At 41.8% G+C, this 232,325-nt stretch overlaps 3 protein-coding genes across 7 annotated transcripts; 2 read left to right on the forward strand and 1 right to left on the reverse strand.

Moving 5' to 3' along the window:
* The first annotated feature begins 106,142 nt into the window (after nucleotides 1–106,142).
* Nucleotides 106,143–198,720, forward strand: LOC142390025 (neural cell adhesion molecule L1-like). Of its 5 annotated transcripts, none has more exons than XM_075475341.1 (29): nucleotides 106,143–106,355; nucleotides 121,157–121,516; nucleotides 125,366–125,380; nucleotides 128,770–128,872; nucleotides 130,613–130,785; nucleotides 143,008–143,130; nucleotides 143,564–143,734; nucleotides 147,015–147,129; nucleotides 147,331–147,515; nucleotides 148,327–148,458; nucleotides 153,894–154,037; nucleotides 154,197–154,308; nucleotides 160,693–160,853; nucleotides 161,163–161,322; nucleotides 161,838–161,965; nucleotides 162,053–162,154; nucleotides 172,778–172,984; nucleotides 174,393–174,463; nucleotides 174,559–174,784; nucleotides 176,457–176,563; nucleotides 179,634–179,898; nucleotides 180,655–180,777; nucleotides 181,042–181,218; nucleotides 181,664–181,774; nucleotides 183,736–183,891; nucleotides 184,102–184,233; nucleotides 184,314–184,386; nucleotides 190,863–190,874; nucleotides 194,814–198,720. In XM_075475341.1, exons 2-29 carry the CDS (start codon nucleotides 121,399–121,401, stop codon nucleotides 195,070–195,072), a joined length of 3,861 nt encoding a protein of 1,286 aa, XP_075331456.1. In that variant the 5' UTR covers nucleotides 106,143–106,355; nucleotides 121,157–121,398; the 3' UTR covers nucleotides 195,073–198,720. The 5 variants fall into 5 exon arrangements, with proteins under 5 accessions (XP_075331456.1, XP_075331457.1, XP_075331458.1 ...); XM_075475342.1 differs by having other exon boundaries at nucleotides 183,736–183,885; XM_075475343.1 differs by lacking the exon at nucleotides 190,863–190,874.
* A 6,790-nt stretch (nucleotides 198,721–205,510) lies between these two features.
* On the reverse strand, nucleotides 205,511–213,139 carry ndnl2 (necdin-like 2). The gene is made up of 10 exons (XM_075475346.1): nucleotides 212,105–213,139; nucleotides 210,979–211,098; nucleotides 210,651–210,714; nucleotides 210,171–210,250; nucleotides 209,967–210,061; nucleotides 209,631–209,710; nucleotides 209,480–209,522; nucleotides 209,294–209,356; nucleotides 206,514–206,628; nucleotides 205,511–206,411 (listed from the first exon to the last, which is right to left on the reverse strand). Exons 1-10 carry the CDS (start codon nucleotides 212,153–212,155, stop codon nucleotides 206,304–206,306), a joined length of 819 nt encoding a protein of 272 aa, XP_075331461.1. The 5' UTR covers nucleotides 212,156–213,139; the 3' UTR covers nucleotides 205,511–206,303.
* On the forward strand, nucleotides 212,536–230,146 carry tafazzin (tafazzin, phospholipid-lysophospholipid transacylase). The gene is made up of 11 exons (XM_075475347.1): nucleotides 212,536–212,761; nucleotides 219,543–219,662; nucleotides 220,478–220,606; nucleotides 223,084–223,129; nucleotides 223,227–223,312; nucleotides 223,377–223,457; nucleotides 223,557–223,598; nucleotides 226,333–226,395; nucleotides 228,468–228,520; nucleotides 228,629–228,706; nucleotides 229,835–230,146. Exons 2-11 carry the CDS (start codon nucleotides 219,554–219,556, stop codon nucleotides 229,934–229,936), a joined length of 789 nt encoding a protein of 262 aa, XP_075331462.1. The 5' UTR covers nucleotides 212,536–212,761; nucleotides 219,543–219,553; the 3' UTR covers nucleotides 229,937–230,146.
* Nucleotides 230,147–232,325: the final 2,179 nt, after the last annotated feature.

Raw genomic sequence — 232,325 nt, forward strand, 5'->3', positions numbered from 1 at the left:
CCACCCCTACTTCCAGTGTGCGGCCATCTCCTCGGTCCCACTCAAGCCAGAAGAAAAGGCGGGAGGAGAATGAGCGGGATGAATTGAGAATTTCGGAGCTGAATGGGTGCTTCTCAAGGATGGAGAGGCAGTTGGATTCGGACATGTACACACGATTTGGTGACACTATGGTTGACCTGTTGAGGACTTTTCCTACAGAGGACATTAACGACACCTTCCACACTGTGCACACCATGATCCACGACCTGAAACGGCGCAAGACACAGAACTACACACATCTAAATTACACACATCTGTGAATGGTTCTGTATATTTTGTTCTTTATTGTTCTATTTTGTTTGGAGTGTTTGCACTGATGTTTTCCTTTTTTGCACCATTTTTACTGTTCTTGTTTATTAAAATAGCATTTGGAACAGCTGGGGTTCTTTTTCCAATTAAATTTACATTGCTAAATATCAGCATAGCAGCCAAGTAATATCATCAGGCCGTCATTGTCTGCCCTGGTACCACTCCCTGATTGATGCAATTCTCTGGCAAAAGGCACAAAGTCTAGCAACAATAGGTCTAGAAACAGTTTAGGAATTATTTGCAAGTCTTTATATTGCTATGAATGTGCTCATCAGACTGTAAATGGCTCATCTGGGGTCACATTGTTATTCTGCAATGGTACCAAAGTCTTGCATCAATTCATTTATCACACCAGTAGCAGCTCTGTTGGTCAACAGGTGTTCATACAGCCAGCTTCATACTATGTAAATAGTATTGGAATGGTTTGTGTTTGCAAAGTCAAGACGATAAGACACCAAATAGGGCTAGAAACAGTTTCGGGTTTATTTACACAAGTCAATTTACATTGCTAAAAGTTTGCTCATCAGGCCGTTATCGGTTGCCTGGGTGTCAGCCGAACTTAGCCCCGCCCATAAAAGTTTTGGTTGGGAAGTTCGGCCTGGCTCTGCTCAGTTGGGGAAATCTCTATGCTCGACATCGCGACAGTCGACCCAATCAGATTGCCAGGGCGGGCTTTATACGATGATGGACAGATGATCAACAGGGACATTATCGACTACGTCACTAAAGAGCGCTTGGTTTGAATTAGTTTGAAACAAACATGGCTGCCGCTGGAGAGCTAGGGTGTGTAGATTCTGCCATCGAGTCTGTTCTACAGGATCTCCACATTGCATTCATTTTGAAAGACGAACAGAGGAACGCGATAAAGGCTTTTATCGATAGAAAATATGTTTTTGCCGTCCTGCCGTTGTGTGTCGCTTAATCTACATCACATACTACGTTGTTCTGATTGGTTGTAGGTCTATCCAATTGAGCGAAGAGGCATTTTTTCTCCTGGTTCGGTTGAAACACGACCCATACTCAAAACTCTATCCAGCGGTATCAGTCTCACATTCTGACTAGAATCGTGAGTATGACGTAGTCAGGCTACGTTATCGAGTCATCTGGGGTCAAGTGTGCCGCGAGACACAGTTTCGTTCTGCCATGGCACCTCTCCTTCTGGTGTCAGAAAGAACTGTATGAAGTCATTCCTGACACCCATAGCAGCTCTGGTGGAACGGCTCCTGGTACTGGACATCTCTGCTGGCATAACAGGTCCTAGACTGGAGTCGCCTTCCACCTCTCTGCGCCACTCACCAGGCTGAACTGTTCCTCCAGAGTGTGCATCACAGAATCTTGGTGGGATGTAGCGGCTCCCACCAGGATTTGCCTCATCACAGTAGGCCAGGTAGTTATGGAGAACTACACAGGCCTTGACAACATCCTCAGATTTGTGTGGGTGAAACTCCATTGCCCTGCCTAGGATTCACCAATGTGCTATCAAAATGCCAAAGGCATTTTCAATTACCATCCTTGCTCTTGAGAGTCTGTAATTGAAAATTCGTTTTTCCCTGTTAAGATTGGCCCCTGATAATGAAACAAAGAAAGAAAACAAGTGTTAATGATAGGACATGGTATTATCATTATTATTATTGTTGTTGTTGTTATAATTATTATTAATATAGGGTTTGCGACATACCTGGAAATGGTTGCATAATGTTGTTATGCAAAGGGAAGGCAGCATCCACCCAACATGGGGAGCAGCACTCCCGGCATGAGGTGGTGCCTTGATATTGACATGCTTCCCGTCAAGGCTTCCAACGCAGTTAGGGAAGTTCCAGATCCTCCAAAAATCCGCTGCCACCGCTGCCCACTGGCTGGTCGAAGGACAGGGCAGGTACTCGGGTTGTAGAGCTGTCCACAGACTTCATTCACAATACCAGACACCGTGCAGGACGCGAGTTTGTAGCTCGCAGCTACAGCCTGTTGGCTTCCACCAGAGGCCAAAATGCGTAATGTCACAGCCACTCTCTATGCGACATTGATAGGCATTCCGTGTGTGCCCCGATGCTGTATGTGTGGCTGAAGACGACGAACCAGGTCATCGAATCTGCCAGCCGACATTCTGAAGTATCTGAAGTGCATGTCTTCATCCATCTGCCTCAGAGGGAGTACAAGAGATGCATATTCGCCCGTGCTCGGCCTTGATTGATTCAGTGGACGTACAGACCACCTCCGTCTTTTATCTTGTTCTTGCCGTCTTCGTATTCTCCTTCGCAATATCTCCTCTTCAATTAGCAACATCTGCATCAGCCTCACACGTTTGTCTCTTGCGCTTGGCATGGTTCACAATGTGTGTGTACAGAACAAGACTGGGTAAATAAACAAGCAAACTGCCACACCCACAGATGTCAACGTAGTAGGCTTCTCTAAGGTCGTCATTGGAAAAACCCGCTGCTCCACCTACTGTCCTGGCGGTGAATCGCCACGCAGCACACGCAACCGCCGACAAAGCAAAATGAAGCATAAACGTCTCGAGCCATTAACGCGAGCGTAAGACGCAAGCGCAAGGGCAGTTAAAAGAGGTATAAATTAAGCGTTTAGAAAGAAAGGGTAGATTGGAAACAGGTCTAAAATTTGACAACACTGAGGGGACCACAGCATGTTTAAAGGCAGCTGGGACAGTTCCTAATCTCAGACAGGAGTTAATAAAAACCAGGAGTAAACCAAAGTATTAAAAACCACTTTCAAAACTTTGGCAGGGACAATATCCAATGGGCAGTTTGTAGGTTTCAGAGATTTCACTACGTCACAGATAGAAGAGAGGGAAACAGAATGGCAGCAGAATGAGGTGGGGCAACAGATAAATCCTTATTTCTAATCATAATAACATTACTGGTATCTTTTCTGACAGAATCAACTTTGTCAACAAAATAATGAAGAAAATTGTGGCTATTGATACATCAATCACAGAAGAAGTGCACGGGTTAACCACAGCGTTAATTGTATCAAATAACACCTTGGGACAATGACTGCTGCTAGAAATAATATTAGAGAGATACTGAGATTTTGCTTCAAGCACGGCTCTCTGATAATCAGCGAGACAGTCCCTTTACATTTCCAGAGACACATGCAGTTTGTCCTTCTTCAATCTGCGTTCGGCCTGCCTGCAACGTTGCCTGATGGCGCGGGTGGTGTCGTTCAACCAGGGGTCCATTCTTGGCTTGGCAGATTTTTGCCTAAAAGGGGCAATAGAGTCCAGAATCCCAGCACAGGTGGAATGGAAGGAGGAAAGAAAATAATCAGGACAGAGATGGGGTGCAAACTGTGAGTCATTGAAAGCAGCAGTAAATTCATCGGCCGTGGAGGAAGTGATGATACGCCGTTGACGGGATGGAGCAAGGGGTTTGCTGACTGGTTGGTGGGCTATCACTTCAAAAACAATAGGGAGATGATCTGAGATTGCCATCTCAGAAATCTCTAAACGGGAAACTGAGAGTCCAAAAGAAATAACAAGGTCCAATGTGTGCCCAACATGGTGCGTTGGTTTTATCCACGGATTGAGTCAAATTAAAAGTTGCCAACAGGCTTTTGAAGTCAATGGCGAATTGGTCAGATGGCCAACAAACATGAGGGCGATAGACAACTGCACACAACACAGGACTTGTGAACTCCACTGCAAACAATTGCAGTTCAAACAAGGAGTATGTACCTGTGGGAAGAAGCCAACATTTAAAATTGTCATTAACTCTTTCGGTGCCATTGACGTCCATAGACGTCAATTTAAAAAAAAACGTTCACTGCCAAAGACGTCTATAGACGTCAATTGTGTTTTTATACGGAGCGGGCTGGGGGACAATCTAGCGGAGTTCGTCACTAAATCTTAGGCTTGTAAACACTAAACAGAGAATATACTGGCAAAATTACCCGCTAGGTGGCAGCAGTGCCACTTTGCACAAAAAAAGAAAAAGCGTGTTTTCTCCGTTTTTTGGGTCAAACAGCTGATTTTGGTGAAACCACCCTATGTTCTACTGTCTATTACTAAAAGAGTGAAAATGGTAGAAACAAACTTTTTTTTCCTGATCAAAGAAGAGAGTCTACTCTTTCTTTTGGTAATTTCGGTGTGTACATAGTCATAAGACACACTTTTCTGTGGGTCTTGGAAAATCAGTCAAAATACTGAAAAACACTTGGCAGTATGGGTGGCTCTGAACTGAAAATGGCTGGCAGCCAATGAGTTAAAGACTACAGCAAGTCCCCGTACTCGCCCCGACACTCTCAGGGAGCTGAAGAAAGAACAGCACTGTTTTCACCTGGTTTAAGCCAGGTTTCAGTCAACAGGAGGAAATCCAAGGAATCCGGAAGTAAAACAGTCATTTAGGATAAAAGTCTTATTTGTGACGGATCTGGTGTTGATGAGAGCCATGCGAATGAAACGCTGATCCGTCTGTTGGGAGGCCTGGTTAACGGGTCGGAGATTCTCCAGGCCCCTTTTTTTTATTTACTACATCACAAGTTAGTGTAACGAAAAGGCCAGGCGGGGGGGGGGGGGGGGGGGCGCTATGGAGCCCGAACAAGATGGCAGTATGGTGTGATAGCTCCCCAGATAGCAAATAGTCATTGAAATGATGTTAAATCAACATCCCGCTGTCAACGATAAAGCCATTGAATCAACGTCGAACTCTGATGTTGATTCTACAACATTTTGCACCCTCCATTATCATTGAAACAACGTTGAAATCATACCTAGAGATCAACAAGATTTCAATGATATTTCGATTACAATGGATATTGAAACAATGTTGAAATCCCAGTACATCAACGAAACTTCAATGGTATTTTAGTAACCTATGCCTATACCACAGGTTTAATCTAAAAAGGTCTAAATTAATATATTAAAAACATTATTATTTGACTATTAACATTAATATCTTGTAATACCTTGAGTACCATGAAAGGCGCTATATAAAACTAATTTATTTTTATTATTATTATTAATCCTGCTATCTACAGCCAGGATGGGCTATGAGCAAAATATAGAAACTATAGCAGACTAAGCCTGTGGGCTATATCGCCTAGCACAAATAACACCCCATGCATTTTTTTTTAAATCAAACAATCGTTTTTATTGCATTTTTCTTTTTTTTCTTTTAATGCGCTAGGCTATCTCCTGCAGTGGCCGTCGTCCAGACCCCCCCGCCCGGTGTGGAGCGTAGCGCAGCCACTTCTGCAGCTTGTGGGAATTCATATGTATTTGCAGTACTCAGTCGTTGAGTCAGGGCATCTAAAATAAAAAACAAGCAAAAAATACATTTCAGTTTAACATAGCAGACTTCTGCCTGTGAAGGATATAAGCATATAGGCCATGTAGACAGAAACACTATGTGTGTGTGTGTGTGTGTGTGGTAGCTATTTTTCCCTCTCAAACATAGACATAGAATATCCTTTCATTCGGGACTCTCAAACGCCTCACACCCAAGTCCTACACCATATAATAGCCTAATAAGCGCGCTGCCCATGTTTTCCCCTCGTGCCCTTCAGCTGGAAGAACAACGTCACCACAGGACCATGCCACTTTCTTCTCTGAATCACATGTTTCAGGTGTGATCACGAGTTTGACTGTCGAATATGTGCTGGATGCTGGTCCGATATTTTCCACTCTCTGGTCTGAAGTGTCACTGAGGTAATTTGTGGCAGAAGGGACACCACAACAAACTTTGCATCTGGAAACATTAACTGGTAGGTCTATCAGAACAAAGGGAACATCTGATAGCCAAATAGGTGAACAAGATGGCGCTGCTGAGGTCAGCCGCCGTCTCGACTGCTCCGTCCACACTTTTTCTTTTTTCGCTAAATTATCTTATTTCCCGTTCGTTTTTTGACTTTTACTTTGCAACATGGTTCGGATTAGTTATGATAGAGACACTCTTGTTTCTAATAATATACAATCCGCTCACCTTACCTCGCTTTTAACCCCGGATCCGAACTGGCCGAGTGAGATCCTGAGGAACAACAAAGGTCACGAAACAAAGAAGCGGCCGACGGCCCCGAGGGAAGCGAGCCGGCGTCAGGGACAGGCTGAGGGCCACAACACACCGTGCACCCTTGCCTAGTATCCTGCTAGCCGACGTCCAGTCTCTGGAAAACAAACTTGACGACCTCTGGGCCAGAATCAAGTTCCAGAGAGACATTAGGGACTGCAACCTCCTCTGCTTCACCGAGACATGGCTGAACCCAGCGGTACCGGACCACGCCATCCAGCCGGCCGAATTCTTCTCGGTACAACGCTTGGACAGGACAATGGACTCAGGGAAGTCAAAAGGTGGTGGAGTGTGTGTTATGGTGAACAACAAGTGGTGCAACAGTGCCAATGTTGTGACCCTCGCGCGCTCTTGCACCCCATCACAGAAAGAGATGTACGGAGAGTGTTTAAGAGAGTGAATACCAGGAAGGCAGCAGGACCCGACGGAATCTGCGGACGAGTCCTGAAAGTTTGTGCAGACCAGATAGCTCCGGTATTCACAGACATCTTTAATCTCTCTCTGACGCAGGGCATCGTACCAACATGCAGTCTGTCATTGTTCCTGTCCCCAAGAAATCCCAGCCCGCATGTCTCAATGACTATCGCCCCAGGGTTCTAGCTAGCGCAAACTTGCGTCACGGCCCGCTACGCTATAATTTTGGACCGCTATGCTTATTTTCAATACAGCGTAACGGCATTTTGTCTGTATTTATTTGTACAATAATGCCAGATCAATGCCATTTTCACCTTTCTGACAAACTTGACACATTTTTCGCGATGGCAGCCAAGAAAGGTTGCGCTGCCTGTCAGTACAACCGCAGACGAAACTGTAGCTCTAGGCAGAGGCACTCCGCATCCGCGGCTCCTAGAATCTCTGGTAAGAGCGCTCCGTAGCCATGGTTACTCACACATGCAGAAGCGCACACGTAAGGGGATTCGGCAGAAATTATGTTAGAATAGCTGTAGCCTATTTTAACCCGTCCCTATTTGAAGTAAGCAAAAACGGTCAAGGTTGCTGTGCTTTTTCAAAGCTTCTTACATACAATATGTGATGAGCTGATCAGGTTATCATTTAAGCTGAACGTGCAGTTGACTTGGCGCTCGAGAAAAGAACTTGTTGTCATACATTACAACAATATTACTGGGCATGTATTGTTGTAATGTTTTAAATACTTGAACGCAGTTTTTCTAGAGAAGATAATTGTTTTGTATATGGGATTATCGTCCATTGACTCTTTTGGGCTTTCACATGCGCGCGTCTACCAACAAGAGGTAAGTGACATGCTGTTGTTGTTTTGTAATGTCCCCATGCCAGTAATGTGAGAACCATACATATGGTTTTGATGGTAAGGCTTGTGACTTTATTGTAGGATGGTTTATAAAGTGGTGTGACGTTTCTGCAGTGTGCAAGTTGTTGTTTTACGTGGAAGGTTTAGCTCTTGCCCCTTAGCCACCACGTATTTGGTTAGCATGACAGGCTGCGCAAACAGCGCAGTCGCTTCACATGGAGCGCCGATTTGCACCGGTCTGTGTCCTACTATCAGTATTTGACAACCTCTAGCAGTGGAAATGCGCTTCAAATGCCCCGGAGTTCCCCTTTAAGGCAATGAACCCGGTGGAAGGTGATCATGTCCACGGCTTCTTTCAGGAGCTTCAGCTGTTTGTGAAGGAAGATTTTGATGGTGGTCTCCGGGTTCTCCTCCTCACGTTCCGGAAGCCTGGCAAAAACCAGGTTGTCTCGCATGCTACGGGCCTGAATGTCGAGAAGGGACTCCTTTATTTGTTTGTTTTCCTTGTTGAGGTTTGTCATCCCCTCGGAAAGTTGCTTTACCGAGTCTTTCGATGTTTTGTTTTCTTCGGTTAGCATCACTACCGGATTCTCGCAGGGACTGGAATTCCTTGTGGAGGATCCCCACCAGAACAAGCCTGGCATCCAATCGCTCATTTATGGAGTCTAGGATGGCCACTAACTCCTTCTGTGGCGAGGCGGCAGCTGTCGGGGACTCGGCTTCGCGGCTGCGTTTGGTCGCCTGCGATGTCTTCCCCGTGACGACACGTTGGAAGCTCTCCTCCACAAAATCCTGAAGTGACTCGATCGTCTCTTCCAGGGTGGACGATATGTTGAGCAGTCCACGTAGAGGTTTCAGACCTATATTTTTAGGTTTTGGGTCTCGTTATCTGGCGTTTGTTGTGGATATTATCGCTGTTTTTAGAGCTAGATGGAGGACGCCATGTTGGATTCCGCACTGGGTTCGCGAGAGTTCACAGCATCACACACGATCTCCTATAGAAAACTATTCTAAAATCCTGCACGTCAAGCCCAGACGCTGACCGCCGTGTCATTCCTAATTTGTACACGGCGACAGAGGCAAAGTGCGACACTGGTGTGTGGAGTGTTGGCTAACAAAACACAACACGAGATGCGGCGTAATCGTGACACCAATACATACAGACTATAAACAAAATGGGGAAATAATAACAAACTAAATAAATAATAATAAAAAAATATTTAGTCGAGTTGGTTGTAAATTGAATAGGGCAGGAGCGTGAAGCTTGAGTTTGGGTTGCCTAACTGCCCAAACGCCCTTGTGTTGCGTTTCTTGTTTTCTGATAATTCCTTTGGGATAGTCACTTTTCGGGCAGAGACTTAATGGAGGGCATAATGCTTACTGAAAACACTGCATTCATACTTAAGCAGAATGACTTACCAAACATGCATTTGCACAGAGCTATTTCTTTGAAGGGCCGCTTCTGTTTGTCCGCATCCTTGTTCTTCTTCCCGGCCCAGTTTAGGCCTGAGGCCAGCTCATTGGTCATGCGGTATGCCAGCATGCGCCGGACCCTGATCTCCAGGGTGGTCCCCCCAATAACTGTGAAGTGGGCCACCTATCAAGATAAAAAAAAGTGTAACTATTTTCAGTTTAAAAAGTAAACCTGTCTGAATTTAACTGAGATTGATAAAGATGTGCCAACACATCAGACATTTTTGAATGGGACATATTAAAGTGTGACATTTGTTTGCATCCTCGTATGGGATGAGTTTAAACACAGATAGTTTAAAGGCCTACAGAAGCTGACACTACACCCAATACATAATGATAATACATACACAGAGGAACAATAATGATCATTGGACCCTACACCAAAACATTTCATAAACCCAGAAATTTGCTTGGAAATCCTTCCTGGAATTCAGACTGGGGGCGGGGCTTCCGTGTGACGTCACAGGTGCCATGGGTTTTCCTGGCTGCCGCAATTGTAGTATGCTTGTTGAGTGGTGAAGGCAATAAAACGTTGGGTTCAGTGCAGTTTTTATTGCGAGTAGATGTACGAAGTGCTGTAGAAGTACAGTAGTTGTCAGTTACCAGTGGTTACCAACATTATGGAGCCAGAAACCAAGAAAGGGGCCCGGAAGAAATGCGCAGGAAAGAAGAAGGAGAAGGTGGAATACGACACAGGCAAACGTTGTGTGGCTTGGGGGTGCAGCAACACCAGTGCCATGAAGTAGAGTTCTCAACGGGTCGGGTCGGGTCGGTCCTCGGGCTTAATCTTTTCCGCCCAGTGAAAAAAAAAAAGCAGAATCATCCGCACATCCGAGGACCGACCCGACCCGAGTCATCTGCTTATATTTTAGAACCGAACCCGGCCCGAACCCGCGGGTCCCGTCGGGTTTTTCGGGCCGACCCGACCCATTGAGAACTCTAACAGGAGTGCACCCCCTCAGCCTCCATTGTGTCGGCCACTTGGACGATCTCCCTGCAGCAAAAACATTCCTGTCGCGTCGGCATAGGTGCACAGTTCCACACTGACACCTGCAACCGAGAATGAGAAAAGGTTTCAGCTCATTGAACTTTGTATCTGTGATAATAATGTGATAATAAACAGATAAAGGATTGAATTCCCATCAAGCATTAAACTTGAGTGAAAAATTGGATATTGTCTGCAGATATTGTCTGTATACTGGGCCAGGGTAGGGAGAGACTGGTAAGTCTGATAAGAAGCTATTAAAATTGTGACCCAGCATCCCGGTCTGCACTCACTGACTCCGGCACTGTGTAAAAAGTGTGTTGACAGGCTGTCGGTGTCAGTTAGCTTCAGTTGTCAGTGCAGTGCTAATACCTCTCGATAAAATTATTTATGCCTCATCAACATCGTCCAGACTCGTGGCCTAGACCAAACACAGTGTACGCTCACCAATCGGCATTCTGAAGACGACCAAAATCACCATGATCACCATCATCGTCCCCACTGCTCTCGGATTCGGACTCCGACTCACTGTCACTGGCAATGGCTGGCTCGAACCTGTATGGTTCTAGCCCCAATCCCTCCTCGGTTTCTTCTTCAGGCTCTTCATTGTCTTCTTCATTGTCGTCAACAATATTCGGATCGAAATTTGCCGTGAAGAAGCTGTCCAGGTCTGGCAAACTGCTGGCTTCGCTACTAGAAGTACTAGTATCAGACATGTTGATTGTTGGGGGTTGTTCCAGCAGCTGGCACGCGTGACGTCACGCACCTGTCGTCTGCTACTTTCGGTTTGCCAAATGGCGGGCTATTCGAGTCAAATGTGGTGATAGTTTATTGGGCCTAATCAGGACTATCCAGGGGCCAAAAAATATTTTAAAATCATAAAAAAATTCCATGGTATATAAGGAATCGATCTGCTATTTCAGTTTTGTGCAAAAAAAAAATCACCTTTCTGTAGGCCTTTAATAGATTTGTTAAACAGTGAAATAAAATTGGGCAGATCAGTCAGAAGAATTATGTAACCACTATTTAATCATTAAATGATTACCATTGCCTTCCTAGCCTCCCTAGCCTCCTGGGACTGGAATATCACCTCTGCATTTTCCAGGGCCTCCATGCTATGCAGAGGCAGTTGCAGTGGCTCTGCTGTCAAGCCTACTACCCCAGCATTTTGGCCACACCTACAGGACTGGCGGAACTCGCGAAAATCCTGCCGCAGGTCCCTCACCTCCTTCGTCAACTCAGTGACTGTGGTGAGCAGCTTCTGCAAGGTTACATCTATTGACAGGAATATGAAATAGTTTTGGGTTGAGTGCAAAACTTTGCATTGCTTTATTTTGTAATGTAAAAAAAGAGTGAAATAAAGAAATGGTCAACGCAATTTCAAATATACACAAGGGATGCTAAATGCTATAGTTTGGGGATTCAAGCCAGTCGCCAATCACAATATTTAATCCACAGTTAGTTTTTAACTGTTCCATAGAGAATGCAAACCACTGTAATTTTTAGGTATTTCAATGCACAGGGCCATTCCATTCATATATGAATCTCGAAGGATAACATTTTTTAACTTGCCTTTTAAAAGCTGCCTGGCTGAGTCTCTTGAGTCTGTAACAAAGATAAAGATAACAACATTTTTTCATCTGTATGACTGAGTATAGGTGTTTGGAATAACATGAAACTCTCTTTTCTAAAACATACCTTCTGAAGAGAAATTAGCTGCAGTCCGGGGAGTACCGGCAGAAACCACTGGCATGAAGGACTGGACGGGGAACTGAAAATCTTCAGCAGAGAAGGTAATGGGTTGGCTGTTGGGGTAGGGCAGCGAAGACTGGCAGCTGGCTGCGGTGGACAGGGTCTGTTAGCTGGTTGGGTTGTTAAACGTGGTCTGGTAAGTTGCTGGGGTTAGAGGTTGGAGTTGGGAGGATGGAGAGGGAGACTGCAGGTGTGTATGACAAAAAAGGGGGGGGGGGGGGGGAGTATAAAAGACATTACAGGTTATTATGCTGAATTAGTTTCTCTGCTTATTTTTTACAGCACAAGGAACACATACAACCATAAAACCTACTATACCTGTAAACAAAATTTTAGAAGCTTGGGGATATTTACTTGGCCTGACTACATCATACTCACGATTCTAGTCAGAATGTGAGTCTGATACCGCTGGATAGAGTTTTTGAGTATGGGGCGTGTTTCAACCGAACCAGGAGAAAAAATGCCTCTTCGCTCAATTGGATAGACCTACAACCAATCAGAGCAACGTAGTATGTGACGTAGATTAAGCGACACACACTTGTTGTCATAGGAACTCAGCTGCACGCACGCTGGAAGAAGGAGGGTAGAAGATGACTTCAGACGAATTTTGCCGGTGTTGTAAAAATAATTAAAAAATAATGGGAGTATTTTCCAACACCACAAAGATTTTTGACAGAAATACCAAAGGTGAATGCGTGTACGACCAAGTTCTTCCTTTAGGATTGCAACTCCACAAAACAGCAAACAAATCGTGTCGCATTTGTCGGATCTGTCTCAACTTTATAACACGGTTGGAACGCGACATTGCTGTGTTTAAAAAATGGACAGACGACGAAGGAAACGAGGCTGAAGAAACGGGTTCATCTGAGGTATCAGAGAAAAGAGACCGGGAGCCCACTCCCTCCAAGACGCCCAGGGCTCTGAAAAAGTTCTGCCCCAATCCGTCAACTCCAACCGGTAAAAAAACGCGAAGAAGCATTACCAAGGTAAGGTTGTTGTTAATGCATTTCTACTTCTTATGATCTGACTATGAGAATAACCTCGATTGCCACGTGTGTGAATAGTGAGTCGTGTTTATTGTCCAATGTGCTAAACACACGTGCATCCCCACACTCCTAATTTCAGTGTAATTTACATGTGATTAAACCATCTTAGTCATATTTGCCGATATGGTAGCCTAGTGTGTATTCTGGAAGCCAGTTCGAATTTGAGTCAGGATAGTTGTAGTGGAGTGTTGTAATGGACTAGCATGTTACCCAACCCCCATCCATGTGCACTGCACCTCTGTGGGTGTTGGGCAGTGTTTCTCTGACCTGACCTGCTCTGCAATTGCATCTGTGGTCACCATATTTAACAGTCTGTATATTCCAACGCACATGATACTAATTAGGCTATACTGTAATTATTCACACTGATACATTATCTTACTTTTCAGATTGTCACCCATTACCCATCACAGACTGTTGCCAAGGTATGTCACCCAGAAGATGCCTTAATCTTCAGGGTTAGGCCACATGTTTTCATCAACATCGCATTTGATATTATCCAAGGCGATGCACCTGGGATAAAACCGCTTGGTATGTCGGATCCACCCTTGGCAATCATCAACTGTGATGTCCCTGCAGCCAGCATCCATGGCTTCAAGGAGGGACATCTGGTCATGTGGCTGATGGTCATAAACCTTCCACCTCCATGCAGAAAATAACTCCTCTATGGGGTTGAGGAAAGGTGAATAGGGTGGAAGGAAGACATGTACCAGTCTTGGGTGGACTTCAAACCATGTTGTTATTGCTTGCGAATGATAGAAAGTCACATTGTCCCAGGTGATTACAAAGGTCCTTATGTTTTCACCCTGCTCATCCTGCTCTGGAACCAGGTGCTGGTGGAGATCATTGAGAAAGGCAAGGAGGCGCTCGGTATTGTAGGGTCCAACCTGACATCTGTGAAGGAATAATCCTGCATTTGCAATTGCTGCACACATCTGTTTGCCCCTCTTAGGCTGTAAGGTGAACCCCGAAAAGTGCTTCCGAAATTGAATCTTGCTCCAACGTCTGGCAACTACACAATCTTCAGTTCATAAAAAAGAACAAGTTATGGTAAGCCTACAGTAAAAAGTTTGTCGCAAAAAATCCTACCAGTTCTTTATAGCGATACTTTTTACACAGAACTAACGATTCCAGGGCGTACTAACATTTTGGTCTGCGAGACGTGCTACGGTCGACACGTGACCCGACTACACCAATAGAGCAGCTGCATTTGATCAACAGAAAAGCAAGATGGCGACCCACAGTGGATCTTCTACCAGTAGTTGCAAAAAGGAAAACTCTCCAAAAAGCAGTCAAAAGTCTAAATCTTCTGGGCAAAAAAGATGCTTTATGCACATCGCTTCCGTGAAGCATGATAAACTCCAGGAGTTAACCGCCACAAGTTGGAATACCTATAGAAACTGCCTGCATCGGTGGCTCGGTCTATGGGGTGAGTACCGAGATGTAGCCGAAAGTTATAAACACTGTCTGGATTTGGAGTTTGGCAACATTCCTGAGGACGCCGCCTTTCACGCAACGTGTTACCGAAGGTTCACAGATAAAAACGCAATTGCAAAAGTGTAAAGGCGTCTCTTGCGTGAGAGTGAGAGAGGCGATGATGCCACAGACCCCTCAACAAGCGAGGCCATTCCAGTATCATCGAGCAGTGGGACTCCAAGTCCGAGGAAGAAACTTCGATCAAGGTCAGGACTGCCTGTCTCGAGCTCTGGCCCCGTCCTTCCTTCCCTGTGCATCATTTGCAAAGGGAAGGACAAATACATCGCCAAGGCAGGCAAACGTCAACGGGAAACATTGTCCAAAGCAGAAACCTTAACATCAGGTAAGCAAAAAATCTACAATACATCCCAGGCAGGATACATTGAAGAGGAGGCTTAGCCGCGATTTCCCTCAGCTAGTGTTTCACACTCCAAACAAGCGCACCGTTTCTGAACTGGTTTTCGCTGAGACTCTGTCAAGGGAAACACTGTTGGAAACACTGCCTTATCCATCAGGTGCAGAAACAACACAGTCAAGTGAGCTGAGTCAGACGCAGGGGCGTCGAGAGACCTGGTCATTCGGGGCTTCAGCCCCGAATCTCCGGGGTTCAGCCCTGAATCTCTCTGGAATAACATAAATAAAATATGTATAAGAAGAAGAAGAAGAAGAAGAAGAAGAAAAAGAAGAGCTCCGTGGACCACACTTTGAGCGGTGATAGACTACCGCTGCTGTCATCATGCAACTTTGTAACCAGCTCAGACCGCAGGATTCTGACATGCCCAAATATGGACATGTTGATTCATTTCGTCGCAAAATGTATACAATATGTAACAAATAAAGGTTTCCCATCATGCAGAAGGGGTTTATTCCATATTGGTTTGCCATTTTGTCTGAGGGTGACATTTAAAGTAGGCCTAAGATGGACATCAGGAATTTTTTCGGGGAAAGGGGGCAGAGAGACAAGTGGAGACTGAGAGCGTTACGCCTACTGAGAGCGTTTCAATCACAGGTTCGTGAAAAGCATCCTGTGACAAATGAATAGCTTTTGATCATTCAATAGACTGGCTTGTCAACTAGCTAGGCCACCTCACTTTTAGAGGACATATGAATTGCAAGAAAATATACTTACGTTTTGGAGCTAATATTCATCACCACCACAATTCATTCCCCTAAGAACAGCCAGGGGATGCTGACAGATGGACAGTTTACGCCAGTGTTTTGGTGCTTAGCTTTACAACTAGTCTTGTCTTCTAGTCTACCTCATACTTTTCTATCAGTGAACGCTAGCCAAGCTAAAGGTGATAGCCTAGATGCCGCGTTCAACCTTGACTTCACTAACACGAAATAAACGAAGTGAAGGGATGTGGTACGTCAACATAATTCAAAGCTAAATGACAAGTGACGTTTTTAAATTGCTGCTTCCAAAACGGTGGTATAGTGACATAGGCCCGTCCAATGTCCGTATGTTGTGGACATTGGCAAAACATGATTGAGCATTTTTGGTTTTTAATATGCTGCATAGCAGATACACTCCAGCCTATAATGTGTTCCACCACCTCCACCACTCTCTGTGTTGATTTGTGAAAGTGGCTATACCAGCGACAACCGTAATGAAGCTCTCCTATAATGTGACTCCTGTTAATCTTTGCTGCTTTGTTGTGTTACAGGCAGGATACATTGAAGAGGAGGCTTAGCCGCGATTTCCCTCAGCTCAGCTCACATGAATCTGAGCGAGTGGCCATGACTTGTGGAGTCCCCCAGGGGTCAATTCTTGGACCTCTTCTGTTTAACTTGTATATGCTCCCTTTGGGTCAGATATTGCAGAATTTTAACATCAATTATCACAGTTATGTAGACGATACACAACTTTATGTGTCTCTGTCACCAGACGACTGCAGCCCAGCAGACGTACTGTGTCAGTGTCTGGAGGAAGTAAACACCTGGATGAGAGATAATTTTCTACAATTAAATGAAGACAAAACTGAGATCATTCTGTTTGGTAGCAAAGAGAAGAGGGTCAGCGTTGGTAAATATCTTGAGACTCGGGACCTTACAATCACTGACCAAGTTCGTAACCTCGGAGTGTTGATAGACTCAGATCTGACTTTCAGCAGCCACATCAGAGCTGTCACCAAGGCAGCTTTTTACCATCTCAGAAACATCAACAGAATTAAAGGTTTCCTCTCCCAAAAAGATCAGGAGAAACTCATCCATGCATATATCTCCAGTAGACTCGATTACTGTAATGCTCTTTTAACTGGACTTCCCAAAAAGAGCATTAAACATCTGCAGCTCATCCAGAACGCTGCTGCTAGAGTTTTAACCCGGACTAAGAGATCTGAACACATCACACCAGTTTTAAAATCTTTACACTGGCTTCCAGTCAGTCACAGAATAGATTTTAAAAGCCTGCTGATGGTTTTCAAATCCCAGAACGGTTTAGGCCCAAAATACATCTGTGATATGTTCAGAGAATATAAACCCAGCAGAGCTCTTAGATCCAAGGACTCAGGTCAGCTGGTCCAGTCCAGAGTCCAGACTAAACATGGAGAAGCAGCATTTAGCTGTTATGCTGCAAACAAGTGGAACAAACTGCCAGTGGAGATTAAACTTTCACCAAATGTAGACATTTTTAAATCCAGGTTAAAGACATTTCTTTTCTCATGTGTCTATGCATGGAATATCTTTTAACTTATCTAGACTGTTACCTGTTTTTAAATTCATTTAAATGATTTTATTTGTTTCTCTTTATATTCTTTTATGTATTTTTAATGCTTCTTGCACTCCCTGCTGCAATGCTTTTATTTTATGTAAAGCACTTTGAACTGTTTGTACATGAAATGTGCTATATAAATAAATTTGATTTGATTTGATTTGATGATTTTATCCTACTTTGGCTTTGAGTCACCATCATAGCATTGGCATTAGCGTAGCCCAATGCCTAGAGAGGCTCTCTCCAGAGCCGTACTGCAAAACCCAGAGTAACCGGCTTTGTAATAGTATGTGTTGCCGCCCCCTTGCAGTCATCGGGCGGTAATAATTCAATAATTCATATTTGGCCACATCACAACTACAAACGTACAAATGATATATAATTGAAGTTTTATGTGAACGTTTAACACAAGGTAAAACACAATTGTGTAATGGAACAAAAGCTATTTAGATGATTTTAAACAAAAAAAAAAAAAACTTACAATAGTAAAATGACCTAGAGAACCTGTGTGTGTATTGAAATCAAATGTACATCATGATACATAATTGAATACAGCTGGAGACTATGCAACAGCATCATGTCCAAACAGCCCATTTCAATTGATAGTTGGGATATTTAGCTCTCACATCTTCATATCATTGATTGCTCTTCACAATCCACACTTATACACAATTGCAGTATATACAGCACATTTGAATCGTCTGATCTTGACGTCACATTTTCAGCTATAAGTTGTGTTGTGTTGTGGTTTCTTTTTGGCCCACAACCCATCCACAATATTGCCTTTTGGTCCACCATGGGAAAGAAATTGGGCACTCCTGGTTTAGGGAATGTCAAAAAACATTCTAAACCCAATGTGGACCTTGAGCTAAAATCATTTCCCACCAGGGATAATAGCAAGGGAACAGGGAAGATGAGGGATAATGGCAATATGTCTGGGCCAAATACAGGGCATATACAGGAATAAAACCTTTTGAAGGCTGCAAAAGACCTGAGATTGACATGAAGGTTCGCCTTGAGCACAACAGTATATAAACTTAAGGCTCAATGGAATTTTTAAAAACCAAACTAGTACTTCTTGATGTTTTACTTCCACATAATACTCCAATTAAACACACTAGTCAGTTTGTAGTCATAAATTGATTTACCAGTTTGACATCTTTGGCTGGAAAACTTAATGTACTTTGGAAAGTGAGATCAGTAATTATTAGCGCAAATATTAATGAAAATATTCAATTAACTATCAATCAAATTTGTAAATGGACAGCAAGCACTTTGAAAACAGGCCACTACAATTACATACTCATATTTAAACCTGTGAAGTAGATCAAAAGAAAGTGATCTGTTCCTCGTCATGATACCAGTGTCAGAAAATTCTGGGAAGCATCATGCAGGAATTTTATTTTGCACAGAAATAACCATAACAAGGCTAATAACACATAATTGTTAAATCATTTTAATGTACTGAAACATTCCAACTTTAAAGACAATAAAGGATGGGACCACTCCAATTCAATTAATGTTTTAAGTTTATTGATTGGACTACATATTACAAAACAAAGAGCAGTGCCTGAAAGATCATCAACGTCTTAAGCATGGCATAGTTGAAAAGGCACAAATGGTGTAAAATAGCTAAAGTAACAACACCATCCTCACCAGGGCTGGACTGACAGTCGGGCATACCGGGCATTTTCCCGGTGGACCGACGCCCCTCGAGGGCCGGTGATGTAGTTTTTTTTTTTTTTTTTTGATTAATGTAAAAAAAAAAAAAAAGTGACCGGCGGGCGGCCCACGATTTCATGTTGACGGGGCTAGTCCAATGAAATCTCTCAGCACCTCTTTTGCCCGCCCCTCCCCTCACCGTTTACCCAGGTCATCAATCCTACCATTTGAGCTGAACGGACTAGGAGAGAACAGTGAAAAACCGAAATGGATAAACAACAGGAACGAAAGGGTGGTGCACAGAAGCTGCGAGATAAAAGGCTAAAAAGCCTACAAGCAGCAAAATGTGCGAAGCTTACTGACATGTTTGCAAGTGCTTCCACCACGACCACAGCACCGGGTGCAGGGCCGTCAACATCCTCAGCAGCCCCCAGTGCACGAGTGTAGAACAGTGTAGGCCAAACACAGAGGAAGAAGCTATCGAGGTGGATTCAGAGGAGAAGGAGGAGACAGACGTGACCCAGGGACAGATTGAGGAGGTCAGAATAGCCGGCCCGGTAAGAAGTAGGCTAATGTTAGGCAAAATGTTAGCAGAATGACGACATGTTTTTATAATGGGAGGACTGAGGGCTCTCCGTGTGCGTGGAGACTTAAATTAGCTATTTATAGACATCTTCACTACATCAGTATGGGGGGAATTGATCATGCTGAAATTATTACTTATTTTATCCAGTCAGGCTGGAACACGAATAAGCCTAGCCTGTTTTTTTTGCACAACCTTGTTGGTTAGGAGGTGGTCACCGACTGTGGTGTGTGTGTGTGTGTGTGTGTGTGTCTGCGCGTGCGCGTTTCTTTCACAGAGATCATTCAGAGTCTTTATTTTCAACTAATACTATGAGTAGATTTACTTTATTTGAAGGTGTAAAAGTGACATGCACCTGTCATTAGCATTACAGTACTTAAACCATCATTAATATAGGAAAGGCTATAACGTATCTAGTGCCATTCCATTTTATAGGCGTATGTAAAGTTGACTGGTGTGCAGATATTGCAAATATCCAATGACATCAGTCATAGATATCAAGTGTGTCATTAATGTTTATGACACTCTCATGTAGACACCAAAGTGTTCAGTGTTATTTTAGCTTGTGATAACTATATTTTTTGCAGGTGTTACAGGTTACAGTTGCCAATGTAATATTAGTGAAACATTGCTTTGCTGAAATGGATTGGTAGGTAACCGGAGAAATAATATTCCTGCCTCGGTCATTTTCAACCCTCCGCTACATCAAACACAGACTGAGGAGTTGCCTTTCTGCCAGAAAACTGGAAGCCTTTATGTTGATGGCCAGAGAAAGATGTTCTTGTGTCCCTTGATACTGACACAGTGATTGACAGAGTGGCAGAGAAGAGCGATTTAATGAAAAAACTGCTTTTGTAAGGTGAGGAGATTTATTTAAAAGAATACATTTGTGTTAGGATTTAATTGCATTTTTCACAGAAAGTGATGAGATTACTTATGTGATCGTATAAATATTCATGGTGGGCCGCCATGGACAAAAAATGCCCGGGCCATTTTTTGGTCCCAGTCCAGCCCTGATCCTCACTGTAAAATTGGGCTCATCCTTCTACCAGTCACCTACAAGGGCAGTACACTTCTAGCAGCAGTCATCACCAGCCAGATCTTCATACTTTCAAAAACAAAGCTGGGAGGAAAAAAAAACACAGAACATGCAGGGATGAGCCACACATGACTTGAATAGAATATATAAATTCACACATTTTGAAATGGAAAAGCCCCCCCCCCAATACCTCACATAAACAGTTGTTTAGTGTACAACTGTGAGAACAAATGTTACTGTGGGTTTTCTTAACAGAAGTACAGCCATTTTAAATGAACAAATCTTTGAGCCAAAGAGCAGGGTGGCAGCTGAACAAATCTTTGAGCTTACCAAGCAGCTCTGCACTGAGAACAACATCCCAGAGACTGCTCCTGCTCCCAGACGCAAACAGGGGAAGTTTGATGAATATGTTGGAGGCTTCTTCTGGGTCAGCTTCAGACTTAACCGCCAACTCCAACTGTCAAACCCAAATTTCATGTTGAGATCTCAAGGGGTTGCTCACACTACTTAATTTACATACATTACTACTGTACTGCAGTTCAGCTCAATTTACTTCTGACCTCCTATGGTCACATTGTCAACCCGATGTTAATTGCACAACTAGGCCTAGATGTGTAAATTGTTTTGAGTAAAATAGTTACCCATCAATGCTTCTCTGCCTCTGATGTCAGCCAAATGTCATATGACAAAGCTCTTCTGTCAGCCAAATGTCAGCTTCTAAAATGGGAAATGAAGGTGGTTAGATTAGGCTGAAAGTGAAATAATTCAGACAAACATGTTATGGAACAAACATGCAAAACTTAGGTGCTTACTTTTGCTGCTTATTGCTGTTGATTCACAGAAGAGTCAGATCCGAGAGAAGGACAGGAGAGAGAGGAGGGAAGGAAAGGGGAAGGAAGGACAGAAGAGGGAAGGCCTGAAGACATAGGCCTAGGAGGTCCAGAGACAGGCCCGAACCAGGTTAAGGACATCACCTTTCCAGCCAGCTTCTTGGGGATTCAGAAGAGGTATTTCCAAAAAGCCTGGTATGACTCCTTCAACTGGCTTGAATACTCCCCATCCAAAAACGCTGCCTTTTGCTTTTCCTGCCGGGTGTTTAGCAAGCAGGAGAAGAGAGCTAGTAAAGAAGGCCTGGCATCCTAGGGGGTACAGTAATTGGAAGAGGGCGCTGGACTCTTTCAGGGAACATGAAAAAACAGCCATACACAGGGCATCATTGATGGCTTGGATGGGTTACAAGGCCACAAAGGTACATGGGGATGTGATGGATCAGGTGGTGGCTGCAAGTGCGGCGGAGATAACTGAGCGTAGGGAGTATCTCCGCCGCCTTGTGGCCATTACAACGTTTTTGGCCAAGCAGGGAATTGCGCTCAGGGGTCACTCTGAAGGTGAAGACAGCCAGAATAGGGGCAATTTTCTGGAATGCAACTACTGAACAAATTCGACCCATTCCTGCAGACATACAAGTGCCCATCAAATGCCACCTATGTGTCACCATCGTCCCAGAATGACATCATACAATGCTGCTCCTCTCAGATAACAAAAAGAATTAGCAAGGAAGTGAGGGAGGCAAAGATGTTTGCCGTCATGGCAGATGAGGCCAAAGATGGGCATACAGAGCAGCTGGCAGTATGTGTTTCAGGAGTGCATTCAGGAGCGCTTCCTCTTCCTCAAGAAGTTGGAGGGATACAATGTAGCCGCAATAACGCATGCCCTGGAAGAGGTCCTGGACACACACGACATTGGAAATGTTAAAGTTGTGGCCCAATCTTATGATGGTGCTGCGGTCATGAGTTGGTCAGTCAATGGAGTGCAGGCACGTTTTCGTGAGAAGCACCCAGAAGCAGTCTACGTGCACTGCTATGCACATGACCTCAACCTGGTGCTGTGCCACACATGCAGGGCAATACCGGAGGCCAGCCTGTTTTTTGACCTGCTGGAGAGCTTGTTCTCCTGCTTCAATGGCTCCATCATCAACCACAACCAGCTGGTGGCTGTGCAGAAGGAGCTCAACATCCAACAGAGCGAGCTGGTGCAAATCTCTGCAACGAGGTGGTCTTGCCAGGTCAACAGCATCAATGCCCTGCTGCACAACTTTCCTGCGGTCATCAGAAGTCTCCAGGTAATCAACACACCCGTAGCGGTTGGCCTCCTGTCCAAGTTAACACACGTGACAACATTGTACCTACTGGTCATGTTTAAGAGGTTGCTGGGCATCACCGAAGGCTTCCATAAATTTCTACAAGGAGAGTCAATTGATCTGGCCAAGGCAGCAGAATACAAGAATGCCATTCACGACACCCTGGTGAGCCAAAGGGGGCAGCTGAACAAATCTTTGCACTTACCAAGCAGCTCTGCACGGAGAACAACATCCCCGAGACTGCTCCTGCTCCCAGACGCAAACAAAGGAAGTTTGATTACTTTGTTGTGGAGGCTTCTTCTGGGTCAGCTTCAAACTTAACCGCCAACTCCAACTGTCTGCGGCAGAACCTATTCTTCCCGTGCATCGACCGCATGACCACTGAGCTGGGTAACCGGTTTTCTACAGTTGCAGGAGAAATAATGGATGGAATTCAGGCTTGCCACCCAGCCTCGAAATCCTTCCTCTGTGTGGAGTCACTGGGAAAACTGGCCTCCCACTACAACATTCAGCTGGTTCCAGAGGAGGTGTTTGTGGCAAAGAGCTTCCTGAGCAGGAAGACTCCTGAATCCACCCCAGACATCCTCAGTGTCTTCAAGCTTCTCGATGCCATGATGTTCCCATCACTGAGGGCCCTCTTGCAAGTGGCGCTTACCATCCCTGTTAGCAGCTGTAGTTGCGAGCGCTCTTTCAGTGCTCTTCGCCGTCTCCATACATGGTTGAGGTCCACCATGGGTCAGGATCGTCTTAACCACCTGGCAATTCTGTCTATCGAACGACAGTTGGTGGGCGACATCGGTGAAGAGGGAGTCATTGATGACTTTGCCAGAATGCGATCAAGGCGACACATGCTGATTCTACCTCCTACAAACAAGTAGAAAGAAGTATGAGATTTACACCATAAAAATACATCCACAACCACATCACATCCTTTTATGTAATAAGCAAGTACTGAAACCCTTTCCAATCTTTCAGTATGAGTGTTTCAGCCTCTGTTTTGTTCTGAATGTTGGCAGTCAATACAATTCATTTTTAAATGACCTTCCTTGTTACTTCCTTGGTGTAATATTACTTATCTTGCGAGGGAAATTTGTGTACTACAGAGCCATGAGCCCTTAATCTTCCATCAACAAGATAACTCGCTTTAATGTAATGCGCATCAACAAGCGAGTGCAATTACATGTGTAACAACCTTGAGTGCTCGTTCACATGGCCCGAATTAAAACAGACCAGCCACACACACACTGTAAATTAAAACTTAGCAGTCCTCCGGGGTCTAGGTAATGGCGCTGGGTGACGAGAGGAGGCCTCTGAGGTTTGGGGAAATCAGAGAGCTCCTTGCTGGGAAGTTGCACGTCGAATATGCACTCCTACAATGCCCGGCCCTAACTCACCTCATGCCCGCTGACTATCTTCACCGCCGGTAGCTCTAAACAGCTACGAACGGCACCCACCACCCCAACCGTGAGCATCCGGCTCCTTCCCAGAACACCCACCATGTACTCTGAACCTCTATTTCTCTCCTCTCGCTCCCAAACGCCGTAATCACCTGCAATCAGCAACAGCGTGTTCCCAATCAGTGCCGGGGTGAAGCCACTAACCCACCCGCTATCTTTGATCCCTCCCCGCTCCACAACCAAAAAGCACACACATAAACATAACAAACAATCATTAAACTCCCCCCATCCATCAGGTAGATTCGCCCCGAGTTGAAGTCACGTTTTATAGTCCCAAACATCGTCAATCATAATTCACACATGTGATGGAAAACGGTTATAATGTTAATTCGCTCGGAATTTATGGTGATGGGCAAAGTTCTATCGCTACAAGAAAAGGTTTAATCCGATAGGCTACTGGCCCTTGCACGAGAGCTCCAACACTTGCTCCAACACCTGGTGATCATGGCTCTCTTGATTAGCCGATGGCTTTGAGTCTCGTGCAGGATGTTCTCCCTTTCCTACGTTCCAAGCACAAACTATGTGTTATATTCCTCAGAAAACTTGATTGGAAAATCATCTGGCGAGTCAAAAGACAATACCGTTTTATTTCGCTATAATCGTCCTGTTGATTAAAAGCCAACAAGGCGCACCTTACTTCGCTACAAAACAAAGCTAATTGGCTTTAGAATCTGATGGATAAGGGCTATAGCTAAAAGAAACTCACCTAACATACATTAGAAATGTCCAGCCTGACACTACATAAAATACCTAGTAGAGACAAGGATATGAATATACACAGCGTTGTCTATGCACACCGCAAAGACATAGATAGTATAGCCTACTACTAAATTAAAGGCATAATATCAGTTTTCACTTTGCAGCACATGTGTGCACGCATTGACTTTGTCACTGACCAATATCCGCCGATCAGCATCAAAAACTTAGAACGGTCACGAAGAGCTGATGGAGGATCACAACGCGTGCAGATCTATGACCCAGATCAGAGGACCCCGACACAATGGAAAAAGTTCCTCTCTGAAGGAACAAATAAAGAAGCACTCTCTGAATTCCTGTATGTTGCATGGAGCAATGCAGAACTTACTGGAGTGGGCAGAAACCTTAGCTTGTACATCACACATAAAGATCAATGTCATTGTGTGACTGTAATGAATGGTGTACAGTCTGTTCATGCTGTAGAGGAATTGCAGTGTGATCATGAAGAATGTGACAAGGATTTTTTTGCAGACACAACATGCTGCACAGGAGCACAAGACAGTCATCATTAAGAGCCCTGACACTGACGTGGCAGTCATTGCTGTAAGTGTGCAGACAAATTTACCATGCAACCTTTATTTTTTCACGAGGACTGGCAACAGGACACACATCATTGACATCACCAAGGTGTCATCAGCTCTTGGAGCCAGTGTGTGCTCAGCCTTAATTGGAATACATACCTTCTCGTGTGTGATTCCACAAGTGCCTTCCATGGTAAAGGCAAAAGAAAGACATTTTCTGTGGCGTGCGAGAAAGAGGAGTACCTTAGGGCCTTTCAAAACCTGGGCACTGACTTTGACTTGGACCATTTCACATTTTCACTACTTTGCAAATACGTCTGCCACCTCTATGATCCACCAGCAGCTGATGAAGTCAACGAGGCAAGGTATAAAGCATTCTGCATGGCATCATCTGCCTTGCCAGAATTGTGCATCCCCCGTACCAGACATGCCCTCCATCAGCACTGCAAAAGGGCCAATTATCAGGCTGTAGTCATGAGGTCTTGCATGAAAAAAAATATAGGTGCTCAATGACCAGCTGGACACGGTTGGCACTTGGAGGATGGACACCTACAAGTGACATGGATGACCAAACATCCTGCTCCTGACAGTGTTTTACATGTGACACACTGTGGCTGCAAGGGAAGTGCCTGTGAGACAGGCCGATGTTCCTGTGTGGCAGCTGGACTTTGTTGCAAAGACTTGTGTAGGTGCACCAACTGTTTAAACAAAAAATAAATTGAGGACAGGGAAGACGATCAAAGTCCTGACTCTGACTGTGAGGAATAGCTCGTCATAGAATAGCTTTACTATTCTGTTTTGCATATTGTAAATATGTTTTCTATCTTTTTTGTGGTTTTGATGTGTTGTATATAGTTGTGAGTGAATAAATGAACGAACGACAGAATGATTTCATGGTCCTTTTCATTACTAAAACTCAGTTGATTACCTTTTATTGATGAGTTGCATAAAAAAAATAACTAGGTCGCCCACTTGCCTCATTATTCTTCGTGAGGACGCTATGTATAAAGCACGTTTTAGGATGAATTTGGTCGATTTTAGAGGACTTTTTGAAAAATTCCTCTATATCGAATGAAACCATGGAGGCAGCCATGTTGCCGGTTTGTTGTCATAAATCTGCTACTCTATTGGTTTAGCACGATCACGTGTCGAGCCTTGCCACCACTCCCTGGCCAAAAATGATTACGCCCTGTAGAAGCTAGTTCTGCAATAAATGTCTCGGCATAAAAAACGGGCAGGAATTTTTGCGACGAACTTTTTACTGTAAGCTTGACATACCTACTGCTTTTTTATGAAGTAGAGATCCTGTAGTTGCCAGACGTCGGAGCAAGATGAAACGAAAACGGGGTTCACCTTACGGCCTATCTCTGACCTGGCACATCAACTGTGGCCCTTTTTCCAATTACATTTCATCCACGTCGACGCCTTTTGGCCAGATTGAACCCTGCCTCATCTATGTATATGAATTCATGAGGGGCCTGGTTGGCCTCCAATTCCATAACTCTCTGAAACAAAGTTTATGTAAATCTCATTTCTGTATACCATACTGTACTGTAACCTATTACTGTGTAGGTTACCTACATGCAAAGTGCAAAGCTTATAGAACTGGACATTGAATTGAGTATACAGTACTATACCTGGATATATTGTCGTCGTAGCGCCTTGACTCTTTCACTGTTCCTCTCAAAGGGAACAGTGTAGAGCTGCTTCATCCGCACTCTGTGTTTGGACAATGTCCATGTAATGGTTGTGAGGCTGATGCTATCGATATTGTCAAATATCTCATGGTCCTCCACAATTCTAGTTTGAATTTCATGTAGTTTTATTGCATTATTTGTAACAACCATTTTTACATTGGCAAGCTCTTGATCATTATTGAGGAGCTTTCCTCTTCCCCAGAGGAGGAAGACGTTGTATTCTTTAGAGGGACAAAAAAATAAAAAATAAAATCAACATATGCATTACTGTATGCCCTTATTGACATGTCAAGTGGGAATAGAAACAATCCATGTAAAATGCAATACTTACCTGTTGGTTTGTTGAAAGATGCGTATAATGGAGGCAACCGTTGACCGCCTCAAATTGGGCTGCACTCTTTCACCAGCCTCTCTTAGTGAAAGACCGTGGTTGATTACATGGTCAATGATAATGGCACGAATTTCATCACTGACTACTGTTCTTGCAGCCCTTGGGATGCCACCACCACGCATTCTTACACCTCTACCTTGCCCTCTCCTTGGGCCTGCTCTTCTCCCTGGGCCCCTTGCTCTTACTCTTCATTGTCCAGACATTACAGTGTTTGCCTTTTTCTGTTTACAAAAACATCACTCTTCAAAGTCCTGCCACTGAGCCTAAGCCAGACTGGAGTCAGCTGTGGTTGGCCTAATTTACCTAACATAAATCAGCTGTGTGTCAATTATTCAATTGTTTGTTTATTATCAGCTGAGATATATTGTTTTTGAACTGATATCACTGCAGAAGCAGAGGTTTTTATACTGTATCTAAGGTTTAGAATAATGTTTTTGCTATTGTGGGATGTTGTGTGTTAACATTTGTAAATAATACAAAAACAATTCATTATTTTGTTGGGGGGTATAGCTTGTCTGTTAAGGAAATGTGTTTGACTGCATATTGTGTGGAAATGACATGAAATGTGTAAATGGTATGGCCACAAAATACCGATGCTGTGCTAATTGTGTTTAGAGTTTTGAAAATGTGACAACTGTTTGGACAGACGTTTGTTAGCGAATGAAAAAAACTGTAATTAAGAGACAAATGGTTTGCAGACATTGAATTTACCACAAGGTGTTAATTAATTGCATGTGTTGATTGAACTTGTGTTTGTAAGTCATCAGTTGGGGAAAATAGTTGAGGAAAAAAAAGGTTGACTTTTTGGCTGAAATGACTTCCTTAAACCAAGGCAAGGTTGAAGCATGGGAATAATTATTTAAACACTGCAGATAGGTCACACATTGAATTCCATCCAAAATATACACAGTTTGTAGTAAACAAGAAAGGACAACCAGCAGAACGAGACTTTTTCGTTGACAACGGCCTGTTAACGGAGGCGGAGCAATACAACACCAGCTTTGCTCTGCATGCATGCAACAAGGAGCCCACTGGTTAGGTGGACAGAGCAGTGCAAGGCGAGTTTAATAATCTATTATTAACTATTTTTCCATTAACTGTAGGTGCAGTAACGTAAAAACAGTGACTATATAGGTTGTGCTTTTTAATAGCCTGGAAAAGCTAAATTCGTGGCTTTTATGATGAGTTAACATAACACCCTCTCCCCCCTGCTATGGTGGACAAATTTAATCGGCCACACTTCTGTTAAAACGTGTAAAATGTTAAATATATAGCTAACTGGTGTAGTGTTTAAATGTGACCGTGTAACACACTGTTTTGTGGCGCTAATTCCCCCTCACCCTTCAAGCCGAACAGGAGTTAGCTAGTTGTACTCTGGAGGTTCAAGTTCAAACAACTTTATTTATCCCAAATAGGGTAATTAAGTCTCCTGTCAAATTCATGTATTTACATTGAACACATCTCATGCTTTGCTCATGCTGTTAGTGTGGAACACACAATAGACTAAATTAGTTGAGTGAACTTTTCTCCCCCGCCATTTCTTTCCCTTTTTTGGGGGGGGGTTTACCTCGTGTGTGAAGCGTGTTTGTTGAAAGCAGAGTACTCAGAGCAGAGGCGGACTTTGTCATAGTAAAATAATATTTTAATCTTAGACAGGCGTAAACAAAGTTCCTCCAAACTCCTGTTAGGCAACAGAGCCCGCTCCCTCCAGTCAACTCCATGCCCCTCCAGTATGTTTAGCACAGCTTACAGCACTATACTGCTCTTATTTTTCCCTCACTCATGCACTTTTCTCTGCTTTTTGTTCTCCATCTGCTTCAGTTAATCACGGAGTTCCACAGAATTGTCACCAAAGACCTGCTGGAGTCCTTTCTAGGTGGATTCATGCCATGTGTTTAGTATTCTTGGTCTTGCATTCACCTACTATTACCTGTTTTTGTAGGACACAAACCAAAACCAAAGAACAGCTGTCCTACTTGGTCTCCCACACTACCTTTCAGATGATTCCTCCAACATCAGGATGTGTGATGTAAGACACCACATTTACACATTTCACACTACACTCTTTAGATTTAGTTTTAAATGTGACGAAGGCAACATTTGCCATGTTTGTATTTCCATACCCAAAACAATCATTTTTACAGAAAAATATATTATTAACATTATTAGATTCTTAAAACACAAACATGCGGTATTACATTTTTGGAAATACATTATTGGATCCTACAGGTATTGCGGTATCAGTCAGGACATTTTAGTACATTATTCGTCAAGGTCTCACAGTATTGGGTTTTATTACATTTTCAATCAAATTTAGCACGTTTTATTACATTTGCCAGAGTTTTTATTTATCATTGTTGGATACCACAGCCCTCAATGTGATAGGAGGGATGGAAGTTGGACTGATGATCAGGCACGAAGGCCCCCTGCAGGATGCATTTCCTTTGGAAGTCTTTCATGTGGCTGTGGTACTAGAGGAGAAGAACATCCTACATGACAATAGAGATGTGCCCACTGGCTTTGCCATGCTACTGGGAGCCATCTACTGCCTTAATCTTGAGTACCCGTGAAATATGAGGTACACCTTTGAGTTCCTTCAGAAGGTCATCATGAGCATTAAACCAGACCAATGCTCAGCAAGAGTCCATGGACTAAAAAATGCTTAGATATCACTTGTAAACAAAAGATTTGGAAGTGTGTGTTAAATTAACATATTTTTTGGGTCTTCACAATGTTCAGCATTTTTCTGTATGGAATGTTCTGTAGGAACATATGGTATTACGTTTCATTTGGGGATGTGTATTCAATTGATCCGTGTTGGCCAATATCATTTGTCTGATATGATAACATCTGGTTGATATCAAATTTATTCTGCTGCTTTAGGTTTATCCTCTCTCGCTCTCTCTCTTAAACATGTTTTTACATATTGACCCATTGTGTGTTCAGTTTTTCTTCATATTGAGGTTTTATTGAGCCTGATTGTGTGACACACATGTCAAAGTTTTGACACTGTGGTAAACAGCCAGTTGGTGGCATGTAAACAGTGTACGAGAACCCAATGTTTGAGCTTATAGACATGTTTTACTAATAAATGTGTTTTTGGACAAATGCAAGAATTCTTTGTGTTCTATCATGTACCATGTAAGGTATAACAAATTTGAAATTTAAGTCCTTTTAACTTGAAATATTAAGTGATTTTTACTCAAAACTAGGGATGTCCTGATCCGATCACGTGATCGGAAATCGGGGCCGATCACGTGGTTTCAGACTTGATCGAAACCGGACGTTACATCCCGATCAGGGATCGGATATATAGCCTATCTATGTATATTTATTCTCCTAATTTCTTTTTATCAGAACTATAATATTGCAAAACAAATGGGAAAAAATAACAGCTTAGAATTTACTGTTATGTGGTGGTACAGAGTCAGGTCGTCTCAACCATAGACATAATATATGAAGACGCCTCATAGACTGATGCTGCCTATTGGCGCTGACGTATCAGCACGTCCGCCATCTTGGATGGGTCTCCAATGCCTCCACATTGCATTTATTTCGACTGAGGAAGGTGTATATCCCCAACTACCTGCATTTTTATGTCTATGGTCTCAACTCCACACAGAATCAACGCATGGGGCATGACGTCACTTTGCTGCATGCCGTAAAGTGAAGCAGAACATGGCAGCAGCTTGAAGCTGGGGGCGCGAATGTCTGCGGTGTGGAGGTATTTTAAAGTCTATGAGAAAAACGTTGCAATTGCAAACTGTGAGATGTGCAAACTTGGTATTTCAAGAGGTGGCAAGGACATCGTTAACGTCCTTGATGAGAACAGGAACAGGCTCAAACAAGGTAGAGATGTTGGTTTTTATCAAGAAAAAGTTACATTTCCTTCTGTGAAGCCAGAGGAGGAGAGTAATAATTAGAAGTGCAGTTCTGAAAAGCACATTACTGGCCTTACTTTATAACACTGTGGCACTTTTATTTGCATATTTGTTAACATGCCTGCCAGGTATTTTAAGTTGAGCTGTTGCTCGTTTTCATATTAGACTATTGCACTAAACTACAATGTGAAGAATTTGTTTATTACTTGATTACGTCTTTTGTTCAAGCTACATCACAGAAGTGCTCTGTTTATAAGTGATAAAATAAGAAAAATAAAAAATTACGGACATCATGGATCTGTTTCTTCGCCGTTCTTCATTACTTTAATGTACTGTAGAAGTATCGGATCGGGACTCGGTATTGGCAGATACTCAGTCAAATAAACCTGATCGGGACATCCCTACTCAAAACTGTGTTACAATAATGCAGAAACATGTGTTTGTTCAACTAATAAGGAAAGTTCTTGTATTGGTGATGTTTAATATTTATTTGGTTTAACTCTTATTATTAAGTTGAAACAACAAGTTATTAACAGTTTTCTTATACTGATAATGCAGGGCTGGACTGACAGTCTGGCATACCGGGCATTTTCCCGGTGGGCCGACGCCCCTCGAGGGCCGGCGATGTCGTTTTTTTTTTATTAATGTAAAAAAAAAAAAAAAAAAAAAAAAAGTGACCGGCGGGCGGCCCACGATTTCATGTTGACGTGGCTAGTCCAATGAAATCTCTCAGCACCTCTTTGGCCCGCCCCTCCCCTCACCGTTGACACAGGTCCAGTGTTGCCAATTTAGCGACTTTGTCGCTAGATTTAGCGACTTTTGGCCATCTCTGGCGACAAAAAAAATAATCTAGCGACTTAGCGACTTTCGGGCTCAATCTGGCTGAATCTAGCGACAATTTAACTTGTTTTGTGAGTGACAAATCAGTTGCCCCGCGACACCATACAAGCCGAGACAGAAGCACTGCAGGACGGCGGCAACCCGGCATACCGTCATTTCCTGTCAAAACGGCAGTTTCAAGCTAGCTACAACGAGGGTAGGTTCACTTCCTGTTTTCAAAACAAAAGCACCTTTTTATCGTAATGGCTTTCCCTATGATAAAAGGCAACGGGTATTTTATTTTTGTGAAAATAACCGGAAGTGCGTTGCTCACTGTGGCTAGCTTTAGTAGCGCCGAATTCGTGGGAACAAAATTGTAAATAGCCGGTATTTTGGCAGGTTTTTAACACGTTGGGGATCTAAACGACTACTTTCTGGCCTGAAAAGTTTCAAATGTTGCTAAAGTTTACAGAGTTTAGAGCTGAAATCAGCTTCAGGCCGGCTGATTTCGGCTCGGGTAGGAGCGAAAATATATAATATGGGCGTGGTTACGTCACTTATGACGTCATGACGCAATCTAGCGACTTCTAGAGACTTTTCAGAGAGCCAATAGCGACTTCTTGTGATTTTTTTTTGGCAACACTGCACAGGTCATCAATCCTACCATTTGAGCTGAACGGACTAGGAGAGAACAGTCAAAAACCGAAATGGATAAACAACAGAAACGAAAGGGTGGTGCACAGAAGCTCGAGATAAAAGGCTAAAAAGCCTACAAGCAGCAAAATGTGCGAAGCTTACTGACATGTTAGCAAGTGCTTCCACCACGACCACAGCACCGGGTGCAGGGCCATCAAGTGCAGGGCCAGGGCCGTCAACATCCTCAGCAGCCCCCAGTGCACGAGTGTAGAACAGTGTAGGCCAAACACAGAGGAAGAAGCTATCGAGGTGGATTCAGAGGTGGAGGAGGAGGAGGAGACAGACGTGACCCAGGGACAAATTGAGGAGGTCAGAATAGCCAGCCCGGTAAGCAGTAGGCTAATGTTAGGCGAAATGTTAGCAGAATGACGACATGTTTTTTTAATGGGAGGACTGAGGGCTCCCCGTGTGCGTGGAGACTTAAATGAGGTATTTATAGATAAACGACTGGTAGGCTACATCTTCACTACATCAGTATGGGGGAAATTGATCATGCTGAAATTATTACTTATTTTATCCAGACAGGCTGGAACACGAATAAAAAGCCTAGCCTGTTTTTTTGCACAACCTTGTTGGTTAGGAGGTGGTCACCGACTGTGGTGTGTGTTTGTCTGCGCGTGCGCGTTTCTGTCACAGAGATCATTCAGTCTTTATTTTCAACTAATGCTATGAGTAGATTTACTTTATTTGAAGATGTAAAAGTGGCATGCGCCTGTCATTAGCATTACAGTACTTAATCCATCATTAATGTAGGAAAGGCTATAACGTATCTAGTGCAATTCCATTTTGTAGGCTTATGTAAGTTGACTGGTGTGCAGATATTGCAAATACCCAATGACATCAGTCATAGATATCAAGTGTGTCGTTAATGTTTATGACACTCTCATGTAGACACCAAAGTGTTCAGTGTTATTTTAGCTTGTGATAACTATATTTTTTGCGGGTGTTACAGGTTACAGTTGCCCATGTAATATTAGTGAAACATTGTTTTGCTGAAATGGATTGGTAGGTAACCGGAGAAATACGAAATTAATATTCCTGCCTCGGTCATTTTCGGTAATTTTCAACCCTCCGCTACATCAAACACAGACTGAGGAGTTGCCTTTCTGCCAGCAAAGTGGAAGTCTTTATGTTGATGGCCACTGTGAAAGATGTTCTTGTGTCCCTTGATACTGACACAGTGATTGACAGTGGCAGAGAAGAGCGATTTAATGAAAAAACTGCTTTTGTAAGGTGAGGAGATTTATTTAAATGAATACATTTGTGTTAGGATTTAATTGCATTTTTCACAGAAAGTGATGAGATTACTTGTGTGATCGTATAAATATTCATGGTGGGCCGCCATGGCCAAAAAATGCCCGGGCCATTTTTTGGTCCCAGTCCAGCCCTGTGATATGTAATGATTTTTTGTTTGAACTCAAAGACTTGAGAACTGGGGTGATGTGATCTGATCTCTTTGTTCTGGTTAAAACTCGGGGTGCAGCGTTCTGAATGAGCTGCAGCTGTTTGAGACTCTTTTGGGGGAGTCCAGTCAGAAGACTGTTACAGTAGTCAAGTCTGTTGGAGATGAAGGCATGAATCAGCTTCTCCTGATCTGTTTGGGACATGAAACCCTTAATTCTGGATATGTTCTTAAGTTGATAAAAGGCTGATTTGGTGACTGATTTGATATGATTGTTGAAGGTCAGGTCTGAGTCTATCAGCACGCCGAGGTTCCGGACTTGGTCTTTAGTTTCTAGAGACAGTGACTAAAGATGTTTACTGACAGCAAACCTCTTCTCTTTGTTGCCAAACACAATGACCTCAGTTTTTTCTTGATTTAACTGAAGGAAATTTTGGTTCATCCACTTTTTGACTTGCTCTAAGCAGTCGCACAATGACTCTATAGGACTGCAGACATCTGGAGACAGTGCGAGATATATCTGTGTGTCATCTGCATAGCTGTGGTAGTTGACTTTAGAGTTCTTCAGAATTTGACCCAGAGGCAGCATGTATAGAGTGAACAGAAGGGGTCCAAGAACTGACCCCTGAGGAACTCCACATGTCATAGCCACTCGATCAGATTGATTACTTCCAGTAGTCACAAAATAACTCCGCTCCTCCAAGTAGGACCTGAACCATTTTAGAACTGTCCTGCCCAGGTTTCCAACCTGTTCAGCAGTGTACTGTGATCCACAGTGTCAAATGCAGCACTGAGATCCAACAGGACCAGAACTGACACCTTGCCTTAGTCAGTGTTCAACCTTATGTAATTTAACACTTTAATAAGAGCCGTTTCTGTACTGTGGTGAGGTCGGAAGCCTGACTGAAATTTCTCAAGGAGTCCACTGGAGTTCAAGAAGTTACTGAGTTGATTAAAAACCACTTTCTCAACAATCTTGGTTATAAAAGGAAGATTTGAGATGGGTCTGTAGTTGGTTAAAATGGAAGCATCCAATGTTCTCTTTTTTAGGAGTGGCTTGATGGCAGCTACTTTTAAGGGTTTAGGAAACGTGCCTGATTGAAGTGAGCAGTTTATTATTTGCTGCAAATCTTGTTTGGACAAAGTGAACCACTTTATGACACAATTGTTCAAAATGATTCAATGCTTCAAAAAGCCTAATTTTGCCATCACTATTGTTTAGGCATAGTTTGTATATTGTAGTTGACCAGGTTTATCTTGATTTGCAAAAGTTTGGGGCTGTTTTATGTGCGATGTTATAGAGACCCAGATAGCAAGCTGACATTGAAATGATATTGTTTTTCCATCTGAATCATCAGAATGGTTGACATTGAAATCTTGATGCAAAATAAATGTTGAATCACTATTGGCAAACTGATGAAAACCCGACACAACATAATGTTGACCGCAGTGATATTGAAACAACATTGATACATAGTTATCCTTAGTATGATTGATGCATCATTGATATTTGGTTTACCGGGTGATAATAGTAATTTTGAAAAGTGATTGATTTTGAGTTGACCGGGAAATCAGGAAATGTCGAAAAGCCATCGACTTATAGTTGACCGGGAAAGATGATCGAAAAGTCATGGATGACTGGGAGTTGACCGGGAGACCATCATGTGGTAGACCGGCGGTACTGCTCCCCATCCCATTCATTTCAGAATCAATTTCAGGTAAGAAAGCACTTTGATTTAATCTTTTGAATGCTGAACTGCACTACACAGTTAAATGTATAGTTTACATGGTGCATAGGCTAGATACTGTCATAGCATTCTGTTATAAATCAAGCAGAATTCCTCCGATCAACAACACTGCAAGTTGTCAAAAGCAAGTTAACTGCAGGCTTCATAAACACCCTGACGAAATAGTCAGTTAGCTAGCTATGCTTTATTCACCGGTTTATTTCGTGGTGTCTATAACATTTATTAATTATCCACCGGAAAAAATCCGGTGTTACAGTATATCTGCATATCCTTGCCCTACCTTTAGCTAGGATCAGCGATCAAAGAGGCCAAGGTGTTTAAAAACAATTGAATAGGCTACACAACTATCAGAAGATTGACATGAATTTAACGTTGTCTGGATGAATAAGTTAGCATGCGCTAGCAACACGTCAGCTTGCGTGATGCCTGGATAGTGGCTGTCACTATCTTCTCGTCGTTTTTTTTTTAATTAGCATAGCTACCGTAGCCAACCAGCATTAAATGCACCCATGGCCAATGTGGGAATATAGCTAGGTATCAGAGGTGCGTTCAGAAGAACAGCAAACACAGGCGAACGTTCGCAGCGAGAGTGTTGACATTAAACAATTAATTTTGAACGATTTTTTGGAAAACGTTCTAAACAAACTGTAAGCAGTTCGCGATTCCATGTATGTTTGCGGAGAACTACCTTTTAGACAGTTTGCCTATGTTCGCAAACGTTTGCTTGCTCCTGTTCGTTTCACGGAAAATGTTTCAAATAGTTCTCGAACGTTCGCCTATGTTTGCAATTTTGAACGCACCTTAGAGGACAATGCTGTTGTCTGTGTAATTGGCTGACTGCCAAACACGATTTTTTTTTAATGCACCGATTAATTGAGCTAACAGTAACGTTTCCTGCATGATATACTCTAGCAAGTCGGTTGCATGATCCTTTGTGCAGGCTATAAAATCGTATTCTGTTACCGAATTCTCAGTCCTGTCATCCTCGCTGCTTACAGACTGCCAAAGCTATAAACAACCAGTGGCGATTTTAGCCCAAAATTTCTGGTGGGGCAATTTTGTATGATGTAATGTCATTATCACAAAAATAGAGGTAGCTGAATATTATAAGCCGTAGGCATATGTTATGGGCTGCATTTTGAATGCACACAGGGAGCAGAAATCCTATTTCAAGTACTTCACTTGCTTCAGGACACAACGCGACACGAAGCTGCTTATAATACAGCAATGAAGTGAAATAGATTGCAACAATGTGAAAAGATTATATTGACACATAGTTTATTAAATTGCATTTCCTTAATTTCCCTCTGGATAAAGAAAGTATATCTAACTCGCTGAAGCTTGTGGCACACGCATACAACATGAAGCGAAAGGCACAACTTAATCAAATAACCGCAAGAAATCATGCTGCTTAAAGAAGAAAACTTAATAAAAAACGTTGTCTTATAAACAGAGATTATTCAGGGTTCAACTTCAAACTCGGAGGCTGGTTCCAAAACTGTAGAAAACTAGCGATAGCTATCTAACCTAGTTCAAATAATTTGCATGCTTAAAGCTGCCGTCAGCAGGTTTTCAAAATTCCGAGTCGAAAGTCGGAAAATTCCAACTAATACAACTTTCAGGTCCCTCCCCCAACCTCTACCAAGCTCCAAACCGCCCCCCAAACCCCTCCCCCTCTGTGGACGAGGTTGAGCACATGAGCACAGTCAATTTATTTTCTTCAAACGTCCTTTTCCGCTTCTTTTTTCCTCTTCTTCGAAATTTTGGATGTGTAGACAGTAGTTGGCAAAGGTGGAATGGGAAGATTTGGGTTTTTCGGCTGCTGTGCCATTTTCGCTAAGAAGCCGATATCAATCTGGTCTCTGACCGGGAGAACTTTCGTGCGTGTGAATAGGGGGAGGGGGGCGGGCTCGATAGCAGCGTGTGCACAAGTTGTGATTGACAGGTAGCGATTCCTCCCCCCTAACGTGATTGGTTAAAAACAGCCAGGAGCGCTCGATTTTTGCAAGCACGATTACAGGCTTTAGAGGGAGCTACAGAATTCGGGATTTATCCTAAACAGCCTATTTAATATTCTACTTCCAGAATCCCATGACAGTTCAAGCTAATATGACTAAAAAAAGTTGCTGACGGCACCTTCAAACAAGCTTGTGGCACACGCACAACTGAAACAAATAACAGCAACAAATCATGCTGCTTAATGAACAAAACTTACAAAAAAACTTTGTCTTATAAACAGAGATTATTTCAGGCTGCAACTTCAAACACGGAGCCTGGTTTGACAACATAGTCAAAGTAGCTGAGGAAACATATGTAATTTTCCGGAAATTCATAAAGAAGGAATCATATGTCCAATACCCCTTCGAATCAGCCAACATTGACTGTTACAAAGTGTGGGACTTAAGCGGCGGTGTAAATGTTGTAAAGCTCCAAATAATAAAAAAAAATATATATGTACTTTTTTGTAAAAATTGGCTTTGTTCTTAGACATTATAAATGATATAGTCTCAGTACTTTTCCATGATGACCTAAGTGATCCAGGAATGGGAAGACAAAACAATTGGGAAAGCCTGGAAAAGCAAGGGCAGATTCACACACACACATTGTTTGGCTGATCCAGAGAATATGACGAAGCATGTTGAACCTACTCATGTCCAATCATACTCGGTCGAGTGTGAGTCCAACCTATGAGGCTATAAATGCAAATGATAACCTGAAATCGAGGCTCAGTCTGACGGACTTCCTGCGGGAGCTCTGTTCCACTGAGCCCAGCGCTGATATATGCTTTGACATGTGACTTCCAATAAACACTTTATTTTACTTGAGATTCCTCCGGCTACTCCCAATAGCGGATGCTGCTGAATAGGCATCACAGTAAGTATGTATATACATACAGTTACAAAGTGTTCACCCAGTTCCTGGGGTGAAGTGTGCATTCTGCACTTCTGTCTTTTTCTTTTTCCTTTTGGTATGTTTCTTGTTGTTGTGTCTCCGTCCCCCCCTCCCCACCCACAGGTCCAATTGCCGCTGTTTCTTCACCTCAGTGAAAGATAATTATGCCAGTAAACACTAGAAAATTACATACAAATCTGGTCAGCTGGAATGTAAACGGTCTAAACAATCCTATGAAAAGGGTACTTGACCATCTTCAACACATGGAAACAGGCATTGCCTTTTTGCAAGAAACGCATCTTCGTACATTGGACCACTTTAGGATCAGAAAGGGGTGGGTGGGGCAGATGTTCCACTCTTATTTTCATTCTAAAAGCAGAGGTACTGCGATTCTCATCCATAAAGATGTTCCCTTTTCTGTATCCAGCTCCATTTCAGACCCTAATGGTCGCTATGTGATGGTCTTTGGCACCTTGTATAATACAGCCCTTGCATTGGTTAACGTCTATGGTCCTAACTGGGATGATGTCAATTTTTTTAATAACCTCTTTAGTTCTATACCAAATTTAAACACGCACCATCTAATCCTTGGTGGTGATTTCAATTTAGTTCTAGACCCTACTCGTGATCGTTCCTCCAATAAACCATATATTGCCTCTAAATCATCTAAGGTAGTTAAATCATTCTTGGAGACCTACAACTATGCAGACCCTTGGCGTTTAAATTCCCTAACTCCAGATCCTACTCTTTCTTTTCTTCTGTGCATAATTCGTTTTCACGGATTGATTATGTCTTTATTGACGCTTTTTTACTGGGTTCTGTTGCAGTCTGTGATTACCAAGGTATTATTATTTCAGACCACTCACCACTCAAACTTGAGCTCGCTTTACAGGAAAGACCCCCGAATAGGTCATGGCGCTTTAATCCTCTTCTCCTCTCCAATCCGGAGTTTGTCACGTACGTCTCTAACCAAATTGACACGTTTCTTTTGACCAATCCTGTGGCTGATACCTCTTCATCTATTCGCTGGGAAGCTTTGAAGGCTTTTCTGCGGGGACAGATTATTTCTTACACAGCTCATGTAAATAAACGTTGCAAAAGCAGAATCTCTGACCTCACTTCCTCCATTCTCCGTCTAGATCAGCAATATGCGGTAAACCCAACTCCCGAGCTCCTTAAAGATAGGATCACTCTACAAACAGAGTTTGACCTCCTAACAACTCAGCATGCAGAAGAATCATTACTTAAAGGGGTAGTTCGCCATTTTGCACATTAAGCCCTGTTTTTAGGTAGTCTGGGGTGAATTATAGATGTTCTGATCACAATTTGGACATTTGGTGCTGAACGGAGCATTTAGGTATCCACTGCGGCAGCCCCCCCACCTTTTTCGGGTCAATTTCGATAAATTGACCCGAAAATCGCAGCGAAATGTGCCTTCTAACAGTTGTTTTAGCATTTGGTGGACCTATTTTTCCGGACACCGTTGAATAGCAGCAGCAAGACATCCAACCACTAGGTGGCGATAGTGCGTTGTTTGTGTACAATACAAATCAATGAAGACGGACAATAATGGTAATATAACTTCTCTGGAAGCGTATTTCGCGGTGATTTTCGAGCCAACGTATCGCTGTCCACCACAGACCTCACGGTGAGTTTCATGTCTCTGCAAACGAAAGTTTAATGCCGTTTTATGATTGTTTGCTTGAGTGGTCATTGACTCAATGCAAAGGTGGGGGGGCTGCCGCAGTGGATACCTAAATGCTCCGTTCAGCACCAAATGTCAAAACTGTGATCAGAACATCTATAATTCACCCCAGACTACCTAAAAACAGGGCTTAATGTGCAAAATGGCGAACTACCGCTTTAAATCTCGCCAAAAATTGTACGAAGACGGGGATAGACCTACTAGACTTTTAGCCCATCAGCTTCACCAAAAAGGTGCCTCTCGTACCATTTCTTCTATAAAGACTGGCTCTGGCTCTGTCACCTCTGATCACAAACTCATCAACAATGAGTTCAAGAAATTTTATTCAGGTCTTTATACATCTGAATCTCAGCTTGACCCAGAACAATTTATAAATGTTTTCAGTAATCTGGATATTCCCAAAGTAAGTCCTGAGGATGTTTCGTTTCTTGAAGAAACTATCACCCCTGAATTTATAAAAAAATCTATCGCTTCAATGCAAAGTGGGAAAGCGGCAGGGCCGGATGGCTTTCCAGCCGACATTTATAAAAAAAAATTCAGACAAACTAGTGCCCCTTTTGCATGCGATGTATACTGAATCTTTTCAATCAAAAACTCTTCCGCCGACTTTGTATCATGCCACTATTTCACTCCTCTTGAAAAAGGACAAGGATCCCCAGTGCTGCTCTTCTTTCCGTCCTATAAGCCCCTTAATCAGAACTTTAAGATTCTGGCTAAAGCCCTAGGTCTTCGACTGGAGATGATTCTTCCCTCCATCATTTCTAAGGATCAAACTGGCTTTGTCCGCGGGAGACAGTCTTTCTGTAATGTACGTCGACTGCTCAATATCTTGCATACTCCCTCTCAACATATGGGTGCAGAGACTGTGGTTTCACTCGACGCGGAAAAGGCTTTTGACCGCGTTGAGTGGGATTACCTTTTCTTTGCTTTAGAGAGGTTTGGTTTCAGTCAAAATTTCATTTCTTGGATCAGGCTTTTATATGCATCACCCATGGCTTCTATTCTTACTAACTATCAAGTGTCCGATCATTTCCATCTTGGTAGAGGCACCAGACAAGGGTGCCCCTTAGGTCCCCTCTTGTTTTCAATCGCTATTGAGCCTCTTGCCATAGCTTTGAGACAGGATGATAGGATAGAGGGAATTATTCGGGGCGGTCAAACGCATAAGGTTTCCCTTTACGCGGATGACCTCCTCCTCTTTATCTCCAATCCTAATACCACTCTCCCTCACGTCTTATCTCTGCTCGCTTCTTTCGGGGCCATCTCAGGGTACAAACTTAATTTGCATGAGAGTGAATATTTTCCCATAACATCTTCCCCCCTCTGCAAATTGACATACCATTTAAGATTGTGAAGAACTCCTTCAAATATCTTGGTGTGACCATCACTCGGACATACTCAAAACTATTTCAAGCTAACTTTGTTTCTCTTCTTGAGCGCTGCAAGGCACACGTTGGGGAGTTCTTCCTCTTTCTTTGGTTGGCAAACTTAATTCAGTGAAGATGAACATTCTTCCTAAATTTCTTTATTTATTTCAGTGTCTCCGATTTTTTATTACTCACTCATTCTTTAAATCCTTACAACGTCTAATTTCTAACTTCACTGGGGGGTTAACATGCACGCATACGTAAAGAGTTCCTTGAGAGACCTAAGAAACTTGGGGGCCTTTCTGCCCCTAATTTCCAATTATACTACTGGGCATCGAACTTGACCAATATGTCTTTCTGGCTTTTATCTCCTGACAGTGCAAACGGTCCTGCATGGGTTAATATCAAGGCCTCCCTTTGCCACCCTTACTCCCTCTCTGCGCTCTTTGGGGCATCACTTCCACTCCCAGTTTCAATCCCCAAACATAATGTTGTTGTGTGGCATTCTTTAAGAATTTTGAAACAATTTAAACTTTCCTTTGGTCTGCAGAGCATCTCTCTCTTCTCTCCGCTTTTTTGCAACCCCTTATTCCCCCCCTCTAGTCATTCCTCAGTCTTTAAAATTTGGCATGCCAAGGGCATCCAAAAACTGGAGCACTTGTACATAGATGGCGTCTTCGCCAGTGTCACACAACTCAAAGAAAAATATGATCTGCCACGGTCTCCTTTCTTCCAGTACTTGCAGGTGAGGGATTTTATTAGGAAGAAGTTCCCAGATTTTCCCTCTCTCCCACCTAAAACTCATCTTGATCATATTAACAACATGCTTTTACATGCTCGAAGGGGGAGGCTGGCTAAAGTTTATGAATACATCATTTCAATTAATATGCCCTCTTTAAGTATTATAAAACAGCACTGGGAGGGGGAGCTTGGCTTTGACATCGTGGAGGACATTTGGGATCCAGCCTTGGATCGTGTTCACTCCTCATCCATATGAGCACGTCACAGTCTTATCCAATTCAAGGTGTTACACCGCCTACATTATTGTAAGACTGCCCTGGCAAAAATTTACCCAGACATTGATTCTCTGTGTGACAGATGTAAAATGCTTCCCGCAACTTTATACCATATGTTCAGGGGTTGTCCTGAATTAGATCGATTCTGGTCCTCTTTCTTTGATTTATTCTTCAAGGCTTTAGCATTCTCTTCCTTACTAGCGCGGCGGTTGATATTGCTTAACTGGAAGAATTCTGCTCCACCCACACACGCACATCTCATCAAGAGTATCATGTGTAATCTCAAATTAGAAAAGATCAGGTATACTGTTAATGGTGCTCTCCAGAACTTTCATAAGACATGGAATGACTTTATTAAATTTGTGAAGCAATTAGATGGACTTCAAATAGAGTGATTAACCAGCTGAGAAACTATAAATATACCCTAACTGAGGACGCTCATTGAAATATGCAACTGGACCCCCACCCCCCACACCCAAAAAAATCCCTTCCCTTCCTCTTTGTGCTTTCCCGTGTGTTTGTGTGTCACATTTTTTCTTTTTTTTTCTTTTGTATGTTTGTTTTATTGTTTGTTTTGTCTTTAGTCAGTGTTCTGTTTTTTGTTTCTTTTTTCTTTTTTCTTTTCCAACTTTTTTCTTTTGTTTGTTTCTCTCATGACTATTCTATTTAAATTGCTTTGTTTGGGTACTTTTAAAAAAGAAAACAAATTACTCTGTATGACCTTGGCATTATTACTATCTACATACCCAAGGTGTTTGTTTCGTTGTATTTTACTTTCTACATACCCAAAGTGTTTGTTTTGTATTATTTTATTTTACTTTCTAAATACCCAAGGTGTTTTTATTTTTAATTTACTTTCTATATACCCAAGGGGTTTATTTTATTTTACCACCTGCATACCCAAGGGGTTTGTTTAATTTTTATTTTACTGTCTGTATACCCAAGGTGTTTGTTTTGTTTTTACTTTATTTTATTCATTTATTATTACTTCTACTCTTTATGCTGGATGTTTATTGCTGTTGATAAGGAAAATTCAATAAAAATATTTTTGAATGAAAAAGAGATTCCTCCGGCTTGTTCTTGAGCTGCCATTGAAAGAATCGAATCTAACAAATGGTGCCGTGAACCTTGATGGCAGATTCTAAGGACAGTCCGAGGGAGGACAGCTGGAGGTGATCGAGGGGGACTTTTTTTTTTTCCAGACAATTTGAGGCCTGAACATCAGAGGTCCGTTTCACGTAGCAGGTTTAGTGAAAACTCTGAGTTGGTTAACCCTGAAATGAGGGAAACTCTGAGTTTTCCGTTTCACAAAGGGAGGTAACTCAACCCCGAGAAAGAGGGGTAACTCTAGCCTGTTTCACAAAGAGAGGTAACTTAACCTCTCTGTCAGTTACCGTAGTAACAGACTCTCTGAACCTAACCTGGTCGGGACCAGGTTTTATTCAAGAAACCTCGAGTTTCTTTCTGTCTCCGCCCTCTTTCAGCCACACACGCGATTTGATTTCCTCATTCATTCAGTCAGCAGAGCGACTTCTTCTACTTCTAGAAGCCCATTAGGCACAGTAGGAGGCGACTTTTTTCACGAACATGTCCTTTTGACAACGATCCCGTAGATGAAGGTGCAGCATTATTGCGCAGAGAAATAAATATTCGTCGGAGATGGTTATCAGACCGCGCATAGATTTTTGCCTTTACAGACAATTATCTTTTTGAGCGGCACCATCAGAATGTGTTGGGACAAAAGAAAAAAAAGACAAATAAATGTTTGTATGAATAGGCTTAAAAAAGACATATATACGCCTATTATATTTTATAAAGGCACTCGTGTCTTGGGGGTGGATTCCCTCAGCCACTTCCCTTCCGTTAGAGGTGGTGGGTCTGTGCAGCACCGGTTTTATGGGCATCTGCCTTCTTTCTGTTGGCTCAGTAGAAGTCTGTGTTAGTTTAAATAGGCTTAATTATTTAACAGAACATGATATAGATGATGACTCTAAATTGTCCTTCGGAGTGACTGTGAGTGTGTATGGTTGTTTGTCTCGTTTGTCTCTATGTGGCCCTGTGATGGACTGGCGGCCTGTCCAGGATCTACCCCGCCTCTTGCCCATTGACCGCTGGGATAGGCTCCAGCCCCCCCGCGACCCGACTGACGGATTCAGCGGTGTATAGATAATGGATGGATGGATGATATAGATGAGAAGACATAGTTTATGTGTGTGAAAACAGCATTATGTTGGGAATAAAATAACTGCACAGTCAAATAGCCACTTATAATTTATTTTACAGTGTAAAACATGATCAAAATGAGGTACCTCCATGCCGAGGTCTCACCTGTTTGAACAATGTTTTTATATTTCATCTTAAACTGCTGCCAAGTGAGCTTCTCCCCCGCGAGATTGCACCTAAATGAAATAAATGAATGGGCTACCATTCAAGCAGTTTCCCTGTAATATTATTGTGATTGCAAAGGACTACATTTAAACTTACACTTTTGCTGCTGCAGCGGTGTTGCACTTATTTCTAAAAACGTGTTGAAACTCGCCGTATGAGCGCATTAAGATTTCCAATTCGAGGTTGGTGAAAAACGTAGCCCCCATAGACTCAGAGTTGGTTGAACCTGCTTTGTGAAACGGACCCCAGGTGAGCAGAAAGCCTCTTGTATAAACATATGTGAAATTTCTGCACTTTGGTCTAGCTAAATTAAGTTGTCTGAATTAAGATGTCCTCTGATCATTAAAAATCTAAGTATGAATTTACTGTCTGTTGGTCACATTGTAAAGTATAAACACATAGTCTCACATAGGGAAAGTAAATAAGTGTCCTGACAATTTAATTCGAACAAATAAAAGACAAGATAAATTCATTTTAAAAATGATTATCCCATGGGGGAAATTGTCTTATAAATTGAGAGGTTTCCGTGCGCGAAGAGTCATTAATTCCCATATATGGTTGGGTCGGCCAATTAATAAATTTAAGCGGTTTCCGTGACGGAAGGTTTTCTCCCCCTAACGGGTGTTGGGACGGATTGAAAACTTCCGGGCGCGAAGAGTCATTAATTCCCATTTGGGGTGGGTCGGCTAAAGATTTCGGCATAAGGACACAGGGAAAGAGTTATTTAATTTTAAATTTTTAAATTTTTTGTTTTCCTTGAAACTATGGGGGTGGGTTTCCTGCTTGATTGATATTTTACTGCTCATATCACGCAGATCTCAAGTGGTTCTGTTTCAAAATGGGGGCATTGGTATAGATAGAAAGGGGGAACAGTATTTAGTGGGTGACCCAGAGTGTTGAAATAAAACGAATGAGTGGAGTGGGTGGACCCCCAGCGTTCAAGCGCACAGAACGCATAGGTTCTGCGTAGAAGTTTCTTGACCGGCTCCAGAATTCGGGCGTTACGCCATTTCATTCACTCTGATGGACACGTGTATAACCTTTGAATATGTCACAGAAATTGATCAACGACTGGAAAAAGTGTAAACCTGGCTCATTAGAGTTGGTATTAGTTAACACCTTGAATAGATGGCAGAAAATGGTCCCGAGGTGAGAAGAAAAACGAGGGACAGATAGATTTGTAAATTGGACTGGAGAAATGCAGAAAAAAGAGTGCAAGTTTGCTCCACTGAAGCTGAGTGTGTGTGTTCAAAATGTTTTCAAACCAAACGAGAGAGTAAGAATCAAGCAAGTGCATAATTCAGAAGGAAAAAGTTTATGATGAAGAATCGGGCAAGGTTTGTGCTGCCATCAGGAGGAGGGACGAACCATCAGAGCAGTGGCAGTCGTATGAGCCTGTCAGGGTACTCATAAGTCAAGGTCGGTATTGTTGAATCTGGCTGACAATTCATCATAGCCCTTCGTATCAGTGTTTCTTAACAGCTCTGTGTCTGCAGATACCTTAGAGGAGGCGGAGAGGTGCCTGGAAAGGTACCTAAAGCAGGAATGCGACACCACATACATCCAATCAGAGGAGTGCCAGTAGCCTCTGAAAAGGAGAAAGAAGTAATAATGAATTTCCAAATTCACAGTGCAAAATTGTGGAATAGTTTTGAAATTATGAATATTACAGTAACTACAGAAGAAGACATATAAATAACGCAGTGTATTTATGGTTTGTCTTTGCTCACTTCTAGACCAAACCCGAGCCACAACAATTTGGGTGACTCCGATGAAGATGGCCAACCTACAAGGAGTAAATATTAGCCTGGGTGGCAGCCGAATTTAGCCCCGCCCATAAAATTTTTGGTCGGGAAATTCGGTCTGGCTCTGCTCAGTTGGGGAAATCTCTATGCTCGACATCGCGACAGTCGACCCAATCAGATTGCCAGGGCGGGCTTTATACGATGATGGACAGATGATCAACAGGGACATTATCGACTACGTCGCTAAAGAGCGCTTGGTTTGAATTCGTTTGAAACAAACATGGCTGCCGCTGGAGAGCTAGGGTGTGTAGATTCTGCCATCGAGTCTGTTCTACAGGATCTCCACATTGCATTCATTTTGAAAGACAAACAGAGGAACGCGATAAAGGCTTTTATCGATAGAAAAGATGTTTTTGCCGTCCTGCCGTTGTGTGTCGCTTAATCTACGTCACATACTACGTTGCTCTGATTGGTTGTAGGTCTATCCAATTGAGCGAAGAGGCATTTTTTCTGCTGGTTCGGTTGAAACACGCCCCATACTCAAAACTCTATCCTGCGGTATCAGACTCACATTCTGACTAGAATCGTGAGTAATTCACCACTTTAATTGAAATGAGTTGCATAGTTACAGGAACGTAGGAACAGTCCATTTCTAAACAGTTCTACTAACCACTCTCCACCAAAACCGGTTTTTAATTTACATTCGCATAGGCCAAGTGGCCATAGAAACTGTTTGCCCATTCAGTTGCAAATTGGCCATTCATTGGTACTGGTAGTCACTGTACCCTTTATAAGTTATGTATTCTTTTAAGATGTCAGTACAGTCATTAAAAAGTAATAAATTATACTACTCACCCCAGCTAGGGATCTGAGGTCTGTGGATCAGAATCTTCTGATGGCGCCACGCACGCGTTTCCGGACCAGAGGAGACCGATCCTTCCAGGCTGTTGCTCCCAGGCTTTGGAACGATCTTCCGCTCTCTCTGCGCTCGATGGAGTCTGTTGACGCCTTCAAAAGGCAACTTAAGACCTTTTTATTTGTTCAGGTTTTTTCTTAATTTTCTTAATTGTCTTGGGCTGCTATGATTGTCACTGAGTTGCTTTGGCCTTTTTAAACTTATACTTTTATGTACTTCTTAAACTGTGTTTTTTTCTATTGTACCTGTGAAGCGCTTTGTGACCCTGGTCTGTGAAAGGCGCTGTACAAATAAAAATTACTTACTTACTTACTTACTCAGCATTTCTTAATTTTGTTACTTATTGTACTTCCATATATTCCAGGTACACCTGTGCTGGGATTGACTGCTTCTGCTCATCGACAATCCAGAGCCATGGTTATGAAACAGCTTCAGATGGACAATCCAACCATTTTGGCTCTGAGCCCAAACAGAACAAACATCAGAATGGGTCCGATTAAAGTACCTGCCCATACACTGGACTGCCTAGACTGGATTGTGAGGGATGTTAAAGAAAAAGGTATCTCCATGTTGCCAGTAATAATCTACTGCAAAACTGTGAAGGCAGTTGGCAGAGTGTTCTGCCATTTGAAGGGGGAACTCGGTGATAATTCCTAGGTTGAGCGAGACCCTGAAAAAAAGACTGAAAACCTGCTGATAGGCATGTTCCACAGCCAGACACTCTCTCAGAATAAGAACAGAGTGCTGTCCTCTCTGAGTGGACAGGGTAGCTGCCGAGTTGTCGTGGCAACATCAGCTCTTAGGAATGGGCCTAAATTTTCCCAACGTATCACACATTGTGATGTATGGGTTACCAGATGATGTGGAAGCCATTGTTCAGCAGGTTGGGAGGGCAGGCAGAGGTGGGTTGCAGGCACATGGGATTGTTTATGCTGTCAAACAGCATGCAAAGCTTGACCCAGCAGTTAAGAAAGTACTTGAGACTTGAGTCACTAGTTGTCTGCAGAAAGCTTTATACTGTCATTTTGAGGAACACACCACATCTGTCGATCCAGGCCATCTGTGTTGCACCCACTGCCATTCTGTTTGTTCTTGTGAACCTGACGGTTGTGGGGAGCCAATCCCCAAATATGAACACTTTCAAGTGGAGGCTTCATCACCTGACAAACACAGAATGGTCACACCTGAGGACAAACTTTTGATCAGGGACCTATTACAGACTTACAGGAGTAGTTTACTTCCGGACCATACAAACATACGACTTTACACAGTTGACACAGCCTGCACTGGTTTTGGAGATGAACTTATTGATGCTGTTTTAGAACAGTGTACACAGATATTTCACCTGGACTTCATTTTCCATAATCTCCCTATATTCAAACTGGAACATGCAAAAGAAATACTAAGAGTTATGCATGATGTTTTTGATGACATGGAACAGAGTCAACCTAATTTGTTTGATGACAGTGTTGTTCAGGATGATCTGGTTCAGGTTGACATGTACTACACTGGTTACTTTGAAAAAGAGGATGAGAATGATGAGATACAATCATCACCAAGTAGCTTGGAATCAGGCTTGTCGATGTTGAAGATCTCAGACTAGCTTCTAATTCAGCCTCAAATTTCTAGCTTCAGGGTCCTGTTGTTGTGTTGAAGCCTTTTTTTTTTTTACCTCTGTCACAAACTTTTGAATAAAATTGACATTGTTTATCATTTTCTACTGGTGGTTGATGTTATTGCATTTTAAAAGATAAACAACGAGACAGATTTAAATAAAGTTTTTTAATTTCTCCACACACTTAAATAAAAAAAATAGTTAAAAAAAACAAGTATTTACAAATGTAATGCCATCACCATTTTTGTTTTTACAATTTTACATTCACATAGATTAAATAGGGACATTTCTCCAGTCCATCAGTTTGGACTTCATCCATTGCCAAAGGTCCCGGTAATTAAGCTTTACCAATAAGTTTTTACTGAAATTGGGGAATGCATGGAACTGTCTGCCCGGGTGAGTTGTGAAAAGTTTAGTCTCCCTGAAAATGTTTACCAGGGTTAAAATGTCCTCCTGATCTCGGGCTGCATGGTGAATGCCAGTCGGCCTTGTTCGCTCCAGCTCTGTGTCAGTTTTGTCCATCAGCTCCTTGAGGATGCCAATGGACTTGCTGACTCTGGCTGCTGACATTTCTGAAAGGTTTGGTCCCAAGCCTCTCATAAATGACTTCAAAAAATTCAAGATGGAGGTCAAGAGGAACATTTTTTCTCTTTCCCCCTCTACCATTCCAAAACCTGTTCCACACCACACTGTGGGCCATGCGTGGGGACAGTGTGATGTTAACCTGCAGAGTAAGAAGGAAGGTGCTGTATGCATATTGACTGTGTCCATAGGCTTTATACAAAAGCAGAGCAACTTTATACAGTCTCATGAGCCTCTCACCATCCCCTTCTCTGACTGCATCCTGCATGTTGAGCAGGAAGAAGCCAAAGCCTAGTCTAGCTTCTGTGTGCTCTTTTTGGTGATCATAGTTTGCTGGAGTTTGCTGATGCTCTGAAGAAGAGTCTGATGGAGCCACAAGATTGTGTTTTTTTCTCTCGTGTGTATCCCTTGCCTTTTTGTATAGGTACATATTGCCACAACCATCCACACGACACGGAAACTGCTGCCTCTGCTTTGGTTGTGTTGAAGCCGGTCTTTGTCTGGCAGCTTCTGTGACACCTGACATCGAGACAAAGGTGTCCACAACCTGTCCAACCTTCTCATGCAGCCAGCTCCTCTTCAGTTCTGGCAATCCGTCACTTACATCCACTGGGACAAATCCATCTGGAATTTCTGTTAGCACACAAAATACAATTTTTAACTTCTCACCACCAGTGGTGTAAATGCAGATTTAAGTCATAAAATATTGGGTACCAACTTTTATTAAAGTGAATTACAATTTTAACAATGAACTATAACATAAGTAACATATAGATACATGTATGTATGTGATAAATGCTAGTTCTCAACCTAGGAATGTGATGCCAAGTGCCAATTTACCGGTGACATCCTGCAACCCAAAGTGCTCCATTGCAGCAGCTAGGAAGAGTGCAGTTGTGTCCTTACGCACAAATTCCTTATATGCATTGTAAGCTGCATGGGGACCTTGTTTGGCATTGCTGCACCTATGTAACAGAAATAAGTTGTTTAGCGAACAGCTGACATTGTTTTTTCATTGTTATTCTGTCCATCTCTCACAGAAATTTACATTTATTAATTTATCAGACAATTTCATCCAACGTCATTTATTAGGTCAATTATATAACAAGGGTAATGAATAAGGGCATTGAAACCACTACTTTTTTGCATGCCTAAAAGGTCCTTAACCCCTACGCCACCACTACCTCACACACACACACACACATGCACACATGTTAATGTGTTAAAAACACGTCTTTCACACTGGGACAGTAAGAGTATTGTGCGTCAAGTGTGCTCTGTAGCACTGTGAAACTAACCAACAACTATCTTGACAAACCTCAACTGCCCACATACAGTTAGTGAAAACGTGCATTAAGTTGAAAACATACCAAACCAGTCTATAAGTTGAAATAATGCCCCGGAGAACAGCAGGGGTGCGTTCATGATAGCAGGACTGTGTTCCCCATCCCATAACCCAATTCATGAATTATCCAGACCAGATGTTAACATGATTCCTGTGAAAGAACTGTAGAACTCATGGTCAACAAAAAGTACTTATAGTCATTGAAGTTGACAACAATATTGTTTATACTGTAAAGACAAGCACAATGTGATGATTATGTGACGTTTCAAATAACCGTCATAATTGTACAGTCAGTATTCATGGTAATACAGAAAGTTGATGTTGTACCTCAACTTCGTCATGTTGGCAAGTAGTGTGCATGGTCTTTTGAGGATGCACCATCATAGAAAATCCGATGATAGATCTTAATCAACATTGAACAGTTGTGATTAACAAAGGATAAACATAACTTAACACACAAGCTCTTGAAGTAATCTATCTAAAAAATCATCTTAAGTAGTGGTGCGATACTTTCATTTTGTTACTAATGAACATTCAGCTATAGTTTGTTACTCACTTCAAATAGGTTTCTGATGGCATGCCAGTCCTCAAACTTAAAGATGAGACCTTCCAGTCGGTCTTCCTTTGTAGCACCATCTGGGAAGGCCCACTGTATGTTTCTGCAGATGTTCCCCTCAGTCAGCCGGTCACCTCGTACTAATACATTTGACACCCCGTCCGGTCCCTTTGGCACATACCTAAATGGATTACACACAAACGGTGGAGTTTAAAGTTTCAAAAAAGCCGTTCTCCTGCCAAAGAGTAGAGCCTGATTTATATTCTTACTCTTTCTGAAGGTGGCAAAGTGTGTCCACCAAATCTGACGTTTTGTTCTCTTTGACGAGCAGTCCCAGTGGGTACTTTTGAGATTAAAAAAATTAAATGACATTGCAGTAATATTTGAGTTGAAATTATGTGTATTTAGTTCTTTTTTTTACTTATTTAACTCACTACTTACATCTCTGGAGAACTTAGCCATGTCCTCTGTATATTGATGTGGCATATGGTGAATCACTAAGTTCTTGAAGGGTTGAAAGACAGCCAGTTACTGGGTAAGTATGCGGCTCCCAAGAACAATGAACTCAAGTCGCATATAGTCCTGGGTTTCTAGTCCGGGGAGTGAGTTGAAAAGGTCGTACTGAAGGATGTCATTGTCTGGTTTGTCATTGCTAAGGTGATATGTCGTGATTCTATCTAGGACTGCAATATGATGAATCCAGTGTATGGATTTGTTGCTATGGAGGGTGGACTGATGATGTGCACGCATGAAAAAGTCCAAATTGTCAAATATTATGGAATATGTTGCTGGAGGAGTGGGGTGTGTGATCGGAAAAGCCGAGGAGTTCAAGCCCATCTCTGCTGCTTCAGAGTCACTTAATCTGTTGAAAGGCAGCGTAGCTATTTAAGAGTCATTTATGCTTTGAGCCATTTCATCTGCTGGAAAAGAAAAAAGTACCAATTACAAGACTGATAGTATAATTATTATATTATTATTAATCAAAAGATAGACACATAACATTCAAGATGACACAGCATTTGATGTGTTTCTATATATCGGTCATTTGTCATCTCACCTGACAAGTGAGGCTCTTCCATGCTTTCAGGAACTGTGTTAAGTGGCCCCTTCGGATCACTTGTGCTTTGGCCTTCGCTGGTGTCCACTCTCTGACCAACATCGATGTTCCCTTCCGCTTCAGAGTTCAGGAAAGCTTCATTCTGGACCTTTAACATTTTTAGAGACTCCCCACATAGGAGTGCCAACTCCTTCTGCTTCTCTACAGAATTTTGGTGAGTTGTTGTTCTGGCCATTTTGTTCAGTCTTTCAAACACTGCTTTTTTCGCCCCACCATAATGTAGAATACTACCTAGGTAGTATGCAAAGGCTGACAGACGTGCTTCTCTTCCTCTCAAAGCAATGGAAGCTACTGCACAAGTTGCAGTTTGAGAGTGATTGGTAACAGTTGAGAGAATTGAGAAAAGGAATGGTGAAAAACGTTGAAGGTCTGCCTCTAAGCTGGTGAACGAAAAGGCTTTCAGATCATCCGGAGATGACTTCCACAGGATGAACCCATTGTTTGGATCGCAGATATGTTTGCATTCGTTGCTTATTAGCTCCAGGATGTGCACCTTTATTTCCTTAACTAGGTGTTTATGCTTCAACACTAACTTTGCAGCGGTTGTCCATTTTTAGGGACCGAGCAGTGAAACTGCAAGGACCCTATTGTATCTGTAAGGATTATTATTCCGTCTTTCCGTCTTATTCTTTGCAAAAGGTATGCGAAAATTTTGCGAGCACCACCTGCCAGTCGACGACATGAAAGAATCTAAACTTTATATTTTTGGGAGTCGCTCATTGACTCTGTAGCGCCCCCTACAATGCTTAAAAATGGTCCCCTTAATAGGATTAGTTTCGCGTAGGACAACGAAATTCGGTACACTCATTCATCATGCCCAGACGCACAAAAAAGTCTCATGCCGCCAATGTGCCACGTCAACAGGAAGGCAGACATTTTGGATGGAAAGTGCGTTTTCGTGCCATTTTTGGCCGATTCCACGCCTTGCATAAGATCGAACTTGTCCTACAGATTTAATGCTATAGACTTCAAATTTGGCCAGGTTACTCTTAAGACATGGAGGGAAAGATTAATGGGGAAACTTTTTCAAAACTTAAAGAGCGTGGGCGTGGCGACGCTTCAAAGTTTGATGACTCGCCATCACTCACCTTAAAAAATGAAGTCGCTTGTAACTTCCACATACATTATCCAATCTGTCCCAAACTTCATACGGTGATGATCGCAAGGTCATGAAACTTGGCACACACGCCCACCCTGACGACCTCGTACGTATGTAAAGGGTATCATGTGTGGGCGGAAAAAAATGGCTCAGTGGCGCCCCCTAAAAATTTTCAAAAACCCCTCCGCATTGGGGTTTTTATGTGCTCGTACGTACGCAGAGGGTATCGTGCGTGTGGGCAGAGCTGCGTGACTACGGCGTCCAGCGCATGCCCCAACGTGCGCACATCCAACCTACGCACACCTCGGTCCCGCTCACAGCTGCTTGCAGCTTTCTAGTTCTTTCTTATTCTTTGCAAAAGGTATGCGCAAACTCAGGAAATTTTGCGAGCGCCACCTGCCAGTCGACGACATGAAAGAATCTAAACTTTATATTTTTGGGAGTCGCTCATTGACTCTGTAGCGCCCCCTACGATGCTTAAAAATGGTCCCTTTAATAGGAATAGTTTTGCGTGGGACGATGAAATTCGGTACACTCCTTCATCATGCCCAGTCGCACAAAAAAGTCTGGGGTCGCCAATGTGCCACGTCCACAGGAAGGCGGCCATTTTGGATGGAAGGTGCGTTTTTGTGCCATATTTGACCGATTCCACGCCTGCATATGATCGAACTCCTCCTACAGATTTAATGCTACAGGCTTCAAACTTGGCCAGGTTACTCTTAAGACATGGGGGGGGGGATTCATGGGGAAACTTTTTCAAAACTTAAAGGCCGTGGCCGTGGCAACGCCTCAAAATTTGATGATTCGCAGTCACTCGCCAAAAAAAATTAAGTCGCTTATAACTTCCACATACGTACATTATCCAATCTGTCCCAAACTTCATACAGTGATAGCTGGACCCAGCCTGAACGTGCACATATAAAATAGTGACATCCACCTACAGCGCCACCTGCTGGTGGTCGTAAACGTCTTTTTTTTTCCACACCTCGCATTTGATCGAACTCCTCCTACATATTTCATGCTAAAATCTTCAAACTTGGCCAGGTTACTCTTAAGACATGGGGGGAAAAAATCATGGAGAAACTTTTTCAAACCACAAAGGGCGTGGCCGTGGCGAAACCTCATATATATGACTCGCCACAAAAAATTTTGGGAGTCGCTCATTGACTCCCAACGATGCTTAAAAATGGTCCCCTTAATAGGATTAGTTTCGTGTGGGACGACGAAATTTGGTACACTCATTCATCATGCCCAGACGTACAAAAAAGTCTCATGCCGCCAATGTCCCACATTCACAGGAAGGCGGCCATTTTAGAAAGTGCGTTTTGGTGCCATTTTTGCCTGATTTCTGGGCGTGGCCAGGCGATGAAAATCGTGTGATGGCGTTTGTGATTTGAAAGCCTTATTATCATTGCAAAGTCATGAAACTTGCCACACACGTCCACCCTGACGACCTCGTACGTATGTAAAGGGTATCGTGTGTGGGCGGAGATAAATGGCTCAGTGTCGCCCCCTAGAAATTTTCAAAAACCCCTCCGCATTTGGGTTATTATGTGCTCGTACGTACGCAGAGGGTATCGTGCGTCCAGCGCATGCCCAACATACGCACATCCCAACGTACGCACACTCGGTCCTGCATACAGCTGCTTGCAGCTTTCTAGTTTCTTATTGATGTTGTTCACTATTAAAGAGATTAGATACAGTAATTTTGTGCTTTTTTTTATCTGGGCTTTTTGCTGTTGTTTTTTTTTGTTCAGAATGCTCTTGTTTGTTTCATGGATATTTTGTTCACTGTAAGTGAACTGTTTTCTGTTGAAAATACCGCAGTTCTCCTTTAATAGGAAGTTATGAAAAACTTAAGTAAAGGTATTTAAGAAGCAAGTCAAATCAAAATCATCTTAAAATGGCAGTGAAATATGAATATTTTGTCCTCTAGTTGGTAATTTGGAAAACTACATAGCTAACTTATTAAGACAAATATTTAGCAAAAACATTTGCATGGATTTATACTTTGAGAAATTACCAAATTATAACATGGAACATGAATATTTTTAGACCTGAATGAACTAGTATTTATGTGGCAGACACTCCCACTGATATGACAAAATTTTACTTTGAGGAGCTGAAAACATTTATTTTTTTAATTGATGCTTTTCACTTCCCCCACGTGTTTAATCTTTTTACAATTCAGCAGAAATAATCCGTGCTTCCTAAATGAAGGGTTACATGATAATAAAATCACATGCAGGGCTGGACTGACAGTCTGGCATACCGGTGCTTCGGTAGCCCCTTCCACCTCAGTTGAAGCAAGCACCACCAGCACCAGTGGACACGGTGAGGGAGCTAGCTGTAGCGATCTGCCCTTGGAGACAGCACAGATGGTGGAAGAGGATGATGATGACGGTAGGCTGGAACACGAATAAAAAGCCTAGCCTGTTTTTTTGCACAACCTTGTTGGTTAGGAGGTGGTCACCGACTGTGGTGTGTGTGTGTGTGTGTGTGTGTGTGTGTCTGCGCGTGCGCGTTTCTGTCACAGAGATCATTCAGAGTCTTTATTTTCAACTAATGCTATGAGTAGATTTACTTTATTTGAAGGTGTAAAAGTGACATGCGCCTGTCATTAGCATTACAGTACTTAAACCATCATTAATATAGGATCACACAAGTAATCTCATCACTTTCTGTGAAAAATGCAATTAAATCCTAACACAAATGTATTCATTTAAATAAATCTCCTCACCTTACAAAAGCAGTTTTTTCATGAAATCGCTCTTCTCTGCCACTCTGTCAATCACTGTTAGGGCTGGGCGGTATGACCAAAAATACATATCACGGTATCACGGTTTCACGGTATATCACGGTATTTTTTTTCATTCATAATTAGGTGTTCACAGCATTTTCTACAGATTGAGAACAGAATTAAAAATAAAAATTCTTCAAAATAATTCCTTCGTTAATAATTGGTCACACAGAACTTTATTGTATTAATATTCACATCTTCATTGTAAACAAATTAATAACATAGTTAATTACACTGGTCGGATTGTTCAGCTCTGTTTCAGACTGATACCTCCGGTTCAGGCTGGTCCTCATCCTCAACACGCACGTCTCTTTTTCAATCGCGGAAAATATTTTTCAATACTCATCTGGATTGAAGCAGCAAACTTTCAGTGTAAGAGTTTAAAAAACCTACTTTATTTGATTCACAGCTGCTAGTGTTTAGACCTCGACAACCCAACTACTTTTTTTTTTTTTTTTTTACGGCAAACTTGCGACTAGTTAACTTTATAAAGAAGGCGTAATCGCTTGTTTGCTATGGGTCGGGTCGGGACGGGACAACATTGTATTAAAAATATTAAATATTTTTATAGGACTTTTTAATGTGTGATTTTATAAAGTTGCACGTGATGCCAACCTTTCGTGAATTTCGCCAGCCGTCTTCTTTCGGTTGAGCTAATCTAACGCGACGCTGAAGCTAGCAAGCTTCCACGCTTCCAGGGATGATCTCGCTGATGGAGACACACGCGGTGTGTGTGTGTGTGTAGGCTATGTGAGAGAGACGCGTGATGACAGAGACGGAGGGAGAGCAGGGAAAGGAAATGCAGCTTAACGAATATGAGTATTTTTTAAATAGCGTTAAAAATAATAATAATAATGAAACGCAATATGTGGCGGCCGGTGTTGAATCTGTGGCGCAACGCCACGAATTGTGTGGGAAACACTGCTATCCACCTTCACCTTCACGTAATGCAAGTGCTTATTACCACCTCGCACCCAGACAGTAAACACTGAAAAGGGTCCCGTCTCAAACAATGTCGCGCGACGCAGCGTTCCCCCCGTTGTGTAATCAAATACGGCGGTATATTAAAAATTCACATCATAACGAAATTATAAACCGGTATTCGGTGTGAACCGGTATACCGCCCAGCACTAATCACTGTGTCAGTATCAAGGGACACAAGAACATCTTTCTCGGTGGCCATCAACATAAAGGCTTCCAGTTTACTGGCAGAAAGGCAATTCCTCACTCTGTGTTTGATGTAGTGGAGGGTTGAAAATGACCAAGGCAGGAATATTAATTTCATATTTCTCCGGTTACCTACCAATCCATTTCAGTAAAGCAATGTTTCACTAATGGGCAACTGTAACCTGTAACACCTGCAAACAATATAGTTATAACAAGCTAAAATAACACTGAACACTTTGGTGTCTACATGAGAGTGTCATAAACATTAATGACACACTTAATATCTTTGACTGATGTCATTGGGTATTTGCAATACATAAGCCTACAAAATCAAATGGCACTAGATACGTTATAGCCTTAAACAGAATGGTTATATGCAGCTATCCAAGTGCCACTGTCTCTGACATCACAAGATTACTACCAGAGGTACTGGCAAAACACCAAGGGGTGAAACAGCTGATTGTGCATGTTGGTGCAGCGGACATCAGAGAGAATCAGTCTGAAATCTTAAAAAAAGACTTTGAGAAACTGTTTGAGAGTCTTGATAAAGTGACAATACCAACATTCATAAGTGGACCTCTCCCAAACATCGACAGGAGGATCAACAAATTCAGCCGGTTGCTTCAGTTGAACACATGGTTGTCCAAAGTCTGTGAGTCCAGAGGACCTCATTTCATCGAGAACTTTAATCTTTTCTGGCAAAGAGATGATCTCTTTCAAAGAAAAGGCCCACACCTGAACAGAGGTGGAGTGAGACGACTGACGGATAATCTTCTCCACGCTCTGAGGCATCAGAAGGGGCCAGGGCCAGGGCCAGGGCCAGGACCAGCACCAGGACCAGGACCGGGTCCTGTGCTGCCGCCGAGAGAGAAGACGAGCCAGAGAAGAGCTCCTGCCTCGCCACCCAAGGACCCAGCAAAGGATTCAGCCACAGCAGCCACAGCAGCACCTCCAGCATCCCGAACACAGGATTCAGCAGCTCCACCATCACCTTCACCACGGCCCTCACCACAGGCCTGGGACCCACCTGCTGCATCTACACCCTCCAGAGATGTTTCACCATCGTTCTCTTCTCCACCGTCACCCAGGAGATTTCCTGATCACCTTGAAAGCTTGGTGAAATCGGGGATTAAAATGGTTCCTCTCACGCCAAACATGGCAAGATCAAGAATTCTATCCTCAAAGAAGCATTGAGCTCCTCTCCCTCCCCAGCCTACTCCATCGACCAAAGCCCCCCCAGCTTGGCCCCCACCACCGGTGCCCACAGCTGTCATTTCCAACAGCGTCAATGGTGTTGTCTAGGACGCTAAGGGCCTCTGTGTTGGTAAACACCATCTCAACCAGAGGTCCAAGGATGGAGTGAAGAGAGGGACAATCAGACTGTCCAATCAGAGAAATCTTATCCATATCCCTTGCAAGAACACAGCATCCAGTTCAACTATAACTAATCTCAAACACGCAGTACTCAATGTCAGATTTTTAAGTAACAAATCATTCTTAATTAATAGTTTTATTTCCTCTCACAATCTTGATTTTATGTTTTTAACTGAGACGTGGCTCGACAAAAACACAGCAAATGCAGTCCTGATTGAGTCTAGTCCACCTCACTTCAATTTTGTGTCTGAAACACGAGAAAACCAGAGGGGTGGGGGTGTTTGTGCCATGTTCAGGGACAATATACCCACCCACAAGTTGTCATTTGGGTTTTTTTCATCATTTGAGTATGTGTCATTCAAAATGGAATTAAAACAATCTTCCATACTTTATATCACCATTTATAAACCACCACAGAATTGTTTTATTGATGATTTTACTGAACTACTTTCAATCGTGTGCACTGCTTTTGACTGTTTAGTCATAACAGGGGACTTGAATGTGCATGTGCACGTAGCGCATAACTGGGAAGCTAAAGCGCTCACTGCTGTCCTTGAAATGTTTGGTCTAACTCAGCATGTGACTGAGCCCACCCACAACAGAGGGCACACTCTAGATGTGCTCATTTCAAGGGGTGTTGTTATTTCAAACGTGAATGTCGTCGATGTTGCTTTATCTGATCATTTCTATGTTTTCTTCGACCTATCTACTTTACCCAAATCAGCAGCTGGGTCTGCAGTTGTTCGGGGAAGACTCATAAATGACAGAACAGGGACACAGTTTATGGAAATGATTAGGTTTGAGAACACCCTGTGTTCTGATGTTGATGATCTGTTGAACTCTTACAGATCAAGTCTCTTAAATGTTTTGGATACCATTGCTCCTGTCACTGCATGAAAAGAGGGATTTGTGGATGTATGTGGCCCCTTACATGTCCGCATATGTTAAGCCCCTGCATTTGCGGTGGTAAAAGTGAAAACTTGGCCCAAGTTGTCGCAAATTGACCTGGCAACTGCTCCCCCATGCCCCCCTCCCCTCCCCTACTTAGGAGAGCCTTTAATATGTAAATGCCAGTGATCAGGTCAGGAGCTGCCACAGTCATTTTCAAGTGGGGTGGGGTGAGGTGAGGTGGGGGGTGGGCAGGCCTGTTTCTACACGTTCATCACCATCACCTCCAACTCCAGCCAAGCTTGTTGCTGCGTTGTCTTGAAAAAGAAGAGGTGCATGCTGTCTGCTGGTGACAGGTGATGCATATCTGTTTTTTTTTCTCCCAAACACCTCTTTTGTAATACCGCTTTTTGTGGGCAAAATTCAAGGATTCAAGGATTCAAAGGTTTATTGTCATATGTGCAGTTAGAAACGTGTTTCCCTGAACAATGAAATTCTTTTCTTTGTTGCCCGCACTGGATGTCCAAATGTATAATAATAAAGATAAGATAAAGATAAAATAAGCATGCAACAGCAATATTCTAAAAGGTTTCTAAAATAAAATAGAAATATAGAAATAACTAGAAAGCTGCAAGCAGCTGTGAGCGGGACCGAGGTGTGCGTACGTTGGGATGTGCGTACGTTGGGGCATTTGTGGACGCTGGAGCTGAAGCTCTGCCCACACGCACGATACCCTCTGCGTACGTACGAGCACAAAATAACCCCAATGCGGAGGGATTTTTGAACATTTCTAGGGGGCGCCACTGTGCCATTTTGCTCCGCCCACACACGATGCCCTTAACATATGTACGAGGTCGACAGGGTGGACGTGTGTGCCAAGTTTCATGACCTTGCGATCATGATAAGGCTTTCAAACCAAAAACGCCATCACATGATTTTCACCGCCTGGCCACGCCCACACCGTTCAGAGTTTGACAAAGTTTCTCCACGATTCTTTCCTCCCATGTCTTAAGAGTAACCTGGTCAAGTTTGGAGCTGTTACCATTAAATCTGTAGGAGGAGTTTGATAAAATACGAGTTATGGGAAAAAAAAGACGTTTCCAACCACCAGCAGGTGGCGCTGTAGGTGGATATCACTATGATAATATGTGCTCGTTCAGGCTGGGTCCAGCAATCACCGTATGAAGTTTGGGACAGATTGGATAATGTATGTGGAAGTTATAAGCGACTTAATTTTTTATGGCGAGTCATAAATTTGAGGCGTCGCCACGGCCACGCCCTTTAAGTTTTGAAAAAGTTGGCCAAGAATTTTTTCCGCCCATGTCTTAAGAGTAACCTGGCCAAGTTTGAAGTTTGTAGCATTAAATATGTAGGAGGAGTTCGATCAAATGCGAGGTGTGGAAAAAAAAAGACGTTTCCAACCACCAGCAGGTGGCGCTGTAGGTGTATATCACTCTTTTATATGTGTGCGTTCAGGCTGGGTCCAGCAATCACCGGTTGAACTTTGGGAAAGATTGGATTATGTATGTGGAAGTTATAAGCGACTTAATTTTTCGTGGCGAGTGATGGCGAGTCATCAAACTTTGAGGCGTCGCCACGGCCACGCCCTTTAAGTTTTGAAAAAGTTGGCCAATGAATTTTTCCCTCCATGTCTTAAGAGTAACCTGGCCAAGTTTCAAGTCTGTAGCATGAAATCTGTAGGACAAGTTCGATCTTATGCAAGGCGTGGAATCGGTCAAAAATGGCACAAAAATGCACTTTCCATCCAAAATGGCCGCCTTCCTGTGGACGTGGCACATTGGCGGCCTGAGACTTTTTTGTGCGTCTGGGCATGATGAATGAGTGTACCGAATTTCGTTGTCCCACACGAAACTAATCCTATTATGGAGACCATTTTTAAGCATTGTAGGGGGCGCTACAGAGTCAATGAGCGACTCCCAAAAATATAAAGTTTAGATTCTTTCATGTCGTCGACTGGCAGGTGGCGCTCGCAAAATTTCCTGAGTTTTCGCATACCTTTTGCAAAGAATAAGAATGACGGAGAAAAAAAAAAAAAATAACTAGAAAGCTGCAAGCAGCTGTGAGCGGGACCGAGGTGTGCGTACGTTGGGATGTGCGTACGTTGGGCATGCGCTGGACGCCGTAGTCGCGCAGCTCTGCCCACACGTACGATGCCCTCTGCGTACGTACGAGCAGATAATAACCCCAATGCGGAGGGGTTTTTGAAAATTTCTAGGGGGCGCCACTGAGCCATTTTGATCCGCCCCCACACAATACCCTTTACATACGTATAAGGTCGTCAGGGTGGTCGTGTGTGCCAAGTTTGATCATGATAAGGTTTTGAAATCACAAACGTCATCACAAGATTAACACCGCCTGGCCACGCCCACACCGTTCAGAGTTTGGAAAAGTTTCTCCATGAATTTTTGCCCCCATGTCTTAAGAGTAACATGGCCAAGTTTGAAGCGTTTAGCATTAAATATGTAGGAGGAGTTTGATCAAATGCGAGGTGTGGAAAAAAAAAAAGACATTTCCAACCACCAGCAGGTGGCGCTGTAGGTGGATGTCTCTATTTTATATGTACACATTCAGGCTGGGTCCAGCATTCACCGTATGAAGTTTGGGACAGATTGGATAATGTTTGTGGGAGTTATAAGCGACTTGATTTTTTATGGCGAGTCATAAATTTGAGGCGTCGCCACGGCCACGCCCTTTGAGGTTTGAAAAAGTTGGCCAATGATTTTTTCCCCCCATGTCTTAAGAGTAACCTGGCCAAGTTTGAAGCTTGTAGCATGAAATCTGTAGGAGGAGTTTGATAAAATGCGAGGTGTGGAAAAAAAAAGACATTTCCAACCACCAGCAGGTGGCGCTATAGGTGGATGTCACTATTTTATATGTGCACGTTCAGGCTGGGTCCAGCAATCACCGGTTGAACTTTGGGAAAGATTGGATTATGTATGTGGAAGTTATAAGCAACTTAATTTTTCGTGGCGAGTGATGGCGAGTCATCAAACTTTGAGGCGTCGCCACGGCCACGCCCTTTAAGTTTTGAAAAAGTTGGCCAATGAATTTTTCCCTCCATGTCTTAAGAGTAACCTGGCCAAGTTTCAAGTCTGTAGCATGAAATCTGTAGGACAAGTTCGATCTTATGCAAGGCGTGGAATCGGTCAAAAATGGCACGAAGATGCACTTTCCATCCAAAATGGCCGCCTTCCTGTCTACGTGGGACCATGGCGGCAAGAGACTTTTTTGTGCGTCTGGGCATGGTGAATCAGTGTACCGAATTTCATTGTCCTACGCGAAACTAACCCCATTGCGGGCACCATTTTTATGCACCGTAGGGGGCGCTACAGAGCCAATGAGCAACTCCCAAAGATATAATGTTTAGATTCTTTCATGTCGTTGACTAGCACGTGGCGCTCGCAAAATTTCCTGAGTTTTCGCATACCTTTTGCAAAGAATAAGAAAGAATAATAATAATAATAACTAGAAAGCTGCAAGCAGCTGTGAGCGGGACCGAGTGTGCGTACGTTGGGATGTGCGCACGTTGGGCATGCGCTGGACGCCGTAGTCGCGCAGCTCTGCCCACACGCACGATTCCCATTGCGTACGTACGAGCACACAATAACCCCAATGCATAGGGGTTTTTGAAAATTTCTAGGGGGCGCCACTGAGCCATTTTTCTCCGCCCACACACGATACCCTTTACATACGTACGAGGTCGTCAGGGTGGACGTGTGTACCAAGTTTCATGACCTTGAGATGATGATAAGGCTTTCAAATCACAAACGCCATCACACGATTTTCACCGCATGGCCACGCCCACACCAATCAGAGTTTGGAAACGTTTCTCCATGAATTGTTGCCTCCATGTCTTAAGAGTAACCTGGCTAAGTTTGAAGCTTGTAGCATTAACTCTGTGGGAGGAGTTTGACAAAATGTGAGGTGTGGAAAAAAAAGACGTTTCTGACCACCAGCAGGTGGCGCTGTAGGTGGATGTCACTATTTTATGTATGCGCGTTCAGGCTGGGTCCAGATATCACCGTATGAAGTTTGGGACAGATTGGATAATGTATGTAGGAGTTATAAGCGACTTAATTTTTCATGGCGAGTCATAAATTTGAGGCATCGCCACGGCCACGCCCTTTGAGGTTTGAAAAAGTTTCTCCATGAATTTTTCCCCCCATGTCTTAAGAGTAACCTGGCCAAGTTTGAAGGTTTTTGCATCAAATATGTAGGAGGAGTTTGATCAAATGCGAGGTGTGGAAAAAAAAAGATGTTTCCAACCACCAGCAGGTGGCGCTATAGGTGGATGTTACTATGTTATAAGTGCGCGTTCCGGCTGGGTCCAGCATTCACCGTATGAAGTTTGGGACAGATTGGATAATGTATGTGGGAGTTATAAGCGACTTAATTTTTTGTGGCGAGTGATGGCGAGTCATCAAACTTTGAGGCGTCGCCACGGCCACGCCCTTTAAGTTTTGAAAAAGTTTTCCCATGAATTTTACCCCCCATGTCTTAAGAGTAACCTGGCCAAGTTTGAAGTCTGTAGCATAAAATCATCTGTAGAACAAGTTCGATCTTAAGCAAGGCGTGGAATTGGTCAAAAATGGCACGAAAAGGCACTTTCCATTCAAAATGGCCGCCATGCTGTAGGCGTGGGACCATGGCGGCAAGAGACTTTTTTGTGCGTCTGGGCATGATGAATGAGTGTACCGAATTTCATTGTCCTACGCGAAACTAACCCCATTGCGGGCACCATTTTTAAGCATTGTAGGGGGCGCTACAGAGTCAATGAGCGACTCCCAAAAATATAAAGTTTAGATTCTTTCATGTCGTCGACTGGCAGGTGGTGCTCGCAAAATTTCCTGAGTTTTCGCATACCTTTTGCAAAGAATAAGAATAATAAAAATAAAAACTAGAAAGCTGCAAGCAGCTGTGAGCGGGACCGAGTGTGCGTACGTTGGGATGTGCGCACGTTGGGCATGCGCTGGACGCCGTAGTCGCGCAGCTCTGCCCACACGCACGATTCCCATTGCGTACGTACGAGCACACAATAACCCCAATGCATAGGGGTTTTTGAAAATTTCTAGGGGGCGCCACTGAGCCATTTTGCTCCGCCCACACACAATACCCTTTACATACGTACGAGGTCGTCAGGGTGGACGTGAGTACCAAGTTTCATGACTTTGCGATGATGATAAGGCTTTCATATTGCAAACGCCATCACACGATTTTCACCTCTGGCCACTCCCACACCGTTCAGAGTTTGGAAAAGTTTCTCCATGAAGTTTTGCCCTCATGTCTTAAGAGTAACCCGGCCAAGTTTGAAGATTTTAGCATGAAATATGTAGTAGGAGTTTGATCAAATAAGAGGTGTGGAAAAAAATGAAGCTTCCGACCACCATTAGGTGGCGCTGTAGGTGGATATCACTTTTTTATATGTGCACGTTCAGGCTGGGTCCAGCATTCACCGTATGAAGTTTGGGACAGATTGGATAATGTATGTGGGAGTTATAAGCGACTTAATTTTTTATGGCGCGTCATAAATTTGAGGCGTCGCCACGGCCACGCCCTTTGAGGTTTGAAAAAGTTGGCCAATGATTTTTTCCCCCCATGTCTTAAGAGTAACCTGGCCAAGTTTGAAGCTTGTAGCATGAAATCTGTAGGAGGAGTTTGATCAAATAAGAGGTGTGGAAAAAAAAAGAAATTTCCAACCACCAGCAGGTGGCGCTGTAGGTGGATATCACTTTTTTGTATGTACACATTCAGGCTGGGTCCAGCAGTCACCGTATGAAGTTTGGGACAGATTGGATAATGTATGTGGGAGTTATAAGCGACTTAATTTTTTATGGCGCGTCATAAATTTGAGGCGTCGCCACGGCCACGCCCTTTAAGTTTTGAAAAAGTTGGCCAATGATTTTTTCGGCCCATGTCCTAAGAGTAGCCTGGCCAAGTTTGAAGCGTTTAGCATTAAATATGTAGGAGGAGTTCGATCAAATGCGAGGTGTGGAAAAAAAAAGACATTTCCAACCACCAGCAGGTGGCGCTATAGGTGGATGTCACTATTTTATAGGTGCGCGTTCAGGCTGGGTCCAGCAATCACCGGTTGAACTTTGGGAAAGATTGGATTATGTATGTGGAAGTTATAAGCGACTTAATTTTTCGTGGCGAGTGATGGCGAGTCATCAAACTTTGAGGCGTCGCCACGGCCACGCCCTTTAAGTTTTGAAAAAGTTGGCCAATGAATTTTTCCCTCCATGTCTTAAGAGTAACCTGGCCAAGTTTGAAGTCTGTAGCATTAAATCTGTAGGACAAGTTCGATCTTAAGCAAGGCGTGGAATCGGTCAAAAATGGCACGAAAACGCACTTTCCATCCAAAATGGCCGACTTCCTGTGGACGTGGGACCATGGCGGCATGAGACTTTTTTGTGCGTCTTGGCATGATGAATGAGTGTACCGAATTTCGTCGTCCCACGCAAAACTAATCCTATTGCGGGGACAATTTTTAACCATCGTAGGGGGCGCTACAGAGCCAATGAGCGACTCCCAAAAATATGAAGGTTAGATTCTTTCATGTCGTCGACCGGCACGTGGCGCTCGCAAAATTTCCTGAGTTTTCGCATACCTTTTGCAAAGAATAAGAAAGAAAGAAAGAAAGAAAGAATAATAATAACTAGAAAGCTGCAAGCAGCTGTGAGCGGGACCGAGTGTGCGTACGTTGGGATGTGCGCACGTTGGGCATGCGCTGGACGCCGTAGTCGCGCAGCTCTACCCACACGCACGATTCCCATTGCGTACGTACGAGCACACAATAACCCCAATGCATAGGGGTTTTTGAAAAATTCTAGGGGGCGCCACTGAGCCATTTTGCTCCGCCCACACACAATACCCTTTACATACGTACGAGGTCGTCAGGGTGGACGTGAGTACCAAGTTTCATGACTTTGCGATGATGATAAGGCTTTCATATTGCAAACGCCATCACACGATTTTCACCTCTGGCCACTCCCACACCGTTCAGAGTTTGGAAAAGTTTCTCCATGAAGTTTTGCCCTCATGTCTTAAGAGTAACCTGGCCAAGTTTGAAGATTTTAGCATGAAATATGTAGTAGGAGTTTGATCAAATAAGAGGTGTGGAAAAAAATGAAGCTTCCAACCACCATTAGGTGGCGCTGTAGGTGGATATCACTTTTTTATATGTGCACGTTCAGGCTGGGTCCAGCATTCACCGTATGAAGTTTGGGACAGATTGGATAATGTATGTGGGAGTTATAAGCGACTTAATTTTTTATGGCGCGTCATAAATTTGAGTCGTCGCCACGGCCACGCCCTTTGAGGTTTGAAAAAGTTGGCCAATGATTTTTTCCCCCCATGTCTTAAGAGTAACCTGGCCAAGTTTGAAGCTTGTAGCATGAAATCTGTAGGAGGAGTTTGATCAAATAAGAGGTGTGGAAAAAAAAAGACATTTCCAACCACCAGCAGGTGGCGCTATAGGTGGATATCACTTTTTTGTATGTACACATTCAGGCTGGGTCCAGCAGTCACCGTATGAAGTTTGGGACAGATTGGATAATGTTTGTGGGAGTTATAAGCGACTTGATTTTTTATGGCGAGTCATAAATTTGAGGTGTCGCCACGGCCACGCCCTTTAAGTTTTGAAAAAGTTGGCCAATGATTTTTTCGGCCCATGTCTTAAGAGCAACCTGGCCAAGTTTGAAGGTTTTTGCATTAAATATGTAGGAGGAGTTCGATCAAATGCGAGGTGTGGAAAAAAAAAGACATTTCCATCCACCAGCAGGTGGCGCTATAGGTGGATGTCACTATTTTATATGTGAGCTTTCAGTCTGGGTCCAGCATTCACCGTATGAAGTTTGGGACAGATTGGATAATGTATGTGGGAGTTATAAGCGACTTCATTTTTCGTGGCGAGTGATGGCGAGTCATCGAACTTTGAGGCGTCGCCACGGCCACGCCCTTTAAGTTTTGAAAAAGTTGGCCAATGAATTTTTCCCTCCATGTCTTAAGAGTAACCTGGCCAAGTTTGAAGTCTGTAGCATTAAATCTGTAGGACAAGTTCGATCTTATACAAGGTGTGGAATCGGTCAAAAATGGCACGAAAACGCACTTTCCATCCAAAATGGCCGACTTCCTGTGGACGTGGGACCATGGCGGCCTGAGACTTTTTTGTGCGTCTTGGCATGATGAATGAGTGTACCGAATTTCGTCGTCCCACGCAAAACTAATCCTATTGCGGGGACAATTTTTAAGCATCGTAGGGGGCGCTACAGAGCCAATGAGCGACTCCCAAAAATATAAAGTTTAGATTCTTTCATGTCGTCGACTGGCAGGTGGTGCTCGCAAAATTTCCTGAGTTTTCGCATACCTTTTGCAAAGAATAAGAAAGAATAATAATAATAATAATAATAATAATAAACCTTACAGATACAATAGGGTCCTTGCAGTTTCACTGCTCGGTCCCTAATAATAACTAGAAAGCTGCAAGCAGCTGTGAGCGGGACCGAGTGTGCGTACGTTGGGATGTGCGTACGTTGGGGCATGCGCTGGACGCTGGGGCTGTAGCTCTGCCCACACGCACGATATCCTCTGCGTACGTACGAGCACATAAAAACCCCAATGCGGAGGGGTTTTATGAAAATTTCTAGGGGGCGCCACTGAGCCATTTAGCACCGCCCACACACAATACTCTTTACATACGTACGAGGTCGACAAGGCGGACGTGTGTACCAAGTTTCATGACTTTGCGATGATGATAAGGCTTTCAAATCACAAACGCCATCACACGATTTTCACCGCCTGAACACGCCCACATCGTTCAGAGTTTGGAAAAGTTTCTCAAGATTTTTCTTCCCCCCTTGCTAAAGAGTAATCTGGCCAAGTTTGGAGCTGTTACCATAAAATCTGTAGGAGGAGTTTGATCAAATGCGAGTTGTTGAAAAAAAAGACGTTTCCGATCACCAGTAGGTGGCGCTGTAGGTGTATATCACAATCTTATATGTGCGCATTCAGGCTTGGTCTAACAATCACCGTATGAAGTTTGGGACAGATTGGATAATGTATGTGGGAGTTATAGGCGACTTCATTTTTTATGGCGAGTCATAAATTTGAGGCGTCGCCACGGCCACGCCCTTTGAGGTTTGAAAAAGTTGTCCAATAATTTTTTCCCCCCATGTCTTAAGAGTAACCTGGCCAAGTTTGAAGCTTGTAGCATGAAATCTGTAGGAGGAGTTTGATCAAATGCGAGTTGTTGAAAAAAAAGACGTTTCCGATCACCAGTAGGTGGCGCTGTAGGTGTATATCACAATCTTATATGTGCGCATTCAGGCTTGGTCTAACAATCACCGTATGAAGTTTGGGACAGATTGGATAATGTATGTGGGAGTTATAGGCGACTTCATTTTTTATGGCGAGTCATAAATTTGAGGCGTCGCCACGGCCACGCCCTTTGAGGTTTGAAAAAGTTGTCCAATAATTTTTTCCCCCCATGTCTTAAGAGTAACCTGGCCAAGTTTGAAGCTTGTAGCATGAAATCTGTAGGAGGAGTTTGATCAAATGCGAGGTGTGGAAAAAAAAAGACATTTCCAACCACCAGCAGGTGGCGCTATAGGTGGATGTCACTATTTTACATGTGCGCGTTCAGGCTGGGTCCAGCAATCACCGGTTGAACTTTGGGAAAGATTGGATTATGTATGTGGAAGTCATAAGCGACTTAATTTTTTGTGGCGAGTGATGGCGAGTCATCAAACTTTGAGGCGTCGCCACAGCCACGCCCTTTAAGTTTTGAAAAAGTTGGCCAATGAATTTTTCCCTCCATGACTTAAGAGTAACCTGGCCAAGTTTGAAGTCTGTAGCATTAAATCTGTAGGACAAGTTCGATCTTAAGCAAGGCGTGGAATCGGTCAAAAATGGCACGAAAACGCACTTTCCATCCAAAATGGCCGCCTTCCTGTGTACGTGGGACCATGGCGGCACGAGATTTTTTTTTGCGTCTTGGCATGATGAATGAGTGTACCGAATTTCGTCATCCCACGCGAAACTAATCCTATTAAGGGGACCATTTTTAAGCATCATAGGGGGCGCTACAGAGTCAATGAGCGACTCCCAAAAATATAAAGTTTAGATTCTTTCATGTCGTCGATTGGCAGGTGGCGCTCGCAAAATTTCCTGAGTTTTTGCATACCTTTTGCAAAGAATAAGAAAGAAAGAAAGAAAGAAAGAATAATAATAAACCTTACAGATACAATAGTGTCCTTGCAGTTTCACTGCTCGGTCCCTAACTAGAAAGCTGCAAGCAGCTGTGAGCGGGACCGAGGTGTGCGTACGTTGGGATGTGCGTACGTTGGGCATGCGCTGGACGCTGGAGCCGCAGCTCTTCCCACACGCACGATACCCGCTGTGTACTTACGAGCACAGCATAACCCCAATGCGGAGGGGTTTTTGAAAATTTCTAGGGGGCGCCACTGAGCCATTTTTCTCCGCCCACACACGATACCCTTTACATACGTACGAGGTCGTCAGGGTGGACGTGTGTACCAAGTTTCATTACCTTGAGATGATGATAAGGCTTTCAAATCACAAACGTCATCACACGATTTTCACCGCATGGCCACGCCCACACCGTTCAGAGTTTGGAAAAGTTTCTCCATGAATTGTTGCCTCCATGTCTTAAGAGTAACTTGGCTAAGTTTGAAGTTTGTAGCATTAAATCTGTGGGAGGAGTTTGATAAAATGTGAGGTATGGAAAAAAAAGACGTTTCTGACCACCAGCAGGTGGCGCTGTTGGTGGATGTCACTATTTTATCTATGCGCGTTCAGGCTGGGTCCAGATATCACCGTATGAAGTTTGGGACAGATTGGATAATGTATGTGGAAGTTATAAGCGACTTAATTTTTCATGGTGAGTCATAACTTTGAGGCGTCGCCACGGCCACGCCCTTTGAGGTTTGAAAAAGTTTCTCCATGACTCTTTCCCCCCATGTCTTAAGAGTAACCTGGCCAGGTTTGAAGCTTGTAGCATTAAATCTGTAGGACGAGTTCGATCAAATGCGAGATGTGGAAAAAAAGAGATGTTTCCGACCACCAGCAGGTGGCGCTATAGGTGGATGTCGTTATGATAATATGTACGCGTTCAGGCTGGGTCCAGCATTCACCGTATGAAGTTTGGGACAGATTGGATAATGTATGTGGGAGTTATAAGCGACTTCATTTGTTGTGGCGAGTGATGGCGAGTCATCAAACTTTGAGGCGTCGCCACGGCCACGCCCTTTAAGTTTTGAAAAAGTTGGCCAATGAATTTTTCCCTCCATGTCTTAAGAGTAACCTGGCCAAGTTTGAAGTCTGTAGCATTAAATCTGTAGGACAAGTTCGATCTTATACAAGGTGTGGAATCGGTCAAAAATGGCACGAAAACGCACTTTCCATCCAAAATGGCCGACTTCCTGTGGACGTGGGACCATGGCGGCCTGAGACTTTTTTGTGCGTCTTGGCATGATGAATGAGTGTACCGAATTTCGTCGTCCCACGCAAAACTAATCCTATTGCGGGGACAATTTTTAAGCATCGTAGGGGGCGCTACAGAGCCAATGAGCGACTCCCAAAAATATAAAGTTTAGATTCTTTCATGTCGTCGACTGGCAGGTGGTGCTCGCAAAATGAGTTTTCGCATACCTTTTGCAAAGAATAAGAAAGAACTAGAGCCGCAGCTCTGCCCACACGCACGATACCCTCTGCGTACGTACGAGCACATAATAACCCCAATGCGGAGGGGTTTTTGAAAATTTCTAGGGGGCGCCACTGAGCCATTTTGCTCCACCCACACATGATACCCTTTACATACGTACGAGGTTGAGAGACTAGACGTGTGTGCCAAGTTTCATGACTTTGCGATGATGATAAGGCTTTGAAATCACAAACGCCATCACACGATTTTAATCGCCTGGCCACGCCCACACCGTTCAGAGTTCGGAAAAGTTTCTCAAGATTATTATTCCCCCATGTCTTAAGCGTAACCTGGCCAAGTTTGAAGCTTGTAGCATTAAATCTGTAGGAGGAGTTCAATCAAATGCGAGGTGTGGAAAAAAAAAGACATTGCCGACCACCATTAGGTGGCGCTGTAGGTGGATGTCACTATTTTATACGTGCACGTTTAGTCTGGGTCCAGCAATCACCGTATGAAGTTTGGGACAGATTGGATAATGTATGTGGGAGTTATAAGCGACTTCATTTTTCGTGGCGAGTGATGGCGAGTCATCAAACTTTGAGGCGTCGCCACGGCCACGCCCTTTAAGTTTTGAAAAAGTTGGCCAATGAATTTTTCCCTCCATGTCTTAAGAGTAACCTGGCCAAGTTTGAAGTCTGTAGCATTAAATCTGTAGGACAAGTTCGATCTTATACAAGGTGTGGAATCGGTCAAAAATGGCACGAAAACGCACTTTCCATCCAAAATGGCCGACTTCCTGTGGACGTGGGACCATGGCGGCCTGAGACTTTTTTGTGCGTCTTGGCATGATGAATGAGTGTACCGAATTTCGTCGTCCCACGCGAAACTAATCCTATTGCGGGGACAATTTTTAAGCATCGTAGGGGGCGCTACAGAGCCAATGAGCGACTCCCAAAAATATAAAGTTTAGATTCTTTCATGTCGTCGACTGGCAGGTGGCGCTCGCAAAATTTCCTGAGTTTTCGCATACCTTTTGCAAAGAATAAGAAAGAATAATAATAACTAGAAAGCTGCAAGCAGCTGTGAGCGGGACCGAGGTGTGCGTACGTTGGGATGTGCGTACGTTTGGGCATGCGCTGGACGCTGGGGCTTTAGCTCTGCCCACACGCACGATATCCTCTGCGTACGTACGAGCACATAAAAACCCCAATGCGGAGGGGTTTTATGAAAATTTCTAGGGGGCGCCACTGAGCCATTTAGCACCGCCCACACACAATACTCTTTACATACGTACGAGGTCGACAAGGCGGACGTGTGTACCAAGTTTCATGACTTTGCGATGATGATAAGGCTTTCAAATCAATAACGCCATGACACGATTTTCACCGCCTGAACACGCCCACACCGTTCAGAGTTTGGAAAAGTTTCTCAAGACTTTTATTCCCCCCTTGCTTAAGAGTAACCTGGCTAAGTTTGAAGATTTTAGCATGAAATATGTAGGAGGAGTTTGATCAAGAGCGAGGTGTGAAAAAAAAGAAGATGTTTCCGACCACCATTAGGTGGCGCTGTAGGTGGATGTCACTATTTTATATGTGCGCGTTCAGGCTGGGTCCAGCATTCACCGTATGACGTTTGGGACAGATTGGATAATGTGTGTGGAAGTTATAAGCGACTTAATTCTTCATGACGAGTCATAACTTTGAGGCGTCGCCACTACCACGCCCTTTGAGGTTTGAAAAAGTTTCTCCATGATTGTTTCCCCCCATGTCTTAAGAGTAAGCTGGCCAAGTTTGAAGTCTATAGCATTAAATCTGTAGGACGAGTTCGATCAAATGCGAGGTGTGGATAGAAAAAGACATTTCCAACCACCAGCAGGTGGCGCTATAGGTGGATGTCACTATGATAATATGTGTGCTTTCAGGCTGTGTCCAGCAATCACCGTATGGAGTCTGGGACAGATTGGATAATGTATGTCGGAGTTATAAGCGACTTAATTTTTTGAGGCCAGTGATGGCGAGTCATCAAACTTTGAAGCGTCGCCACGGCCACGCCCTTTATGTTTTGAAAAAGTTTCCCCATGAATTTTTCCCCTCATGTCTTAAGAGTAACCTGGCCAAGTTTGAAGTCTGTAGCATGAAATCTGTAGGACAAGTTCGATCTTATGCCAGGCATGGAATCGGCTAAAAACTGCACGAAAACGCACTTTCCATCAAAAATGGCCGCCTTCCTGTGGATGTGGGACCATGGCGGCATGAGACTTTTTTGTGCGTCTGGGCATGATGAATGAGTGTACCGAATTTCGTCGTCCCACGCAAAACTAACCCCAATGTGTGGACCATTTTTAAGTACCCTAGGGGGCGCCACTGAGCCACTTTGCTCCGCCCACATACGATACCCTTCACATACGTACGAGGTGTTCAGGATGGACGTGTGTGCCAAGTTTCATGACGTTGTGATGATGATAAGGCTTTCAAATCACAAACACCATCACACGATTTTCACCGCCTGGCCACGCCCGAATTGTTCAGAGTTTGGAAAAGTTTCTCCATGAATTTTTGCCCCCATGTCTTAAGAGTAACCTGGCTAAGTTTGAAGCTTGTAGCATTAAATCTGTAGGAGGAGTTTTATAAAATGTGAGGTGTGGCAAAAAAAGACATTTCCGACCACCAGCAGGTGGCGCTATAGGAGGATGTCACTATGATAATATGTACGCGTTCAAGCTGGGTCCAGCATTCACTGTATGAAGTTTGGGACAGATTGGATAATGAGTGTGGAAGTTATAAGCGACTTAATTCTTCATGGCGAGTCATAACTTTGAGGCGTCGCCACGGCCACGCCCTTTGAGGTTTGAAAAAGTTTCTCCATGACTCTTTCCCCCCATGTCTTAAGAGTAATCTGGCCAAGTTTCAAGCTTGTAGCATTAAATCTGTAGGACGAGTTCGATCAAATGCGAGATGTGGAAAAAAAGAGATGTTACCAACCCCCAGCAGGTGGCGCTATAGGTGGATGTCGTTATGATAATATGTACGCATTCAGGCTGGGTCCAGCATTCACCGTATGAAGTTTGGGACAGATTGGATAATGTATGTGGGAGTTATAAGCGACTTCATTTTTTGTGGCGAGTGATGGCGAGTCATCGAACTTTGAGGAGTTGCCACGCCCACGCCCTTTAAGTTTTGAAAAAGTTTCTCCATGAATTTCCCCCCCCATGTCTTAAGAGTAACCTGGCCAAGTTTGAAGTTTGTAGCATTACATCTGTAGGACAAGTTCGATCTTAAGCAAGGCGTGGAATCGGTCAAAAATGGCACGAAAACACACTTTCCATCCAAAATGGCTTCCTTCCTGTGTACGTGGGACCATGGCGGCAAGAGACTTTTTTGTGCGTCTGGGCATGGTGAATGAGTGTACCGAATTTCATTGTCCTACGCGAAACTAACCCCATTGCGGGCACCATTTTTAAGCATTGTAGGGGGCGCTACAGAGCCAATGAGCAACTCCCAAAGATATAATGTTTAGATTCTTTCATGTCGTCGACTAGCACGTGGCGCTCGCAAAATTTCCTGAGTTTTCGCATACCTTTTGCAAAGAATAAGAAGAATAATAATAACTAGAAAGCTGCAAGCAGCTGTGAGCGGGACCGAGGTGTGCGTACGTTGGATGTGCGCGCGTTGGGCATGCGCTGGATGTCGTAGTCGTGCAGCTCTGCCCACACGCATGATACCCTTTGTGTACGTACGAGCACATAATAACCCCAATGCGGAGGGGTTTTTGAAAATTTCTAGGGGGCGCCACTGAGCCATTTTTCTCCGCCCACACATGATACCCTTTATATATGTACGAGGTGGTGAGGGTGGACGTGTGTGCCAAGTTTCATGACCTTACGATTATGATAAGGCTTTCAAATCACAAACGCCATCACACGATTTTCACCGACTGGCCACGCCCACACCATTCTGAGTTTGGAAAAGTTTCTCCATGAATTGTTGCCCCCATGTCTTAAGAGTAACCAGGCCAAGTTTGAAGCTTGTAGCATTAAATCTGTGGGAGGAGTTTGAGGTGTGGTAAAAAAAGACGTTTCCAACCACCAGCAGGTGGCGCTGTAGGTGTTTATTACTATTATATATGTGCGCGTTCAGTTTGGGTCCAGCTATCACCGTATGAAGTTTGGGACAGATTGGATAATGTATGTGGAAGTTATAAGCGACTTAATTTTTCATGGCGAGTCATAAATTTGAGGCGTCGCTACGGCCACGCCCTTTGAGTTTTGACAAAGTCTCTCCATGATTCTTTCCCCCCATGTCTTAAGAGTAACCTGGCCAAGTTTGGAGCTGTTACCATTAAATCTGTAGGAGGAGTTTGATCAAATGCAAGGAGTGGAAAAAAAAAGATGTTTCCAAGCACCAGCAGGTGGCGCTATAGGTGGATGTCACTATTTTGTACGTGCGCGTTCAGGCTGGGTCCAGCATTCACCGTATGAAGTTTGGGACAGATTGGATGATGTATGTGGGAGTTATAAGTGACTTAATTTTTTGTGGCGAGTGATGGCGAGTCATCAAACTTTGAGGCGTCGCCACGCCCACGCCCTTTAAGTTATGAAAAAGTTTACCCATGAATTTTCCCCCCCATGTCTTAAGAGTAACCTGGCCAAGTTTGAAGTCTGTAGCATGAAATCTGTAGGACAAGTTCGATCTTATGCAAGGCGTGGAATTGGTCAAAAATGGCACGTAAACGCAGTTTCCATCCAAAATGGCCGCCTTCCTGTAGACCTGGCACATTGGCGGCCTGAGACTTTTTTGTGCGTCTGGGCATGATGAATGAGTGTACCGACTTTCGTTGTCCCACGCGAAACTAATCCTATTAAGTGGATCATTTTTATGCATCGTAGGGGGCGCTACAGAGCCAATGAGCGACTCACAAAGATATCATGTTTAGATTCTTCCATGTCGTCGACTAGCACGTGGCGCTCGCAAAATTTCCTGAGTTTTCGCATACCTTTTGCAAAGAATAAGAAGAAAGAATAATAACTAGAAAGCTGCAAGCAGCTGTGAGCGGGACCGAGTGTGCGTACGTTGGGATGTGCGCACGTTGGGCATGCGCTGGACGCCGTAGTCGCGCAGCTCTGCCCACACGCACGATTCCCATTGCGTACGTACGAGCACACAATAACCCCAATGCATAGGGGTTTTTGAAAATTTCTAGGCGGCGCCACTGAGCCATTTTTCTCCGCCCACACACGATACCCTTTACATACGTACGAGGTCGTCAAGGTGGACGTGTGTACCAAGTTTCATGACCTTGAGATGATGATAAGGCTTTCAAATCACAAACGCCATCACACGATTTTCACCGCATGGCCACGCCCACACCAATCAGAGTTTGGAAACGTTTCTCCATGAATTGTTGCCCCCATGTCTTAAGAGTAACCTGGCCAAGTTTGAAGGTTTTTGCATGAAATATGTAGGAGGAGTTTGATCAAATAAGAGGTGTGGAAAAAAAATGATGTTTCCAACCACCAGCAGGTGGCACTATAGGAGGATGTCACTATGATAATATGTACGCGTTCAGGCTGGGTCCAGCATTCACCGTATTAAGTTTGGGACAGATTGGATAATGTATGTGGGAGTTATAATCGACTTAATTTTTTATGGCGCGTCATAAATTTGAGGCGTCGCCACGGCCACGCCCTTTAAGTTTTGAAAAAGTTGGCCAATGATTTTTTCGGCCCATGTCCTAACAATAGCCTGGCCAAGTTTGAAGCGTTTAGCATTAAATATGTAGGAGGAGTTTGATCAAATGCGAGGTGTGGAAAAAAAAAGACATTTCGAACCACCAGCAGGTGGCGCTATAGGTGGATGTCACTATTTTATAGGTGCGCGTTCAGGCTGGGTCCAGCAATCACCGGTTGAACTTTGGGTAAGATTGGATTATGTATGTGGAAGTTATAAGCAACTTAATTTTTCGTGGCGAGTGATGGCGAGTCATTAAACTTTGAGGCGTCGCCACGGCCACGCCCTTTAAGTTTTGAAAAAGTTGGCCAATGAATTTTTCCCTCCATGTCTTAAGAGTAACCTGGCCAAGTTTCAAGTCTGTAGCATGAAATCTGTAGGACAAGTTCGATCTTAAGCAAGGCGTGGAATCGGTCAAAAATGGCACGAAAACGCACTTTCCATCCAAAATGGCCGACTTCCTGTGGACGTGGGACCATGGCGTCCTGAGACTTTTTTGTGCGTCTTGGCATGATGAATGAGTGTACCGAATTTCGTCGTCCCACGCGAAACTAATCCTATTGCGGGGACCATTTTTAAGCATCATAGGGGGCGCTACAGAGCCAATGAGCGACTCCTAAAAATTTAAAGTTTAGATTCTTTCATGTCGTCGACTGGCAGGTGGTGCTCGCAAAATTTCCTGAGTTTTCGCATACCTTTTGCAAAGAATAAGAAAGAATAATAATAATAACTAGAAAGCTGCAAGCAGCTGTGAGCGGGACCGAGGTGTGCGTACGTTGGGATGTGCGCATGTTGGGGCATGCGCTGGACGCTTGAGCTGCAGCTCTGCCCACACGCACGATACCCTCTGCATACTTACAAGCACATAAAAACCCAAATGCGGAGGGGTTTTTGAAAATTTCTAGGGGGCGCCACTGAGCCATTTTGCTCCGCCCACACACGATACCCTTTACATACGTACGAGGTCATCAGGGTGGACGTGTGTACCAAGTTTCATGACCTTGCGATCATGATAAGGCTTTCAAATCACAAACGCCATCACACGATTTTCACCGCCTGGCCACGCCCACACCATTCTGAGTTTGGAAAAGTTTCTCCATGAATTTTTCCCCCCATGTCTTAAGAGTAACCTGGCCAAGTTTGAAGCCTGTAGCATTAAATCTGTAGGAGGAGTTTGAGGTGTGGAAAAAAAAGACGTTTCCAACCCCCAGCAGGTGGCGCTGTAGGTGTTTATCACTGTTTTATATGTGCGCATTCAGGCTGGGTCCAGCAATCACCGTATGAAGTTTGGGACAGATTGGATAATGTATGTGGAAGTTATAAGCGACTTAATTTTTCATGGCGAGTCATAAATTTGAGGCGTGGCCACGGCCACGCCCTTTGAGGTTTGAAAAAGTTTCTCCATGAATTTTTCCCCCCATGTCTTAAGAGTAACCTGGCCAAGTTTGAAGCCTGTAGCATTAAATCTGTAGGAGGAGTTTGAGGTGTGGAAAAAAAAGACGTTTCCAACCCCCAGCAGGTGGCGCTGTAGGTGTTTATCACTGTTTTATATGTGCGCATTCAGGCTGGGTCCAGCAATCACCGTATGAAGTTTGGGACAGATTGGATAATGTATGTGGAAGTTATAAGCAACTTAATTTTTCATGGCGAGTCATAAATTTGAGGCGTCGCCACGGCCACACCCTTTGAGGTTTGAAAAAGTTGGCCAATGATTTTTTCCCCCCATGTCTTAAGAGTAACCTGGCCAAGTTTGAAGCTTGTAGCATGAAATCTTTAGGAGGAGTTTGATCAAATGCGAGGTGTGGAAAAAAAAAGACATTTCCAACCACCAGCAGGTGGCGCTATAGGTGGATGTCACTATTTTACATGTGCGCGTTCAGGCTGGGTCCAGCAATCACCGGTTGAACTTTGGGAAAGATTGGATTATGTATGTGGAAGTCATAAGCGACTTAATTTTTTGTGGCGAGTGATGGCGAGTCATCAAACTTTGAGGCGTCGCCACGGCCACGCCCTTTAAGTTTTGAAAAAGTTGGCCAATGAATTTTTCCCTCCATGTCTTAAGAGTAACCTGGCCAAGTTTGAAGTCTGTAGCATTAAATCTGTAGGACAAGTTCGATCTTAAGCAAGGCGTGGAATCGGTCAAAAATGGCACGAAAACGCACTTTCCATCCAAAATGGCCGCCTTCCTGTGTACGTGGGACCATGGCGGCAGGAGACTTTTTTTTGCGTCTGGGCATGATGAATGAGTGTACCGAATTTCGTCGTCCCACGCGAAACTAATCCTATTAAGGGGACCATTTTTAAGCATCATAGGGGGCGCTACAGAGTCAATGAGCGACTCCCAAAAATATAAAGTTTAGATTCTTTCATGTCGTCGATTGGCAGATGGCGCTCGCAAAATTTCCTGAGTTTTTGCATACCTTTTGCAAAGAATAAGAAAGAAAGAAAGAAAGAATAATAATAACTAGAAAGCTGCAAGCAGCTGTGAGCGGGACCGAGGTGTGCGTACGTTGGGATGTGCGTACGTTGGGCATGCGCTGGACGCTGGAGCTGCAGCTCTGCCCACACGCACGATACCCGCTGTGTACTTACGAGCACAGCATAACCCCAATGCGGAGGGGTTTTTGAAAATTTCTAGGGGGCGCCACTGAGCCATTTTTCTCCGCCCACACACGATACCCTTTACATACGTACGAGGTCGTCAGGGTGGACGTGTGTACCAAGTTTCATTACCTTGAGATGATGATAAGGCTTTCAAATCACAAACGCCATCACACGATTTTCACCGCATGGCCACGCCCACACCGTTCAGAGTTTGGAAAAGTTTCTCCATGAATTGTTGCCTCCATGTCTTAAGAGTAACTTGGCTAAGTTTGAAGCTTGTAGCATTAAATCTGTGGGAGGAGTTTGATAAAATGTGAGGTATGGAAAAAAAAGACGTTTCTGACCACCAGCAGGTGGCGCTGTTGGTGGATGTCACTATTTTATCTATGCGCATTCAGGCTGGGTCCAGCTATCACCGTATGAAGTTTGGGACAGATTGGATAATGTATGTGGAAGTTATAAGCGACTTAATTTTTCATGATGAGTCATAACTTTGAGGCGTCGCCACGGCCACGCCCTTTGAGGTTTGAAAAAGTTTCTCCATGACTCTTTCCCCCCATGTCTTAAGAGTAACCTGGCCAAGTTTGAAGCTTGTAGCATTAAATCTGTAGGACGAGTTCGATCAAATGCGAGGTGTGGAAAAAAAGAGATGTTTCCGACCACCAGCAGGTGGCGCTATAGGTGGATGTCGTTATGATAATATGTACGCGTTCAGGCTGGGTCCAGCATTCACCGTATGAAGTTTGGGACAGATTGGATAATGTATGTGGGAGTTATAAGCGACTTCATTTGTTGTGGCGAGTGATGGCGAGTCATCGAACTTTGAGGAGTTGCCACGCCCACGCCCTTTAAGTTTTGAAAAAGTTTCTCCATGAATTTCTCCCCCCATGTCTTGAGAGTAACCTGGCCAAGTTTGAAGTCTGTAGCATGAAATCTGTAGGACAAGTTCGATCTTATGCAAGGCGTGGAATCGGCCAAAAATGGCACGAAAACGCACTTTCCATCCAAAATGGCCGCCTTCCTGTGTACGTGGCACCGTGATGGCAAGAGACTTTTTGGTGCGTCTGGGCATGATGAATGAGTGTACCGAATTTCGTCGTCCCACGCGAAACTAATCCTATTAAGGGGACCATTTTTATGCACCGTAGGGGGCGCTACAGAGCCAATGAGCAACTCCCAAAGATATAATGTTTAGATTCTTTCATGTCGTCGACTGGCACGTGGCGCTTGCAAAATTTCCTGAGTTTTCGCATACCTTTTGCAAAGAATAAGAATAATAATAATAATAAACCTTACAGATACAATAGGGTCCTTGCAGTTTCACTGCTCGGTCCCTAATAATAATAAACCTTACAGATACAATAGGGTCCTTGCAGTTTCACTGCTCGGTCCCTAATAAACCTTACAGATACAATAGGGTCCTTGCAGTTTCACTGCTCGGTCCCTAATAATAAACCTTACAGATACAATAGGGTCCTTGCAGTTTCACTGCTCGGTCCCTAATAATAATAATAATAATAACTAGAAAGCTGCAAGCAGCTGTGAGCGGGACCGAGTGTGCGTACGTTGGGATGTGCGTACGTTGGGGCATGCGCTGGACGCTGGGGCTGTAGCTCTGCCCACACGCACGATATCCTCTGCATACGTACGAGCACATAAAAACCCCAATGCGGAGGGGTTTTATGAAAATTTCTAGGGGGCGCCACTGAGCCATTTAGCACCGCCCACACACAATACTCTTTACATACGTACGAGGTTGTCAAGGCGGACGTGTGTACCAAGTTTCATGACTTTGCGATGATGATAAGGCTTTCAAATCACAAACGCCATCACACGATTTTCACCGCCTGAACACGCCCACATCGTTCAGAGTTTGGATAAGTTTCTCAAGATTTTTCTTCCCCCCTTGCTAAAGAGTAATCTGGCCAAGTTTGGAGCTGTTACCATAAAATCTGTAGGAGGAGTTTGATCAAATGCGAGTTGTTGAAAAAAAAGACGTTTCCGATCACCAGTAGGTGGCGCTGTAGGTGTATATCACAATCTTATATGTGCGCATTCAGGCTTGGTCTAACAATCACCGTATGAAGTTTGGGACAGATTGGATAATGTATGTGGGAGTTATAGGCGACTTCATTTTTTATGGCGAGTCATAAATTTGAGGCGTCGCCACGGCCACGCCCTTTGAGGTTTGAAAAAGTTGTCCAATGATTTTTTCCCCCCATGTCTTAAGAGTAACCTGGCCAAGTTTGAAGCTTGTAGCATGAAATCTGTAGGAGGAGTTCGATCAAATGCGAGGTGTGGAAAAAAAAAGACATTTCCAACCACCAGCAGGTGGCGCTATAGGTGGATGTCACTATTTTACATGTGCGTGTTCAGGCTGGGTCCAGCAATCACCGGTTGAACTTTGGGAAAGATTGGATTATGTATGTGGAAGTCATAAGCGACTTAATTTTTTGTGGCGAGTGATGGCGAGTCATCAAACTTTGAGGCGTCGCCACGGCCACGCCCTTTAAGTTTTGAAAAAGTTGGCCAATGAATTTTTCCCTCCATGTCTTAAGAGTAACCTGGCCAAGTTTGAAGTCTGTAGCATTAAATCTGTAGGACAAGTTCGATCTTAAGCAAGGCGTGGAATCGGTCAAAAATGGCACGAAAACGCACTTTCCATCCAAAATGGCCGCCTTCCTGTGTACGTGGGACCATGGCGGCAGGAGACTTTTTTTTGCGTCTTGGCATGATGAATGAGTGTACCGAATTTCGTCATCCCACGCGAAACTAATCCTATTAAGTGGACCATTTTTAAGCATCATAGGGGGCGCTACAGAGTCAATGAGCGACTCCCAAAAATATAAAGTTTAGATTCTTTCATGTCGTCGATTGGCAGGTGGCGCTCGCAAAATTTCCTGAGTTTTTGCATACCTTTTGCAAAGAATAAGAAAGAAAGAAAGAAAGAAAGAAAGAATAACTAGAAAGCTGCAAGCAGCTGTGAGCGGGACCGAGTGTGCGTACGTTGGGATGTGCGCACGTTGGGCATGCGCTGGACGCCGTAGTCGCGCAGCTCTGCCCACACGCACGATTTCCATTGCGTACGTACGAGCACGCAATAACCCCAATGCATAGGGGTTTTTGAAAATTTCTAGGGGGCGCCACTGAGCCATTTTGCTCCGCCCACATACAATACCCTTTACATACGCACGAGGTCGTCAGGGTTGACGTGTGTACCAAGTTTCATGACTTTACGATGATGATAAGGCTTTCATATTACAAACGCTATCACACGATTTTCACCTCTGGCCACGCCCACACCGTTCAGAGTTTGGAAAAGTTTCTCCATTAAGTTTTGCCCTCATGTCTTAAGAGTAACCTGGCCAAGTTTGAAGATTTTAGCATGAAATATGTAGGAGGAGTTTGATCAAATAAGAGGTGTGGAAAAAAATGAAGTTTCCGACCACCATTAGGTGGCGCTATAGGTGGATATCACTTTTTTGTATGTGCACGTTCAGGCTGGGTCCAGCATTCACCGTATGAAGTTTGGGACAGATTGGATAATGTATGTGGGAGTTATAAACGACTTAATTTTTTATGGCGCGTCATAAATTTGAGGTGTCGCCACGGCCACGCCCTTTAAGTTTTGAAAAAGTTGGCCAATGATTTTTTCGGCCCATGTCTTAAGAGCAACCTGGCCAAGTTTGAAGGTTTTTGCATTAAATATGTAGGAGGAGTTCGATCAAATGCGAGGTGTGGAAAAAAAAAGACATTTCCAACCACCAGCAGGTGGCGCTATAAGTGGATGTCACTATTTTATATGTGAGCTTTCAGTCTGGGTCCAGCATTCACCGTATGAAGTTTGGGACAGATTGGATAATATATGTGGGAGTTATAAGCGACTTCATTTTTCGTGGCGAGTGATGGCGAGTCATCAAACTTTGAGGCGTCGCCACGGCAACGCCCTTTAAGTTTTGAAAAAGTTGGCCAATGAATTTTTCCCTCCATGTCTTAAGAGTAACCTGGCCAAGTTTGAAGTCTGTAGCATTAAATCTGTAGGACAAGTTCGATCTTATACAAGGTGTTGAATCGGTCAAAAATGGCACGAAAACGCACTTTCCATCCAAAATGGCCGACTTCCTGTGGATGTGGGACCATGGCGGCCTTAGACTTTTTTGTGCGTCTTGGCATGATGAATGAGTGTACCGAATTTCGTCGTCCCACGCGAAACTAATCCTATTGCGGGGACAATTTTTAAGCATCGTAGGGGGCGCTACAGAGCCAATGAGCGACTCCCAAAAATATAAAGTTTAGATTCTTTTATGTCGTCGACCGGCACATGGCGCTCGCAAAATTTCCTGAGTTTTCGCATACCTTTTGCAAAGAATAAGAAAGAAAGAAAGAAAGAATAATAATAAACCTTACAGATACAATAGGGTCCTTGCAGTTTCACTGCTCGGTCCCTAATAATCCTTACAGATACAATAGGGTCCTTGCAGTTTCACTGCTCGGTCCCTAATAAACCTTACAGATACAATAGGGTCCTTGCAGTTTCACTGCTCGGTCCCTAATAATAATAATAAACCTTACAGATACAATAGGGTCCTTGCAGTTTCACTGCTCGGTCCCTAATAAACCTTACAGATACAATAGGGTCCTTGCAGTTTCACTGCTCGGTCCCTAATAAACCTTACAGATACAATAGGGTCCTTGCAGTTTCACTGCTCGGTCCCTAATAATAAACCTTACAGATACAATAGGGTCCTTGCAGTTTCACTGCTCGGTCCCTAACTAGAAAGCTGCAAGCAGCTGTGAGCGGGACCGAGGTGTGCGTACGTTGGATGTGCGCACGTTGGGCATCCGCTGGACGCCGTAGACGCACAGCTCTGCCCACACGCACGATGCCCTCTGCGTACTTACGAGCCCAGAATAACCCTAATGCGGAGGGGTTTTTGGAAAAATTCTAGGGGGCGCCACTGAGCCATTGTGCTCCTCCCAAACATGATACCCTTTACATACGTACGAAGTCGTCAGGGTGGACGTGTGTGCCAAGTTTCATGACCTTGAGATGATGATAAGTCTTTCAAATCACAAACGCTATCACAAGATTTTCACCGCCTGGCCACGCCCCCACCGTTAACCCTCTGGGCGCCACAGGCGACTTTCGTCGAGAAGATGCCGCACTGGATAAAACGGTGTTTTTTTTTCAAATAGGGTGTCAAACTCCGTTTCTACTCCCATCCACTAGAGGGAGGACATGTTGTAGTTCGGTTTACACCCATAATTACGTCATGCTTCTATACAAAGCTGAGGAGATACGGTGGGTTGAATCAGAGCGACGAGTTTCACTGTTCAGGAGCCAGTTAGCATCTTTTCACATAGCCAGTTTCGTATCATTAGCGCCTGTACATTTGGATTTGCATCTGATGTCGGGCAAAAAACTCACCTGTTATGATGTTTTGGGACTTCTTTTCGCCGATCCCGATTCGGAAGGCGAATATAATCCTTTTGATGACGGTGATTCATTTAGTAATGATGATGACGACGCCCGGACTTGCGGCAGTGCAGCCGGAGAAAGTGCGGCGAAAGTACACCAAGCACAACAAACCACTTCTTGCCATGTTTCCCATACAGTAGATAGTGGTGTATCCGATGTCAGTGGGGGTGGCGATGTTTCACGGGGTCGGGGCATTAGTGTGGAAGGTGTAGTTGAAGGTAATGAGCCTGGGGCAGCTGTTGAAGTCCAGTCATTTTACCGCGCTAGCCACCTAGCTCCCCGGTCTTCTGACTATGATAGCCATGTTGCTACCTTTACTTCAGGTCGCGTTCCTCTCCGTAATGTTGGAGACACACATGTTGTGGAGTCTTTGCCTGTGACTGATGGTGTTATTAGACGGGGGAGAAGTGTGCAGAGGAGAGGAAATGGGCAGCGTAGTAGACACAGGGTGGGGATGGAAAATGACGGCAGCCCGAGCCCCTCAGCCCGGCGTGCTGGAGGCAGAGGTGGGCGCGGTGCTGCCCGCAGCAGGAGCCGTGTGTCACGGGGGAGAGGAGCCGCGCGTAATGCGCTGCCAGTACTTGTACAAGACATGAATGCTGGCTTTGCGTACGTGACGAATAACAATGATGCGTATCAAAATTGGATCTCCCCATTCGAGCAGCAAATTGGCTATACAGGAGATAAAGACCTTACAAATTCAGATTCGGCCCTAGATTTTCTTTCTCTATTCCTCAATGATGAGTTTTGGAATCTGCTAGTGACCGAGACAAACAGGTATGCCCAGCAGTTCCTCGCCTCCCACCAACTCAAGCCTCACTCCCGATTCCACAAATGGAGTGACGTCACCGTCAGTGAAATGAAGGCCTTCATTTCCCTGCACTTGAGTATGGGTTTAGTGGAAAAGTCTGAAGTGGGGGACTATTGGGCAGAATTTTGGCCAACTGCAACACCAGGCTTTGGCAAGGTTATGTCTCGAAACAGATTTGAGATAATTATGTCCTTCCTCCACTTTGTGAACAATGAACACTACATTGGCAGGGGGCAGCCAGGGCATGACAGATTATTCAAAATTCGGCCAGTGATAAATTTGATTGTCCCCCAGTATTCAAAAGTTTATGGTCCATCAAAACATCTGTCCCTTGACGAAATGACCATCGCGTTCAAGGGCAGATCCATTCTAAAAATGTACAATCCGAACAAGCCTGACAAATATGGCTATAAGGTCTTTGTTGTCAGCGAGGCCAAGTCTGGTTACGTCCTTGAGTGGTCCATGTACACTGGACAAAGCAGGCCAGATGAAAGTGTACATGGTGCCACTCACCTAATTGTCCGTGACCTCATGACCCCCTACACAGGGAAAGGGCATGAGGTTTACATGGACAGCTATTATTCGTCGCCAGCTATAGCTGAGGAGCTGGCAAGTAAGGACATCAGAGTCTGCGGCACTGTCAGCAGCAAAAGAAAGGGCATGCCCAAGGGCCTTACGAAGGAGCATTTACCCTTGAAGAAGGGAGATGAGCCTGTCTTCATGCGGAAGGGGAACCTTTTGGCCTGTGCTTGGCATGACACCAAGCGGCTAACAATGTTGTCAACACTCCACAGCGTTGGCGGCATTAGGAAGCGTATAAGGACCAAGCACAGTGCCACTGGGTTTAGGGACATCTTTAGGCCTGTGTGTGTCGATGAGTACAATTCTTACATGGGGGGTGTCGACACCGCAGACCAAAGAATGAAAACTTACCTCTTTCCACATAGGTCAACAAAGTGGTACATGAGGATCTTCAATGCCCTCCTCAGTATCTCCATGGTAAATGCGCACATCGTTTACACCCGCACCACTGCTGCTCCCCACAAGCCCCTGAAAGTGTTCATTCAGGATGTCATCACTGGCCTAATGGATGGCTACAGCAAGAAAGAGACCAACAAAGGTCGAAAGTCATCCTCACTGGGAGACTTGCCAGGCAGACTCACAGAGCGCCACTTCATCCACAGGGCAGATGATAAACCTGACTGTGTTGTGTGTTCTGATCGGACCCGCCCTAAAGGCCGCCGTCAGACACATTTCAGGTGTAGGCAGTGTGGAGTGGGTCTTTGTGTAGTGCCTTGCTTTGAAAGGTACCACACCATCAAGGCTTACAAAAAGTGTCATCTCGATGAGTAGGAAGTCATTACAAATAGGCCTACATGACTTGTTGTTCCCAGTCACTCATAAGTAATTACTTGTTGTTTTGCCATTTCCCCTGGGCATTTTTCTTACTGTACAATAGGCTATAAAACAAAAAAACAAAAAAACCTTACAAAAAAATACTAACTTTGTCTGTCGTCTTGTCTCGTCTACTCACTCATGATCTGTGCCTTGCCGTGGCGAGTGAGCTTTCAAACTAAACAGGTTATTTTTGTTTGTGTGTCATACAAGTAATATAGGGCTATATTTGCTCCACATGGAATCTGAGTGCCTACATAATAAATTGAAAATCTCTTTAGCAAAAGAACAGCCAAAGCTACCTACATACATTCATGCACATAGCATAAATACATTCGGTTTGTTTCTGCCATTTATTGCTAATAATTATGAAATAATGATTATTATTTAGATAAATTTACACAATATGTTTGCTTTTTACTATTTACCTGACTATTCAGTATTGTGCTTTATAACATGCACAAAGTGAGGGCCATTTTGGAAGTGGAAACTAATACATTTTACCATTCAAATATGTGTAATTTTGTGAAAATGCTATAATCCAAAATGGCCGCCACCCTATGATGTCATAATATGCAAATTAGATGGGTAAATCTTATCTCCACATAAACTTGAGATCATACTAAACATTTCTCTAATTTACAGAAAGTCTCTATCTATTATCATTTTTAAGTTATGGCCTTTTGAAATTAAGATGTCAAATCGGAACATTTCAGAGGAAAACCTATGGCGCCCAGAGAGTTAAGAGCTTGTAAAAGTTTCTCAAGAGTTTTCTTGCCCCCTAGCTTAAGAATAATCTGGCCAAGTTTGGAGCTGTTACCATAAAATCTGTAGGAGGAGTTCAATCAAATGCGAGGTGTGAAAAAATATAAGACATTGCCGACCACCATTAGGTGGCGCTGTAGTTGGATGTCACTATTTTATATGTACACGTTCAGTCTGGGTCCAGCAATCACCGTATGAAGTTTTGGATAGATTAGATAATGTATGTGGGAGTTATAAGCGACTTAATTTTTTATGGCGAGTCATAAATTTGAGGCGTCGCCACGGCCACGCCCTTTGAGGTTTGAAAAAGTTTCTCCATGATTTATTCCCCCCATGTCTTAAGAGTAAACTGGCCAAGTTTGAAGGTTTCTGCATTAAATATGTAGGAGAAGTTCGATCAAATGCGAGGTGTGGAAATAAAAATATGTTTCCAACCACCAGCTGGTGGCGCTATAGGTGGATATCACTATGATAATATGTGCGCGTTCAGGCTGGGTCCAGCTATCACCGTATGAAGTTTGGGACAGATTGGATAATGTATGTGGGAGTTATAAACGACTTAATTCTTCATGGCGAGTCATAACTTTGAGGCGTCGTCACGGCCACGCCCTTTGAGGTTTGAAAAAGTTTCTCCATGATTCTTTCCCCCCATGTCTTAAGAGTAACCTGGCCAAGTTTGAAGTCTGTAGCATTAAATCTGTAGGACGAGTTTGATCAAATGCGAGGTGTGGAAAAAAAAAGCTGTTTCCAACCACCAGCAGGTGACGCTATAGGTGGATGTCACTATGATAATATGTGCGCGTTCAGGCTGGGTCCAGCATTCATCATATGAAGTTTGAGACAGATTGGATAATGTATGTGGGAGTTATAAGCAACTTAATTTTTTGTGGCGAGTGATGGCGAGTCATCAAATTTTGAGGCGTCGCCACGGCCACGCCCTTTAAGTTTTGAAAAAGTTTCTCCATGAATTTTTCCCCCCATGTCGTAAAAGTAACCTGGCCAAGTTTGAAGTGTGTAGCATTAAATCTGTACGACGAGTTCGATCTTATGCAAGGCGTGGAATCGGACAAAAAGGGCACGAAAACTCACTTTCCATCCAAAATGGCCGCCTTCCTGTGGGCGTGGGACCATGGCGGCATGAGACTTTTTTGTGCGTCTGGGCATGATTAATGAGTGTACCAAATTTCGTTGTCCTACGCGAAACTAATCCTATTAAGGGGATTATTTTTAAGCATTATAGGGGGCGCTACAGAGTCAATGAGCGACTCCCAAAAAATATAAAGTTTAGATTCTTTCATGTTGTCGACTGGCAGGTGGCGCTCGCAAAATTTCCTGAGTTTTCGAGTACCTTTTGCAAAGAATAAGAAAGAACTAGAAAGCTGCAAGCAGCTGTGAGCGGGACCGAGGTGTGCGTACGTTGGGATGTGCGTACGTTGGGCATGCGCTGGACGCTGGAGCCGCAGCTCTTCCCACACGCACGATACCCGCTGTGTACTTACGAGCACAGCATAACCCCAATGCGGAGGGGTTTTTGAAAATTTCTAGGGGGCGCCACTGAGCCATTTATCTCCGCCCACACACGATACCCTTTACATACGTACGAGGTCGTCAGGGTGGACGTGTGTACCAAGTTTCATTACCTTGAGATGATGATAAGGCTTTCAAATCACAAACGTCATCACACGATTTTCACCGCATGGCCACGCCCACACCGTTCAGAGTTTGGAAAAGTTTCTCCATGAATTGTTGCCTCCATGTCTTAAGAGTAACTTGGCTAAGTTTGAAGTTTGTAGCATTAAATCTGTGGGAGGAGTTTGATAAAATGTGAGGTATGGAAAAAAAAGACGTTTCTGACCACCAGCAGGTGGCGCTGTTGGTGGATGTCACTATTTTATCTATGCGCGTTCAGGCTGGGTCCAGATATCACCGTATGAAGTTTGGGACAGATTGGATAATGTATGTGGAAGTTATAAGCGACTTAATTTTTCATGGCGAGTCATAACTTTGAGGCGTCGCCACGGCCACGCCCTTTGAGGTTTGAAAAAGTTTCTCCATGACTCTTTCCCCCCATGTCTTAAGAGTAACCTGGCCAAGTTTGAAGCTTGTAGCATTAAATCTGTAGGACGAGTTCGATCAAATGCGAGATGTGGAAAAAAAGAGATGTTTCCGACCACCAGCAGGTGGCGCTATAGGTGGCTGTCGTTATGATAATATGTACGCGTTCAGGCTGGGTCCAGCATTCACCGTATGAAGTTTGGGACAGATTGGATAATGTATGTGGGAGTTATAAGCGACTTCATTTGTTGTGGCGAGTGATGGCGAGTCATCGAACTTTGAGGAGTTGCCACGCCCACGCCCTTTAAGTTTTGAAAAAGTTTCACCATGAATTTCCCCCCCCATGTCTTAAGAGTAACCTGGCCAAGTTTGAAGTCTGTAGCATGAAATCTGTAGGACAAGTTCGATCTTATGCAAGGCGTGGAATCGGCCAAAAATGGCACGAAAACGCACTTTCCATCCAAAATGGCCGCCTTCCTGTCTACGTGGGACCATGGCGGCAAGAGATTTTTTTGTGCGTCTGGGCATGGTGAATCAGTGTACCGAATTTCATTGTCCTACGCGAAACTAACCCCATTGCGGGCACCATTTTTAAGCACCGTAGGGGGCGCTACAAAGCCAATGAGCAACTCCCAAAAATATAATGTTTAGATTCTTTCATGTCGTCGACTAGCACGTGGCGCTCGCAAAATTTCCTGAGTTTTCGCATACCTTTTGCAAAGAATAAGAAAGAAAGAAAGAACTAGAAAGCTGCAAGCAGCTGTGAGTGGGACCGAGTGTGCGTACGTTGGGATGTGCGCACGTTGGGCATGCGCTGGACGCCGTAGTCGCGCAGCTCTGCCCACACGCACGATTTCCATTGCGTACGTACGAGCACGCAATAACCCCAATGCATAGGGGTTTTTGAAAATTTCTAGGGGGCGCCACTGAGCCATTTTGCTCCGCCCACATACAATACCCTTTACATACGCACGAGGTCGTCAGGGTTGACGTGTGTACCAAGTTTCATGACTTTACGATGATGATAAGGCTTTCATATTACAAACGCTATCACACGATTTTCACCTCTGGCCACGGCCACACCGTTCAGAGTTTGGAAAAGTTTCTCCATTAAGTTTTGCCCTCATGTCTTAAGAGTAACCTGGCCAAGTTTGAAGATTTTAGCATGAAATATGTAGGAGGAGTTTGATCAAATAAGAGGTGTGGAAAAAAATGAAGTTTCCGACCACCATTAGGTGGCGCTATAGGTGGATATCACTTTTTTGTATGTGCACGTTCAGGCTGGGTCCAGCATTCACCGTATGAAGTTTGGGACAGATTGGATAATGTATGTGGGAGTTATAAACGACTTCATTTTTTATGGCGCGTCATAAATTTGAGGTGTCGCCACGGCCACGCCCTTTAAGTTTTGAAAAAGTTGGCCAATGATTTTTTCGGCCCATGTCTTAAGAGCAACCTGGCCAAGTTTGAAGGTTTTTGCATTAAATATGTAGGAGGAGTTCGATCAAATGCGAGGTGTGGAAAAAAAAAGACATTTCCAACCACCAGCAGGTGGCGCTATAAGTGGATGTCACTATTTTATATGTGAGCTTTCAGTCTGGGTCCAGCATTCACCGTATGAAGTTTGGGACAGATTGGATAATATATGTGGGAGTTATAAGCGACTTCATTTTTCGTGGCGAGTGATGGCGAGTCATCAAACTTTGAGGCGTCGCCACGGCAACGCCCTTTAAGTTTTGAAAAAGTTGGCCAATGAATTTTTCCCTCCATGTCTTAAGAGTAACCTGGCCAAGTTTGAAGTCTGTAGCATTAAATCTGTAGGACAAGTTCGATCTTATACAAGGTGTTGAATCGGTCAAAAATGGCACGAAAACGCACTTTCCATCCAAAATGGCCGACTTCCTGTGGACGTGGGACCATGGCGGCCTGAGACTTTTTTGTGCGTCTTGGCATGATGAATGAGTGTACCGAATTTCGTCGTCCCACGCGAAACTAATCCTATTGCGGGGACAATTTTTAAGCATCGTAGGGGGCGCTACAGAGCCAATGAGCGACTCCCAAAAATATAAAGTTTAGATTCTTTTATGTCGTCGACCGGCACATGGCGCTCGCAAAATTTCCTGAGTTTTCGCATACCTTTTGCAAAGAATAAGAAAGAAAGAAAGAAAGAATAATAATAAACCTTACAGATACAATAGGGTCCTTGCAGTTTCACTGCTCGGTCCCTAATAATCCTTACAGATACAATAGGGTCCTTGCAGTTTCACTGCTCGGTCCCTAATAAACCTTACAGATACAATAGGGTCCTTGCAGTTTCACTGCTCGGTCCCTAATAATAATAACTAGAAAGCTGCAAGCAGCTGTGAGCGGGACCGAGGTGTGCGTACGTTGGGATGTGCGTACGTTGGGGCATGCGCTGGACGCTGGGGCTGCAGCTCTGCCCACACGCACGATATCCTCTGCGTACGTACGAGCACATAAAAACCCCAATGCGGAGGGGTTTTACGAAAATTTCTAGGGGGCGCCACTGAGCCATTTTTCTCCGCCCACACACAATACTCTTTACATACGTACGAGGTCGACAAGGCGGACGTGTGTACCAAGTTTCATGACTTTGCGATGATGATAAGGCTTTCAAATCAATAACGCCATCACACGATTTTCACCGCCTGAACACGCCCACGCCGTTCAGAGTTTGGAAAAGTTTCTCAAGATTTTTATTCCCCCCTTGCTTAAGAGTAATCTGGCTAAGTTTGAAGATTTTAGCATGAAATATGTAGGAGGAGTTTGATCAAGAGCGAGGTGTGAAAAAAAAGAAGATGTTTCCGACCACCATTAGGTGGCGCTGTAGGTGGATGTCACTATTTTATATGTGCGCGTTCAGGCTGGGTCCAGCATTCACCGTATGACGTTTGGGACAGATTGGATAATGTGTGTGGAAGTTATAAGCGACTTAATTCTTCATGACGAGTCATAACTTTGAGGCGTTGCCACGGTCACGCCCTTTGAGGTTTGAAAAAGTTTCTCCATGATTGTTTCCCCCCATGTCTTAAGAGTAAGCTGGCCAAGTTTGAAGTCTATAGCATTAAATTTGTAGGACGAGTTCGATCAAATGCGAGGTGTGGAAAAAAAAAGACATTTCCAACCACCAGCAGGTGGCGCTATAGGTGGATGTCACTATTTTATATGTGAGCTTTCAGTCTGGGTCCAGCATTCACCGTATGAAGTTTGGGACAGATTGGATAATGTATGTGGGAGTTATAAGCGACTTAATTTTTTATGGCGCGTCATAAATTTGAGGCGTCGCCACGGCCACGCCCTTTGAGGTTTGAAAAAGTTGGCCAATGATTTTTTCCCCCCATGTCTTAAGAGTAACCTGGCCAAGTTTGAAGCTTGTAGCATGAAATCTGTAGGAGGAGTTTGATCAAATAAGAGGTGTGGAAAAAAAAAGAAATTTCCAACCACCAGCAGGTGGCGCTGTAGGTGGATATCACTTTTTTGTATATACACATTCAGGCTGGGTCCAGCAGTTACCGTATGAAGTTTGGGACAGATTGGATAATGTTTGTGGGAGTTATAAGCGACTTGATTTTTTATGGCGAGTCATGAATTTGAGGTGTCGCCACGGCCACGCCCTTTAAGTTTTGAAAAAGTTGGCCAATGATTTTTTCGGCCCATGTCTTAAGAGCAACCTGGCCAAGTTTGAAGGTTGTTGCATTAAATATGTAGGAGGAGTTCGATCAAATGCGAGGTGTGGAAAAAAAAAGACATTTCCATCCACCAGCAGGTGGCGCTATAGGTGGATGTCACTATTTTATATGTGAGCTTTCAGTCTGGGTGGACATGTGTGCCAAGTTTCATGACCTTGCGATCATGATAAGGCTTTCAAATCACAAACGCCATCACACGATTTTCACCGCCTGGCCACGCCCACACCATTCTGAGTTTGGAAAAGTTTCTCCATGAATTTTTCCCCCCATGTCTTAAAAGTAACCTGGCCAAGTTTGAAGCCTGTAGCATTAAATCTGTAGGAGGAGTTTGAGGTGTGGAAAAAAAAGACGTTTCCAACCCCCAGCAGGTGGCGCTGTAGGTGTTTATTACTGTTTTATATGTGCGCATTCAGGCTGGGTCCAGCAATCACCGTATGAAGTTTGGGACAGATTGGATAATGTATGTGGAAGTTATAAGCGACTTAATTTTTCATGGCGAGTCATAAATTTGAGGCGTGGCCACGGCCACGCCCTTTGAGGTTTGAAAAAGTTTCTCCATGAATTTTTCCCCCCATGTCTTAAGAGTAACCTGGCCAAGTTTGAAGTGTGTAGCATTAAATCTGTAGGACAAGTTCGATCAAATGCGAGGTGTGGGAAAAAAAAGACGTTTCCGACCACCAGCAGGTGGCGCTGTAGGTTGATGTCACTATGTTATATGTGCGCATTCAGGCTGGGTCCAGCATTCACCGTATGAAGTTTGGGACAGATTGGATAATGTATGTGGAAGTTATAAGCAAATTCATTTTTTGTGGCGAGTGATGGCGAATCATCGAACTTTGAGAAGTCGCCACGGCCACGCCCTTTAAGTTTTGAAAAAGTTTCTCCATGAATTTTCCCCCCCATGTCTGAAGAGTAACCTGGCCAAGTTTGAAGTCTGTAGCATTAAATCTGTAGGACAAGTTCGATCATAAGCAAGGCTTGGAATCGGTCAAAAATGGCACCAAAACGCACATTCCATCCAAAATGGCCGCCTTCCTGTGTACATGGGACCATGACGGCATGAGACTTTTTTGTGCGTCTGGGCATGATGAATGAGTGTACCGACTTTCGTCGTCCCAAGCGAAACTAATCCTATTAAGGGGATCATTTTTATGCATCGTAGGGGGCGCTACAGAGCCAATGAGCAACTCCCAAAGATATAATGTTTAGATTCTTTCATGTCGTCGACTGGCACGTGGCGCTTGCAAAATTTCCTGAGTTTTCGCATACCTTTTGCAAAGAATAAGAAGAATAATAATAATAATAATAATAAACCTTACAGATACAATAGGGTCCTTGCAGTTTCACTGCTCGGTCCCTAATAAACCTTACAGATACAATAGGGTCCTTGCAGTTTCACTGCTCGGTCCCTAATAACTAGAAAGCTGCAAGCAGCTGTGAGCGGGACCGAGTGTGCGTACGTTGGGATGTGCGCACGTTGGGATGTGCGCACGTTGGGCATGCGCTGGACGCCGTAGTTGCGCAGCTCTACCCACACGCACGATTCCCATTGTGTACGTACGAGCACACAATAACCCCAATGCATAGGGGTTTTTGAAAATTTCTAGGGGGCGCCACTGAGCCATTTTTCTCCGCCCACACACAATACCCTTTACATACGTACGAGGTCGTCAGGGTGGACGTGAGTACCAAGTTTCATGACTTTGCGATGATGATAAGGCTTTCATATTGCAAACGCCATCACACGATTTTCACCTCTGGCCACGCCCACACCGTTCAGAGTTTGGAAAAGTTTCTCCATGAAGTTTTGCCCTCATGTCTTAAGAGTAACCTGGCCAAGTTTGAAGATTTTAGCATGAAATATGTAGGAGGAGTTTGATCAAATAAGAGGTGTGGAAAAAAATGAAGTTTCCAACCACCATTAGGTGGCGCTGTAGGTGGATATCACTTTTTTATATGTGCACGTTCAGGCTGGGTCCAGCATTCACCGTATGAAGTTTGGGACAGATTGGATAATGTATGTGGGAGTTATAAGCGACTTAATTTTTTATGGCGCGTCATAAATTTGAGGTGTCGCCACGGCCACGCCCTTTAACTTTTGAAAAAGTTGGCCAATGATTTTTTCGGCCCATGTCTTAAGAGCAACCTGGCCAAGTTTGAAGGTTTTTGCATTAAATATGTAGGAGGAGTTTGATCAAATGCGAGGTGTGAAAAAAAAAAGAAATTTCCAACCACCAGCAGGTGGCGCTGTAGGTGGATGTCTCTATTTTATATGTACACATTCAGGCTGGGTCCAGCATTCACCGTATGAAGTTTGGGACAGATTGGATAATGTATGTGGGAGTTATAAGCGACTTGATTTTTTATGGCGAGTCATAAATTTGAGGCGTCGCCACGGCCACGCCCTTTAAGTTTTGAAAAAGTTGGCCAATGATTTTTTCGGCCCATGTCTTAAGAGCAACCTGGCCAAGTTTGAAGGTTTTTGCATTAAATATGTACGAGGAGTTCGATCAAATGCGAGGTGTGGAAAAAAAAAGACATTTCCAACCACCAGCAGGTGGCGCTATAGGTGGATGTCACTATTTTATATGTGAGCTTTCAGTCTGGGTCCAGCATTCACCGTATGAAGTTTGGGACAGATTGGATAATGTATGTGGGAGTTATAAGCGACTTCATTTTTCGTGGCGAGTGATGGCGAGTCATCAAACTTTGAGGCGTCGCCACGGCCACGCCCTTTAAGTTTTGAAAAAGTTGGCCAATGAATTTTTCCCTCCATGTCTTAAGAGTAACCTGGCCAAGTTTGAAGTCTGTAGCATTAAATCTGTAGGACAAGTTCGATCTTATGCAAGGCGTGGAATCGGTCAAAAATGGCACGAAAACGCACTTTCCATCCAAAATGGCCGCCTTCCTGTGGACGTGGGACCATGGCGGCAAGAGACTTTTTTGTGCGTCTGGGCATGATGAATGAGTGTACCAAATTTCGTCGTCCCATGCGAAACTAATCCTATTAAGGGGACCATTTTTAAGCATCATAGGGGGCGCTACAGAGTCAGTGAGCGACTCCCAAAAATATAAAGTTTAGATTCTTTCATGTCGTCGACCGGCACGTGGCGCTCACAAAATTTCCTGAGTTTTCGCATACCTTTTGCAAAGAATAAGAAAGAAAGAAAGAATAATAATAATAACTAGAAAGCTGCAAGCAGCTGTGAGCGGGACCGAGGTGTGCGTACGTTGGGATGTGCGCACGTTGGGGCATGCGCTGGACGCTGGAGCCGCAGCTCTGCCCACACACACGATACCCTCTGCGTACGTACGAGCACATAATAACTCCAATGCGGAGGGGTTTTTGAAAATTTCTAGGGGGCGCCACTGAGCCATTTTGCTCAGCCCACACACGATACCCTTCACATACGAACGAGGTCATCAGGGTGGACGTGTGTGCCAAGTTTCATTAAGTTGCGATGATGATAAGGCTTTCAAATCACAAACGCCATCACACGATTGTCACCGCCTGGCCACGCCCACACCGTTCAGAGTTTGGAAAAGCTTCTCAAGAGTTTTCTTCCCCCCTAGCTTAAGAGTAACCTGGCCAAGTTTGAAGATTTTAGCATTAAATATGTAGGAGGAGTTTGATCAAATGCGAGGTGTGAAAAAAAAAGATGTTTCCAACCACCAGCAGGTGGCGCTATGGGTGGATGTCACTATGATAATATGTACGCGTTCAGGCTGGGTCCAGCATTCACCGTATGAAGTTTGGGACAGATTGGATAATGTATGTGGGAGTTATAAGCAACTTAATTTGTTGTGGCGAGTGATGGCGAGTCATAGAACTTTGAGGCGTCGCCACGCCCACGCCCTTTGAGGTTTGAAAAAGTTTCTCCATGAATTTTTCCCCCCATGTCTTAAGAGTAGCCTGGCCAAGTTTGAAGTCTGTAGCATGAAATCTGTAGGACAAGTTCGATCTTATACAAGGTGTAGAATCGGTCAAAAATGGCACGAAAACGCACTTTCCATCCAAAATGGCCGACTTGCTGTGGACGTGGGACCATGGCGGCATGAGACTTTTTTGTGCGTCTGGGCATGATGAATGAGTGTACCGAATTTCGTCGTCCCACGCAAAACTAACCCCAATGTGTGGACCATTTTTAAGTACCCTAGGGGGCGCCACTGAGCCACTTTGCTCCGCCCACACACGATACCCTTCACATACGTACGAGGTGTTCAGGATGGACGTGTGTGCCAAGTTTCATGACGTTGTGATGATGATAAGGCTTTCAAATCACAAACACCATCACACGTTTTTCACCGCCTGACCACGCCCGAATTGTTCAGAGTTTGGAAAAGTTTCTCCATGAATATTTGCCCCCATGTCTTAAGAGTAACCTGGCTAAGTTTGAAGCTTGTAGCATTAAATCTGTAGGAGGAGTTTTATAAAATGTGAGGTGTGGCAAAAAATGACATTTCCGACCACCAGCAGGTGGCGCTATAGGAGGATGTCACTATGATAATATGTACGCGTTCAGGCTGAGTCCAGCATTCACCGTGTGAAGTTTGGGACAGATTGGATAATGAGTGTGGAAGTTATAAGCGACTTAATTCTTCATGGCGAGTCATAACTTTGAGGCGTCGCCACGACCACGCCCTTTGAGGTTTGAAAAAGTTTCTCCATGACTCTTTCCCCCCATGTCTTAAGAGTAATCTGGCCAAGTTTAAAGCTTGTAGCATTAAATCTGTAGGACGAGTTCGATCAAATGCGAGATGTGGAAAAAAAGAGATGTTTCCGACCACCAGCAGGTGGCGCTATAGGTGGATGTCGTTATGATAATATGTATGCGTTCAGGCTAGGTCCAGCATTCACCGTATGAAGTTTGGGACAGATTGGATAATGTATGTGGGAGTTATAAGCGACTTAATTTGTTGTGGCGAGTGATGGCGAGTCATCGAACTTTGAGGAGTTGCCACGCCCACGCCCTTTAAGTTTTGAAAAAGTTTCTCCATGAATTTCCCCCCCCATGTCTTAAGAGTAACCTGGCCAAGTTTGAAGTCTGTAGCATGAAATCTGTAGGACAAGTTCGATCTTAAGCAAGGCGTGGAATCGGCCAAAAATGGCACGAAAACGCACTTTCCATCCAAAATGGCCGCCTTCCTGTGTACGTGGGACCATGGCGGCCTGAGACTTTTTTGTGCGTCTTGGCATGATGAACAAGTGTACCGAATTTCGTCATCCCAAGCGAAACTAATCCTATTGCGGGGACAATTTTTAACCATCGTAGGGGGCGCTACAGAGCCAATGAGCGACTCCCAAAGATATAATGTTTAGATTCTTTCATGTCGTCGACTGGCACGTGGCGCTCGCAAAATTTCCTGAGTTTTCGCATACCTTTTGCAAAGAATAAGAAAGAAAGAAAGAAAGAAAGAAGAAAGAAAGAATAATAATAAACCTTACAGATACAATAGGGTCCTTGCAGTTTCACTGCTCGGTCCCTAATAATAAACCTTACAGATACAATAGGGTCCTTGCAGTTTCACTGCTCGGTCCCTAATAATAATAATAATAAACCTTACAGATACAATAGGGTCCTTGCAGTTTCACTGCTCGGTCCCTAATAAACCTTACAGATACAATAGGGTCCTTGCAGTTTCACTGCTCGGTCCCTAATAAACCTTACAGATACAATAGGGTCCTTGCAGTTTCACTGCTCGGTCCCTAATAACGGAGAAAAATAATAATAAACCTTACAGATACAATAGGGTCCTTGCAGTTTCACTGCTCGGTCCCTAATAATCCTTACAGATACAATAGGGTCCTTGCAGTTTCACTGCTCGGTAATCCTTACAGATACAATAGGGTCCTTGCAGTTTCACTGCTCGGTCCCTAAAAATATAGAAATCTGGCCTGTATACATAATGTGCAGTAGTGCGCTCAGTGTTTTATTGTGTATGGCTTAATTCGGTGTCACAATGGTCACAATATCGCCGAGGTCTTTTCTTTGTCCTTGCAGAGTCCGTTTTTGTGTCAAAACAGTGCAAATTGCCAGCTGTGGTCAGACAACATTAAATAGCAAAAGGACGGGAGGTTGTCTCGCGAGTATTCCGTGTAATGACGTACACGCATATGATTGGTGGAGCTTAACGGCTCGCATAAGCTCTCGTTCAATCACGTATGAGAAACATTGTGTCGTGCAGTGTAAACAAAAAGTTTAAGGAGCAGATCTGGCGGCAGAAAGGCAGACAGAAATCGCTGAGGTCCCGTGCTGTGAAAACTGCCCTGGTTTGCGGAATACAATGGCTGGAAGACGACTTGCTTTCAACTCCCCAGCAACTCTCTGCGGGTCTACAGGTTTGTGTGTTTTTTTCTACTTGCACATGACCATTTGATTGTTTAATTTTAGTCTTGTTGACACTGTACAGCACTTGGGACAGTTCTCGCTGATTTTAAATGTGCTGTATATTAAACTTACTTACTCACTTGCTTACAGGCAGATAAAATGAAAGTCCTGTTGAATGCTATGACCGGAATGTCTCGTATGGTGGCCAGCACTGTGGATACGGTCGTGGAGAGGGTTCTGGAGGGAATCGACCAGAGATTCGCTAGGTTGGAGGCAAGATGGCCGTCGAGAACGGACTGAAGTTACATTCCACTTTTAAGCACTGGTCATTTTATTCATTCCTCTTGTTTGTTTTTTTTAGCTGCGTGACGGACCTGTGTGCTGTGCTACAGGCGCGTCTTGAAGCCATCCCGAAATACTCACAGTCTCACCACAGAAGAGTGAAAGAGAGTAAGAACATATACGCTGTCAATATGACTTTCGTTACTTTATAGACAAGTTGTCAATATGCTGTGCATGGATAGTCTATGTTTTGATTATTTATTGGTTATTCCAACAGCTCCCAGAAGCCAGCTTCTGATCCAGGATGAGGACGTCTGACAACTCCCGCAGACCCTGCAGGGACCGGAGTAATGCGAAGAATGCGGATTCCAAACGGCGGCGTTTAGGCTTATTGTGTATATTGTAGGCTACAGCAGTGTGTGTGTATATAGTTTTCAATTCTTTATTATCAATATGGTTCTTATTACAATGTACGCTATGTACATTGTGTGGTGTGGCAATAAAAGCGCTTTAAAAAAAAAAAGTTTCCTTTTTCATTTCCTCAATAGATTCCCGTCATTCATGCCTGCATTCATAGCCTAGTCATAGTGCAGCTTATAAGAATGACGTGAATATATGAAGTACACAAACATCCCAGGAATATTAGTAATCATAATCACAATTATTAATCATAATTGCGGAGTGATATGCCCATATAAAGTATGCATATATTAACCTTATTGGCCAATGGGCGGTCAGCTTTACAGAAGCTTTTTTATGTAATCACGTGCCTTTTTCGTCCAATACCAGCGAGGCCAGTGAGAGGTCCAGGCACTCTCACAGCGGGGTGCTAATCGCTGAGCCATTAGCACCCCGCTGTGAGAGCCCGCCGCGAGTCGGGTTCGTTTCCGACGATTTTCTCGCTCAACAAACTTAAAGTTTGTCTGCCTGCAAGCGCCCAGGTGCGTCCGAAAATTAGGCAAATTCGCGGATGTTCACTGCCGTCCACAGTGACACAAATCCCTCTTTTCGTGCAGTGTGTCAAGGTTAGAATGGTTAAAAGTAGGCAAAGGGCGCCATGGAGGAAAGAAGAGTCGGTCAGGGCACAGAAAAGGGAGTGCCGGAGAGCCGAACGGAAATGGCGCAAGTCAAAGCTCCAGGTTCATTGTGAGACTTACAAAGAAAAGCTATGTGTGTTCAACCAGACTTTGCGTAGAACAAGGGAGAGTTATTTTTCTGAAATCATCAAAAACTGCAGTCACAACTCTCGTGTCCTGTTTGCTACAGTAAACAGATTAACAAACCCCCCAATTTCACTGCCTTTAGAACTCATTTCTACATCTAAGTGTAATGAGTTTGCAACATTCTTTAATGACAAAGTCCAAGGCATTAAAAATGCAATAATTTCCACAACACTCTGCAGCCAGCTAGACACCTAGAGCTGACACATTTCACACCTGTTACTGACAAAACAGTCGAAGAGACCATCTGCAGTCTGAGTTCATCAATGTGCTGCCTTGATGAGTTGCCTACTAGATTCCTAAAGTCTGTGCTGAGCAGTTTGTTACCCCAACTCGCTCATCTAGTCAACATCTCACTCCAGACTGGAACATTTCCAAAGGCCTTAAAAACCGCTGTCATTAAACCCCTTCTAAAGAAGAGCAATCTTGATGCCACAGTACTGAACAACTACCGGCCCATATCAAACCTGCCATTCTTAGGCAAAGTCCTAGAAAAAGTTGTATACCAACAGCTTAGTGACTTTCTCCTGTCTAACAATGCTTTTGATACTTTCCAATCAGGCTTTAGGCCCCACCACAGCACTGAGACAGCTCTGATCAAGGTGACAAATGACATCCGCCTGAACACAGATGCAAGTAAAGTCACAGTCTTAGTTCTGCTGGACCTGAGTGCTGCCTTTGACACAGTTGACTATGCAACCTTATTACAGAGGTTAGAAGACTGGGTGGGAATCTCTGGTCGTGCTTTAAACTGGTTCAAGTCCTATCTGGAGGACAGGAAATATTTTGTTGAAATTGGTAACTGTGTCTCAGACCAAATGGCTATGACCTGTGGGGTTCCCCAGGGGTCAATCCTGGGACCCGTATTGTTCAATCTGTACATGCTTCTACTAGGCCAGCTAATACGCAACTATAATGTGTCCTACCACAGCTATGCAGATGGCACTCAGATGTACGTGTCACTGACGGCAGGAGAACACGGGCCTGTAGATACATTGTGTCGCTGCATCGAACAGATCAGTGTGTGGATGCAAAACAATTTCCTCCAGCTAAACTCAGACAAAACTGAAATCATTGTCTGTGGCCCACAGAAACAAAGAGAAAGTGTTATCAGTCACCTTGAGACTCTCTCTCTAAAACCTAACCATCAAGTTAGAAATCTCGGGGTAATATTGGACTCAGACCTGAACTTTAACAGCCACATTAAATCTGTAACATCAGCAGCTTTTTACCATCTAAAAAACATTGCCAGGATCAAAGGAATAGTGTCTAAACCAGACTTAGAAAGACTAATCCATGCGTTTGTCTCCAGCAGGTTAGACTGCTGTAACGGCCTGCTCACTGGGCTCTCTAAACGGGCTATAAGACAGCTGCAGTACATCCAGAGTCCTGCTCGAGTCCTGACTAGAACCAGGAAATACGACCATATTAGTCCAGTGCTCAGGTCTCTGCACTGGGTTCCTGTCGCTCAGAAAATAGACTTTAAAACAGCTCTGCTTGTGTACAAGTCTCTTCGTGGTCAAGCGCCAGAGTACATCTCTGACATGTTAAAGCCCTATGAACCAACTCAGGCTCTGAGAACCGCAGGGAGGGGTCTCCTGCTGGTGCCCAGAGTCAGGACTAAACAAGGTGAGGCTGCGTTTCAGTTTTATGCTCCTAAAATCTGGAACAGTCTTCCAGAAGATGTGAAACAGGCCTCAACTCTGACAATGTTTAAATCCAGGCTGAAAACAGTTCTATTTAGCTGTGCATATGACACCTGAAAGTATTTTATCTGCACTCTTCACTTTTTAATTAATTAATGATTATTTTAATGGGTTTTTAATATATATATATTAGGGGTGGCACGGATCACAAAACTCATGGTTCGGTGTGTATCACGGTTTGAGGTCTACGGTTTATGGTTTTGTACGTTTTTTTTGTTTTTTTTTTACTTTTTTTAACTTTTAGCCTCATAATACACACCATTACACCAGTGGAACACTGTAATAATCGCTTAAAAGATTTTACTACCAGAAAGCTAGTATTTTGAGAAAGAAAGAGGGAAGACAATGGATGATTTCAACATCTTTTACATTTATTACTCAAAAAAAGTGTCAGGAATGTTTGCTGCCATCTGGTGGCATCTACAGGACAACCACAATAGAAATGGGAAAAAAATGACATACCGTGGCTCCAGCACCTTCAACATGTTTCTAAAGCCTTCAGCCTCCACCACGCTATAGGGCTGCATGTCCTTCGCAATGAATAAACCAATGGCTTTGGAAATTGATTTTGCTTTTGCGGTGTCCTCAGCCAGAGGCTGTTTAAATGCTGCGCTGAGTGTAAAGGGCTTTTTGGCAGGCTCTCCTCTCCTCCCCTCCACTGACACACTTGGGTGATGTCTGCGCAAATGGCCGGACATATTTGAAGTGTTTCCACTAGCGTATGCAAGACGGGTTTTGCAATGCTTGCATGTCGTAATCGTTCGATCCACGCATCAGCCCGCCTTCACTACTTCCACTTGCCGTGTTTGTGCACGCCGCCACACCTCTTCGCTTTCGCTTCTTTGACGCGAATTGAAACCATTGCTAACATACGGGCTACAATGCGAACGTCGAACGTCTGGACACAAAAAAATAAAAAAAAAATAATAATAATTAAATCATGGACCCCATACGGTTTGCACACGCCCCGCCCCGTGAGAAGCAAACCGTACGGTTCGGAGCGTCCACCAAAACCGTACCATGCCTAATATATATATATATTTTTATTTTTATTTTTTATTTATTTTTAATGATTTTATTGCCTTCTTGTGATTTTATGTAGCTGTGAAGCACTTTGAATTGCCCTGTGTATGAATTGTGATCTATAAATAAAATTGCCTTGTCTTGCCTTGCCTACATTAATGATTGAAATATTCATGGTGGGCCGCCATGGCCAAAAATGCCCGGGCCATTTTTTGGTCCCAGTCCAGCCCTGATCACATGGTTGCCAACTCCAGAGTGTGGGTCAACTCACTCATTGGATCATTGATCCCCACTTCCCTCTGAAGACCATCATGCAGCAGGTTTAGCAGCCACTCATAAGAATTTAGGTATACCAATTAATAATCCCTTATTTCCATTCCATAAATAATTAAAAATATTTTTGTCATCATTTTTAATGACTAATGCAAATAAATTATAATTACACAGTAAATATAAAAACAAATACCTGCCACTTTCCTCTAACTATGGAACTGAACCAGTAAAAAAGCATGTACTTTATTAAATTAAAAGAGAAGCTAATAGACGCTAATAGGTGCTCTTGCTGTTGTCTGGCCGATAAAAGTATTATTTTTCATTGGAGAAATCAGAACAGAATAACACTAATCCAATGTTTAAATCTTCTCTCTTTTTGAAGAAGGAGATCATTTTTTTTTTTTTTAAAGATATGAATGAAACATCAATCCTGAACAGGGGTTTTCCTATTTTTTGAAAATACTTCATTTTCCAGATTGGTACAGCAAAAAAAGAAGAGGGGAGGATAGCATGGAAGAAAAGAGGAAGGGAGGGGCACGAAGCACCCAGGGTATAGCCTACAGAGATTGAGAAAGAGGGTGATGTCATCTTTGTGAAGAAGCCAATCAGAGATCAGGGAGGGGAAAGAGTGAAGGATTAGAGGCAGAGCTTCAAAGGGTGTGTTTGGTATACCACTGCAGATTCTGTGCAAAGAGGATTCAAGGAAAGACAGTCAGTGGACAGGACCAAAAAGAAAAAAAAAACACCCACGATGAAAAGACAAAGAGGGATAGAGAAAAGGGTGTGACGTGGAGAAAAAAGGTAGTGAAGGGAAAAAAGAAGACAGAAGAAAAGAGAGACCCCTGCAGAGGTAAAACAAAAGCTTTCTGACCATGTCTGGGTTTCATGTGTGCGTGCGTGTGTGTGTGGGTGGGTGGGTGTACCAGTGTTCTGTATAACAGATGTCGGTTGGAGGGTAAAAAACATCATTGTGTGTGTGTGCGAGTGAGGGGGTGTGTGCGTGCGTGTGTGTGTGTGTGTGTGGTGGTGGGGGGGATTGAGGGGGGTTATTACGAGTGCTTTGTATAATAGATCTGGGCTGGAGGGCCGAAGACATCGAAGAACCCTCCTGAAAACTGTGCCTAGTGTGCAGAGAGATTTTTGTATGTGTGTGTGTGTGTTTATCACTGTACAATGCATAATGTACCTTTAAAAATGGGGACATGCCCATATAATGGGCTGAGAATTAGGTGAGAATGTCACAAAAATTTATGTTTGCCAGCAATCATTATGAGAAGGGAGAAGGGGGTGGTAATTGACTTTAATCTGCACACTGTATTACAAAAGGCCATCCATCCCATGTCCATTTTAGTTCTTTCAATGTTTAGCTTCACCATCATTCACAGTTATAGGTTTTGGAAATTCATGATTATTCATAGTATATGGATATGAATTTATATGATTAGGTTTGCAAATGAAAATATATGTTTAAAAGAGAAAGAAACAGGATTACAATTTGGCAGGTTAGGTTTAGAAATGGAAAAAAGAAGAACGTCGGGACTAGGGTTTGTTGTTTTATCATGTAAATGCTACCCAAAATCATACAATAGACAAAATACATTGGGCTGCACTACATTGACATGTATACATGTGTTGGTATAAGAGATGGGGGATGTTCTGCCCTTTTGGTGTTTACTTATGCCCATACACTGTAGAGAATGTCCAGTGGTCTGCATGTTATGTAATTTCCTCAGAATAATTAACATTTTATGGGGTTTTTTTCTGGTTAGTGTAATTTAGGTGTAGGCTTTTGTTCTCTCTGCTTAGGAGCACCTTTTGTGATGACGTTGCAGAAAAAACTTGTGTATTTCTCTTACTACATAATCCAGCCCCTTGTCCGTTTGACGGCATCTTATGTTACAATTTTGTCAGGACCACTTGCAAGCTTCGTAAATCAAATGGTAAATGGACTGTACTTTTGTTGCTGCTTGTTTGTTCATCAGATCAGATAAGATAAAAGATCAAATAAGATAAGCCTTCAATAGTCCCACAGCAGGAAATTCACATTATTACAGCAGCAAAACACAATATATCAGGCAAACAAGCCACATTCACTTTTCTCTATCACATACATTTACATACATAACTAGATCAAAGCAGTTCACATAGATTAAATCTGAAGTTTATGATCATGGTTCATCATTTGTGCACAATCCCAAAATGAACTAGTTCACATTAATGTATGACCTCCTCTGAACTATCTTGTTCATATAGTATGTTGTGTTACTGAGCACTATGAATTATGGGAACATGGACCTCATCGTCATTTTGAGCAGATCCATGCACTTCTCTGCATTTCTGAATTCAGTAACTAACCATCGGGATCATCCAAAGCAAAAACAAACAAACAAACAACTGCCTTTTGTGCATAGCCTAGTTCACTTGATAATTTTTGCACATTTATGAAATCATATCAGCAGAGGTCTAATTACAAACACTTGAGTCTCAACATTAACATCACACTAAAATTTATTTCAGCAGCAGGTGATAAAAGAGCAACTTCCAGAACAACAAGCTGCAAAAACATGTCACACATCTAAAAGAAAAAAAGAAAACAGACTAGCTTCTTTTTGTGTGGCAGCAACACAGGAGATAAAAGACTAAAATAAAAGTTCAATACTGATACTCTTCTCTGACTTTCTGCTGTATTAGGTACTCTATTTCATCCCTCAGATTTAGATGTTTTTATTTTTTATTATTATTTTTTTCAATTCCTGTCATTTCATCCACTATAAGAATGTTGCTTCATCATTACATATATTTCTAAATAAAATGAAGCATGTCAAAATTGTAATGTACTTGCAATAGTTGTATATAAAGTATTTATGCCTGTGAGTGGTGCAGAAATTATTCCGTAGATTTCCACGGAGTGGGCCCTCGCAGGTTGCGTGCGGGCACAATTTAGCATGAGATGGTCACTGTAGACAAGATTGGCATTCAATGTGAAAGAACCGCACTCACCTCAGATGCATCAGTTAAAAACATCCATGTAAAGTTAAAAATTTATGAAAAATATGAATGCCCCTTCTTTTAATGCACTGGGACAGATAAAGTGAAACAGCAAGTGAAACTGCAGAAAAGATTGGAAACAGAAAACTGAAGAAGTTGCTTTTGCAAGGTGGTCGGGAACTCAAGTCTCATCTAAGCGAATCATGTGAGTCTAACAGACAGGGCAGGAAGGGAAGGAAAATTGTTAAATGAAAATGTATTGTGAGCACGTTGAGTGTAAATATAAATGGCAGGGTTTTTGATGTTTCATACTAGACAAACACTGATTACATTGCAGTGCATCCCACTGCATCTAGATTTGTACTATAATGAGCAGAGTGAATGTAGGAATTTTCTTATTTCTTGGCCATAAAGTTAATGTCTCAAAGTCACAGCAGAATGCAGCTTGGAACCAGACTAAAAGATTTTAACTTCATATTCGTGGTTCAGATGAAAGTGTGTTGAGAAGATTTTATTTGTCTGTTCCTCTCAGTCTCTCAGCCTTCTCCCAACCCCCAATCCCTTTCGATAGTTCATTTTTTGCTCTTTTAGCCTTTCTTTCTCTTTCGTTTCTCCTTATTTTTCCAGATGTGCTCATTAGAATAAGACCTTTGTGTTGAAAAATTAATAAATGCCCTTTACAATAGCCCCCACTCTTCTATTTTTTCTTCCTTTCTCTGAGTGTGTCTGTTCAGTTAGGGGTGTTTCCATTAGCTCAGTTTGGAGACCGTACAGTGAATACGTATTCACTGTATGTGAGCTTAAGAAAAGTTGGGACGCCGTGTACAATGTAAATAAAGCACTGAACTTTGAAAACATATCAAATACTGAACATGAACTATTTAGCTAATTATGAAAAATATTTGCTCATCTTGGCCTTGCAATGGTCTAGCACTTTTATATCTTATTTTATTTGAGAAAAAAAGCATAAAAGAACTGGGGAGCACTTTATTCCAGGACCTGAAAACAAGAAAATTAAAAAGTATCAAAGTGCTCTCTTGTGTCTTTTTTTTGACTAAAATAACAACCTTGCAACAAGTATTGAATTCAATTTTCAATTCAATTCAGTTTTATTTATATAGCGCCAAATTACAACAAATGTCATCTCAAGGCAGAACCAGCGTCAGGAAGGGTGGCCATCCGCCTCAACCAGCTGGGGTTTGAGAAGACAGAAAAGAGGGGACAACAAACACCGTAACACCATTCAAAGGATATCTGTTGGAACAGGGAAACACAAGTTAATGACCACAATAATGTCACATGTACATAATATCATCTGAGAAATTAAACGGGGAAAAAGAGAGCAAAGGTGTGACAGATGAGGCCCCTCAGCAGTCTAGGCCTATAGCAGCTTAACTATGGGATGTTTCAGGATCACCTGAGCCATCCCTAACTATAAGCTTTATCAAAAAGGAAAGTTTTAAGCCTAGTCTTAAAAGTGGAAAGGTTGTCTGCTTCCCGGACATTTACTGGCAGCTTATTTCACAAGAGAGGGGCCTGATAACTGAAGGCTCTGCTTCCCATTCTACTTTTAGAAACTCTGGGAACCTCAAGTAAACCTGCAGTTTGGGAACGAAGTACTCTGTTAGGAAAATATCTAACAATGAGATCTTTAAGATATGATGGAGCTCGGTCATTAAGAGCTTTATATGTGAGGAGAAGAATCTTAAATTCTATTCTAAATTTAACAGGGAGCCAATGAAGAGAAGCTAAAACTGGAGAAATATGATCTCTCCTGTTAGTTCTCATCAGAACTCTGGCTGCAGCATTTTGGATCAACTGAAGGCTTTTCAGAGAATATGTGGGACAGCCCAATAATAAAGAATTACAGTAGTCCAATCTTGAAGTAACAAATGCATGGACTAGTTTTTCTGTATCACTCTAAGACAGGATGTTCCTGATTTTAACAATATTATGAAGGTGAAAGAAGGCAGTCCTAGAAACCTGTTTTATGTGAGCGTCAAATGATACACTCTGGTCAAAAATAACTCCAAAAGTCCTCACTGTAGTACTAAAAGCCAGGGAAATACCATTTAGAGTAACTATATAACTAGACAATTTCAACGATGACAATTAAAGGGGAACTCCGGGGCATTTGAAGCGCAATCCCATTGCTAGAGGTTGTCAAATACTGACAGTAGGACACAGACTGGTGCAAATCGGCGCTCCCTGTGCGGCGATTGCGCTGTTTGCGCAGCCTGTCATGCTAGCCAACTATGTGGTGGCTAGGGTTAAGTGCTAAACCTTCCACGTAAAACAACAACTTGCACACTGCAGAAACGTCACACCACTTTATAAACCATCCGACAATAAAGTCACAAGCCTTACCATCAAAACCATATGCATGGTTCTCACATTACTGGCATGGGGACGTTACAAAACAACTTTATAAACAGCATGTCACTTACCGGTTGTTGGTATGCTCGCGCATGTGAAAGCCCAAAAGAGTCAATGGACGATACTCCCAAATACAAAGCAATTTTTTTCTAGAGAAGATAATTGCTTTGTATATGGGAGTATCGTCCATTGAATGTTTTGGGCTTTCACATGCGCGCGCATACCAACAACCGGTAAGTGACATGCTGTTTATAAAGTTGTTTTGTAACGTCCCCATGCCAGTAATGTGAGAACCATGCATATGGTTTTGATGGTAAGGCTTGTGACTTTATTGTCGGATGGTTTATAAAGTGGTGTGACGTTTCTGCAGTGTGCAAGTTGTTGTTTTACGTGGAAGGTTTAGCACTTGCCCTTTAGCCACCTCGTAGTTGGCTAGCATGACAGGCTGCGCAAACAGCGCAATCGCCGCACAGGGAGCGCCGATTTGCACCAGTCTGTGTCCTACTGTCAGTATTTGACAACCTCTAGCAATGGGATTGCGCTTCAAATGCCCCGGAGTTCCCCTTTAACACAAGATGAACTCAAGATAGACAGACAGACTTGGCCAAATTCTCAACTACGAGAAGCATCTACACACAATAATAATATGGTAATATAGTTAAAATATATATTTTGAAACAGAAAAAATCTGTGAGTTTGGTAAACAGATCAGACTTTTACTGATTAAAATGAAAGTAATAGTTTTTCTGTTTTTGGTTTGTAAAAGAGAAATCCATTCTAAATGGATTCCATGCAACCTGTCACCTTTCTCCAGGACTATGAAGTCAATGCTCATAAAAGAAAAATAAATAATTTTGTTCACATTCATGTCTCTTTTCAAATGGAATTTTACAATGTCTTTTCAATAACACTATTTAAATAGCCCAATTAAAAATAAATAAATACATTTTACCCTACATATCTATTATATAGGCTAATTTCAAGGTTCTTAACTACCCCTCAACCACCTATTATATTTAATCATTATTTCAAAATTTGTCCAAGTTCCAATAAAATATATGATGATGATATAATGGCAGTGACAATCCTTCACAAAAACTGAAATACATAATGAATTGATGAACAGAAAATAGATTTGAAAATCATTTTGAAAAGTCTTGTTTGGATAAATGATTAAACTTTTCCACAAGCAGAAGTCCAACAAATGAGAGAGAGGCTTTCCTTTTCTCCAGTCGTTCAGTTACTGCTAAGATGCAGGCAGTCATTGGTTTCCCTGTCCCGCAGACAGAAAGAGCATTATGCCGTTTTCTTGGAATGTGTGGTTATAACCGGGGAGGTTCTAAGAACTTTTCTGATGTGATTGCCCCACTCACAAGGTTGGTTAGTCATTTGAAACCATTTGATTGGTCTTCTGATTGCCAGGCTGCTTTTGATTCAGCAAAGGGTTCGGCATTGTTGTGCAGCGCACCAGTGCTTGTTGTACCAAACTTTGAGCATGCTTTTAAACGCTAGCGCATGTGGTGCAGGAGCTGTTATTCTACAAAAAGATGAGGAAGGCATTGATCATCCAGTCTGCTACTTATCAAAAAAATTTGATAAACATGAGATAAATTACAGCATGACAGAAAAGGAAGCTCTTGCTTTGCTGTTACAGCCAGTTAAATTTTTTACAGACCATCACCCATTAGTTCTCAGACGCATAATGTAAACCATAGACTCATGCGTTGGTCTCTTCTCTTACAGGACAAATTTTTCATAAAAAAGGAGATGAAAATGTACTGGCTGATTCCCTGTCAATATCCACTTGAATCGTTTTTTTCTCTTTTCTTTGAATTAAACATAGCAGGGGATGTTTAATTATTTGGGAAAGGGGATGCTACGAGTGCTGTGCCTTGTCTATTTTATGCAAATTGCAGTGTGCAGGTGGGTAAAACTCCAAGAGCTCACACAGGATTGGCTACCGGGGAAAAGATCTCCTGTAAAGGCCTGAGATAATGACAGTAAATCTCTCATCTCCCTCTCCTCCCAATCAGCCACATTGTTTGTCTCAAGTCATGTTTGAGTGTAACTTTATACATTCTTAACTTGGAGTTTGCAAGCGTAGGCTGCTATATCATTTTCATTCGTTTTCACCTTTTTTGTTAGTAAGTGATTGTCTTTTCTTTTGATTTGATTTGGTCATATTCCCTCCTGGCATAGATAGCTTTGTTTGTTTGTTTTTTGGCCTTGGCCCATCATGACGCATATCTTTGAACTCCAAGTTGACTATCATTCTAGTTATCTAGTATTTCTCTTTCAACTTGTAAATAAACCTTCATGCTGGTACATCTTAACTATGCCTCTGCGGCTGCTTGAGACCTGAGGAAGATGGGTCATTTTCATGTTGTGTGTTGGTTACCCCTAGACAGGGCATAAAAAAAGTAAATTGAATATTTTGAAGAGTAAGACTGTTGAAGATTTTTTTTCTGATGTTTTTTTCTCTATTGATTAAATGAATCAAGAAAATAGTCTGTAGGATATGAAATCAATATATATTTGTTCAATCTAATGTGTTTATTTTATGTTTCTTTGTGTTTTGCAGATGTAGTCTTTACACCCTTAGGTTTGGAACTAGGTCACACAGATCAAGGCATTTCAAAACAATTTTTTTAGAATTTTATTTGTTTTTTATTTTCAGCTCTACTTTAGTCTGAAATAAATAAATGAATTAAGCTGCCATTTTTTCTTCTCTTGCCTCACAGAGAAGAAAAGAAATCTCACTCCTTCTGATATGATAACTTTAATGCTCCTGCTTCTCCATTATGAAAAGGTTTAAATTAATGCTCTTAATTTTCAATATTTAAAATGCTGAACCATACTTTGCTATGTTAGCTGAAAATCTACATCATAGCATGGGGAAAGGAGATGTTTTCCAAAACCAGATTGCTTCTTGGGCATGCTTCAGAAAAATTGAGAAGAACAGGCAAGTGGCAACTAAATGAGAGAAACCATTTTTGCATTTCTGTGTCAGAGAGGGACAGATTAGTAAATGAGAAATAGGGAGTGGAACAGGAAAGAAAGTGAGGGAGAGGTGTGGCAATAGGGGGTGGCAGAAAAGGAGGAGGGACTGTGTGGGGGATGGGGAGAGAAATATTGCTGTATGACTCTGGAGTCAGTAAGTGACCATGGTGATAGGGAAATGGGGAAAAATAATGGTCTGGAAATTCAGACAGACACTGGCACAATCTTTATTGATAATTATATATAATTATATAATTTGAACTGGATGGCAATTGCTAGTTTTATAGTCAATTTACAAAGACAAATTATGTTTAACATTTTTGTAAATCAAACTAAAATTACAAGTTCAAATTTAAATTCATAACGGACAATAAACTGGATCTACTCCGTCTCACCGAAACCTGCCACAAACCCATGAATTACATAGCTCTCAATCAGACCACCCCACCTGGAAACTCGAGGTGCGACGAGGCGGAGGCATCGCAGTTATCCATCGCAGCGACATAACTCTCCATCCCGGCCGTATCCTTATTTGAACACCTGGCCTTCAGATTCCCCTGTTCCCAATCACTCGCTGCTGCTGTTATCTACCGTCCTCCCAGAAACTGTCCATCGTTTCTTTCTGACTTTACTGTTTTTGAAACTCAGCTGTCCTCTGTCTCCCCATCCATTCTGCTCCTCTGTGTTTTCAACATCCATCCATCAGTCGACTCCCCTACAGCCAAATTAACATCTGACATTTTAAACATTTTAAATCCTCAACCTCACCCAGCACGTCACCTCACCCACACACACACACACATGGGCACATCCTGGACCTGGTCTGCTCCACCCCCGCCCTTACCATCCATAACCTGTCGTTTACTGATATCACCATTTCTGACCACCTGGCCATTACCCTGGACATTACTACCCCCATTCCCAGTACTAAACACACACAAACAATCCCTTTCCGTAACCTGAAATGACTCTCTCCCGACTCTTTGTCCTCTTCCTTATCCAATGCCATCATCAGCTCCACCCTCTCCTCAGATTCCACTGCTTCTGATCTTGTCAATTTCTACAACCACACACTCTCCTCCTGCCTTAAACAAAACTAAGGCCAGACCAGATCATATGAACTTCCGCACAGACATTTGTTGTATTTGGCGCTATATAAATAAAAATTAATTGAATTGAATTGAGATTGATCTCTGAACACACACAGCCCCTTGATATGACCCCTTCTCAAAGACTGACCATTTCTCACAAACAAAAAAAAAGCTTTTTCTTGATCGCCATAACTTAGGTCTGTCTCATGAGTTGAATTTCTTCATGAAAATGATGATTTGTAACTGTTGAATGTTAAGGGTGAACACAGATGTGCATGTCGTTGTCGTGGCCGAGAGGTTAAGGCGATGGATTAGAAATCCATTTGGGTCTCCCCGTGCAGGTTCAAGTCCTGCTGACAATGATAACTCTCCTGACTCAGGGTTGCCGAAAGTTAACCTCCAAAGAAGCACAAGATCTCTGGAGCATTAGTTTCAACAAAACTAAGTCCAGATGTGTCGTTGATCACATGAACTTTAGCACAGATTGAGCTCTGAAGACACACAGCCTCTATCTAGGACCCCTTCTCGAAGACTGACCATTTCTCACAAACAAAAAAACTGCTTTTTCTTGATCGCCATAACTTAGGTCTGTCTCAGGAGTTGAAGTCCTTCATGAAAATGATGATATGTAACCGTTGAATATTAAGGGTGAAAACACAAGTGTATGTTGTTGTTGTTGGCCGAGAGGTTAAGGCGATAGATTAGAAATCCTTTGGGGTTTCCCCGCGCAGGTTCAAGTCCTGCACACAACCATAACTCTCTTGACTCAGGGTTGCTGAAAGCTAACCTCCAAAGAAACCCAATTCCGTTGACCATTTGGCAAAACTAAGGCCAGACGTGTTGCTGGTCACATGAGCTTCTGAGCAGATTGAGCTCTTGGGACTCATAGCTCCTTGCTAAGACCCCATTTGGAATACAAACAGCAATCAGAATCTCCAGATAAACGTATTGCTTGGACTGTCCTCACTCTCCAAGCTGAATGAGAGAAGAAGGAAGCAGGGTTGAGATGACCTAATGCTAAGTCACTAATCAGAGGAGTCTCAGCTTACCCTTTCCTTGTGATTTGGACAGTCCCAGATGCCTTCAATAGATCAATGCACAACAACCTTCCACTAATCTGGTCAAAGCAACAACAACCACAGCACAAAGTCACTCAACTTTAATCACCATCAATGTGATTTAATTTATATTATTTAATTAAATGTGTATTTAAAGAAGAAGACCTTCTCAGGGAAAATTAGTCATGACGCGTTAAGATAATCTTAGGGTGAGAGCATACTATTTATACTTACCTTTATATGAGGTAAAATGCTGAAAAAAAGTAAAAACTTAAAATGGGAACATTATGGAGCAGCATGGTGGTTTGGAGATTATCTGTCATCAGAAAGCAAAAGTGTTTAGTGCTTTTAAACTCCACAGAGAGATTTGATCATACAGGTCTCATCATTTATATGTACGGTCTTAAGACATGTGTGATAAGAAGATATCAAAAGTTTGAGTTTTCATCTTTGGGCGTGAGTGGGGCAGGTCCTCAAACTTGGATGTTTCTCGATGAAACAGGAAGTCTATATATTTGCCATATTTTACATCCAATCTGTACCAAATGTCACTTATAAGATGACTCTCAGCTCCTGAACAGATTATTATGTCAATATTTTATTGTCACGAAAGCCTATGCACAACAGTGCATAAATCTTCAAGAATATGTTAAAACACACCATAGAACAGCACTAATGTGCATTAATCATGTAATATGGACTTCTCTTTTTAATCCATCTTCTGACTGCATATGTGGCATTGATAATATTGGTGTGTGCCTGTGTTGGTATATGAGTTTGTATGTGGCCACTTGTATACTTACTATTATCTATTCCTATGAATTCATACCAGCTCTGAAGTGCACTTAAATTTAATTTTCTGAATTTTAGAATGTTAATAAAAAAATCTTATCTTAAAAATAATTTTCTTGCACAGGAACACAGAAAACCTACAACATAAGCCATAAAGACTAACAACTTACATTTACCTTCATTTTTACTTACACAGACCTTTCAAAATTTCATTCAGAACTTAATAAACTCACAATTCTGCCTAAAAAAAGCAGACTTTCTTTACTAACATTGGCTCTCTTTTCCTTTCATTCAAAACTATATATACTATACTAAGGTTATATGTACTAGATTTCTACATGCCTTTCATATTCACATGATAATCAAAAAAGAGGGAAAAGCAAAAACGAGGGTTCTTTTTTCTTTATTTCAGTATGCAGCACTCATCCACTCACATACACATTCTTTCTATCAAACTGGTTCATACACACAGTCTGCAGTCAGTCAGTTATTCCACTCGACTAATATGATGCCTAATCTTCACAGCTTTAATACATTTCAGTATAAACATTTCAGTTTATTCAGGGAATCAGGGAAGCTGATGTGCATTTCATCAGCCTCACATGTGACCCCTAATAATATCTCCTGTGACCAATTAATGATCCAATTTGAATTTTTAACTATTTTATGGGGTCACTACACAGAGTCTTAAGTAGATACAATATGAATAGTTACACCCTCCTATGGAACTGGAGTTTTCTTGATCTTCATCTTCAAGCATTTTTTTGCCCTCAGTTCAAACCAATTATCAGTATCCATCTGCCCCTTGTCTAGTCAAAATAATTTCCACATATAATTGATAACTCGTGTGTGCCTTGATTCATGGAATATTGCCCTTTTGTGCACTAAAGGTTGGCCTTTAGCACCAAGACATTACCACGGCCGGGTGATTTATGTCTTTTGACTACACCCTACTTTCTAAACAGCATATCCACAATTCCAGTTCCCAAGCTCATCATTCTAATTCACATAAACTTAACCAGCGAGGGCCAAGCAACTAGTCCTTCATTCACAGAGTCAGTCAGTTAACTGTAAACCCATCTACTCTCCCATTTTTTCTCATCAGTGTTTACATTCTGAGGTGCAACGTGCACTTGCTGACCAGTCTTTGCTGACTTTATCAAAGGTAATTTCACCCATGAGCTCCCCAAATACAGACATTTAACAAATGCCTGACCAGAGAGGAGAGTTTTTTGGATCACTGTTACACTGAAGTTAACAATGCTTATCATACCGTTTCTGTTATGTCTCGTCAAATTTGTTAATCATGTTTATGTTATGTCATGTCTTGTTAGTTTCATGTGTGGGTCCTGTATGTTTTAGTTTAGTCAAGTCACTCATGTTCAGTCCTGTCATGCACTTCCTGTTTTATTTTGTACTCACACTTTCACCTCTCGTTTCAGATCCTGACTTCCTCCCTTTGTGTGCTTTTCCTCATTGTGATTGTCAACCCCGCCCCTGATTGGTTCCACCTGTGTCCCCCTACCTCATGTTCAAATAGTCTTTGTCTCCCTTTGTCTGGTTGTCAGTTTGTCTTGTTCAGTCCCAAACCAAGTTTATGTCAAGCGTGAGTGCATTCTAGTTTGAATTATTATTTTTTTGAGAGCGCCTTTTGTTGTATTCTTTGAAGAAAAAAGTGCAAACCTACTTTGAACTATTATCGTCATCCTCTTTGATTTTTTTAAATATAAATACCTTTTTGGATTACCTCGCCTTCTGAGTCGTGCAATTGGGTCCATCTGAACTGTGTCTCAGGTCGTGACAGTTTCCCGTGTTGCTCTATGATCATGTGATGGTCCATCTCATCCCATCATAGTGACAGAAACTCAAACTCAAATGTGTGGTGATGAAAGTAAAGAAGCGGAACAGGGAAGCTGTAGAGAATCTACAGACATGTTGGACTGAACTGAAGAGGATATTTTCATGACTGCCACCAACAGTCTGGATGAGTACACACGACTGCGACGTCATACATTAGCTTCCGTGGGGACTGCCGTGAGCCATCACGGACCTGGGTGAATCACAACAATGACAAACCATGGCTCATTCCTTAACTCAGGCAGCTGAGATATCAGAGGGAATAAGCATTTCAGAGTTGGGACAAGGACAGGTCTAAAGAGTCAAAGAACAGAGGTACCAAACCGGGTCTCTCTCACAGGGTACCCGGAGCCTGGGTATGCTTCAACACCAATCCTCAGCCAACAACTGCATTTGTTTGGAGAGGGCTAAAAAATATTACAAACTACAAACCTGTAACCCCTACTCTATCAATGACCTGACCCCCAGAGGGACCTGCCTACCTGCCGCATCAAACAGAATTCCTCACTGGCTCATGGAACCTGGCTCGTTATCTGGTTGTCTACAACAGTGCAGCACCAAGCTGTGACTATCATAAAAAGAGGCCGAGGAGTAACTAAACATCTGACACACTGAGCAAGTAAAGGCAGCGGATGGAAGGACAGAACTGGTAGCCATGCTAAGCTAGAAAACCAGACACCCTGCTAGAAAAGTGAAAATAAACACCAAAGACCTGTAGGAGTGAGTGTTAGAATAGAACAAGTATGCGATAGAGTTAACTATGCACAAATGTGTAACTTATAAGAAGAAATTGAGTGATTTTTTTTTTTTTTTTTTTTTTTTTTTAATTGTCCAAGAGGAGCAAGAAATTCCACTGAACACAATCGAGGTAACAGGAAGTGATGCAATACATCTTATTGCAAAGCCACAGCTATATTTTTACAAAAAGAATAATTAACAGACGTATAGAACACATCCACAGAAAGAACCCCACCCAAACGAAGCAGGGTTGCCTTCATCCACATCTGGAGCCGCTGGGCGAACAATATAGAAACACTTCATATTAACAGCCCATCACTGGCCCAAACATGAGTGAAAAAGTTTAAACAGAAACCACTGTATCTCCTTCTCCCTCGGCAGCTGCAGCAACTCATGGAAACTTCACCGTTGCTCCATTACCTTGGCGGTATAGCCAGGTAAGATTAAGATGCTGTGGCCTCCAAAATCCATCGTGGTCTGTCTCCCAAGCTGCAGGATCTTTTCTTCCCTAGCACTTATGGTGCGGGGTCTGGAGCCATCCGGAGGTCTTGGCTGCTGAATGCAGTGCGGTCTGTCTATGATGACCGGCTTCTCAAAGTAGAAGAAGCTTCTTCCCCAACAGTTTATGGATGAGGTTTGATGTGAATTCGATCTGCCTCCCTTTCTCCTCGCCTTCTGGAACCCCAACAATTTTTATATTTTTGCCCCTGAATTTTCCCTCGAGGTCTGAGACTTTGGCTCATTTTTATTCTAAGGCTGTAGTGCAGCAACTTAACCTTTCATTGTGTTAATCTGTGATCTGTAGCTTGACTCTGTGGTGGACAGTCTCTGGGCTAGCGCGGTGGACATGTTCTCCTTCCAGTTTTTAAGGGTGGTGGAAAAGAACAGTGTTATGAGAAGTCTTGCAGTGACAAAAAAAAAGAGAGGTAGATGTTCAAAAGGGTGATTATATTAAAAAATATAATTGGTGTGCCACAAGGAGCTCTAAGAAACACGTCTACTCCTTATCCATCACGCGAGAACTCCCCAAATAAAGGTGATTCTGAACCTAAACTGAGAAAACAAAAGATTAAGAAACAACTAAACCTGACTGTGATAAAGAATGTGACCAAGAACTGACCAAAGAAACAAGGGGTGACGTCAAGGATCTGACTATGACTATGAGAAACGAGAGAGCTGTGGGGAACTGATTTGTGACTGACTGCTGCTGTGCCAGATAGAATTGAGACAAGTGTGCAGAGAACCAAAAACAAACTGAAGGATACTGGGGATAACTAGGAGTGATGACAAAATACTCAAAAGACAAGAAAAAGAGAACATAAGAAACCATGAGTATACTAAAAACCAAAAGTAGCTAAGTAAAAAACAAGACAAATTAAGAATAGAGAAATATAAATCATAATAAAAACACATAAATGAACAAACAAGAACAAAAACTAATCTCGAGTCCACAAAATCCACAAACCCTAACAAAAACCAAATTTTGACAAAAAACCCTTTGAACATATGGAGCCTAGTATTTTGTCCAAACCAAACATGTTTGATTTCACAAGTATAGTGGGCTGCTTCTTTTTGGACCTTATTAATATAGACAGTATAAAGAAATATGTTTGTATATACACATGTACAACATATATGGAGTAAATTGTGGATTTTTCAGAAGTAAAATTTTCCATGTATGAATGTTTGTCTTGTTTCCTTGATTTATCCTCAGTGAAATTAAAGATTTATTTGCTTTATTTTCTGTTTAGGTCTCTTCTGCACAGTTGACTACTGAAGAAGCGATTGTGGACCAGACAGAGAAGGAGCCTCACTTTGAGCCCCACTTTATGACTTCAACCACAGACACATCAACCTAAAGCACTTTTTTGTTTACTCTTCTCCACTTTTTAGAGGGTATTAGGAGAGGGTGTGTCTGGTCTGCAGAGTGTTTTTTTTTTTTCCGTGTTTAGTGTGTAAGTGTCTTGTGTGAACTTTGATGGGACTTTGAGAGATGTGTGTGTCACAGCATCAGGCGATGGGCTATAGGGGGCCATACTCCACCATTCTCCTTTTGATCCTCTTCTCCATGCCTCTATTTGCTCGGGGAGCTATCGACATCCCCACGCGCTGTGAGTACTGCTACATTTTAAACACCTCTCAGTGGAAATGTTCATAGGAGAAACTGATTCCAGAAGTAATTTTTGTCTTTAATTATGTTAAATAATTATGTTATTTGTGTTTTTTGTGAAAAGCAACTGGGGTATTTGTTTTCTCAAATAATACCTTAAATTTAAAAATACACTATATTTGGATTCAACAGATGTTTGAATTCTATGATAAACTTATTAGTAAAAAATGACTTTTTTTTCACTTACACAGTGAATTCCATTGGTGTACAGTATGTAACAACATATTGTTCTATAATACAAAAAGGCTTGCTTGATTCTAGAATGATTTGATTTTAAGAATAATTTTGATAATAGAAATGTAACGGCGAAAGCCGGGCAGACACTAAAGCCGCTTTCGGACTGTAGGAACCTTTGGCAGTTCTAATAACCTTTTAATCCGCGGGGCCGTTTTCTCCCGTGTTCGGACATACAGGAACTCGGGGCTTTCTCCCTTAGTTCCTATAACTATTTAGCTCCTTCTCCGAGGTCGGGTCTTTTCATAGTTCTTATAGAACTAATCTAACGGAGGTGTGTGGGGGTCGGTAGCTACGCCCCATGTCATGCTATCACGGCTGAAATGTTTCCTCATAGACACAGACACAACCGGCGGGTGTTTAATAAGTTAAACTTACACTGGTCTCATTTGTCTGCAGCACTCTGCTCTCCTTTCTTCCTTCATGAAATGAAAAAGTATCGTCTCCTGACTCTCTCTGTGAGCTTTTCCAGCCTCGATATTAGACGCCTGATGTGATTGTCCATGATTAATATCACCATCATGCAGACCATGAACACGGTGGCCTCCCCGCTCTCCATATTAGCTTCTTGGTGGTGTTTTTTCTACTCTCCTTACTTTTACCGTTTTGTTTTGTGTTTGAATGTAGCGCTAAACGGCTAACGGCTAACACGTCACTGAAGCAGACGGCTGCGCGCGGCGCATCAGTCCCTATCAGGTCCCGACTCATGTGCGAATGCAGACTGAAACAGTTCCGCTGGGGAAGGATAGTTATCAGAACGAAATTCGAGGAGGGTAGTTCTGATAACTACTTTCTTAGAACGGTCTGTCCGAAAGCGGCTTTACACAGAGGGATTTGAGTAAAAGACGAGGTTTATTTAAAGGGAGGTGCAGCAATGAACCGGTGAGTGGATCCAGGGTAACGGCTGACTTGAATCCAGGTGGGTTTCCAGAGTGGAGGGGAGGATGTTGGCTGTGGTGCAGAAGGTACTGGGTCAACGGTGGGGCGAGCAGATAGGTGGTGAGCAGGCAGGTGTCTCTGAATCCACAGTGGAGAGCCAAATCCTTGGAAATTGCAACGAGCAATGGAGGAACAGACACTAGAAACATTGGATTACAAGGTAAGTACATGTAAGGTTTTCACTTGGAAAGAAGCACAGAAGTCAGCCGGATTACCACTGAAGGAATGAGAACAATCTGGCCAAGACTGGTTGCTCCCGCTGATCTTTAAGAAGGCATCTTGACGAGCACAGATGAGAAAGAGGTGAGACTGCAGGAGCTGAACCAGACTCCGCCCCGGGCTTCCTGGAAAACCTGCTTGAAAACCCCACCTAAGACCCAGAAACCAAACAAACGCCACAGCCAAGCATGATCATGACAAAGTGTGTTTTTTTTTTCATTTGTGACTATACAGTGCATACATAAAGTATTTACAGCACTTCACTTTTTACACATTTTGTCATGTTACAGCCTTATTCCAAAACTTATTCAATAAATGTTTTCCCTCAAAATTCTATTCACAATACTACATATGACAAAGTGAAAGAAGTTTTTTTTGTGATATTTTTGCAAATTTATTGATAATAAAATGACTCAAAATTCAGCTCAAGTGCATCCTGTTTCCACTGATCATCCTTCAGAAGTTTCAACAACTTGACTGGAGAAAATGCAGTTGATATGACATGATTTGGAAAGGCCATACTCCTGTTTATATAAGGTCCCACAGTTGACAATGCATGTCAGAGCCCAAACCAAGCTATGACATCCAAGGTATTGTCTGTAGACCTTCAAGACAGAATTGTATTGAGGCACAGATCTGGGAAAAGGTATATAAAAATGTTCTGCAGCACTGAAGGTCCCAATGAGCACAGTGGTCTCCATCATCTGTAAATGGAGGAAGTTTGGAACCACCAGAATGGTCACTCTGACAGAGTTCCAACATTGCTCTGTGGAGAGAGGAGAAGCTTCCAGAAGGACAACCATTTCTGCAGCACTCCACCAATCAGGCCTGTATGGTAGAGTGGCCAGATGGAAGCCACTCCTCAGTAAAGACACATGACAGCCCACCTTGAGTTTGCCAAAAGGCATGTGAAGGATTCTCAGACCATGAGAAACAAAATTATCTGGTCTAATGAAACAAAGATTGAACTGAATGCCAAGAATCATGTCTGGTGGAAACCAGGCACCGCTCATCACCTGGTCTGTACTATTCCTACAGTGAAGCATGGTGGTGGCCAGAGCACTCTGGACCTAGGGCGAAGGACAACGACCCTAAGCACACAGCCAAGATAACAAAGCAGTGGCTTTGGGACAACTTAGTGGAATGTCCTTCAGTGGCCTACCCAGAGCCCACACTTGAACCTGACTGAACATATCTGGAGAGATCTGAAAATGGCTGTCCATCCAACCTGATGGAGCTTGAGAGGTTCTGCAAAGAAGAAAGGGGAGAAACTGCCCAAAAATAGATGTGCCAATCTTGTAGCATCGTTCTCAAAAAGACTTGAGGCTGTAATTGCTGCCAAAGGTGCTTCAACAAAGTATTGAGCAAAGGCTGTGAATACTTATGCAATATTTTCAAACAAACTTTTGTCACTTGTCATTATGGGGTATTGTGTATAGAATTTTGAGGGAAAAAGACTGTAACATAACAAAATGTGGAGCGCTGTGAATACTTTTCGGATGCACTGTTTAAGACAATATACTAAGATGGCGAGTTTGAATGCTTACTTACTACAAAACAAGGTAAAAGAAACATGCAGGTAATTTTAAATCTAACCAGCACAAACTTGTCAAACTGTGCATGTTTATGTTCTGACAAGGACTGGCTCTGAAAATGTGATCCAAATGTACGGGGCACACACTCAAATGTTCATCTTACTCAAACTGATCATTTTGCACTGGTGTTTTCGTTTTCAAAATTTTTCTTTTCTTTAATGGCCTATTGTCTTCTTCACTTGCTCAATGTATTTGTTTTAACAATTCTTGTGTTCAATCCTGGTAAATCTCATCTTAAGTTCAAATTTAAACACATTCACATAGCTTAAGCTATATCCCTATTTGTCTAGATAACTAGGTTAGAACGAACTCCGACCCCAGGAATTTTGGTCAAAGGTGAGCAGGCATAGGCCTAAGAGTCCCAGAGGACAGAATGAAGGGGCTTTGAGGGAGAAATCGGGTTCAGTCTGACCTTCAATAAGTGACCTTCTCTTCTCTACAGATGTAGAAATCGAGTAGAAAAAAAAGAAAAGCAGGATGCTTAGACTTTGAAAACTTTGCAGACTTAGTTTTTTAGAGACTTTGAAAGAGAGATGGATGAAAGAGCACAGGGCAATGTGAAAATAAAATAGAATTAAAATAAAGAGAGGTAAAGACAGCAATAGAGAAAGAGGAAAGAGGAGGGCAAACCCTTGGAACTATTCATTTTTATGTCATTGTTAACTGCAATTTCAATTAACAATATTGCTATCTCTGTGTACAATCTTTTCAGTGATAATTTAAAAGCATTGTGTGACTCTAGCACTTTACTGTTTCCTGTTTCCTCTCTGCTCTCTTATCACTGCTTTCCTATGGATAAACAGATCAAATACAGAATGGTAAGTGACTTTTTTGTTTGTAATAAATATGTATCATGGCTCTTGACTGTGGCCATGACATTGCTAGTCGACCTTCATTCTTGCATACATTCTATGCATCTAGATAATAGAGATCATTTTACTGTTTTGAACTCCATCTCAGTGGGTCTTGCAGCCTCACGGTGAAGACAGTAGAACTAGTTCACCAGCGCTTTAGCCAATTATGAAATATTCTGTGGCTGCACTTTCCAAGACAAACAGGCAAGTTGAAATACCTTCTACTGACAGAAAGGAATAATGATATTTCTCCAAAATCTAAACTTCCCGCTCTGGCCAATAAAATATAAAACTGTATCTATTTCACAAAAATCCTTCTCAATTTGGATTTATTGAGGAATAGTTAACAAAATTTGATGTAAGTGTTTGGTGAGAACAGGCCTGTCTCATGTCAGTGCATATGATGTGATGTGGCCTGGTAAAATCTTCCTGGTAATATCCTCCTCCTAACGAAATCTCACAGTTAAACTACTGTATGTCTTAGTAGTGTCATCACATTGATCAGTCATTTTATTGATATTGAACAATTGGAAAAAAAATATGGATATTTTGTAGCGCTTAACTGTAATAATCCCATTTTGCAAAATCAGTCACCTGCAAACAGTAATAGTGAGTAATATTAGGATTTTCCAGTGTGATGTGACTTGATCAGATTTCAGTAGAGGAGAGTGGGCAGACAGGTGAGTATTCCAGGTTAGTTCTTCTCTTTGCAGATTACTAATATCTTTATCTTGAGGCAACACAGAAACACGGACCGGAAACTGTGCATGAATCCAAGCACTCAAAAAGTTCAAATGCTACAGGTGTGAAGGCGATTTGGCGTAAAACTTTTTGCTATTCCAGGCTTCAAATACTCTCAGCCTGATTGCACTGATTTAGAACAGGTACGAGAGGAACAGGCCCACAGGAAGTATTCTGCAAGGGGCAGAGCCAAATATCTACCTGAGACTCTTTTTTTAAGAACGACTAAGAAAACAAAAGCAAAAGATAAACTAACCTACCCTAGCCATGACACAAAAGTTTAATTAAAATTGTAACTAATTGCAACTAAAATAATAATATACAAGTACAAGTACCTGTCAACATTTTAGATCTAAATCTGATTCAAACACTGATTTTAAATACAATCAAAACATCTGTCATGTTAAATAATAAATCCAAATCGACATGTTTGAAGCATGACAGGTTGTGGGTGTCAATGAGCAATTGTGTAAAAAAATGTAGGTTCTGTAGAAATCCAGATGAGCCTCCCTTCATCCTTAAATTACACTAATTGAAACATCCTATTTGCATAAATAACACAGTGTGAACCATGTATCTGTACTGATCATGATCGTTAGTAATTAAGTGTTTTTCAGAGCAGTTTTCCAAAATAGATCCCATCACAGTTTCGAAAGGTTTATTAGACCTTCAGCATAACACAACAGCCATACCCACTTTGACCTGGACATGGAAAAGTGGAGGTGTGTCGCAGAACCTACAGTTAATTACTAAATTAATTAAACCTAATCTGTCAGTGTGCTCACTTTCTTTGAGTCACTGGCTCTGATGCTGATGCCCCAACAAAAGACTGCAAAGACAATTGCACTCTCCACCAGACTTATAGATAATATGCAACATCTTGCTGCAGATTTTGAAGGATCTCAGCTTCCCCAGCAAGTCAAAACATTTGGACAACTCAAAATATGAAATGGGCTGGATAGTGGTGTGAGAAGATTTCTTGTTTGAAACAAGGGCCTTTTTGTGAGAAGTTTTTGTTTTAATGGGTTCTTACCTTTTTTTGCGCTCCCTTTGCATGTGTGGGTTCCACCTCGATTCTATGGCTTCCTCCCCCAGTCAAAAAACATCCATATTAGGTAAACTGGTATGACAAGCAAACTGAGTGTGTATACTTGTTTGTCTTATTTCTGATTGTGTTTGTGTTGGCCCTGGGATAGACTGTTGATCTGTTCAAGGTGTGCCCTGCCTCTCTCCCAGTTGTATCTGCGATAGGCTCCAGTGCCCCTTCAACCGTGAATAGCATGAAACGTATATGGAAAATGAATCAATGAGTCAATGAATTTTGAAGATTTTGCTTTTACCAAACAACTGGAATATCAGCTACCTGGATGGTACAGCGCTAGAAAGAGTTGATGAATTTAAATGTTTAGGCCTTTGGCTCTCAGCTATCTTTCAAACTTTACATCAACCTAATCACAAAGAAAATCTATGGTCGTCTTAAGTCACTTTACTGTTCTGTTGAATGTTTTTCTTTGCAAGTTCGAAGAAGAATTGTGACACAACTGGTGCTGCCAATTCTTGATTATGCTGATATTATTTATTGCAACACACCAGAAACAAATCTTCGTCATCTAAACACTTTATATAACAGTCTTTGTAGATTTGTTCTGAGGTGCCCATACAGGACCCACCACTGTCTAATGTATGAGTCCTTGAATTGGCTGGCTCCCAAGGCAAGAAGGAAATTTCATTGGTCTTTATTTACTTTTAAGTGTACCTATTTTAATTTCCCTATACCTTTCTGTTCACAGTACAGCCTAAGGCATACTGATAATTTATTTTTCTATACACCAAGAATCAGGAAAGAAATTTGTTGCTGCATATTTAAGTTTAAAGCTCCATCAGACTGGAATAAACTGCTGCAATCATTCAGATCTATCACCTCTTTTCATATCTTTAAATCATCTTTATTTACTCTTTGTCAAACATCCTGTTCTTGTTTTTGATTTTGTTTTTCTGTTGGACTCAGTCTGTCTGGACCTACCTTAGAGTACCTTATATTTAGATTTTTCTACTGTGCTTTACTTTATGCCTTGATGTTATGTACATAATGTGTGTATGTACTATATTGTATGTAAGAATATTTATGTACATAGGTACTGGTTGGTGGATGGCTAGGCGTGGGGGAGACCTCAAGACTGGACTACAATATTGTAGCTTACATAGTCTGTTATATACCATATACTATATGATAACATCAAGCTGTTTGTTGAACGAATATAAGAGTTTATCAACTGTGTTATTAATTCAGATTTTCTAAAAAAAAAAAAAAATGCTGTATCATGCTTCTGTAGATCAACTGAAAACTGGCCTCATGATAAAGGAATGTATTTGAACATGGGGGTGGAATTTGACTTACACATATATTATACACATATACATATATATATATATTATATTGGTATACATTAGTGGTTCGATTTATTCATATTTTGATGATTCTTTAAGTATCACAGAATTTTCTGCTCTGCCAGCATTTGTAGTCATTGATTTTCTTGTTTGACTTTGTTGTCTTTAAGGTACAATGACTCATACTCCCAAGAATTTATTACTAATCGTGCATTTGTTTTCAGTGTTACAGCCACCAGTGCTGACAAGATCGCCAACATCATACACTGCCTTTTCTCAAGAGGACATCAATATGCCCTGTGAGGCCACTGGTAACCCACCACCCACGTACGTACAAGACATGTGACGTCACTTTTCAGATTGCATGTGAGCATTTGTTTGCAATAAATACAATATGTATTATATTAATAAGACATATGCATGTGCCCTAATTATTTGTTGGAATGGCAATACATTTTGATAAAATCCCAGTAAAAACATTAGAACCTGAAAGCAGTGATGAATGGCCCTTGCACCCTGGGGGCACTTTGGCCAACATTGCGACGGAAGGTAACGGCAGATGCCACAATAAGGCATCACTCCCCACCTGTTATGGACAACGCTTGAAGGAAGTGTAGATGGCGTCCTCCAAGTACTCAGAATTAATGTAATGGCGTGATATCTAAATTAGAGACGCTGCCACAGACATGCCCTAGATGGAAAATTTCAAGTTATCTAGAGGAAGCATCATCAACATGTTGTCTCTTGTCTGACCACATTTGAAGCGGAAGTGCTAAAAAAGAAAATGGGTCAAAGATCAAATGAACAACCTCTTATTAAGTGGTGACATATCACGATTCATGCAGCCACCTTTTATGAAAAATTAGGCTTTTGATATTTTTTAATGAGAAGGTATGGATGCTTATATTGACCCAGTTTCAGAGTGATATATTAAAATCTGTAGGAGTTCTTTAAAACATGAGACCTAAAATTGCACCTAAAATCCGACTTCAAATCAAAATGGCTGACTTTCTGTTTGATTTAGCCAACGGATTTTTGTACAGCTTTGCATATCACATGTATATGCCCATTTTCATACCTGTGAATTAAACAAGGGGGCAGAGCTGAATTTCTGTAATTTTGTAGGAGCGCTCTTCAGCCATTTTGGGTCATTCCCAAAATATTTGCAAAGGCCTACATTCAGGGTGTCATCTTCATCAAACATGCAAAGTTTTGTGAAGCCTGTAGGTTGTATACTTGAGATATAAGGACTTCCTGTTTGCCGTGGACACATTTTGTGAAAATGCATAATTTTGACAAGGTTACATTTTCAAAGGCTTATGCATATTCTAACAAACTTTTTAGTGTCGGAGGTGATCATGACTGGTACTAAGGTTAGGTTGCTGTAACACTTTTAAGTAACAGAGCTCTTTCAGCTAACAAAAGGGGATATACAACAGTTTCCATTGCTGATGAAACACAATGAGTGCGTCTTTACTCACTGAATTTACTCGGCACATGAACATGCAGAGGCAGTTGCCACAAGGTGCCACAGGGTGCCAGAGGCTGCCAGAGCAGCTGTCAAAGCCTGAAAGCTGCTGCCACAGCCTTGCCACAGCCTTGCCACGGCTGCTGCCACCGTTTGTGGAAGCCAACGCTGATCATCTGCTAATGGGTGGTCATCTTCCAAGTATCGTTATTAGCTATAGCCTATCTGCACTCTCAATTCTAAACTCACTGGTTCCTACTAAAGATATTTAAAGCTGGCTTATCATGAAGGTGCCCTGTAGCTCTTTAGGTTTATTGCATATTCTGTATACCGCTGGCTGAATCCTTGCTAAAACTGGCCCAGGTGCGAGACCCAAACCATTTTTTTACTGTCGTGATTGAATAAGGGCTGAAAATTGTCCCAAAAAAAATCTGATACACAGGCTTGCAATTAGAGTGTTCATTTTTTTCTGAAACACAGCTGACTATGGAAAAGTTCTGAATGCTGTATTGCATATTTTAAAGGTATCTAAGTGACACACTTGTTGTTACTCTGTCCTTAAAGTTGATGTTCCGAATATTGTTTTCCTCTGCCTTTAGTTTCCGCTGGGTAAAGAATGGGAAGGAAAAATTTGGTCCAGAGCTCTCCAGATCTGGGACATTGCACGCCCACGGGGAGGAGCCTCTGGAACACTATGCAGGGTACTACCGTTGCTATGCCTCCAACACTCTGGGGACCGTTATGACACAAACCATAAAAGTCATCGTCGAACGTAAGTCACACAATCCAACACAGTCTGTACTGTCGTCTTCACAGTACAGTCTTTGTATTCTTTCTGCTGTCAGTCTCGCAGCTCTATCTTTGGCCATTACTCTGACACAAACACTGGCTTTATTGTCCTTGTACATATTTTCATTCTAAAAGCAGTTAAACTGTTTGGCACTGTCAAATCTTTTATTTTTTATCACCCCCGTACCCACTACATTTCTTTAACTTAAAGGTGGGGTAGGGGTTCTTTTTCTGGGGAATTTTTTACATATTGCTTGAAATACTCTTCACACCCCCATTGCAACCAATTAATTAAAAGTTTTGACACAAAAATGAAAAGTTTTAGTGGCCTCTAGAACGAACAATCCAGGAAAAACACTATCCAATCATACTGAACGGACCGTTAACGATGATTGAATTCTGATGCGTCTATCAAACTGCAATCTGCTCCTCACTCCCCCTCCTTCCCCCTGTGCGCATACCCTTCTTCGTGAACGAATTACACGTGTCCAGAAGCTTGGCAGGAAGCTAAACTAGAGCCAGCTTGGCTAGCACCTAGCATTATTAAACGTATAGTTAGCATATACTAAATACTAAATACTAAATACGGCAACGATCGATGCTTGCTGTCAGAACAGCGCTCGTGCACCTTCGTGCTCGTAAACAAGCATTGCGCGTTCATGTACTCTAGAGGCGTGGCTTCGGGGGGAATCTGAAGAAATGGGTTGGCACTTTTGACCTGTGTATTTTCAAATTGCAGCTTCGCTGGACTCAAAATCCAGGATCTCCTACCCTACCTTTAAGTTAATAAGTTCGGATGATAGGTTTAGATTTTTTCCAGCTTTTGTTGTAGTGGCGACCATTATTTTTCAATTAATTAATTGGATTTAATTGGATTATGATTACAATGAATTGAACTCCAATTGGCTTGAATTGGACTGTATTATTTAAGTGCTTTGAGTTGACTTGTTGTAATTTGGAGCTATATAAATAAAACTGAATTTCATTGAATTTCATTTAATTTTCATACAGGAAGGTGCATGGGATTGCATAAGAGAGAAAAATACTTTCCAGCCCTGCATCAAGTGATAAGCTACTGTATATATAGCAGTGATTGAAAAAGGAAAGGACAGCAATGTAGCTGCAGGAATGTATTTGCCTCCTTAAAATATGAAGTTACAGTTGGTCTTACTCACCAATATCTCTCAAGAGTGTCTTGTGAATGTACCACTGTCACAAACTGTGAAACAAGACTTTTAGCAATTGAAAACATGTTAGCATACTCATCTGAGTATCTTTTAAAATGTGTACTCATAGCAACAGCAAAAAGAGCTTTTCAGACTTTTTTGCCCTCGATTTTAACATAAGAGCCACCATATCAAAAGAAGACTACTCAGGACACATGATTGAAAACATAACTTCATCTTTTCTTTCTGATTCAATACAATTACACAATTGGTTTATTACCCCCCCCCCCCAAGACCCACCACTTTCACAATGAAGTCCAGAGAGGAAATTCCAGAGAGTTTGAAGCAGATATAATTCTAATAATTACACATACATTAATATATAACCATTAGAACTGAAGCAGATCCCACTTTCATGCTTTTTTGCAGTCTGGTCAAATCACTCAGCACTTGTCTTCTCCTTGACTAGTGAAAAGAATTTTCACACATAATTAATTACCTGGTATGCCTTGACCCATTAGTTATCGCCTCTCTGTGAACTAAAGGTTGGCCTCGGTATCAAGACAAAACATTATGAGTGCATCCTATAGTGCATCCCTGATTCCACTTCATCATTGTCATCTCATTTCACAAAACACAAACACAGAACTGGCAGCCATCATTTCACATGACAGAATTGCTGGCTTTTCTGCAAGGAGGTCCTCTGAGCTTCCCTCACAACCACTAGCTTCATAGTCAACTGTCTCACAAGCTGCTGTTTTCCCAATTAGTGTCCAAATGCAAACACTCAACACTTCTGTCCTCAACAATTTTCCTAAATAAATTCTGCTGCCAACTTTCGCTCAAGTGAAATAAGACGCTTTAAACCCTAGCCTACCACTTTCTCCCATGCTCTTAATTTGAGGGAATCCCAGAAGCCATCACACTGTGGCCCTACAGCGGAACATCTGCCGCTGTAAAATGGTCAGGACGAAACATCCTTCCTTGCTTGCTAACCCCAGATATATTCTTTTATTTGCCTTACCTTGCCTAGATCTCAGCATATGATGTGACCAATGGTAAGATATGGCCTTACTCAGACAGCGTCAACCTCTCTATGACGATTGCCATTTTCCTGTGACCCTAAGGTATTTGTGGTTGTTCTGAACGTTCAACCTGTTCAGTTGTAATCACCTTCCCTCTCGATATCATCGGATGCATTTATATTGTCTGAATGGCACAGCGGTCACTGCTGTATCCATAAAGGGGTCTTTACCATACCTGCTTTTTACTGACTCGTCTTCTGAAAAGGACAAATCAGACACATTTTGACCCTGTTTGGAGGCCAAAACTGGCACGCAGCTTTATGGAGTCAATTCTTCAAATCTACCCTTCACTAAGTTGGGGCAGAGCTCTTAGCTTCATCATCCACCTTTTTAGGGGCCTCATCATGTACTTGCAGTGGAAGATTGATCACCGGCTCCAACCGGCTGGGCCCGACCAGACCAGCATACCTTACTGGGCTTCAGATGGACCTGGCTTTAAGGCATGCAGTGGCTCTGCAGCTGGTACGGGGAGCACAGGGAGCACAGGGTTGCAACACAATGACACAAACTTGCCTTTTAACAGGACCAATTCCAGTCCTCATTCGTTGAGCAATCTACATTTAATATAATCCCAGATCCAAACCAACTGGCCAGTGATATGAATTATATATTTTCGACAGTACCAAACTCCTACAATTATTAAAATGAAATAAAATTAGTAAATTAAATAGCATTATCCCATTATGCTATGAGAAAACTGATTCTTATTTAAGAAAACACGTCAACAACGCAAAAAACACACAACAAAAGATATTGCCTGAAAAAAAAAAACACGGGACACTTTAGTGAGCCAAATTAGTCCTTTTTGTTTCATTCACCCCCTGACGAGATATAGTCTCTGTATGTCAATTTTGTAACTCTTCCATTGTCCTTTCTCCTCCTGTGTAGCTGTCTGCTGCAGGAGAAACACATCTTGTGGTACATTGGTAAGAAAAGAGGTTGGCATTTCCACAGACCAGTGTGTCGCAACATTTAATATTCTCGTATCAGCAACTAACCTATTTATGAATCTCCATATTTGTACTTCTGTAAATACTGGAGTGTTATGCTCACAGTTTGTTTTAACAAATACACCTGCTTATATTAACTCCACCACTCCACAAAGTCACGCTGGGTTTCTTCAGTGTCCTCAATTTCCTGTTATTTGCAAACTATTTAGCTTATCCTGATAACAAATCTAAAAGCTGAAATTGGAAAAAGTTGTGCAAGTCCACTTAAAATGTTATTAAAAAGAGTATTTCAGTGTCCAAAGAACGTGAGGTGCATTGTAAATAAGTAGATTGTATTGTTCCAGCGTGCATGGTGGTTAATATGGTTGAAATTGGAAACCCATATTTGCAGCAGAGAGCTGCTCCACTGTCCACAGAGATTTAACAACATTATAATATAACATTTGGATATATTAAAGTTAAGCCGAAGACTAAAGAGTAAAAGAAACCTCTGTGCATTAATGCTATATTTAGTTCAGTTGTATACAGTTTTCTTTCCCTGTGTAATTCCCTGCCTACATGAATAATCTTTGTGGATTTTTTTAACCCCTTTTCAATTCAAATTATCCAGTGTTGAACAACCTTTGGATTACTTCAAATTTATCACACATCACACCTAAAGACGACCTATAATGAAGACAGTGGGATTTACTAATAAACAGGAACAGGAGTCGTATTTTGTACCATAAATGATGTACAATCTCATTTTCTCTTGGATTTATTGCTTTTATTATTCGTTCTGACTGACACATCATATGGGCTCCTTATTATTACATTACTTATGTGCTTATGTAGTTTTCTGTTCACACTATCATCAGGTGCTCTAGATCCTCTCAGCAATATATACCCTGGGGAGTGTACTGGTTTATACTTGTATCCTTAGAAACAAGATTGGCAATTCATTTTAACACTGATATGTAGCCCTACCCAACTGGACTTCTTGTTCTACGTTGCTGAGGCTGGCCCCTGGTCATGCTGAGGATAAGAGTTCTGTCATGATCATGGGCATGAGTTTCTGTAGCGAGCTACAAAAAGCTTCCAAGCTTGTAACCAGTCCCACACCCACCTGGCATGCTGCTCTTAGCCCCCCCCTCAAGGCCCATATGGACACCGCACCCCTGTCATCTGTGTTTTCAGTACTCTCCTTCCTTTTGCAACATATTGTAGTTGGATTCATAGTCTCTGTGAGTTGCCCCTCCCATTTCCTGCTCGCAAGAGATATTATATTGCAGCAGAAAAAGCATTATTTCCAAATGCTCTGTCGTCAACATTCAATCAAGGTTGGAAAAAGAGAATAGAAAAGAGTCCCAAAACTGTTCCCCATTGCTTCAGGATCACTCAAAATTCATATTATAACCGCTTTTGCTCTATACGTTATTAATATCCTCTCAGCCGATGTGGATATCCTGATAGTTCTTTGTGAATATGGTTAACACCTTACTCATGTACAGTCGTAATCTTCTGGCAGAAATGGTGCATTTTCTGGAAAAACTCCTGATAATTTCAGCCATGACTATAAGTGTTCCTTCTGAAGTGATGCATCCTTAGAGTGGAGAAACTTGGCCTTTAGTGCCCCAGCACCTGATGAGTTTGCCAGCAAACTGAAAGCACTGTTGGAGGCTGAGGAAAAGACTATGGATGACCTTAAATCTCTGCTGCCTAACAAAATACTAACTCTGCTGTGTATATCTCTGCGTACATTTGTTTGAAAAGACCAGTAAACCTCCAACCGAAGGTGGTTACTGTCCTCTATGCATTTTTTTTCAGGAATCCAGCCTGTTCCAACTGAAGAGCAGTTTGGTCATTAGCTTGAGCAAGAATGGCTCATGGTGGAAGAGAGTGAATGTACAGAGGGAGAAAAGGCACATACTAACGCATCACTTAAGACGGACAGCACTAGAAATTATCAGTGACAGCCTCTCACTCTGATTCTGTCCCAGGTGACTACCTGAAAACACTAGAGAGTGGCTTGGAACTGCAGAATCTTCAGAAGATGATCTCTATTTTGCTCAATGAAAGATGCACGCCTGAAGCAGTCTATCGCTAAAGTTGTTTAGAGAGGTGGCCTTTCCTTCGGCTACAAACTCTATTGGTGCAGCTGCTAAAAGGAGCCATTGTTTATTATGTGATGCTGATTCAGTTATGCTTAATAGAAAAAGAGGAACAGGCGCTAACCTCTCTAGAACTTGTGAGATTCATGCAGAAGAGGAGGGTTCAAGGATGAAGCTCAACACTTCAGTTCATCCAGCGAAAACTAATCAGGCAGCTGATGATAAACAAACGGAGATTCAAAGCCAAAAAACCCAAACCAACGAAGTCAATTCTTTGGTAGTGGCTGTAGTACCTAAGTCCTTTACTCCCTCAGCTGTGAACCAAGTCAATACTTCGGGCTTGTAGCTTTAAAGAAGGACACTATGTCAGACTATTGCCCAAAACCCCACAGTGTTAGCGCAAGTGCTAATTTCACCACAACAAGAATATGCGACAAGCATCCTTCTTCTAGAAAGTACAAAATAATTTGCAGCAAAGACTCCAAGCCTTTCTTCATAGATTGAACCATTTCCCAAGGAATATGGTAACAAACGCAGAGGCCATTAGCATTAACAATAGCTCCACACGCCTAAGTTAAAGGAAATATATTTTCTGTAATTCACATACACTGTATTGATTTTTTCTTTTAAAGTTGTTGTTGCGATAATGTTCAAATCTCCCCTATGTGAAATGAGCTGATGTTAGTTATAATTTTGCATGCAAACTAACCATGCTTTGTTTAATCTGGCACCTTAAACATATGTCGGACACTAACATCTGAAGTACTCTGTCAGAACTGTACCCACAGACAGGGATTTAAACATCAAGTTTAAAGTTTCCTTTATTGTGCTGTAGTTTGCACATTTACATACTTAATAACTGCTCGTTGCGAAGGTCGATGCTCAGTTTCATAGCCTTCATCCTGCTCTGGAGTCATATTTGCCCCAGACTGACATGTAGAGACCAGAAGACTTTTGAGACTGAAACTGGAGTTTAGTTATTAGCTTCTGGCTGAGCCAGTGGTCTCATAATTGATGATTTTCATTGACTATTTTATTGAATTCTAAGAACTATCCTTGGACATTTAACAATACTCTAACCATTTTTCACTGTTTAGGATAGTATACCTACTTAATAATTGCTAATAACTAAGCCATCTCCTGCTAGATCACTTATTAAAAAAGAATTTATATCAAGGACGGCTTGAACTATTTTAATTCAAACTAAACAAGGGAAAGGACAGACATAAAGAATTATCCTGGGGTTGGTTGTCTTAAAGGGACACTATGTAATAAATTAAGTCATTTATTAGCTCAAATCAACATATTCATTCATAAGTTAGTCCTCATTGGTGTAAAATGATCTCTGTCAAAAATCTCACTTATCCTCCTGAGTGAAGAATAACTTGTCTGTATCTACATAGAGCAGGTAAGCTCTATGGACAGCTGGAGTTGCCATTTGTTTCAACAGATGCCCTGGTAAGATCCTGTGTAACAAGGTGGATATGGATGGACATTGGGTTGCTTGTGTTTTGAATATTGATAACATCCTCATTATTCTAGTTAATATCTATGGGTACAATAGTGATCAAAATAATAAATGTTTGTTACATGAGATATCAACAGTCATAAGAGAACTTAATACAAATTTTCCTACTGATCATATAGTGGTTGGAGGTGATTTTAATCTAACCCCTGATGAATGGATGGATAGATGGCCTTCGAGACTTTTAAGAGAGTGTAAAAACCCTATCATAGAAAACTTTACTAACAGCAACAATTTGATAGATATCTGGAGAACCTTGAATAAAGATATCAAACAATTTACTTGGTACAAACCCAATGGTCAAATTAGATCACGCATCGATTATTGGTTGATATCTTATTCAATTTCACAGCATGTTACAGAGACGATGATCTCTAATTGTCCTTTGAGTGACCATTGTACTATTAATCTGAGACTAAAAAACAAAGATCCAAATAATAAATTTAAAGATTATTGGAAATTTAATTCCCAATTGCTAAGGAATTTGGAATACTGTAACTCTATTAAAAAACTAATTTTGGATATTAAAAATGATGACAACATTAGCACATCAATATCTAAATGGGAATTTCTCAAATTTAGTATTAGAAAATTCTCAATCTCATTTAGTAAAAAACTAAACCAACAAAAGAGAGAAGAAGAAACAAATGTGGTTAAAGAACTTATGACTCTTTATAGCAAGTTAGATTGGACTGAGGAAGAAAAAGAAAGAATTAATAACCTGCAATGCCAATTAGATGTGATGTACTTGAATAAAGCCAAGGGTGCCTATGTGAGGTCCAGAGCCAGATGGATAGAAGAAGGAGAAAAAAACACAGCCTATTTTTGCAACCTTGAAAAACGCAGACAAGAACATAATTCAATCTGTAGTTTATTGATCAATGGAGAAGAATGCACAGATCCTAAACGCATTTCAAATGAAGTTTTTAAGTTTTATAGTAACCTTTACAAATCCTCGTACTCAGAGCAAAATGTCACATCCTTTTTTGACAAAATCAAGAATTTAATTCCGGTAATTGATGATAACTTTAAAGATATTTGTGACGAAAATTTGACTATCAATGAATTTGATCTTGCTATTAAAAACATGGCTTCTAATCGATCACCAGGGCCGGATGGAATAACAACAAACTTCTATAAACACTTTTGGGAAGATATCAAATTCTTACTGTCTCAAGCTTTAGTTGAATGCATTAATCAAAAAGAGCTCATGGAAACAATGAAACAAGGGGTAATAAAATTGATTCCAAAACCTGGAAAAGATAAAAAAAATTTAAACAACCTTAGACCTATAACACTATTAAATACGGACTACAAGATATTTACAAAAGTTTTGGCTACAAGATTAAAAACCGGTATCTCTAAAATAATTAGCCCAACACAATCAGGATTCCTCAAAGGAAGGTCGATCCATAATAATATCCGTCTGGTTCTAGATCTTATTGATTACAATCATCTAATTAAGGATGATGGTTTTATGATGTTCCTGGACTTCCGCAAAGCATTTGACTCAATTGAACATGCTTTCATTATTAACACACTTAAACATTTTGGGTTTGGTAAAGTATTTCTTGATATGATTACAATGTTACACACTGATGTTAACAGCTGTGTTTCTCTCTCAGAAGGTACATGTTCCAGATTCAGGGTAGAAAGAGGCATCAGGCAGGGTTGCAGCATTTCACCTCTTTTATTCATTATAGCCACTGAACTACTAGCTATTACTGTTTTAAATTCAAATATTGAAGGGTTAGACATAAACAACCACAAATTGATTATAAGTCAGCTTGCTGATGATACAACTATATTTTTAAGAAATAAGGATCAAATCCCATTAGCCTTAGAAACAATAAAGTTTTTTTCTCAGGCCTCAGGTTTGCACCTGAATCTGGACAAATGTGAACTCATGAGTATCCATGACTGTTCTGATTCTTCGTTGTATGATATGCCTGTCAAAGAGGAGACCAGATATCTAGGGATTTGGATAACTAAATGTGAAGAAGTTAGTGAAAAAAAGAATATTCAAAATACTATTGACAAGTGCAAAAAAACTTTAAATAATTGGCTACAAAGAGACTTAACGCTATTCGGTAGAACCATGTTAACCAAGGTTGAATCATTATCCAGATTGATTTATCCAGCATACTCCCTCGCCATCCCACCTAGAATTATAAAAGAAATCAATAGAATGAACTTTAATTTCATATGGAAAAATAAGCATCACTACATCAAAAATGGAGATTTGATAAAGGATTATGAGGATGGTGGCTTAAAAGCAATTGATTTTGAAATTATGAATGGTATATTGAAGATCAAATGGCTTCGTTCTTTTTTAAGAAATCATGATGAGATATGGTTCTCGCTACCTTCTCTTGTTTTTGAGAAAGTTGGAGGCATTGATTTTCTCTTAGTCTGTGATTTTGAAATTTCAAAACTGCCCATAAAATTATCCAAATTTCATCAACAGCTTTTGTTAAATTGGAAACTGATGTTCAAGCATAATTTCAGCCCTCATAATGTACCATTGTGGAATAATCGGGTAATATTGAGTGGAAGGAAGTCTGTGTTTATGGAAGACTGGATGACTAAACAAATTTGGTCTGTTAGACACATAATGGATGATAATGGAAACATTCTTGAATTGAATTATTTTAATGCTAAATATAGCTTGTGTTGTTCCAGTGCGACTTATAGGAAAGTTATACATAATATCCCACAAGCCCTTATCCAATCCGTGAAGAACAATATCTTGATCATTCCAACTCCAAATTTACATAAAATAAAATTAGATGATTTGGACCTAGTAAGTGATAAATGTAATAATAAATTTTTAAGACAGTATTCAGTAAACACCTTATACCCAGGTATAGCAAGAAGCTCATTCATTCTTAGAAATTATAACAAATGTGAAAAATCAAATATTCGGACAAAATACTTAAAATTCCCAGTTCCCCCAAAATGTAAAGAAGTTCATTTCAAAAGTATAAACAACATCTATCCCTCAAATGAATTTTTAAAAAGAAGATTTAAATTTGTTGTAGAAAACTGTTATAACTGCAAAATAAATTTGGAAACAACAGAACACCTATTTTATGAATGTGAGACTGTCCAAAATTTGTGGAAATCTCTACATGACTTATTATCATCCAGTTCCATGAGCACAGATTTTTGGTCTTTTCAAGATATCCAAGTAGGCGTAATCCTCAAAGATAAGAAAACAGAGTTCTTGATAAATAACCTCATCATCATCACAAAATTTTATATTCACAAGTGTCGATATGCCAAATCCCCACCTTCATGGCTTGCATTAAAAAATAATATATCCTCATTACAAAAATGTTTGAAACATATAAATAATCCCCATGCAAATAAATTATACACACTCATAGAAGATCTTAACCTGTCCTGACCTCTTGTAACTGTTTAGAAGTTATTTATTTTATTCATTTATTTTTTATTATCCCCCTTTTTATTTTATTTTTTTTTTATCTTGGGCATTTAAGATCCTTCAAGTTGTTTTTCTATATGTGGAGGTGTAAATATGTAAAGTTAAAAATAATAATTGTTTACTTCTGAGTATGTCATTGTTTTGTCTATGTGACATTTGAATAAAAAAAAAAAATAAAATAAAAAAAAATGTTCGACTACATGATGCGGGTGAAGTAATTTAAACATTTTGAGGAAACAGAGTTTTGATTATTTTATCATTCCTGAGCAAACTCTGCATGAATAAATGAATAAAGCTCTCAGATGGAATGCATTGTTCAGCATCTAAAAAAAAAAAAAAAAAAATGTTCGACTACATGATGCGGGTGAAGTAATTTAAACATTTTGAGGAAACAGAGTTTTGATTATTTTATCATTCCTGAGCAAACTCTGCATGAATAAATGAATAAAGCTCTCAGATGGAATGCATTGTTCAGCATCTAAAAAAAAAAAAAAAAAAAAAATGTTCGACTACATGATGCGGGTGAAGTAATTTAAACATTTTGAGGAAACAGAGTTTTGATTATTTTATCATTCCTGAGCAAACTCTGCATGAATAAATGAATAAAGCTCTCAGATGGAATGCATTGTTCAGCATCTAAAAAAAAAAAAAAAAAAAAAAAAAAAAAAAAGGTAAGCTCTATGGAGGCTGCCATGTCCTTCCGGTCTATGAAAAACGACGAAGTGCCGAGAGGGACATAAAGCACTTCGAATCGCGATTTCCCCACCAGGCCTACAAGCGGAAATGAAGTCATTGTGACGTCATTTCCGCCAAATGGCTTATTACAGCCTCTAATGCTAAATAGATTTTATTCCTTGGCACATATGTCTTTGTGTTCATTAGCTTTCTTTTTGTAAGTGCATCATCTTCTTCTTTTTATTATTATTCCTATGCTCCCCCTGGCTATCTTCTTTTTGGCGTTATGCTCACATTTGTAAACTGTTATTTTGTTGATTTACTAATAAAGTTTAAAAAAAAAAAAAAAAGCTAAATAGATTTTATCTCGTAAATTATCCCACTAATAATGCATTGATTGTTACCAAACTTCTGCCGTAGTATACATAGGCTCTTAACTCACAAAACGAGGCATTAGAAAGTTTGTAAGTTTACCAGGAGTTTATTTACCGCTGCTAATGCTCCTATTGCTAATGCTGCTAATGCTAACGCTGCGTCGACGTCACTTCCGGTAACTCCCGGAATATGACTAATTGCATTGCTTGCACACCAAAGGAGATGTTATGTTATCTGACATGTTATCTGTCATCTGTATTTATAGTGTTGTTGTATTTGTGTTATGTAATCCTTTGTACTGTGTGTCTTGATTTCTTTTTGTTTGTATGGACCTTGAGTCGGAAGCTATAGCTTCTTGAATCTTGACACATTCCGCTTGCCGTAGTTCAAGAAGTTGCAGCGCACATTTGAAAACGTGAGGCGCTAGAGAGCAAATTCATTCAACTTTGCAAAATAAAATTGCACCACTAGATGGGGGAAGAAATTACATAATGTCACTTTAATTGATGGCCCTTTTTATTATTATCTAAATCGTATATCTTATAATCGTATACGATTATCCTTACAAATACTTTTAAAAGAAATGGCACTACAGAAAATGTTAAGCAAAAAACTGGTATACAGCAGGAAAAAAAAAAAAATCGCAAAAAAAATGTTTTAATTGGTAATTCATTTTCACTGCATTGTAACTAAGTTAAGATAAAGTTAATCTAAATCTATTTCATTTTACTTTCTGTCATTTTAAGATTGTTTTCCTCGTGGGCTTTGTAGTTCATGTAAAGAACTTTGCTGATTGCCGTTGATCAAAACTATCATTTTCAATTCTCTGTAAGAGATATTCCAAAGCTGTTTTAGTTTTATGTTGATGTTTTTATTTTGCTACTGTTTCAGCTCAACCGGTTCTTTTAAAACAACAGAAGCTACATAAGAGAGCTTATGACGGAGAGAGTATCATCCTAACTTGCAATCCTCCAGAGAGCTCTGCTCCTCCACACATCCACTGGATGGACAAAAGTGAGTCTGTCTTTTATGTTTTATTTTCAACTATTGACAAAAGACATGTACTTTTTTGTGATTACTGTTTCTGCTCTGATTGGCTTTAAAACAACAAAACTTCCGAACCTTTATAGAATTTGTAACATTTCAGCATTGAGCCCTGTTGAATGACTTGCATTAAGCTGCTCTGGAGACAGTTTCTACTCAAACTAATGAATTTAACACTGTCAGCTGTGTCGTGACACTGTTTTTCTTAATCTCACCTTATCTCCATGTCCTGTCCTGTCACATATGAAAGTGAGTGCACAAAGGAAGGTTGTTTCAAGTAGATTGTCACACCACAATGAGAACTAAAACGTAAAACATCCAGGTGTAATTCTTTGCATGATGTTTTTTCACCTTGCCAACATTATACTGTGACTTGTCTGGCTCTTCGTTTCTTGTTTGGCAGAGATGGTGCACATAACACAGAGCGAGAGAATAATAATTGGCCTGGACGGAAACTTGTACTTTTCAAATCTTGTGGAATCTGACAGCAGGGAGGACTACATCTGCAATGCCCAATATGCAGCGGCCAGGACTATCCTACCCGTGACTGCTGTCAATCTCACAGTCATGCCCAGTGAGTGCCCCCACACAAAAGTGCACATCCAGGATGCAAACTAACAAGCATACAAAACTCAATTAAATTGAATTCAGTGAGGTAAGATTTAAACAATAATAATAGTAAATTATATTTTTTATATTTTCATACACATAGGGCCATAATCAAACAAACCCATCTTGCCAAGCACTCTTTTCTATGATTGGGTTCAAAATATCCAGGGTATCTTTCGGTGATCTGGCTGAACTAACCCAAACAATGGAGATTTAACTCAGTGGTACTACTGTATGACGCTGGTTATAAACATTGAAAGTCAGCTGAGGTTTTCCAACTCTGGATGTGTGCAAGTTCTGTTAAACTGGTGAGTGAGCATCAGATTACGTATCACAACAATACATTTACAGCAAGTTTAAAAGCAAACATGGCTGCTGAAGCCAAAGCAAGGCGGAAGCTGACTTTTAAAATAAATATTGCATTAGCTGACTATTAATTTGTAAATGAATACGCTTCCCCGATATCACTGCCACTTCATTAAAGCACAAGTAGATCTTCATGACAATTGTGTATAATACTAATATACAACAGGTGTTGTTGTTTTTTTTTAGGAATTTTGGAATGTTTCTTATTCTGTTTGTTGCAACACTGACTATCTTAAATCCCAATCACTCGAAATAAAGAACAAACACAACAGCATTTCAGTTAAGTAAGGTGTTTTATTGTAAATGCCTTAGTTGATTTTCTGCCATTCAGGTTTTAAAGTGTCTCTAAAGAATTTGTCACAGTTGTGCTCATTGGCTACCCTACAGCTATGGGATATAACACCAATACAGTAGAAACAAAACTCTTTCTACACCTATACACATGAATTTGTTGTCATGCTTTAAAGCAGAGATACTCATTGCGCGGCTCGCGAGCCACATGCGGTTCCTCAAGCTTTAATTGGTGGCTCGCACTTGCATACTAGCTTATATCAATATGGTAGCCTACCAATAACAAAACATTTTTTCAAATAACACACAGCGAATACTGCAGAGTATTAGGTATTTTTTTTAATTAATTTTGTGTTTTTGTAGTATTTCACTACAAAAGTATTTTTATTAAGTATTAATTAAGGCTTAATGGTGTTTCCTAAAGGGGGCACTGTTAAACCTGGCAACGCAGCCCGCTTAAACCACCGTCACACTTGACCGCAGTGCACGCTAGCTCCTTTAGCCAGCGCGAGATGCAGGCACAATGGATCGGTTTTTAATTAAAAAAGGGCAAAAACCAGCACAAAAACCATGCTCATCTTGAATGTCTCACTATAGCCCCTTTCACACTGCCGAATAACCCGCGTTTAATTCGCGAATTTAGCGTGTCCGCTGTTGCGTTCACACTGCCGACCCGGGCTGCCGCATCAACTCGACTCGCCTTTCGACCCGCGTCGGACCCTAGTCTTTTTGCCGAGCCGAGTTTGATGTGAACGCAATCGACTCGGGTCGGACGTGGGCGTGACGTGAGGAGTTTAAAAGACAGAATGGACAGCTGATTCAGAACAACAGCGACAGGTGAGGACAAATTTTACTCTGTTTTAGCCTACATCAAGTTCGAGACATTTTTTAATATGGCCAACTGGGGAGACAAGGAGGTCCGCGAGCTCCTCAGCCTCCGAGCAGAGGACGTTATTTTTATATGGACCTCTGCTGGAAGGGCTGGCGAGAAAGATGGGAGAGCGCGGTTTCCCACGCACCGTAAAGTAACATCTCCATGAACATACAATTGCATAAACGATATCTCAAGGTGTCCCGCCATCGTTTGTTTGAAAAATTTGATGCAGACAGGTGTATTTAACCCTACCTCCGACGCATGGCTTGTGCCTACGTCATTGTACACGCACAGCATTTTATGTGTTTCGTGTGACGCTCTGCCACTAGGCAACGCCCCCTGAACTCGGCTTCAGGCGACACGGGTCACCCTGACACGCCAAGCGTTCACATTGCTCGACGCGGGTCGAAGGTGCAGTTTGGACCCGCTAAGGTAGCGGGTCTCAGTGTGAAAGGGGCTTATGATTACAACAACAAACTACAAATACAACATGAAGAAAGTCACAGACATGCATGCCAGCTTCCGCTCATCCCAGTATTAAGGCAAATGTGGTCTTAATTGAAAATGTATTGGCTGTGTTGTTTCTTTTTTTTTGTGGGATGTTTTATATGTAGAAATGCATATTTGGAAACCTGCACCCAGACAAACTTGAATTTTGCACAAAAAAAATTGCTTTGCCTACCTTCCAGTTGTTTGATGGCCAATTTGTGCTCTGAGGTACAAGCTGATCCTCAGTTGTAGTTTCTTTCCTGGCTTGTCTTTCTCCATAAATGTTGGCAAATTATCCAGGTCTGGGCCAGAAAAGGACCCTTGACTTCCTTACTAACATTTTATGAAAAAGGTTATTTATAAAAAATACTTGAAAACAAAAATGCTAAATTTCTTCAAAGTTATTGCTGGAGTCAAAAAGGCAGTCAATAATAACAATGGAGGGGATTTGTTGCAGTTGAATTTACTCAACAAAAAGAAATTAACCCGACTCTGACCCTGGTAATGAACTGATACTGCTCTCGGGCTGTGCCTTTCATACAATTCAGCTGGAATGAGCTTATAAAGGGCTCTACCCATTTATCACTGTGGGCCCATACTGTGGCTTACTTGTATACTTTTATTGACTAAATCTAATTGTGCACTGCAAGATGACCCACAACAGAGCCTTCCTCCTGCTTATCTGGAGGCCTCTGGTCATGTATGCGCTCATTCCTTCTCCTTACAGTACAGCAGTGTTCTTGCCACATCTTCAGAGGTTTCTAACTGCGTCCTGTTGTGCTCTTTTCAGGCTCAACCATAGCCCTCTCTGGTCTAACCCTATTTCCAGAGGACAGCTAACTGCTAAACTAAAATGTATTTTGCATGCATTAACAACAATAAGATATATATTTGTCATGTAATACATCCATGCGTGTGCGATATAATTCCCAAGAAAATATTGAGCTGTTAAATCAGTGGTTCTCACATTTCCCATAATACAACTCCATAGCATCCTTAATTAGACCGTTTTACTTCTTTCAAACTCTACACTTCTTATTTGTGATATATAATTTGCTTAAAAAGAGTGAACTCTCTATCCTAATGTTAATGTACTGTAAAACCGAATAGTGAGGATCTCACTGCTGCAATATGGAGTATGAGGCAGTTGGATTATAGTTTCATTTGGAATGAAATACAGTTCAGTGTGTATTGATCTCAAATGTTTCTGTTTCTCTCTCCTTAGGTAATGATATCATTCCTGGCAGAAAACCGCACTTCTTCCGTCCCACTGGCCACCATACCTCTGTGCAGGCCCTCAGGGGTCAGAGTGTCACCCTCGAATGTATCCCCAAAGGCCTGTAAGGATATCAGTATGTTTGTGTTAAACGTGTGTTTAATATATCCATATAACTGTATTAATTAAAGTCTTTTTTCTCCATTTTGCCTCAGCGGTCTTCTCCCATTCATCTCCTTCATCACCTTGATGATCAGTTCTTTCACGCAGTCACATCCCCCTTTTATAGCTCTCTGTTCACTCTGTCATTTGAATGTGTCTGCAGACCCACTCCAAAGGTGGAATGGAGGAAGAAGGATGGTGATTTAAGGGAAACAACTGGCAATGTGGAAAATCATGACCGCTGGCTATACTTCAACAGCATCACCCAGGCCGATGACGGGGAGTACCAGTGTAAAGCCTTCAACATCCAGGGGTCCATCACACACTCCTTCACTGTCACTGTGGAAGGTAAGCTGCTGCACACCAGATGGGAAATTGGGCTTTTTTGTGTGTGAACAAGTCACTCACATATTAGTTTTGACTCTGTGATTGATGGCAAATTCTAAAAGCTGAAATACTGAGTTTTGAGACAACTGCTTTATTAAAGGTGAAATGATTGAATAATAAACACATTATAATATTACATCATTTGGCATTCATGGCTTTTGTCAACCTCAGGACTTTGTTAGCAATTGTTAGCATCCTCCCACTTTTTAACATGAAGCTGGAGTTTGATTTCTTTTATATTGTTTCGTACACAGTGATTTAACAATTCCCTACAGATTGCATGAAAGGTCAGAAACAACCAACGACATTTAACAGAATTGGAATTGCTGCTCATGCCTTTGCAATTACGTGTTCAAATTATTATTAATTTTCTTTTCATTTTGTGGCTTTGGTTCCCTTTTTCTGTGGAATTAAAAAAAATGGGCAAATGTATTAAAACAATGTACAGAGACAGAAATTTCCCTCATATTGTGTTTTGGCTGATAAATCGATTATCCCGACAATGCAATAATGAGAAAAGAGATCATTTTGAAACTGTGCCTTTTATGACTTAACTAAAATCCAGAGACTGTACTTTAGATACAGAATTATCCTTCTAATTACTTTTATTTATAACCATGATATTCAAGTTGCATTACTCAAAATTGCATTGGTGATGTTTGGCGATGGATTTCTATTATAGTTTTTCTTTAGTTTTGTTGCTTTCTTTGACAGTTTTATATGAAGTGGGTTGCAAGTGGATTTTATTTGTTTGTATGTTTACTTTTCATAGCGGCTCCCTACTGGTTGAAGGAAACCCAGAACCTGAATTATGCTCCGGGGGAAACTGTACGATTGGACTGTCTGGCTGGCGGTACACCGACTCCTGCTGTCACCTGGAGCATCAATGGACAACCAATTGAAAGTATAGCATATTTCTCATTGTGCTAATGTTTGTGTTGGTTTTTATTTTCTTTTTTTGCAGTTTAAGTTGAGTATATTGAGAGTCTAACTCAGGTATTTTGATTGCTTAAGAAATAAAAAAGAATAAAATAAGATAAATTAAATCAAGCAAGTAGAGATGAACAGCCCTCACACCTTGGCGGAACTCTGGCCTGTGTCGCAACAGAGGACAATGGTGGCAGCCGCATTGAGGTGTCCGTGCCTGAGCTCGTTAGGGAAGTTGCTCAAAGTTGCTCAGAGGATGAGCATCCATCAGGTGGATCGATGTTGGTGTTCAGACATGTTCAGGCCAGGACAGTTATTAAGCATGCAAAATATGAGCCCTGTAGAACAATGTGAGACAGACATTTGACAGGAAGTCACCGGAATAATGACAGCGTGCAGCTGGAGGCCTCTCCCCTGTGCCAAAGCATGTTGTGATGTAGGCTGAAATGCAGGTGGTGGATTGCCTTGGAATGGCACATAAAAGTGTCATGGCTCTTCCTGTTCCCAGTGGGTGGGGGTAGCTGGTAGCTGAGTGTGACAAAAACTTCATGAACTTTTAATCAGGCATGTCTTAATAATGTTGTCAGTAATTTTCAGACTTCTGTGATCAAATCTGTGGGAGAGTTTATTCAAATCTAACTTGTATAAAACGCCAAAATGTAGATTAAAAATAGCCTACTTCTTTTTGTGTTTGGACTATACCTCCAAGAGACTCTTTTGTCAGTCTTGACATGTTCTATCAGAAGTTTCCTGAATGTCCAGGAGCTGCAGGTACAGGGCTGCCACAAAAGGTGCTGTGGAGGCATTTTGCCTTAAAAATGCCAGAATTGAAAGATGCAGAGTTTGTATCCTACAAGCATCCTACATGTGCTGGAAACATGTGACTTTCTGTTACCAGTGGGTGGGGCCATAGCAAAGACAGAATAGTATAGAGCAGTGGTCCCCAACCGTTTTTGCGCCATGGACCAGTTTAATGTCAGACAATATTTTCACAGAACGGCCTTTAAGGTGAGAGCCGGTCGCCGCATATTATGCAGAGCGGGCTTGATGCGTGGGAATCACCTGTCACGATAAATCCATATTTTAAGTAGGTCTCCTGGTATTGTCTGTTAAATGCAGCTTTCTTTTTCTTAGTGGTCATAAGCCCCTTTCACACTGCGACCCGCTACCTTAGCGGGTCCAAATTGCACCTTCGACCCGCGTCGAGCAATGTGAACGCTTGGCGTGTCAGGGCGACCCGTGTCGCCTGAAGCTGAGTTCAGGGGGCGTTGCCTAGTGGCAGAGCGTCACACGAAACACATAAAATGCTGGGCGTGTACAGTGACGTAGGCACAAGCCATGCGTCGGAGGTAGGGTTAAATACACCTGTCTGCATTAAATTTTTCAAACAAACGATGGCGGGACACCTTGAGATATCGTTTATGCAATTGTATATGCAGTTCATGGAGATGTTACTTTACGGTGCGTGGGAAACCGCGCTCTCCCATCTTTCTCGCCAGCCCTTCCAGCAGAGGTCCATCTTTCACCGTCCCCGAAATGTGGCGGTAAATAACGTCCTCTGCTCGGAGGCTGAGGAGCTCACGGACCTCCTTGTCTCCCCAGTTGGCCATATTAAAAAATGTCTCCAACTTGATGTAGGCTAAAACAGAGTAAAACTTGTCCTCACCTGTCGCTGTTGTTCTGAATCAGCTGTCCATTCTGTCTTTTAAACTCCTCACGTCACGCCACGCCCACGTCCGACCCGCGTCGATTGCGTTCACATCAAACTCGGCTCGGCAAAAAGACTAGGGTCCGACGCGGGTCGAAAGGCGAGTCGAGTTGACGCGGCAGCCCGAACGCAACAGCGGACACGCTAAATTCGCGAATTAAACGCGGGTTATTCGGCAGTGTGAAAGGGGCTATAGGCTCTTCTTCTGTCTCTTCACTGGGCCTTTTCCCCTTTGCAAATAAACTTTCCAAAGACAAGCATCTTGACACGTGTCAAGAGTGAGTCATAGACGGATGTAATGGAGAGAATTCCGTAATATTTTTTTTTTTTTTTTTAATAATTTGTTTATTTGGACATTATCAGTAGACCCAAAATCAGTGTCACAGGAGAAGGAATTACAATATACATTTCTCATTTCCATTTCTTTTTCATACAACACACAAAACAAGAACAAAAGAAAAGAAACCCCATCCACCCTCCCCTCCCCCATTGGTCTGTACTTATAGTTTCACCCAAGCAAACCTAAGCATATTATAGTCTATATAATGTGCTCTAATCTATGGCTAGTACTTTAAAAAATTTGGGTTGGAAACTGCAAAATAAGAGAGGAAAGGCCGCCATGTAGTGAAAAAATTCTCAACTGATCCTCTTAAAGAAAATTAGATTTTTTCCAGTTTTAAGAATAACATCACATCCTCTATCCAGGTATGCAGTCCTGGAGCAATTGGTGACTTCCAATGTAGGAGGATACGTCTACGGGCAATTAGAGAGGCGAATGATAGTATATTCAATTTTTGTGCGCTGAACGTAGGGTAGTTCAGAGGCACCCCAAAAATAGCAATAAGTGGACAAGGTTTTATATCAGTCTCTAAAACTTCAGACATTTCCAAAATTTCCAAAAACCTGTCAGCTTTGAACAGGTCCAAAAAGTGTGGGCAAGATGTGATGGAACAAAGGTACATCTATTACAGCCTCACTAGTACCAGGAAAATATTTTGCCAATTTGGCTTTGCTTAAGTGCATCCTATGTACCACCTTTAAACTGTATTAGGTTAAGACAGGCACATGATGTAGAATAATTCACTTGTAGTTTGGCTTTATCCCACCATTCGTCCTGAAACTGAACTTCCAGTTCGGCCTCCCATTCACATTTGATTTTGTCAAGAGGAGAGGGGTTTAATTTCAGAATAAAAGTATATAATTTGGATGTTAGTCCCACTTGCATAAATGGTTAATTTTTCAAAGTTAAACATTGTTCAGACTCTGATAATAAATAAAATGGAAATAATGTAAGTTATTTATTCTTTCTGTGCGACCCGGTACCAAACCAGGGCCCGGGGGTTGGGGGCCGCTGGTATGGAGCTAAGAGTGTGATCATATGTGAAGTTTAATGCAGTTTGGATGTAAAATATAGCAGATTCGTTAACTTTGAGGGGCCGCCACACTTACGCCCATTAACGAAAACTCAAGCTTGGGATCATATTTTTTGACAAATATCTTAAAATTACAGGGACCAATTTTTCACACCTCTGTGGTGAAATCAGTAGGAGGAGTTCTTTCAGATGTCAAATGTAAAGCCGGAGTTATAGTTGACACGCGTCACGCGTCACGCGTCACGCTGTCACGCTGTCACGGCGGTGGCGGACCGTGACGTCAAAATGCCGTTTCAGGCCTGGCGCTTCCCTTGAAAAGACGGCCCTGCGCGTTGTCGTGCACCAGTCGATTTTTGTAACTTGGCTGCGCCGAGAACAACGAACCGGATGGACCGATGTGAGACCGGCTCAGTCAGGAGGTGCATTTGTACAGGCACCTGTACGAAACTGCAGTGAAAAAGCACAGGGAGCACGTAAACTCCCAAAACTCGTGGACAGAGATTGTCAGAACTTTGGGGAAAGAGGGAGAGTTCTGTAGGAATGTGTGGAAGAAGCTACGGGACAGATACGTGAAGGCAAAGAAGAGGGCAGAGACTGTTGATGCCGGGGGCTTCAAACCTTCACCTCTATTAACTGAATTAAAAAATTTAAATGATCCGAATACTGCAGCAGCATAATTAATTACAGTATTCTTGCTCTTGACAGCGGCATTGTTTTCTTCTCGACTTTCTTCGTTGTAGAGTAGTGGTAACCTTCACGTAGCAGCGCCACCTCTGTGACGGAGAAAATTGCAACTACTGGCGCATCGACTTGCGCCACTATATGTAGCCGGCACGAAATCGTTACGTCATCAACACCGCTCGCGCTAGCAGACGCGGCAACCATGCTAGAGCCTTAAAACACCAAAATGGCGTCTTTGAACCGAAAATAGCCGACCTCCTTTGAGACAATATGGTTTACACCAGCTTTGATGCTTGGTTCTAGAAAGAATAAATGCTACAGATACACTAGGCCTTTTGCACCACCTTCGGTGTTTGGGCCTACAAATAAACGCTTTATTTAAAAAAAAAAGTTTTTTAAAATTTTTTATAAAAATCTAATTTTTAAGATGTCAGCGCCTGCTCTTGGAAGTCAGACACGCCTTGTACTACAGCCCAATGGTTGAGGGGATTGACCTTTTATGTTGCTTTAGAAAAGATAAGCTACTCAACAAAGAACAAACTTGAAAAGTTTTGGAAAATATGGAATATTTTCTATAATTTTCTTGAGAATAACAATATGGATGTAGATGGTTGGATGGATGACAAATAGGACTTAGTTGTCTTTATTTGATTTATTTATTTAATCTCTGGTCTTTTTAGTTTTGTTTTTGTCTTGTCTTTGTTTTTTGTTTTTTTTTATATTATAATGTAATCTTTATTTATGATTGTAGCGTGGATTTGTGTGAGTACAAACCATATGCTTGCTTTATTTATGCTTTATTACAAGTCCCCTTTCTCTATTTTGTTTTGTTTTATTATATTTTTTATGTACCTTACTGTGCCATTGTGCTGTTTTGTATTGATCTCTGTTTGTTTATAAAATGAAAAAAATTCTTAATAAATACATGAAATTTAAAAAAAATTTTTTTAAAAAAGATGTCAGCCTCAGGCCTCAGACCTAAGGGACGAAGAGAGTTAGAAAATATGATGAGAATAACAAAAGAAAAAGGAAGAAAACAGAAGAAAGGGAGATCATTTCAGGAAATAGGAAAGGATTGGATATGGAGAGATTAAACAAAGAAGGATGGGGAGGAAGAATATATAAACTAGAGAATGGCTAGGGAGGGTTAAAAAAAATTAAAGTAGTGACTATATAAACCAAATATAAGAAATAAGAGGGGGGGAACAAAATAAGAAAATTAATAGCAACGATGAAAACAAGACGGAAAATGAATGGAATAGAAAGCAGGTAAGAAATGGAAAAGAAAAAAGGAAAGAACAGAAGACTTAGCTGAGGAGAAAGAAAAGTGAGAGAAAGATGTTTGAACAAAATTACTTCACGTAAAAGCCACACATTTAAATATAAGAGGGGAAAATGACATGGAAACAAGGTCGGAGCAACATAATTTATCATAAAAAAAGATTCTGATAAAGAAGCAAAGTCAGAGCCAGCTACAGCTTATGACAGCTTTTACGTTTTCACCTTAATAGTTACCTCTTTGTAAAAAGTTTATCTGTCCTCAGTCGGTGCATACTTTATGTTGAATAATCTTAAAACAGTACTATGATTGCTTTCTCTTAACTTCTTCACCTCCTCTGTCCTCCCTTTGTTTTCTCAATGTCTGTGTAGAGGTGGATGATGAGCCTCGCCGGACTATAATAAGCAGTACGTTAATACTGAGGGATGTGGAATTCGCTGACTCAGCCGTGTATCAGTGTGAAGCCACCAATAGGCACGGCTCAATCCTCCTTAATACATATCTCTTTGTTATTGGTATGTACACAGTTCAATGTTGGATTAACTTCCCTCTCACGTGTGACATTCAAATATTCACACTATCATTTTTCCATGGTGATTTCTGTTTGATACAGATTTTTCGGATATGTAACAACTGACTTGATTGATGACGGGGTCCCTCTCTATGTCTCTCAGAGCTCCCTCCTCAGATCCTGTCTTCTGATGGAGTCGTGTACAAAGTCATTGAAGGTGGAGACATCAAGCTGCACTGTGAATCTTTTGGCTCCCCACGACCACAAATCACATGGTGAGACATGATATCTGATGGCAATCTCTGATGGTAGTGGAAAGTAACAAAGTACATTTATCAAGTATATATTACAGTAGTGTATATGTAATCTTTTCAAGTGCATTTCAGGGATATATCGTTTCCTTTTACAGTAATACTATACAAGATAGTAATATGTAATTACAAACTCTTTAATTTTATTTACTTTACAATTTGAGTAATGAAAAAAAATCTAATAATTATCAGTTTCATTCACTCCAGTGTTCTCTGCTTTCTGCATAATGGAAATGTTGCTGAAAATAATTTTTTATTCCATTTATTATTATTATTGTATGAAGAATTCCTTTTCCACATGGTGGACACTAAAAATATGATTCCTCATCCCTACTCCTGTTAGCTTACCATATATCTTTGTTGTTTTATTCACATTGAGCTTCAAGTGACACATACTATGATGATTGATAAGACCTTGAGAGATCAGGTTTTGTTACACAGGTGTGACACTTAACAGCTATTTATTCAGTGCAGTATTTGTGAGTGTTCTGACATACTTAATGTATAAGACTATTATTTTCAAAACTGTTCATGATTTGAGGAGTAACTGTCAGATTTCATCCTCACAAACAAGTGACATCCCCCGGATGTCCTTAAGGCGTTTACAACATCTCCAATGGCTACTTCTAAAATGTTCTCAGCAGGATGTTGGCGAGACTATTAACATCAATAACAACTTGTCATTTTGTGACACTCTGAATGAGATGTAAATCGAGTCTTTTGGGAATGTCCCCTTTTTTGCGATCCCAGATAATAACCCAGATCTCAGATATTAAGAGAATGTCAGGACTTTTCTTGGTTTTACAGACATAAACTCACTCACTGTTGTGATGGTGTTTCAGTAGATGTGTATCAAAAATACTAAAGTAGACAAAACTACTTTAAAAACTTTACTATTCCAAAATATACCAAAGTATACCAATTATCCATCCAACAGCTGACGAAGGTTGGTCTTTGCTAAAAGAAAATTGTTTGTTCTCTGGGGTGAGAGATTTTAGATTACTCAGCTATTGCCAAGTATACTTCTTGTGTATATATAATGGATTTTATCACAATATGTGAAGTATATCTTTTGCTAGGTTTGCAAAAATGTAGCTGAATAGAAAAAAAGGGGATTAGTTTTTCAACAGCAAAGAGAAGTTTATATTAGGTTTTATGCAAGATTTGGACAAAGTCCGTCCAAATTTAATGTGTCAAAATAAATCAGATTTCTTTTTCATTTGAGTTTTCACTTCTCAGTGTACGGTTAAAAATCTGATTATTGTTATCGATCAGTTGCTTGAAATGAGCTTCAATGACTGATTCAATCAACAACTTCCGAGTGATCTGAGTATTTCTGCACGACAGGATTCCGAGATGTGCTGGAAGTCTAAAGAGTATAACATGAAAATAAATGGTGGAAGTAGAGTCCCTTCTGGTGTGCCTGTGCTGCTATCAACCTTCTTAGACAAACACCTGTGACCTGTCTGTCAGGTTGTCAGTCGTCCATTTAACTCGTGTTTCTCACAGTGCTGCCTGTTTTGTCCAGATGAGAGCAGGCTCTCTCAACCAAGTAGATGAAATTAAATGAAAATGAATGAGGGACATGAGATGAAGTGAATTGAAAAAGATAATATATTTATCCCAAAGGGAAATTATATTATTGTTGCATTTTTCCCCTCAAACAATCATTATAAACTTTCATTTTGAAGAATTATTGCTGTTGGCAGGAAGGACTTCCAGTATAATTACCATGAGGCATGGTAATGATGCCTCAGCCTAGATGAAAAACAATGGAAATCCTGGATGAGGCATCATTTAGATGATGTTTTTCAATGGAGGGCATTTCTGTGGCAGTGTGGTGAAATTAAATAAAACGCCATAACCAGAAGAGTGATTATAAAACACATCACATGTCATTCAAAAGCCATGAGTTTTACAGGGTTTCATCACTGTTGGGCCACAAATAGAATATGATTTTCAACACCATAGTCCTGCCCACTTTAAACAGGAAGTTATATACTTTATTCTTTCTTTATTTCTTCACTAGAATGATCCCATTCATTTGAGAGAGTTTGTTCAAAAATGCGTACAACTTTCAAGATACTACTTTACTTAATTTATGTTCGTTCATCATAAACATCTATTTTTTTTCATTATTGAAAACAGGAAAATATTATAGCTCTCATTTCCATAGCCCCACTCACTATTAACAGAACTTCACCAAAACACAGGAAGTTGGTGTCAGTCTGCAGTGCATTGCCTTACATCACTCATATTTTTGCACGATGAACATGTTTGCACATCACTATTGACTCAGTACGTCCATACTACTGACTACTTTTTGTTGTCGTTCCTGACACCATATTGCGGTAGCTGCCAGGGCCCCCTGTCGTGACACAGGCTGGAGCACAGACAATGTGAGAGGGCTGTTCATCACTGCATGCACCTTTAATTGAGTTAGTTTTTTTTGAGTTATTTGATTTACTGTATTTCCTACTCTGCAGCATCATTAGTTTGGTTTAGTTTAGACATACAAATATATTTTTTTTTATTTCACCATCCATCTGCCTAATGTGAGCATGTGGGGCATTGGGTAATCTCCATCTCTTATATCATGCTTTACAACATCCTTCAGTTAAAATGTTCAAATAAGTAATTGATCGCTAGGCATTTGCACACAACATTACTGGTCTGGACATGGAAGCCATGAAGAGTATGGTCTCACGATGAGAAGTCTCACGGCGTTAAGAACACCTTGGATAGTTTGTGCCAAAGTCCGACCGCAAGGAGGAGGAGCAGACTCACATCCTCATTGTTGAGGGCTTCCTGTTTTACACCTATGAACTTTTGATCAATGTGCTAAACCAACGCTACTTTATTTCCATCCCCTATGAAGATGTTCGAGGAACTACCTAGTGCCTGACCCCCCTGGCCTGTTTGATGGCCACGTCTGGCCCATATCTTTGAAACACAAGTAGTAGACAAAACGTGCAGATGGAGGGGAGCAACTCTAGGGCGCTGTGGTAGGAACTACGCACCATCACGGACTACAGAGCGACAGACCCATCCATGATGATAGACAACGCTTTACTGGCTGATGAGCTCAACAACGTCTTTGCACGCTTCGAGTCGGAGAGCAGGCAGGAAGCTGCGCTCCCACCCGGAGAAGAGCAGGTGCTCACTGTGACGGAGCTGGAGGTGAGGAGGATGTTTAGAAGTGTGAACACCATGAAGGCAGCGGGGCCTGATGGCATCAGCGGTCGAGTCCTCAAAGCCTGTGCTGAACAGCTCGCACCGGTGTTTACAACAATATTCAACCTCTCCCTCTCACAGTGTGTGATTCCCACCTGCTTTAAGAAGTCTGTTGTGGTCCCTGTCCCAAAGACAGCCCAGACCAGTAACCCCAATGACTATTGCCCCATAGCCTTCACATCTGTGGTGATGAAATGTTTTGAGACGCTGGTCAAAACATTCATCACCTCCTCTCTGCTCCCACCCTGGACCCTCTTCAGTTTGCATACCGCCCAGACAGATCTACTGACGACGCCATAACCTTTTCAGACACTTTCCTCCTGGAGAGGATAGGGAACTATGTGAGACTGCTGTTTGTGGACTACAGCTCAGCATTCAACACCATAGTCCCCTCCAGGCTGCTCACTAAGCTGTGTGGGTTAGTGTGATCTTGGACTGAACTCCTCTCTGTGTTGGTGGGTCCACAGCTTCCTAACCGCCAGACAACAGGTGGTACGCGTGGGTTCCCATAATTCATCCCCCCTCACACTCAACACTGGATCCTCTCAAGGCAGCGAGTCCCCTGCTATACTCCCTGTACAGACATGACTGTGTGTTCACATCGGACAACAATAACATCATTAAGTTTGCTGACGACACAGCCATCGTGGAGTTACATTACATTACGGTAATTTTGTAGACACTTTTATCCAAAGCGACTTACAATAAGTGTGTTCAAGATCGGTAGGCAAAAGAACTTCAGGTCACAAGAAATCATAAGTGCATTTCCTTCCAAAACCAAACAGCTAAGAGCATAACTAGTGCTAGAGTAAGTGCAGTAAGTTAGGTACCTAGACAAATGGGAAGACAATTTAGAAAACAAAGACAATTTAGGAAACAAATAAGTGCGTAAGGAACTAGGACGAAGCAGGTGATGTCCTAAGAGGGCGTATCAGGGTAGTGTTTCCTGAAGAGATGGGTTTTCAGCCTGCGGCGAAAGATGGGCAGCTGTCCTGACATCAGTCGGGAGATCGTTCCACCATCGGGGTGCAAGAACAGAGAAAAGCCGTGACCGTGTCGATGGTGCGCAGGGACCGCTGAGTGACGGGGCAGCCAGGCGCCTGGAGGCCGCAGAGCGAAGTGGTCGGGCGGGGGTGTAGGGCTTGACCATAGCCTGGAGGTATGAAGGAGCTGTTCCTTCCACTGCCCTGTAGGCCAGCACCAGAGTCTTAAACTGGATGCGAGCAGCTACGGGGAGCCAGTGTAGAGAGCGGAGAAGGGGAGTGGTGTGGGAGAACTTGGGGAGGTTGAACAGTTAATTTCACATAACAAGGAGGAGGCCTGGAGAGCTGGTGCTGAGAAAATAACCTCCTGCTGAACGTCAGCAAAACTAAGGAGCTAATTGTGGACTACAGGAGGAAGCAGCAGAGTGACATCCGTCCACTCTGTATCAGCAGGTCTGAGTTGGAGAGGGTGGACAGCTTCAAGGGATAATCCGGAGTAAAATGCACTTTAGATCAATTTACGGGATGTTGGGAGTACATACGTTGAGTTGACATCAAAATCATGTCATTCGGATGTGTTTTGAGAATTTCGATTTGACCGTTTTTAGCCAAAAGTCGTTAGCCTGGAGGTGAGAGGGGCATATCATGTCACCGCTACAAAATGCTATTTTTATACCTCTTCTACAGCTCCAAACAACATAACACTTACGTGGTAGTGAGTAGAGGGTCCCTAAACCCAAACCGAAGTGTCCCGAGGTCTTCATGTGGTCGGATAGAGTCTCCAGAATGAATTTAATCAAGCCAGTACCTTTCCGGAAATGTTGCTGCTGCAGCTGCCGCTAAAGACCGTGGTGAAGTTGGTTTGATATTGGATATTCGGATATTCGACAGATATTCACAATAAGGAAATAAGGTGTCTTTTTTTTCCAATACCTCCCAAGCCTTGTGACCTAGTGACTGGGAGGTATTGGAAAAAAAAAGCAAATTTCACAACTTTTGATAGCAACGCCAACTTCCTCTCAACATTTCAAAAGAAACCTGCAACCTTCCCCTTTTCTAGCTCCGTTCAGCTCTCCTGCACTCTACGGCACAGGCATGGTCATTTAACCAAGGCTCTGATCTGGGTTTTGGTTGTCTGATTTTTAATGGAGCAACAGAGTCCAGAACTGTTTGGCAGGCAGAACAAAATTTTAGTAATAGCTCCTCAGTATTGGAAGACACCAAGGGCTGAGAGGTACCTTCATCGGTAAAAGCAGCGTACTGAGCAGCAGTGCAGGTTTAAGAGCATGGAAGCGTCACGCTGATGGGCACGATTTTACAGTTTGACAATGTGGAACGAGCTCAATTAACATAAGTAATATATAGTCTGAAAACACTGAATCAACGATTCCCAGATTTAAGCAAAGATAACCTGCAAGATCAAACAAGCCCAGTAATCAGAGTAGTTACTTAAAAAGTCCTTGTAATATTTTCGAAGACGGTAAACCACATCGCAGAGCAGCGAAGGAGAGGGACACGACTCAAAAAGACTCAAAGCTGGGGTAAGAGTCCGGAGGGGACAGCTGTTTAACGTCAAAGTTTGATTTGAAGACAGTCACTAAACCTCGATCACAACTGGAGGACTGCAGGGAATTAAGATACTGGCAGCCACACAAAAACAGCTCGGAGAAGGCCCAAACTCATCGGGAGACATCCAAGTTTCAGTGATGCAAAGGAAATCCAATCGATGATCAGTGAAGAACATACATGTTAAATGGATGTTAGTCGCGTTTGACTCTGTGTTGGCCCTAACAGACTGATGACCGGTCCAGGGTATATCCTGCCTTAAGCAGGTATACAAAATTGATATGTGAAGTATGTAAAGAATAGGAATTTTACGGAAAATCTAAGTAACCATTCACTTACTGGTCAGGAAACTGGTTAAATCCTTTATTTAAAACTGGTTAAATAAATTTTATTGACAGACAGGTTGGTTGGGAAGATCAACTTTTGCTGTTATCTGTTTCTATGTCTAATGTTGTAAAAAAATTTAAGATAAACTCAGGTTGTATCAGAAGGGCCAGGACTATCACAGCATTGCTAATTACAAATTATAAAAATGAATATATTCACTAACTTTGTGTGTCTGTAGGGAAAGTGAGGATATGGTTCCTCTGCTGTTAGATCCTCGTGTTTCCTTGTTGACCAATGGAACTATTGAGCTGTTGAATGTTAGCCATGAGGACACCGGAAGGTACACCTGCTCTATCAAACACTCCAATATCTCCATCACTGCTAACTTGGAAGTCTTCAGTAAGTCACACCCACATTTTTGCAACAAACTTTTTATATGTATATTTATTTATATCGCAATGGGTTCCCAAGAATGCTGCATTTTTTTTCTCTTTTCCTTTCATTCTCTTAATTTTCCTCTTCATTCTTTTGTCTTCATTGTAAATCTGATTTTACCTTTATATACTTAAAACTGTGAATAGTATTTAAAAAAATAAGTTACAAAGAGGGGTGAGATCTTTTCAGTAACTAAATAAATTAAGATAAAGTAAGGTATGCATAGAATCACAGCTTGGGATCTGCTTTTCTGGATTTCTCTGTTCCTGTCAGATCGAACTGTGATACTTACGGGCCCCAGAGACCTTTACATTCTCAGAGGAAATACTGCTTTTCTGGACTGCCATTTCTACAAAGATCCTCGGCTGCACAAGCACAAGGTCATCTGGAAGAAAGATGGATACATCCTTCAGAAGTCATCACCACATGACAAGTAAACACACACACAATCTGTTATGGAAAAATAAACAACGCCGGTCACTCAAAAACACACACTGCAAGCAAAAGTGAAGATGAAAAAAACTCTTTGGCTAAACCAAGGAGAAATACAAAAACACAGCATACATAGACTGCACATCATATTCCTGAAGGACTGCTTCTACAATATAAGATTACAGTAGTGGATGAAAAGTTTTGTATCTGGATGCATGAAATAACTGTCAAAAATGCAGTGAACAGTCCTTCACTGTCCTTCCAATATGTGAAGAAAATTTTCGACTTGGAACAAACAGAACCCTAATAACTAATAACTCTGGAGGATGTGCAATAAATGTGTATACAGACAAATGCAGTTTTCATGTGTTTATATGAGCTCCTTGTTGCTATGGAATCTCTCTCCATGTGTGGTTTTAATTAGACAGAAATAAATAAGACTGTTAAAGCCACACTACACATTTACCATAGAACCCCATTTAATGCATTTGTTTGTGTTTCCTTGTGTGTTTTTAGGTACACTATCTTCAACAATAATACGATAAAAGTGACAAATGTCCAATCAGACGATTCTGCACATTACTCCTGCGAAGTCAACACTGAACTGGACCGTGCAAATGCTGTGAGCTCCATCACTGTAGTAGGTATGTCATTGTGTATACTGTAGATGTATGCTATGCATAGGCTGTTACAGTGTGTTCAGCACTAATAGATTTCTGTTGGGCCTTTAGCTCCTCCAGACCCTCCTAGCTCTCTGTCTCTGTCTAAAATTGAGGACAACGACCTCACTCTCAGCTGGTTCCCAGGATCCTCTCACAACAGCCCCATCATAGGTACTGCACATCTACAGATACAGAAAACATATGACTATGTTTTGAGATTAGAAGCAGTTTGCTGGAAAATGATATCCAAATTGATAGTCACATACTTTATTTGTTTTTCAGTCTTATTCAGTATTGCAAATGTTCAAACAATTTAACATCTCTGCTTAATTTTATGTTGGTTTACAAACCATAAATAAAATGTAAAACAAGTAATTAAAATAATAAGTCATGGATAAGTGGTAAATCATTTCTACAGAATTGTTTAGAGTGAAGAAGTGGAACACACTCTAATGTCAGTCATTTTAATTAAATCTGATTGAGCTGTATTCTGCCTATTAAAGATCAGACTATATATTGCATGTTCACTGAAAGCTCCTGCTAAAGCGTGACTTTTCATAAAAGGATCCTGTTCCCCAAAAACTGCTACCAGTGACACACATTTGTATAAGACTGTTGCATCCTGTTGTCATTATGGGTCAAGGGTTCTAGTTGTAGGCACAGTCAAGTGGTTGGCTTCAATGTTAGTTTGATACCAGGACAAGTTAACTTCATTAAAATGTTCAGAATAGCTCTGTAAGTAATAAAAAGCTCAACCAAATTGAAAAAGGGAAACCAAACACAACAGACAAATAAGAAAGGCTAAAGTAATAGCAAACATGATTGAGAAATAGGAATATCAAAAGCAAACAAAATTTAAAAAATGGAAGAAGGATACAAAATGCTTTAATCTATTTAAATTTTTTAATCTAGATTAATATCACTGAAATCTTGAAATTAATCTAGATTAATCTAGATTAAAATGGCTCATTCAGGGGTCCGGCAATCCGCGGGGTTCGCGGAAACAGACGTGTAAACTTTGGTTCCTATCCAAACAATAGTCGTTTAATCCTGAGACTGTTGCAATTGCCGTGTCGAGTGCGTCAATACAATAGTGTAGTAACCCCACGCATACCTTTCTCACTGCAATTAAGTTTTATTTCTGATTTATTTCAGATTTTATTTCGAATTTAGTTTCTTTTTCACAGCTGCCTCTGCTATTCCTGCTCTTCTCAGGTGTACCTAATGTAGTTTTACATCATTTGTAACGTGATGTATATCTTGAATAACAAATTGTAAATAACAACACGTTTATTCGTGTCCCTGCCCTCACTTTCCTCATATTTTTTTCTTGCGGGGGTGCTGCACAGCCGCGGCGGGGCCTTTAAGAATTTAACATTCTAAATGTGACGTCACGAGCTACCAAAGCTACCAAAGCAACCAAAGCAAATTCTCAAGCGAAGCTTCTCCATCGAGGTCGCTCTTGGTGTACACGCAGCAGGCAGACCAGCTTATTCACATGCATGGCTCCAGCAGTTTCTCTAGCTTCGCCAACTTCTCATATTCAGCACTTGTTGGGAGGGCCAGGTGGTGCTGCTGTTGCGTTGTGTGCAGTGCGTCTCTGTTGCGCCACACGCGCTTGATCATCTCGAGTCTTGGCTACTGAGTCAGTGGACTGGGCTCCGATGTCAGTATTTGGATATTTGGATCTCGGCATTTTATCAAAACATAAACATTTTTTATTGTTATTCCACAATGAAGTTCCGCAGGTCAGAGGGTTCTGGGGAATTGGAGGGGTACCTTGCCTGTGTGTCGGAGAGCATGGACCTGCTGAACTCCTTCCCAAACATTAAGAAGCTGCCTCTGAAACTCAACACAGGCCTTCCAGCTTCAGCTGCCTGTGAGAGGCTTTTTAGTTCAGCCGGGTTGCTCTTCACAGCAAAGAGAGCAAGACTTACAGCAAAAAACTTCGAAAATCAGCTGCTGCTGAAATTGAACAAGAGCTTTTCCGGTCTAAAGTTGTAGATTATTGGCAGATTTGTGGGATCCTGTGGGCACTGTATTTTGTATAGTGGGATCCTGTGAGTATTTTGTTTTATTTTGACATGTGGGATCCTGTGAGCATTTTGTTTTATTTTGACATGTGGGATCCTGTGAGCATTTTGTTTTATTTTGACATGTGGGATCCTGTAGCATTTTATTGTGAATAGTGGGATCCTGTGGCATTTTAGTTTGATTTGTGGTATCCTGTGGGCACTTAATTTTGTGTGCATTTTGTTTTTTTAATACTTTGATTGTAGTTTAAATTTCTTTATTCTTATCATAGTGTTGTCCATTGGACAATAGGACTGAAAATTGTTTGCACTTTATTCAATTCAAAAATACTTTATTTATCCCAGAGGGAAATTAAATGTTGATGTAACTCAATTAAATCAAGGAGTTATTATAGATGCTGATGGCTGTGGGCAGGAAAGATTTCCTGTAGCGGTCCGTTTTGCATCCAAACTGAAGAAGCCTTTGACTAAAGAGACTCTGTTTTCCGATAACAGTCTCATGGAGAGGATGTTCAGGGTTGTCCATAATTATGGTACAAGTTGTGACTGTCCTTGTGAGGAAGTATGTTCCTGAGCCCAGTTGATCTTTTGCAAGTGTGGATGTGCACTTTAATACACCTCGAAATAGATTAAAACAACTTGTACTGAATTTGATTCATAACTCATCCTTTTTTGCATTAAGAAACTGAAAGTAATTAAGTAACTTTTACTCAAATTACATTTTAAATTAAGTAATTTTGTACTTTTACTCAAGTAAATTTTGAGATGGGTAATTTTACTTTTACTCTGAGTAGAATTTAGGCAAAGTAAAGATACTTTTACTTAATTACAATTTTTCAGTACTCTTTCCACCTCTGATATATATATATAAAGAGCTGCATACTACTTGGATGTAAAATGTAAAATCTATATTAGTTTACAAGTTCATAAAACACATGGGGTGGGGGGCTCCGATCTAATGGAGAGAGAGAAGGATTGGGAACGCAGGCTTCCTTGGTCGCGACACACACGACAGGCTAACCTTTAACACAGCACACGGAATGAAAACCCACTACAAGTCAGGCTAGCTTCACTAGCTTTAAGGCACGCTTTAAACAAAGCACACGGAATGAAAACCCACTACAAGTCAGGCTAGCTTCACTAGCTTTAAGGCACGCTTTAAACACAGCACACAGAGTCAACACACCACAAAACACGCGGCTAACCTGCAGCATATGGCGCCCATTTAACCACAGACCCGTCACTCCTCCCCACGCAACCCCACCAATCAATACCACATAACAATAGGCTGACCTATACATAAACACTAAAACACGAAGTAAAAAGGAGAGGAATACTTAACTCGTCCACTTGGCGAGACCCTCCCCCGGGGTCTGAGCTTGTGCCGCCGTCCAACTCCCCGGGGTAACGGCTTTGCTGGACGGCAAAGACGGTAACTGGCTGTCGGCTGGTAGTGCGCTGTCACGACCGCACAGGGAGCGATGGAGGCCCAGCACTCTCTATCGTGGACCCTGTTTTGACTACAGGAGGCAACCAGCCTCCCCTCCTCACAATCGCGCTGCAAACTCCCCCTGGCTAGCTGTCTTCGTCGCCGGCAGCTCTAGATGACTGCGAACTACACCTTCCCCAGCTAACAGAGTTCCGTGTCGCCAGACGTCTTGCTCCTCACACATTGAAAAAGCTGCCCCGGCATTGGTTAAGAGCGACTATTGGCCCGCTCTCATTGGTCTGGAGCAGGCCAATAGCGATAGCTGCACAGTGATCACAACACAGTGTAGCGAGTGTCGGGAGAGAGAGGGCTACGTTCAAGTGTCATACAAGTATCGGTAAATGGTATCGGTGCCCTATTTGTTGGTACTCGCCGATACCGATACCACCATTTTAGTTTCGATCAGGGCCCCGCCCGATACTGGTATCGGTACAACACTAATCATGACCCTGGTAACTACATTGACTGACTTGTGAGACCGAACCAGCTCCAAAAGGATGGGTATATAATGCCTCAGAATAACTTGGTAAGCTAAATAGCTAACCAACCTGTAAGTTTGGCCCCCAACCTCACTATATGCCTCTTCAGTAGGAGACCTGTGTCCATACTCATAGACACAAGCTATTGACAGACTTACCCTCTATCTGACAACCCTCCTTCAGAACTGATGGATGAACCAAGGTTTGGACACTACCAGTATCCAGCAAGGCCAATACTGGATTCCTGTTTACTCTCACTAGGGCAAACTGTTGTTTTCTTTCTGACTACGACACTGACTTCTGACTTAACCTGGCCCTCTGATTGTATGTAACCATAGAGAACACAGTGGTAACAGGTTGGCTTAGACTTGGGTTGATGAGAACATATTTCTGTTTCTGTGGACTGACTAGGCAATAAACCCAGTTCCTAAGACCCTTAAGTATCACCAACCACACCAGAGCCATCAGACCTATCTTTTGCTGCTGTAGTCTTATGTTTGGCTTTATAACGTTAGATTTTGGGTCTGTCTGGTAGCTAGAAAGGATTAACTGGATCAGTTTCTGCGCTGATTCCCGTTCATGTTCCCATACCCACACTCTGACCCCAGGTGAAAGTTATCTATAAAACTGCCATTTTTTATATAGTTCAGCAAGGAAGTTGTACAGCTCCCTGGGGGTTTCACTTGGTCTGATATTCGGTTCTCTAAATCTCTGTATATATTTATTTCATATTCAACAAGAATGGCTTCTTTAACCTTCTTGTAATCTAGGATGTTCCTAGCTGCTGGAGCTATAACACACGCTTCAGCGTGTGTTCAACCTGAGCCTTCATCTGGGGAGGGTCCCTGTGCTCTGGAAGACTTCATGTCTGATCCCTGTTCCCAAGACGAAACATCCCAGGTCAGAACATATTCTACGCTGTGGTTTGCTGCAGCAAGAAGAGGGACTCTGCCCAATTGGACAGACTGGTGAGGAGAGCTGGCTCAGTGGTGGGCACAGAGCTGGACTCTCTGGTGACAGTGGCAGAGAGAAGGACCATGGACAAACTGCTGTCCATACTGGACAACGCCCACCACCCTCTGCACAACACCTTAATCAGACAGAGGAGTGTATTCAGTGGCAGACTGCTGTCTCAATCCTGCTCCACCAACAGACTGAAAAACTATTTTGTTCCTCTGGCCATCAGGCTGTACAACAGCTCTCAGTGATGGCACTTCTGAATTTCACTGATCACTTTATATTTCACTTTCATGTCACTTCACTGGTCACTTTATATTTTTATATTTTATATTCTTAAACAGTTTTTTAAATTCTTAAAGGAGACATATTTTACCTATTTAAACAAGTTAGAATTGGTCTATACAAAACATGTTCATGAATTTCTTTGCACAAAATCACTCTCACATAAAGAGATTTCACCAGCTCTATTCTTGCCATTTTCAGTCTCTCCCAAATTGAGCCGTTTAAAGGGCTCTCTCACTTTTATGCAAATAAGCTGTTGCTGGCCACGCCCCGCCCCGCTCATGAGAAGCCTCCGGCTGGTGTACTGTTTACCCTTTTGTTTTGAGGGTCCAAAAGGTATATCGAGTGGTACCAAATATGTACTCGTGTGGTAAAAGGTACATACATGTACCTTTTTTTCTACATGCTGGGGTACAAAAGACAGTCTGTGTTAGGCTACTTCAGTATAAGGGTACAAAACTATACCTTTAGAGGGTACTGCCTCAGTGACAAGCCATCATACCCCTAAAGGTACAATTCTGTACTTTATTTTCTGAGAGTGTATATTTAAACTATTTTTTTAAATTCTTAGATTGTTTATAATTGTATAAACATTTGTATTGGTTTATTATGTCTTGCTACTGGATGCTTTAATTTCCTTCGGGATCAATAAAGTATCTATCTATCTATTCCCTATGAATTAAGGGTTCATTTGTTTTCAGTGCAGAGCTTCTGCAGTCTCCAGCCTGACTCACCTGTGGTGCGTTTCTGGAGACTGCAGGTGTCCAGCAGCAGCAGCTCCAGTCTCTGCCGGTGATACCTCCCAGCTCACACAGGTCAGCCTGGGTGAGCTGCTCCTCCGCGCCGCGCGAGGTCCCGCTGTTGAGAAAACATGTGGAAGCCTGCCGGGGGACCGAGGCTCGCCTTCAGCTCAGCGGGACCTCGCACTGCTGCCGCCAGTGAGCACAGTTTTCTCCACATGTTTTCTCAACAGCGGGACCTCGCGCTGCTGTCGCCGCGGTCACCTGTCTGCTGGTGGCAGAGGAGAGCGGTATTCACCGCTCTCCTCTGCCACTCGAGCGGCCCGGCATGGAGGTGTGCTAGGCTAGCAGTCTCAGCTGGAGCATTCGAGCTTCCAATAACACAGAGAGCCACAGTTTCTCACTTAGCCTAGCATCTGCTGTGTTTGTTCTACTAGCTCCTTGGTTAGCATGCTTCCTGGCCCTATCTAGCCCAATGGTGCTAGTTGCTTCTGCGATTCGCTCCCATTCAACTAGGAGCAAACAACCAAGCTTCTCGCAGATTCACACAGCTCACCGAGTGCTATGGCTTCATTCTCAGCCATGCTTCTGCTGTGTTATCCTCTTAGCCTGTACCAAATTCTCCTCAGATTGCTAGTAACTCATTTGGTGTGTTCCTCAGAGCACATGCAAATTAGCTGTACAGCCCCATCCTATAGTAGTCAAGATTGGCTTAACCCTAACCCTAAAATAAAGGGTTGTGTGTATTACAATGTGTTCAAACTGTAATGACTATTTATTTTTACCTTGTGCACCTCAGACTTACAATTACAGTTCTGGGTCATTATATCTCTAGAAATACTCAGATATACCTCAGTTATTGTGGCTGTCTCGCCTGGCTGACACGTCCACATCTCGATGAGATGGTGGTCTGGGAACTAGGTGTGCATTTTCTCGTATTTGAGGCGTGGTTTACGAATGCCTAGAGCCGTTTATTGGGCGCTACGAATGTCTATCAAATGGCGTCTGGATCTTCCCATGCTGCTTTGCGCGCGATTCATAGCCAATTGTATCACTTATACCAGATGACGTATGTAGAGCGACAGAAATTCGACGAGGAAGAAGAAGACGCTTTACTGTGTATGAGAAGACGATGGCGTTTAACGATTATTTTTAAAAGTAAACTTGCATTCTAAGCTACTTAAAACACTTTCTAAGGCTACATCGAACGGTAACGTTATGTCCGCTGCCATGTTGGATTAACACTCTACAAGCTTCGGTGTCGCGCATAGACGTCGTCATCGTCTTGCGATGAACTTAAACATGAACTAGACGGTGGAGATTATTGTGGATTTTAGAGTCACTGAAAATAAGATGAATACAATAGAAGATGGGGAAAAGGTGGAGGTGATGGAGGACTACAAATATCTGGGTGTTTACCAGGACAATAAACTGAATTGGAAATGCAATGCAGAGGCTGTGTACCGAAGGGGCAGAGAAGACAGTAGCAAACCTTGCCGTATCGATAAAGGAAAATACGTAACCATCTTGCAACATGGAGAAATGATAAGCTTAAACATATTTTTAATGGTGCACAAGGGACCTTTTCTTCTTATTAGCAGGTAAAGATTTGGCCGGAAGGAGCCATCTCTACCCTCCAGGACTGTTTTGAGTGCACTGACTGGCAAATGTTTAGGGAAGCAGCAACCACCAACGGCTCCACTGACCTAGAGGAGTACACGGCTTCAGTCACTGGTGTCATCAGTAAGTGCACTGATGACGTCACGGTCATCAAATCCATCACCACGTGCTCTAACCAGAAGTCATGGATGACTGCTGAGGTGCTTGCACTGCTGAGAGCCAGAGACACAGTATTCAGAACAGGAGAAAAGGAGACCCTGAGCAGAGCATGGGCAACACTGGCCCAGGCTATCAGGGATGCAAAGCGAGCGCATGCCCAGAAAATCCACGGCCACTTCAGAGACAGTGGAGACACACGGCAGCTGTGGCAGGGAATCCAAGCCATCACTAACTTCAGGACAACAACACCGGCCTGTGACAGTGATGCCTCCCTGCCCGATGCGCTGAACGTGTTCTACAGTCGTTTTGATGCAGAGAATGATGTGGTGGCAAGGAAGAACACCCCCCCTCCTGGCGAACAAGTGCTATGCCTGACCACAGCTGAAGTGAGAAAGACTCTGCAAAGAGTCAACCCACGTAAGGCTGCTGGCCCAGACAACATTCCCGGGAGTGTGCTCAGGGGATGTGCAGACCAACTGGCAGATGTCTTCACGGACATCTTCAACATCTCCCTGAGCAGTGCCATCATCCCATCGTGCTTCAAAACCACCACCATCGTCCCTGTGCCCAAGAAGTCGCCTGTGTCATGCCTCAATGACCACCGCCCCATCGCACTCACCCCTACCATCATGAAGTGCTTTGAGAGTCTGATCCTGAAGCACATCAAGAACCATCTGCCTCCCACCCTAGACCCCCTGCAGTTCGCGTACTGAGCCAACCGCTCCACCGACGACGCCATCAACACCACCCTCCACCTAGCACTCACCCACCTGGACAAAAAAGACACATACGTCAGAATGCTGTTCATAGACTTCAGTTCAGCATTCAACACTATCATCCCACAGCACCTGATTAGGAAGCTGAGCTTGCTTGGCTTGAACACTACCCTCTGCAACTGGATCCTGGACTTTCTTACGGGGAGACCCCAGTCAGTCCAGATCGGAAACAACACCTCCAGCACCACCACACTGAGCACTGGGGCACCTCAAGGCTGCGTGCTCAGTCCACTGCTGTTCACACTCCTAACCCACGACTACACAGCACTACACGACTCGAACCACATAATCAAGTTCGCTGACGATACGACCGTGGTGGGTCTCATCGAAAAGAACGACGAGTCATCATACAGGGAGGAGGTGGAAAAGCTGATCACCTGGTGCAAAGCCAACAACCTGTCTCTGAATGTGGACAAAACTAAAGAGATGGTTGTTGACTTCCGCAGAACACAGAGGGACCACGAGCCTCTGGACATCGAAGGCTCCCCGGTGGAGATTGTGGAGAACACCAAATTCCTTGGTGTCCATCTGGCGGAGAACTTCACCTGGTCCCTCAACACCGGCTCCACCGTGAAGAAGGCTCAGCAGCGTCTCCACTTCCTGAGAAGGCTGAAGAGAGCCCACCTCCCTCCCACCATTCTCACCACCTTCTACAGAGGGACCATAGAGAGCCTCCTGGGTAGCTGCGTCACCGCCTGGTTCGGTAACTGCACCCAACTGGACCACAAAAACCTTCAGCATGTGGTGAGGACGGCTGAAAAGATCATTGGAGCCACTCTCCCCTCCGTCTCAGACATCTACACCACACGATGCATCCGCAAGGCAACCAGGATTGTTAAAGACCCCACCCACCCCTCACATAGACTTTTCTCACCCCTCCCATCTGGCAGAAGGTACCGCAGCATACAGTCTGTCACCACCAGACTACAAAACAGCTTCTTCTCCCAGGCCATACGACTCCTCAACGCTCAGGGACTGATCTGATCACCTCTGTTGTATACTGTCCTGAGCCACTTTTTGGTACTTGTCTGATGCACTACTGCACCTCATGAAAATAATTATACAGTCACTTTACACTTTACAAAAAATTTTTTTTTGCACCACACTTGCAGTTACTTGCAGCATTTTAGTATTGTCTTTGTTGTCCCAGCTGTTATTTGTTGTTGCTGTTTGTTTGCACTGAAAACTTCTCGAGAAACGTTATTTCATTGCACTGTGTACTGTGTATATGGCTGGAATGACAATAAACCCTCTTGAATCTTGAATCTTATTAGGAGCACTCAGCATTGGAACAAACACTGCAATAGGATGGAGCATCCTTCATCCCCCTATGGGATGCCAAAGTAGAAGCAACAAAGCCAAGGCAGAACTCAATCCAATTGGAAACATAATAAATTAATAATCAATTGGGAACCCAGAAGATGTCGTTGTTTAAGCCACATGGTTCTGTCACTTCACAGTACAAAAAATGGCCTCCTTGAGGCAATGTCGCCTTCATCATGATTGTTGTGTTGATGTAGAAATTTGATGCAATTTTTTTTCTTATTTCTAAAATTGATAAGTTAAATAATAAAGCTTATCCCTATAGTGATACTATCTATCCTTCTTCATCTAAATATCCTTTGTGCTTTCAAGTCTTTTTCCTTTGACAATACATTTCACAATTATTTAATTTTAACCCACAACAACACCAATCACTGATTTAGTTTGTTTAATGTTTTATCTGTTTTATGTTGTTTCTACCTGTATAACACTAAATGTGCATTTATATTGCTTTAACACGTTGGGTGTTTTCTCATTGTGCAAATGTGCTCTATAAATAAAGTTGAGTTTAGTTGAGTTACGAATTAATCAATTATTTCTTACAACTACACTGCATCAGAGACTAAAAAAAAATATGAAAAAAAGTGAGAAAGAAGACTAGCTTTGTTCTGGAGACCGATCTGGAGTTCCTGGACCTGTGTAAACAAGAATGTTTCACCAGCAACTCAACATAATAGAGAGCAGGCATAATTTCTCCATAACATGGTAATCAAACAGCAGTGTCTTCATCAGAAACTTCTTTGGAATGGGTGGTATGGGATTTTAGATTAAGTTGTGCAGTGTGTGACACTGTGTAACAAAAATAACAATCAATCATTCTGGCTTTTGTTGATGCTGCTCAGAAACAATCTTGATAAGCAATAAACTGTCATTTAGAAAGATAGCACCTTCATATGACCATGTGGTCATTAACAATATTATATCTCCTTTCAGTGTTCATCGTGGAAGCCCAGGAGGAGCCGCATGCAAAAAAGGGAAAACAGACGTGGGAAGAGTGGAGAAGAGTACCGGGGGACTTCAACCATACAAAGCTAAACCTCCGTCCCTTTTGCACGTACCATTTCCGGGTTATTGCTGTCAACAAAATTGACAAGAGCAGACCAAGTAAACCTTCAAATGATCACAGTACACCACCTGCTGGTAAATGACAATCTGCAATACCCCTGTAATTTGTCTTGATGTGTTGTTTGGTGAACCGATGCTGGTTGTATTCACAATGCCGGTGGACAGATCCTCAGCTGTTGCTGATCAAGTTGTAAAACTGTAGATGTAATCACAGCTATTCATTGTTTGTCGTTATGACTAGATGCAGCTGCTGTGTGCATTGAATTTTTATGGTTCTGCCAGCAGAGTGTTGCTTTGAAAGAACCGTATGACAAGGACCAATGAATGGGAGGACTCAGATGCAGAGGGTAGCGTAATTCAGACAAGTTTTATTTAATAAATAAACAAAGGGGCTATGAAAATACTCTCGAACAAAAAAAGGAAGACACAACTGACTATGAAAAGTTATAACAAAAAAAAATCGCTCCAGATGAAGGAAGAAAAGGATCGGTAAGAAAAGCTAAACTGAAAATCTCTCCTTAAAAACTGGAGGCTGTTTTCTATGGCTGAGGCACTATGAACAAAAAACACTCCTTAAAAGACTGGAGGCTATAACAATGAACTTCAGGTTTCGCGGTAGGTTTCTTTGACTGTGAGTTATGGAAAAGGCCTGGCATGAACGAAGGATCGAAACACACTGGCAACAAGACAAAGGGAGACGCAGACTATAAGACACATGAGGGTAATGGGAAACACACAATCAGGAATCAGGGAAGACACTCCAACATGTGACACATGAGGAAGGGCAAGTGACCTGAAACGAGAGGAGAGTTATTCTTCAAAATAAAACAGGAAATCACAAGACAAAAAACAACCCCAAAATAAAACCACCTCACCGCGGTGTGACACCGTATTCCTGATTTTCTGTTGTGCAATGACAAAACATCTGATCTAGCTTATAGAAACACCACAAGGGTTAAATTCTATGTGGCCCAACAATTCCACTGTTGATATTGACTTCTATAGTACAGCTACTAGAACTGCCATAAAGCTAGATTATAAAGGCATCTTGAATTCAACCACATCTTCAAATCCAAGCAATAATCATGGTCTTAGCATGCATCCTGTCAAGTGTTACATCTTCTTTTCATTTTGTACAATCCACAAAATTAGCAGAGTAATAACTGGACTAACAAAGCAATTGTTCTTACAGAAAAGCAAAAATTGTCTTGGGAAAAGCAAAATTACCCTATTGAAGAATAATTATCAAACTATTGTTTGATGTTGTTAGATCATTTTCATCAATCTACATTCCACACTTAAAAACTGAAACCATTGAAGATTTGCTTATTTTCTTTGTTGGAGTTCAGTACCTCTTTTATGTCTGTACACAAATGTAAGCTGTGAATTACAGGTGCTATCCTTCTTTTGTACAGAACGAGCTCCCATCTCTATTTCTCATTTCAACTCATCTTTTCTTTCTCTGTCTTCATCTTCCTTGCAGTCCCTGACATGAATCCCACTGGTGTACGGAGTAACTCCACAGACCCAGGGACACTGATCATCACATGGGATGTGAGTACTTAGGTTTGTTTATCTGTGTATGACCATTGTCTAATGGCAACCTAAATGAATCTAAATGCATTTTTTATTCTTACATATCATTGTAGGAAATGGAAAAGCGCTTGCATAATGGTCAGGACTTCCACTACAAGGTGTCCTGGTGTAAGGTTGAGGGGGCAAACATGCAATGGAGAGACGCTTATGTAAAGTCTCCACCATTTCTCGTAAACAACACAGGAACCTACACAACATTTAAAATCAAAGTTCAGGCAGTCAACGCAGTGGGAAAAGGACCGGAACCAGAGGCTTTTATTGGACACTCCGGAGAGGATAGTACGTGACATTTGGTGTCATTCATTTCAGACATATTTATATTTATTTATAGTATCTCATCATGATCCTATTACAACAATTCATATTAAGATATTTTAATTTAATGTACAGAATAGCTGTCTTAATTGTAAAATCAAGATGCATTAGTCATAGAAAACGAGGATTGATTTGAAACATATTTATTTTCAATGTTTTTGAGTCATAACATCCACACACACACACACACACACACACACACACACACATATACAGCAGGTAGTCAAATCTGCATAGAAACATAGCAACAGCAGCTTTCTAACAGTTGAAGACATTTACATCATCATAATGCAGCAATGGGATGACCAGTATAATCGAATGATTCCGCCATCCTCATACCCACCTCCCCTCAGTAAGAAGGGCGTATAAGTTTAAGGGCCCGAACAACGAGGCTGAGAAAAAGACTTCTACCTGAAGCTGTCAGACTCACTAATTCTACTCCATAGATATTACAGACTTTTTATAGTGCAATACTGTTAGAGACTTTTGACTATTCTCATGTACAATAATGCTGTCTTCGTTATATCCATATGAATATATACACTGTTACACACTGTACAATCCTTTTATGTGACATGGTCTTGTTTATGTTGTGTTCATGTTCATATTTATTATTTCTCATTTTCACATTTGCTATACTTAATTGCACTTTTAGTTTCATTGTTTAAATCTGCTTGTGGATTTCTTTTTATTACATTGTACATAATGTTAATTTCATTCATTTATTATACTGTATTTATTGTGCTTTTAATGGCATTATATATATTGTTTCCTGATTCACTGTAGATTTATTGTCCTTATTAATGTGATCCTTTGTTGACAAAAAAATAGTAAATCAACAAAACAGCAATCCCGGTTCTTAGCTGTTGATGGTGAGTTGGCTAAATCTCCCAGTTACCATTCAGAGGTAGTGATAACATAAGCATACAGCTGTATCTGTATACCTCCAAACAAGTGGTGAAGATACATACACTATCTTATCAGTATAAAACCTGAAATAAAAACGTTTCGAACAACACACAAACAGAAATATATTTTACAGTTTGGTTGTGACTTTGCGGTTGTCAGCCTTTATTTTTATACAAGATGGTACAAAAATAAAGGCTGGACAAAAAAAAAGGAAAAAGAAAGCCAGTCAAATAGAATAGTCAAATGTAGCCAAAATTATAACAAAAAGTATCATAAAGCACAGCTGTATATGAATAAGGCTAAAAATACATAATTAGCTTGTTTTGCCTTTATATATGAACTGAGGATGATGCTTCTCTCGTGTCTTAGAAATGTTTTATAAAACTAACATGGTTTAGAAAGGTACTCTACAAAGTGTACATTTTACAATATAAAACATGATAAAGGAATGGTTTAGGTATCCTCTTGTACCACTGATATGAGCAACATAAACTTGTGATTTTTGTAATGGTGGTCTACATAATAACTATTTCTTGTTCTTTTGACACTTTATTGTGATCATTTATTTGAGTATAAAAGCAGAATGCTGACAAGCTGTATTTTGATATGCTAATTTAGTATAATGGTGTTGTATTGAATACTTACTTATTCTTATTCTTACTCCATCACTGATGCTTGTCTCACATTCCATTCATTTTGTGTCATCTTCTTCATCTCTTCTTTTCAGAGCCAGGGGAGGCTCCAAGCGGAGTTTCATCCACTGTGTCGAATAGCACAGTCATAGTGACATGGAACCAAGCCCAAACAGTCCGAGGTTTGCTGCTGGGATACAAGGTATCAGTTATTACAACAAATCTCCTCTCTGCTACAGAGGCTATGCTGTTTGATGCTTTAGGTTTGTTACTTGTAGAATTTTTCACACCATAATTTGTTACACACGAATTAGCTGGTGTTTAGCTGGTGTTGCAGCAACTGTGTATATTTATGCATAGATACATCTTTCAAATTATGGTAATTTAAAATATTTTCTTCTACCAGTAGCAGAGTGTTTGTCATCAATATTATGATGAGCGAGTGAAGGGAGAGGCAAAGACAAAGAAAGGGGGAAAGAAAAGGAAGGGAAGGAGAGAGGGCACAATATAGGAGGAGAAAAAGGGGAGGGGAGCCGGAAAGAGAGAGTGAAAGGGGATGGGAGGGAAGGAGAAGAAAAGGAAGGGATGGGAAGAGAGAACAAATAATAAGAAAATAAGATAAGAAAAAAGATCAGGAAATAAAAGGGAAAATGGGGAGAGAATGGAGAGAGAGGAAAAAGGGGAGGATAGCCACATGAGAGAGGAGAGAAGAAGCTGGGAGAAAAGCAGAGGAGGAGAAAAGGAACTAGGTGAATGGGCTAATTGTGTCTTTGAGTTATGTGCTGTAAGTATGTTTAATTTTGTTATTGGTATTTCAACCTCAGTAACTCTTGGGCAATCAGCGAGATTGCAGATATGGCGAGGTTAGGTGTGGGTTAATATTTTCTTGATAATCTCCCCCTGCCGCTCGATAACAGCTCATAGGTTTGGGGTTGAGATTAAAGGTAGGCACTCTCACTCGAGTTAAGGTCAAAACCTATGGTACTCATATGTTATGCAAGGTCCTTGAGTGACTTAAAAGGCTGTGTGTGTACTCCATATTGTTGTGAAATGTACTCTATAAGATGCCTGATCGCTTTGAGCTTAAGCTGGTAGTGCTCGTGTTTCATGGACACATTACTGCTTTGTGTTTTATGTGGTGCACTTTGTCAGGAGGGGAAGAGGAGGTTGGGAGAGAGGAAGCGAATAAGGAAGTAGGGTTGTATAATGATGTAGTTTGCTTTATTGGTGTCATGTGCTGTGAGTGCATTGGGGTATCAAAGAACCCTTCTCGGGAGTGGCGCAAAAGGAATCTGGATGTGCTGGGATGCTGCGTGCATCAGACATCAGGGCACAGTCCCTAATCTTGTTAATGGTTGTTCTGTGGTGTGTAGAAAGAATTGGAGATAGTGGCTTGATAGGATGGTAGGAGAATTGTGCCAGAGTCAGGAGAGTTTAGGATTGGAAGAAGAGGTATGGGTAAGATTAGAATTAGGAGAATTGGTTTGAAGGGGTTTTGGGGTAAGAGGAGGATCAGACTGAGGTTGGAATCGGGTGAATGGGAAAAGGAGGACAGAGAGAAAGAAAGAAAAAGAGAGTATAGAAGAAGAGACGAGAGAAAAGCAGGAGAGAGGACTAAGTGAGAAAGGTTGGGCTTTGGGTAAGGCACACACATTCTGAGGATTTTTGGATGTGTCATTCATTTGGGTTCTTGGCACTTATTTTGATCTCTGTTCTGCAGCCTAGTATATCTTGCACAGCTAGTGTGGGGAGACCAGGGACATCTGCACACTAACTCGTGGCTAGAATAAGTTTGAAAATTTCCGGACTTATCAGTAGTGGTGTACAACAAGGTGATTGAGCGTTTCAGACATATATCACTCTTGCCTGCCTGTGGAGGCCCCTTGGGGTAATCACTCCCCAGGGTTGGTCCCATCACCAGTTGAGTTTCGGGATTTGTTGATAAATCTGCTCGAAAGTATGCCCATATAGATTCTTTTATTTTTGTTAGACTGATTGATTGTGTTGCATGGTTATGTAAAAACAAAGATTTAAGAGTTAGAATTCTTTTTCAGTGGAGGCCCAAAATGATGAAGGAAGATAAAAAGATGGATCAAAAGATCCACTGGCAACAGTGGAGTAAAATGGTGAAGCTGATGTGGTTTTGTTGGGTAGAAAATTTTAGCCGGTTGGGTTAAGTTGTTACACATACAAAATATTTTCAGTGCTGGGGAATTTTTTTTAAGAAAACAGGCAGTTCAAAATGGCACAGAGGATCAAATAGCAATGAGTCACCACTTCCACGGTGCTGTCCAATAGGCTGAAGATGGGCGGCTGCATACTTACCAAAACACAGGAAATTTTTTTACTGGTTCTTGAGACAGTAAAGTTACCACAGTACACCCAGTGATCAGACGGGTTCCCCAATTAAAGTCAAGTCAAGATGTGCTGAAAAAGTAGACATGGCTCAGATGAACGTGTAACTTCTTTGGATTATAAATAATTTAAGATAGTTGATTGAGATATTGAGGTATTAATCAGTTGCTACCCTAATTACTAATTCATTACTTAAGTTGCAAGACATTTTATGCTATTAACCTGTGCTTTATGAAATTGTGTAGAGCATTTTTTGTCCAATTGTTATTCCAAAATTTATTCAGACTTTAGGTATAGCCAAATAAAGTAAATTATGCTTGTATTTATAGCTCCTGCTTATTATTTCTCCATGATCTGTTACAATTCCAGGCAAACTTTTGAAATGTTTTAGTTAAGTTAATATTGAAAACATTATATTTATTAATAATAGTGTCAGATTCTGTAAGGATGAAAGACTGCACAAGAAAATGTCTATGCTAACATGGACACTGGTTAAGCTCACAGGACGATGCAAATGCTGTAAGAAATCCCCAAATAGTGACATTTTTTAATGTGCATTTGAAAGATTCAAAAGTGAAAAGTGATAATTTAGCAGTTGGTGATTTGATCTGGGATTTTACTCAGTGTGTCAGTTGAAGTTACCTTAACCAAAATACCAAGATGCCCCTGAAACTTTTAGGGGTGTGCTAGTGTTTGTAGATAGAGAGAAGAACCACATGTATAACTGAGAAGGGCTGTCCAACTGCATGCTTGAATGTGGCTTGAATGTTCTTTAATAATGATGAGAAACATAAGACCATTATTGACGCAGTTGCTAATAAATTTGACTTATGTCAGCTTGACTAGTTATTTTAGCTTTGTAGTAAATCCAGCAATGATAGCTCACATTTATTTACTATTGTTTGCCCTCATGCCAGATCTACATCAAAAGGTTGGGTCCTCAGAATGGACGGGGCCGGAGGTCTCTTGCCAAACAACACCATGTGCAAGAGAGAGCAAAAATGCAGCATGTGAAACAGAGAGACAATGACAGTTGGGTGGAGGAGGTTCAAGGCGCAAATACATCAAAGGAAGTGACAGGTCTGCGTCTTTTCTCTCGTTATGAGCTTTCAGTCACTGCCTTCAACAGCAAAGGGGAAAGCCCTCACTCCCCATCCCATCACTTCAACACCCCAGAGGGAGGTGAGTTCAAAGTAAAATCAGAATTTTGTATAAATGGCCCATTTAAATTTGTTGATAACTTTTATCTTGGTTGATCTGATTACAGTTGATAAGCAGTAACTACATGTTCACACCTATTGTTATATTGCATCCCCAAATGCATTCTCAGTAAATACTTGGGATTGGAGCTCGGCTACCCGTTTAGTATGCAAATAAACATGTTGCTGAAATGTGTTAAAACATAGTTAAATAAAAACATAATTTATTTATTCCAAAGAGTAATTATTTTTGTACTGCTGTACTCCTGTTTTCAGTTTGGAGAACCAGTACTGTCAGTGGAAAAAGTTAATTTGTAGCTGTTTACACATACGCCACCTAATTTCCCCCTTGGTATTAAAAATGGAATAGTATGGAATGTCGAGTATTTTTCTTGGTATTGGTATCAAGTTTAAATTCTAGTATTGTGAGAAACCCGATGTTCATTGAATATATCACAAAGAAATTAAATGTCAAACACATGAACAAAACTCCAACACAAACTTTTACACAAAGCTCCATTACAAAAACATGTATACACACTTTGTTAGTAGCTCCAGGGATGGCTGAAAAGGAACATTTTAATCTAGACACAGTTAGAAATTATCTTAAATTGGCAGACATGTTGAACTAAATATATTAGAACCAAAGTAACTGAAAGCACCCCCCAGCAAATAGTTCAACCACACCAGTTAAAATTATTGAACTGTTTTTCAACTTCATATGCTTGTGTCTGTGTAGCTCCTGGTCCTCCTGCATCATTAAGGTTGGAAAGTCCTACAGAGAGGTCCTTGATTCTCTACTGGAGTCCTCCACTTGAAACCAATGGCATAATTCTGGAATATGTGGTGCAGTACTGGCAAGGTAAGGTCTAAATGAAGTTGAACCAGGGCTGTATTTCAGCAGCAATGAGGTAAATAAAATAATGCAGTTACGATACCAAAGAAAAATAAATAAATAAATAAAATAAAATTTTACATAATTCTTATATTTACTTATATTCAGAGTTACCAATCTCAAAAGTACCTGATTTAACAACATGAAGTGGAAACACCAAATTATACATACTTCAAGACTTGATATTTCCATTATGCCACTGCTGATATCTCACTGATTTCTGTTTCATAGATGTGGGGAGTCCGGACGGCCTAGTGAAGATGCAGATGATCAGTGATCCCAATGTAAATTACGTTGTGTTGGACCATTTAGACCCCAAAAACTATTATATCTTCCAAGTGATAGCACGTACCACCGCTGGAGATGGACCTCCCATCACAGGAAGGGGCACCACCTTCCTTGAAGGAGGTGAGACTGCGGGGATTTTTTGCATTATGCTTCTTCACATGTTCTCATATTCTCCATCAGATGCATGGGGAAATCTGCATGCTAAATTCATTGGGGCAAAGCATTAATGAATTCCCAGACAGTGAAATCTTTGAATGTCCATTTCATAAAATGGGGAAGCTGTGGCTTGGGAGGAGGAGAGTTTGTCTCGTAGTCTGAGGGTTGTTGTTTTCGTTCAATCCCCAGCTGAACCAGTCCATGTGTCAAAGTGCAAAATATTGAACCACACGTTTCAAACAAAAATTCATAGTCACGTAGAATGAAAAGTGCTATGTGTGTGAACAAGTGTGTTTTTGTATGCTGTGAAGAAAAGTGGTCAGCAGAACTAGAAAAGCATTGTGAAAATGCAGCCTATGTTCTTTTACCCACTCCTTTTTCTTAAACCTCTCTCTTTCACTCCCTCCAGTTCCTCCATCCAACATTTCCATAGTCTCCAGTACCACAACATTCAACCTGAGCTGGGTGCCCGGAAAGCGACACCGAAACCATGGCTTCCACATCCGCTACATGAGGAGTGGTAAAAAAAAGAGATTTTTGTTGAGAAGGTGTCAAGGGTTGAACAAGACTGGGTGAAGATAAGTTTAATGTTGCCAATACCCAGCGAATGCATAGAGACGAGGCTTGTTTTTCTTTGATTTCTCATTGCCTGAGAAATCAGCCAAAACATTTGACATCCTGTTTTATATATTAGGGCATGATAAAAAAATAATCTGGTTCCATCAGATCCTAAAATTAGGTAAATATAGCCTCAGATGAACAACACATGAGCTATAACACTGTGTCATTATTTATTGAAGAAATACTAATGTAAAAAACTAATGTGTGGGAAAACTGCTTCCACAGGAATTAAGAGGCTTTGTAGCAGCCAAGTGTTGCTTTTGTGAAAGAGAAAGTAATCAGTCATACCTGTGTATACAGGGTCGGATAAATAATTTTAAAGTACATCGGCCGTGTATTTGCAAAACAAACTCAAATCATCACTTCTTCACCCCAGTGTTGGATGGAAGACCCTCCAATTTACTACTTGAAGAAGAATTTTTTTGCTTCTCTCAATATCTGGAACGATGATGTCACTGCTAGGTTTCAAGTAAGCAGTGTACACCTCCATGTATTTGTCCATGTGCTGGGAGGCTTGAACCAAGCACAGTGTCTAATCCACAAAGTGACCCATAGGTTAATGGTGATCTGCCACAAGATTCCCTAACTGTTAAACATAAACAGACCCTGTATGTAATGCTGTCATCCTTCTTCAGCACACTGTAGTCTGGAATTTCACTTTTTGAGGTTTGGAATAAAGGGCATTTTAGTTTTTTTTCGAGGTCGGGTGCCTTGTGAGCGGCAGGCAAAGGTGGGGGCCTGGACGTGCAGATCCACAGCGTCGCTACCTGGCTCTTGAGAAGTGAAACTTCACTTTGCTGGCAGGGAAAGAGCTAACACACCTGAGCTGGTGTGTGAGGTGGAGTGGTACCAACTAGATAAATCTCTGCACACAGCTTTGGCTCTGGAACCAAACTACTGGAGAGGGGCTGGACTCTCTCATAGTCTGGAGTTACCCATGGAGACAGGCGTCGGGCAGGTGTGGGGATACTCACAAGCGCTTCCATATTGGAGTTCTCCCTGATGAGCAAGAGGTTTCGCCTTACTGCCATTGCAAGTTGCAGGAGGGAAGGTTTGCGACGTTTGTTTGCGTGTATGCACAAAACGGCAGCATAAAAAAGATACAGCTGATGTGGTTCAGGCATCTGGTTAGGCTGCTTCCTGGTCGCCTCCCTTTGGAGGTTTTCCGGGCACATCCTACTGGGAGGAGGTCCCACTCTGTGGAGGGATAATATATTCCTTCTTGCTTGGGAACGTCTTGAGATCCCCCAGAGAGTGTCGCTGGAGGGAGGGATGACTGGGTTTCTCTCCTGACCCGACCTCGGATAAGCGGATGACAATGGATGGATGGATGGGATTTTTATTTTGCACAGAGCTTATTTCTTTGGTGTGTTGATCCAAGCCAAATGACTGAAGTGAGAGTCTATGGAGCAGCAGAGGATCTTGCTTCCAGTATGGCAAAATTCTGCTTTGTCCCTGAAAGTAGTCATCTCAAAAGTGCACACAAATATGAAGTCCAAGGGGTTGAAAAGAATCATATCCTTTCCTCTGTAATGAGACAGCATGATGCCTTAAAATGTCCATCTACAACAGCTGTAGCTTTAAACGGGCAGGCTGGCCAACCTGTGAAATGACACGCCAATGAAATCAACTAAAAGCTGCAAAGTTCTTCAATTTGGATTAGAAAAATCTCCTAAACTAAACATTTTTAGTCAGTGCAGGATACAGCAAACAAATGAAAAAAGTAGCTGCATATGCTATTTGATTTCTTTGATGAAATTCAAGTAGTCCCTATGCCAGTCAGGAAGAGAATAATGCTGAATGTTCAAAGAAAAACAACAAAAAGCTCCTCTAATTTATGACACTATGTTTTTGTTGCAGCTATAGGTCACTGGGAAGAATCAGGGGTGGTAAATTCCACACAGGGTTTCTATTCACTGACAGACCTCCAACCAGGAACGCAATACCACCTAGAGATCATTCATGGAAACAGCACTCAATGGGAAAAAGTGATATGGACCCAGGGACCAGGTACCTGTGAGTAAATGTACAACTTTTGAGTTTTCTTGGTTAAACTGTCTAAATAATGCTACCTGTACCCCAGTTTAATGTAAACAACTAGTAAAGCTAAAAAATAATAAATCTGAAGCCCGTCTGACATGCAGCAAACAGAGGCCTGGTTCTCTGTCACTTCAGAAAATTAATCTAATTTTCTAGCACATTTAATGGTATTCTTCCTTTTCCCAGTGCCATCAGAGATGCCTGGTGGGTTTTCCACTCAAGGCTGGTTGATAGGACTGATTAGTGCCATTGTTCTGCTGGTACTGATACTGCTCATTCTCTGCCTTATCAAACGCAACAAGGGTGGCAAATATGCAGGTACACTCATATACACACTGGCACAACAGAATTAAACATGTGAGTTATTAATTTGTTGATGATTAGGATTATTTCAACAGTTAAGGACAAAGAAGACAAGCAGTTGGACTCTGAAGCTCGGCCAGTGAAAGATGAGACCTTTGGAGAGTACAGGTGGGTGGATCATATCTCAGCAAGAATAATGTATTAATAGAAAACATACACATCATAGACATTAATGAGTATTTGTCTGCTGTCACCAGATCTTACTGTCCAGCAGTAGCTTTAGCTGTTGCAGTTTGGATGTACTAATCAATCCTCTAATTTCCATCTTTAAGATTAAGGTGCTATGAGCCTGAGAGGATATTTAGGTAGCCATTATCATAGTGTACTGAACATACATTGTAATTACCAGGTATTCTCCCAGTTCAAGATTACTGAAGATTATTTTTACCTCCCTGTTCTGATATTTTTAATTGTTTGATCTCTTTCCTGTTGTGCTTTACACATGTTTGGGATCAAGCAGGAGCTGGATTAGTTATTAGCAAATATTAATAAATGTCCAAGGACAGTTGTGTCTGTGTGGACACTATGGCCCTCATTTATCAAACTTGCGTAAGACGAAAAACATCGTGTGTACGTTCTTTTCTGCACAAAGGTTGGCATTTATCAAATCCATCGTTCATGCAGGAAAGATGAAATCGCCACGACAGGTCTGAAGCCGTGTAGCCTACGCACTTTTCCATTTTGACTTGCGGTGACTGCAATAGCATACATAAACAGCAGCGTCACTAGTGCGTGCCTCATGAGTCGCAACAAATCCCTAGGTTAAAATTACAGACTTATCACTTCAAAGAAGGCCCATGTTTTATTTGACTTCAACATAAATATAAACATAAACGCAAATTAAATAAATTAAAAAAAATTAAACAAGTACAACTCCGTAATTGGAAGAGTGATGGCTCATTATTCAACCGCCTATTTAAGAGGTGATTCTAGCGGCGCGGTAATGGCGAAACGATGGCAGATCTGGCTTTGTTAGAGGACCTGAACGCACGCATCAGGCGCGAGAGAGTGTTCCGGGACCGGCAGGATTTCTTTCGGGAAAATGATGAGTGGCTTATGAGCCGTACAGGAGAGGCGCTTTAACACTGCGCATACGCAAAGACGTAGCTCCGATCAGGCCAGCCACCCTCTCCTCCAAGGCACTCAAATCCAAACCTGGATCGGAGCTCCCCCCCCTGTTTGTGACATGCTGCGTCGGAGAGCTCTGCGACCTTCTTTGGTGGCAAATTTCATATCGGACCACTTCTTCCTGATCTTATTGGAGAAAAAGTAAAACATCGTTCAATTTTAGATTTAATTTAATCTGGAGTTTATCACATTTTATTGACCATCACAGTAGGGGAAAATACATAACTCGTCCGGTCTGCGATTTACAGATTTGACAGCGTTTCTTTGCCGCCTTTCGTCTATCCATATCGCAAATTCTAGAGGTGCGGCCTTTTGTAGAAGGTGTGGTTAGGATCATTACGATGGATTTCAGCCGCCGGATTTATCAACAGCCGCTCGGTCTTACGATGGGATTGGTGTGGTACGCATGTTCTTTAAATCTCACTTGAGCCTCTGCGTACGACGAGTTCTCCGCTCATATCAACGATGCTTTCTACGACGGCTTGATAAATGAGGGCCTATGTGTACTGGAAAAGTGGGGAGGATACTGAGACAAAATGGCAACCGGGATCATGTGATGGCAAGGGCACAAGATGGTAGCTGTGACCATGTGCTTAGTAAGTCATGTGTTAGCCAGAGAAGCTACAACAATGGGACGTATAGCCCATGTGTTACCTGGGGGTTTCTGATCTTTTTGTCTGTGTATGCATGTTTGCCACCTGCCATTCAATGAGTGGCGGGGTACACCCTGTACAAGTCCCCACTCCATTATGTCCCAAAGCTGAAGTTCAAAAATTTAAATCATTGTCATAGTTTCAAATCATAAAAAAAAGAGACACAGCCTAAATGTCTTTGGAATTCAATTTCTCTGTGAACACAGATTTCCTACTGAGCTAAATTTATATGAAGTTCCAAATCAGCTTGTTGTTTGGTATGGTTGTATATTAATTTCCCATAGATAAGTGTTTAATTTATTTTTCGAGGAAATTGGCAAAGATGAAGCTGGATGAATTGGTCTAAATGGTAAAACCCTGCCAAAGCTTGTGGCCTTTTTCTGCAGCCATCTGTTTAGACCTAATAAGCATTCATCTACATCTTCTAAATATTTGTATCGTTTACTATTGTTTTGTCTTTTGAAATAACGTGTCCCATATACAGTAATAATACACAGTTCAGACTGGATTGCAAAAGGTAAGTTTTGTGTCCTGTCCTGGTTGGCATTTCAATTGATTGAGCAAGGGGATCTGAAATAACAATTCAATCCAAATTTCACAAGACAGTAGAGGTGGTTTTATTATTATTGGTGAACAAGATCTTAGGAGGTGGTCTCAGGTCTGCAGAGTTTTTTTTTTACATCTTTCCTCTGATAAGTCTGAGATGGTCCTGCTCTATCTGACAATCATTTGAATACAAACAATGCACAGTTGCGTTTAGTTTCCTTCAATTGGTACATGTTTTCTATCTTTTGTCTCTGGATTTCCTTTGTTTTAGTGTTCTGGCTCAACAGGTGCACAAATAATTTTTGCTCCACACTTCAATGAGATATTTAATGCTTAAGTGAAAGTGCACAGTACTTGATGTTGTGAATGGAAAAGCAGCATTTGTGATTTGTAGTGGTATATTCAAATATTTGGAATTACTGATTTGTGTTTGTGCTGAAAAACAATGTATTTGAGAGAATATATGTGCAGCATTGTAAGACCCAGAAAAGATGGTGCTGTGGATGGCAGCATTGGTGTGTTAGTGTGCTTTCTTTTGTCTTGTTTTGTTTGCAAACTCTTTTTTTTTTTTTGCAGCACAGCTTGATTCTACTTTATCAAAGGGCAACTCCTCAACATTAGAGAAACAACTCCAGACTTACTTTTCCACTTTTCTCTTGTGATCTGTGGATTTACTGGACATTCTGCTCAAAGGTGCCCTTATCGTTGCTCATTCAGGGAGACACAGAATAAACGGCCGGGCAACTCTGCAGGCACGGACTTTGTACACCTCTGCTAGGAATATTCCTCTCCAAAATATGTTCACTGAGAGACAAAATAGAAAAGCTATGGTCACCGATCTAGAAAAACAGGGAATTTTCTTTATCTTCTGTTTGTGCTTCACTGTGATGTGGTTATGCGAGACAGGATCGGACAGCTGCAGCTGACAATCTTCCAACTAATCAGAGATTTTCCGGAAAACAAAAGGTGGAGGAAACTCTTTCTACACAAACATGAGCTGGTGTAATGATGTGACAGGGATTCCGCAGCATTGTTCTGCTTACCTGAAAATCATTTCCATCCACTGCTAACCTTTCTACTTGCCACTTAATTCATTCTGGTAGGTGCCAACATTACACCACAAGCTAATGCACAGCGCACTGTCGCCAACCAGAGTCTGTTTGTGGAGTGGACCAACCCGGACTCTTTAGTTATCGTCCTCTGTGACTTTAACAAGGGTAATAAAATACAAACAATATATTAAATGTCCAACCAGGGCAGACACCATTCTGGATCACTGCAACACTTACAGTCAGTAATGCCGATCATGCTGTCCCTTGTGCTCAACTGGGCCAGTCATTGTCCATCTGATTTCTGCATACAGACAACCTCTGAAAACCTGTGGTAAGGACAGTGAAGCTATTGAGGTGCTACAAATTGTCTGAATGAGTTTACAGAGGCTGTGACATAATACAACAGCTTTTGTGAAGATTTTTGCATTCCAACCCACATCAGGGTGAGTTGTAACAACAAACTCTGGTTCACAGCCAAACCCCAACAGTTAAGGCCAGAAAAGGAGATAGCTTTTAGGAGAGGGGACAGAGAAAGATTTAAAGCAGCCAAGTACAGGTTCAGCAAGGAGGCAAGAGCAGCTTAACACCTGTACTCAGATAAACACCAGTTATCAGCTAGTGATTCTGTTTGGAAGGGTCTCAGATCACAAACATTAAACCTAAATCTACCCCCTCCCTTGATAACCCATGCCTGGCCAACAACCTGAATGAGTTTTACTGTAGATTTGAAAGGTAATTGGAAAGTCCTGTAACCATCCCCCATGACACTTTCCACCAGTTCAAAACCCCCTCCTCCCTCACTTCAATTGTAGTCTCTAAATACGCAAATGCCCATGCCAAGAACTATCACTTTCATCAGCCTCATCTCTGATGGGGACAAGTCTGCCTACAGGTTGACCATCGGTGTCGGGATGCAGTCAGAGAAACTTTGAGCTTAGCTCTTTTAAAACCATGGAGATGATGGTGGACTTCGTGAAGAGCCCAGCCCCACACATCCCCATAACTTTGTGTGGCTTACCACTTCCATTTTCTGGGGACCATCAATACACAGAACCTCAGGTGGGAGCAGAACATCAGCTCCGTCATCAAGAACAGAGGATGTACTTATTTCAGCAGCTCAAGAAGTTAGAGCTTCCACAATTCTCTTACATTCTCATCTTCTCCTTCATCATCTGCTATGCTGCTGCCACAGCCAAGGACAAAGGCAGACTGCAGCATATCATTCACTCTGCAGAGAAGATGATTGGCTGCAGTCTTCCACCAAGCCACAATTTGTATCCTTCCAGGACATTGAAGAGTGCAGGAAAGATTGCCAGAGATCCATCTCACCCAAACTGTTTCAGACTCTTACCTCTGGCAGGAGGCTACAGACCAACACGCTGTGTCACGACATGACATTGGAGAGAATGGTGAGTGCACGGGTCAGGAAATGCCTTGGTTTACTAAGATGCCTTAGCAATGTAGGGCTGTAAGGAAATGTTACCCTCTTCCTACCATTATCAAGCCTTGTGGAGGAGTATAAATATGCCAAAGCGAGACTAGATATGACGCTCAGAGTCCAGAGATCCCATCATAAGAGCTGCTGCACCAACTGTACCAATGGGAAGGAAATGGAATGCTGCCACAGCGGTAGGGGAAACAATGGCTGTTCTCAGACACAGACATTGAAAGTAGTGTCCAATCGGAAAAGAGTAACAATAAACAAACGCCAACAACTGGTGGTGGAGGAAGTGCAACACCAGGAGGAAGCAGCCAGGTGTGCCAAAGTAGTCTCGCAAGCTCCTCAAGGCCACTGGATGAAGTAGGATGGAGTGGAACAACGTAAGCTCAGAGCCACCTATGATGTTTTGCCCTCTCCAACCAATCTCCAGCTCTGGTTTGGAGAGGATCCAGTTTGTCACCTCTGTGCAGCTCCAGCAACACTTAAACACATCCTGGTTGGTTGCAAGACAAGCTTTACACAAGGTAGATACACTTGGTGCCATGATCAAGTTTTAAGGTGCTTGGCTGCAACACTTGCAGATAAAAGGACTTCAACTGATGCCACAGACACCCAGCTGAGGGTTTCTTGTAGTAAATACGAAACACCCAAAAAGGATATGTCGATAACTCTGTGGGCACGAATAAAACACCCCAACTCCAAGGAAGGTATTTCACGAATGAAAAACTGATAGACCCTTCTTCTTCTTCTTCTTCTTCTATTCTTTATTCTTCTCCCCTCTGTTCCCACCTAATTGGAAGCAGGGGGAGGTAGAGTGTACCTCCCAGTCTGGCAGGTAAATAGGTGGCCCGATCGGTCCCCTCTCCCTGGCTTTGCCTTCCTCACCCTCTCTCTCTCATCTCTACCACTCTCCTACCCTCTGTTTGCATTTAAACACCCCAAAACACTCAAATGCATCCCATACAAGGTAACTGCTTTGCAGAATTGTTACAGATTGAAACACCAAGTTCTATAAGTAGAATGTCTGCTTATGTTAATTGTCATGGCACCACAACAAATTCCTTGTATGTGAAAACATACTTTGCAATAAAAATTAATTGTGATTCTGAATTCACATACTGATCTTCAGATTGGACAATTTTTTTCTTAACTTTTGGATGCGCTGATGTGTTTCCCACCATTTTTACAGTAGCAATAGAAGTAAACATGTTTGAGCAGTAGTTTTGATTTGTAAATTAGGCCTTAAGACTAATGTGTTTTGGTCATGAGAATGAGAAAAATTGCATTTTTGGGGGAGTATTTGAATGAGTTTTGCACCATATTCACTGTAGCAATAAGAGCAATACGGTTAGAGTTTCACAATTTGTGATTTAAAGAATAGAGTTTGTGTGCTTGTAATTAAGAATCTGAAAAGGGTTAATCAGTCGGGTGTTTTTGTGGGAGAGAGATAAATATCTATAAGTTTTCGACACTGTGATTCGTGAAGTCAACCATACTGACAACTGTATGACTATGTTCTACAAAATATTCCAGTCACAGATGCTCAGTTGTTTTGCACCATTATTACCTTATATCCATCACAGAGCTGACACTGAGTAGTGCATAGTTTTTAATAGAAATCTCTGGGGCTAATTAAATGTTTAAATTTAATTTTATTGTCTTGCAGGAATTATTTTGCTTTTTCATGTAAAGGTATAACTGTTAATTCAGCTTTCATTGCTTTTGATCTCACTTTTCTTTCTTCCTAAAATGCTCTGCTTGCAGGTCCCTGGAGAGGTGAGGGATCTTGTCATCACTTCACTTGCATGTTTTTAGGTTTTTTTTTTGTTGTTGTTGTCATGATGGTGTTTTAGTAAACAGAAAGAGGATGATTAGTTTATCTAAGTGGAATATAACAAAATGTCATTTTTTATAACACCTATCACAATTCCCAGACCCTGGACAATAAGAAGTTTAACATATCTTTATTAACATTTCTTTCTTATTCAAACTTAATTTCAAAATAAGAATAATTATACATACACCCGACCAATATTTTCCTTAATCAAAACATCAGTTCACGTTACAATATAAAAGTAAAAGTATTGCTATTTTACAGAGACTTTAAGAGCAATTATACAGTGAAAATATGCAAACTTTACACAGAAATTTGAACCAGGAACTTTCTTGCTGGGAGGCAAGAGTGCTAACCACCACACCATGCTCCCTAACACAAAACAAACTGAATCGTTCCATAATCTCCATAGCCAGATAATTAAGTGGTTCCATAACCAATTTCATAAACTTGGTTGACATGACTTTTTCTATTACATGACTTATAATAATTCAAATCACTGTAAATGTACTTCTGTTAAACACTAAACTTAACTGTAATTCCTGTAAGCTAAAGCCACATTACCAAACTACCACTAAAAAACCAACCATCATATATAATGACACTGAGTTTGCAGAGTCCCCCATTGGACCCTGGCCCCAATTGTTACAGATTGTGACTGATGCTAGAACCCTTAAACAGAGACTAACTGAGAAGTACTGATGTAAAAGGGGTTATTTACAGTAATGCAATGAATGAGCTCTAAAATGCAGCCCGAAATAAGCCCAAAAATAGTGAGAGAATGTATTCTACTGACCGGGGGAGGGGTGTCCTAGTGAGCTTGGGTTAACAACCTTCCAGAGGTGTTGGCGGTGATGGTACAGATTGGCGAGAAGATATCCAGCTCAGTCAGTCAATGGGTATCATTTCGATAAGCCCTTATCACAAATCATGTTCTTCCAACAAGATCAACAAAATCCTTGATTTATGGTAGGGGAGAATAATCTGGCCTTGTCACATTGTAACTTTTAAAAATATTTTTAAAAATAATTTCACCTTTCAAAAGTTCTGCAGACAGATCAGAGCACAATCATTATGTAACATATTTTTGGTTTATAAAACAATTCATAATAGAGCATTGCTATTCTAGGTCATATCATCATTTGTGATTTTATTCACAGGAAACACTTCACAACATCATTGTGACCAACTACTTATTTTAATATATATAGCGAGAGAGTGAATCCACACAGAAAACTAGCACACGTTCAAATGGATTGCATACACTTGCATACAGACAGACACCAATCAGCCATAACGTTATGACCACCTAATATAGAAAGAGCTCTGACCAGTCAAGGCGTGGTCAAAGAACATCTGAAGGTGTCCTCGGGTGTCTCGTACCACGACCTTAGCAAAGGATCTTTTGCTGAGCCCTGTGGATTGTGGAGTATTGTACTTACTTCCAGCGGATGCTATCAGTACTGGTATCAACAGAGTTTAAAGGTCAGGGGAACACCCCAGGCTCTTTGACATGCTTTTTAGCCCTTCCTAAGCTGTTTTTGCAAGGCTCGGTGCTGTCCCTCTGTGGAAAGCTGCTCATTAGGGGAGTAGTATTGCCATACTGTACAGCTTTGGGGGGTGATTGCACTGCAGAAATGTTTAGGTAGTAGTGAAAGTGAAATCCATAGGAATCCCAGGATGCAGGTTTTCCCAGCAGAATATTGCTAGGATCAAGATGAGAAGTGTTGCTCACAATTTCCTGGCAGTGGTCAAACCTAAGAATGTTCAAATATGTTTCAAAGATATGCAAAGTTTAAATAAATCATTTCTAGAATTGTAGTGGCAGCCTGCTGCAGTAGCTCTAGTGCAGCATCATATTGTGTTTTACTTTGTGTCTTCTTAAGATTTTCTAATGCGCTTTTTTCTATGAAAACATTTATTTCTCAAATATTTTTCAATACTGTTGTGGATCCTGAGCTGCTGGAATGCTTTCTGGTGGTAACCTTGACCCGTTTTTTCATCTCTTATGATGCATCACCATGGCAACGGTAAATTGTTTGCATCTGGGAGCAGCTGATTGAACTTTTCAAAGCCCAAGTATTGCCTGGAATAAGAACGCAGATAAGAACCAAAATAGAAACAGGGATGGAGAAAATTTTGACCGTTTTCTTCCCTTGGTCATCATGGCAAGTGTGGGATCACTGGTGGATGGGGGAGGTGAGCTGCATCCTGATAAGATCCAGAAGCAACTCTAACACCACTCTACTCAACTTTGAGACTATGTGGCGGATGGAAACTGGAGACAAAGAGGGTTCACCTGTGTTACCTGCATGTCATTATCAGGAAAGTTGTTCCCAAGTTGCAAAAACAACACCCCCATCCATTCTTACCAATCTCTGAGGATTTCTACTGCGCCTCTTTCTGCTACACTTCAACTTTCTTAATGTTTGTCATCTGCTGCTTATTTGGGTTTGGGTCCCACGGGGCAACTGTATAAGCAGACATCCCCAGACTGAATAGGACACCCTCCAACCCTTGGCTGTGTCTAGAAATTTTATTTTAAAAAAGTTACAAAGGGCAGCCCTGGCAGAGTCTGAAAATGCGTCTAACTTACTGTCAGCAATGCAAACCAAGCTCTCCCTCTGGTTGTATGAGGACAGAATGGCTCGTAACAAAAGGCTATATCCCGTGCTCCCCAAGATCCCCCACAGGACACGATGAGCGATGGTTGTAAGCCGTCTCCAAATCCAGTTTTGCTTCTGCAACTGCCCAAGCCACATTCAGTTTGGCCTGCCACTACCACTTACCTCAGGTGTCCTGAACTCTGGAGGGTACACTGATCACACCCCTCATTTCAGGTTCAAAATTGTTTTAGAAAATGTGAAAATAGTAAGTATTAGTCCCTTGATCTCCAACTTTCATAACTGGGACATGACAAGATTAAGCTATGCAGGTGGCTGTAATTAGGCAAGGCAAGGCAAGTTTATTTGTAGAGCACAATTCGTACACAAGGCAATTCAAAGTGCTTTACAGCTACATAAAATCAAAAAAGGCAAATACAAACATTTCATAAAACATAAAAATAATCATCAATTAATTCAATTAAAAGCAAAGAGGGCAGATAAGATACTTTCAGATGTCATGTGCACAGCTAAATAGAACTGTTTTCACTTTGGATTTAAACATTGTCAGAGTTACACTCAAAACTCCAGGAAGAGGAAGGTTTCTGTCTTTATCCAGTCCTTTTAATTGTTTGTGCATGAGCGTGGCAGTTGTTAAAGCAATCTATAATTTTACATTGATGTATATAACGAGAAGCAGTTATATACATTAACTTTATAAACGACCAACAATTGTTCACAGAAAATTGAGAGAAAAAAAATCCATCACCATGTCGATCTACATCCCACAATTTTGCATTTAAAGTCATTTAAAGTGACTCATTAAATAATTGAGAAAGGAGTGCTAATAGACTCAACACAGTAGACAGGAGGCCCAAGCTGAGTGCCACAGCAGTATGAATGAATGTAAACTAATGTTCTCATTACAATACACCAAAGTTTATATAGACCATATTTCATTTAAAGGTGTAAAATGGCTTTTTAGAAATACCTAAAAAACAACACTATGTTTGCTGACACACTGGTGTTGTAGCAGTTTTAGCTTCTGCTCTACTGCAGTTTTTAAGATTCCTTTTTTTTCCCTTGTTCAGTTATTCATCTGTTTATCCTGTCACTTTTGTTTTCACTCTGTAACAAGAGTTGATGTAACATGTTACATCAATCCATGTTTATATAAGCTGCAATTGTGATTGATAGATACAGTGATGCCATTATCTGAATACCGTACATTATGAGAATTTCTAACACTTACTTGTTTTTTCTTGTGTCTTCTTCTAGCGATCTCGATGAGAAGCGCTCAGGCAGCCAGCCATCTCTATGTGAGGACAGTAAGCTGGGCAGTGAGGATTCTCTGGCTGAATACGGAGACAGTGTAGACATCCAGTTCAACGAAGATGGCTCCTTCATAGGCCAGTACAGTGGTCGAGGTCACGTTCCTCATGGCAACGAGAGCTCTGATCCGGCCTCACCAGTTAACCTTGTCCCCCATCCCCCCATTACTCCATCCATGTCTACCATCCTCAAGCAACCTAGCTAGACGCACTTATACATTCAGATAGCAAAAGAATGCATACACATAAATATCTGCAAGACAACACAAATGGACGGACCTCTTTGGTTCAACTCTAACACTTGCAGTTGGAGTGTAAGAACACACACCTGTTACACACTAACAAACTGATTGTGCAACAAACTTTCGAAGTGCAGCTTTCTACAGGATGTCGCATCTTTTCTATTCTGTGTTTACACATGCACACTAACAGACACACATTTACACCAACAAACACGTTAATCAGATGGTCCTTCATTCTTATGTAAGGAAGCAAGGGGGTAGATGGAAAAGTGGAGGACAGGGACAAGCTGCTCAAGTCGTTCTTAAGTTCAGAATTTGCTATAGCAGAGGCACTGAACTGTTGCCTGTACTGCTCAGTTTCTTATAATGAGTATAACTTTTGATATGACAGCTGCCTAACTCCCAAACAACTGCACTACCAACTACAAAAATGAATCAGTCACATGAATTTTTGCCAGTGTCAGCAGCTACAGAGATGGCAGTGAATGGTGCTCTGCTCAGCAAGGTTGGTAAGCTTTTACCAGTAGCACCTTACTTTTTAACCCTTTTCTTATTTTACAATCAGTTTTACGATGTAAGCCACAACTCATGTTTGAGAAAACGTGTTAATGTAGTTTGGCTTTATGGGGGATTGATGATCTCTTTGTTTACAAGTAGGATTGATAAGACACTGCCTCAGTTTGATGTATGATTTTTATGAATTTCTAAAAACACGACTGGTGAAACATTGCTTTGTAAGTCACTAGTATAAGACGAAATAGAAGTTGCGAAGAGAATTTTCATGATTTTGATCAGCTGCTGTAGCTTAGCCCAGGGGCTGACATAATGTAGAGTAAACAGTTGTGCCCACCCTATCAATTTTGTTCAAAAATTTAAGCTTAATTTGGTTTGCTCAACACAAAATAAAATCACTTTGAACTCTTGTTGTAAATTTCGCAGTTATCACTTAATTTAACTCAGAAGTCACCCTTTTCTGTTATTTATTTATGTTTATATGGATGCATCTGGGATCCACTATGACAGCAGTGCAAAACTCTTCCCAGTCTTAAGATGATAATAATAATATTTAGCCTATGGGTTCAATACATGACAGGTTTTTTGTGAGTTTTCATTTGTATTTGGTCATGCTATCCAATTCTGATCCAGTGAGATTTGTTGCTGGAAAACAGCTGAGCTTCCTTCCTTCTCTTTCTTTTTCTCACACAATAATTCAATCGTGTGCAAAATCACTATGTAACAGCAGTTAATTAAATGTTAATTTGCTTCTTTCTTTTTTTTTAAATGCTCTGTGTGCATTTTGAAATATGTGAAGATATTTTTGGACTTGCATGTGTTTTATAAGTTGCAGTGATGTTATCCTCAATGCAGTTAATGAAACAATGAATCAGCTTTCCAACAACAACAGCAGAGAAAAATCTCAAATGTTGAAGTACTATCAGAATAGTGTCAGGCTTTGAATAATAGTTGTGCCTCTCAGTTTTTGAAATGCATTTTCTTGAGTGAAATAGGATCAACATTTTAATCATTCCAATCACAAAATATATTTGGCCAGCAAGTGACTAAGTCTTAGCTACATCAAATGCCTTTTACGACACATCTGCTTTGTTTGATCAATTCAGGGCCATGGAATAATGTGATCAGAGAAAGACAACAAAAACGGAGAGTATGGAGAACCAAGAAGAATGAAAACTGACAAAAACAGAAAATCTCATTTTTTTTCACATGCTTTGAATGTAAATTAAACTTTGAGATAGTCATTGTCTTTTACTTCTGCTTTTTTTATAAGATAATCAAATTGTATTTTTTTTATTATTTGTTGCTGTGTTCGATCTTGTGTTGCAGTAGCTCTTTGCTGCAGCATTTTGTACTGTATGAGACCTACAACCCCCTCACGCCTCCTCTCCATTTCCTTACCCCCGCAAATACATACACAAACACATACACACAACTAACATTGTCTCTTCCTATGTTTTCCTCTTGTGTCATTAGCTTTGAGATTGTTTAGAGAAGACTAGCGATGCAGTAGATAATACTGTTTATTAAAATGCCATGTTGTAAATGTTGACATACATACACATTGTCAGTGCAAAGGGTTTTAATTGACTTGACTGAGGCTATGTTCACACTGCAAGCAAAAGTGGCCCAAATGCGGCTTTTTTGTTTGTTTGTGACCCATAATTTAATTTTTTGTGACAGTTTTAACGACAAAATTTGGATTTTTTTTCAAATCAGACCGAAGTTTTTAAGTCTTAACGTTAATCTCACATTTCATTCGACTTTTACGTCATTGAAGTGAGACAGACGTCACAATTCTGCGCCGTAAGTGACAGAATGCGTCAAGATAAAATATAAACACCTAGAAATGCACTCAGAGTGCAGACCTCCGCCAACCGCCAACCTACCTGTGGATAGCGAGCCATGTATGGACATACGTTCCTGATGTGGGCTACTTGTTCTTTGGCGCTGTCAGCAGAAGAGGCATTCCCTTCTCCCTATTCATTATTGAACAGCAGTGTTCGCCGTTATTAATTATTATTAATATTATTATTATTATTATAATGTTTTGTCGGGAAGCAGTGTTCGCCGTTATTATTACGCTATATGCAGTTATGCACACTGGCTTGCCGTGCAAGTAAATCCGCGCACTATGCATTCTGTCTGGCTTTGGGCACGCTATATGCAGTTATGCACACTGGCTTGCCGTTGCAATCTTTTGTTGTGCTAATTACAGCAAATCCGCGCAATATGCATTCAATCCGCGCACCATGCATTCTGTCTGGCTTTGGTTCTGTTTGGCTTTGGCACCTTGAGGTCGCGCCACCTTGTGGCAGGTCGCAAGATTGCAGCACGAACAGACGAACGAACATCCAGACATCCAGACAAACCAACAGACAAACTCGGGCGATCACATAACCTCCTTGGCGGAGGTAATAAATTAAACAAGCATGGGAGACCCCATCACACATCATTAAAATTTGTGCTCTTTTTTCTCAACTTTCTTCTTCCCTTTTACAATTGGTCATAATTTTGTTGGCTTTGATTACACAACAACTTAAAAATTGACACACACACCCTGACGTGTAGTATCCATGTTTACTTCCGTAAATGCAGCCTGTTGCCTGTAACGTCACATCTGCTTCATCATATGCGGGTCATTTTGGGGGTGTAGACTATTCACATTGGAGTCTGAAGACGGTTGTATTTAAATTATAATATGAACAACCACAGAAAAAAAAATCGGATCTCAGCAAAAAAATTGGAATTCAGCATTAAGACCTGCAGTCTGAATGTAGCCTGAAATGCATTTTCTGCCTCCCAGAATAAATCAGCACTAGACATCAGTTAACATTAACTAATACAAGGATTTGTTTTGTTACCTTCCAGTGACCGAAGGGCTGCACTGAAGGTGCTGTTAACAGTGGCTCCAACTGCCCCAGAAAAACATAAAAAGTGTGATAAAGGGTGTGATGGGATAGAGTTGGAAACATACTACAATACTAAGATATCCTGATGTATCTGCTTGTTGCATTGTGCACTGTACTGTAGCTGACAAACTTAACCCTGATCGTGAACTAATAAAATAAATATGGACTACGCATATACCGAACAAAACGGAGTATGTGGCTGTTTCCTCTGTTTGAATATGAGTATGTGTGCCTTTTCGCTGTTGTTTAGTTAGGACTGAGAATTTTGAGGAAGTTATTTCTGCAAGTCTTGAGAGGATCAATTCTGGTCCCGCAGAAGGTTTTGAAAACCAGTGAATGCACTTGGTATGCTTTGAGTGATCATCTACATTTGAAATACCTGAACTGCAGTAGATTTACTATAAAGTTCTGATTTATATCATTATTAATCTGTACAACTGGGAAATGTTATGTCAATATTGATAGATTGATTATCTTCACTGTATGTATCCTTGACAAGTTAGAACATTTTAGATCATCTCTACCTCTACAAATGAGAAACTGCTGAAGAAAAAAAGTCACACTAATGATTTATTGCACCACCAACTTTGACTTAGGATACACAACGTAGGATACACATTTGTTGTGTCATCATTTGAATAAACTTATGCAATGTCCCAGCATTTTGCATCAAGAATTGCAGACATTTTTCATCAAGACCTTGTGTTGATGATGGGTGAGTTGGACCGCGGTGTAAAGTCAGCACATCCCCAAGATTCTCGATGGGGTTGAGGTCTGAACTGGGAATCCATGTGTGAAAAAGCCCATCCAACACACTTTCACAATTTGAGCCAAGTGAATCCCAGCATTGTCATTTTGGAGTATGCCCTTGGTAGAAAAAAAAATCTACTGATTAAAAAAATATATATATTTACTTACAGTATATTGAGGTAGTGTACTGACCTCATATTTTGGGCACATAATATTGCAGAAACCATCCATCCATCCATTTTCTATACCCGCTGAATCCATCGGTTGGGTCGCGGGGGGGCTGGAGCCTATCCCAGCGGTCAATGGGCGAGAGGCAGGGGACACCCTGGACAGGGCGCCAGTCCATCACAGGGCCATTGCAGAAACCACCCCAGGAATTTTTTTTTTTTGGCCCCGCAGTCTATTCTGAGGGGTAAAATATAAAAATAGCAATATACATGTCCGCTGAAAATTCTAAGTAACTAAACAAAAAAAAGTTTTTATAAAGGTCTGAGAAGTATTGAGGGCTGTATCATGCTATACAGGCAAAGTGGGATTTGCAAGCAATGGGAGAAATTAGTGGTTATCAACTCTGGAGTTAAAGGGGAAGCAGAGAGTATCTGAGATTGTTACCTAAACTGATACCATATCTTAGCAGTGGCTATTACCACCAGATTATTTGTAAAATCAGATGGTTGGTTGGTATAGGGAAGATAAACAATGCAGCAAGGGAGAACTTACCTCCCTCATCGATTGTGCCCCCCATTCTGCACCAGGGAATTTCTGGGGTTTTCGTACACATCTTATATTTCAGATGCATTGACTTTTTGAGCCAACCAATAGTACATATGCTGATTTGGTAAAGCAAATCCTTGGCTAAATTTACATCTCTGAAGTAAGGATTTATTTCACTTTGTCATTGAAGATGATTTGTCTATAGGATCAAACCACAACAGACTGGTGGTGACAGAGGTGATTGCTTTTCCTTGCTTTCCAGGTGTGCTGGCTGAACAGATCCACAAAACAGGGCCACAAAAATAAAGTGTTTTGCTTCTCAAAACAATATGCGTTCAAAAGTGTAATACATTTGCATCACAAAATCGTTGTGCAGGAAAAAGTCCCTTGGCGCTATTTTCTCTCCCTTATACCACTCGTGATTGCCATCTGCCGATAGCCGCACCTGTTACGGTGTTTACTGCGAATACGAAGGGAGACAAAATGGCGCCAAGCGATTGTGAGGTCTGACTTTTTCTGGATTAACAATTTTGTGATGCAAATGTATTACTCTTTTGAACGCATATTGTTTTGAGAAGCAAAACGCTTTATTTTTGTGGCCTCAGCCAACTAGCCGGACTACCTTCGTCAACGCCAAAACGAGGCCGGAACTCTGCTCACAGTACGCAGCGGGAGGTAAGAAAATGTTCATAAATGATATTGCTCGTATGGGATGTCATACAGCTTCATGTCAAAATTGGTCAGAACTTGCTTAAAGGGATAGTTTGCCTAAGGTTGAAATGAATGTGGTGAAGTTTCTAAAAACGGTACATAAAAGTAAAAAACATTTGAATTCCTGTTTGATTGAACTGTTGGAGCCGACCGTTCTCCAAAAAGGCAAGTTGGTATTTGTAAGGACAGACCACTTCCAGTTTCAGATGGAAGTCCTATTTCCAGTGCGCAGGCGTATTGACACGCAGATGTGTTCAATGTGGGACGAAGAGAGAAAAGCCTCACCCTTCGACCTTTGACGACCTCTATCCGATGAAGGTGTGGAAATAATAAAATGGATCATTTCAGAATGAAAGGTTCATTTTTAGGAAAGAAGCTGTTAATAATAATAATGATAATAATAATAATAATAACTTGGACTTATATAGCGCCTTGGGTACCCAAGGTCGCTTAACAAGAGAAAAGAAGGGGGGAAGGGTAGGGCCGGGCGGTGGGTTTAAGAAGAGTAGGAAATGGAGAAGAGATATGTTTTTAGATTCTTTTTGAACTGTAGTAGAGAGGGGGCAGAACGGATGTGAAGTGGCAGATTGTTCCATAGGGTAGGGGCAGTTGAACAGAAGGCCCTATCTCCATATGTTTTTAGTCTGGTGCGAGGAACGGAAAGTAGGTCCTTGTCTGAGGAGCGCAGAAGCCGTGACTGGGAGTAGGGGTGGAGGAGATCAGAGATATACTTAGGTGCGAGTGAGTGGAGAGATTTGTAGGTCAACAGAAGGATTTTATAGGTGACGCGTGCTTTGACTGGGAGCCAGTGCTGCTTTAGGATGGGGGTGATGTGCTGCCAGGGCTTGGTGTGAGTTAGCACCCTGGCAGCTGAGTTTTGAACATACTACAACCTGTCAAGGGCCTTACTGGGTAGCCCAGACAGGACACCATTGCAGTAGTCCAGACGGGAGGAGATAAATGAGTGGATGAGGGTCTCTGTTACCGAGTCGGATAGTGAGGGCCGGAGTCTTGAAATGTTTCGGCAGATTTAGTGATACTCTTGATGTGGGACCGAAATGAAAGGGTGGAGTCCAGGATGACACCCAGGTTCCATACCTCTGGTGATGGAGAGATAATATTTGATTATCGTAGAAGTATGGGTCAAGGCGCTAGCATGGTTGCCGCGTCTGTCACGGCGGTGTCGCACCGTGACGTCAAAATGACGTTTCAGGCATGGCGCTTCCCTTGAAAAGACGGCGCAGCGCGTTGTCGTGCACCAGTCGATTTTTGTAACTTGGCTGTGCCGAGAACAACGAACCGGATGGACCGATGTGAGACCAGGCTCAGTGAGGAGGTGCGTTTGTACAGGCAGCTGTACGAAACTGCAGTGAAACAGCACAGGGAGCACGTAAACTCCCAAAACTGGTGCACAGAGATTGGCAGAACTTTGGGGAAAGAGGGAGAGTTCTGTAAGAATGTGTGGAAGAAGCTACGGGACAGATACGTGAAAGCAAAGAAGAGGGCAGAGACTCTGTTGATGCCGGGGGCTTCAAACCTTCACCTATATTAACTGAATTAAAAAATTAAAATGATCCGAAAACTGCAGCAGTATCATTAATTACAGTATTCTTGCTCTTGACAGCGGCATTGTTTTCTTCTCCACTTTCGTGGTTGTAGAATAGCGGTAACCTTAACGTAGCAGCGCCACCTCTGTGACGGAGAAAATTGCAACTACTGGCGCATCGACTTGCGCTGCTTGCGCCACTATACATGGCGGGCACGAAATCCTGACGTCATCAACACCGCTCGCGCTAGCAGACGCGGCAACCATGCTAGAGCCTTTAGGGTGGAGAAAAATCCTTGTCTTGACCGCTTCAAAGATTGTCCCCTTGAAGGGTGACAGGGATGAAAAACAGGTGGTTGTATCATAAGAGTCCTGAGAATCTTCCTGTTTTAGTTGACAAAGAAACAGGTGGGGTGATCTGATTGTTTTATTGTATTTTATTAATAACCCCAGCTGTTCGAGGCGGATGGCCACCCTTCCTGTGTCTGGTTCTGCCAGAGGTTTCTTCCTGTTAAAAGGGACTCGTTTCTCTCCACAGTCGCCTCAGGCACGTTTGCAAGTTCCCATAAGTTGTAAATAAATGTAAATTAGGGAAGGAATTTTTCTATTTAGTTTTAGAATTGTCATTTGACAAAAAATGTTTATTAGTTTCAGTGACATTTATTCATTCATTCTACTTCAGTAGTTATCAAGATTTATTCAATAATCTGTTTGTTTGTGAGGTTTAATGTTATGTTACCTTTAAGAAAATAAATGACTATTTGTAAAACAAAAATTGACTGAGAAGAGATAATTTTTCTTTAAAAGTTCTTCTAGGTTTAATTTACCCCATATGGTGCAACTTACCCCTAACCTGGGGCAAACGAAGCCATGAAAACATTGTTTGTTATAAGAAGCCATGTTTTTAGAACTCTTTGTCATAGATAAATTCTGTTTATCTAGAAACAGCCTGACACAGCCTGAAATGAGGTTGGAGGTTTTCCTTTTACTTCTGCCTCATTTTCTTTATCTTGAAGACGACATGTTTTTTTTTTGTTTTTTTAAGTCTCGTTCTATTCATCTTATCCCCGTTTTTATAAAGTTTTAAATTGAGAAATATTTTCTTTAAATTTAAGCTTTTGCACAAGTGCAATAAGGGCAATCTGATCCATTTTATTCACTCTTTCTTTGCCTCTTCAGCTTTTCGTCTGCTTCCTTGCTCCTCCTTTCTTTACCATGCAGTCAAATCATTCACTTTGACATCACTGCTTTAGACCAATGGTGTTCCTGTTTCCTTTCTCATCCAGCTAATTGGTCTCTTTCTTGTCCTTTTAAATCTCACTTTTGCAGTCATTCTCCCTCCAGACCAAGCCTCGTCTCCAACTCCACTTCTCCACTTGCTCAAGGTGGAGCCTGAACAGAAACCCACCACCAGTAGCTAGACTCCAAAGTGTTTCCTATCAGCCATCATGTCATTTAACTGTATTTAAAAGAGAGTGGTTGTATTTTTTTCAACTCCAGCTTATGTACCGTTGATAACAACAGTATATATCCAGACGTGGCCATCAAACAGGCCAGGGAGGTCAGGTACCAGGTAGTTCCTTGGAAAGGATATTGCTCGACTAAAGAACATGTCTGAAAAATACAAATCCATTGTTGAAAAGCTTGCAAACATGATGCAGCACCAGTCTAACCACCAAATTCTTGATTGAACAAATACTAAACGAAAATGTAAAAACACTTTGACAAACCAAGTCTCCCCCATGAGCTGTCACCTTACCGTGGTGGGGGGGGGGTTTCCCAATGAGTCTGGGAGCTATGTTGCCCCGGGGCTTTAAGCCCTGGTAGGGTCACCGATGGCAAACAGATCCTAGATGAGGGACCAGACAAAGAACAGCTCATAAAACCCCCTATGATGAATAAAATGATTGGACAACACGTTCTTTGCCTGGGCGCGGGTCACCAGGGGCCTCCCCCTGGAGCCAGGCCCAGGGGTGGGGCCCGGCAGCGAGCGTCTGTGCCCATGGGACTTGGTTGGGCACAGCCTGAAAATATGACATGGGTCCTCCTTCCGACAGGCTCACCACCCATGGGAGGGGTCGGGTGCATTAGCCGCTTTCGGACAGACCGTTCTAAGAAAGTAGTTATCAGAACTACCCTCCTCGAATTTCGTTCTGATAACTATCCTTCCCCAGCGGAACTGTTTCAGTCTGCATTCGCACATGATAGGGACTGATGCGCCGCGCGCAGCCGTCTGCTTCAGTGACGTGTTAGCCGTTAGCCGTTTAGCGCTACATTCAAACACAAAACAAAACGGTAAAAGTAAGGAGAGTAGAAAAAACACCACCAAGAAGCTAATATGGAGAGCGGGGAGGCCACTGTGTTTATGGTCTGCATGATGGTGATATTAATCATGGACAATCACATCAGGCGTCTAATATCGAGGCTGGAAAAGCTCACAGAGAGAGTCAGGAGACGATACTTTTTCATTTCATGAAGGAAGAAAGGAGAGCAGAGCGCTGCAGACAAATGAGACCAGTGTAAGTTTAACTTATTAAACACCCGCCGGTTGTGTCTGTGTTGTATGAGTAAACATTTCAGCCGTGATAGCATGACATGGGGCGTAGCTACCGACCACCACACACCTCCGTTAGATTCGTTCTATAAGAACTATGAAAAGACCCGACCTCGGAGAAGGAGCTAAATAGTTATAGGAACTAAGGGAGAAAGCCCCGAGTTCCTGTATGTCCGAACACGGGAGAAAACGGCCCCGCGGATTAAAAGGTTATTAGAACTGCCAAAGGTTCCTACAGTCCGAAAGCGGCTATTGTGAGCTGGGTGGCAGCCGAAGGCGGAGACCAGACAGGGACGTCTGGGTTTCTCTGGTTAAACTGCTGTCCCCGCGACCCGATCCCCGGAGAAGCGGAAGATGATGGATGGATGGACAAACTAAGTACACCCTGTGATTCCATAGCCTGTAGAACCACCTTCCGCAGTAATAACCTGAGCTCGTCAGCTTTTACACTTCTGTGGAGGTTTCTTTACATTGCTCAAACACGACATTTTCCAAGCATCCATTTATGCACACCTCTCCGAAGGCCGTCACAGCATTTAAATCAGACTGAGGTCAAGACTTGGATTGAGTCCTTGAAACAACTCGGTTTTATCTTTAGCCTCCGTTATAGATTTCCAGCTGTGTTTGGGATTGTTGTTCAGGAGTATGTGTGTTTTATTAGCAGCACCGGACTCTGAATTCCAATAACGACAGATGGCATAGTTTTAGTTTTTCACACTGTTTCTATACCTTTATTAAAAATAAATAATTCCACAGAAAAAAAAAAAAAAAAAAAGTGAAACTTATCTGAGGATTAATTTACCCAATTTTAAGACCTGATGATTTTTACCAAAAGATTTTTATTATGTCTTAATACGAAGACCCATAGAACTAAAACAAGACGTGCTTACTTTTTGGCATAACTGTACTTTAATCAATACAATCTGTCCTCAATCAATACCATCAGAAAACAATTATTTTAAAATGCTGACGGTCCTTTATAAAAACAACAAATCTGTATCTTCAAAAAAAAGTTCAGTCATATCTGACTAAACGCAAGGCCACATATTTGTCATTTGGTCCTTGTCTGGTCTTTAAAAATGTGCAATGGTGCCTGTGTGTCTGGAGCTATATGATATGCAGCAGATGGAATGTAAAAGTTACACTTATACAAGTCTTGTAGTATGACAGCAATCAAAAGGTGATAATCAGTTCACTTCACTTGTGCTAGATCTTCAAAAAAAAAAAAAAAAAAAAAAAAAAAAAATTCTAGGAACTTCAACAAATGTGTGTTACCTTAAAATCCAAGCAGTAAAACAAAATAAAAAAAAAACTTGTTTACCATTAACCTTTCATGTTATCAAAAAGAGACGTGGAGAAAGCAGGATTTGCAGTAAGAGTTTAGTTTAGACTGTAATCATATCAGTAAATGGCACAATGAAAAAGAAAATATGGAGTCAAACACAGAGACGAATAATGATAAGAATAATGAGAAAAATAAAACTGTAGGACTGAGTTATCTCTGGCTGCTGGTGGGGGTGGTGCTGCTGGCCTGGGCTGCATTTGGGGTGGAGTGAGCCTCTCTGTACTGCTGGCTCCAGCTCTGAGGTTCCTGTTCATGAAGCTGACATCAAACACCAAGAATTGTTAGGTAAAAATATTCTGCTGAACTCATTTTTAGAGCAGTAGCAAGTAGATGTACTTTAGTCACAAACTATATACTTACTTGACCCATAAACTCAAGAATTTTGGCTTTCGATACCTCCATGTCAGCTCGTTGACCCCAGCGAAATTCAAACTCCACTGGTTCTGTGTGAGGGATGCGCACATACTCCAGGTACCTACAAACAACAAGTTTATCAGCTCAACACATTAAAGGGCAAGATAAAGTCAAATTAAACTGTACCAAGAAAATGACCTACACATTCAATGTACTACATCAGTTTAGAGTTTAAACATTTCAAATCAAAAGTCATGGTCGTATTACACCAAAGGAGAGGATGTGCATTCGGGATGAAGAACTTTTGGCTGCGGCACTCAGGTCTTAGCGATGTGAGAATTCTCTCGGCACATACTGCCATTGTTGTTTACATTCCACCGAGAGCAGATGCTGACGTGGCATGTGACATCATACACAGAACCGTCACAAAGATTCAGACCCAACACCCTTAAGGTCTCACAGAAACTTAAAATGGAAAACTCTCACATCAAAAGAGATTTTACAAACATGTATTAAGTGACTTCAGGGACAAAGAAAAGAACAAAAGTGACTGAAGATGTGCTGGTTTGATAGAAATCAGATGGTTTACAACACTACATAACAATCTAAATGATAGACAGTTTTATCCTAACAGATTTCAGTGGGGAAATATCAGCTCATAATAATGTCAAGAGTGTGTGCTGGTCCAGCCACTCAACTCTTGTGAGCTGGTTGCTTCCACTCTTCTGTTGCTCTGTGGTGTGGTATAAACCAGGGTCTATGGTCTGACAGACAGTGGCTCTGCACACACCAGTACAGTACAATACAAACAGCAAAACTAGGCCTGAGCCTGCATCTCTACGATTCAAACCTACGACACCCAAAGCTAATGGTTGTCTGTTGTAGATACACAGGAAACCATTTTACTGTTTTTTTTTCTCCCTGGCACTGTCAGAGCCCGTCAATGACCTTTTCAGCAGTTTCAACATGCTGAATTGGTGTCAGGTCCATCAGTGAGAGATACATTTTTTTATTTTTTATTTATTTAGTCATTTATTAGAATTGGTATTATTATTGTTGTTGTTAATATACAATCATTGTAAATATCAATAATTTTTTGAGTTACTTGACTCATTTGAATTTCCCCCATTGGGGGATGAATAAAGTATTTTTCTATTCTATATCACGACTGGCTGTTCAACGTAATCAATGAGCTCTGACAAACATTAATGTAAAGGCTACTGTTAAAAAAATGTTTATTTTTCATTTGAACAATTATTATTGAAAGTATAAAAATGTCAATACAATAGCTCAAACTGAATGATACTGGTTACTAAAAAAATCATTTTTAGCAAACACTGGTTCTACATCTTTACATTCTACCAGTTTTCCTTATGGAATACAACATGGGCTACATACTGTAAACCAGTGTTTCCCAACCCTGGTCCTCAAGGCAAATCTGATTCAAATGAACGGGTCGTCCTCAGCCTTCTGCAGAGCTTAAAGACCCGACCCAATTATTTGAATCAGGTGTGCTGGAACAGGGAAACATGGAAAACATGCAGGGTTGGGAAACACTGCTGTCGACCAACACCTACTACTTGGATAAGTTATGTCCTCTTACACAGGTCTGTTTTTCTCTGTTTGGAAACCGCTCAGCTTCTTTTTTTTTTGCGCAGACACAGGTGACGTGGACACAGCAGTTTTTTTTTTCATACCTGCAGGTTCTTGATGTTAGTTTGGTGTAACAGGGCTATAAAGGGCTGAACTATTTTCTAGCTTGTATACCTAAAGTTCAGAGCAGAATACACTTGTAGTTCAAAGTTTCTCATCCAATGAATGGTGAGGGAGAGCTATACAATCATTACAGCGCGTTTCCATTAACTTTAATAGCCTAATTACAGACCGTTTGCTGTGGTAACTTGATTATGAAGGATCCTATATGAAAATGTACATTCAATTTGCATCTTGGCAAACCATTAAAGGCATATTATATTACTACCAATGGAAATATGATATGAACTTGTTAAACTTGGGAATCAATAGGATTACAGTTGAATGTTAGCGCATAACCAGATCACGCAGTATAGTCTTGGTGATTTCTGGCATGCAAATCCAATAATGTAAATGATAACATTCTCTAGATCAGGAGTTGGCAACCCGCGGCTCAGGAGCCGAATGTCACTCTTTTATCCCTCCGGCACACGATTCATTGAGCTTTTCGACTCCCGGTAGGCCAAACATGGATAAATCCTATAAATTCATTTTTCGCTTTCACTGCTGACGAGACTGGTAAACCAGTCTGCTTAATATGTGGTGAGAAATTGGCAAACCACAAAAAGTCGTTGAAATGTTGCAAGAGATTTCCAGAATAAACACACAGACTGTGCTGAAAAATATCCGGATGGATTTGCTGCAGGTGGATCATTTAAGTTCAGCTTTTTATTTCAGAAACACGAGGAGGACTCGAGTAGACATCGACCATCTTATTTGAAAGTAACCTTCAAACCAGTGTCTATTTTTCTGAGTTTAAATTGTTTTTGTTGCATGCAGAAATAAAATAAAAATTGTCTCTGGAGCAGTTCATTGATTTCATCAATTCAACACACTGTAGTTTTTTTTATACATAGTATAAAATGTAAAAAACTAAATGCGGTGCCATCTTCATTTTAGATGTCAAAAGGGTTTTGTGACTCCCGGTGTTTTTTCTTTTCTGTGGGAAACGGCTCCAAATGAATCTTTGAGTGTTTAAGGTTGCCGACCCCTGCTCCAGATAAATGACAAAATGATAATGAGTTCATTCATACCTTTGACGCACAAACTCATCTGTGACAACCCTCCTCACATCACCAAACTCCTCATGTTTCTCTCTGGGAGGATTCATTTTCAGGATATCAGAAGAGAAACATAAACAAGAGACATAAATAAAGTTAGAATGATTAAAAGTAACCCTTTCCTAACACTAACAAACAAAAAGCTACATCTTGCCGTACCCAGGGTCAACACGGAGTTTCTTGAGAGTATTCCAGATGAGGTCTATAAAACAAAACCAGCCTTTTTTTTTTTATCTTTAAAAAACACTCAATAACTCAATGAATGGATAAATGTATAAGTTTGTACTTAGATGAATGATATAAAACTCACTCTCTCTAACAACACCTCCCTTCATGAAAATAACACTCAGGAGCACAAAAAGTAGACCCATCTTTGGATTGGCGTTGCATCTAAACACAAAGGAGAACAATGTAAAAATGCTATTAAAAACACTGGGAATTCTTAAACCATTTCTTCCATTATTACCGAGGGCCAGGTAAAACAATATAGTCCTATATCAAGATGACATTTATATAAAACGATTCGATTTCTTCTTACAGAACAACAGCTTGAAAATAAGAAATAAAAAAGCACTGCCCATCCTTAATACATATTGGGGATATGGGAATTACTCTAAGTCAAAAACATATGGCTAAGGATACTTACTCAATTGGTGAGATTCTGTCAGCTGTGGCTAAATTATTGACCAGTATATACATGTGACTTCTGGAGTCGATTTCAATCAGTTTCAAGCCAAATACCTGGAAAAAAAAAAGAGTGGCAAAAAGGATGTTTTTCATGTTGATATGATACCTCTCAAAAGTAACAGCAATTCCAGTGCAGTCACTACTCTTCTGAGAATGAACAAACCTGGTCAAAAGTTCGTGCTGCCCTCTTTATAATCTCAGGGTAGATGTTTCTGTACTCTTTCACTACATGTTTCACAAGGTCTGTTGAGACACAGAAGGAGTGATTTATAACATTATTCCATAAATATTTGTTTCTTTAATCATGGCAGTTTTTAAATTCTTGTTCCCCAAATCAGAAATGGTGGTCTCATTTAGAGCTTTGGATACCAAAACTGACAGTATTTTAATTTAAGAGGGAAAAAAACAAACTCAATGTGACTCATCAAGATGACTCTTGCATCTCATTCAACAGTCGCTGTTCATTTTTGGAAACATTTTAAAGCTGTTTAGTCCTCACACTTTTTTCTCCTTTTTCGTTTATCATTACAGTGCATTCCACATTAAAGCTTTCATGTAAGGAATAATGAATCCTTAAAACCGAACCCTATTTAACCATTTTACTGTTACAGTTCCTCTGTAACCTGCTGCTGTGCTACAGTACCTGCTCTGCGTACAGGTATCTTCTTTTGGTCCTTCACCAGGAAGTACTGCACCACCTCAGCGGTCTGCATGATAATCAGAAAAGGTATATAAAAGAAATAAATCTTAGTCAGAATTAATGATGGTACATTGCCCAAGGGCTAACAGTCCAAACTGAAATAATTTTGAGCCATTAGTTATATACAAATACACTGTTCTATGGCACATTTACACATTTTAAAATGGCAGCTGAGGGCCAAATGAAATCTGACTGAGTGCTAAAATCAGCTCCATGGATAGGCTTTGTTTTATTAAACAAAGAAGACCGAGTGTGGATGTCCGTTTATCACCTTCTGATCAACCTGTGCCGCCGTGAGTTTCTCCAGCCCTCTCTGGACTTGTGAAGTACTCGGCTGAGTGAATGCTGCATCTTCAACTTCCTCCTGAGCCACAAAGACGCTGGATTGCCTCTACATGAAGAAACTTAGACTGAAACCATTCAAAAATAGCCCAACACAATCTGACTGTAATAATCATTCCAAGAAACATTTACCACCTTGTGCAAGGTTCAACCTCACTTGCTGCTAGTTGCCTTGCTAGTAACTAACAGTTTCTTAGTGGAGAAATCATCTTTATTCTATTATGAAAAGAGTTGCTGGTTGGTTTTAAGTAATCCCAGCCGTTCATGATAACAGATGAGAAAAGTCAATTGTAAATATCCAATAAAGTAACTTCATTCATTTGAAACTCTATTATAGCGCCATATATCACACAGATACTTTATTTTTGGGAAAGCTTTTCCTTGTGATTTCATATAAAGAAGAGGAAAACATTTATTTTCTCAGGTTTTCAATTAAGTGGAAATTTTTGAAGACCAATTCTAAAAAAATGCAGAAAAAAAAACTTAAATCCATGAATTTGAGCAAGTCAATTGTGCCACTTTTTATTCGTTTTAAAGAATTGAAAAATATCTCTAGTTTTTGACAGGCAGTAAGGATCAGAGGAGATGTGCATATATATGAACAACAGTTAATTTATGTAACCGTTTTCTATACCACAGATAAGCAAGCATACATACACACAATGATAATCAAATTTCATACCACAAGGTGTAGGAAAACTTGTCTGTTGCTTCAACTCTACAAAGTGAATTTGTTTTTGAGCTGGAATTGAAACAAATGTGAAAATGCGTCTTAAACATCTACAGGCATAGGCTAGTTTCTCATTAATTATATCCCACGTTGTATTAAAAAAAGAATACACAATTTACAGTATCTATATTAGCCTAAATATTGGAGGGCTTTTACAAGATTGGCCGACCCTTTCGTTTCACAACCAAAGTTTTTAAAAAGGTAACTTTTTTTAAAGTAAAGTTTCTCTTAACTGCCGAATCCTAGCCATAGCCCGTTAGCCCATCAAACGTGACAAAGGAGATCCACAGACATGCTTGTTCCACGGTGGAGAAGAATCACTTACTTTGTTCTGAGATGAGATTTGTGTGTTGGACAGCCTTTTTCTTTGCGTCATCGCGACACACACAGAAAAAAAGAGACCTAAACACTTTGTTTAGTATTAAAAGATAACAAACACACCGACAACAAATGTTACGGAAGGGACACAGCGAACGTTACCACTACAAAAATAGCGCGATACCAAACTAACCGCCGTAAAACTACGCCGATAAGGCTTATCATTCGCTTAATTACTCTCAAGGAACGACATAAACATAGAGTATTAATGTAACTTCTAAAGTGGTTACAAAAATATCAATTAATAACTTATTTTAAGAGTAAATACCGAAGCACTCGTACTCTTTTCGCGCCTGTAATGATGACGCAAAATGTACGTCCACTTCTTATTCTCTTTTTCTTAATGGCGCTTGGTAAAGCTACTGAGATGCGCATTACCGCCACCAGGTGGACGGAAATTTGAAACGGGAGGTTGAAAGCCAAAGAGAGGGAAAAAAAATAAACGAAAACTTTGACAGTGTTCGCGCGCCCCCGCGATCAGTTTTTAGAAGACCATCACTTTTTTTGGCACGACACTGGCAGTGTTAGCCTATTAGCCCGCTGCTGCTAGCTGTCCCCCAACGCACTGTTCTTATCGACCTAGCCATCTATCATCAGGAGAAAGGTGAGCTACATTTTGATGTATTACCAACCATTTTTAAATAACTACATGGGTTACAATATATAGATTGTTGAGCAGATTGGGATTGTGTAGGCCAGTCGCTAAATATAGACATAAAACCGTCGAACGATTGCGAGTCTAGCGGATATGTAACTGCCCTTTGGTTTGTCAGATAATCTTGTGCATTGATGGCTAGCTGAGTAATGTCAGTTAGCTGTTATACAAGGTATAACCCTGATTCTTTTGAATAACGCCGATTAAAACTTAACTATTTCACATTTGCATGAACTGAGTCTTTACACGTTCTGGCGAAGCCTTCACTGTAAGGAAATAGCTGCACGGTGTTGTAGATCTACTGGTATCCGATCAAATTCTGAAGTTCTTATGGAGACTGCTCTTTCAATGGAGTAGGTGGCCGCATAGATGCCTGATCAAAACCTCGCGAAAGTAGACAACTGTGTGCAAAATTTTCTTGTAATCGCAATTGAAATGGCTCACACATAGTCGTCAATCTTATGTGAGATCGTTAAAGAAAATTGTTAGGCCTACTGGTACAACATGCTGTAAAAATTTCACTTAAACGCCTCTGAAAACGAGACAGCGCTTAGCCGAGGCTAAGTGTTCTAAGTGAGCAGGGCTCTCAAGTCTCACTTGAGACTATTATTGAGATTATTATTGAGCGTGACAGTCACGCTTTTCGGTCTTTTGTCACGCACTCCCGCCACACATTGTATTTATCACGCTGGAAAAAAAATATAATATAAATTTATCTGGCGCGCCGCCATCGCTATGGAAACAAGCACGTCTCCCATGAGTCTGAGCAGAGCAGTTATTAATAACAACAACACTAATATCATTCCATCATGGAATTGATATTTAGTGTAATCTATTTTTGTTAAATCAGCTCTGTGGAGCTTAGACAGGCACGGCTCGTTACACAGGATGTGCCGAGGTTTTATTGTGAAAAATACCGGAAGTGTTGCAGTTCACGTGTGTTAGAGAAAATGCTGCTGTCAGCACTGAAGACTGCCATTTGTGTTAAACTTTATTTTATCACTCACTCAGTATAGGCGCCCCTCGCACTCGGTTACAACAATATAGGGTTTTTACAGAAAACGGAAATCTAGCGGACTAAGTTACACAACTTCCACGCCAAGATGTACAGTATGTGTGGGATTCAAGCTTAAATTTCACAATGCCATGATGGTTTTCATGATTCTTGTGGTATCCTCTACTACCATTCTTGTTAGTAAGGTCACGTGTCTTCAATAGATCACTGTCAGCTGTGTGACAGCTGTCACTGGTTCAAGCAGCATGCCCAGATTAACTGGTGACAATAACAATTTAATACAGATTTAATGTGGAGTTACTGTGTGTAAATCATTGAAAGCTTTTTAACTTACCTGTTGATATGAAAATATTATGTGAAATGTTCTGCTCCCTACTGACTTATTTCATGTTGACCTTATTTTGTCTTTTTAAGATAAACCCGGGTTAAAGACAGACGGCAATGCTTTTTAAATCTTTTTTTTCTTCATGGATTGGTTTTTGTCATCTTATATCCTTAAAACAAATGCATGTAATGAAAGAAAAATAAAATCATGCTTTCCTTCAATTTCTAAACTAAAACATGAAAAATAAAAGTAAAAAACAACTATAAAAGTATAAAACCTCTCATCCTTATTAACCCTTCGTGACATTAGCTGTGGAAACATAACTGAAAACCTGATGACTCCTTGCAGTCAGTGGGGTTACATGGCACTGTAAAAATCGGATTAAGGGCTAAAATACAATAAGACTGAGTTATTAAATTCATGTATATACCTCAATCTGACAAGAAATTGGATCGGATCGGGTTACTCGCGGTCGGATTAAAGCTGCCGTCGGCAGGTTTTCAAAATTCTGTCTAAAGAGTCTAAAGTCGGAAAATTCGAACTGATACAACTTTCAGGTCCCTCCCCCAACCTCTACCAAGCTCCAAACCGCCCCCCAAACCCCTCCCCCTCTGTGGACGAGGTTGTGCACGTGAGTTCACACCAGTGTGCGCGCACACAAGCTGGGGCAGACTCACGCTCAGCAGCGTGTGCACAAGCTGTGATTGACAGGTAGCGATTCCTCCCCCCTAACGTGATTGGTTAAAAACAGCCGGGAGAGCTCGATTTTTGCAAGCACGATTACAGGCTTTAGAGGGAGCTACAGAATTCGGGATATTTCCTAAACAGCCTATTTAATACTCTACCTCCAGAATCCCATGACAGTTCAAGCTAATATGACTAAAAAAAAGTTGCCGACGGCAGCTTTAAAGGAGAACTCCGGGGCATTTGAAGCGCATTTCCATTGCTAGAGGTTGTCAAATACTGATAGTAGGACACAGACAGGTGCAAATCTGCGCTCCCTTTGTGGAGATCGCGCTGTTCGCTCAGCCTGTCATGCGAGGCTAATACGTGGTGGCTAGGGGCAAGCGCTAACCCTTCCACGTAAAACAACAACTTGCACACTGCAGAAACGTCACACCACTTTATAAACCATCCGACAATAAAGTCACAAGCCTTACCATCAAAACCATATGCATGGTTCTCACATTACTGGCATGGGGACGTTACAAAACAACTTTATAAACAGCATGTAACTCACCGGTTAGTTGTACGCTCGCGCATGTGAAAGCCCAAAAGAGTCGATGGACGATAATCCCATATACAAAGCAATTATATTCTCTAGAAAAACTGCGTTCAAGTATTTAAAACATTACAACAATACATGCCCAGTAATATTGTTGTAATGTTTTAAATACTTGAACGCAGTTTTTCTAGAGAAGATAATTGCTTTGTATATGGGATTATCGTCCATCGACTCTTTTGGGCTTTCACATGCGCGAGCGTACAACTAACCGGTGAGTTACATGCTGTTTATAAAGTTGTTTTGTAACGTCCCCATGCCAGTAATGTGAGAACCATGCATATGGTTTTGATGGTAAGGCTTGTGACTTTATTGTCGGATGGTTTATAAAGTGGTGTGACGTTTCTGCAGTGTGCAAGTTGTTGTTTTACGTGGAAGGGTTAGCGCTTGCCCCTAGCCACCACGTATTAGCCTCGCATGACAGGCTGAGCGAACAGCGCGATCTCCACACAGGGAGCGCAGATTTGCACCTGTCTGTGTCCTACTATCAGTATTTGACAACCTCTAGCAATGGAAATGCGCTTCAAATGCCCCGGAGTTCTCCTTTAAGACCCCGAGATATCTCGGTTGAAAGTCACACTGAACGTGCTTGTAGACAGTGAAGCACGTGGGGAATTGGACTTTGCGTTCTGCGTATGCTCGAGATTTTTTTTCCCGGAGTCATGACCCGGAAGTCGAAGGAGACGATATTACTGTTGTTCAATTCATTTTTATTTATATAGCGCCAAATACAACAAATGTCATCTCAAGGCACTTAGATAATAAAGTCCAATTCAAGCCAATTGGAATTCAATTAATTGTTATCATAATTATTCATAAAATAATCCAATTCGTTCATATAGAGCCAATTCAAAAACAATTTCCTAGCTAAGGAAACCAACAGATTGCACTGAAACTTTGTTTTCGGTCCAATCTCCCAACCTGAGCGTTCCTGAGGCGACTGTGCAGAGAAACGACTCTCTTTTAACAGGAAGAAACCTCTGACAGAACCAGACTCAGGAAGGGTGGCCATCCGCCTCGACCAGCTGGGGTTTGAGAAGACAGAAAGGGGGGGGTACTGTAACACCATTCAAAGGATATCTGTTGGAACAGGGAAACACGAGTTAATGACCACAATAATGTCACATATACATAATGTCATTTGAGAAATTAAACAGGGGGAAAAGAGAGCAACGGTGTGACAGATGAGGCCCCCCAGCAGTCTAGGCCTATAGCAGCTTAACTATGGGATGTTTCAGGATCACCTGAGCCATCCCTAACTATAAGCTTTATCAAAAAGGAAAGTTTTAAGCCTGGTCTTAAAAGTGGAAAGGGTGTCTGCTACCCGGACATTTACTGGCAGCTTATTCCACAAGAGAGGGGCCTGATAACTGAAGGCTCTGCCTCCCATTCTACTTTTAGAAACTCTGGGAACCTCAAGTAAACCTGCAGTTTGGGAACAAAGTGCTCTGTTAGGAAAATATCTAACAATGAGATCTTTAAGATATGATGGAGCTCGGTCATTAAGAGCTTTATATGTAAGGAGAAGAATCTTAAATTCTATTCTGAATTTAACAGGGAGCCAATGAAGAGAAGCTAAAACTGGAGAAATATGATCTCTCCTGTTAGTTCTCATCAGAACTCTGGCTGTTGTCGCCGCTGTCGGAAAGAAATAAACAACACGATGGAGAATGCAAGAAGCAACACGCACTTCTAGACGGATGAGAAGACTCGGTTCAGGCTGAAGGAGTTGAACATTTTAAAGTTCATGGATGGGAGGAAAACAAGGATTGGAGATTTATTTAAAAAGATGTGCCTCGCTAAATAACGACTGCCTCAGCACGTTTGCGTTGTGAGCAGACCCAGGCAGCTTGCAGTTGATCTTTCAGAATCTGTAAGGGATCACATCAGCAGTGAGTAAGCGTTCACGATGCACAGACAACTAAATAAAGGTGTTTGGCCCAAAACTTACCGATACATGTTGTCCACCACGGCTTGGAGGAGATACGAGGGCCATCCTTTGCGGTTTACAAAGTCTTTGTTGCCATCACTTGGTGGTAAAACTGGAATGTTTGTTCCATCGATGCACCCGATGATTTGTGGCATGTTGAACTTCTGTTCGAATCTGCTGGCTATGCTTATGGCGTCTTCTGTCGTGGGCACCTTGATGAAGTTGTGTATGACCGACGTAACCATTCCTGTGTAGAACTGGTACACCATCTTCATTACCGTTGATTTGTGGATGCTGAACTGGTTGGTCACAATTCTGTATTCGTCACAACTGGCCAGTTTGTACAGAACAATGGCGACCCTCATTTCGAACTGTATCGGTGCATGAACGGTCACCTCCTCAGGCTTTATGACTCCTTCCATATTCCCACACAATTTGTTGAAGGAGCTGCGAGTCATGCTAAAGTTCTTTTTCCAGTCCTCATCATCATGTTCAGTCAAAACCACTGTCTCCCACCAGTCTTTGCTTCTGATCGTCATCCAGACGTTTCGTCGAGACCTTTGCACCAGAGTGGCAAAGTTCAATAACAACCAGTTGGTCGTATTAAACTCTCTTGTATCGATCGGCGGCGGCGTCTTTCCTCCATAATCATCGCAACCAAGAGTGCCGTTGTGCATCGCGTTTGTGCAGTAACCATGCTCATCACAAACAAAATGTAGAGGGACGTAGCTTCATCTTGCTCTTCGTTCGCCATCTTTTTCGAATGCCTGAGTTTGTTGTCGTTGTTGGTGGTGAGGAGGTCAACCGGAAGTGGCTCTATTAGCAATAGGCCTAGTTGAAATGGTTACAGCGCCACCTATCATACAATGACTTGCTTTGTGCCAATGATTGGATGCATTCACTGCCATATATCCAAGGATAATTGCCCTTGCTCAAATAAGGAGCATAACCCAACCATAGCTAAAATCGAATTAATCTCATCATGTAGACCCACTGAGTGTTTCAGTGACTGAGGCTCACCACATAGGTTAACAGACCCAACTCTTGACCATTCTTTCCATTAGCTGGGTCAGATTTGAATACCTTAATGAGCAGCTGCCTTTTGCTGTTTGTTGCTGGTAGACTTCAGCCTCATGGCAAGTGATTTTCAAAATTAGAACGTTTTTCAGTTTAATGTGTCTTTAATAGTAAAATTAATGTGTTGAGATTGTTGTGTTGTTATGCACACTAAAAAGAATGTTTATCATTTAAAGAAGTAATCGTAATGTTTATTTCCTGGTTCGTCTGTAGTGGGTCCTGAAAAGCCACACCTACTAAGCATCTGTCTCTATTCGCTGGTCTCAGCAGTTGATCTGAACTCCAGTTGATCTTTAACAACGGTTGCTGCTGGTCGTCATTTTAGCTTCATGAGCCTAACCTAAGTCAGTTAGTGCCTGTTATATATATGTTATATCATGGTTATGCTAGAGGTTTCATCCTGTTAAAAGGGACTTTGATCTTTCCACAGTCCAGGACAGGGGATTGGATCAAGGTTTCGGTGCAATCTATTGGTTTCCTTAGCTAGGCTACTTTTTTTAATTGGCTTTTTATGTATGAATTGGACTAATTTGGAAGTTAATGAATTGTGTTTGATTGGATTTCAATTAATTGGATCCTAATTGACTTGAATTGTATTGTATTTTTGAAGTGCCTTGAGATGGTATTTGTTTTTTGAAGATAAGGGATCCTGTAAAGTGGAAAAAATATTTAGTGTGATCCAAAGTTTATTAGGGAATGAAGCTAAACCCCCCAATTTGCATGTGATGACACCACTGATGACAGCACCACGTGGCAGATCTTTTGGATTCTACTTTGGATTAACTTCAAGTGAAAACTGGAACCAACATAAGCAAGAGCTGCCCTCACTTCACACTGTTCCAGATATTTCTGGGACTTGTTACGTTATGTTAAAACATCCAGACATGTGTTTTCAAAGTATGGACACAGAGAGGTTACAGCATGTTTAAGGCCTAAACAACCCATAATCCATGGAGATGACAGTGCACATAAATCAAATGCTTATTAGTTAAAGTCGTGTATTGTGTAATTCTGTCCAGAACAGTCAAACTGAACCTCCTCTTTGTGGTTGTTTTTTTTCTATAATTTTGTCTTGTTTTTGGTTATTGTGTATGGATGTAGCACCTGAAAGGATGCCACTAGAAGTCAGATGGCCTTTCCCACAATGCCCTGCTCTGGCATGGAGGATCTCCAGCTCACTGATCATGGGCATGGTGGGCTCCTATTCCTACCTCTGGACCAGTAAGTTGTCATTTTTTGTAAAAACATGCATATTAATTAGGGCTGGGCGAGTTCACTCGTTATTATCGCGTTAACTTGTTAATTATTTAATGCCGATAAATATTTTATCGCGCATTAACGCAGGTTTTATTATTGTAAAAGTGTTGAATGCATCACATTCACACAGTTACAGTAAACACCACGAAGCATGAAGTAATAAAATTAAAATAAACTAGCAGTAACATCACCGTTACAGGTGAGAAGCTCACAGAGCTAACCAGCGCTACTTCCTTTTTTACTTGTTTCAACATAAAAGCACGTATTTCAAAATAAATTAAAAAAAAACTCCTGCATTTACAGCCAAGTTGAATTGTCTTCTCACCGTAGTAGTTCCAGTCTAAAATATCACTTAAAGGCAAAACACACAACTGATACCAGCAAGTCATTCAAGGAAACAGACAGTGGAACGAGGCTTCTACATAAAAACTACATCAAAATGCTGATGTTAAAAGTGTGTTTGCACAACAAATGTTATGGCACTTTCATTTATATGGCAGCAAATTTTAAAATAAAACTAAATGCTAAAAGCTATACACTACTTTTGAATTAATTTTTGGATTTTGCGTACAAATGTGATTAATCATGATTAATCTGGGAAATCATGTGATTAATTAGATTAAAAATTTTAGTCGTTGCCCAGCCCTAATATAAATACAAACATAACAATACACCTAACCAAAACAAGCTCATTTGAACTTGTCATTAGAGCCAAATAGTTCTTCCACCACTCACACCCCTTTTTTTTGTGCCTTCCCCTCTCTAATTTCTTTATTCAGAGTACATTAACCACCTGACAGTCCACAACCATGAGGTTTTGTTGAGCCTCATTGATGATAGGCCCTCTGACACACCTCTCATCACTCTGGCCAATCACGAGTCCTGTATGGATGATCCACATATCTGGGGTAAGAAAAAATAAATGATCAGATGCTCACAGGTATTTTAGTAGGTAAAAATTATGATAAGAGTATTGTGAGACAAAATGTTGGTGTGCACATATGTAGCAGCTCGGAGCTCGGAGTTTCATTTGTTTATTTTTGTGTGTTTTGCCACTAATATCAACAATGATTTGCTGGGTGAACATCACTTATAGCTAGCAGGACCTCCTAGTACTCGGATTGCATAGAGAATGGACTGTTGCAACTGAGTTTCTTCGATCACTGTGTTCAGCCTATCACAAGCCCCTTTCACACTGCCGAATAACCCGCGTTTAATTCGCGAATTTAGCGTGTCCGCTGTTGCGCTCACACTGCCGACCCGGGCTGCCGCGTCAACTCGACTCGCCTTTCGACCCGCGTCGGACCCTAGTCTTTTTGCCGAGCCGAGTTTGATGTGAACGCAATTGACGCGGGTCGGACGTGGGCGTGACGTGAGGAGTTTAAAAGACAGAATGGACAGCTGATTCAGAACAACAGCGACAGGTGAGGACAAGTTTCCCTCTGTTTTAGCCTACATCAAGTTGGAGACATTTTTGAAGATGGCCAACTGGGGAGACAAGGAGGTCCGCAAGCTCCTCAGCCTCCGAGCAGAGGACGTTATTTTCCGCCACATTTCGGGGACGGTGAAGGATGGACCTCTGCTGGAAGGGCTGGCAAGAAAGATGGAAGAGCGCGGTTTCCCACGCAGCAAGACGCACCGTAAAGTAACATCTCCATGAACTGCGTATACAATTGCAAAAACGAGTTCTCAAGGTGTCCCGCCATCGTTTCTTTGAAAATTTTGATGCAGACAGGTGTATTTAACCCTACCTCCGACGCATGGCTTGTGCCTACGTCATTGTACACGCCCAGCATTTTATGTGTTTCGTGTGACGCTCTGCCACTAGGCAACTCCCCCTGAACTCGGCTTCAGGCGACACGGGTCACCAACACGCCAAGCGTTCACATTGCTCGACGCGGGTCGAAGGTGCAATTTGGACCCGCTAAGGTAGCGGGTCGCAGTGTGAAAGGGGCTACAGTTTCATCTAATTACAGTCTCAGCTTCATAAAACAATACCTGATGCAGCTGTGGAGCCCGAAGACTGCATCATTGGTAGGACAGGGATAGAGACTCGAGAAAAAGCAAAGTTGGGGCTCTATGCATTTATATGAACAACATCTGGTGCACTCACACCAAGACTCTCGATAGTCACTGCTGTTAAGACTATTGGTTGGTTTACAACTGGTAAATGCAGACCCTTTTACTTCCTGTAAGACTTTACTGTTGTTTTTAATTGTTGTATTTTTGACACTGTTTAACATCTGTTATGAGGAGTTGCCATGCCAAAGCAAGAGTCGTTTACCATTGGAACTAGCTAATTGAGCTTTCCAAATGCCAACTGAAGCCTGAAATAAGACAACAAATCCCCAACAATTTGAAGAGGAAATGTTGCGGATGCTGAACAGGAGCTAGATGGAAAACCAGGTGAAAGACCTTATCTGTATTGGTCTTTATTCAAAATTAATGGGAAATAATAGATTACTTGCAAACAAAATGGAGGAGCTTGGAACACTTTTTTTTGGCCAGGCAGTGTATATTACACATTCTGTACCCTCTTTTCTTTTTAATTCAATTCAATTCATTTTTATTTATATAGCGCCAAATACAACAAATGTCATCTCAAGGCACTTAGATAGTAAGTCCAGGGGGGGGGGGGCGGCGGCGGAGGCGGCGGCGGCGGCGGCGGCACTGTAACACCATTCAAAGGATATCTGTTGGAACAGGGAAACACAAGTTAATGACCACAATAATATCACATATACATAAATAGAGTAAAGTGAGGAAAGGTGTGACAGATGAGGCCCCCCAGCAGTCTAGGCCTATAGCAGCTTAACTATGGGATGTTTCAGGATTACCTGAGCCATCCCTATTCAAGGTAAACACAAGAAACTTGTGCTAACGAAAATATAAATAAATAAATAAATAAAGGACCAGACTCAGTGAGTAATTCCCTATACTCCCTATATAGATCTGCTCCTCATACCACAACAACCATCTTTTTACAGCCACAAGCTACCTCAGCCTCTCACCAACTGCACACCAGTCACAGCGGGGTGGGGATGCAAACCCTGGTTCGGGTAGGGGGAGAAATAAAAGAGGTAAGATAAGCGGGAATGGGATTCAAACCCTGGTTCAGGTAGGGGGTAATGAAAGTATAGAAGGTGCCAGAGGTGGAGGCAGGACAAGACACACTAGCAGATTCAGCAGACAAACTCACCTAAACAGTCCTATAATCACTAAAAATACCAGCAAAAACAAAGCCATACAACTCACTCTCCCCAACTGCACACCAGTCACAGCGGGGTGGGGATGCAATGTTAAACATTATGTAACATTGTTTAGAAAAGTACTATATAAATAAAGTTTAATTATTATAATTATTATTATTATCTGTTTTTGATAGGTGTACTGAAGTTCAGACAGTTGTGGAATTTCAACAAGATGCGATGGTGAGTTTTGCCCCATATACACATTTGTAGCAGTTCAGTGTAATCTGGTTTTGTTTCTCGGATAATGATGCATACTTCTTAACCTGTGACTGGACAGGACACCAGCAGCATCCGACATCTGTTTCACGAGAGAGCTGCATTCCATGTTCTTCAGCCGTGGAAAGTGTGTTCCTGTATGCAGAGGTGAGTGTAAAAATGGCCACACATTTATCTGTTGAGCAAACACAAATCATATTTTTTTCTTTAGGTGATGGCGTTTACCAGAAAGGTATGGATTTTATCCTGAACAAATTGAACGGAGGAGAATGGGTGCACATTTTTCCAGAAGGTATGTCCACCCAAGGCGTTGCCAATGACTTGTCTTTCCTTTTAGTTTTTTTTGTATTATAGGGGAAATTAGCTCTTCCTGCATTCCTTATTTAAACAGGCAAAGTCAACATGACTGAGGAATTCATCCGCTTAAAATGGGGTGAGTGCCGTGCATGTTTGGTTTGTGTGAGAGTGTAATGTGCAATACATATTTGTAATGTGTGCCTGTATTTTATTGTATATTATATAATTTAAAGACGTGTACTTGAAAACACTGTCTTCTTTGTGTAACCATTGTTTTGTAAACGTGCATTAATTTTTGTATATGTAATCAAGGTTAAACTGGGAAACAAAATTCACCCCTGGCCCTTTTTAATGTAGACCAGCCCCATTTTTCCCATATGTGTTTAAAATAGGATATCAAACTATTTCTTCTCGAGCCAGCTGTAGGAGGAGCAGTTGCCTGCTAATTGGAATGGTAAATGGACTGTATAGCTTCCTGGCCTAAATGACCACTCAAAGCGCTTTAACATTACACTACACGCACCCATTCCTTCACATAGCACATTTTAGTCAGTGCTTTATTTTATGCATTCACACACATTCTTTCACTCGGAGCCAGAGAAGCCAGGAGTGGAACCACCGACCTTCCGATCGGTAGGCGACTGCTATTTGTCCTGAGCTGTAGACACTGAACACCGTGTGTGAATGTCTAGAAGAAAGCCCTGTGTAGCCTGTAAGATGTGGACCCAGTCTTGTGCACCCTTCATTGGCTCCCTTTCGGCTTTCGGGTGAAATTTAAGGTTTTATTGATTGTTTTTAAAGCTATGGTAGGTAATCCTAGAGAGCTAGCAAGAGAGCTAGCAAGATTCGAAAGTGTCCACTCCTCTAAGCTCCACCCCCCCCTCCCCATTCCGTCAGTGCTTCATCCAAAGCCGGTGGAACCGCATGCGCACATGGAGCAGGGAGCCGGCAGAGGGGGGCGTAGGCAGAAAGCAGAGGCATCTGATTGTTTTTTTGTAGGCGACCAATCCGAGATCAGCGTCCCGCTGATCTCGGATTGGTCAGCTTTTTCTCAGTCCTGCAGCTGCCACAGAGGTCTGATTATTTTCGTCCCTTTTTCTAAATACATCTTGTATAGATTTCTCTCAGGATAGACGGACCATTTCACCCAGTATTACAAAATGTGTTTCTGAACAGGATTACCTACCATGTCTTTAAGTGTGTAAACTCCATGGGCCCGTCTTACTTAAGTGAGCTGCTGCAGCCCTACACTCCACTCAGAGCATTGAGGTCAGCTGACCAGCTCCTGTTGGCTGTTCCCAAAGCCAGGCGAAAGACCAGAGGTGATGGAGCCTTCTCTGTGGCAGCACCCAGACTGTGGAACAGCCTCCCGTTGTCTGTCAGCTCCTCTCAGTCTTTAGGCCAGTTCAAATCCAGACTGAAAACATATCTATTTTCCCTTGCCTTCCACCAGCTGAAATGGAGTTTACCATGGCTTGCTACTTTTATTGTTACTGTTATTGTTATTTTATTGCTAATTTTATCTCAAATTTTATTTTTATCTGTGATGAAGTTATTCTTATTGCTATTTTATTGATGACTCTTAATATGTGATGCAGTTGCTATTGTGAAGCACTTTGGTCAGCTGAGGTTGTTTTAATGTGCTATATAAATACATTTTGAATTGAATTGAATTGAGATGTGCTGTATGAATGTGTGAGTAAATGGGTGAATATGGCATGTTGTGTAAAAGCGCTTTGAGATGTCTGCTAGACTAGAAAAGCACTATGGAAGTGCAGTCCATTTACCATTTATCCTGCAACTCACAGGGGTTGTCATTATTTTAGATTTGCAACTTGATGCAAATATCAAGGAATATATTTAATATGCCATTTTTTTGATACCATGAGGATTGTATGCCTAATTAAGAGGCATAAAGTTATGTTTTATAAACAAGGTTTCATATTAAATCATCAGTGAAAAATTTAGGAGCACCTAAAAAGAAAATCAACTTTAATAAAAAACAATTTTGTATATTTTGTCATATTTGCCACTTTACTGATAAATAAATGGTTTGGTTATAATCAGATAATTTACAAAAATTTAAAGATAATTTTTCATTTTTACACCAAGGCCACATGAGGATACACATACTACTTGAAAAAACTGTCTTCTTAATATATATATATATATATATATATATATATATATATATAATAATGCCTAAAACACGGACTGGACCAAAGTGGGAGATTTTGGACCTCTTTCTTCTGCAATTAACCAGTATCTTTTGCAAAACCCTGTGAACACTGTGTGATAAATCTGTCGCCACTTTGTGAAGTTCTGAAGGTGTCCTGGAGGTTCTAATACCAGGACCTTGGCAAAGGGTCCTTTTGGTCCTGTGGGTTGTGTCTACACAGTCTTTGTGTGTTTGGCTTGCTCCGCACAGATGCTATCAGATCCCATCAGATTGATATCTGGTGAGTTTAGAGGTCAGGGGAACACCTCAGGCCCCTTGACATGCTTTTTAGCCCTTTTTGCAAGGCTCAGTGCTGTCCCTCTGCAGAACGTTGCTCGTTAGGGGAGGGGTGTTGCCACACTGTATGGCTGTGGAAGTGAATGATCTGCAGAAATGTTTAGGTAGGTATTAAAGTGAAATCTTTGTCCCAGGATGCAGGTTTTCCCAGCAGAACAAGTGTTGATCACTTTACCTGTCAGTGGTCATAATGTTATGGCTGATCAGTGTACATACATATTTACAAACGTATTATTGCAATTACAGACCTGTGTTTTCAAGTACATTTTTTTAAATAATACGCTTTTCCAAAGTATATAAACTTTGTGTAAATTAAATATTTAAAAGAAAATAGCATTTCTGCTATCTCTTATAGGCGTGGGTCGGCTGATAGCAGAGTGCACCCTTAATCCAATTATACTGCCAATCTGGCATATAGGTGAGTATCCTAACTCAACAGTATAAAACACAGTATAAAGCACTTTATTTGGTCCACCATAGTGATACTGATGAAGGTTTTCTACCCCTTGAAAATTGCCTTTGTAACTTGTTGTTGTGAACTTTTTTATGAGGGACTATTAGGGCCATTACTCAGAATTATTGTGCATTTACAGCTATCAAACCAAATTTACTCACAAACTATATTGAAAACCTTGCACATACATGGGGTTCACACATCATCCACAAAAAGCCGAGATGTAACCCAGAGCTTCCAATCAGCCAAAAGCTCCACAATGTCCAGAGCCTTCAGCATCTTGGAGCAAATCTCACCCACACCTGGCTGCAGGGCATTGGGAGGCTTTTTAACTACCTCGTCAACCTCTGCCAAGGTGGCTGGATTGAGGAGATCCTATGTGTTTCTTCTACTGATCAACAGTATCGCCAGTTTGGGTCAGCAATTCCCCATCCAGACCAAGCACAACCTGGGAGGGGTCTGCTTTCTCTCTCTGAGGCGTCGAACAATTTGCCAGAACTTCCTTGATGCCACCAAAAAATCCCTCTCCATGGCATCACTGAATTCCTCCCATGCAGCTGCCTCATGTGTCCCCCAAGACAGCCAAGCCCAAAAGGCCTCATTCTTAAGACCTCAGTATGCTTCTCCGTCGCTATCCGTCAATCCATCTCCATAGTCACAGAGAGGCTTTAAACCTTTCGAAGTTCTCCGTCGGGATGTCGGATACGCAAGGCAATTCACCTCCCGATCAGTAGACGTCGCTACGTTAAACGACCCAATCTCGCAACTTCTATCGTGAAAGTCGTTGATTGATTGTTCACCTTCCGGCTCCTAACACAGTGAACGATGGCGACCGAGAGAGAGAGACAGTTGTTGGAGTTCCTCGATTTGCTCCATTTTTTTTAAAATGTTGACTGGCACACAGTAAACTCTTTCAAAAATGGCAGTGTTGTTGTTGTGAGAGGAGGGAGCTAACTAACCGGAAAAGCGATTCCGGAAATGATGTTGTTAGCCGACCAATCACAACCCTTGCGGTCTCCGTCGCCTCGACGGATAGATAGGAATTTTGGCCGACGCACGCAAGCGACGGAGAGCCTCTCTGGGAGGGTCTCCGTAGACGACCATAAATCAGCCTTTAAGCGTGATGACTTTCCTCTCTGCTGGTGGCCAGATTCCCTGTCCCTAACCTCCTCCCGGGTACGTGTGAACAACTTGAAGATCTCCTCGACAGGAGCCTCAGCCAGACGTTCCCAGTTGACCCTCCCTTTTTGTCTGGGTTTACCAGGTCTTCATCCAGGTGTCTAAGACATATGGGGTCTGATGATAAGACTACAAACTTGATCATCGACCTTTGGCCTAAGGTTGCCTGGTAGTAAGTACACTTATGCTCGAACATGGTGTTTTTAATGGCCAATCCATGACTCGCACAAAATGCCCCAAAACAAACCACACTTCGGGTTCAGATCAGAGAGCCCGTTCCTCCCAATCACACCCCTGCAGGTCACATTGTCATTGCCCACATGGGCACTGAAGTCACCCAAGAGAACAATAGAATCCCCAGTTGGCACCCTCTCGAGGAGTCTACCCAGCAACTCCACGAAGGCTGGGTACTCTGAACTGCCATTCTGTGTATAACCTCAAATACACTGAGTTTGCATGGGCCAGCATGCCACAGGGGAGAGTAAAAACTCCCTTTTAACAGGAAGAGACCTCATGCAGAATGGAGTCAAGATGGGGGGGGGGGGAGGGTTAGATAACAGGACAGGCACGTCAACAAGCACCATCACACTAGGCCAGGGATAACTGCTGAGAAAGAAAGAGAAACACAATTCATTGACAACATTTTTTTTCATTATAAACAAAATTGGAGAAAGAAAAAATAATCAAAAGACATGATATTCCCTCTTAAGTAAAATGCAAAAAAATGCTGTCTTATTGTATAAATGCATAAGAATAATAAAACCAATGTAAATTTTAGAATCAACTGTTAGCCACTGAAGGAGACGTTATACTAAAGTTGAATAAATGCTTTCTTGCACAATCTGCTTTTGTCTCAGGTTTCAGCGATGTTCTGCCAAATGTGAAGCCCTATATTCCTCAAACTGGCAAAGTAGGACCACCTACACCTTTCTTTTTACTATTTTTGTCATTCATTTGACATGATTGCTTTTTTGTGTAGTGTCAGTAACATTAGTGTTAAGAGGTGGTCTACTTCCAGAGAATCACAGTCCTGGTGGGAAAACCATTCAGCGTCAAAGAACTTGTTGAATCCCTCCGAGCTGAAAACAAGAGCCAGGTGAGGACAAACTGAATGCTTCATTTCTGTGTTTAAAGGGGCAATATGTGTCCTAAGAAAGCTATTTTGTTTGGTTGGTTGAGCAACAGCCATTCAGAACAAAATGAACACAACCAAAACTTAATGTGAAACATAAGGTACAGCTCAGAAATGTCTAAATTTCTTTAATTAAAAACAGACCAATTAGGATTGTATTCTCTTTTTGCAAATTTTTTAAGAATGATTTTTACATTTTACGAGACGGTTTATCGCAACATGAATCAATGTGGTTGTTGTTATCTATTGTTGGTGGTACCTTGTAATGGTATCATTTTCAGTACAGTCGTATCTCAGGCCAGGTTCAAAGCAAACTAAGCACATAGCATACAGTGACACAGACATACTGCATACTACTGATTGGTCACACAGAATCCTCACCTGTGAGCGTCAGACAACATCACTGTGACAGTACACTTAAAGGTAGGGTAGGAGATCCTGGATTTTGAGTCCAGCGAAGCTGCATTTTGAAAATACACCGGTAAAAAGTCCCAACCCTTTTCTTCACTTTTCCCCAAAAGGCACGCCTCTAGAGTACATGAACGCGCACGAGCATGAAGGTGCACGAGCGCTGTTCTGACAGCAAGCATCGATCGTTGCCGTATTTAGTATTTAGTATTTAGTATAATGCTAACTATACGTTTAATAATGCTAGGTGCTAGCCAAGCTGGCTCTAGTTTAGCTTCCTGCCAAGCTTCTGGACGTTCACGGAGCAGGGTACGCGCACAGGGGGAAGGAGGGGGGGGGGGGGAGCAGATTGCAATTTGATAGACGGCATCAGTATCCAATCATTGTGAACGGTCCGTTCACAATGATTGGATACTGTTTTTCCTAGATTGTACGTTCTAGAGGCCACTAAAACTTTTCATATTTGTGTCAAAACTTTTAATTAATTGGTTGCAAGGGGGGTGTGAAGAGTATTTCAAGCAATATGTAAAAAAATGTTCCAAAAAAAGATCCCCTACCCCGCCTTTAACTATACACAGCAATTAATACACTATTGAAATAGTTGCCATGTAAGGTTTGCCAGTTATTTGTTTTGTCAAGAGCAACACAAATTCATTTTTTCAACATCTTCTTTCTTCTTTCCAGTTGGAAATGAGGAAGACATTGACTGATTTCATCCAGATGGAGTTTTGGAACTTGAAAGCAGAAGCAGAGGCCCTTCATGGACAAGTTCAGACCAAATCCTGAGTTCCAGTCATCTAACTTTTGCTTGCCAACACTTCTCACAGCCACCTAGACTGATTATCATTCACTGGAGAACTGAGAGTTTTAGGGTCAAGGGTCTGAAACGATACAGACTTAAAGGAGAAGTTCGTTTTTTTTAAACCTGGTCTTAAAGGTTTAAAAGGTTTAATAAGGTTTAAACCTTATTTCTGGTATAAAATACGTCCATCTACTCACCGATAACAGTTTGATGAAAGTCGGCGTCCTTCGGAAGATATTTCGTCACTCGAGATCCGCGTATATCCATATAACGGGAGAGAACTGGGCATACCAATGCAGCCTCTAAATAAAGCATTATCTGTCTTTATTTCACCAATACTTTAAGCCGAATAAATGAATGAACGCGTACGCACTGTTAGCTCAGAGCTGCTGTGTTGTTGTTGTCCAGGGCTATCGGAGGGCTTATAGGAAGCTTTCTACACACGCGTCTACTGGGATGACGTCATCGCAACGCCACGCTGCAGCACAGCTCATTCACTCCGTGCTCTGTGACAGTCGGCTAACTTCAAACAGAGTTTGCTACTGCTAGTTTTGTGCAACATGGCAGGATATTTAGCAGATTTTGACAACGTGGACGACGACTTTGAGTACGATTGAATGGGCTGTGCTGCAGCGGCACACGTCGATGAATTCATCCCAGTTGATGCGTGTGTAGAAAGCTTCCTATAAGCCCCCCGATAGCCCCGGATAACAACAACACGGCAGCTCTGAGCTAACAGTGTAATAGTACGCGTTCATTCATTCATTGGTCTTAAAGTATTGGTGAAGTAAAGACAGATAATGCCTTATTTAGAGGCTGTATTGTCTTTCCCGTTATATGGATATATGCTGATCTGGAGTGATCCAAATATCTTCCGAAGGACGCCGACTTTCACCAAACTGTTATCGGTGAGTAGATGAACGTATTTTATGCCAGAAATAAGGTCCAGGTTTAAATAAACCCGAACTTCCCCTTTAAGGTGCCGTCTAAGCACTGAAACTGTAATACCCATGTTTTGCATCAGGTCGAAATGGGTCTTTACAGAACTTGTTTGGTCCCTGTAAGTTGAATTGACAAACATCCAGTTTTGTCAGATTCGCAGCATTTTCTGAACTAAATGATGAATGCAACATAATCTCCCTCATTTGTCATTAGCCATTGTATAAAAGCAGAAACATGTTATTTCACTCATCTTTATAATCAGTTGCTGTAAATATGTTGATGAAGATTCTCAGTCATCCAGGTCATGGTAATCATATCAGCTTGGATAAGGGAAAGTGGACTTCTTCTTGAACATTGAAGACGTTTCACCTCTCATCCAAAAGGCTTCTTCAGGTCCAAACTGGATGGTGGGGAGTAAGAGCTTAAAAGCAGAGGTAAAGTCTGTGGTAGAAAAAGCGGGTAATTGCTTTTTTCCTGGTCTACACCTATATCTCAAGGAAAAGGGACACTTTTTTGAGGACAGTAAGGTACACAGGCAGTTTCACAACCGTTCACTCCTTGGATCCTGTGACCAAAGCTCGCCCCTTTTTTAAAATCACAAATAAATTCAGTGTTCAATTCAATTAAGTCATGAAATTGTATCATTATTCAGACAGTGACAAGTTTCAGATTTGTCTGAGTAGCATTCATTGTGGAATTATTTACAAACTTTTCAGCTCAATTTTGAAACTGACGCATGATGAAAAATTTACAACATTAAATGAATTAATTGTGTGTGCCCAGAGTCAGAGCATAGACGCATGCACAGTGAAGATTTAAACCCCACCATTTTATGATATGACACAAACATTTTTAGTAATGAAAAAGCAATTATGTGTTTTTTGTAGTTGAAGTTCATCTGAAATCATACAGTATGCTGGGATTTCTGCATTGTCTCTTGACAATATACAGGAATATTATTGTAAGTTTAGGTTCTTTGAAGTAAAAAAAAAAACAATGTATCATATACTACCAACTATGTAGGTTATTCTACTGCATTTGAAACATAATATTTTATTATAATAAAAATGAAAAAAACATCTGCGAGTCCTACGACACGATCTATGCAGTTAGATGCACGGCTCATATTGGTGCCAGTGGCAGCACTTGCAGCACAGATGTGTGTTATATTCATAAGTGATTGCACATGCGTTATATACCATTGGAAAGCCAAGATTCTTTTTATTTGAATGATCCAAAGCATTTTACATTCAGTGAGCACAACATGTACAACCATCATGACAATCACCCGATCAGTATTTTAATTGTTGTCATACCTGGTACAGTGATGTCAAAATATAGCCAGCCTTCTTGGATTTGCCAATTGCGAAGCTCTGTGGACCTCGCCAATTGAGGCTTTAGGAGCTTCCATATCATACAGTTGTTCAGTAG

Source organism: Odontesthes bonariensis, chromosome 10 (genome assembly GCF_027942865.1).
Source record: "Odontesthes bonariensis isolate fOdoBon6 chromosome 10, fOdoBon6.hap1, whole genome shotgun sequence".
Taxonomy (NCBI): Eukaryota; Metazoa; Chordata; class Actinopteri; order Atheriniformes; family Atherinopsidae; genus Odontesthes; species Odontesthes bonariensis.

Coding starts and splice junctions, on each gene's coding strand:
- LOC142390025 (XM_075475341.1), top strand. CDS start 121,399: ATGTGTGTGTCACAGCATCAGGCGATGGGCTATAGGGGGCCATACTCC. Junction 148,459..153,893: donor CAATGGACAACCAATTGAAA/GTATAGCATATT, acceptor ATGTCTGTGTAG/AGGTGGATGATGAGCCTCGC. Junction 180,778..181,041: donor TGTGGTGCAGTACTGGCAAG/GTAAGGTCTAAA, acceptor TCTGTTTCATAG/ATGTGGGGAGTCCGGACGGC.
- tafazzin (XM_075475347.1), top strand. CDS start 219,554: ATGCCACTAGAAGTCAGATGGCCTTTCCCACAATGCCCTGCTCTGGCA. Junction 220,607..223,083: donor GGATGATCCACATATCTGGG/GTAAGAAAAAAT, acceptor TGTTTTTGATAG/GTGTACTGAAGTTCAGACAG. Junction 228,521..228,628: donor ATATTCCTCAAACTGGCAAA/GTAGGACCACCT, acceptor GTCTACTTCCAG/AGAATCACAGTCCTGGTGGG.
- ndnl2 (XM_075475346.1), bottom strand. CDS start 212,155: ATGACGCAAAGAAAAAGGCTGTCCAACACACAAATCTCATCTCAGAAC. Junction 210,715..210,978: donor CGGCACAGGTTGATCAGAAG/GTGATAAACGGA, acceptor ATTATCATGCAG/ACCGCTGAGGTGGTGCAGTA. Junction 206,412..206,513: donor TTCTTGAGTTTATGGGTCAA/GTAAGTATATAG, acceptor GTTTGATGTCAG/CTTCATGAACAGGAACCTCA.